The 288,358-nt window shown below is 39.0% G+C and overlaps 13 protein-coding genes across 32 annotated transcripts in view; 7 read left to right on the top strand and 6 right to left on the bottom strand.

Moving 5' to 3' along the window:
• Positions 1–21,816, top strand: part of LOC148676959 (zonadhesin) — a 30,607-nt gene extending 8,791 nt beyond the window's left edge. The window contains exons 9-32 of one of the 2 annotated variants that reach the window (XM_088616348.1): positions 1–183; positions 630–913; positions 1,215–1,486; positions 1,832–1,969; positions 2,518–2,777; positions 2,938–3,022; positions 3,434–3,601; positions 5,718–5,855; positions 6,406–6,662; positions 7,261–7,345; positions 7,664–12,130; positions 12,644–12,888; positions 13,476–13,640; positions 13,877–14,004; positions 14,279–14,547; positions 15,327–15,535; positions 15,854–16,007; positions 16,758–17,089; positions 17,559–17,688; positions 18,292–18,460; positions 18,856–19,050; positions 19,396–19,526; positions 21,163–21,362; positions 21,497–21,816. The exon at positions 1–183 is cut by the window's left edge and continues 198 nt beyond it. In XM_088616348.1, coding sequence (XP_088472474.1) covers positions 1–183; positions 630–913; positions 1,215–1,486; positions 1,832–1,969; positions 2,518–2,777; positions 2,938–3,022; positions 3,434–3,601; positions 5,718–5,855; positions 6,406–6,662; positions 7,261–7,345; positions 7,664–12,130; positions 12,644–12,888; positions 13,476–13,640; positions 13,877–14,004; positions 14,279–14,547; positions 15,327–15,535; positions 15,854–16,007; positions 16,758–17,089; positions 17,559–17,688; positions 18,292–18,460; positions 18,856–19,050; positions 19,396–19,526; positions 21,163–21,362; positions 21,497–21,637 — 8,805 coding nt within the window. In that variant the 3' untranslated portion in view covers positions 21,638–21,816. Of the gene's footprint in view, positions 184–629; positions 914–1,214; positions 1,487–1,831; positions 1,970–2,517; positions 2,778–2,937; positions 3,023–3,433; positions 3,602–5,717; positions 5,856–6,405; positions 6,663–6,881; positions 7,128–7,260; positions 7,346–7,663; positions 12,131–12,643; positions 12,889–13,475; positions 13,641–13,876; positions 14,005–14,278; positions 14,548–15,326; positions 15,536–15,853; positions 16,008–16,757; positions 17,090–17,558; positions 17,689–18,291; positions 18,461–18,855; positions 19,051–19,395; positions 19,527–21,162; positions 21,363–21,496 lie in introns of those variants that run through there. The other variant, XM_088616355.1, reaches the window with a different exon arrangement.
• Positions 21,817–24,130: 2,314 nt separating this feature from the next.
• Positions 24,131–32,829, top strand: LOC148676958 (uncharacterized). Its single transcript, XM_088616335.1, has 5 exons — positions 24,131–24,220; positions 24,734–24,868; positions 26,394–30,740; positions 31,108–31,196; positions 31,787–32,829. The coding sequence occupies exons 1-5, from the start codon at positions 24,139–24,141 to the stop codon at positions 31,859–31,861; spliced, it is 4,728 nt and encodes a 1,575-aa protein (XP_088472461.1). The 5' UTR covers positions 24,131–24,138; the 3' UTR covers positions 31,862–32,829.
• A 669-nt stretch (positions 32,830–33,498) lies between these two features.
• capn10 (calpain 10) lies at positions 33,499–44,088 on the top strand. 3 transcript variants are annotated; one of them, XM_088616312.1, is made up of 13 exons: positions 33,499–33,610; positions 34,820–35,033; positions 35,435–35,566; positions 35,639–35,853; positions 36,079–36,299; positions 37,512–37,644; positions 38,225–38,391; positions 39,112–39,423; positions 39,556–39,754; positions 40,086–40,344; positions 40,654–40,847; positions 41,104–41,149; positions 42,820–44,088. In XM_088616312.1, the coding sequence occupies exons 2-13, from the start codon at positions 34,905–34,907 to the stop codon at positions 42,847–42,849; spliced, it is 2,037 nt and encodes a 678-aa protein (XP_088472438.1). In that variant the 5' UTR covers positions 33,499–33,610; positions 34,820–34,904; the 3' UTR covers positions 42,850–44,088. The 3 variants fall into 3 exon arrangements, with proteins under 3 accessions (XP_088472438.1, XP_088472430.1, XP_088472448.1); XM_088616304.1 differs by having other exon boundaries at positions 33,501–33,637; XM_088616322.1 differs by having other exon boundaries at positions 33,502–33,637; positions 35,657–35,853.
• A 2,742-nt stretch (positions 44,089–46,830) lies between these two features.
• eif4e2 (eukaryotic translation initiation factor 4E family member 2) lies at positions 46,831–59,499 on the top strand. Of its 3 annotated transcripts, none has more exons than XM_088616294.1 (8): positions 46,831–46,976; positions 51,056–51,170; positions 52,905–53,039; positions 55,363–55,467; positions 55,952–56,104; positions 56,715–56,851; positions 57,457–57,535; positions 58,204–59,499. In XM_088616294.1, exons 1-7 carry the CDS (start codon positions 46,861–46,863, stop codon positions 57,503–57,505), a joined length of 810 nt encoding a protein of 269 aa, XP_088472420.1. In that variant the 5' UTR covers positions 46,831–46,860; the 3' UTR covers positions 57,506–57,535; positions 58,204–59,499. The 3 variants fall into 3 exon arrangements, with proteins under 3 accessions (XP_088472420.1, XP_088472410.1, XP_088472399.1); XM_088616284.1 differs by having other exon boundaries at positions 56,697–56,851; positions 57,457–57,531; XM_088616273.1 differs by having other exon boundaries at positions 56,697–56,851.
• A 328-nt stretch (positions 59,500–59,827) lies between these two features.
• On the bottom strand, positions 59,828–66,018 carry LOC148676955 (phospholipid scramblase family member 5). 2 transcript variants are annotated; one of them, XM_088616248.1, is made up of 8 exons: positions 65,886–66,018; positions 63,700–64,069; positions 63,151–63,225; positions 62,601–62,793; positions 61,699–61,831; positions 60,946–61,045; positions 60,796–60,854; positions 59,828–60,660 (listed from the first exon to the last, which is right to left on the bottom strand). In XM_088616248.1, exons 1-8 carry the CDS (start codon positions 65,886–65,888, stop codon positions 60,634–60,636), a joined length of 960 nt encoding a protein of 319 aa, XP_088472374.1. In that variant the 5' UTR covers positions 65,889–66,018; the 3' UTR covers positions 59,828–60,633. The 2 variants fall into 2 exon arrangements, with proteins under 2 accessions (XP_088472374.1, XP_088472385.1); XM_088616259.1 differs by having other exon boundaries at positions 61,699–61,810.
• A 1,841-nt stretch (positions 66,019–67,859) lies between these two features.
• Positions 67,860–78,378, bottom strand: chrng (cholinergic receptor, nicotinic, gamma). The gene is made up of 12 exons (XM_088616239.1): positions 78,258–78,378; positions 76,187–76,326; positions 75,240–75,284; positions 74,332–74,441; positions 73,324–73,479; positions 73,022–73,119; positions 71,929–72,129; positions 71,275–71,389; positions 70,924–71,038; positions 70,108–70,321; positions 68,794–68,927; positions 67,860–68,024 (listed from the first exon to the last, which is right to left on the bottom strand). Exons 1-12 carry the CDS (start codon positions 78,304–78,306, stop codon positions 67,860–67,862), a joined length of 1,542 nt encoding a protein of 513 aa, XP_088472365.1. The 5' UTR covers positions 78,307–78,378.
• Positions 78,379–83,174: 4,796 nt separating this feature from the next.
• Positions 83,175–94,527, bottom strand: chrnd (cholinergic receptor, nicotinic, delta (muscle)). Its single transcript, XM_088616226.1, has 12 exons — positions 94,382–94,527; positions 92,429–92,574; positions 91,444–91,488; positions 90,818–90,927; positions 90,021–90,176; positions 89,388–89,503; positions 88,677–88,877; positions 86,140–86,251; positions 85,482–85,596; positions 84,784–84,994; positions 84,304–84,422; positions 83,175–83,942 (listed from the first exon to the last, which is right to left on the bottom strand). Exons 1-12 carry the CDS (start codon positions 94,437–94,439, stop codon positions 83,760–83,762), a joined length of 1,572 nt encoding a protein of 523 aa, XP_088472352.1. The 5' UTR covers positions 94,440–94,527; the 3' UTR covers positions 83,175–83,759.
• Positions 94,528–96,376: 1,849 nt separating this feature from the next.
• prss56 (serine protease 56) lies at positions 96,377–113,709 on the bottom strand. 2 transcript variants are annotated; one of them, XM_088616140.1, is made up of 17 exons: positions 110,402–113,709; positions 108,668–108,762; positions 106,516–106,674; positions 105,989–106,189; positions 105,541–105,594; positions 105,250–105,439; positions 104,852–104,960; positions 104,081–104,237; positions 103,576–103,718; positions 103,111–103,270; positions 101,968–102,156; positions 101,099–101,269; positions 100,112–100,296; positions 99,248–99,764; positions 98,150–98,209; positions 97,845–97,954; positions 96,377–97,391 (listed from the first exon to the last, which is right to left on the bottom strand). In XM_088616140.1, the coding sequence occupies exons 2-17, from the start codon at positions 108,759–108,761 to the stop codon at positions 97,218–97,220; spliced, it is 2,673 nt and encodes an 890-aa protein (XP_088472266.1). In that variant the 5' UTR covers position 108,762; positions 110,402–113,709; the 3' UTR covers positions 96,377–97,217. The 2 variants fall into 2 exon arrangements, with proteins under 2 accessions (XP_088472266.1, XP_088472256.1); XM_088616130.1 differs by lacking the exon at positions 110,402–113,709 and having other exon boundaries at positions 108,668–110,072.
• Positions 113,710–114,493: 784 nt separating this feature from the next.
• LOC148676951 (COP9 signalosome complex subunit 7b-like) lies at positions 114,494–119,940 on the bottom strand. Of its 6 annotated transcripts, none has more exons than XM_088616161.1 (7): positions 119,916–119,940; positions 117,474–117,647; positions 116,739–116,814; positions 116,558–116,646; positions 115,593–115,795; positions 115,014–115,119; positions 114,494–114,774 (listed from the first exon to the last, which is right to left on the bottom strand). In XM_088616161.1, the coding sequence occupies exons 2-7, from the start codon at positions 117,633–117,635 to the stop codon at positions 114,622–114,624; spliced, it is 789 nt and encodes a 262-aa protein (XP_088472287.1). In that variant the 5' UTR covers positions 117,636–117,647; positions 119,916–119,940; the 3' UTR covers positions 114,494–114,621. The 6 variants fall into 6 exon arrangements, with proteins under 6 accessions (XP_088472287.1, XP_088472279.1, XP_088472303.1 ...); XM_088616153.1 differs by having other exon boundaries at positions 115,593–115,798; positions 119,916–119,939; XM_088616177.1 differs by lacking the exon at positions 119,916–119,940 and adding an exon at positions 118,899–119,007 and having other exon boundaries at positions 115,593–115,798.
• Positions 117,839–125,578, top strand: LOC148676950 (uncharacterized). Of its 2 annotated transcripts, none has more exons than XM_088616219.1 (3): positions 117,839–118,543; positions 120,361–120,425; positions 123,392–125,578. In XM_088616219.1, the coding sequence occupies exon 3, from the start codon at positions 123,392–123,394 to the stop codon at positions 123,881–123,883; it is 492 nt and encodes a 163-aa protein (XP_088472345.1). In that variant the 5' UTR covers positions 117,839–118,543; positions 120,361–120,425; the 3' UTR covers positions 123,884–125,578. The 2 variants fall into 2 exon arrangements, with proteins under 2 accessions (XP_088472345.1, XP_088472335.1); XM_088616209.1 differs by lacking the exon at positions 117,839–118,543 and adding an exon at positions 118,953–119,078.
• A 5,707-nt stretch (positions 125,579–131,285) lies between these two features.
• vwa5b2 (von Willebrand factor A domain containing 5B2) lies at positions 131,286–161,693 on the top strand. Of its 5 annotated transcripts, none has more exons than XM_088616057.1 (23): positions 131,286–131,304; positions 132,233–132,319; positions 138,549–138,709; positions 138,869–139,084; positions 140,845–141,067; positions 142,573–142,730; positions 145,107–145,238; positions 145,980–146,104; positions 146,697–146,873; positions 147,089–147,199; positions 148,624–148,826; positions 150,462–150,576; positions 151,970–152,155; positions 152,281–152,494; positions 152,722–153,008; positions 153,092–153,329; positions 153,673–153,978; positions 155,091–155,228; positions 155,814–155,942; positions 158,405–158,455; positions 159,303–159,402; positions 159,703–159,826; positions 160,161–161,693. In XM_088616057.1, exons 3-23 carry the CDS (start codon positions 138,571–138,573, stop codon positions 160,815–160,817), a joined length of 4,029 nt encoding a protein of 1,342 aa, XP_088472183.1. In that variant the 5' UTR covers positions 131,286–131,304; positions 132,233–132,319; positions 138,549–138,570; the 3' UTR covers positions 160,818–161,693. The 5 variants fall into 5 exon arrangements, with proteins under 5 accessions (XP_088472183.1, XP_088472169.1, XP_088472178.1 ...); XM_088616043.1 differs by lacking the exon at positions 131,286–131,304 and adding an exon at positions 131,549–131,924 and having other exon boundaries at positions 138,552–138,709; XM_088616052.1 differs by lacking the exon at positions 131,286–131,304 and adding an exon at positions 131,549–131,924.
• Positions 161,694–161,901: 208 nt separating this feature from the next.
• On the bottom strand, positions 161,902–168,288 carry alg3 (ALG3 alpha-1,3- mannosyltransferase). Its single transcript, XM_088616088.1, has 9 exons — positions 168,067–168,288; positions 167,241–167,340; positions 166,371–166,518; positions 166,035–166,195; positions 165,484–165,604; positions 165,196–165,401; positions 165,013–165,088; positions 164,742–164,887; positions 161,902–163,396 (listed from the first exon to the last, which is right to left on the bottom strand). Exons 1-9 carry the CDS (start codon positions 168,245–168,247, stop codon positions 163,228–163,230), a joined length of 1,308 nt encoding a protein of 435 aa, XP_088472214.1. The 5' UTR covers positions 168,248–168,288; the 3' UTR covers positions 161,902–163,227.
• Positions 168,289–168,407: 119 nt separating this feature from the next.
• On the top strand, positions 168,408–286,553 carry ece2a (endothelin converting enzyme 2a). 3 transcript variants are annotated; one of them, XM_088616116.1, is made up of 5 exons: positions 168,408–168,540; positions 169,028–169,310; positions 223,469–223,752; positions 285,270–285,554; positions 286,089–286,553. In XM_088616116.1, the coding sequence occupies exons 2-4, from the start codon at positions 169,151–169,153 to the stop codon at positions 285,552–285,554; spliced, it is 729 nt and encodes a 242-aa protein (XP_088472242.1). In that variant the 5' UTR covers positions 168,408–168,540; positions 169,028–169,150; the 3' UTR covers positions 286,089–286,553. The 3 variants fall into 3 exon arrangements, with proteins under 3 accessions (XP_088472242.1, XP_088472226.1, XP_088472235.1); XM_088616100.1 differs by having other exon boundaries at positions 168,412–168,540; positions 285,270–286,553; XM_088616109.1 differs by having other exon boundaries at positions 168,538–168,579; positions 285,270–286,553.
• The last annotated feature ends 1,805 nt before the right edge of the window (positions 286,554–288,358 follow it).

The following is a 288,358-nucleotide window of genomic DNA, read 5'->3' as shown; positions in this document are numbered from 1 at the left end:
CTGTACCACTTACAGGGTTCCTGCAACTACACTGTGGTTCAGACCTGTGTCAACAGCTCTGTCCATTTCACCGTGAGCAGCAGAAATGAGCACAGAGTGATCCCTGGATTATCTGCTTTGAACTCTGTTGCCTTAGAGGTCCAAGGCCTTCATATAGCACTGAGGAAAGACAAAAAGGTTTATGTGAGTATATGATGCAGTGCTTCATACTTTGATATTATATCATAGAGTGGAGGAATGTCTGTGTGGGGTTTTCATGTTTCCCAGGATTTGTCAGCTTTCACCAGGTCCTTCTCTTTTTATGGGTTATTTCTAATTCCATGTTGCTTTCTTAATAACTGAAAACCATTACATGAAGAATACCCAATGAAGCAAGCTAGGCAAACAAAAGGATTTAAATGATTGTGAACTTCAAAGGCAGATCATTAAGATTTTAAAACTGAGATTATATTCTGGCAATTGAAACACTCGAGACTCAAAGCAAATAATTCCCATCTGTAAGTGTGAATTACTTTTAACCAAGTGAAAGATTAACTAGAACGCCCTGTATACTGTATAAATTTATTGAATACATTAATATTGAATTACATACAGCTAATTATTTACAGTATTTTCATTGCTTTATACAGATAAATGGGATGTTAGCGACGCTGCCAGTGCTGGAGAGTAAAATAAATGTGTTTTATGAGGGGTCCTATATTCATGTGGAAACTACCTTTGGCCTTCGGCTCTTGTTTGACGGAGATCATAGCCTTTTTGTTCAGATAGATGAAAGATACAAGGGTAAGATTTGTGGGCTTTGTGGCACCTACTCAGACAGCCAATTGGATGATTTCATGACTCCAGATGGCACGCTTGTCCACAGTCCTGAGGACTTTGGGAAGAGCTGGAGAATTCAAGATGATGAGTGGATGTAAGTGTAAGAGTGACTTCTGCTGTAAATCTCTTGAATTTTTCTTTTTTGTCTGTCTTTCCCTTTTGTAGTTGAAGAAAATTGATTTTCATGAGATGTTTATTGGCTTTATGAATCATTGATTAGCAAAGGCTCGTAAAATATATATATAGAATGCAATAAAATCTAAACGAGAATTTTACACCTGTTATGCATTGAGCAATATTGATTGCACAAAGTACAAACATGTCGTGATGATTTACAGCTAAGTGTAAGAAAATTCTGCCTTTCAATTAATTTAACTGTTTGTGTTTTATTGCAGCTGTAATTCAGATCCTCCTCCTGTGCTTCCTTGTAATCCACAACTGGACAGTGAAGCCTTCCAGAAGTGCAGTGTACTTTTTGCAGCCCCCGGACCCTTTGAAAAATGCCATTGGTTCATCCCACCACAGCTGTATGTGGATAGCTGTGTGTATGACCACTGTGCTACAGGGGGTGACGTAGACCAGCTCTGCACTTCCCTGGAATCCTACGCTGCTGCCTGTGAGGTGGCCAAAGTTAATTTAGGGAACTGGAGGGAGAAGACAATTTGTGGTAAGTCAGTGGCAAAGCTGTTGTATCAAACAGCAACATCTGTGCATTAGTTACATTAAGGAGCCTGCTCTGTGTTTTATTTCCTTCCATTTGAAGTTCAGGATGAGGACTTATCTTGGAGGCTGAATCCACTATTCTTTTTGTCCAGGGACCAAAAAGAGGATATTGTAGGTCCACATCATGGAGGATGATGTGGAGTTATTAGACTTTTGTCTTACCATGGGCTACAATCCCCTGTAAACCAACCATATTTCTAAGGATCCGGGTATTACCAGTCTAAGCTATTTCCATCCTGCAGTTCTGAGTAAACTGATTTCTTTTTTTTGTGGATATTTTACCATTTAGCTTGTCCTTTGAATTGCAACTTTGACAGTGATCTATGTGGGTGGATGCAGCTGTTAACTGATAGCTTTGATTGGACAAGGCAGCATGGACCCACACCTACTGAATTTACTGGGCCTTTACAGGACCACACCACTGGAGGTGAGAGTCCAGAACTACTACACGAGCTGCAGTGCTTTGTTCAAGCTGTGCAATAGACCATAGAAAAGAATGTTGTCTGTATTGTTTGTACAGTATATATATATTTGTCCTTGTATCTTGTTTGTTTATATACTACATCAGTTTAGTTGTATTTGTTAATTCTATGGTAAATGTTTTCAAAGTTCTTTGCAAAAAGATGTCTTACAATATGTGATGCTAAAGGTTTGATAGCATTTCTAATGTATTGTAAGTAGAATGTACAGTGCAATCATGTAATCAACACATTTCAGAAATGAATTGCATGAAGAATAGATCAAAGGATTAAAATAGTAATACAATTAATTTTAGAGTGAAATATTGTCTAGTACAACCTGAAAAGTATGACAATGTATAACATTCAGTTTTTTTTTCTGATATTGTATTTTATTTTACGTTGTTTCACACAGTATCTGGTTAATGTTATAAGTAAGTTTGAGCTCAGGAACCTTTTCTCCTTAATTTTAAAATATTACATTTTAATCCTAATGAATTGCTTGATTTCTTTTCAGATGGCTATTATATGTACATTGAAGGCGACAGAGTCTACACTGGTGACTCAGCTCGAGTGATCAGCCCTCAGTGCAATGCTACAGGACAGCTGCTGTGTCTGCAGTTCTGGTACCACATGTATGGGACAGCGAATGCAATGGCACTCAATGTGTACCTGCTGAAGGACAAAAGAGCTATAAAACTCTGGTCAAGAAAAGACAACCAAGGAGACATATGGCATAGAGCAGACCTGGAAATAAAGGACATGGGGACACTACAGGTACAGTATCTCTCTGATACAGATCACATGCACATTTGAAATCTGAGTTTGGTCGGTCGAAATCAAAAGTTAAATTCTGAAATCCCCCGATTTCACATTTATTTTTCTGAAAGGAAGTTTTTGTGCTATTTTAACATACTCTCTGTATCTAATTTTCCAGTTCATCTTTGAAGGAATAAGGGGAACAGATACTGAAACGGATATTGCTGTGGATGATATCTCAATAAAATTTGGACCTTGCGCTGGTAAATCAACAGTACTGTATATTTATAAGAAGACATTATTTTACTCTTTCATACTGTACAACAGTGTGGAACTTGATGAACTTCCTCTTGAACTCTTGAACGTGTCTGATCCGTAAAACTCTACACTGCACTGGGAGCTAATCAACTCCAGCTTCTTCTGAGTTAAGCCTAATGTTACATTTTTTTCACATATAGATCACAGAGAGAAAAAAAAATTCTCCTTTCTGTGTGTCCTTATATTTGTGTCACTCGGTCTTCACTTCTCCTTACTCTCGTTCTCTGGCTCCAAGTCCAAGTCGCCATTGAGCTTTGTTTCCATGTTCATTTATTAAAATGCAGTATGCTTCTTATTTATTAAAGAAGCATATCTTATAATTATAATGCAGCTAAATATTTCATTTTTACCAACAGATTCATCACGCATTGAGATGAAAATGATGTCAACTGTAATTCCAAAGGCATCAACTTCAGCTGGCAAACCAACAAATAAAGCAACAGCCATCGTAAAACTAGTAAAAGCCATGCCAACCACTTCCTCTGTAATGCACACAAATGAAGTACCTGGATATGTACCTTCAGGTATAGTAAACCATTAATTATACTCAGAGCAGCTTAGTAATCAAAACGTAAGAGTCAGGATACTAAAGGCAGTCATTTAAATGTACAAAAAATAATAAAAGTCCTAACAATAATAATTTGCTCTGTAATTTTAATTATTTTTTTATTTTTGATCGATACTCATATTAAAAATAGTCAGGTTGATGCAGATAACCTATTGACAGGTTAAATATAAATATATTAATAACTGATACTGTATTTACACTATATACATTTAGGCAGGACAATGCAGTAGCAGTTAGTACTGCTAATCCATAGCTCTTTGGTTCTGGATTCTATGCTGGGATGGAATACAGTTGCTATCAAAAGTACTCACCTCCCTTGGACTTTTCACATTTTACTGTGTTACAGTATAGAATGACAATGTATTAATTTGGATTTTTGCAATTGATCAACACAAAACACTCTAGAATGTAAAACTAAAAACAGAATTCTACAGATCCTCCTAAATTAATTAAAATATAAAAGAGAAAATAAGTGATTGCGTAAGTATTTACCTCTTTTACTATGACACACTTGAATAGGATCTGGTGCAACCAAATGCCTAGATGTTGGATTAATTGTTGAATGGAGTCCTTCTGTGTGCAATTAGGGTGTTTCACATGAGTTCCAAATAAATATGCCTTTCTCTGGTAGGTTCCACCGTTAATTAGTATGGCAACAAACAAAAACAACATAATGAAGGCAAAGGAATTTTCAAAGTAAATCTGGGATAGGATTATTGAAAAGTGCCAATCAGGGGAGAGTATGAGAAAAATCCCAAGGCATTACATATCCCACAAAGTTTATTTTAAAGAAATTTGCCACATTTGGCCTATATCTATGAAACTGTGAAAAACAGGCTGCCCTTAAAAACTGAGTATCCAGGAAGGAAGAGCACTAATCAGGGATGCCACCAATAGACCTGTGACAACTCTAAAGGAATTACAGCCTTCCATGGCTGAGATGGGAGAAGCTCTGCATATGACAATTGCCTGGGTGCTTCACAAATTTGGGCTTCATCTGAAAGTGACATAAAATTAACATCAAATCTTGGACCTTTTTGGCCTCAGTGGTAAGTGTTATGTTTGACGCAGGCATAACAGTGAACATAATCCCGAGAACAACACCCCTACTCTGAAGTATGGTGGTGGCAGTATCATGCTATGGGGATGCTTTGCTACTGTACATCAGGTTCTGGAAGACTAATGAGGATAGTAGGAAAAATGGATGCAGCAAAGGACAGAGAAATGCTGGAGGAAAACCTGCTGCAGTCTGTAAGAGACATTGGAACTGGGAGAAGATTCGTCATCCAGTAAGACATTGACCCAAAACATACAGCCAAAGCCAAACTGGAGTGGTTTAAAAAGAAAAATGTCAATGTTCTGGAATGGCCCAGTCAAAGCCCAGACCTCAATGCAATCAAGAGTCTACGGCAGGAGTTGAAAATTGCTGATCACTAACTTTTCCCATCCAACCTTGAGCGACCTTGAGGTTGAGCAATTTTGCAAAGAAGAACGGGCAATCATTGTAGTGTCAAAATGTGCAAAGATGGTAGAAACCTATCCAAGAAGACTTATTGGAATGTACCTCTACCAAATATCAAAAGAGGATGAATACTTATGCAATCCGTTATTTTCCATTTTATATTTTATAATTACTTTAGGAGGATCTGTCGAATTTCATTTTCACTTTGACACTCTTTAGATTGTTTTCTGTCAATCAATGGCAAAAACTCCCATTCGAATACTGTACATTATGATTCCATATTGAAACATAATAAAATGCAAAAAAGTCCAAGAGTTGGTGAATACTTTTGATAGCCACTGTATCTCCTGTATGCAGTTTCATGGTCTTCCCATGCTCACATTTTTGTTGAAGAAATGTTTAATTATGTTTCACCCTTTGTATTTAATTTTTGTTTCATACAATGTTTACCAGTACAAAACTGTCTGTTTATTCTAAACAAGGATTGGACCTGTAAATGCAGAAATGATTTGCCAACATGCTCACTGCCCCATTCGTAGTGTTAATTTTGATATTTGCTTTGTCTTATTTATTAAATCACACAATTTGTTTAAAAATGGCATTGTCATAGTCTGCTTTTTGGACTGCAACTTTGAGAAGGATTTCTGTGGATGGTCCCAGCCGCTGACAGGCAGCTTACACTGGACAAGGCATCTTGAGACTACCTCTTCCACATTCTCAGGACCATCATTTAATCACACAACCAGAGGTAAGGAAATGTGTGTATTCCAAAATCTGCTGGTCAATTAACTAATTGCTCATTTTTAAACACATTGTCAAGCTTTTCCACCCAATCCACCAAATGCTTCTGCAACACAACCTTTGTCTAGAAGAACTTTGCATCTGTATCGTGGGGTTCCTTTGATCTCTTTGGGGGTCCTGTCTGTCATTTCATTTGAGTCAAGTAAGATATCAATGCATTATCCTAATAAACTTTGTCACCACTTTGCATTGATGAGGACTTGACTAAACTATTAAACTGATAAGTATACTGCATTGACCTATGTTATTATCTTTTCAATAAAATGACAGTGCATCTGCTACTTTCCTGATAATAACTTTGTGAATTTGTTGCAGATAGGATAGTGATAGATTTACTGTATGTGAGGCTCAATATACTTTGGGACTTTCATTTAAGAATTCTTGCACTTAGTTCTCCTAGAGTGTCTTGGATTTGCAGTTGTAGAGATATTGTAATCAGTTATTCAGGACAATATTTAGTACCTACTTCCCAAATTTGCTTGTTTTTACTTCTTTAGATGGCTACTACATGTACATTGAGGATGATGGTGTTTATAATGGAGGTAGAGCTCGCCTGCTCAGCTCAGAGTGTACAGATCCAAGGCCTCAGTGTCTGGATTTTTGGTATCGCATGTATGGTGTGGCTGGCACTATGGCCCTGAATGTTTACTTGCTGGAGAACAGAAGCACTGTCAGGATATGGTCTGAGACAACAAATCATGGAGATATGTGGCACAGAGCAGGAATAGAAATAAAGTCCCCTGGACCATTCCAGGTAACTTACTGTTGCTCGGGTATATGCAATAAAATGTTAGTAATTTTTTTCTTAAGAGTCTCAAGAGCTGTAAGAGTTTAATGTGTTTTTTTTGCAACATATTGGTAATGAAAAGGACTTGGGTAGTATATTTTACTTCCAAATTGAAAATGACCTATACTCTATGTCTTTCTTTTTATTTATATACTGTATGACAGACAATTTTATATTTTCCACTAGGGCATCACAACCATCTAAACTGTTTCCATCATGGCAAAGTGGACATAGTTTGGCCTACAAATACAAAAGGACCTGAATCAGTACTTGAAGGAATTAAATGCTGTTTCTAGGCTGTGTTTTATTATACGTTTTATATTACAGAATGTGGCTAATTTCTAGTTGAGAGATTATAGCACTGAAATAATTATTTTCATTAATATGAAACAGCATTTCTTGTGGGAAATATAATTTATGTACAGTAATCTGGAAGACCTATTTAAAAAATATTATTGTTAGTAACATTCAAATTAAATTAAATAATTAATTCAAATTCTGTCTGTTTAGTCTCTTTTAAAATGCCATGGTTTCAGAGAGCACTATTTCCACCCTATCTTTCTAGATTATTCTTGAAGGTCAAAGAGGAACTGGCTACTGGTCAGACATTGCAGTGGATGACATAACTCTTAAACCTGGAAGATGTGCAGGTATTCAGATAAATTCCAAGCTTAATCATTTTAAGATTACAATGTAATTTGGCAGTTTGGATACTTTTATTAACTTTTAAGTAATGCTACAGAGCATTTTTGAGATTCTGAAACAGTAACTATTGTTATACAGTACAAAATACTTTTCATTTATTATGTTTTAATAAGTTAATGAAAATAAGTCTATTAGTAATGGTTTTTAAGGAGATCTCTTTCAAGAAAACAGGACTCTGGGAAACTTTATATGCAACATTTTTGACTTCCTCTCATTCAATTCACTAATAATACCAATATTTTTTTCCCTTGATCTATTCACAGATTTAATAGAGCCAGTGAAAATCAATATTAAAGATATATTAACAATCACAGAATCCCACATACCTATGCAAACAACAACTAAACCACCCCACCCCCCAGTATCAACAACTAAACAAGCCATATCCCAAGTAATAACAACTGTAACACCCCAGTTCCCAGAATCAACAACTAAACCACCCCAACTCCCAGTATCAACAACAAAACCATTGAAACCAACTACCCTTTTGTCAATATCAGAGACAACAACCACAATATCAGCAACTAAACTAGCCCAACTCACAGTATCAACAAACAAACCAGCCCCACTCCCAGTATCAACAACTAAACCACTCCAGCAACCAATATCAACAACTAAACTAACCTATCTCCCAGTATCAACAAATAAACCACCACAGCCCCCAGTATTAACAACTAATCCATTGAAACCAACAACTCCATTGTCAGTATCAGAGACAACAACCGCAATATCAACAACTAAACTAGCCCAACTTCCAGTATCAACAACTAAACCACTCCAGCCCCCAGTATCAACAAATAAACCAGCCCAACTCCCAGTGTCAACAAATAAACCACCTCCATCCCCAATATCAACAACTAATCCTTTGAAACCAACTACTTTCTTGTCAATATCAGAGAAAACAACCACAATATCAACAATTAAAACAGATCAACCACCAGTATTAACAACTGTAACACCCCAGCTCCCAGTATCAACAAATAAACCACTCCCACCCCCAATATCAATAACTAATCCATTGAAACCAACTACTCTTTTGTCAATATCAGAGAAAACAACCACAATATCAACAACTAATCCAGCCCAACCCCCAGTATTAACAACTGTAACACCCCAGCTCCCAGAATCAACAACTAAACTAGCCCCACTCCCAATATCAACAACTAAACCACCACAACTTCCAGTATCAACAAATAAACCACCTCCATCCCCAATATCAACAACTAATCCATTGAAACCAACTACTTTCTTGTCAATATCAGAGGAAACAACCGCAATATCAACAACTAAACCAGCCCAACCCCCAGTATTAACAACTGTAACACCCCAGCTCCCAGTATCAACAAATAAACCACCCCCACCCCCAGTATCAACAACGAATCCATTGAAACCAACTACTCTTTTGTCAATATCAGAGAAAACAACCACAATATCAACAACTAAACCAGCCCAACCCCCAGTCTTAACAACTGTAATACCCCAGCTCCCAGAATCAACAACTAAACTAGACCAACTCCCAATATCAACAACTAAACCACTCCAGCAACCAATATCAACAACTAAACCACCCCAACTCCCGGTATCAACAACTGAACCACCCCCACCTCCAGTATCAACAACTAATCCATCGAAACCAACTACTCTTTTGTCAATATCAGAGAAAGCAACCACAATATCAACAACTAATCCAGCCCAACCCCCAGTATTAACAACTGTAACACCCCAGCTCCCAGAATCAACAACTAAACTAGCCCCACTCCCAATATCAACAACTAAACCACCACAACTTCCAGTATCAACAAATAAACCACCTCCATCCCCAATATCAACAACTAATCCATTGAAACCAACTACTTTCTTGTCAATATCAGAGAAAACAACCACAATATCAACAACTAAACCAGCCCAACCCCCAGTATTAACAACTGTAGCACCCCAGCTACCAGTATCAACAAATAAACCACCCCCACCCCCAGTATCAACAACGAATCCATTGAAAACATCTACTCTTTTGTCAATATCAGAGAAAACAACCACAATATCAACAACTAAACCAGCCCAACCCCCAGTCTTAACAACTGTAACACCCCAGCTCCCAGAATCAACAACTAAACTAGCCCAACTCCCAGTATCAACAACTAAACCACTCCAGCAACCAATATCAACAACTAAACCACCACAACTTCCAGTATCAACAACTAAACCATTCCAGCCCCCAGTTTCAACAAATAAACCACCCCAACTCCCGGTATCAACAACTGAACCACCCCCACCTCCAGCATCAACAACTAATCCATCGAAACCAACTACTCTTTTGTCAATATCAGAGAAAACAACCACAATATCAACAACTAATCCAGCCCAACCCCCAGTATTAACAACTGTAACACCCCAGCTCCCAGAATCAACAACTAAACTAGCTCCACTCCCAGTATCAACAACTAAACCACCACAACTTCCAGTATCAACAAATAAACCACTTCCATCCCCAATATCAACAACTAATCCATTGAAACCAACTACTTTCTTGTCAATATCAGAGAAAACAACCACAATATCAACAACTAATCCAGCCCAACCCCCAGTATTAACAACTGTAACACCCCAGCTCCCAGAATCAACAACTAAACTAGCCCCACTCCCAATATCAACAACTAAACCACCACAACTTCCAGTATCAACAAATAAACCACCTCCATCCCCAATATCAACAACTAATCCATTGAAACCAACTACTCTTTTTTCAATATCAGAGAAAACAACCACAATATCAACAACTAAACCAGCCCAACACCCAGTCTTAACAACTGTAACACCCCAGCTCCCAGAATCAACAACTAAACTAGACCAACTCCCAGTATCAACAACTAAACCACTCCAGCAACCAATATCAACAACTAAACCACCCCAACTCCCGGTATCAACAACTGAACCACCCCCACCTCCAGTATCAACAACTAATCCATCGAAACCAACTACTCTTTTGTCAATATCAGAGAAAGCAACCACAATATCAACAACTAATCCAGCCCAACCCCCAGTATTAACAACTGTAACACCCCAGCTCCCAGAATCAACAACTAAACTAGCCCCACTCCCAATATCAACAACTAAACCACCACAACTTCCAGTATCAACAAATAAACCACTTCCATCCCCAATATCAACAACTAATCCATTGAAACCAACTACTTTCTTGTCAATATCAGAGAAAACAACCACAATATCAACAACTAATCCAGCCCAACCCCCAGTATTAACAACTGTAACACCCCAGCTCCCAGAATCAACAACTAAACTAGCCCCACTCCCAATATCAACAACTAAACCACCACAACTTCCAGTATCAACAAATAAACCACTTCCATCCCCAATATCAACAACTAATCCATTGAAACCAACTACTTTCTTGTCAATATCAGAGAAAACAACCACAATATCAACAACTAATCCAGGCCAACCCCCAGTATTAACAACTGTAACACCCCAGCTCCCAGAATCAACAACTAAACTAGCCCCACTCCCAATATCAACAACTAAACCACCACAATTTCCAGTATCAACAAATAAACCACCTCCATCCCCAATATCAACAACTAATCCATTGAAACCAACTACTCTTTTTTCTATATCAGAGAAAACAACCACAATATCAACAACTAAACCAGCCCAACACCCAGTCTTAACAACTGTAACACCCCAGCACCCAGAATCAACAACTAAACTAGACCAACTCCCAGTATCAACAACTAAACCACTCCAGCAACCAATATCAACAACTAAACCACCCCAACTCCCGGTATCAACAACTGAACCACCCCCACCTCCAGTATCAACAACTAAACCAGCCCAAAGCCCAGTATTAACAACTGAACCATCTCAGCCCCCAGTATCAAGAACTGAACCACCTCAGCAATCAATATCAACATCTCAACAACACCCAGTTTCAACAGCCAAACCACCCAAATCCCCAGTATCGCCACCAAAACCACCTCAACTCCCAATATCAACATCAAAACCAAACATTCAACCATCAACATCAGGGAAAACAACTCAACTCCAAATATCAACAGCTAAACCATTGAAACCAACTACTCTACTGCCAATATCAGAGAAATCACCCCAACCACCAATATCAACAAATAAACAAACCCAACCCACAATATCAACAAATAAACCATCTCAAGAACCTCCAATATTAACAGTTGAACCAACCCAGTCCCCAATATCATCTACAGCTCAACCACACCAACCACCAATATCAACATTTAAACCATCCCGACCCCCAATATCAGATAAAACACATCAGCCCCCAGTATCATCTACTACTGCATCACTTCAACCCCCAGTATTGACAGGTAAACCACCCCAGCCCCCAACAGCACCATCAAAACCAACTACTCAACCTGCAAAATCAGAGAAAACACCTCAACCACCAATATCAATAAATAAACCATCCCAACAACCTCCAATTTTACCTACTAAACCATCTCAACCTCCTATGTCAGCAAAAACACCTCAACACCCACTATCATCTACAACTAATATGCCTCAGCCTCCAATATCAACAACTAAACCACCCCAACAACCCATAACATATACAACTACATACACAACTGAACCATTAGTACCAACCACTAGACATCCAGAAGTGGCAACACCTACATCCATCACAGCATCCACAGGGGTTACTACCAGAAAACCTGAGCAAACAACCAACAAAGCACAAGGTAAGAAAGAATAAGAAGTCACCATTTTAAGATATATTAGTCTGAAGTATCAATATATATACAGTATATCAATATTTTACTGGTAATATATGCAAAGGCAAAATATTTTAATTATTTTAATTTCCGTATTTTCTTGACAGGGATAACTATTGTTGCAGTAGTTCAGTTACGTTCTAATGAATGTGAGAGAGAAAGAAATATGTATAAAGTATTTTGCATGACTCCCCACCTAAGGAAATAATAGCCTATCTGAGGCTGGGTAGGCTGCCCCCACTCCTCTCTCTGTATTGCAAGGACTGAGATAGGGAATTTGCTGCAGGAGTATAGATGGGGAGGTGGGAAGATGAGATAGATACACAAAAGAACGTCCTGGCTGATAATAAGAATGATTTACTTGGGCAAGTGGAAGTATGAGAGATGAAGGTTTAACCTTCCTCCCCAAATTATTGTATAGACCCTTTTTTTATTTTTCTGATCAACTGATTGTATTTCCAATCATTGTGATTGTTTCAGGTGCATCTTTTTGCCACATTGCTGGGGACCCCCATTACTTTACATTTGATAAGGTCATGCACACTTTTGTGGGTGCCTGTGCATACACCCTGGTAAAGGTTTGTCAGACTGATGGCAGTGTTACTCCAATAACTATCAGTGGTCTGAATGAAGCCCATGGCCAACCAGAGGCCACATACCTTAAACAGGTGGATATCACAGTGTACAACAACAAGTTGAGTATTCTGAAAGACAAACAGCTCCTGGTAGGTTAAAAGCAACATTATTTTTTCTTTGTGAAAACCAAATATGTGTAATAGTGCATACAGTATACTGGATTTTGCAGGTGCAAAGAGATATTGATTTCTTTAGACTAAGGTACTGTATAAAAGACACAGATCATGATAATTCTATAATTTTAACTACATTTTCAAAAATATCTGTCATTAACTTTCAAGTAGAACATGCTACAGAGCAAGAATATTGCAAGATGATCCAATCAAGCACTTTTACTAGTACTGTATATAAACCACACCTGGAGTTATGCAGGACATACTGTACTGTACTCAATTGGGTTATAAAAGTAAAATCTAGTTTTATTATTACTGTAAATTCTGCTGATCAAGTACATACTGTAGAGTGATCATAAAAAATCCACAAGGGTACAACATGTAGATATAAATTTCTGTTTGACTTTAGGGGATGCCAGTAATCTACTCCATATTCTAAGCACAGTGATTTTTTTTTAATCGGACACGTTCAATTGTAAGGGAAAAAGAACTACATTGGAAACTACGTAAAACCCAAAACGATTTAGAACATCTTTGTTTTTCTTACGTTTGTGTTGTGACAGTTGAATGGCAAGGAAATCAGCAATATGGATCAGCCACTAGCAAAAGGAATTACTGTCACCTCCCAAGGTCTGTATACTACAGTGTTAACCGACTTTGGAGTATCTGTGAAATTTGATGGAAAACAGCACCTTGAAATCAGACTACCACCTGAATATTTTTCAAAGGTACAGTATGTCAATATACAGTATTTCCTGTACATATCCTGACAACCATCACAGGAGGTTTGGCACAGGTGTACAGTATATTTGGCTTTGCTAACTTAGTTTATCAAGTGTAGGTTATGTTTGGTAATAACTCAAAACACTTTCTAACATTTTTTTGTACTGGAAGAAAGTGTGCTCTTGAAACATGAAGTGAAGGAGCTGTAAGTTGTTGGGGTTTTTTTTTCATATTTGTGAAGGTATGTGGCATGTGTGGAAACAACAACAACCGTCAGGATGATGAATTGCTCTTGCCAGATGGGCAGCTGGCTCACAACGTGTCCCATTTTGGAAACAGCTGGAAAATAGATGAAGACAGTCCACCCGAGTAAGAAATTATTATAATACAAACGTTCACTAAACAAACAGAAGAACACCTAAAGTGCAATTTCTATTGCAAGCAAAGAGAACTAGAAACAGAAATTTAGCTGTCAGTGTCAAAGCTGGTTAAAAAAGACATTTTTTTCTGTGAAAGTATGTTTATTTCAACTGACTACAAGCTTCGTGATGATGTCCCATTATACAGGTATGCATGCTGCTGTACATGTATATGGAAGAGTGAATGATCTACTGTAATAGTGTTTACTTTTGAACCGCTCTAGGTGCCTTGCAGATGAAAGAGAAGACTTAGGCTCTCCCTGCAAGACTGATCAGAAACCTGAAATTGAAAAGCAGTGTGAGGTCTTGCTCTCTGAAACGTTTAAACCTTGTCATTCTGTAATTCCACCTGAGCATTTCATTGAAAGCTGTGTTTATGATATGTGCAAGTACCTCGGTATGATATCGACACTGTGTGACATGATCCAGGCCTACGTGAGTGCTTGCAGAAGTGAGGGAGTACACATCAACTGGAGACGTGGGGACTTTTGTCGTAAGTATATTTATTCATTTATATACAGTAGGTTTTTTTTTATAAAATAGAGATTTTCCACCTGGAAGCCTTTAAGAATTCCGTTGTTTCCAATGCTTCTCTTTGCATTTCTCACAATCAAAATTTTACCTCAGAAGTTTGGAAATGGAATAATATTCCCATTCCACTTGTTTTCATTTTCTACCATTAGGATTGCATTTTTCCTACACCTGTATTAAATACAGTATGTTTGGGAACTGGTTTTCGTTTGCTTTAGGTGACAGTATTATTTTGGTGAATCACATTAAGAATGAATTAATAATTCCTTGTGTTTAGAAAAAGTTACATCCAAAAGAATTCCCAGGGACTTTATACAGTATATACTGCAAATGTACACCTATTTCATCCTCCACTGAAGTGCAACACCTACCTGGTGACTTATGGCAGCCATCATGCACCATTGTCACCACTACTCAATATATCAGGTGGAGATATTCAACTTCACCTGTTGAATTAAGGAGGAACCACAGATAAGATAAACTGTGCAAGCACAACTTAGAATGGAGTCGGGACACAAGTCTTAATGTCTCTAACTTTCCAAATACTGACCAAGCCCACCTTTGCTTTGCTTGTAATATCTGATTAGATCAAGATACAAGCTGGTGAAGTTGTTGCTAATATTAAGAGTGGTTAATACATGCAGCAGAACAAAAGTGGCATTGCTGCTGGATTTACTTATTAATTTAAAACCTACCAACAAATTTCATTATTTTTTCCTCATGCACTTTCTTCTCCTACAGCTCTCTCATGTCCAAAGAATAGCCACTACACAGTTTGTGTCCCTGCTTGCCAGCCCACCTGCGCAGATCTCCATGCTTCAGTGCATTGTGATAAAGTCCAGTCTTGTGTGGAAGGCTGTGTGTGCAACAACGGCTATGTGCTGAGTGAAGACAAATGTGTGCCAATAAGGAAATGTGGGTGCCAGGACAAGAAGGGTAACTACTATAAAGTAAGTATTTTTCTTCTGCAGTTCCTATCTTCCCATTGATCTTTTATTCTTGCCGCGTATGGTCATGAATATCACCTCTAGTGATACACATAGCCACTCCAATTCTTCTTCTTAATTCTGCTTGGTGTTTGATTTTATTTGGAGCAGTGATTCAAGGATGAATATTAAAGAATGTAAAAATCTGTCAGAGACTCGTTCCATTGGGGTAACTGTATTGTGAGAAACCTGTAACAGTTGATAAGAAAATTAGGCTGCAACAATGTGAGTTGATGGAAACCACAGCATTTTATAGATACACTGTATTTATGCAACTATCAGCTAGGTGAGTCTTGGATCACTGACCACTGCTCTCAGAAATGCAAATGTGAAGAAGAGGATGATCATGCAGAAATTGACTGTGACGACTATGGCTGTGATGATGACTCGGTGTGTGCTCTCAGTGAAAATGGGGAATACAAGTGCAAGCCTACAGGTAAGCTGTACTGGCACAGTTGAGAATCTAATCTTCCCTGTAGATGGAGGTTTTCTACGTGTTATGTTGAAGTGTAGTTATGCAGAATTGTAGTATTTGTTTCGTTTCATCATAGTAATAACTCTTCTCTGAGGTCTTAAATATTTTGTCACTGCAATATTCATACAGTATATTGCATGCAAACTACAGGTAATTGTCTTGGAAAATGTAAAGACAGTGCTGTGGGGGTGTTCAACTTTGGATAATGGCAGGCAAAATATTGTTCTTTCTTTATTTTTATTTATAGAATAGAGAAAACCCTTTAAATACAGAGGCATTGTAGAATAATCATGTTTAATACAAATTTACCAAAATACATCATACATGAAAATGTAGTCTATTCTTATCTATCCCCTTAATATTTTACAATTATTTTACTTCTATCCAAACTGTATACATTCAAAATAGGGAGAATACATATGTTTTTTTATGATTTATGAAGTGGGAAATAGAATGTACATATATATTCTTAATTCTAGTTTCAGTTATTCTGTATCTCAAATAATTCAGACTTTAAAACACCTTAATGTATTTAATCCATCTAGACCAATAGTGAAAATGTTCATTTTTCCATTATGTAAATTTCATTTTTTAATTCAGTCCAAACATTCATTGTTGGTAAATCTGAAAAAAATTATATAATAATATATAACAATATATATAATAATATAATATAATAATATAATAACTGCAGTGTGCTTTTCCTTCCAGATTTCAGTGAGTGCTCGGTGTCTGGAGATCCCGAATATAAAACATTTGATAACATGGAGCATCAGTTTGAAGGCAGACATTCCTACATTCTGGTCCAAACGGTTCACATTCCAAAGGATCTTCCAGAGATCTACATTGAAGGCATCAATGGACTTGTGAAGGATGATGATGATGAGGATGACAAAGATGATGAGGATGATGATGATGATGATGATGACAACAGTGATGATGAAGATGACGATGATGACGAAAAAGGCCTCACAACCCTGAAAGAGATAAAAATCAGAGTTTATAATCATACAGTGAAGTTCAAGCATAAAAGAAAGCTTGTGGTAAATAGGTTTTACCCTTTTCACCTTTATATCAAATACTATAGTAGGCTTAAATTAGTTGTTAGGATGCATTTCTGATTATGTTATTTCTGGTTATATTACATCTTACACCCGAAGAAGGCTCCACATCCAAAACGTTGTGTTTTCTTTCTTCTCTTTTCAGCATGGAATAAACCCATTATTTGTTCTTTAAAGGTCTATAAATGTTTGTATCGTTGTCGATACTTTTTGTTCTTGAAGTTTTATTTTGAAACTAGAGCCCCAATCTAGATCAAAATGTTAGGTTCTGTTGTCTTGGGAAAACCAGCCATTAGACTAAATTACAAAACTGTAACTAAATTACAAAACTGTAAATTCTTCAATGTCGATTAGTGTTTCTTTTCAGATAATAGAAGCCTTCTGACTAAGTTTTTGAAGATATTAATTTTTTTCTTTTGTTGTTATAATATTTAATGAAACACATATTCAGCTGGATGGTGAAAAAGTAAAACCACCAACCATTCCTCACAGAGGAATGAAAATCACACAGCGGTCCTCCCTCCTCTTCTTGGAGACAGACTTCGGATTGTCAGTGAAATTTGATGGACATGACCACGCAGGTACAGTAGTATGGAATTCTGTGGAGACATTTAATTTAATTTTGCACCTCAATGAAGGAGAGTGGCAGGTTCATTACTGGTTCACACTGTGTCAAGATGCAAATAGGCTTTAAAATGTTCTTATTACCATTTTTATTACTTATTGGATGTTTTTATTTTGAATAATGACACCATATCACACAAAAAAGAACAGGGAAAATATATATCCTGAACTGTTAAACTATATTTTGTCTGAAGCAGTTTAGGTGTACAATGTAAACTCCTTTTTCATTCTTTTAAATGAGTATTAATTTAGTGTTGAACAATAAAAATAATTCAAATATCAGAACAGCAACATTGATGTAAATACACAGAGTCATCCTACCTTTTTAACATGCTCATTATTATTTTTTAAATATCTTTGAAGAAGATAAATATTCAGATTTTTCAAGTTATAGTAAATAGTTCATTTACTAGATAAATACATAGTAGAAACCAATCTCAGAAAACACTTATGATAGAAGATTTCAATTTCTCATTTATGTTTCTGTATGTCTACTAATGCAATTGCATGTAAAATATCATCATGGTATATATTATTTATCTTTTATCTCTTTTATTTAGAGATAACTCTTCCTTATACATACCAGAACAAGATAGTGGGATTGTGTGGGAATTATGATGGAGATAAGAATAATGATTTCATGAAGCCAGATGGAAGCCAGGCAAAGAATATGAATGAATTTGGAGAAAGCTGGCAAGTGCAGACAAGCAAGTTAAATGTCAGAGAAAGGTATATTCTACTTCAACTATGTGATTCATAAATGTGACCAAAATACTGTAATTTATAGCAGTAACCCACATACACCACTGCCACCCAAACACCAACACAGCCACCAACATGCAAAACTGAAACCAGATCTTTCTTTTTCTACTGTTCATGGTGTATCCATTCACCTCAGGTCAATTGAAGATAACAGGCCTTATTGAACATTCTATATATAAAGCAACTTTTGTCACTTTGTTTTGGATAAGCTATTATGTCACTTTTATGTAACAGAATCTAAAGATACAGTACAAGTTCTCACCATACAGTATGTGGATAAATGCAGCAGCTGGGACATCTTCATTAACTGAAATGTGTGGGTTTAGCTAAGCATTACCACTCTCTTTCCTCCCATCTTGTAGAAGAAGTTTCTCAAGCCACAGTGATGCTGCAATTCAAGACTACAATAACACAGGTGTGAGTGCTACAATATCCTTTCAGTGCACAGAGCAACAGAAGACCCTCCTAAATAGCATGAGTTTCTGTGGCATAATTTCTGACCCCCAGGGACCATTTTCCACTTGTCATGGTGCCGTTCCACCTGTAAAGCATCTCGAGTGAGTATATTTTCCCATCTTTCTGTTCTACTACAATACTAGTCCTGTGGGATTGACAGATGAGCCATTGAATCGTCAGCTTCACTTTCCTTCCTTGGAATTCAACCCACTTCAATGTTTTTGTTTTCTTTTCTTTTTTTAAGGATCTTTGTGCCGTGTGTATACAGTAATATGGTGTGTATTGCACCTCCACTATCTATTCAGCTTTGTAGTAATTTGATCAAAACAGCTGTGAGTTTGATCATTGCTCAACATTCTGGAACTGTGAAGGTGGACAGAAAAGTGAGAGAAAATTGAGTAAGAGCTTAAAAGTGACTTAAACTAAGCTACTCCTTTCCTCTCCAGAAACTGTGTCGCTGACCAGTGTTCATCTTTTAACAACACAAGCCTTCTGTGTAAAAGCTTGCAACGCTATTCAGAGGCCTGTCAGAAAAGAGGAATCTCCATTGGAAACTGGAGGGCAAGCACTCTGTGTGGTAATGAGAAATCACTCTTGCTGAACTGACAGCTCGTGGGGGAAACTGACAAACAGCATTTTATATGGACTGAGGAGTTGATAAGAAAGTAATTGATAGTCTCTTTAGAAAAAGCAGTAAAAGTTTTAGGTTAGCTTTCAGCTCTGCAAAAAAATACAATGGTGCTTTGGAATGTTGATTACATTGAATGCTGCAGGATAGCTTCCAGTGCATTTTGGGTGACAGCCTGCAAAGCAAAACACCTTTGATGAAAGTCAATAACTGCCAGATGAGTGCCAGATGAATTAAAGAAATGTTGCTTTTGAATCTGATGTGAAGAAATTTGGGGACAAATGAAAATGTATTTGTTATATAATATCATATCATATTACAGTATATTGTATTACAGTTATTATATTATACAATCAGTTCTATACTAACATAGTGTATAAAGCCAGCCCTATGCTGGAATTAAATGGGAAATCCTAATACCAGCATTCAGTGTCAACTCAAAGACAAAGTAGAAAATGGGAGACAGTTTTCATGACTTCAAAGCAGGTCGGTACTCATTTACTTTCATGGAGTGAGTGCAAGTGAGAGCACTGCGAGTAAATTAAGGGCAATCTAGAATGATACCATCCAAATGTGGAGCTTCTTTGCTAAGCATGTTTTGCAGTTAGTAGTATAGCATCAGGAGTGAGGATACTGCAGGTGTGGTTTGCTAAGTAGGTAATGGCCTGTTGTGAGAGCAAACAGCATTGCAGTATGCAAGGTTTAAGTCTGAGACACAGTAGGTTTTACTAAGAACAAAATGGCAGTAGTTCTGCCATCTTGGCATATGCAGAAATAACAGCAGGTCAGATGTTAATGGTGTGACCATTAGAAAGATCCTAATAATTTTTATACTTTTTATACTTGTAATTAGTGTTATGGGTCATGTTTTAGCAGAAAAAAATCTAATGGATCTTGCTTTATGCAGGTATCCTCGTTTTCACTTATATTTGCGCTGTAATTCTACCTATAATTCTTGGAGAGTTTGGAGTTAATTTTGCAAACTGTTTATGAGCAGGAGCATGACCCCTTTGTAGGTGTAAAAAAATCAACAGATCCACTTTTCAGTGAAAACTTTACAAAGCTTCAGTTTTTGATAAGGTTTGCCAAGTTTCAATTCAATGTGTTCTGCAGCTCGAAAGAAGAACACTCTGAAAAGGTATTCACATACACGGGTCAAGCTACCATCTTGGATAACACATTTTTTGTCACAAATGCAATAGCTTATCTGTTCCGGTATACCTGTCTAGTATTACATTCTCAGGCTGCCCAGTCTGTGAACACCAGCAGTTTAAAAAGTGAAAAAAAAACCTCACAGTTGCAATAGGCTTCCAGCTACTGTCAGGAAAAATAAAAAAAACAGAGTTTTGTTGAAAATAATAAGCAAAATAAAGTAAATGACAACTCAGATTATCCTTACATTGGGAAATTGCAGGAGATCAGTGAACACGTAAGCCAAAAAAGAATCCATAAATGAGTTTTTGATGCCCTTCAAGTTACAAAAAAAAATATTTAAATGGATGTAATAGTTCATCAATTGCTTTTTTCAGAGTTTGCGGCTAAAACAATGAGTTTGTGAAGGTTGCTCTCTGTTTTCCTGACACAGAAATGAAGTGTCCTTCACACAGTGAGTACCGGCTGTGCATGACAGCCTGCCCGCCATCCTGTGGCAACCTGGCCAACCCTAGGGACTGTGAAGCCCCCTGTCAAGAGGGCTGCCAGTGCTTGCCAGGTTTTGTGCATAGCAACTTTGACTGTGTGCCCTACAAGGAGTGTGGCTGCTTCTACCACAATGTCTACCACAAGGTTAGATCTATCTGTCATCCTGTATCATTGCTGTCCCAGTGGCGTGTGAGAAATGTGCTTCCTGCATTAGCTTCCTTTACTTGTGGGCGCCAGCTATTCTCCATTGTTTAACTTCTACTGGCTTTCTCCTTCAGGATGGTGAGACTTTTGTCACGGAGGACTGCGCACAGAACTGCACTTGCTCAGACACATCTGTCACATGCAGGCCAATGAAGTGTCCCTCAGGGCTTGTGTGCCGAACTTCAAACATGATTCGAGGCTGCTACGAGGCTTAGAAGGTTCACATCAATGTTTATCTTTACACATTGTATAATGATAAATTGGACATTCCGCCTGAGTTTGTTTTCTTCAAAAATTGTATGTATTCTCAATCTGTGTTTGATTCCTGAGGATCATGAAGTGAGTATTGTATAATGTTTTTTGCCTCTTCTAGTAAAAGCCTGCTTTGCAGTCATGTGGTTATAACTCTTTTATTGGGTTTGTGTTTGTTTTGTAGCCTGTATAAGATGCAAAACCTCTGATTTTTTTTTTCCAAAAGATTGGAGAATTAAGAACAAACTAGCTCCCACTTTATGAAGATGAAATGCAGTACCTTAGGTTAGGTATCAGGTGAAGTATCAGGTGAAGGCCACCTATTTCGATTTATTATCGTAACAACAGATTTCAGCAGTCACATAAACCTCCGGGAATTCCAGATACCTCTTGCATTGCCACGTTTGAACTGATTTCCTCTATCATTTAATGATGTTTCTGTTAGTGATAAAAGCCAGGACAGCATGATCTTAGCTGTGTGTTTTCCATTTCATTTCTATAATAGCTTATTCTCAAAGCCACTTGTGAGGCATACTAAGAGTATAATGACTGATAGATCTCTTTTAACCAATGGCTGCATTTTTTAAAAGGAAATGATTAAACAGACATAAGTTCTTTTGATTTTTGGACTTTCTTCTGCTTTTCAAAAGACAGAGATTTTTACAACTAGAGATGTACATGTACTGTAGCTGTTTGAATCAATTGGTAATCTGTCACACAGTCTTTGTGGTTAATAACAGGTTTTACAAGATATGGAAGATTAAGTTCAGGTGTGTCACAGACAAAAACAATGAGGAAACTAATAAGGGTGGTCAAAGTTCTGATGCCCTCAAAATGTGCATGAAAAGAATTAATAGATAAATGTATGTTTAATGAAAAGGTAACACAATTGTTTTTTAAAAGGATGTGCTCAAAAGGGTGTCTAAATACCTGTACCTGTTTGCATTATTTATCACACTGAGCCTTACACAAGAGGAAGCAGGAACTAAGGCACTATGTTACATTAAAATATTGCATTTTCATATACATTTTATTTATTTTTTGCTCAAAATCACTGCAGTGATCATTAATAAGGTCTACAGAAAATAAATATTCTGCTTTATCTTTTGGCAATATTAAATCATTTTAATGTCTTTGTGAACAGTACGCAACATTCATTAGTGGAACACTAACTCTTACAGTAACAGTATTTTTCTGTGTAGCAGGTCTGAAGATGAGCATGAGGCATTAAAGAATATAGTTGCTATCCTTAGAGACAGTGAATTACAACCAGAGTAAAGATATGGAAAGTGGGTTGATATATTAAACCACATGCACAGATTCCTCCTGTTGTAAGGACGCTGTACTTAAACAATATACTGTTCAGCAGTGACAGGTCGTACTACTGAGTTTATGGTAAGGCTCTACCTAGAGATCTGATCAATCCAAATAAGAGAAGTAAACTTCTCTTTAAAATTGACTGGGATAGCCACAATTACTGAGAAGGAATCCAGTATTAGCAAATTGAACTTAGTGTTGCTGTGCTTGATCTACTAGAGCAGTGAAAAAGTGCAGGCCCTGACTTGCAATACAGCATACATACTATATTTGAATTCCAATATTTAATAATAATAATATAACAATTGATTATTCCAAAATGGTCATGGGACTTAGGATATTCTAAGTACATTAATATTCAAGATGTTCTGGTTTAAAATATTATCACTATGGAGCACACCACTCTCATTGTTGTCTATTTACACTGAGAAGTAAATGTTTTATGTACAGTAAGCACACATTCTGATAGCAAATTTAGATAAGGAACTCATTGGGATTCAGAACATGTTTTTTTCAGATTCTGTGACATTTTATAGCTGATGTTCACTGACTTAAAACACTTTTCTACGTTTGACTTAAGCTCTAGAGAATGAAATTATATTTAGTCACTGAAATTTGAGATTTGAAAAGTACCATTCATTTCACTAGTCACCTTTTTGGAAAAAGAAAACAGCATCAAAGATAAGGGTGGGTAAAGGTTACCTTTCACAAATGGCTAGAATCCGTCACACTGTAAACAGCTCCCAAACACTGCCCAGCATTTTCCTACAGTCTAAATGACATTACACCTAGTCAATAAAAAAATATTATTCTAATGACATACATTTTTCAGCTGGAATACTTTCAGTACATATTATAACACAAACATAATCTTACTGGCAAGAAAAACAGCACAGTTAAGATAATACTCAATGCCTGCAATTCGCAATGAGAACTTCTGGTGGTTTCAGACTTCTTTTGTCCTTTCAGTTATTTGGAATACCTTGGTTGTATCAATAGTAGGATAAATGGAGCTCGCCCGTTTAATAGTCTGTTAACGCAAACTGACACCACTCTGTGAGAGGAGGAGTAGCAGCGCATTCTCAGGTGATATAAACAGGTTTGTTTCCGAAAGCCTTCACAATGCATTCAGTGTTGGAAAACAAGGATGTCTTCTTCCACTTCCACATCCCTATGGCTGTTGCTGCTCCTGTTGCTCATCCAGTATATGGAAAGTCAGAGATCTACAGGTATGGAAAAATGTACCAATGTCTTTATAGAAAGTATAAATATCTGGGGGGGGGGTTGTTAGAAGGATTTGCAGTGAAATTTGAGCAACAATTTTAGAAAAATATAGTTTCACAAAGAAAAAACACTATTTAATTAAACAATAATTGGAAACGTTTCCCCCAAACAAGGACGTTAGTATGAATCTTGGTACTGGTCTCGAAAGTTTTAGCTGTGACGAGAAACAGAATTAACTCTCATGTGTTTTCTAACAAAAAGATTATCACCTTTTTTTGTCATATTTTACAAATATGACAAATTTATGTTATACAAACAATTAGAGTGGGAAAAAGTAGTAGCAAAACCTTGTAGTAAGTCAAATTGTCTGTAGATGCAAATTTGAAACTCATTAAAGGATACAAACACAAGACAGCTGAATAGTAACAACCATTCAAAATAAATAGGAAAACTACAGTACATGAATTCAGGGAGAGTATCCATAATTTCACAGTGTTGCTTTTCTTTTATTCATTCAGGAAAATGTTCAAGTTACCCACCACTCTGCTGTTCTGGTCTGAATAGCAGTTGTAACAGACAAAACTGCTTCTGTGATGCGTTCTGTGTTGTGAACAAGGACTGCTGCCTTGACTATAACAGCACTTGTCTAGGAGGTAAGGATATTGGTTTGCACTAATCATGTTATTAAAGTAGATCACCTCTGGATATGAATGGCATTCTATAATTTTGCTTACTTTAAGCTTAACATTGTTAAGTCAGAAGTAATGAACAATTGGATTGTCTTCAACTTTAAAAGTAAGATCAGCATTTCATTTAATCTAAAAGTTTAACACCAGTCATTTAATTTCTTTATATGTTCCTTTTGTATTGTGGAACATTTTATTTCATTGTAATATTTCAGAGATGTCCTGGTAGTGCTGGCTGACTTGTCATTGAGATAAACAAAGTTTATGCTTTTTTTAACCAACTAAGAAATAGCAGGACAGTAACTGATGATGAACGCTAAATGAGAACACATTACGTACATACTGTATGCTAAGTTTACACGCAATGCTCATGTTATCTATGGAATGTGTAATTTCAGCATTTGAAATACGGATACTGTACATTGCAGATTCTCTAAACCTTAAGTGAAAAGGTCATTATTGTAATTAGACTATACATCAGATGAAAAATAATTGTGAACACTTCTGCACAAATACAAATCAAGTGCAGTCATATAAAATATAACCTGCCAAGTTAGGTAAAGATATATTATTTATTATTTGATTTATATTATTATACATATGTTATGTACTGTACAGGTACAACATATATTGCTGATATATATATGAATACTTAATGATTGGATACATTTTTTGTGTTAATTTTAAACAAAACATATTACCTCACCAAAATCATATTTTTGAGATATTATGGTCCAATTCACAATACGTATTATATTATTAATGAAATAGTTACTAACATAACCATTATGGTCCAATACACAATAGCTTAATTTTACGATCTCTGCTCTTACTGACAAGCATCTGACAGGATGTGCTTTTTTTTCAAAAGTCATAAAGACATTATTGTTTTCATCCGGAAACTGACAAGAACAAATAGTTGTGTCCTGAAAGGTATGCATTTTCCAACAGCACAACAATTGTTCTGTAATAATTATTAAATGTAATATCACACCTTTTGCACACAAGACATTTATCGTCTGGTTAAGCTGACAAGCATGTTTTTCTGCTTAATACCGTACATGAATGCAATAGGCATTGGATTAAATTTCTTACCCAAGTATGTACAGTAAGATGCCTCATAATGTTTCACTGCCTTTTCTGCAGATTACAATTGCTGAACGTTATTAAGGTGTACAACTGATATGACGATTTGGCAGTATTTTCATTCCTTTATTTTGTTTTCTTGTTTGTTTGGTAATATTTATTGTTTTTAAGTTTGATTACTTGTTAACCACCTCCAAATATGACGTTTTTGTAAAAAAATCTTAGAAACTAATTCTACCATTTCTTAGAAATGTTGTCATTTATGTTATGTGCAGTATATTAGTTGTCACAGTATTTAGCTGCCTACAAATTTGTGAATGCAGTTTCTGATTTTTGAATGTGGAGGTATCATTTTGAACATCAAACAGGAATATTTTAAATATTGATTTCTCTTCTTGTCTTCCAGATCTAGGGACCATTAGTACTAGCACAACTGCAGAACCACCAGCCACCAACAGCACTCCAAACACCTCACCAGTCCATACAGAAGCTCTGAACTCCAGCACATTGGCTCTACTGACTGGAAGGACAACCTCTGGCTCTACTAATGGTGTACTCTTTGACTCAGCAAAAACTGCCACCTCTGAGGCCAATAAGTTCACTGTCAGCAATGGAAAAGAGTCAGTTGGGACCAGTAGCTCAGCCTCCACAGGATCAATGAGCTCAACAAATAATTCTGTGACACATTCTGTGAGTAACTCAACATTGTCACTAACGTTGACTACCACAGAGAACATTACACTATCAGAAAGTACTGTCTCTGCTTTTACAGGTCTATCAGGTGTCACTGACATGTCTATCAATCGGTCTCTGCCCAATGTATCCATACTTGCAGAGACTATAGATGTGACTACTGTTCAAATGCCAAAGAATGGTACACATCTGGCAAACAGCACCACCCCAATTCCATCTCAGACAGCCATGTTTTCTACAGAAAATAGCAAACTGCTGCATAACAATTTAACAACAGAAAATGTGATTTTCACTGACACAACCACTACTGTGGCAGAGCTACAGACTACGTCTGCAGAGTTTGACCACACAATCACAAACAGGAATGAAACAGAAAATTCTGGACTCTCAGAGAGTGCTACTCCTGCTTTATCAAGTCTACCAGGAACTACAATCATGACAATGAATCCATCTCTGCCAACTGCAACCACACCTGCACAGAACTCACCAGTAACAACAGCATCTGAAAATTATATCAGCTCCTCTAGGACTACAATTGTGGATCCAGCATCTGATACTACAGGAGGTACCAGCACCAGCACCCCGGTTGATTCAGAAAGGACAGCTTCTACTGTTGTCTTAACAAAAACGAATGGACCACAGATCTCCACAGTTTTGACAGAAGATGCCAGCACATACAACATCAAAAATGATATAACTTCAGCTACATCAATGAGCCCCATACCCAATACATCTCCATTTAATTTGGATCTTACTAACCAAACTACTACACCACCCAGTTCCAGTTTCCAAATGGATCTGTCACCTTTGCCCACTGTTTCTGAAACAGGAAGTACCTTTGCTCCTGAAACAAGCCATATTTCTTCCACAACATTACATCAGCTGTCCACAAACATCCCTTCTAGCACTTTGATGAACATAACAGAATCAGTGACACCAGCTCCAGTAAAGCCTCTAACCTCTGGTTCTACAAATGTCAATACCACAACATCTGGCCAAAACATGGCAACTAGTACAGTACCTACAACCGCAGAGGATACAACTAACATCTTTGGGACTGCACCTTTTCCAAATGTGGTGAGCAGTGGTTCACTTATGACATCTGTCATGGACACCACACAAGGCCCAAACACATCAGTTAATTTATTTCAAAATATTACAGATACACTGGAATACATTACTTCTGTGGAGTCTACAGAGTCTACAGTATTTAGCACATCAAGAGATGTGTATTCTTCAGAGTCTACAGAATCTAGCACATCACAAGATGTGTATCTAAATATGTCATCTAGAAGTATAAGCTCATCTGTTGCAGATGAGACATCTTTGCCTTTAAATTATTCTTCAACTCCTGTTAATCCTTTACATATGTTTAACGAGACTGCTTTACCTCAAGATGATTCTGCTTCTCAAAATGACTACACCATGACAACACCTACTCCGGTTATATCAAAGTCCAATGCATTTACTACTGTTTCTCCTGAACTGCTCACTGTAGCTAACATGACAGTGGCCTCCACTCCTTCCACTCCTCAAGCCGATACTGCTAAACCATTTACACCTGGGACACCTCTCTCAGAAAGGTCATCATCAGACCCTGTATTGGAAAGATTCACAGGCATTACGATAGGGCAACTGTCAAGGAATTTTTCAAACTCATCATTGTCATTTACTCAACCAACCACTGACGATACAACTATGACAGACTCTGTGACACTAATGGTTTCAGAAAATATTACATCTCACACAGAATTGCCAGCTTCACCGACAACTTCTTCAGCAAGGATAGAAATTGGATCTAGCTCATCTACAACAGAAACACTTTTCAGTGGCAGCATGAGAATCCTGCTAAATGCTTCATCTTCAGCTACTGCAACCCCGCTAAACCCCATTGCCACCAATGTCAGAGAAGTCTATACAGATAAAGGGACATTACTACCAAACAATACATCAATCAATCCAGAGGAAGGAAGCAGTGGAGCAGATTCAAGTTTTACCTCCACATCCTCTGTAAACCCTACCGATGCACCTGTGCTTATTCCAACTTTACCAGTCAGTCAAGCCAGCACTTTGGAAAACAAGATACTTGCATCTTCTGGAAGAAGTGTAACTAACTCAGGTGTCCTCCATAATATTTTGCCAACCATTAACTCACCTGTTTCTGCTCCACTGGAACCACAGACCAATACAATCACTGGAGGGATAGATTCAAATAGGAGAAAAACAACATCTTCTATCTCATACCCGACTACAACATTAACTAGCACTGCAGTGTCAGACACAACAAACGATGTGATTGAAATGTTAAAGACCACCATAAAAATCTCAGTTTCAAACCCCCAGGTTTTGACAAGTTCGTCAGTGAATATGTCACCTTCAAGTGCCTTTTCTGTAGTACCAACAGTTCTGGCTTCAACCTCTCGGCAAGACTCTGCAATAGCTGTATCTTCAAGTGAAGATATCCACATCACCTCCAATGAACCTTTGGCAAACACAAAAACTGCTACAGAACCTTTAATGAACTCTAATTCAAATTTTGAAGCATCCTCTGTAAGAGCAACAGAAAATTCAAGTTTGATAAGTATCCCAGAGTTGACCACTGTATTCAGCACAAATAAGGAAACTGCAACAGGTGGTTCAGATATGAAAACTTCTACACATAATGTACATCTACATATCACTACAGTAGAGACTTTATCTGCAGATGCAATGACAATTAATACAGATACAGTACCTACATTTGCAAATAAATTATCAGCTTCCTCAGATGAAAACTATGTAGAGACTACAAACTACACACAAACCACAGAAACGTCACATTTGACACCTAAAATTAAAGTCATCACAGCTTCAAGTTCAGATACTTCCGACAGCCCACGTTCTCTAGTTACAGAAAATGCTGTTTCATTTACAGCCGTAGCACACACTGCCACTGATGTTCCTACTGATCTGCCTATTGTGGAACGAAATAGGATACAAACTGTTTCACCAGCCAGTATCACTGGGAATGGAACCTTCTATGTAAACATGACAGAAGTTACTGTAGGTTCAAATACTGATGTTCATATGACAGAACCAAGCAAATTTTCTTCTTCTGTGCCCCACACTTTAAATGATAAATCCATGGATGGAGCTACTCACTCCACAACTGACAAAAGCACACATTTTGAAGTGGCAGACACTACAAATGTGACAGAACTTGCAATCACGCACACAACATTGAATATAACTAATACAATTAACGAAAAGACCTTAACACACATTACTACATCTGCAAATGGTGTGACTCTTGAATCTGCAGCCACAACAGCAACGTCTACTGTAATGGAAGTTAATAACACAACAGTTACATCTACAATGATCCCAGATATTATTCACACTCCACCAACAAATCTGGTAAACTCACTTACACTCAGTGGCTCATCAGTGCCAAGTGCAACCCCTCCTCATACAAAGGAAAATAGCACATTTCTAACAAATTACAGCACTGTGATCCCGTTCTCTCCCACAAAGTCATTATCTGCAGGCGATACCACAGTGACCCATACTACGTCAGGAACAACATCACTGAAAATCGCTGATTTAACCACCACATTACCACAGTATAACTCTACACAGCCTGTAAAAGTAAAACAAACTTCACTAGCCATGACTATTCTTTTCCCAAACAGAACAAGTTCTTCGGAAAGAACAAAGCCTGCTGTTTCGTCAATAATATCTAACGTCACTGAAACCAAGATGCCCCTAGATATGAAAAACACAGCCCAGCAAATCAAGGCAACAGTGCTTTCTGATGCCGAGACCCTCACTACAAAAATTCCAGTATCCGTTTTGAAGCCACGCCCATCCATACCGAATGGTACAACATTCCATAGCCATGGTACAACAGCCCGTAAGCCATTGCATTCTACACTTGTACCAGTCAATGTGCTGCCCAGTGTGCCAGCTAAACCCCAGCCCATCAGACCAGGGACAACAGCTCCTCCTGCATCCAGGACTGAAAAGTCCACATTGGCTATGACCGCCAGAGATGAGCAAACCCCAAGAACTGATCCAAAAGGTACAACAAATCAATAAAAAGATTTAGGAGGATTAAAAATGTAGTTATATTTGACACTGACACCGTTGCTGAGCTTTTTCAATATTACAGTATATTCTATATCATATTAGTATATTATATTGAATGCAAACAATAAAATACATGTTCAACTTTCCAATGACAGATTCCTACTGTACTGTATGTTGCTATGGCTATATTGAAATTAGATTTAGTGAGCCATTCTTGCTCATTTAAAGACTATTAGGGGAAATGGGCTGTTTTCTGTGCCAGAAAATATTGCTTTCTTCATGAAGATACAGTGTTTGCATCTCTGTGTACACATCGTTGTGATGTGACAAATGTGAATTGAAGGATATTTGTTTTATAGGCAAGCAGACACTGATTCTGCGAATGAACGTGTCTCTTCTTACCCCGGTGTCTATGGAGAATAAAACAATAACAGAAGCTTTACAAAATGTAAGTCCCACTGTTTCTTTTTTGCCTGACAAAACCCATATGAACACACATTATAATTTAATGAGCCATGACCTTCAACAGGAGAAGCGGATTGAAATTAATGGATATAAATGGATATAAATGGATATAAATATGTAAAACATGATGTCTTAACCAACAAATCTCATTTTTAAGACGAACAGCCACAAGGATGCACTTACAGTATATACACAAAAAGCATATAATATAATTTGCAGTGAAAAAGCAAATTGTTTCTTTTGTATTTTCATGGTATTCTTCTTATAGATAAAAAACAGAACCTTCCATCCTAAACAGCTGCTTGCAGAAGTTCTTTTATTTTACTTTTTATTTACAGATGCACAATGGATTCAAATAGACATGTACAGTATAACAAATGCTGAATCTAAGAGTAAAAAAAACTGAAATATTTAAATGTTTTTTTCTTCTTTGATGGGGAAAGGGAAACTTAAATCGGGAAAAGCTTCCTTCATACAGTAGTTACTTCATCCATCCTACCTGATTAATTTATCTGGCGAACACATTAACAGCATATTCATATGTACTTTTATTTCCTGTATCTTTTTCTCCAGCTCATTAGCGTCATGCAAAATCACCTCAAAGATGAAGAATGTTCCTTCAAGATTGTGAAAGTCATCAAGAAGTGAAAACACTGGCATGACTCAGGATCTTACCTGCTTTTTGGTTTTCTGCTGTACAGACTCTGTTCCAATAAGTGTTTCATTCTTTTTTTTACCAATTCCTTTATTCAATGACAAATAGAAAACAAAGACCCAACTGCATTTGGGACAACAGCCTTCACTATGACTATGAATGTGGAAACTAGTGGTATACTTTCGAATATGCCATTCGAAAAGAAAGCACAAAACATATCCCAAGTCACAATCCTGTAATGTTATTATTGAGGACTCAAACCAAGGAGAAGGTGAAATATGTCTAGTCTGCAACCCCAGGACGCAGGTGTAACACTATGGAAATTGAAATGAAATGCAGTGTTTTGAGCAGATTGCACCCTTCAGCCTTGCTCTCTGCTTGAGTGATTCTGCCATTCACAGTGGATAAGACCAGTCGGCCTTTTTAGAAAGGCTATAAAGTGAAAACGATAAAAAAGCCATGATATGACCAATGTGTTATAAAAAGAAACATTTTTATAACAGTTATTCTTCCTTATAATATTAATTTCTTTATTATTATTATTATTATTATTATTATTATTATTATTATTATTATTATTATTATATTGCATTGAAACAGCTTGATGAAACTCTCTGCTGAAACTGTTCCATTCCACCAACAAGCCTGCACTCTGGGATCCAATATTTATAGATTTCTCAATACTTCAGTAGTGTTGTGAAATGGCAACTACTAATACCTGTAATTCGTAGCAACTTCTTTCTCTTAACAACCATTATTTTTTTAAGTTTTCCTAGATAACTATGCTAATTATATGAGATGTTATTTTAAAAACATACTATTTTTTACGTTCTTAAGCTTCAGTATTACCACAACTGGATATGGAGTTGAATTGTTATAATTTTCGTACAAAGCAAAACCCAGGGAAAATTTGTTGTTAATGTAAACTGTTATGGAAAAATAATAAATATGTGTCATCATTGGCTTTAATGTATTTATTAAATGAACTTGAACAAATTAGAGGGCAGGTATTAATTCATTTTATTAAATGGATAGAAAATGTGCCTTTTAAAATAAACATTAATGTAGTTCACACAAGCAAAAAGCATTTCAAAGTGGTAAATTTGAAAGCACTTCTACTGTACCATTTAGGCCGATGTGAAAAGCTACAGTAGGTAGGGCTGGGATTGTTGAGTACTGAAAGGATGACCTCCAAGGAAAATCAGATTGCCTCTACAAGCGAAGCTGGTGGACAAGCAGGAGAAACTCTTCTCTCTGGGCTACTGCAGCAAACCAATACGCAAGTATAATGAGAGGAAACACTCTCCATACTTGGACAATCTGGTCTTACTAAAGTTTGCCTTAATTAGTAAGTCGATCTGATACAGGTGTATAATGGCTATCGTGTCACCCATCTGAGTACTGCACCTTAACTTGTGGATAAAACGTACATCCCCTCTTCACCCAGTCCTCTAGGAAGTGGGTCCCAGCCAACATTTAACGCTTTTTAGGATTTTGTGGAATCAAAGGATGAAAAGCATTACGTACTGTAAATGTAAAGAATGATTACATTTCCTTGACTTCGCGTGCAGTTCCGTCAGTGGCCACGGTGTGGCACATAAACGTTTATCTTGCTGCATTGGATGGGGGCGGCGGGTAACGTCATCAATGAAGAGCGCTGTGAGAAGCTGAGACACATCTTGTCGGAAAGCAGATCTCGTCTTTACCTCATACTTGCTTCCCGGAAGAAAACAGCCTGAAAGGTCTGAACAGAGGATTTTCACTTGCTGGTATTGTTGACTGGTTTCTAATGTGTGCGCCCTGTGCATTTCAGAATAAAGCAACGCCGACATCGTTGTCGGATACATTGTACTAGCTAAATGACAGAAAATGCATGACTGGTAATTCATTCAGTGCTACACAGGAAACTCACGATTAATCTGTGCGTTAATTTCCCATATATCTGCACAGGGCAATGTGCGATATATTGAGGATAAATTCTGAAACACCGCTACTACTTTGTTGGTACCCACTAAAGGGTAGCTAGTTGCTATTTGTTCCTCGTTCTTCAGTGTCTCATCTGGGGCTTACTGACGCCTGGTGTCTGGAACACAGAGCTGGTATAGAATCTAATTCTACTGAAGTACCGACAGCAGCGCTTGTTTTAGAAATCTGTTGTACTCAAAGAATAACGCATACAGTACGCGAGCTATTGTCAAAGTCATCATGTGATTGTCGCAGCTCTTAAATCTGGTCTGCATAAACAGCTTAGATTGCAGTGGTTTATATGGAACTTCTTGTACCGAGTGACAGTACACTGAAACATCATGGGTTGTCTCTGCACACAACGATAATAACAACAAAAGTCAAAACGTAAGATTTGTCTCTTCAAAAATACAGTACCTGTGTTGTGAAATTTATTTTTTAGAAAAACCGTTGCTTAGTACATTTCCATTTCAATTAATTGAACAGCTTGCATGCATAATGTGGAGTGGCGGTCTGGTGGCCTAAATCATCTCCCAAACTATAGAAATATGAATACAGGTCTGTTAAAAATATTTACACTTTATTTTTTAATCATACTGTCCATTAAAAACGGTGCTGTTTTCATTAAGTATAAGATGGCAAACTATGTTGTGTAACCATTTTGTTCCACGCAACAATAACATGTTTAAAAATTATTCTTGCTTTGGATGAGGACTTCCTCTATAGATTTAATGGAATGAGAGTTAACTTTGTTTTTAATCGCTTTCAAGTCTTGGTACCTTTTGTACATCTGGTTTGTTGGGGTAAATGAGTAAACAGCCTTGCTCAAGGGTAGATAGCAAGAGGCCCACCTGGAATTTGGACCCACAGTGCTCCTCTCAGAAGTCCAGAGCCCCAGACACATCTCCACAGTTGCACTAAGCAATTGAGCAATGAGGAGTAATGCAGCAAGCAGAGTGAAACTCGTGTGTTTTTTTTGCCTTAAGGAAATGCCAGCACAATGAAGAGGCCAGGGTGCATGGCGGCCAAGAGCAGGACATTGTAGGCGTTCAGGGGAGACCCAGGGTGGCAATGGAACGTGACGATGGGCAGGGACTCTTTGAGGATCCAGACTTTCCCCCACTGGAGTCCTCCCTCTTCTCCGAATACACCACCCCCATCTCCAAGTTCTGTGGGGATATCGTATGGATGCGCCCGCAGGTGGGACTTCTGTTTCCCCAACGTGTGTCAAACTGCTTTAGTCCAGGTATTTTCGTGTCAAACAAAAGACGCAAAAGGTTGAAAAGCAAAGGGCTGTTCCCGTTATTAAATGGAGTGAGAAACATGCATGGTGTGGAAATAACAACATGGATCTTTTACTAATAGCCCATAGCCCATGTCAGGAGTGAAGCCTGAGTTCTGTGCTAAGGTGTAATTAAAAAAAGTTGGCTACAAAACTGGTGAAGCTTCCTTTTTTTTTCTAATTCTAGTTGGTTGCAGTAAAATTCTTAAATGGTTGTTATTCATTCTGTTGTATTGTGCTGATAGAAAACATACAGTACAGTATATTGCTGAGTCATGACCTCAGTGTGACAGCATGTTGTGTTCTGTTTGTAATCCAGGCAATCTGTCAGTCACCCAAACTGTTTCCTGAGAATCCCAAGGATGGCCATGCAAAGCAAGGGATTTTGGGAGACTGTTGGTTCCTATGCGCCTGTAGCATGCTGCTGAAGAACAAGCTCCTGATGGACAAGGTAGGGGAAAAGACGTCTGTGCTTAAATTCTGTTCTTTTTATTAGAATGAACAATTCAAGTCTATTTGAAAGGTGGATGCTGTGTTTCAGGTGGTCCCTTTCGGGCAGCCTCAGTGGGGAGAATGTGGATACACGGGCCAATTCAGATTCAGCTTCTGGCAGTTTGGGTGCTGGATAGATGTAGAGATAGATGATCAGCTGCCCTGCATTGGTGCCAGACTGTGCTTCTCTCACTGCCAGTCTCCCAGTGCCTTCTGGGTGGCCTTGCTGGAAAAAGCCTATGCCAAGTAAGTGTGCATTGAAAAGGGAGATGTTATGAGCTGCAAAGCTTTATTTTGTAGCTTGTTTGAAGAGCCATCATTATTTTCTGTGTTAGAAGCCAGATATTGTATAACCATGATGTATTATGTCATAGGAAGAGGTTTTAAATAGTACACGCAGGTGTTAATACACACAGAATAAAGGCACACTGTTCATTTTCCACATGCAACTAAAATCAAAACCTTTTCCAGGCTTCATGGTTCGTACGAGAAGCTCTGGGCTGGGCAAGTGGCAGAGGCTCTGGTTGATGTCTCAGGGGGACTGGCCGAGCGATGGAGCCTGAAGGAAGTGGGGAAGGAGCTGAGACAGCAGGGAGAGGACGACATTGTTCAGGAGAAATTCAGTCTGAGCAGCCTGGTGGGAGTGGGTGACAGATGTGTGATGAGCTGCTCAGTTCATAGCTCTCCGGGAGGTGAGTTGAATAACTGGCAATAATCTTGGGATGTACTGTAACAATGCTGTCTCTACTGTTATTTCCCTCCTCAGGCTACATGATTTACTGCTAAAGGATGTAATGAAAAGGCCTCTACAGGAGGCTTACTTGGCTTCAAAGTATTTTACTTTCTCTGTTCCATCTATGTAAAAACGGTGCTTTCAATAAAAGAAGATGTATGTAATTTCTGTTTATCACATCTATCCTTCTGTTTGTGCCTTTTACACTTTTACACTTTTGTGACACTTACATAATTCCTTTTAAGATGAGAAATTGTGTATATTTTGTTGTAGAGAATAAAATGTTTGACAGTCACCTTGGGACTTTAACAGTGCAGCTGAAGCAGAGCAGTCAGAACAGAAAAGCTCTGCCTTGCAGCTCAGCAAGCAGAGCGCTCTAAATCATACTGGAATCTCAGTAGCCTATCAGGAACTCCCATTGTCTTACACTAGACAAGTCTTATGACTGTACTTTGTTACTGCTGGAATGTTTGTGCTATTTCTGAGCACAGCAGATACTGTGATATTAGGTGGTTTTAATATTAGGAAGGAATATAGGCCTGTCTAGTCTTTCATTTAAGAATCAAGAGGGTACTGTATTTGATTACCATGTACTGTAAGTGAACCTTAGGATTTGGGCATCTTTTTTCTTAAAGAAGCTATATCCAACTATTGTACTGCTTGCATCCTGGATATATGCTCTTTGCTCCAACAGCTATGGTCTAAAGAAACCAGTTCATAATTTCAAGTATCAAAGAAATGATGTCAGAAAAACATTTAGCATTTTTATATATCTTGTATATTTTTAGGTATTATATATTTTATATTTTTATTTCCTAATATATAAATATTAGTTTACTTTATCCTTCTAATTTATTTACAGTAAATTTTATTGAAAACCCAATAGGATGTCCCCTCCTTTCTGTAAAAAAGTATCTTTGAGAGTGTTTCTTGGCAGTTTGTTTGCGGGTAATTTGGTTCATAGATTGCACCACTGTATGTGCTTACACAAGAATGAAATACGTGAGCAGAAGTCGGAAACTTGAGCTTACTGCAGTCAGTGAGCATTTGTAATTGGTAAAGAATCTGAGTAATACACAAGGAAAAGACATGTCTCTTCAAGCCCTGTTGAGAAACAAATGAGCTGTTCTGTTCCCGTGCTGTTCATGTGCTGTGTGTTTGTGTGTCGGAGGTGCCGGTGAGCTGGGGCAGTTCCACGCCTTCAGTGTGATGGAATGGGTGGAGCTGCAGAGCCGTGGGATTCGCCTGTTGAGGATCCGAAACCCCTGGGGCCGCCGCTGCTGGGGTGGTATCTGGAGCGAGGGGTCAGTTCAGGGGCTTTGATGGGAGAAAATGGACCCTATTGTATCATTTCTCCTGTTGGAACTCCTGCAAAGTTTCAGAAGAAGATCTCTGAGTTTTATTAATTGCTGCCCGGCACAGTTTCTAAATGTATTACTGCTTTAAGGAATATTCCGTCTTCGAAGCACAGAAAGGCATGTTGTGAGCAATAGTTTCTTCACTGCAGTGCGAGGACCTAATGTAGCATCTGACCAGTACTGTGGTACAGTAAGATCAGTAATGTGGATGTACATGTACTGTATGATTATTCATGAGGCCATTCATGAGCAGTGGTGTTCAGTACATTATATTCCAAATTTCAAGAGATAAGATGCAAATGATAAATAGATACAAATGAATGAAAATAAGTAATACCATATCAGTGAAATTTAGTGGCACTAAAATATGTGTGAGAAGATAAACTTTTGATCTACAAGAAGGAGATTGTATGGTTTTTCTCAATGCCCAGTATGCCTGCTGAAAATAATGCAAGAGTGCAATGTAAACACTGGAGGGAAAAGTAAACTGTAATTGCCTGGATCTGGGGATGTGTTTTGCTCACAGTGGTGAGGGCTGGAACCAATTGGAACCAGACTGTACTGAAGAGCTGTTAGGCCGTACTGAGGAGGGGGAATTCTGGATAGAAGAGGGGGAGTTCCTCAAGGAATTTGATGAGGTCACAGTGGCATATCCAATCAGTGAGCAGGGATTTCTTCAGAGTATTCACACTGGTAAGGTTCCATGGAGGGTAATATAATGTGCAGCTTGCTTAGGGTCAGAATTTTCGTTGGTCGTTTTTTTCAGGTCTGAAATGACCTATGTTTTAGCTAAGTTATAAAGAAAAATATATTCATTTTGACATACAGTAGTTGTCATTTCCAAATTATATATTTTTAGTATTCATTATGTATGTATTACCTTTTTAAAATGGTTTCAAATTGTTTTTGAGATTATTATTATTAATGAAAATCTGCAGATCTCTTTGGGGACAGCTGGATTCTAATTACATTACTAAGCTTTCACATCTTTTACTTGTAATGTAAACTAGATTTATCTTATAATAATAATTCATAATTGCTTACACTTATATAGCGCTTTTATGGACAATCCACTCAAAGCACATTACAGATAATGAGGGCTCCCCTCCACCACCACCAATGTGCAGCCTCACCTGGATGCGGCTTACACCCATCTCATGGGGGGAAATAGGTTGGTAATCCAGCCTCAGCTTCAAAAGAGGGGCTATTAGTTCTCTTTAAGATCTCTAGACATACAGTAACTTTATTGGACACATCTTTAGAGTTTCAGAGTAGGAACTGTTAAGTTGAGATGGTGCTTAAATCAATTTCCTATAATAAATTATGGTTAAACCGCAAGACTCCTGTTTGGTAGTCTGCAAAATGTATTGCCGTTTTGCCAGTTGATTGATTACTTCTCTGTGTGTCTCACAGGAAGGGAGTTAGTTCACTCCGATCAGGTGTGTGGCTCCTGGGTTAAAGGTCGTTCTGCAGGTGGTTGCCGTAACAACAGCAGTTTTGGCACCAACCCCAAGTTCTGGCTGCACATTAGTGAGTCGGGAGAAATACTGCTGTCCCTGCTGCAGCACCAGAGATGGAGACTGTGTGCTCTCAGTGTTAGGGGCACTGCTCGGCCTGACCTTTGTTCACTCAACTTTCAAAGAGAAGGTAGAGAGGAGAATATGCCGATGGACAGTAGCAAACAACACCACCTCCAAGCTATAGGCCTGCATTTATGGAAGGTAGGTTAAAGCTACAACACCATATTAGTTTTTTTTAACACAGTATAAATTGTATAAAGTACTGCTGTGATTTTTTTTAAGTTTACAGGTCCTTTTAGCATGTGTCTAAACATTCATGTGTCACATGTCCAGGTAGAAAAGAAGCGTTTTAATCTGGCAAAGACCCTCAATACACCCCCCTGTGCCTCTACACACTGCCATGCCTATGACAGAGAAGTGACACTGCACACCCAGCTCTCTGCCGGATTCTACCTCCTCATTCCCAGCACTTTCCTGCAGGAAGCCGAAGCCAGTTTCCTTCTGCGCGTCTTCTCCACTGCCCCTGTGTCTCTAAGGTGGGTGGGATCTTTAATTTCCTGAGAATTATGAGGGCAACACTTCACTCCACAACAGTGGTCATGGAATGACACTAATGCAATGTCCGTTAAACCTGCTTGACAAAGTAAGGTTGGGATTTGCAAGGTTGTCTATTCAGTTATGTTATTTTGGAAATGTAATGTTGTTCTCTGCAATTTTCATTAAAGTTGTCTGTTGAATAAAAATGTATTAAGTAACTCCAAAAAAGGAGCAGCTCATTCGATACAAAGGATGGGATGAAATTGTGAGCTTGATTGTTCTGAAGAGGAGTGTGTTGTTTACCTCACTTGCCTTCCCTTCTCTTCCTAGTGCACTGAAAGCCCCCCCTTCCCCTACAGGGGACCTAGCAGCCTCGGTCCAGGAGGGAGAGTGGGAGACCAGTTGCTCCGAGGGCCAGTGGATCCCTGGGGCCACTGCGGGGGGCAGCAGGAATTTCCCCTCTCACCTGTCAAACCCCCGTGTACCATTTACTGTGAACTGTGAGCCCAGAGGGGCCAACGTGAGGATCGCTCTGCAACAGCACTGCCCTGCCAAAGACTGCCAGCCCATTGGCTTCCATGTTTATCAGGTGAGAGCTGCAGTCTTGCTTCTGACTGGGGTAGGGTATGAAATACTTCATATTAACCTGACCTAATCATCCTGTGACCTTCTTATTCGAAAGAAAATAGAGGATTTTTGTACAGCTTGTAGTAATTTCATTTGCACATCTTATTTTAAATAAATAACTAAGGACGTGTGGTTTCGTTAGGCCTAACAGCACTGGTTTTGCAAAATGGGAAAATGCTCCATTATGTTATGTCAGCATCACGTCCGTTGGTACATATGACTTTGTAAAACCGATGTATTATTCTACTTATGGTTATGTTCTGGGATGAAGATTTCAGAAGAGAGCAGAGAACCACACATCTCCCAAGATCAAGAGCCTCAGGCCAGCTGTGTCCCCCATCGCTACACTCAGGAAGTCAGCCTACTCTGCAGCCTGGCCCCAGGGCACTACATCATTGTCCCCTCTACCTACCAACCTGACTGCCAGGGCTGCTTCAGTGTCACTGTGGCTCGCAAAATAGACAGGTAAGTACCACAGCTTGAGATGGCTCCTCAGGGCATGAACGTACTGCTCAGAAGATAGATTAGCAGTCGGTCCAGTTCCTTACTGGGGTTGATTGTTTAAAATTTTAGAATATATTTAAGTTCTGCAAAATAAAACATTCATGCAATTTATGCAATTTGTTTGTGTGTTTATGGGAAAATTCAAATAAACTAGTATCACATAGTTTTGAGTAATTGGGCACAAGATAACGGAATGTTTTTTTTTCTGTCTGTTTAGAAAAGCGGTGGAAAGTAAAGAGAACCTGGGTAGAATCATACAAGAGGTATGTCCATCTGTTTGCATGTACAGTATATTTGTACTATTTCTGCAATATGTAGAGACGAACAAATCTTCATTTTATAAAAATATGTAAAAGTTTGTGGCAGATAAGGACTTGTTACAAAGAATATCCTAAATCACAGGAATCCAATTGGTGCATCGAGTTTGGAATTTGGCTCTGCCTTCTTATTTCTGGAAGTTGTTTGTCTTTGGCTTTAAATATTAACATATGTCAACCTGATATTGTGGTTAATTTCCATAAACAGCTTTTCTTCTGTGAGCTGCATTGGAGTTCTTGTTTTCATGTTGAAAAACATACAGTAGTTATCCTTCTCCATTAGTTGTTTTCTGCTATTAAGGGTTAAGGTGTAGAGAAAACTGTACTGCAGTAGGTGGCAGTATTGACCAACCGCATGTGGACCACATTCTCAGAACCTACTCCTAGTGAATTATTAAAAAAAAAAACTTTTAATTCATACAGTAGAATCATTTTCCAGTGAAATAGAATGAGAATCTCTGAGATTTGCAAATTTGATTAATGTTATTCCTTTTAGGTGCATTTTGTAACGTGGTGTGGTAAGCTCGTTCATTAAAGCAAAACGGTAGAAATTGACCTTTAAAATAGGATCTATTAGAAAGGTCTTTTTTTCCAGCTATTGCTGTTTTGTCCCAGCTAAGGTTAAATTTCTGTTACCTGTTTTGTGACCATTTTACACTCATTCTGATGGGCTGCCTGTAGTGTAGCTGCTATTGTCTGTCTCGGTGTAGTCACTGTTTCTTGATCTGATTGGCTGCATTACATTTAAGGACTTTGTATTGCTGAATTAGACATCAGTGAAGAGATATTAAATAGGGGAGGATCTTCCAAGCCATAGCATGGGTCTTCATAAAGGAGCATAGTATGAGGTGAAAAATGAATTGAAATTTCATTCAAAATAAAACATTCCTTTTGTCACATCAGATTCATGTCATAGGTCACATACCTTATTTACTGTATGTACTTAAGGCTAAGGATAGGTTCTTGCTTATAATGTGAATATTCCTAAAAGCAACCTGTCAACAAATGCAGCTAAACTGAGCTGTAAGTAAAATGATTATAATGAGATAAAAAACCCTTTGAGGCTAGTACAAGCTCCGTCATGTTGTGTGAGCACTATTGTTTAACCCATGCTTCAGAACAGCTACACATGGATTGATAAAAAAATCTTAACGTGCTATACAGTGCCAGGTATGTTTTACTTCACTTTTCTACCTATCCATTTTGTACGCTCTTCACCCAATTCAGGGAGCCAGAGTATATCCAAACAAGCAAAGGGTGCAAGACGGGGCACACCCTGGACAGGATGACACACACACAGACACACACACCCACCAGGGCCAGTTTTCCCAGTAGCCAATTAACCTACTACTGTATGTCTTTGGACTGCGGGAGAAAACCGGACCACGTGGAGGACACAAACCAGGGAAGAACATACAAACTCCAGACAGCAGAATTGAACCCTACTGCAGAGAGGCAGCCGCCCTTTCTTATTCTAAATATACGTTCTTCTTTTTATACAGGTCGAGTGTACAGTATATGTATATTTGAGTAGCTTTCCACCTTCTTCTGTAATTCACAGAAGTAGGGCGTTCCAGAGAGTGACTGGATGTGGCTTCTCCTCCTTTTGCCGGCAGGTTTCCTACATCTCTGTGATGCGCAGCTAGCACCAGAGCACCGGCGCGCCCGGCCGCTGACGTGGGCTCAGCCCTCTGGCTCGGGATGAAAGGGAACTGGGCCAGCGAAGCCGGGAGCCTTTATTTGCTGCCAAGGTCCGGCTGTAGCGATTAGCACATCGCAGGCCCGTCCGTTGCCCTGGCACTAATCTGAGGCGACGTGACTCGGCGGTGTAAACAAACAGCCCCGATTGAAGAGGCCCGCTCTGCGCTGCTCATCCGCGACCCGAACAAAGGCAGCACTCATGGAGCGCCCAGGAGCTTAAAACAAGAGCGAGAAACCGCACCCCTGGGCTCCTCAATCCAAGCGATGGGACACCCCCCTTTACTGAACCAGAGGGAGAGGGGGCTTTCAAGGCGCCGCCGCAGGGACAGATGACAGGCAGAGAGTCCGGCCTCCGGCACCCCAAACGGGGCCGCCACGCTTGAAAGTGGCCGCCGGACACTGGGTGCCGCACGCATTGGTGGAAGAGGCGGCAGTCATCGATGGGAATTTTCCATGTGTGGCTGGATGGCCGAGAATTTTACGTGCAACTGCAGTGAAAACGCTTTCCCCCTCCCCCCTGCTTCTCTTTCATTTCAGATGTTGTTTTTTCCATGATGAGGCTCAGGATGCAATACCTGCAATACCCAAGCACGTTTTAGAGGCTCCCACTCGACTGAAGATGATGCTGCTTTATTTTAGTTCAGCTTCTACAGTTTACCATCTCATGTTAATTAGGCATCGTAAGGAGCTCATTTGCCATGTTGACCATTTTCACTGTTTTCTTTTTCCTTTGTGTTAGGTCATGTTTTCTTTCATCTGTCTTTTGCCTCTTTTTCTTTTCTGTCAGAACAAGATAAGCCTTAATTCACTGGCACATATTAAAAAATGAAGTTTCAAAGAGAATTTCACACTCTTGGCTTTTGCGTTTGTGAGCAGGTCTCCTCATGATATGATGTGTCAAAATGCAAAAATGAAAATTGTTTGACATTTAATATGTATTGATATTTTTGTCAATTTTACAACTGACAAATAGTTTGTTGTACACTTTCAGAATATTTGCTAAATATTCTGTATTGTATAAAAGGACACTGGTGTGTTTTCTCAGCATTTCATGATGGGCAGAAAGCTTATGTAACAGTGCAGCCATCTCAAGGCAAAACAGTTAAACCTTAAGTTTTCAGACGTTTGTGGAAGATTGGTTGATCTGTATTTTTACAACTTTACAATAAATCTCTGAAGTTTTATAGTGTTACATTTCTTGCCTTAGATCTTAGGTCTCGAATGATTCTTAATGGAGGAGTATTAAACAAATCAAAGTTCAAGGTTTTATGCAAGAGTAGCTACTTTAGAAGAACAATAAAACAAAACACCTTTTGTTTTTAAGTGGTTTGTTTTGCTTTTCAGAATAGAACTGCCTTGTGGATATTTTTCAATTAATTCCCAATGAATGCAGACTCTTTAGGCATACTGAGAGTCCTGAAGCCTTGAAAAATTAAGTGACAAACAAAAACTGAAATTATCTCTGGGAGTTATACTGTACAGTAAGTGGAAGGGGCATAAATTTCAACTCTCAGGATTTAATTGTCTTGTTACTTAAGGGTTTAGGATCATTTGCATTGGCAAATTTAGGTATGTGGGGGGACAAACAGGAGAAAATCCTTGTATTAGACAGTTGTTTGTAGCTTACAAAAAAGACATTTGCAGTGTTAAGGAGCAGAGTAGCAGAGGTGGAAAGATACTCAAATATTTTATGCAGAGTATTGTGTCCGTATTGCAGTTAAATTTCTAAAGCATCACCAGTGCTTTCATAACATGACACGACTAACTGTCATTCACTAAACTAAAACTTCCTTGTTTATCTTTGAGAAGCCTTTTAAGGAGATGGTTTTGATAAAATAGTCACAGGATATTGGCAAAGCTAAAAGTAACGAAAACTAAAGCAAAACTAAGAGAAACAGTAACTCAATCAAATGGAGAATAAGAGGAGATAAAACATACCATATAAATTACAGAAAAAAACATAAACTACTATATAAAGGAATTATTTCCTACTAGAAATAATCTTGCCAACTCCAAAGTTAACAAAGTCTTCGAACCGACAACAGTAAAACTTTCCTAACCCAGTCATTCCAGAATGACTGTGCTCTGACCAGTACAGTATAAGCTTCTACTGAGACCGAGCACCATTTGAAATGTCAGAAGTGTAGTAGTGCTGAACAGAAACTTATAAAAGACAACTTCCAAAGTATTTTTGCTCTGAGGGAAAATTAGCTTCACATATTTCTTTCTGCAGAGAAATATTTAAAATTGCCAAACTATTTTTAATTGGGAAAACATTAGTTTTGTTGTTCTCACCTAGATTGATTTTCTTTCAGTCTGTAAGATCCAAATGTCTGCTCTGGAGCAGAAAGCTCACCATGTACAGTACTGTATTTTTGTCCGGGAAACTGCTGCACCTCTGTGGTAAACTAACAACATGTTGAACAACACATGCCACCACACTGAATTTCCACTAGTTCCACTTTACCTTAGGTTAAGTCTAAGGACTGCCAAAGTTAAACAATAGTTTAATAATTGATAAGGTCATAATTATGGCCAATATGGATTTAACAGGAACTCAAATAATGTGAAAGTAAAAAAACAACATGGAAAGTAGCTGAAATGTTCCTATTTCAAAATAATTTAATTTTAATGATTTCCCTAACTAGCCTTTTACCAAGGGGTAAGGAAGGCGGACTGCTTAGGAGTTTTGTTGAAGTGAGAGAAGTTTATTAAGGTTTCTGTCTTTCTAATGGGCAGTTGCTTAACTCAGTGTCACTAATCATTGGAAACTAATCAGGCACCTACAAATTATTACCTAATATGCTGGGACTTTTTGGAGCTTTGAAGGCTGTTTCTGGCTTCTTTTCAGCCCGAGCGCTGTTACTTAATAGATATAATTGTTTCTTTTGCTGGAGACATTTAACATTTTCCAATTCACAAGTGAAGGCTACAATCTTGCATTGTTTCATAGTCAGTTAGCTGTACAAAAGTCCAAATAAGAAAATTACTCAATTAAAAAGATTTGTTATACTTGACTTGTAAAAAATTTGCTGTTGCTCATTATGGTAATGTACTGTACTGTATGTGGAGACCTCTTGGCAAAACTTGCCTCTAAAGTTCACTGCAGTTCATGATTATAGATTGTAAAAAGAATCCTCTGATGACAGCTGTCAATTCCAAAACAAATTAAATCATTTCTTTGGCAAATCTTAATTTGTGCATGTTTACATTTTATTACTTGCTATTACAGATGAGTATGTATATTTAGGACATAGATTAAACAAACTCAGACTCTCAGGAACTGAACTTCTGCACAAAGGTGATCAGTGATTAGTGAGTTTTTATGTTAAAGAGACGTTTATAATGAACATTGTTTAAAGCAGGCTGTTGCTTTGCGCATTTGCAATAAAAACAAACGTACTGTATACGGGTTCTCTTCAGATTTTAGTTCACGTACTGTATCTTGTTTTACCTTATTTAATTGGATGCAGAAGGAGTTAAAATAAGAGAATAAAACGTATGAAAGCTGAATAATAATGATGATGATGATGATGATGAGAGAAACCTAGAATGCACAGGATTGCTAAGCAACCGCTTGAGATAAAAAAAATGCTGTAGTTCGTAGTACAACGTGACCTTGAAATGCATGTTTTATGACTACTTCAGACTAGTGAAAGAAAGGCATAGCGCTTCCTACAGGGTGTAATCAACTCACAATATTATTAATCAAATTAGTACTGTATATTTTAGGCATTATGTTTTTTATTTATCGTTAAAATCGGACAATGATATTGCCATACAGTATTTACACAACTATTACAACAGGGAAAACACTTTAAGTTTGTCCATTCATTCTAAACGTTTAAGCCTTACTACTTTAAATTCAGATTATTGTTATTACATATAATTTTTAATAAATGCTGATGAACTGTTTCCACTCCCACAACTCAGTGCGCGCTGACAGACACTGCTCAATGCGCGTTCCCGGAGCCCGCTGTGCACGCCGCTGGTCTTGCGGAATACAGGGGGCTGTATTCAGATTCCGGAGACAGAAACCCGCCTGGAAAATAATGAACAACAAATTTGATGCGTGAGTAAATATATCCACCGTTGTGGAGATGTGCAGAAGTGGGTCCTCTATAAAAGCTGCACAGTTGTTGCTGTGGTGTAGAGCGAAGTACAGTACAGTAGTTGCTGCTAGCTGCTGCATAAGCAAAGAGGCGTGTCTAAACGAGTCCTGTACGAGCTGAGGTCAGGCTTCTACCCTGCTTGTCATGTCCCAAGTATAGCCTCGCTGCACTGACTCTGAACCGACTTTTAATTTGTTTTGAGGATTCGGTAATGAAATTCGTGGAGTGCGATCGGAGAAGGCCCCCCAGGCCGTGGATCCCCGGGTTACGAGTCTGAGGACGGCTGGGGCAGGTGTGCAGGGGACCCGGTGTGGGAACTACACCTCCTGTCCTTGAAGGATTTGGCAGGAGAAGGTGTGAGGGAGCGCAAGGGGTATAAGAAACAAAACTCAACTCGCAGCCGTAACACACAGCACTTATTAAATAATTAAACAAACTGGCTCGGAAATGTCTTGTGCAAGCCACGTTTATTTCACACGAATGCAGTTTCTAAGTTTGCATGAGTCATAGTCATTTACGGACTGATTCTTAGCCAGAGAAGTGAGCAATTCATCAAAACAAGTTGTGAAGCGTATGGGATAATGTCATAGTTTGCAGTCCTTTCTAACTCGTACAACTCTGAATCAAAAAACACTCTTGATACTGTTGAGACTAAAGCATATCGGCATGCGAAAGTGCACCTCGATTGATCAAGTCTCGAATGAAGTCCATATCAGTTTAAATGGTGTATTTTCTCAACTTAGCTAATAGATTGTATTGAAAATAATCCTAGATCTTAGTTCTGCTTCGTATTGATCTTTTTCAGAATTCAATAACAACTATGTTTTTTTTTCTTCATTTTGGTAAACTAAGTTCTTCTTCTTCTTTTTCACAGACTTAGTCCCAGACTGTCCTGGGGTCAGCTGCTTTGGTTGCTCTTCTCCACTTGTCTCTGTCGAGCACATCTTCCTCACTCACTTCACATACCTCCATATCTTTTCTCACACAATCTATCCATCTCTTTCTAGGCCTGCCTCTTCCCCTGTTACCTTCCACCTCAAATTCCATTACCCTCTTTGTTACTTCCTCAACGTCCCTCCTCATGATATGTCCATACCACCATAATCTTGCCTCTCGCATCTTCTCAACCACATCCACCACCCTACATCGTCTACGGATTTCTTCATTTCTGATCTTATCCTTCATTGAAATCTGCAGAATCCATCTCAACATCCTCATTTCAGTTCTTCCCATCAAGTTCTCTTCCCTCTTTCCAGCTGCCAAGCATTCAGCTCCATATAGTAGTACAGGTCTAATCACAGTCTTGTACATTTTGCACTTTAACTTTCTAGGAATTTTCCTGTCACAGATTATTCCAGCTATTTCTCTCCACTAGTTCCATCCAGCTTTCACTCTTTGTTTTACTGCCTCCAGTGTTTCTCCTCCCTTTACCAGTTTTGATCCAAGGTATTTAAAGCCATCAGCCTGTTTCAGTTTTCCTCCATTTGTCTCCTCAACTTTGGTCATAGTATCTCCTCTTCTCTCCATTACCATTATTTCATATTTTTCTGCATTCATTTTCAGTCCACCCTTTTCCAGACTCCTCTGCCATTTGAACACTTTCTCCTGTAGTTCTACTTCTGAATCTGCCATCAGTGCCACATCATCAGCAAAGATGAGTTCCCAAGGCACTTCTGTTCTTACCTCCTCTGTCAGTGTTTCAATAATGTTTATAAAAAGGAAAGGACTTAGTGCTGATCCTTGGTGTACTCCAACTGTGATTTCAAACTCTTTTGCCTCTCCCCGTTGTGTGACCACCTTCGTAGTTGCATCTCTATAGGTTGCTTGAACTAACTTCACCATGCTTTCTGGTAAACTAAGTTGAGGATAAAAATTGAATCTGTTATCTGAAGGATTCAGTGATTAATTTACAGTATGTCTGGTGATTATCTTGACATGATTAGTTATAATATGCCACTGGATGAAGTACAGTATACCAAAATTACTCAGACTTCACCAGGGATCATCCATGTGTGCATGCTTGTTTCAGAACTAGATCCCTGTGTTGGAGTATTAGATATCAGCAGAATAATTAAGCATCAGTTGTGTGATTTTGAAGTAGTGTATACTGTACATAAATAGTATTACCTACAGTACCTTGAGGCAGCAATCCTAAACTGGCACGAGTCTTGAAATGTAGATTTTGTATGGTTGTCTCATTTAAACCACAGTAGAACCATCTGTTTTAACATCATCCTCCACTGACTCCCCGACTACCGCGTGCACAGTGCAGTAAAGACTTTGAATTGCAATAATGTGAGTGAGATCATAAATCTTCTTAATGAGAAAATTCTTTTATGTGGTCCACAAGGAATGCCCATTTTCACACATCAAAAGCAGTCCCAGGTGCTGTTAGAAATTAGGATAAGCCATATATAAATCATATTCTGGATGATTTTTATTTCTGAGATAAGTTTAGTTTCCTGACACTGGAATGCTTGATTAGAATCACACTGGTAAAGGTAGGTAAGTTTTTTAGGTACTGATACACAGTTTTAATGTGGTAATCAAAACCAAAAATGGAGTAAAATTGCCTGTCTCAAAAATGTTTGGTAGAAAGACTCTTTCTACTAAAAACCAAAGAAGCTATGGAGAAGGTTGTCAGCTCTGAAGCAGCCTCGCGGGCTAGAAACGTCTGAGATCTAGTCCTTTAGAAGCTAAAGCAGTATGTAGTTTGAGTGATTCTGACACTAAATCAAATTTTCTAACAAGGGTAATAAAACATTTCACGTAATGAAGTATTTTGTTTCAATAATTGTAATTAGGCCTATGAACCATAAAAAAATGTGACTGGTAATGAGTCCACCAAGAATTTCAGTCATTTGCAGCCAAGAAATTCATCCATTTGATGAAAACTCATGAAATGTCTTTGGCTTCCAGAGCCCTTTGGGAGGTTTTGTGAGTGAAAATGAGGTTTGTAGATGATATGCTTTGTCACATACTGTATGTAGTCACATGGTTTGGCAGTCACATTGGATTTCTCAAAGATATTCACACCTCCTCTCTGAAACCATGCGAAGCAAGACCCAACTTTACACATGTAAGCTTACCAAGGATATATACTGAGATGGTTCATAAGATGCTATTAACTGCCAGGAGAAGATCAAATTTCAGTTACATTTGTGAAAAAACACTGAAAGTCGATTTGTGTCTTTTTACCTAAAACTTGATAACTGATACTGATACTAAAAAAGTGGCTAAACCAATTCAAATAATACATAGGATACTTTATAGTTGGAACAAGTAAAGGTTTATTCCATGCTGAAAAGAGAAGAAAAGAAAAAGAGAAAATAGTTATTATTTTCTTCTCTTTCCAACATGGAATAAACCTTTACTTGTTCCTTTGCAGCCTATGCATGCTGACACAGCTACCTACTGTACTTGAACTACTGTATTTTTGGTATTGTTTTGTATTTAATATACTTTTAACAGACTGGACTAACCCTATTTAGCGGGGTCCAGTCTGGTGAGCAGAGCGCGTAAGTTAAAAACAAAACAAGACCTTAGTGTGTAAAAAAAAAAAAAAAAAAAAAAGTGTGTGTATGCCTGCCCCAGTGAAAGTTCATGATGGGATAGGAAAAGCAAAAAAGAAAAAAAGAAACCCTTACGCGGGTGCAAGCCCCTCTGCGACTGTTGGTGTCAAACTCCCCCTTCCGGGGGTGTCCCTGTTCGTCCTGTCGAGGGGTGTCCAGTGTGCCTTTATAGGACCTGCCCAGCTGTGGCTCATCATCTAGAAGCCAGGACAACTGGGACTACAAAGGCAAGGCATAGTCCTTGTACCAGAGCTCCGCCTCCACACTGGGCACGCCCCTGCGTAATGCCACAATTGTCTTTTCCAATATAGTTTCAGCTTTGGTTCAGTGTTTGTCTGTGACACTCTTAGGGAGAAAACTTAATACAGCAAAACAGGCATTGGTGAGACTTTATCCAGCAGTCATGTCCAGGAGGCTGTAAGAAGCAGGAACTACACGGGCTGAATGACAAGGTCTGTCTCTCACAGCCTGAAGGATGACGACAGTGGGGACCATGATCAGAATGAGGAGAGCAGCTCACAGAAAGAGTGTGAGAAGGAAAAAGCTGAGGAGGACAAGAGCCAGGCCACTGCTAAGAAAAAGGTGAGGGGTCAGTGCTAACGCCCTCAGTCAGTGTCGACAGCTAGGTAAATACAGACATGCCAAAGACACATTTACCATAGTTTTCACTTTGTCTCTGATTTGATGTTGAATTAATTAAATTGAAATAAGCTTTATTGCCCCTAAGGGAATTTGTCTTGCACATTAAGAGCTCATAACATATAACATACATAATAGTAATACAGTACAGCAACAGTGCAATACCATGATACGAAACAACAATTAACAGCATTGCTCAGTCAACTCAGTCAGTCAGTCAAAAAGCAGCCATATCACCCTGCAACTCACAACTGGCAGCCCACTGAAGCTAAGCAGGTGTGAGCCTGGCCAGTACCTGGATGGGAGACCTCCTGGGAAAAACTAAGGTTGCTGCTGGAAGAGGTGTTAGTGGGGCCAGCAGGGGGCGCTCACCCTGCGGTCCATGTGGGTCCTAATGCCCCAGTATAGTGACGGGGACGTAAAACCGAGGTCCTGACTCTCTGTGGTCATTAAAAATCCCAGGGCGTTTCTCGTAAAGAGTAGGGGTGTAACCCCGGCGTCCTGGCCAAATTTCCCATTGGCCCTTACCAATCATGGCCTCCTAATAATCCCCATCTATGAATTGGTTTCATTACTCTGCTCTCCTCCCCACTGATAGCTGATGTGTGGTGAGCGTTCTGGCTCACTATGGCTGCTGTCGCATCATCCAGGTGGATGCTGCACATTGGTGGTGGTGGAGGGGAGTCCCCATTACCTGTAAAGCGCTTTGAGTGGAGTGTCCAGAAAAGCGCTATATAAATGTAAGCAATTATTATTATTATTATTATTAACTCAATCTATTATCATAAGATTAAAAACGGACAATAAAGAATCTAAAACAACAGCAAGAAGATCCCTACCTCCAAACAATCTTTTCATTGTTATACAATTGCATGCTTTAAGGTATAATTGATGTATATGATCTCTTAGTCTTTATACAGGGGATCTGGTACCTTTTTCCAGATGGTAGGAGAGTATATTCTAAAAGAGTGCATGAGAGGGGTGTTCTAAGAAAAGGTTAGAATACTGCGAAAAAAACTTATTGATAACTGTCAGTGTTGTGCCTTCTACATTAAAAAACTTTAAATTCCTTAAAAAATACAACCTTAAAATACCTCTTATTTTAAATACATCCTTAAAATACCTCTCCCCTGTATTGGTGGTCCAAACTAATTTACAATCAATAATAATTGATTTATATTAATTTGCTGTTTTGAAATCCATTCACAGTTACAGGGTTCATAGGAATACAACATTTCTTTCTGAAATTAGTTACCATTTCCCCCATTTTGTTTGTATTTTAAAGCAGTTAATTTTCCTGACACCAATTATAAAAAAAAAGAAGATTAATCTTTATTTTACAGCAACTACTATTATTTTTTTATTGAAACTACTGATGTGTGCTGAATAAAACAATATGATGTTAAAATCCCGTATCACTCATTGTAAAAGCAATGCCCTGTACTTCCAGCAGAACTTTCTTTGTGCTGGTGCCAGGATGAGAGTGAATCTGTTCTTGGGGGGTGAACATTTTTTGTGCACAGAGGCACAGCTAAATTACAGTATAGTTGAAATCACCGAATTTCTATGCGATGTTCAAGATTTTGAATTGCACTTTTAAAAATGGTCAGACGGTGCAGCGTGAACCCTTTTCTGTATGCAGTTGAGCAACTCGGTAAATAGGTTGCCTCTCTTTAGACAGTTGTCCCGGGGGCAGGTGAGCATCCCCTGCAGTACAACTACACCTTCTGGTACTCACGGCGCACCCCAGGCCGCCCCACCAGCTCTCAGAGCTACGAGCAGAACATCAAACAGATCGGGAGCTTCGCTTCGGTGAGTTGCCCCTACCGTGCTCCGTTCCTTTGTGTCTTTTTATATACTTTTTACTTCGTAATATCTTCATAATATCTGCATCTACGGCTACGTCGCGGGTGTTTCCACTGTCTATTCTGTTTGGACTCTTGTAGATGACAGCAGTAATGCAAGGCTGAATATTTGCAGGCTTTGAGCTTTCCCATATACAGTAGTTGGCAGTTGTGTTCTACAGTGGAATGCTTACTATGCCAAAAGCCTTAACCAGCAATGAAACGCACCCGGGGTATAGCACGTGAAATATTTTGAATATACACTTTTCCTCTAACATTTGATAAGGATTAGGAAACATTATTTTTAATGAACTACATTGTGATGAATGTCACAATGTCAGGTATATTGATGTTTCTCTCATTTCACGGAGATGGAAGTCATTTCGTTTTGGGTTGAAGGTGATCAGGAATAGAATATTTGTACTTCCCTTTGCATGTGCTGAATGGTGGTAGAAAGTGGTTGCCATTTCAAAATCCAGGCTACTGATTAAATTGTGAGCAGGTTTATTGTAAGAGAATGGATGTCCTTATAAACATGAAAAAGTTCGTAGTGCGCAGGATGTTTGCATTGTGAGTTAAAAGGCTTATCTCAGTTCTTGTGAATAGTACTGAAATCTGTTACTCCATATCCTTGCACATGTCCTTGTCTCCACAAAAATGGTGGGCTTTATTCAACATTAAAAGGGTCAAGGAAAAATACAAATTATACATGACAATCCATCATGTTGTTTATTTTACTGATAATCCAGAATCAGAAACTACTTTGTTGTCCACAGTGGAATGTTTTCTTTGGCCTCACTTAGACAACAATAAACAAACGGTGTCTGTACCAGAGTGCACAAACCATTCAGTGGATTTTACAGATTTATACAAGCAATGTAATATAAATACCATACAGTACAATACAAAAACATAAGATTCAAGTGTGAGCAGCATGCATATACAGCATATGCTCTCAATACTGTTTTGTGAAGGGGTTCATACAGTACATCAGAGTTTAAAAGAGTGATGGCACTTAGAATTAATGACTTCTTAAAAATGTTGTTTGTAACCTTGTACTCTGAAACTGTGGATGGTGATTTTTCAAATGGGGAATGTAGTGCATTTGAGGCTTCATTTACTATTAACACTGCTTTCCCGTAAACACTCTTAGTAAAGTTGTGGTTCAGTTGGCTCTGTTGTACAATAAAATACTTCACATTTTCTAGAACTATATTCAAGGAAAGCCTAAGACATTTGTTAGGAAAAGTAATTTAGGCTCATAGATGAAATGTATAGTCCTGACAGGGGTTGGATTTGTAAAATCATCCTTTTATGTCTTAATTTAGTGTGGTCACAGGTGTTTCAAAATGCAGTCTGTACTCTGCACTGACAGCGGGTCCCATAGCTCTTGTCAAGAGACATGAGAAAGGCTGAGTGCCTGGCAGACACATCCCTGGGTAATAAAGTACATGTGTGCTCTCTTTAAATGGACATCTCTGTTTAATGACATGTTCTGAAAAGAAACAATGTTATTTATTATCCTCCAGCCTAACAGATGAGTGCCAGGAAAATAGAGGCAACTGTTAACAGTCTGCCGCCTCAATAAACTCTGAAGTGGGAAAGGGTGGAGTTCGTAAACCATTGCCTTTGTATCTTCCTTCCTTCAGCTGCAAAGAATGTGTAAACAGTTTATTTTTATGACCATGGCTTTAGGAATCTGAACATGAACCAGCACCTTCACAAGTAAAAATATGGTGGACAGTTTTGTCTTTTTTTTTAACCTTCTCAGTGCATTCCACATAGTATGTAAAGTCATTAGTTTCAGCAATCTCTATTTTTACAAAAAAATGTACAAAAAACTTTTTTTTCTGATAACTGATGTTGTTAAAGTGAAATAAATGTTAAAAGCAGTACTGTTTATTTACCACTAATAAACCAAAGTTTAGATGCATTTAGGTGAAGAGCACCTTGTGACTTAGTTTTAAAACTTATAGACCCACGACATGCATTAGTGGTAGTGACCTTGCCTCCTCATCAGCAGTTTCACATACTTGCGCTGTCCGGCCTTTGAGGCATTCTTGAAGCTCATAGATCATAGATCGTTCTCACAGGCCCAAAGCTTTTTGGACTATCGCTGACGGTCAATTCGAAATTTTTGTATGTGTTTTTACCTCCATATTGCCTATCAGTTCTCTCATACTTCATCACATGTTCCTCATGAGTATTGCTGATGTGCCGAGTAGCTGTTTCAGATGCCAAGGCACAGTTATTGAGTGTGATGCTGAATGTAACCATGCTCTTTACTCCAGGTGGAGCAGTTCTGGCGGTTTTACAGCCATATGGTTCGACCTGGTGACTTAACAGGCCATAGCGACTTCCATCTCTTCAAAGAAGGCATCAAACCTATGTGGGAGGTATAAAATAAAATTTGGTGAATCGCTTTCGTGCCATTTAAAGCCATTTAATTCTGTGTCGTGTAAATTTATCTTAGCAAGTTAAACTAATGTATTACTTTAAAGACTTTTAACTAGTTTCTTCTTACAGAATACATTAATTTGTTCTATTTCAAAAGACAAATAACAATGCTGATATGTGGGAAATGCGCTTGGAAATGTGAATTACTGTATACTTTAAACCGTCATTCCTTGCTACTTCATACTAGCTGCTGACATCACTTTCTCTGAGATATTTTGGGAATTTCTATTAACTGACGGTTTTATAACATGGGATCTATGGGAATACGTAACAAAAGGTCATCATGAGGACTTGTACTGTATGTCCAATATTTAAAACAGGACAGCGACCACTGAATATGAAATATTCTGGATGTTTATTTAAAATGAAGTTCCTTAGCCTTTGCCAATCCATTAGTGACAACCTGCCTTGCTTTATCCTCAGGATGATGCCAACAAGAGCGGGGGTAAGTGGATCATTCGGTTGCGGAAGGGCCTGGCATCACGATGCTGGGAGAACCTGATTCTGGCCATGCTTGGGGAGCAGTTCATGGTGGGGGAGGAGATCTGTGGTGCCGTTGTCTCTGTGCGTTTTCAGGTACTGATGCATTTTTACACATGCTGTTAGCAAGATCAGACCACAGGTGGACAGGTCTTGCACAGGTAGGACAGAGGAGAAAGCGATAGTTATAAAGAGAGCTTGTTGTTGTGAGCTTCTCTGTTAGTTCCTCAGAACCTAGATGATAGCACATATGAAAATGACCTCACCAGCAACTGCAAAAGGTAAAACCATATTCCATTCCTGCTATTGCACTGAAACAAATGACAAAAATGAAGTCAAATTCTCAACAGGTTGTGTTTCAAGTTTGATTTAACAGCTGTTTATGCAGAAACTAACAAAGACAAAAGTTTTGTGTTTATTTGTATGTTTATTGTGAATATGGGTTTGGTCAATAAGAGCTTAACCTTGTTATGGCTGATTTTATCTAATTCTATTTCAGCAGTGTAATATGTGCTTTATTCATAATATTGCAAATTTAGAAAATTGTTAAATACTTCCAAATTTTTGTAAATGGCTAGGATTAGAGTAACATTTATTATTTATATTTATGTGCACACCACATATTGTAGGCCACCGAGACCAGGTCCCATGTTTCTACTGGAATGAATTTTTGTGGTTTTTGTCTTAGATTGTGTGCATTTTGCAGGAGGATATTATCTCCATTTGGAATAAGACAGCTAGTGATCAGGCCACCACAGCACGTATAAGAGACACCCTGCGTAGAGTCCTCAATCTGCCACCAAACACCATCATGGAGTACAAGACTCACACAGACAGCATCAAGTGAGTGGGATAGTGACATTGGGTGACATGCATACTGTAAGTGCTGTGACAAACCTATTTTTTTAATCCTAGTTCTTTCAGGTACTCAACTTTTTAGCAAAAAGAAGTAAAAGCAGCTGACCTCTACTTATAGCTTTGTAGGAAGACACCAACATCTTCTCTAAGTTGTATTATTAAAGACATACAAAGCAGAAGAAAGATGTGGCTTTCTAGTCAAAACAGTACATCTGACCAAATTATTCTCTTATAGAGGATGATAATAGGGCAGTGAGCTTGAGACGTCATGACTGTTTTAAAATAGTCTAGTTGCAGTGCCAGTACTGATCAGAATTTGATATTAGTTCTCCACACAAATTCTATATCTGAGAATAAATACAGGTAGTGTTGGAAATTAGTTTTTAAGAGGCTTTTATAGTTAGTTTTCTGCATAGTAATATTTACATTTTATAGTTAGTTTCTGCTGCTGAATAAGAACCTTTAACTGATGTATATTGTGACTAAGTTTGCAACTTAGATTGAATGATTAATCAAAGCATTTGATCGGGTGACAGGATAGGGATCTGCCAGTCAGGTGTTGATGGCACTAATTGATTGTGATTTGTCAGGGCATGGGAAGAATTCCATGGGCTTGTGAACACCAGTGGTGGCCGTTGACCATGAATCCTGTGTTTGACAACCCAGTAGGTACTGTCTTTCCATCTGCACCTCACAGAAATTGTGCAAGACCAAATGCCTTTGTATATTATTTCTTATACTGTATTCTTATCTGTGTGTACTGTAATGTAGAAGAGCTCAGGAATGGTGAAATAGTTAATGGGAAAATAATCCACTTAAAAAAAGATATACAGTTGTACCCTGGTATAGACTGGGATTGTGTTCCATATTTTGCCCCATATAGATTAATGGTCAGCATGGGGCTTATGTTCTGGGATTCAAGTAGAACACACACTTGCCAAGAAAGTATTTAGGTACATTTATTCTTTTTCTTAACACTATAACATTGTGCAGGATGTAAGATAACAGTCAATGGAAACACATTTTGAGCTCTGTTGAGCAATACTGTACAGTAATTGTGTAATTACAATTTATTGCTTTTTCTGACAAGGGTTCTGCTGTTTTTTCCCATTTCCTCTTATTAAATATTTACTCATTAAAAGGATTACACTATAACATTAATTGCTAAACATCTTCATTGTAGCATATTTATCAGTATACAGTAGTATGGTAATGTGCATAAGTGCAGAAGAGTATTTAAAACAAGCTATAGTATAAAGTAGAAGGTATGGAATATAATTTACATCTGTTAAAGAAAAAAATAACAGTGTACTTCCTTGCATTTTTTTTTTCTGTAGAGACTGTTGAGGCTTTTCAGAAAACGCAAGTAGCCATGTGGATGGTGATGCTTTTCCTCAAGAAGTCAGAGAAGTTGCAGGGTGAAGGATTCCTGGACTTGAATCATTGCTCAGCAGAGAAGTGACAGAAAAGGGCAAGGCCTACTTCTGACAGCTTGTGGCCACACATCCACATACGGTTCAGCCATGTATCTCTAGTTACATGCTAAATGGAATGAAGAAGCAAGCGGTTTGGTAGATATTTAGAAAAGACAATTTGGAGAAACCGTTTGGGACGGTTTAACGTCAGTGTCTTAAAAATACTTCTTGTGCCTCTCCAGCACAAGGATGCAGTGGCAAAAGGAGAACATGAAATATCAGTCACCTGTGATATGGGAAGCAGCTGATTTGAAAGCAACTGAAATTACATTTCTTTGATGCCCCTTAAAACTGTTGCTTTCATTTAAGTAGTGACCTTCCTACAGATGTATTATTGGACTATACTATACAATCAGAAAGTGTTCCTAAAAGTTATTTTTCATAAAACTAATGAGGTAGAACAACATTGATCCAGCTGAAGGAAAAGTGCTTTAAGCAAAGGTGAATAAAATAACATCTGAGTAATTATATTTACAGTACAGTACACCTGAGGAAAGGATCCTTATGATATGAGACCGTTTTAATAGACGGTACTGACGTGTAACCTAAATTGATGATTGGATGGTCTCACGTGGATCTTAGTTTCCAATTACTAGGACATTTTTATGATGTGCTACCATGCTGACTAAATTGCTGTGCCTGGTCTTTCCCCTGACTAACCTACTTCTTGAGATGAAGTTTTAAAAGAAGGTTTGGTGGTTCAGTATTAAAGCAGGGGAACAAACAGTATTGTCACCTCAGAGAGCTACTGTATGTGTTGCTGTGCAGTTCTAATTGGGGGTCAGCTGGTGGTGCTGTTGTGCAGACAACACTGCCACAAAAAGAGCAATGTTTTGCTTGAATATAGCAATAAATGGCAATTATGCACCTGCTGCTAATTAAATTCTGTTGTCTCTCTGTGTGATGTTACTAATGTTTTCAATATAATGCCCCACTCCAAAAAATGCTGATTTGACAGCAGTCTTATTTGTAATATTAGAATTACCTACTGCTTAAACTATGGCAATTTTAATATTCCAAATCCAATGTTAGACGTTGAGGAATACAAATTGGTTTTATTTACTAATGCTTATAATATATTGTGAATAATTGTAAATGTCCAGATATTTACAAAAGTGTTTCTGTTGATAGTTTGTACATAAAAGGTTTTTTAAAATATTTTCTTGTTTGTTCTATGAATGTCTGAAGTACCTCAGTTTATATTTATACTGACAGACCTGGAGGTGTCAGTTATTTATTTAATGAGGTTTATTGCCAGCAAGCATTGTGAAAGGCTGCCTTGAAGTTCAATATCTTGATGCTCAGTCCAGTATTACGCATACTGTAAAAAGGATATGGGGTGATAAAATATTTGTACCAAAGTACAGGTCTGTTAAACTATATTCCTTTTGTGTTCATACCACAATGAAAAGTGACAGACTTTAGTGTCAAAATCAACCCTGAGAATAGTAATTATGCATATTGATAATCTTAAACAAAGATTCAGTTTAAGGAAAAATTGAAAATTTGGTTTATTAAATAACATTACAAGAAATATATGTAGGTTTTCCAAGTGGAACAATACACATGGGTTAATACAATACAGTAATGTTGATCCCTGAATTAATATTCTACTTGTATATAATCTTAATAAATTACCATAAAATGATTAATAGGCCATGGGAACATAAATGTCTAGTTTAAAATACTTTTCTGCATAGAAATAACACTGAACTGTGAATTGCAGAGGGCTTTTTGTTCAAATCCTGCATTTTTTTTTTATTTCAGAATCTCAGTGTCTGTTTCCTTGGATGTTGAATATCTCTACTTCTGTTCTCCCTCAGAGCTTTCAAACAGTTGATCTCTAGGCAAGGAAGTACACTGGGCCTGAACTTGCTACTGTGGCCTCATTAAACAAATTACATAAGACTTCATACCCCATTTAGCCAGCCTACACAAAAATATTTAATTATCTTCTAACAGAATTTCTGCTATTCTACTACTAAGTATTTTTCTCCAAATTAGGTGTTCATTTGGTAGTAAGTTTTATGTCAAAGATACAGTAGATTGTACTACAGTACTGTTTGTTGAAATTTCCACTTTTATTTTGTTCTCAAAACAGATGAAGTGATTTCATGTCAGTCCGGTCTTTGACACCACTTGCCCATTCGGTAGGTAGTTGTACAACATTTAAAGAGTGTTTCACAGGTAACAGGATCTTTCCCAATTTATCGATATGTCCCACGTGCTGGATTCTTGGTGATTCATACTGTTACAGCTTTACCTTGTGTTCTTCCAGACACAAGAGGCATCTTAGCTCATCTCAAAAAACATGTGGTTCTGCAGGATAGGAGAGATAAAAATGTTATTTTTTATCATCCATAAAATCTAATATAGTAAAAAATATTAATAGTCCAAAATTATTTTGTTTTATTGTATAAATCACATCATTTATTTTACATCTGATGGTCTTACCAACAGGAAAGTGGCAGCCAGCAAAAGCAGTTTAGATTTTGGATTCATTTCTGGAGGCACTGTAGAGAAGAGAATAGGGGTTTCTGTAATTTTGGTGAAAGGAAAAACTGAGTAATGTTCCATATTAAGGAAATTAAGACTAGTTCTTACCATCTACCCCAAAGTATTCATGGTCAATGTTGTAATCTTCATTATAACCAGGCCACTTTTTCCATATCTTTCCCAGCTTCTCCCCAGTTTTGGACACCACCTAATAATTTCTCAATTGGTTAATTGGATGGATACAATCTAAAGGAATGTTTAACCTAAATGGTAATTCTATATAAAAGAACAAGAAATAGGTTTATTCCACTTCTTGGGGTGAGGATCCACAGCCGAAACGTGTTTTCTTTCTTCTCTTTTCAGCATGGAATAAACCTCTTACTTGTTCTTTTATATAAAATTACCACTTAAGTTAAACATTCCTCTAGACTGAATCCAGACATAAAACAAGTCTATGAAGGCTATTGCAAACCATGATCTTGAGTCATGTCTTTCTTCATATCCTATTGGATACGAATTGGATACTCAACTTCAACTAGCCCTTGGAAAGTCATTAACTGTTATTACTTTTCCCTTATACAGTACACTGCTAATTGTAAAAAGCTGTATTGACATCCAGTGAAAGGTATATGTATTCTTCAATACAATCTCTTATGTTCGAAAGAAGCATTTAATATGTAGTGTTGTGACTGGTGTTTGCTACTTACAAAAGACTCAGGAAGTCAGTGTAATGAAAACTCTGGTGAAATAGTACTCGTTATGCATGGTATAATGACCAATCTCCTAGTGTATAAATAACTCATCTTGAAAATGCCTGCAAATTTTTAATCAATGGAAATTCCTATGGCCCAGTTCCTATACCTGAAACTCCTGATTGGAATAGCAGCGGCACGGACAACATGGGCCCAGGATTCGGATATTTGATGTTCCATCTAAGTCGCAGATTTCCAGGAGAGGGGTGAACATGCTCCATCTGCAAAGTATTTTCATACATCTTGAGGTATTATCAAGAAAAGAAACAAATCATCAAGATCACCCTTGCCAACTGTGTTCTTGAAGGCAGCATGGCACACAAAGATAAAATATCTCGGATACAAACAGAAATAACCGTATGTTTTACTGAGGCACATAATTTCCTTCTTAAACTTTAAACGAACCGTGTTTAATTGTATGATAAGGTATGGGTGATTGAAAGATGAAGCAGCCCTTTAGTTTTCAGCAGTCAAATTAACATGCCTGGAGATAACAGTTACCAAAGAATTTAACCTTACAATTACAGGACTTACTGATATTAGCGATTACTCATATTAGCTATTTTGATGGATGCAAGATCTTTTATAATGCAATAATATATATATATCCTTTTGTTATATAGTGATTGTTATTGGCCAACAGAAGGTTAATATTGAACCAGAAAAATGGTTTTGGAATAATAGGCAGCAATGTTACTACTTTGTTACCTGAACAACATGTCTCTAATTCTTTGTACTGTATGTTGCCTGACTGTGGCTGTATCTGCAGCTGTCTAAACATACCTCTACGTCAAGAGTGCACTGACCCAGTTAAATTATAAGATGATATACTGTACTGTAAAGACTATAGTGTAACTAAAGCTCATTGAGATTAAACACACATTTATCAAAGGCCTGGTTGAAAGGGCAGAGGGTGTTGGCATCTCATTTCCGCTGAACTTGGGATCTGATCAGAAGCCAGCCTGTACCCAATACCAAGTCCTGCAGCTCAGATGGTGCCGCCCTCTGTACCTCTGGCGCACGGTGCCGATCAGCTGCCGGTCAGCCCCGAAGGCCCTCATCTCCATCAGGCAGCAGCCCAGGCAGCACGCGTCCGCCCTCAGCGGCCTCTCGAGCAGGAAAACCTCCTGAGCCTGGCGGCTGTACCCCCTGATAGAGCAGGAGCGCGCAGGACCGCAACACTGCAGACAAAGGCAAGAGCTCTCTGGAAGGAAAGGAGAAAGAATGAAACCAGTGCCACAGGTTAACATTAATATCTGGGTGTCAATCTGCTGGCAAATTGGCCTTAGTCAAAGGGAAAATCACAGCTTTTTCTCCTTGACTAAAGCTGTAGATAATTTATAGAAGCAATGTGTTCAAAGTATGTTACAACTTCAAGGACTATTCTACAGTACATATGGTTTAGATCCATCAAAATCTTGCATTAATCACCCCAATTAAAAGAATTCCCCAAACAAGCAGTTAATTGGCTCAGTTAAGTTTCTGGAACTCTTACTGAAAAATAAAACCGTAGACTTGGCTGTTGTAGAGGAATAAACCTTAAAATCCTAAGTTGGTTCACCTTCAACAGCTACATAGATTTGACTCCTGGTTCCTGTAGTGATACTGTAGGATCTTCCAGGCTTACAGTGTGGACCTGGAAAGCAAAAGGACATAACTCCGAATTTCCATAGGCATCCCTACACATAATACCTTTCCACAGTCCCCTGTGCATACATCTGAAGTACTCATTTGTTCATACTTTTCCAGTTTATTTTTCAATTTTTCAATTTTACAATTTCCTTTGAGAATTTACACAGTTCACACTTGCTCATATTTAACGAACACTTATAAACTAGCATTTCATTGTTAACTTTATTAACGAAACATTGTTTATGAAAAGGATGGTGTTTGTAAAAACTCCATGGAAGCATACATATACAGTACAGTAGTTAAACAGTATATGATCTGCCTCGTTATACAATTTAGCTGTAGTGATATATTTCAGTAGAACACAGAGCTGGTGAAAAATGCAATAACTGTTCCTTCCACACACCTGTCTTTTACTTTGACCGTCCACTGAACTTTCAAAGATCAGATTTCCTTGACTTCCGTGCTTGAAGTGTCTTACCTTGCAGCTCTGGCCTAGCCATGATACGCAGCTGGCTCACAGTCTCCAGCAGTGCCAGGCCTTGGTCTTCTCCAGCCACTGCCATCACTGGCTCCTGTATGCTGGAGAGGCCAGCATGTAGCTCGGCCTCCTTCAGGGTGTGCAGCTCCAGAGCAGCCCGTTTCTCTGTACCCCCTTGGCTGTTTTCGAGTTCGTGGTCCTCTGTGAGCCGGGGAGAGAGTCCGTCCCCCAGAGGGCGAGAGACAGGGGTGTCTTGAGGCTCTGGGGCATGCCTCCTCCCCCGAGTGAAGGCTCTGAACAGCGACTCGATGTGCTTCTCCCTCTCCAGTGGCCTGAAGGGAACTGGCTGCACAGTCACAGCTGACACGTTCTGAAACAGCAACAGCAGGTCTGACTCTTTCCTTTATCGCTCACTCCTTTTTTCCACCAGTCATTCTGATTTACAGTGTTTATAGTGCAATGCTTGATTTTTGTCATTGACTAATGAAAACTCCCAGTGCCACTGGGAATGCCAAGGCAAAAAAAAAAAAAACGAAGACGGGAAACTTATAACAATAAATGATTTGCAGAAAATAGCAATTCAGTCCAGGAAAACGAACTAATAAATGTTCAATCTTGCAGTACCAGTTACAATTTGCAGTAGTTTTATTCATGTGGGGGAAGGGAATGGCTGTTTGTCTGCTCCTGACGTACATCTACTCCCTACAGGAATGTCTTTATTAAAGAGCTGGTGTTGTGTGACCTGCTGGGACACAATTCCTATTCACATATGGACATAGTCAAGGCAAGTGGGAGCAAAGAGCTGTCTGCACAGATGGCTCCTTGCTTCATGAATTACTGTAATTGTACCTGTGGTGAGTGGCAAAGCCAATAGATAAAAACAGAATAGAAATCCCTCACCAGACATTAGCCATATTCGCCATTGCCATAATCAATCCCTTCTTTACTTCAGGGCAAAAGCCTTGAATAATCTTTTACACTTTCAAGCATTATATGCCAAACTATTATCTCCTATGGCAAAAATCCCTTCTTGTAGGCACTATTGTGCAATTTAATGCTGTAGTAGAAAGTCTTTCAACGTTTCAGTTAACTTTCACTATTACTGGAATGTTAAGCAAATATTCTGTCCTTTTTTCTATAAAATGTGAAATAATCTTGGTTCGTCATTTTTAATAGTAACAATTGGTATTGTGTAATGTGATGACTATGCTAAATTTTACATTTGGATAAATACATTTACATTTGGATTCTGAAAAGGATAATTTAAATGAAATATCGTACCAGGAAGTGTACAAGAGATTAAAATTACCTGTGCACCAGGCTGAAAATATACCTCCAAACTCCAACTGAGTTTTCAGGATAAATAAAAAGGAGGACAATATACAGATAAATGATTAATGATTGACTAATTGAATACAAGTTTCCTGTTAAAGAACTTAATACCAACTTGTCAGTCACACAAAAATAATTAAAGCAATCCAGGCTGTATGACCACTAGTAGTCTTTATTGCCCCTAATAAATCTAATCTTATTGTTAGCAATGAAATCCACTTCTAAATGTTACCATGCAAATGACAAAATGGAGCAGTGGAAATTGGTGTAGAGGATATATTAATTTTTGAGAAGTAAAAGTTGGCTTAAAATAAAAACATTAACAAATACTAAGCAGTATTATGAATTGAAAATAAACATGTTTAGTGCCTCTATCACAATTAAATACATAGAAATTAAGGTCTAGCTTTAATTAATGGTTGAGGAAATTACTTCCTGAATAACTAAGTTTAAAAAAATGAGAGGGGAAGCATTTCAAATGTACAAGAATAGAAATGAGCTGCTCGCGTGCAATACAACAGTGTCCTCAAAAGTAGCATAGAGAGAAGAAACTAACCTGAACACTCAACGTTCTTCAGGGCAAAAGCCAGATTAATTTAAATACCAACATTTTCCCATTACAATGAGAAATTTTCAAAATACTTCTTTTATACCTCTGATTCTCTGAAGTTGTACTGTACATGACAGAAAATATTCAGAATTTCTGACAGATAAATTCAAACTATAGCAAGACCTATACCATCAAATACAATTATAAAGAAAGCAGGAGACTAAAGAATTCCTCACTGCCGTGTAATGTAAATCTACAAATTGTCAAGCTTGCATGAACATAATGTTGAAAATGTATCTCTTACCATGGGAAGTTTTCTCTCTGCTGTAATTAACTGATGTCTAGAAGTTGTTTTATCTCTGAAACTATGCGCTGAAAAGCAGAACCAGGAGCAGATGTGGGCTACAGATCTGTAACTGAGGACGAGTCACCTCTTGTCCCTCAGCTACTGTTGTCTCTCTCTCCGTTTCCCTGGACTCTGTTTCAGTCCCTTGTTTCCACCCCAACCAGCCGGATCCCTGCATTGTTGTGGGATAAAGGGAGCACTCACCCATGTAATTAGGTCCCTCTTCCTTCGTAAAGAGAGTTACCCCACATCTTTCTAGACCCTTTGCGGTAAAGTGAAGGAGGGTCACTTCACAAGATATGCAGACAATTTTATATTTCTGGACTGGGAGGATGACAAAACCTCATTGGTGCGAGAGGTGGGACACATGACTAGGCTTTCACATAGAATATCTGTACAGTATATGAAACACACAGAAGTGTGTAGATATTTACAGAGGAGGGGTGAACATACAGTAAATTATCATTTGTAAAACTTTGACAGTGGGTCTTCACTGTGTTTTTAACTCATCTCTGTCAAATTCCAGCACCAGGAAAATAAAAATACACATACATATCAATACAGTTTATATAATCATCATGCACATGATGTCTGATGGATTGCTTGTTGCTTTGTTTCCCTTGAAATTATTGCTTTTCAATTTTTGAAAGCATGATACAGTAAATAAAACCAATACAATGTTTAGTTTAAATCCAGCATATTTTTCAATAACACACCAAAATATTTATCCACAAATTCTTAACAAGACTGGATTTTATTTTTGCATGACAGTTCAAAATAAATGAAAAAAGAAAAACAATGCACACCCATCCATCATACTACATTTCCAGTGGAAAAACAAATCTGGTTTCATTGTGGTTTGGGGTGAAAAGCCAGCTTGGTACCCAGTCAGTTTTCTGGCATCCCAAAAAACCAACAGAACTCCAATCTCAGATTGTCAGAGAACGTTTACTCAGCAAACAGTGAATAAATTAAGCTTTTTGTGAAAGAAAATGGGTTTCCAATCAGTAACTTAAAACAACCCAGTAGGGGGTTAGCATTGACACTGGCACCCTGCCACTTGTTGTGAAGCAGCCAGTCTTTCTTCATCAAAACAACATTAGCTTGCTCTATATAAACATCAAGAAGCAAATACAGTCATTTACAGGTTCTAACATGCCCACTTCAACCACAGTAACAGCAAACACTGTCAATCTGCAAATTGCAATTGATTTTGTGATCTTTTTTCACATAACGTTATGGGTTGAAATTGATAATAACCCTTTAATTGTTCACCTGGGTGAGCAGTGAGCAAAAGAAACATGCATGGATACAAACTATGAGTCTATTTATCTGATTAGGAAATATCATTAGGAAACCTACAAAAAAAACACAACAAAAATATAGATAAGCATTAGAAGCAGGTACAGTGTTTCAGTTTCTTGTAGTTTGCTTGTCAATTTCTCATGGAATTTCAAAAGCGCTGACACATTTTTAAGGTCTACTCACCTCCTAATTGAGGAAAGTTTGGAAGAAAACATGTGAAGTTGGTTTTAGAACTGAAAATCTAAACTATAATATTCTTAATTTAATATTTAAAAGTGATCCACATAACCATTCAATATGGGTTAACGTTGCACCATCCAAAATAGGAGCAAATGGGCACTGGTAAGCCCAAGAAAGAAAATCATGTCATTGTTGCAATCTCAAGATATTATCCCTTTCAATTCATCCGATATCTACTGTATAACGATCCTGCAGAGGGCAGTGTGAAGTGGGTGTACAAGTCATGGCGGCATTTGAAACATACTTGATGATCAAACCACATGCTCCCCAATTCCTCAATCCTAGTACCCAGCTCCTCCTGTTGGCGATGACCATACCACCAAGCAGCAGCTCTCAAAGTGATCTCATTGTATTCTCCACAGCAGAGCGCTGTCTTCCATCCACTTGTTAAGGAAGGTAATTGCGGGGATCCCCAGGAAAAGGTAAGGATGGTGCCTGGTTAAAGTGCCCCATGAGGAAAATGCCGATGGTGCCCAGAATGAAGAGCAGGGACATCACTGAAAAACACACCCTGTCAATCACTCGAGCCACCAGGAACCACTCTTCATTCTCCTGCAAACATGCAGCGGAAAGAGATTATATTGCATTGTAGATGTCAAGCACATAACAGCAAATAAGAAGAAAGCAGACATCATCAACTGCTCCTCTCACATACTGTATTAAAGCAGGAGATCCAAGCTAGTGACCTGTTCCACTGAATGAGTTTTGTGCAACCAGCTGCATATTGTTACAGCTATGCAGTAGGTGTTTAAGAAGTCTCTGAGTTGAGATGAAGTGTATGACACCTGGCAGTGTAAACATTTCTAGCTTCATACCGTACTGTAGTAGAGGGAATGTTGGCTGAGATGTAGGGGGTCCAGATTCTATCATCAGAGGACATCATAAAATTTACAGTACCATGGTTTACCTTAGTTAATTTAGTTGTGGGTAAATGATTAAGTATCATTAAGTATCAGTGATTCAGTCAATAATCTTAAAGACACTTTCTAGCCACCTGTAGCTGTAAGAATATTAAGTCAAATTTCAAATGGAATTGAAGAGGTTTCAGTGATAATAAAAAAAACAGTGAAAAAGACTGGAAAGTCTGGCAGCAGGGAAAATTAATTAATCTTACAAGTGCTTTGAAAAGCTTTTTGGTACAGGTTGAAAAATAATAGCCATGCATTCTGCTAGATATTTTGGACATCCTCAATCTCAGATTACATTTCAAGAAGACATGGTTCAATCGCTGTGCAGGTTTTTGGTGTCTAAGCAGAAAACAGGTACATGGTACACTATCTACACAGAAATGCTTCAGCAAGTATTTTTCCAGGTGACTCACACTCTGAAAGTCATTTGACTCGCGGGCACTGGCAGCGATGTGGTTACAGGCTTCCACACACAAGCGCACCTCGGGGGAGGCTTGGGCCAGGCTGGTGTCGATGTCCTGGGCCGTACCCCCCTCCAGACCGTTTCCTGCCGGCACAGAAAGGAATAAGAGCCCCTTTACACAGCCACAGAAAATGCAATATTTCACTACAACAGCAAATAGTGAAATTCAGTGCTCTTCCATCATAAAACATGAAATTCACGTGAAAAATTAATATGGACTATTTTTAGTACAGTATGTCACAGATAAGTTTAAATAACAGGAGTTTTGAAAGTGGTTACATCCATTGTGTACTGTCCATCTTGTGCCCTCAAAATACATTGTTTTCTTTAGGAATGTTTTTTAATTCATCATACATACACATGACACCTAAGTTATAAATGGTTAGAAATGTAGTCTATAAAGGAGCTGTGCGTCATGACTGATTGAGGAAATGAGGAGAAACTATCATGCAAAAAGAAATTTCAGATTCATTTCCAATTAGTTCCAATTAATTTCCAATTAATTTCCAATGAGTGGCACATTGGTGCAGAGGGTTTGGTGTAGGCCTTTTGATTCCTGCTTAGGGCACAAGTTTCCACAACATACTTATTGTTCCCCACAACATATTTATTGTTCATGTTGTCTGTTGTACTGTGTATGTCCCTAGAGATCAGCTCGATTAAGAATTCCAATGTAGGTGTACACACTGTATGACAATAAACTACTGCACTTAATTCCACTTTTCTGAGGTCCAGCTGACACGGTGAAAGACATAAGGTTGTAATATATTTTAAACTACAGGAAATCTCAGTATAAAATAATTCAAATTTATGCCTAGTATTTACAAAAACTGCAAACTATTTAATGTGTGAGAAATATGTGCACTATTATGGTTATATTGTGGAATCACACATTGATTTTGATTAAAATTTTAATAAGCTTTTTGGCAAGGAATATCTGTATGTGAAATATACATGCCCTTACCCTTACGTACAACCCTTATGTCCTGTGGCCCAGGACGCCTAATTCCTGCCTATTGTCATTCCTAGTGAAATAGCAGTTTGACGCTAAGAAAACAAAGAAAATGAAGACACTGACCATACAGTCATTCCATTACAACAAGTCATAGTTGGAAATGAGAGGATGAACAAGCTCCTACAACTCTCATTTGTCTTAAATTCTCTCCCACTAGTCTGTTCTATTGAAAATGCGAGGTTGTTTTCATTCTGAAATATGAAATATTGTACTCTAGCAATCAAGGCATCCTGGCCCTGAGACACCCACTGATCTTCTCCAGCACAGCCTTCATGAGCCCCTCCCTGTCCCTCTGATGTCGGAACATCAGCTCCGTCCGGGCCGACTTCAGCACGTATTCGTCCGCCTTGGCGATGAAGCCCAGTGAACTGCGGCGCCGAGGAGTGGGGGCCGCTCCGTCGCGCTCTGGTGACCAGGGGCGCATGTGCATCCGCAGGAACCGTGGCAGGATGTTCAGGAAGATCTAGGGAAGAGAAGAGCCAGTCACAGCTCCCATTGGGAAAACACATACTGTAAGAGCCAGCACTGCTCTTACAGTATATTATGCTACTGACATCCCCCCCTTTGACCTGATTCTCTCCCTTGGCCAGAGAATGAATTATTAGACAAACATAAAAGTTGTTTATTTTTTCACATCACAGACCAGGCTGCATTAAATCAGTTGCATTTAATGAATCCTTTTCCTATTGCTTTGGTTTCTTGCTTTCTGGACTCCCATTTAGTTGTTGTTCCTGATGAGAATTGTATTCACTGCTGAATAAATTACTCTTCCCCAAAATATGTTGCTGAAAAGATTTAAAGCACTAAATAAATTCCATAGGGGGGTGTATAATTGTATTGTATATAAAGTGTCTTCAGTGGACGTACTGTATGTTTATTTGATTGTTCTACACACTTCCTGAGAAGAATACCCAGGAGGTTATTTTAGAAGCCTTTTTGTCCCTGTTTAGTTTGAAAACATTTAGGAAATTGTGTGAAACACAGAACCAGATCCTCTAGGGAGTTTAAAATACATACTTTGCTTTCTCATTCATCAAGTTTCACTTGTGAACTGAACTGCTGTACCTGCCTGACTTGGTTGGTCATTATGTGAGTGTTGGGAGTCCGAAGAGATACGTTTAGCACAATGACGCAGTTCATCACGATGATGGTTGTCACCGTCATAGCAAACATCAAATACCTGGAGAGACAGAAAATGACAGCTATATTTATCAGTTTTAGGTTTCTTCTAAATTAGTGTTCCCAGCTGTCATGTAAGCAAAGGTTACATTCTTCCATGTTTAAATCTTTACAGTAGCCATACTGCACTGGAGACTGTAGTTCTGGTTAGTTACAGAGGTAGTGGAGGAAAAAAGATAAGTTGAAATTTACCGAATAACCGAAGGCTGGTGAAGGCAAAAGGAGAGTGGATCTTACTTGCCAATGAGTGGCACAGCCTGGGAGGTCTCAGGAACTTTCTGGGAAATGAGGATCAGGAACACTGTCTGTGCCAACAGGATGGAAATAGAGACTGTACACTTCTGCCCACCCGCTGGGGAAACCAACCACAAACATCACCAACAACAATTACACTCTCATAACAAACATATTTTCACTTACATATAATATTAATATATGCAACACAACAGATTATTAAAATAATGATCACCTATTGTTATATTAGCTATTAATATACAAGGTTGGAAGAGTGCTCCAACCAATAACCAAACATCTTCCAATCATGAAGCAGATATAAAGTGGAGGAAGCTATATTTCGGATAATCTAATCATTTCCACTGACAAACAGAAACAGTACATTTTTTTTAAAAGCTCAGTAATTCTAAGATTATTTTCTGTGATGTACTATATTCTGAGTCCACAGACCTAATTCTGTGTAAGAACCAATTTACAAACTGCAGGTAATGTCCAAGGAGAAGCAAATATCATGTGTCCAATTCATGCTCAACGTTTAGCTATCAGCTCAAGGCTTACAAGAAGTATAAAATGTATTTTCAAATAAAACAGAGAGAAGGGACTAAAAGATGTTTGCACATCATCCTAAATCTGCTCAGGAAGGCCCATGTGTCTAACCTTTGGCAGGTAGGTAGTAAGCAAGCAGACCCAGAGAGGAGATTAGCACACAAGGCACAATCATGTTGATGATGTAGAAGAGAGGCTTTCTCTGGATAATGAGGAAGAAGACCACTTCCTGGTACTCCAGGTCATCCTTCAGGTAGCGATCATTGATGAGCTTCTTGGCTGGTCTGTGCTTGATCGCCCATTCCCCATTCTCTGAAACAGAGACCATTAGATTTCTGTTCTTTGAATCGCCATCAACACGAGCAGTTAGACATTGCTCCTTTCATGATTTATGTGTGAGCAGTGCAGCTGCTGCAGGTCAGTGCTACTGGCAAGCTAACAGAATGAGCCCCAGGCTACAGGGCAGAGCTACAACAGAGCAGGCTAGGTGGGCAGAACAGCAGGCAGGCAAAATGTTGTAGTGAGGGCTGCACAAGGGATCAGGCTGCAGGGGTATGTGGAAGCAGGCAGCCGTGGGATTTATGCTGCTGGTTTGTGGATACAAAAGCTGCCCAGGGAATCAGGCAGGCTAGAAAGTACGACACGGGCTGCCCCGGGGAAATAGGACGGTGTTGGGATGCTGGCTGCCCTGTGAATCAGGCTGCCGAGTTGTGCAGACGAGAGCTACCTGAGGAATCAGACAGCTGAGCGTTTCTACTGGACCGGTATCGGATTTAGCTGTGCACGGATGACGAGCAAAGAACTGCTTGCTAGACGGCACACAGAAGCTCCAATGTCAGAGCACCAGTCTAGCGGAGAATCAAGCCTGATAGGAATGCCGAATAGGGGTATCAGCTGGTGGCTTGTGTTGCAGATTGTCTGCCTGATTGACAGACAGCTACAGTAGCCTGACAGAAAAGCATCCCAGTCTCATTCTCAAGGGGTAGGCTGAAGAGTGAGAATGCTACTAGCAACCACAGGCTGTTTGTATGAAAGAGATATTTCCTTTGACTGGATTCCCAGTTTTCTCATATAGGATAATTTCATGAATGTTTCAAAGTCCTCAGGTATGTCTGTTGGTGAGGAGTGCTCTGTAAATGCAATCAGACTAACGTGACCCATCAGAACACTGAGGACTGTTGATGTGCAGTTGCTTTTACAGTACCTGTGAAAGCCTCAGGATCAATCACAATCCACTCAATGGTCTGATCATCTTCAGTTGTCAGGACAAGGTCAATCTCATTGGCACTATAGGTTTGTGAGCTGGAACGGTGAAGGCAATGTCGAAAGAAAAAGCAAAAATCAAAGTTAAAATGCTGAAAGAAAAAAAGTGATAAATGTTGAAATTATTGGAATTATTTTTCATCTTTGTTTCTTAAAAACCTTATGCAGAGAACAATGGCTAAAATCTAGACACGTGACCAATTTCCATTATGACTTATAATGAAACAGGAGGCAGAGACTGACCGAAAAACCATGGAGCAGTTCTGCCAGTCAAAGGGGAAGTAGGTGACCTTGATGGAGCAGGCACTGCGGTAGATAGCTGGGGGCAGCCAATAAATGCAACCAGAGGAATAAACCAGGGCGTTGGTATAGAGAGTGATCTCAAATTTACCATCCACGCTGTGAAACACAAAGACAACTTGGTAAGATTCACTCAGTGTACTCAGATTCATGTTATGTTTATGTTGCAAAGGTTTAGTAGAGTAATTTAAAATGGACTTCTTTGTTTCACATTAACACCATCATCCTTAATATTAGAAACAATATTTGGAAGGGAGAAGAGTCCTTAAAAAAAGAGGATTATAAAGATAGCACCCACTGATTTTGAACAGTGCAAATAGTCTGATTTTAACAGGATTAGAAACCCTTTCAAAATTTGCCCCGACTTCTCATATGCACTGAAATATAAAAATACACAATATTAGAATAGAATTAGAAAATAATGTGTCATTTTGGGGATTTATAGTGATTTGATGTCTGGTGATGCCTTTGTTGTAATGTGTTTTCTTCTCCTTAGTTTTAGACTCTTTTGAAGAAAACTTTGAATGACTCTCATTGTAAAAGCTGAATTTGTCAGTGTAACGCAAACGGCCGCCATTGCAGGTTGTGCGAGCCGGCTTACCAGCGCGGTAACGTCACCACCCTTCCCTGTGAATAGCAGGGACCGCAGCCGCCGGGCTGAGGGGAGATTTCCCTTTAGCTCAGCTGGCTGGGTCCCCGTTGAGTGCTGCCAGAGGCCCGGGTTCGAGTCCCCAGCAGTGGGGGGCCGACCTGAGGCGACAGCAGTGAGGGCGTGTACCCACGTGAACCTGAGAGCGCTCCATTATACTGTAGTGTACTGTAGTTCATCTAGTGTATTATTGTCTCACAGTATTCCGGTTTTATACAAGTTATGTTCATAACATGGGAAAAAACAACAACAATTGCATCTCTCTAGCAAGCACTGTGATGAACGTCTCTATATGCACTCACTTGTTCTCCAGCACAATGTCAGGGAGCCAGATGCTTTTGGAGGGGACACGCAGGAGCTTGAAGTCATCATACAGGGAGCTGTTCCACTTCAGACGGTAGTCACACCATTTCTGAGAAAGAACATTAGTTTCTAACCTGCCTACAATTAATCATTTTTCTCTGTAAGTAACTTAATTAAATGTCTTCTGAAAATCTAAACATATCACGTATTATGCTCCATTTGTATCCAATGCTGGTTGTTGAAAGAATGCTAACAAGTTCACTAAGCAGGACCAACTTTTTATTAAAATATGATTACCATCCCCCAAAATCTTACTACCCTACAGTTAACCCATAGCTTAGTTATATTGTTTCTATAATCATACTTGTAATATTAATAAGACTTATTGATCCATAAGTACTCGAGGCTCAGTGTTACCCTTTTGATGAATCGGCCTTGTATTTTCCAGTCAAAGGTTATGACCCCTGTCTTGAATGACTGATGGAGCGTTACAGTAGCTTAAATGTTTCTAAAACCTTTGACAGTTCTGTCTCTTCTGTGCTACTACATTAATGTAGAACTTTGTCTTTCCTCAGACTGGGGCATGTTTCTGATTTATTCCGTAGCACACACCTGAATGAAATAACCACTGGTCTTTAATCTAAAATTTCCCCATTTCTGTCTCTGAGAAACTTTATTCTGTACTGTACTTTTAATTTTGGAATTAAATACACTTTGTTGCTTTAGCATTGCAATATTACTTTCCATCTGTCTCTCATATTTCTAATATCCTTCTTTCACCTGTGCTTGCAGATCATTATGAAGAGACAATCCTGCCTGTCAGTTAAAGGTCACTGCTAACTTGTCCAAACTACATAAAAGAGATGCAGTCTCCAAGCATGTCATACTTCTTGGTGTCCCAAATTACCATTTCAATCCAGACATTGGTTGTAAGAGCCTCCTCACGTTCATTCTGCAAGTGAAACAAAATCTTGCTTATTCTACATGTCAGTAACACAGACAGTTGTCCCACTTCTCCAGATTTTTTCATTTTTTACATTAATCAGTTCATCAGATTATGTTAACACCCAGCAATCAATGTTGTAAATGCATGAAGCACTGAGCATACAAAATAGAACTCTTCTTCAATTTTATGTGCATGCTGGCTGACCGATTTCACACAAAGAACACCACTTTTTGTTGGACGTGTTTTCTGGAAACATTTCTTGTGCTTTATTGATTAATGCCAACCTTGTAGATTTTAGAAAGATAAACTACTCTTTAGGAGGAGTGCCTCATCTGAAATACTACAAGAAGCAGTTTGTCAATGAAGAGGTGTTAGTAAAACAATACAGGCTTTAGTCTTGAACTGTTCCAGCTTGGTCCTGTAAAATAATAATCAGATTTTAACTGAATGTAAATGTTACAGCCATGCTGTGAGCCATGCATATATCTTTCCTATTACATTAGACTTGCTCTGGTCAAAGCTCTATATTGAGACCAGAAAACTATCAACATAATCAGGTCTCCCATGCTTTATAAATGGTCAGGACCACTACAACAAAGGCTCAAAATGTCAAAAAAAATTCAAAGCTATATGTCAGTGTTAAGGAGTATCTGCAGACTATTTCAAAATGCAAAAAAAATGAAAGCGGTGCGGACGTTATTTTTATTTAATTTGTTTAATCCTTTTTCATAATTTGAATTTATTTTGTAATATGTACCCCTGACGATGTTTTTGTCTTGAAATGTTATATGTACTCTTGTTTGTATTGTAATTTTTGTTATTTTGTTATGTATAAATAAAAAAATAAAAAACATGTTTTTTAAAAAAAAGCTATATGTCAGTAACAGGGATGTAAATCCCCTGCTCACCAGTGAGATGAGATTGGTGAGGGTCAGCTTCAGTGTGACCTGGGTCACATCTCCTTCCTTCTCCACGGGGCGTATTTTCTTATTGTAGCCCCTCATCAGCTCCTTAAGCAAAGCCTCTTCCTGGTTTCGACTCAGCACACCTGAAAGAACAATAAACCCCAATAGGTCTCTTCTGCTGCGGATGTCGGACAAACAAATCAAGAACAGAAATCAACAAGACGATGTTTCAAAGGATGGTGGTTGTTTCACCAGTCTCCAGCTTTCCTGGGTACTGTTGGGGTATAAAAAGTAACATAGAACATACAGTATGCATGAATATCCGTATTTCACACTGGCACTGAAGTGGAAAGCACCCTAGAAAAAGACCAGTAACTGTGGAATTGCGTCATCATTTTTCCCGCCACTTCTAGGCCAGTCATTCTCAATCATGTACGTACTTTCGGAAGGGTGAAAGCTGGCAAAAGGTAACTTCCTATATATTTTTCAAGATACTTTGGTAACTAATAGGTTTCCTCTCTTTCAATTCTTATGTAAATACGATTCCATTGTGTTGAATGTAGCGAATAATTCCATCTCTAAATGTTTTTAAATTAAACCCCAACCGTTCTTCAATTAGCTAGCTAATTAGCACAGATGATTGTGGGGCATGTACTGTACTGCACGCTAGCTAGTAATCGTACATCAGGTATACCTGTGCTGACAGGACTGCCCATAGTTGTAGGGGTATTTAATGAAAGAAGGTGACTTGGTGAACTGATTTAATTCACTGGGTTAGTGGAGTTTAACTCGACAACGGTTTTTATATGTAGCTAAACCTGTTTTTGAAATACAACTTCACAGTCCCAGTAGTGCTCAACACTCACATGAAAATACTTTGAATGCATGCTGTAGGTAATACATTTAAATAAACTAATGACCAATGCCTTTAGCCATCAGTCACCCTCCCAAAAGTAAATGAAAAGAAATGGGAGATATGTTAACGCAATTCCGCAAATTCTGGTCCTTTTATAGCGTGTGCCTACTTTTGTGTGTGCATTTTTTCTAGTGTGCTTGGCCACCGTAATATTTTTCCCACCTCATAGACTTAAACAGATTCGTAGAACGGTAAACCCTTAAAGCAATTATTCTTAAAGTACCCTCTAGAAATGTGAACTCGCTAAGATGAATAAGTGATCAATAAAACTTACAAAATACTTTCAACAGGATTTGGAAATAAGCATTTTATTAATTCAATGAATTAGTAAATTATATTCTTGGGCATGGAGTGTACGAATATTTAAAGAAGCAAGACATTCTCTGAATAAATCGGTAAGCCTGCATCCTGTTCGAATAAAAGCGAACATTGGGTGATCTTTAAGTTATGCAATTACACGCATCCATGTATGAACTGACCAAAATTATACAGTATATGAAGAAACAAGGTGTAATTTTATTTTGAAAAACATAACAACACAATTGTTTTCTCTACCTTCACTTGCTTTGCTCAATTTAATAAAATGGGATTTTTATACACACATTTTTTCTGCTCTAAAGTGATGATGAAAACAAACGTAGATTCATCAATATCAAAAAAGGAAGGATTTATAGATGGACAATGTGAACAGAACTTGTAGTGGTATTTACTGTACAATTCATTTCAAAACTGCTCAAGAAAAAGAATACTCATTCATATAGAGCCATTCAATTTTAAATTACAGAGCAATTTAAAAAGCAAAAGCAATGCAGAATATTACTAGAATACTGAAATACCACAGCAAAAGACTATATTGTAAAGCAACATACTGTACATGACATCATGATATCGAGATTTGCCCACTTTCTTCAAAACAGGATGACAAAGAAGTTCTGCATTGAAGTCACTGTCACCACACTCATAAAGGTGGTGTAGCTTCTGATTCCACAAGGAATTGGCTAGTTTCATTTTAGAAGGTGAAGCTGGTTCAAACATTACAGTATATACTGTAAATAAAGTATGGAGACGTTCAGGTTGCCCTGAAGAAACGTAATAAATAAAATAACAATGGTTAGCTTTTCTCAAGCCAGGATTTGGAAAAAAAAATGTCAGTCTTACCTGTAGGAGCACAAAAAAGCAATATCAGAGACAATAATGGGATCCCCATGACTGTGTCTTCTAGAGCGCTGCCAAGGACTTCTGAGTATTCATTTCTTCTCTCTGTCTCTCTGGGAGGGAGCACCTGGTTATGAGAGGGCGGGGAGATGGAGCATTCCCACAGTGGGAAGGTTATTTTGGGAGCCCAAGCCTGTGGTTAGTGCCTTACCCAGTTGGCCTCCTCTACATTGTCAGCTGTCATAGGAATGAGATGGGCAGACAGAGGGGGAGAGCAAGGACTGAAACAGAGGAGTGTTCAGCATAACTAAGGCTTGGATTACCTGAAGAGCATATTTGCTTAAATCAACTAAGTGAACAAACTCCAGTTTCCCCTGAATTTAATTAATACATTGCTGCTGCCCTCTTGATTGCAAACAAGTCTTAACAGATGAAGGGGCACTTGTGTGCGTTTGTTGAACACTCCTATCATAAGGATTCTTAGTTCTGCAAAGGCCCAGCTGCATAAATCGAAGACACCTATCCACTATCTTAAGAGGTTTTTTTTTTAATATAAATCTAATAAACTGAGTACTCAATTAAAATGTCCAAGTCATCACAATCCAGAGATAAGAAATCCTGTTGTAGTGAATACATGCCTTTCCACATGTGTCCTCTGGCTTGGCTTAAGAAACTGTCGATTCTAAGGAAACCCTCTGGATTGCTTTGTCTTTGCCTTTGAGAATTTTTTCTACAGTATGTGTAGAGTGTATTTATACTAGTATAATACTTGTGTATCAACAATACTGCTCCTGACTTAAGAAAAAAGAGGTTAAGAAAAATACTTGGCACTACAATACCAAAGAATTGCACATTGAAATGGGAATGTGGACACACTGCTATTATTGTTTAGGAGAGTGTTAACACCTTTCACTGAAGACCTTAACACTAGCTTGACCCTTTCATTATCACCAGCCTTTATCACCAGCCAAAAAGGCTGCAATTCTGGCCCAAATCCCAATGCTGATCTGGCTTACAGAGCACTACAGGTGACAAGCAATACAGAGAAAAGTGAAAATTCAAAACATATGGGGATGAATTCTTGGAATTTTAGGTGACCTGCTTTCCAGTTTTCCTTTTCACTGTTCTTTATTTTTATTTCCTTCTTCCCCGTACAAACCACCACACTTTTATAATAGAGTACTGCCATGTGTCCCTGCAAGAGAGATACTATTTCACAGTTTATAGACAGTGTTCCCGTAAGTTGACTGCAGGTGCTGAGCTGAATGTTCTTTGTGGAGGGACATGTTTAAGCAGCTGCTTGCCTGTTGCCAACTGCTATCTATAACCCTGTCTGCAACAGTACTGCAGAGGAATAGACAATGACACAAATCAGACAACACAAAGAACCAGATATATGAAGTGGGTCTCTTACGAAACAATGAAATAGGATTCTTTCTCTGTTTCAAAGAAGGATCTCATTAACTCTGTATGTCTGTGTATTCTGATAGATGTAAGAAAAAGTGAAATAACTAGTCCTTAGTAAGATGTAATAAGTTTATTCCATGCTGAAAAGAGAAGAAAGAAAACACAACGTTTCGGCCTTGGAGCCTTCTTCAGGTGTGAAGGTTCCTCGCACCTGAAGAAGGCTCCACGGCCGAAACATTGTGTTTTCTTTCTATTAATAAACCTGTTACTTGTTCCTTTGCAGCCTACGCATGCTGACGTAGCTACCCATGTGAACTACTAGTCCTTAGTGTTCAATAAGTGAACACTAGTTAAAAATTTTGGAACAGCAGCGCTTACTCTTTGCATACTATAAGCAACCATGTCTTATGGAATAAATGATGACATCAAGCATTAAGTTTGTGTCTGGGAGCAGCGTGGGTAAAGGCTCACAGAACTCCAAAAGGAGTGAAGCCCAGGCTCAGATGTGCAGAGAAGCTCCTATGTGTACCAATTTCTGTTCCATTCTGTTCTATTTTGATCAAACTAAATTCTGCTCTCCCAACCTTTCAAGAGTCTTGAATTCATTCAGACCTTCATGTAACACACTAGTACAGGGACTGCAAATTCACCCCTTATAATCATAAAATATGGAGAGAGCATAAATACTGCAGGAATTACTCTAACTAAACACAAATTGCATTATTAACAGACGTCAGATATTTGTCATTTGTAAATAATTGTCATTTGATAATAATAATTCCTTACACTTATGTAGCCCTTTTCTGGACACTCCACTCAAAGCGCTTTACAGGTGATGGGGACTGTGCAGCAGCCATTTGGATTATGCAACGGCAGCCATAGTGCACCAGTACTCTCACCACACATCAGCTTTCAGTGGGGAGGAGAACAGAGTAATGAAGCCAATTACTGTAAATAATGTAAATAATTCTTTATTGATTACATTAGTGCAAAATTTTGTATCGCTGTACTTTGTATAATCTAAAGTGTGATTTGCACTCCATAAGATAAAGTGTTACCAAACTGACTTACATGCAACATACTGTACTGTCCAATAATGAAGCACCCTCACACCCTGTCACCACAGAGACAGCTGTAAGTGCAAATGACATCGCTGGATTATTTGCACTCGTGAAGGTATCCTGATAGCTACTGTACAAGCACAGACAAGAATTCTCTCAAGGGAATGCAACCCATATTGTTTAAATATTTCTCAGGCTGGTCAAGCAATGTCTTCTTGGCAAGCCAAGAACAGGCCTAAATCAAAGTGCATTATATTTTGTGAATTTAAATGAATAGCACAAAAATATTCATCTGAGAAAGCTGGCGAGTGGAAATTCTGAGTCCCTAATTATAGTGGAAGCCTACAGCTAGGAACTCAATAACTATATTCACCAGAAAAGGTGCTTTTAATGTTTTATTTAATATATTTATCACAACTTGATTAAACATTTTGCCTTTTATGAATTCCATTAAACTATCATTGTTGGAAGAAATTACCTCTGATTCTACTAATAATACCACTGCACTTATTTGATAGGTTTTTGCCATTTAACTGCAAAATTTAAATGTTACTGAATATATACTGTATATATATGCAAAGATAAGAGGTAAGGTAAGATGCACAGTAGAAATTACAATATTTAAGCCAATCATGCAAATTTGCTCTACTTCTTCAGTCACTGTATTGCAAAAGTAAACCATGGGTAATTTAGAGGCTCGTAACTTAATTTATCTGTTATAAGGGGTTAACAGGAAAGAAAAAATATCTCCGTATTTTTACGTACTGTACACTATATAACCTTAAATATATATATTTTCAGTAACAAAGATCCAAAATAGATACATAAATATTGCGCGTTACAACACACTGTTCTTTTTCAGTATACAGTAACAGCTAATGGAACTGCAAATATTACTGAACTTTTAAACTTAAAAAAACTTCAGACTTGATCATTTAAAAGTTACAAAAAGATCCACCACTAACTAAAGGTTTTTGACTTTACTATGTCACTTTTTGTTAATGTAATTCAATCGCAGCTGCATTAAACAGATAAATGGTATCATTATCATTTATCAATCAATGAAATGCACAAGAATACAGCGAGCAGCATTCATTGCTGGCAATGAAATGTCTTTTCTGTGAGCTCACCGGGGGTGGGGGGGGGGGGCGGTGGATACAAAATCACAAACTTAAGGTTACAAAAATGTTACATAATAATAGATAATAAAATAAACTCAGGCAAAACTCAGTATAAATAGAGCTGCTATGTGTCCAGGGTGTATGCAATACATTATGTCCAAGTAATGCAGTATGCAGAATACAGTGAAAACTGTGTGTCCGTGCCATTACAGGTGATATGCTGAAGGAACTGCAGCCTGACTATTTAGCAGTCTTATTGCCACCCTCTGCAGTACTTTGCGATCCCGGGTGGAGCAGTTCCCATACTAGGCAGTGATGCAGCCAGTCAGGATGTTCTCAATAGTGCACCTGTAGAAGCTGGCCTGGATATGTGACTGCATGCAGAAATTCTTTAGCCTGCGGAACAAGAATAGGCCCTGCCATGCTGTTTTGACCACGATGTTGGTGTGGTGGGTCCAGGTTAAGTCCTCTGTGATGTTAACTCCCAGGAACTTAAAACTGCTGACCCTCTCCACTGCAGTCCCATTGATATCAATAGGTATGAATATTCCTCATAGCTGTTTAGTCATATGGAAAGCATTTAATCTTTTTTATACTGTCTCAAAAGCTCAGTTACTGTCTCCAAAAATTTCTCTTTGGAGAAGCTACCTAACAGTAGTATTTTTTCTTACTAGATGGAAATGTTGATGAGCATTTCCTCAGTTTATCCAGTGCTTTTTTGATGCATGTCATTCTGTCAGCTAATTGAATGAATCAGACTGTATAAGATGTGACATGACAGGCTCTATTATACAGTAAATAATTTTATATTTATAATACTACTTTGATGTTATGGACTAAAGGCTGGGAAGTCCTTCTGCAGGCACAATAATTAAATTAAACCAAAGGAAAAGGCAAATTTTACAAAAAATAATTCAGCCATAACAGACTGCTAAATCAGAACAAAATACCAATGTTTCCAGGTCATGACTGCTTAATGTAATTGCAGTGTCTACTTCATTTTTGCTGGGCTGTAAAATTGACCTCATGTTTATGACCGACTAACCTGTGGGAGAGAAATGATATTTTTATATAAATCTTATATCTTTTTGATAGCAGAATATCTTGGTATTAGATCATCAGATCAAAATGTTCCAGGCTGAACAGCTATGGAAACCCCCCAGCCTGGAATGAAAAACTTTTAACAGCATGAAAAAGATTTACTTTATCTTGCTTCCAGGACGTCAGTCATCATCTGAAATGCTACAAAATAATGGATGATAAAAAAGAAGGGACAAGACGATACATAATATACTGAATTTGGCAAAACAAACTTAATACTTTCAAAAGAATTATTTTTGTTGATACCAAATTTTATTGTTTTCTCTTGGCACAGTGTAATAGTGAAGAAGTGATGAAGAACAGCAGCCTGTGTTTCCTTCAATGAAATTAACAAGTTGAGCACAAGAGCACACAGGTCATATTTAATATTGATACATTGTTGGCACAAATAGGGCTCAAGACATTAATTTAAACATACTGTGTATGGAAATGCATCAAAATGCCACAAATCTATTATGAAACCAGCAGCATTTGCTTTTTATTTAATGTCTCACAAAACATACCTCATGAACTCCTTGAATCAAGTAAAGTAACATGTTAACTGGCCTGTTGCAGTGCCTCTGTAGCACACAGTGTTGTTTCGGCTGTTCAACCACATGTGTCTGTCAGTACGATTTGGATTTGGTCACCAGCAAAGTATTGGGGAACCCATGAAAATTGAATTCATTCAAAGAATGGTTCAACTCAAACTGTTAAAAAATCTCTATCTGTGAAAAAAAAATGTACATGCTCTTGTATTGGCTCTTGTATTTCCAAAGAATGACCGTTTCAAGAAGACAGGAGATGGAGACAACTGGCTAAAAGGGAGGAGGCCATCAGATGAAACGCTTGTTCTCTTCCAGGTAGTTGTAAGGGTCCCCTTCAAAAGGCAGGGGGGGCGGGTGGTTGTATGTCCCCGTCAGGAATATGAACAAGGTCCCAAGGGTCAGTACGGGGGTCACAATGAAGAGGCAAAGTCTGTCAACTGTCCTGGCTATCCCACTCCAATTGTCCTTTTCCTGTGAAGAGGTGTCACAGGAGAGGGAGTTAGGATACAGAGGGGGTTTAAAAGCTCTCTCAACATTGAGAAACAGCAGTTTCAAATAGAAAAATAGATGTGTCTCTTCACAATAGATTGTGTTCCTTAAATTTGTCTAAACCTCTGCAACACAGACTGTTTTAATGACCCTTATAGCAGTCTAAATTATTGGGATATAGTAAAAGGATGAATGGAAAAATGCAGAAAAAAACCTGCCTTTTAACATTTAACTACCAACAACTAACATCTGTGTCTTACTCGCTATAAAAGAAACAGTTCAGTGTTGTTTATTTTTAAAAGATTCTTCACCCAACACTGCTTAGGAGTACTGTTACACTTACTTCATTGTAGTCATTTTTGTCCCGCATGTGCTTGACAATATAATTGGCACCATCCACTGCAGGCCTGATTTCAGCATATAACTGATCAGCAACATCAGCTTCGTTGCTTGATTTGTAGACTGAAAGGAAACACAAGTGTGGGAATCCAATCTGTTCATTTACACTCTTTTTCCATTAAGAAAAAAAGATAATTCTAAGACTGAATAAGCTTCAGTGCTTCCCTTTAATGTAATTGATTCAGATTCCAAGTCAGAATACTTAAACCTGCCTTCATCAACAGATTGTGAGGTAATTTATTATAGCAGATGGTACAATGTGGCAAAATTCTAATGTTCACTGAAAAGGAGAAATCTTGACTTAATTCTCCAGTAGTGTAGTTTTCTCATATTGTTAATGACAATAAACAAAAAGTCAGTGCTTTTCCTCCTATGATTCACTTTAACAATGTGTTTTAAGGAGACCTGACAGCGTCCAGCTGACCTGCAGCAGGTGTGGACCGGGGGGTCAGCCCATGCCTTTCAGATTGCTTCTCAAACATGAGCTCGCTGCGGGACTTCACGCTGTAGTACTCCTCAGCCTTGGCAATGTACCCCACAGAGCTGGAGCGCCGTGGCAGGGCTCCCTCCCAATGGGACTCGCTCTCTGCTGGCCTGGACATACGCAGGATTCTTGGCAGCCTCTCCAGGAAGAACTGACCAAGGCACAGAGACGGGAAATCACAGCATTCACACTTGAACACCCCAAGACTCACCCACCGTATTCACCTCTCTTGTGTCCTGAGTGCTCTGAAGACAGAGAAGGCCAAAGTATCACTTCCTTTCATTCCTGTATCATATCCATAAGGCATTGACAAAGCCTGGAAAACATGCTGAAATTTCAAGAAGTGATGTGGCGTGTGTTGGTATTTGCATTTATTTTATTTTTTTTAAATAATGTTGTTTGAATTGCTATTCTTCTGTGATTTAAAAGGAAACTCTATATACTGTATAATGAGCTATAATGGGGTACGAAGATGTTTTATGGACACTGCCCAACACAGAACCCTTTAGGATATACTGTATTATGTCAAGAAGTTTATTGTCAGGACAAGCCAGGCAGGAGTAGCCTCTGAACTGAATGCTGGAATGGTTGGAGCAGCTCTTTCACTCCTAACTCCTACAGAAAGAGACATACTGTACCTCTTTGGTCCAATCTGACATGATGTGAGTGCTGGGAGTTCGGAAGTGCAGGTTCAGGACTATAACACAATTCAGGACCACCACTGTGACTATCAGCATGATAAACATTAGGTACCTAAATCATGGGAAAATCAAAGCCACATGAGAAATGACAACTTTTTCTTTCCTTCTCTATTGTGCACGTATACAGTATAAAGAGGGTACTGCAAAGTTCCCAAAAAGTTTTTTTTTAAATAATTAAATCATTACATTTAACTGAACTTAGAAAAGGATTAACTTAAACTTTCCAGACCAAACCATTTATTTCCTTAGAATCTGCGTCTTTTTCTAAAGACATTTGAAGGATGTTCAATGTTCAATGTTGAGAACAACCCAAGTAACCAGCATGTTGCAATGATACCCCCCTCCTTTTTAATTTTACCTTTATAAACTTGGAAATAAATCTGTTGAGGGGGAATGCTTAAATTAGATTAACAGCATTGTGTGATGATTCCCTGAACTAATACAATCACCGCTGACAAACATTAAAATGATTTTTTGGGTGAATTCAATTTGCTGTTTTTCATATTTGCAGCATACAGATGTGTTGAATATTGATTTAACCTACTGTATGCACAAAGATTAATTCACAAGACTCGGGAACTTTGTGGGCACCTACTTGACAATGAGGGGGATGGCAAGAGATGTCTCAGGCAGACGCTGCGAAACCAGAAGCAGAAAGACAGACTGGGCAAGCAGCACGGAGATTGACAAGGTCATCTTCTCCCCACCTGCACAGTGACACAGGAGGTTAATAGCCACATGCATGCAGAGACATAGAGACAGCCTCACACGCCCCACAGACAATGTGAGCTAAGACTGCATTAACAGTCAAGATCTGTAAGTGCCCAAGTGCTTACACCTGAATGCTTGCTATTGAGATAATAATAATAATAATTAATTGCTTACACTTACAGTGCCTTGCGAAAGTATTCGGCCCCCTTGAACTTTTCAACCTTTTGCCACATTTCAGGCTTCAAACATAAAGATATAAATTTTTTATTTTATGTGAAGAATCACCATCAAGTGGGACACAATTGTGAAGTGGAACGAAATCTATTGGATTTTTGAAACTTTTTTAACTAATAAAAAAATGAAAAGTGGGGCGTGCAAAATTATTCGGCCCCCTTGCGTTAATACTTTGTAGAGCCACCTTTTGCTGCGATTACAGCTGCAAGTCGCTTGGGGTATGTCTCTATCAGTTTTGCACATCGAGAGACTGAAATTCTTGCCCATTCTTCCTTGCAAAACAGCTCGAGCTCAGTGAGGTTGGATGGAGAGCGTTTGTGAACAGCAGTTTTCAGCTCTTTCCACAGATTCTCGATTGGATTCAGGTCTGGACTTTGACTTGGCCATTCAAACACCTGGATATGTTTATTTGTGAACCATTCCTTTGTAGATTTTGCTGTATGTTTGGGATCATTGTCTTGTTGGAAGATAAATCTCCGTCCCAGTTTCAGGTCTTTTGCAGACTCCAACAGGTTTTCATCCAGAATGGTCCTGTATTTGGCTGCATCCATCTTCCCCTCAATTTTAACCATCTTCCCTGTCCCTGCTGAAGAAAAGCAGGCCCAAACCATGATGCTGCCACCACCATGTTTGACAGTGGGGATGGTGTGTTGAGGGTGATGAGCTGTGTTGCTTTTACGCCAAACATATCGTTTTGCATTGTGGCCAAAAAGTTCGATTTTGGTTTCATCTGACCAGAGCACCTTCTTCCACATGTTTGGGGTGTCTCCCAGGTGGCTTGTGGCAAACTTTAGACGAGACTTTTTATGGATATCTTTGAGAAATGGCTTTCTTCTTGCCACTCTTCCATAAAGGCCAGATTTGTGCAGTGTAAGACTGATTGTTGTCCTATGGACAGACTCTCCCACCTCAGCTGTAGTTCTCTGCAGTTCATCCAGAGTGATCATGGGCCTCTTGGCTGCATCTCTGATCAGTCTTCTCCTTGTCTGAGCTGAAAGTTTAGAGGGACGGCCGGGTCTTGGTAGATTTGCAGTGGTATGATACTCCTTCCATTTCAAGATGATCGCTTGCACAGTGCTCCTTGGGATGTTTGAAGCTTGGGAAATCTTTTTGTATCCAAATCCAGCTTTAAACTTCTCCACAACAGTATTACGGACCTGCCTGGTGTGTTCCTTGGTCTTCATGATGCTCTCTGCGCTTTCAACAGAACCTTGAGACTATCACAGAGCAGGTGCATTTATACAGAGACTTGATTACACACAGGTGGATTCTATTTATCACCATCAGTCATTTAGGACAACATTGGATCATTCAGAGATCCTCGCTGGACTTCTGGAGTGAGTTTGCTGCACTGAAAGTAAAGGGGCCGAATAATTTTGCACGCCCCACTTTTCATTTTTTTATTAGTTAAAAAAGTTTCAAAAATCCAATAGATTTCGTTCCACTTCACAATTGTGTCCCACTTGTTGGTGATTCTTCACATAAAATAAAAAAATTATATCTTTATGTTTGAAGCCTGAAATGTGGCAAAAGGTTGAAAAGTTCAAGGGGGCCGAATACTTTCGCAAGGCACTGTATATATAGATAGTGTGAACATGTTCAGTGTTTTGTGTGTGGTAATTTGTTTGGTGCGAGTGAAGTTTTATTTAATCTCTGACCCAGGGAAAAGTGTGGTGTGGAGGGTTGAGGAGAGAATGCAGGCTCGCGCTGTGTCCGTTATTCTTTTCCTTCTTCTTGCTTGGTCTGCTAGTTTTTGTTTTGTTTTTAGCAATAAAGTTTGATAATCGGCCAGTGAAAGCTCTGTTTTCCTTCACATGAATGCCTAAAACCCTATACTGAATCCAGGATTTTACACTACTGTCAGTCTATTACTGCATCATGGGAAGGACTATACAGCCCTCTGATTGGAAATGTGAAAATATCCTTTAGCAAGGAAGTGAAGACATTCAGGTATTAAATTCCAAGCCCATTTCCCTGAGAATGTCTAAACCAGTTTCTATTTACAGTATGTATCAGGCAATTAATATAAAACAAGAACTTACAGGATGGCTTTCCAAATAGTTAATGTTATTACCAAATAAAAGAAATTACCAAAAGCTTTACCTGATTTTCTCTTCTCACATGCAAATAATTTCACTTCTATAATGTTGAGAAAAATCACTAACCAAGAGAAGCCAGGATACTCACTGTCTGCAGGGAGGTAGTAGACTAGTGAAGCCATGAATGAAATGAGGACGCAGGGAGTAATGATGTTGATGATGTAGAACAGGGGTTTCCGCTTGATAATGAGGTAGAAGGTAATATCCTGGTGTTTGCAGCTCTCAGGAGGGACATCTTTGTGAATGTTCTTCCTGGCTGGTTTGTGGATAATCTCCCACTCACCATTTTCTGCACAAATGACAAGGCAAGAGTTATTCGTCTTTTCAAACAAGATTGAAGCATTAGGCCCCTGGACTGGATTTGCCATGACACAATCAAGGTGAGGTCATAAGATCTTTGTGCCTATTTGGTTTAAACTACAGCTCATACAATTTCAAAGAATACATTGTGTTGTATTACTTTGTGTTTTAATAGATTAGAAACAGATTAGACTCTTGTTTCCTAGAGTTTAGTATTAGAACTAGTTTAGGACTGGAGTTTAGACTACTTTAGGACTCTGAATTTGAAGTGAAAAAGAGAAGCTCTTCTCAAGCATCAGAATGCCTGGATGCTTTTGTTTGAAGTTGGGACATGGTGCTCAGGACTGAAAGCCAAAGATTCTGTGAAAAGGAGTAAGCTTGGTAGCATATGCCAGGTCATATTTCAGGTCATTGTAGAGTTGGAGTACTGGTATAACAATTGTATACTGTAATAAAGGAAAATTTGAAATCGGTACTGAGATAGATGCATTGCAGTTACCTGTAAAACCAGCAGGGTCGATGATGATCCACTCCACTTCATAACTCTTGTTTGTTTCGGGGTCTGCTTCCGTTTTTAGATGCATGCTGATCTCCTTGGCATTGTAGGTTAGAGAGCTCAAGAGAGAAGAGATGAGCCAATGTCAACAATGAAAGTCCAAAGCAGCAGGGAAACTTGTCTTATTCTGGTGCAATATTAAAAAAACTAAGAAATTAGCTCAAAGAAAGACAAAGATGTGTGGAAATGTGGTTCCATTCAGATATCAAAAGCACATTGGCATTTCTAAAGCTTCTAAGTAAAAAACTACAGAGTGAAGCTGAACTTACCAAAACTAATCACAGGCCAACAAAACCATGCAAAAGACAATTGCCAGCAATATTAAGTTGCATATAACTTTTTTTTTTAATTTAGTCCATTAGTTTATACTAATCTAAAATTCGATCAATAACATTTGAGCTGAATTTGTCCAACACCATTATCTAAGATTTTAAATAATGAATGTGACTATCAAAATGTATTGGCTTCTTTCATTAGGTCAAAGTGAGGCTACTTGTATTCAGCGCACAATATTCAAGTGATTCAAGACATGTTATCTTCATCTACTCGCCTTCTCCTCCATTTCCCTTATCGTACCTGAACTTCAAGGAGCAGTTCTGCCAGTCAAAGGGGAAAAAGTTGACATTTATGGCACAGGAACTACGGAAAATTGCAGGTGGGAGCCAGTACATATATCCATTAGGGTAGATCAAGACATTACTGTAATAGGCCACCTGGAACTGTCCATCATTACTACATGGAAAAAAAAAACATATCTATTCAGTGCTGATGATGAAACTTGTCAAAGCAGAATACCTGTGTCATCTAAAAACCTACAGTACATATGCTGAAACAGTGGTTCTAAACCTTTCTAGTTATATGGTGAATATAAGCTAACCAACATTTTCTAAAGGATGCATATTTAAATTTCACCACTCTTATAAGGGTCTTTTTTAAGGGCTACTAAAAATGTAACTATACATGCATCCTACTGAAGTAGGTTGCCCATCTTCTCACTCATTGCTTATTTATCTCTGTTTCTCTCACAACATTATAAAACATTGTGAACAAAGTAGTGCTTAGGCATGCAGACTTCCCTATGTACAAAAGAAACTCCAGGGTCTTGTTTTAACATACAGAGATTATTTTGCTTTTCTACATACAGTACAGTATGTTTTCAGTGCAGCTGACATGCATAAAACACCTATCTTAGTATACTTTTGATAATCCTGTATTTAGCATGACACACAAAACACAGAGGGCAAATATTGAGTAAATATTGGCTATGCTGCATATGTAGTTGGTTCAAGAACTCTGGTTTCACATCTTATGTGGGGCCATTCAGAAATATGAAGACCAAGAATGTAATTCACTTCAATTAATAGAAAACTTACTTATTTTCCAAAACTATCTCTGGTAACCAGACCATCTGAGGTGGTAGACGCAGAACTGAGATGTTATCAAAATCTGAGGCATTCCATGACAGCCTGTCATCATACCAACCCTTGAAGACACATAAGAATTACTTCAAAACTGTGTACAGATTAAAAAATAAATAAAACCATTTATGAAAAAAAAAACATTTTTCAGTATTGTATAATTTACATTTCTTGAATTCACACGCAATATAGTGTATTTTCAAGATGCGGAAGAAGACCACAGGAAGTGTTTGGAAGATGAGCTGCACAAAGAAACTTGTGTGGGGGAGCTTTTTTTTAAGTGGGGAAGCCGTTGCACTGGGGCTATCCCACTGTCTCGACCTCAGAAGCCTGGGTCCAGTGGTACGAGTAGTCGTCATGACTGGAGACTCCCTTGGTTGCAGTGGATGGCCATGACACCTTTCTCTGCCTTGTCATGCCCTTTGCTTTCTATAGAGCATTGCAACAGTATAGTGTCCCATCACTGTATTAGCTGCAGTGGGTTGCCAGTTGTGAGCTGCAGGGTGATATGGCTGCTGGCCATACCACAGGAAGTACAGCATCACTAAATGGCATTTTAGTGTTTCGACTTCTTCACTTACATGTTCCATCCATACATTTGTAAGGAGAGTCTCATCTACTTCTTTCTGAAAGATAGCCAAAAGAAATAGATTATAGATTTCCCCCAGTAGAGAACTTATTCAAAAACATTTGAGGAACTTTAAGGGAACTTAGAAAAAGTATCAGCTCTGTTAAATTTCTGAGTGGCTGGCTTTTAACTTTTGTGAATGTGAAACTGATTGATGTGCAGGTAAAATAAGTGATCAAATCAGTGTACTTTACAGATCGTAGAAAGAGATTTTTAAAAATATTAATTTGCTAAGGGAATAGTAAAAAGGTAAAAATCAAACAGAATTACTGTAAGCGTGTGATATATACAGTATAGTAGGCTGTAACCACTCATTCTGAGTTCATTTTTTGTACTAAGTTTGTGCTCCTTACTCCTGGTGCCGGACAACCACAGTTTATATTCTTCCATAACTCCTCATTACTTAATTGAATTACTTATTGACTTAACTTGTCATAATTTCAACTTTTTGAAGTCTTTAGTTGCTTGGGAGTACCCTATAAACTCTGCAGGGCCATGGGTGACTGGCTGGTAGAGTGGGGGTACAATGAAACACAAACCAGGGGACACAAGTGGAAATGACGCTATGTAGAAATGCAATTAAGACTCAGAGCCATGTCTATCCACAAAGGGTTCTGACAGTTTGGCAAAAGCTACCCAGCCATGTTGTTGAAGCTGATACCCCTGCTTTGAAGAAACAGCTGAATGATATTCTTGGATGAATTAGCAATTAAGTTTCAAATGATCTACTGTAGGTGGACCGAGTGGCCTCTCTTGTTTGTACACAATAACTATTTTTAAGTTCTAATGAGTAAGGAGCTCTGGTCTAACATATACTGAGTTCTACACTTTTGAACCCTTCTATACTTCTGGACAGTTTTTATTACATGGCATTGAGCTGAAAAATGAATAAATGCATACTACTGTAGATGTGTGTGCTAGTTTACAATCTGACGCACCAGCGAGATGAGGTTGGAGAGCGTAAGGGCAAGGTAGACTTTCACCACATCATCTTTGTTTTGGACCGGTCGGAGCTCCTTGTTGTACGCACGCTCCTTGAACAGGTGCTGGATGAGGCGTTCCTCTTGATTGCGGCCCCAAGTATCTATGAAGCATCCAGAGACACAACAAGGTAAAGGACAGATGCATCACATGTCCTCACAAAAGCTGCCAGCTGTCATTGACAGTGGACTTAATTGTAATTAGTGCTTTTAATAATTAAATAGAACTAGTTACAGTTAGTATTGTCCTGCTTCCGTTAGCACCAGATAAGCACAAGGGCTCTTGCATTTACAGCTGCAGGTGTTTCGAACCATCAGTTATCTTTTGCAGTGGGTCAGACATACTTATGTCCTTGAGATTCCTCAACAAAACGGGATCATAGGAATCATAGGTTTATGTTCAGTTTGAACGTTATAATTTACACCAGATCTTCTTTACAAGGTAGACTAGGACGTGCAAAGCACAGTAAATCCAACTGTTCACATCAATATATTTGAGCACTTCATTAAAGAGCGGTAAGGATTTAAAAGGTGAAGGATTCAAATAATTTTGAAGAAAAAAAAAAACCTCTAAGACAAAATAACAGCATTCAGGGAAGCCAAGAGGAATATTAAATATTGTAATGCAACGGGGGCTCAGGCGGGCGCCCTTGCCGCATCTGTTCGGCCCCATCCCGACTGGAAGCTCGAACCCGGGACTTCCGCGTCTCTCTGCAGCGACCTAGCCCCGTGAGCTAAAGAGAGATCTCTCCACAGCCCAGTAGCTGTGGTCCTGCTATCACAGGGAAGGGCGGTGACGTCACCCGCTCTGGTACGCCGGCTCTTACACACACTGCTTGTCGGCCGTAAGCGTTACAATATGAAATAGAAGAAGACATTCACTGACGGGAGTGTGAATCAATAATAAGTTGCTTTAGCTCATTAGCAGCTGGGTTGGAATGAAAAACTGCAGACATGCTTACCGTCCAGGACAAAAGTTTGACCTCCCTGGCTATGAGGTCATAGTTTACACTGAGAGGTCATCTTACCTTCCAAGCAAAACATCCATCAAAGTCAATCGAGTAAATATAGTTCAGATAAATGGCAGATACAACAAAGCAAGAAAACGTTCTCCACTAAACATATCAGATCCAGTATTATTAGTTAAGGTGCAGTTGAGCTGAGCTCATGACAAGGAGTTGCTTCCAGGCCTACAGTTTGTTTCTATGTAGCAGCTTTCATCATAAACTTTGGTTAAACTAGTTATGAACTTAGTTTCTAGGGAATTAAGTTTCAAAGATTAGAGATTTCTCTAACATTTCCAACATTCTTCATTTTACAACATGATAATTAAAAAATAATCATCTTTTGCCAAAGGACACCAAATGATCTCTTCAAATCCTTACTCTAAATATTTACTACATTCTTGTGAGAGTGGATGTAACAATTCATTGGGTGATAGCCCACACTTGTTGCCTTTGGGTTTGTATTGCTGTTAACTAAAAACGTTTTCATTTTTCTTTTTTTTCCCCCGTAAAGAGTACTTAACGAGAGTAGCAGAATTGCACCAGGAAATATTTCTTTGAACAGCTCAATTATTAAATATTAATAAAGAGGATTTGCAAGTGTTTAAAACTTGTTTTTTTTTTCTTCAAGGTTCATCTACAGGAATGATTCTACTACAGAAGATCATACTTCAAAGGTAATCAAGTAAAAAACAGACTTCACCTAAATGTTTATATTACTCTAACATTAAAGTTGAAAATAACTTCTTCAAATAAAAAAGGCTATGAGGGTCTTCTGAATCTTTTAACTCTAGTATTTACGTAGGCCATTTTTCAAGTTGGAATTCCTGTCACAAAAACTATAAAATGTTCCCCTTTTAGGTTCATTCACCAGTATAAATCCATGATGGTCATATCTAAGACTTACCTGTTGTGTAAAGGACAAGCACAAGCAGCAGATGAAGAGAAAAGGAGAAACTGCTCATGGCTGTTTTCTAGTATTCCAGTGTGCACAGACTCTCTCTTGCACTCTATAACTATCTGCTTACTGAAGAACATGAGCCTGAAATCCATCCTGCTCTGACGGAAGGAAACAGGTGCCAAACAGGGGAGAGAAAACAGATATGTGATCTCTCTCTTCCACTTGTAGCCCAGGCTGCTGTGAGTGATAGGCAGCGTGTCAAGGGGTTTTATTGGAATTGTGGCAGGAATGAAGAGGCAAGGATTGGGTTCCTAGAAATAGGAAGTATCTCCTAAATTACAGGTGTCTGGAAGAAATTCCCAAGCTGTGTCCAATGGATGATGCTCTGGGAATCTCACACAATGTTCTGGTCTTTCAAATTTCTGCATAATTAAGCTACTATTACTGTAGGAATGAAATGAAAAAGACATCCATAGTTTGCTTTTTTTATTGTAAAGTGTTATAAAATCCCATTAGAGATCTATTTTATTTTTAAAAACATCCAGGCTATGGAGTGGCAGTCAGTGTTGTTGCTTCATAAGTCTTGGTTCCTGTTTGATTATGGCCTGGATGACCAGGCAGATTGCAAGTTCTCCCTTTATGTGCTCATGTGAGTATTCTCCAGGCATTCGGGAGGCTGAAGTTTCTCCTTTCCCCATGATCTTGTGAAGAACTGGCATCACTCACCAGGACGCCTGGCTTACCGATCATATAAAATGGATGAAAAACCTCCCAAAAAATTGTGAGAGTAAGACATAAAACCTTTCAGGGGATGATTATTTTAGAGTTCTACAATTATTCTTCCATTTGAATCAGGAACCTTGAAATCGTGAATACCAGGACTTCTTATTAAGTTCATATCTGATTTAAAACAAAACAAAAGGCTGTTTCTTGGTAAAGATGTTACAGAACAATCCTAGAATCCAGCCTATTTCCTTCATGTAGTACACATTATATCACAGAACAACACTGAAAGATCGATGCAGCTCTTTGTCCTGTCTTACAGGACAACAAAATGGAAAAGAACAGCCTTAAAATGTCTTCTTAAGAACTTAGGCAAGAAAAAAAAGGAATCATCCCAACATACTGTATACCAATAAAACAAGACTAAAATTCTCCATTGCTCCTGCTGAACTTGAGGGAAACATGTCAGAGGTCAGTGGGAGTGTGTGCCTGCTTGATGCTCTTCTGTCTATTTTTTGCATCAGTGAGGGGGATGGGCACCGTGCTGTCAGTCACCTATCAGAACAGCTGCTCTGGGAAGGCAGCAGAACGAGCCTGAGTTCAGTACATATATTGTATATACAGTACTGGGTGGGAGGAGCAGAATAAAGCCAAAATTAGCATGAACATTCAAACACTTCATTTTCCTGTTTGAATGTGTGCCTAATTGTTGCAATTCACATTAACAAAGTCCAGTAATTCAGTAACGTTTATAGTTTATAGAACAACTCCTTTTCTCAGTTTCTTTGTGAGAGCTTCCAACTTAAACCCCTGTAGTGAGGTTTGTACAAAGACACTTTCAAATTGTCTGCTTTCATTTTTAACTCCCCAAGCCCCTTCATTAAAAAATGTTAAGTTGTCTTTAATTGGGAACCACATAACAGGAACACTAATGTGAAATGAGGATAAGTGTATGGAATGATAAGCAATGTACTGTATTTCTAAACCTATAATATCTCATTTTATTTACATTTTAACACTAGATTTTATAACACATTTGTTTGCCTTGTCTTAAATTAAAGATTCGTTTTCATAACATACTCTGTTGTGATACCAGTGGAAAAATCCTTCACTTGAATAAGAAACAGGTAACATATTTCTAACTTGTCACTCCTCCAGGTCTCCAGTATTTGTAAAATGTGGCTGGGGCTTTTTTGTTTTATGACTATACAGTACATTAGAAATATAGGATTAATTAGCAGTTCTTCCAACATCATACATACAGCATGACTTTTTTAAAAATGAGGGTTTTATTTTTTTAACAAAAATACAAAGCATTCTTCTCTATACAAATAAATATATCATAAAAATTAAGAATTACATTACATTTACAGTCTTGTATTTTTTTAAAGGTTCAACCTTTGTCAAAACAATTCTTTAACTTATCATGTGGACATCTGTACATATCTATAAACAGGTTTTAACATAAGACTGAGAACTGGATCTAAAGACAGGCGAGATCACCTAATTTGGTAGACTCTGATTACAGAATTTCACTTCAGCACTCAACACTGGCTAGAAATTCCAGAACTTGAAATTCAGGATCAATTTTTTTCTTGTATTAGTAGTTGATGGCTCTTGTGAATGATGTTTTCTTCTAAAAGAGTTTCATATATTTTGCAGTACTTTGAAAAAGTACTGCCCTTAAATATTTAAGTGTTGGCACAACAAAAATCTATAACAAGGCATAAGCACTGCATGGCAACCATCAAAGCAAAACAGGACAACAGGAAGAAATTCAAGGGTTCAAAGGGTTCAAAGAAAGGATTCCATGTAGATCAATTCAGATTGGGACAATTGTAAATACAAATAAGAACATCTAATGTGCATAAAACCAAGATCTATTGTCCATCTTCCTGCTGTTTAACTAGAGGAAGATGTCTGGGTAAAGATAAAGTTCAGACTCTGCCACACAGCTGGATTCCACATTCATAAACCTGCTGTTTCATACAGTATATGTTTAATGTATCATTTTGGCATTCAGGGGACTGTGTCGTTCAAAGATGCTGACGGACAGGCCACATGGAGAAACTGAGATTCCCTGCACCATGCCTGCTAGACATGCTTGGCCATTCTAACCTTATGTCTTAAGTGCATCAAGCGCCAGAGCAATGACCCGAGGCATGCTGCGGTAGAACGACTCACTCTCCAATCCCACCAGGCTGTAGAACGTGAAAGGCCGTCCACCAACTGTGGCTCGAACCCGCGCCTCATACAGGCCTTTCTCATTCTTGGAGGCGATGTCCACAAGCACCTGTTAACAAGCAGGACACACATCTGTTGCGCTGCAGAACCTAAATGTCTTTCATGATGTTTGCAAAACAATACTTCTCCATCAAACCAAAAGAAGCAAAATGGACGCACTGTAGTTCCGAGAAAAGCCTGCGGTAAGACACAGTGGAATCGCTATCACTTAAGCCAGCAGGTGTCCAGTTTTCCACATAAGGTTTCTCATCACAGTTGGTGAACAGATTTTTATTTATCCTGGTGCTTGATAATTACAGTGCAGCAAACTGAGCTCCACATGAGCTCAGGTTACACAACTCGGTGGATTCAATTTAATTTAACAGATATTTCTAGGTTTCTTATTCACTTCAAAGAGTTGAGTTGCTTTTGATTCTTTTTAGGTCCCATGTGAGGTTGGGACCTAAAGGGAAACTGGCAATCAACTGCAGAGAAAAATAAGAGAATATGACAGGGAGCTCACCTCTTGGAAGGTCATACAGAGGTTCTTGCTGGGAATTCCCAGTATCCAGCGGTATGCCTCCTTGACCATATTAACATGCTGTGCAGATTCACTCACACCAGGGCACAGTGCTGCAACATCAGAGCAATCTGTTAGCAGTTAGCCATGTGACTTATTATTTTAGTACTAACAGCTTTACAATCTTTCATCTCTGATCTCTTAATACTCACACATAGCCTTTTCCTCAATTCTAAACTGCAGTCCAAATTCCCTTCCTGTTAAAATCAGACTCAAAGAGGTCTTACTGTATATTATTTGTTTCTTACCTATGTTGCTGGTCCCAGACACCTGTCTCTTGTGCAGATTTCGATGTCTCGGATAGACCTCTGAAAACAATATATTCATTGGGTAAGGGTTACGTCTGGAATCCAGAGAGATCAATCTCCAGTACCGAACACTGCAGAAACCCGGACAAATGGCATAGTAGTTGACACCCTGCACTCCTAAATGCCTAGGGCCACTGGGATCATAATTCATAATAATGGATCTCAGCCACAGACATTGCAACAATTTTTCATACATTCTCTCATCTGAGGTAATGGCAAGTTAATAATAGTTCTTAATACTGCCATCAACACAGTCCGACCAATAAAACACTGGTCTGATATTATTTAAATATTTAAAACGTTTAATTCAAGTCTATAAGAATCCATAATTCGAATTTAAAATGGTATTAGGCAGCACTACACTTCAATGTCAGAAATTCAGTAGCAGTTACTGCACTGTACAGCATGGATAGCAGTCTGAGTAAACAGTGAATGTCTATTTTCTAGACTATATGTTTTTTAAACTATATATTGAAACTCATATAGTCCATTTATAGAAAGCGAAGGGCTATCAAACTCAGTTCCTAAGGGAAGTGTATTTTTGGGGCTTTGTTTCAACCTGAATAGTCAATTCAACAATTAACAATTATTTTCTGATAGAAATATAGAATAATTCTTAAGGTCTTTTACTATTGATTACTTAAAACATCAACTTCCTTAAAGGTACAGTTATTCATAAAATACCTCTAAGTCAAATTGGAAGTATTACAACTAAGTGGTTAATTAATTAACTATGTAACAGCTTCAGGTGGAACCAAACCAAGAAGACTCTAGGGGTTGTGGAGTAAAATATCATATCCCTGATTTAGAGTATGTGGGAGGATTGGAGAGAAGTACAGGGAGTAGTACCTTCTCCCCTGGAAAGATGGGTCATTAGAAAGGCAATAACTTGTGAGTTTGGGTCCCTTGCTAGAAATGTTGAGGGGTGAGTGGTCTAGTCCATTAAGATCTGCCAGGTCTCGTCTTAAAACAGTGAATTCATTTGAATAAATTAAATACATTCAACATTGTTTATCCACATTTGCAAAGGAAGCTTACCCATCTGTTTTGTGAAAGATGACTCTATGGCTGGCTGGGATGCAGCAAAAACAGTCCCCGTGGGGGAAGAGGGTAATGTGTTCAATCCACTTCTTGTGAGAGCATGTGCCTGGGTTGAAGACTCAGAAAATGCCGGTTTATATTCTACAGTAGATGCCTTGACTGTACTGGGTTCATGCTGTTCAAATGCAGCTGTTGCATGTGCTAGATCAGACCCCTGGGGCATAGAGGTAGTAAGCTCTCCATAACTTCCCTTCGTTGTCCTGGCTTTGAGTTCCCCTGCTGCAGAAATGGCAGATATTAGGGTAGGTTCCTGAAGTTCAGGAGAAGCAGTGAGTGTTGATGTCCTTTTTAGGCCTGGATCTCCATCTACACCTTGCAGAGGTTTTTTCTCTTGAAGAGGCTCTATGTACTTGTCCTTTGCTGATGAAGCCACCCCAGAACCCAGCTTGGAGTGCAGAAGCTCAATGAGAGAGCGATACTCCCTCTCCAGCTTGTGTACAGCAGGGGCCTCAGCCTGCAAACCCAATGGCAGAGAAACATTTTAGCTACTAACTAATAAAATTTTAAGGTAAATTATATCAATTGCAGCTTTTTCTTTTTTATATAAATTACAATGTCCTTTTAATCCTCCACTCTGACTCCACTCAGGACTGGAATTCCACTTCACAAACCAGCCTACATTTCTGTCCAAGGCTGAAATCTCAGAAGCTTTTCAGTTTTTTTGTCAAGTTAAGGTAGAACATAACCAGGAACCATCTACACACAACAAATGATGTATTATATCAAATAAAGATTAAGAAAAGGACTGAAGTACTGAGCTGTAAGGTGCAGGGGTCTCAGCACCTGATGCACGTACAGTACCTGTAGAAATAAGGTCTTCTCCTGGTGTGGTGATTTGTGGTCCTTATGGTTGGTCTGGTTATCCAGATCCTCAGCAATCCCCCTGAGGTACTCAGCCCAGTCCTCCACAAGAGGTCCCACCTCCTTAAAAAGGGGGATTGTGCGGCCAGCAACATCTCCAGGCCGGACAGACAGCGCTACCTGCTCTTTTAGAATAATACCTTCGTTAGCCAAGGGAAATGCCCTTTTCAAAGACAATACAGCTGGAAGTTAGGGAAGTTGTGTGTACATCCTGTTCAATTGAGTTGCAGTTGTTTTGTTGCACTTGCTTAGCACGGTGAAGTTATATTTGCTTAGCACGGTGAAGTCTGTAGTATTTTAGTTCCTGTTCCAGTTGAAAGGAGAGAGAGAGGAAGGAGAGGAGACAGCAAGACATAAGGTCCACCTGCCGAGCTGTTGCCACTGCTGTCATTGTGACATGGATTTAGGCCCCTTTCCTGACATAGCAAAATCTCATTTGCTGTTACAGTATGTGTTGCCCTAACACCCAAGCTTACAACATGCTACTGTAGCTCCTGTAGGTTTACTGGTGTCCCTAACGTGTTTCCTATCTGTGAGCGCTGTGATGGACTCATGGACACCCATGTCAAGGGTGAGGTCCTGACTTCAGGGACAGGCTCCAGACTGCTGCATTCTGGTAGTAGAATCAATGACTGTGTGTAACAGCATGCTCATCTGTGACATGAAACAAAATCCACATCTATGTCAATTCACGGGGAATTTATTTTGTAATTTAAAAATGGAAGCATTTAAGGGCAGAATGTTCTCAAAACATAGTGGAAAAAATGAACGGCTTCGGGCAAACAATATTTAGAGTTTGCACAATTTTCAAAAGAGCAAAAAAATGTAAATACATATCAAAACAGATGTTAGTATAAACTGTCTCAAGTCGGCCGACAGCTATCAGCTCTGTGACAGTCAGAGTAAGTAAACGTGGGAGTGCTGTACCTGTTTGGGAAGGCGCCTCCCTGCGCTCACGGGTGGTGAAGGCAGTGCTGTAGATGTGCTCCACCAGCTGAGGGAGAGTCTTTGTGAAGAAGGACAGGTCCACCTTTTCTCTGATGTAGACATCTGCTCGCTGCAGGAGGTCCAGCAGAGTCTGCAGAAAGGAGCGCAGTTCTGCCAACAAAACGCCAGAGAGCACCAGTGAACACAAACACTCCCTGCGCTCAACCAGGCCTCACAAATGAGCAGTGCTGGCAGTTCGATTATCCGCGGAAAACACCTCTAAGCACTGGAACAAATGCTGCTTTGTAGGATCTATTTTTCTAGCTTTACTGAGTGTCAGTAAAGACTGACTGTGGAAAAAAATGTTATTATTTAAAGCTATTATTGCTATTATAGGAATCTGAGGCCAACAGCGAAAATAAAGTAAAGGGCATTATAAGCATTATATGTCAAGAGAGGAATGGCTTTCAGGATGTCAAAGTAGCCTAGAGGTCCTTCTAGAGTCACTGAGAAAAAACCCTGACAGTGGCCATCACACTGAAATTCACTGCTTACAGTCAGGAGCTCAGTCAAGCAGCACTTCCAGACTTTCCTTTTTTAGAAATGTGGATGAGTGCTTGTGGATATGAAGCGAGGTGATGTTTGGGCTAAGAGAAGCCCTTTCTACAAACAAGTGACTGCACAGTAGGCACAGCAGGTGAAGTGCCTCAACGTGCACGTGCAACGTGCAACGTGCACAGCAGTGCGCCTCAACGGGCACGTCTGGCCCTGCCTTGAGAAGGGAGTGTGGCGGGGCCCAGGCTTTGCTCTGACGACAGCACGGCAAGTTTCACGCGGAGGTGAGCTGGCGCGTGTGCAGAAACACTCACGGCACTTTTTGTAGCGGGTGCGACACTTGTCCTCGGCCAGGTGGGTGCAAGCGGCAGGGCCCATTAGCGGGGAGCAGGAGTTGACATAAAAGCGGCACAGGGCACTGAACTCTGACCTCTGCTGCTCCTCTGACAGCTCTGATGTGCGCAGCAGCTCGGGACAGGTAGGCTCCCTACTCCCCAAGGACTCTAAAAAAGAAAAGTGTGGAACTTATCATAATAATTCCTTACACCATCAGTGTTATATAGCACTTTTCTGGTCACTCTACCACCACCATCCACCTGAATGTGATGGCAGCCAAAGTGCAGAGGAATGCTCACCACACATCAGCTATCAGTGGGGAGGAGAAGAGAATGATGAAGCCAGTTCATAGAGGGTTTTTTTTTGGGGGGGGGCATGATTGATAAAGACCAGGGGGAAATTTAGCCAGGACACTGGGGTAACACCTCTTCTCTTTTCAAGAGACACTGAAGAATTTCTAATGACTACAGAAAGTCAGGATCTTTTACATCTCATCCAAAGGACGATGCCTTTTTACAGTATAGTGTCCCCATCACTATACTAGGGCATTAGCAGTAACAAAGACCGCAGGGTGAGTGCCCCCTACTGGTACCTTTAACACCCATAAAGCAGCAACCTTGGCTAGGAAGTCTCCCATCCAGGTACTGGCCAGGCTCACACCTGCTTAGCATCAGTGGGTGGCAAGTTGTGAGTTGCAGGGCGATATAGCTGCTCACAACTTGTTAGGTCTATCCTACTAATGTGCTAAGGACAGTTAATGATCCTGAAGCCTTACCAGACTTGGGTTTAGAATAATATTACTGAATTTTGCATCACATATTTTGTGCTATGGTGCAAAGCTTCAGTTTTGTATTTACGGTTTTACTCTGGTGACAATGCAGCCCTACCATCAATATGCACATAGAAATCTTTCTAAGAAATCAAGATGTGTACATAGAAATCAAGCTTTCTAAGATGACTGCAAACTGACTGACAAGAGAAAGCAATTTATTAAAATACAACATACACTACTTTACAGCACAGAACACTAGATATAAGAAGAACCCCCAAGAGATCGTCTCACTTCTCCACAATCAAGAGCAGTTAAGCAGAGTATACAGCAGCTCCGTGCTGTGCCTTACTCTGTATCTCACTGCGGACCCAGTCAGAGAACGCGGTCACACGGGTGTACACCCCAGGCTTCCCCCTCACTCCACAGCCATCCCCCCAGGATGTGATGCCATACAGCTGGAACCGTCCTGAAACAGGGTCCTGGCAGGTCAGGGGGCCTCCCGAATCACCCTGCTCGAAAAGAGCAAACACAAAGCTGGGAAAGGAGCTCGAACTGACTGACAAAATTCAATAGGAAAATCTACTGTATCTGTAACACATACACCATGCAATATAAAATATTATATGAGCAAAGCTTCCTAATGTTTTTTCATTAAAAATGTCCTTATATACATTTTTTACCTTGAACAGGAGGCATTTCTGAAGGCTGTATAGATCTCACACGCTACGTCAAACTCTTATCATACCAGTCTTTCCACTCTCCAGGTCAGTGATATTGGCAGAGTCTATGGTGCACAAGTACAGCTAGAACGCACCTGGCAGGAATCAATGCCCCCAGAGAGGTAGCCAGCACAGAACATGGTGTTGGTGACCAGCTCCTTGCCAAGAGCACTTTTACAGGTGTTCTGAGAGAGAATGGGCACTTTGGCTTCCATGACCACATCAGCAGAGGGGCCATCTAGAAAGACAGGAGCGGTGAGGTCAGTCATTTTCCCAACAGTGCCCATGTGCCCAGAGGAGACTCGGGAAATTTTGGAGCTAAATGAACCTCCCACTGGCCTAAGAAAACATAGGTCAGATTTCAACTCTATTCAAATGAGAAAATAAATATACTCACTACATACAGTAGTATGCAACAGTATAAAGCTGGATCTAAATAATAATTTATAAGCTTATAAAATATAAATAATGTGTTAAAGCATTTAGTGATGATCTGTAGTTTATCACTTCAGTCTTTAGTTTACAATTTAGTAAAGCATTTAGTAATAATCTTTCTAAAACCCTTAGTTTCAAACCCCTGCAAGGCCGCTGCCCCCTTACCTTCATAGAGAGAGCCCCAGCCAGCCACTGAGCAGGGTGTCCCCACGGCTGGCTCCTCGCCCGAGGGCAGACACACAGGAGTCACCCTGTCAGAGAGGACCACTGGAGACGTCAGCTCCACCAGGGCAATGTCGTTGTTAAAGGTCTTCTTGTTGAACTGCAGAAAAGAGAAAACTCTCAGACAAAGTCACCTCCATCCCAACACTGGAAGATCTTTTAATGTTGTATTATTCCAGTGTTCAGAATTGAGCTTACCGGATTTCTAATTCTAACAGAGTGTAAAGTGTGCACTAACCCAATGTACAGAAAACAGAGAATAATCACAGTGGCGCACACATTGTATATTGATTTTATAACACAACTGCAATGAGGCCACGGAGGCAGTTGTACACCTCACAAAAGCAAGACTCTGCAAGCAGCCAAAAATGACAAAAAGACTGATGCGAATCAGGTTAGTGGTCATTTATCCAGATTTTTATTTTCTTAAACAGTTTTGGTTTTGCTGTGACAAGGTTATCTTTAGTAGTCATGTCCGGGACTGTCCGGGAATATTTTCACCTACAAGTATCACTTTCTACAGAATCGTGCCTTTTATCACCGTGCGGATTCTGTCTAATCTTTAACTTTAAATGGTATGATTGGTGAGATTTTGATAAGACCTGACTGAAGGGCGTGCCAGACCCACCGACAGAAAGGGAAAGGACAAACACTGCCATCAGACACACAGGACAGAGACACATTGACACACACTGAGACGAGACTGGTCGAGACCTTGGGGTGACTGATGATGCGGTTGACCTTCATGACTTGTTCTTCAGCGTCAGTCTTCGTGATGTCAAACTCCCCCACCACCGCAGTCCAGGAATTTTCACTACGGCTCCTGCAAGAAAAATAAGAGTCTGCTTGCAAAACTACCAGAGCAAAAAACACTAGCCAATCCCACAGCAAGATGTAAAGGTGATCAGTGAAATTCCAACCTCCAGATTTAGCTCAATGTAGCATTTTCTCCCACATACAACACAACACAAAACACTAACGCGCACAAGCACATACTGTATAAATATGTACACATATTCCACTTGACTTCTCTTTGCTTTCATGCGCTGCCAAATAAGTAACTAGTGCTGATTTATAATCAATAAACTTCACAAGAATGGCAAGGAACTCACCCAGTGAAACAGTGGGCAGCTGTCAGGACCCAGGAGCTATCCACAAGTACCCCGCCACACATTAGCTCTCCCTCCAGCCTCAGATTGACCAGCCAGGGCCAAGCACCAGGGGCAGCAGGAAAGCCCCCCACTATTCTTGAGCGTGGCTGAGTGACATTCTGGACTGCCACCATCTTTCTCCCACACACTCCTGGGAGAAAAGGACCAGAAAAGTGGAATGGGTCAGAGTAATGTCCCACAAATTGCTAAGACGATTATTAGAAGCGAAAGTTGAAACACAGGCAAAGGTACCTAGGCCTTTAGTCTCGGACACCGTATCCAGGTTCTGCATGGTGTTCAGCAACCCTGTCAGAGGAAACACCCAGTCAATCAAAAGTTATGGCTGTCAGTCTCTCTCTCCATCTACCTGCCAGTGCATTTAACTATAAATTACATTTGATTCCTAACACTAATGGGCAAAACAGATAATAATCGTTGTCTTTGTGTTTCACTGTTTACTCTTAACAGATATGCAGTCTAAATAAAAGAGAAGGGACTCATGCTTGTTCATCAAAGCAAAATATATTCACTATTTCGACCGTATTAGATCTGTATGCTGGACGTACAATACTGAATAAGTGATTGGTTACCAAATTGGAGCTCATGCTCTGTAATGCTTTGAAAAAATGATCTGACAACTTGCATGTTGTCCACTGAAATCAGTGCCAGTGATCAGAAGGCTAATCAGAACTCTACTCACTGCACTGCAGGACACGGGCGCTGCAGCTCTCTCCCATGATCCTGATACAGCTCTCCTTCCCCACCTCTCCAGCCTGGCAGCGTCGCTGGTAGTACCCACATGCCTGGCTCAGTGCCCAGTTACGATCCCTCTCATCCGATAGCCTCTGTGCCTGGTCAATCACCTCACAGCTGGGCTCTGAAGAGCCAGCTTGTAATGGATCTGCAAAATAAAGTACAAGCTCATGTAGATAATGTGTTTAGCGTGAACTATGTGTGGAGACTTTGAGCCTTAAGAGCGAACAGGTTTCTCTAGGAAATTAATTTGCTAATTACATACCTTACAATTAGCTGGAATCCTTACAATTGATTGCAATTCTTGTCAAGTTTTTTTTTTTTTGGGGGGGGGAGCATATTACCTTCCAGCAAGTAGATTAATTGAGCAGCTGAGAGATCAGTCAGAAACAAAACCAGGAGGCACCATGTCTGAAGTCTGAAGTCTGGCCCTAATCCCCACACACACCCCGAGGTCCAACGGCGTGTTCTTACCGCAAGGTCCCGTGCGCTGTCCACAGTCCTGAAAGAGGCAGGGCGGGCAGCCCTTGCAGCCCCGCTCCGCCCGGCTCCGTTCCGACACTGCCAGCTCCAAGGCGGAGAGGGCACTGGCCAGGGCCGCCTCCAGCACCACCGTACCGCGCTCTGACAGGGCTGCCCGGGCACCGGGAGAGAGAAAGCAGGGTGGCAGCTGTCAGCAGTGGGGCCCAGATACAAGACACTGACTACTTGGAAATACTGCGTACTGAGAAAGCAAGATAGAGGTCTCAACGGGAAAGGCAAGGCTGTTTTGAACAAATCCTTATGCTTCACTGCACAAATTAGACATACGGGTTTAAATACAAATGAAAAGCTACTGTAGGTTAAGGGTCTTCTATTTCCATTTTAACCCTGTTCCTGTGGTCTTGTGTTTTTGACAGTTTAAGGTAATGTCACAAACATTATGGACTGCTGCCTTTGAGGTCCAGTCTCAGAGCTATTAGAATTGGAGATAGATAAGGAGAGATACAGGGATAAGAGATACAGTTAAGAGTTCTGAAGTGTTAGATGGTTCCATCTAAATTGGTGATATTGCACAAGAAAGCTCATAGGATGGTGCACGTACGGTGTTATTTCCATTGCACTATGGTGTAATAAACCTACACAGGAGAGCTAGTTTTGCATAGAGCAGAGAAAAGCAGGGAAAACTGTTAAAAATACAGCTCTTCCAGTCCAAGTAAACAGAAAGTTATTAACATTCTCTGAGCTGTTTGAAGACTTAGACACCCAGGACAAGGCTTTCTGATGAGCCTGGACTTTTCTTCTCAGTGCAATGAATAGTATAATGCAATTTCATTTAAAAAGTAACAGAAGAGAAAACAGAAATCCAAGAATGGATTTTCTATGAGAAATATAATATAGAGAAGGCACAGTTTTGCAAGTTAACCATTGTAAATCTGCAAGTCATGTTCACAAGGATCTCACTTTCTAATTCCTGCATTTATTTTGCTTTAACTTTCCTTTGCCTTTCTGTTCTTTCACCATATCACTGAACTTTACTTTAATCTGCTTTTACCATGTTGTATCACAGTAAATATTTAGAAGCATAATTTGATATATATTTGTATTATTATAATTCTATGTATATGATTCTTTACCTTAGTGTTCTCTCCTGTGTTGAAGTACTATTCCAGTTATCACAGTTTCCATAAAAACACTTGCAAAATTGTATTGCCAGACACATTAACATCATACTCCAGCGCTATTAGAATAGTATTACAGTGCAACATTACCATGCTTTCCACAGTCTATAACTGTGTTGAGAAGTATTTTGGAAACTACTGTACAGTATATTTGCTGCAATTGTTTGCAGACTTGAAAAGACAATATACAGTAGAAATGAAATACACAAAATTAGTTTAACAAGAGATCAGCATGTAAGAAATACAAATGACAGGAAAGTGAACCGGATGAATACTATTGGCAAGTTTGAACCTGAGAATCATTTCACCTCACTTACTACTTAAAGATGTTGACTTCCAGAATTGGTGGTATTGTTGCAACTTAATTTTTTTATTTTCAAATAACTATGCTGATAACTTAAATTGCTTACAGTATTTTTAGTGCTTATAGTATTTACAGTAGTGTTATAAGGTCTCAATACATTTACTAAGATCTTATGTATTGAGTCTAAACCTAGCACTAAAAGGATTTTAATGAATAGAAATATTCAACTGTATGTCTCTACAGAGATAAACTATTCATCCAGAACTAATCCTATTACGTCTTTATTTAATTTTTCAAAAAATACATAGTATTGCATTTTAAGATTTCACTTACTTATCATGATCATATTGTAGTTGTATTGATCAAAGTAAAATAGTGTAGTCTCGCTGGGTGTAATCAAAATAGTCAATGTAGGCATTGAAAATTGTTCACATGTAATTCAATGTATAAATTGGAAAAGTCTGCAAGATTTTTTTTCAAATGTTCAATATTATTTTTTCTTGGGTCATTTAATGTATTTGCAAAATCCAGTAAATAGCCATATTATTAATGTGACAACACAGCACTACCTTTGCCCCATCAGCAGAAATCCTAAAACACACACGATATAGCTGACACATGCAGACACGCCACCCAAGAGAAGAGTAGGAAATGTTTCTACCTTGTAAAGTGCTTTGAGGCAGCCTATAGACTTCTCTTCCTGTAGGTGCAGCAAAACTGCAATCCAAGATTTGCAGAAGATAGACCAGCAACATTCTCAGTTATTAAAAAGAAAAGAAAAAGTTTTAAAATCAGAACCTAAGTCTGATGCCTTCAGGAATCGCCAGGGCCTTTTTGTTTCAGGGTTTCTGTAGTAGCAGTCTCCGAGCTCCCTAGTCTCTCAGCTTTCTCCCAGACTTGCTTGAGGGGCATCTGTCTACAAGTTTACTTCAAGAACAATGGACAGGGAGGTGCGCGTAGCTGCCTGGGGTATATATAGAGTCCAGTGGGGTACAGCAGAAGGGGGGCTGTTTGGTTAGTAGGGGGTGTTTCCATGGCCAATGCACAAACAGCTGAATTCATTAAGACGGTGACAGCAAACCATCTAAAACTTGCCAAGGCTAGAAATTAAAAAGGGGCTTGGTTCTGTGTAAAAGGAGGGGGGGAAGTTGTTGTTTGAATTCATTAGCACTGGAAAGAAAGTTAGGGAAGAGATGGCTGTGGTCTGTAGTGCTTGGAAAGAGAATGAGAGAAAGGGGGGATGTCTGCTATTCTGCTTGTCTCTCAAAGGAGGCATTGTCTCCCGGTCCCTGTGAGCCTCCCCACTTCAAAGCTGTCCCTTAACGATCACAGACAAGCCGCCCCAATTGATCATTTTCATACTTTTCTCTCTTACAATACAATATTGCCAGGTCAGATTATTTTGGTATTTCTCAACACAGCTCTATTTTGTTTCACAAAAACAATAATACATTCAGGTAATACTAACAACAACTCTTCCTAGCTCTTATGTTGCACTTTTTCGGCACACTGGATCCCAAAGAGCTTCACAAGTCTAAGGGGATCCACTTCAACCTCCACTGAAGTGAAGGACCCATCTGGACGACACATGGCAGCCATTCGGCACCAGCAACCATGCTACAAGGCAGGTCAGGTGGAGAAGTGAGAAACTGCTCCACCAATTGAATAAATGTAGGTAAAGCAAGATTGTACAAGTGGAAATTAGTCAGGACACTTGGGTTAACACTTTTACTTTTAAAATAAGTGCCAGGAGATGTATACAGTTTAACATCATAGCAATATTTCAATTAAAGGAACTTCATACGATACTGGATTTTTTTTGTCAAAATTATCTCCACCTAATTGAGACCACCTGTTTAATTGATGAGAGTAAAATTGTTCCACGCCTTTAGAAATTGGTGATTTAGAGGCTGCTGAGAAAACCTGCTGGACTTGGGCTCTCCAAAACCCTTAGAGAAATTAGAGGTGAACTTCTACCCCAGAACCAACCTGGCCCAGACTTGCTTAGCTTCTGATATTTGATGTGACTATATGAGAAGGTGGTAATGCTCCTGTCAGGTAAGGATTTCCTGACAGGAGTACCCATTCATACTCAATAGTTTTTAGTCCAATATAGAGTCATGGTACCTAGAACCTAGTTCTGAAGATAATGGGTTCAAGATAGGATACAATCTGAATGGGATGTCATATCCATAAACATGCGTTTCTCAAATTCACTTTACTGCACTCAGCTAAAGCATAGACCACTTCATAATCTGTCCATTCATTATAAGACAGTTATTTATTTCTGGTAAAGGTGGCAGGATCCTAAAGCCTATACTAGAAGGATAGGGATGCAGAATTACTTCCTTCCTAAAGTTTCCTGCACCATGGAGACGACAATTTAAAATCCCACCTGTACCATCTCTGGCCTGGCTAACTTAGTGATGGGATGATGGATACTTGGTTCTGCCTCTTCTGGGCACCCCTGCTGATCTTGTGGTAACCTGTGTGAGAAGCCAGTGTCATTTGGAACAGTATCAGTCATCCTGCTGACATTTGAACTGTCAACTATATCCAGAGTCAAAAAAGTAATTCATATTACAAAAACCCATCCTATCAAGGCACAGAAGGCTTCACTCTTCTTTTTGATTCTTAGCAGTCAATTACATTCTAAATATATATACTGTATATCAGTATGCATCAGCTTGATATTCTATTATTTAGGGATTGTCCTACCTTTGAGGTCAAGTTACATACCAGTCACACATTTTGTATAAAATGCACTGTAAAGTGCATGCAAAATATACTGTAAATTGGAGTCAACATTAAAAAAAATTGCCTACATGAATATTGTGCTGTTAACACCGGTACAAAATTGTTAACGAGCAAAATATTGCAACTAAAAACATAAAATCCCCCGAGTGCTGACTGGCTTGTGATGACAGCATAATCTGCAATGCCAACATACGTGTGTGAGTGTGTGTAACCGGCTCATCGCCAATCTTTCTGTACATCAAGAAGAACACACGCTTTCTAATGGTCGGCTGATGCTTTTGTAGAGAAGATCCTGCCTCCCCACCCCGGTTCGGGACTGTGTAAGAAAACACTGAACTGTTTCCAGCCCCTTCTGTGCACCCACGCTGCACAATGGAGTTCAGAACTGTTAGCTAACCCAGGCAGAGCGAGATGGCATGAAAACGCGGGCGGTCTCTTTCATCCCTCCCCCTTTGATGTGCTTTGATTAAACTGTCCTCCATTGTTCCCCAATATTGTGGGCACCGACGGCCTGTTCCAGGGCCAAGCTGTGGTGCTCTGTCCCCAAAGGGATAACTATAGGAGAGTGTGGAATTAATATGCTAACAAAATGAGCAAAAGGTGAATAATGCTAAGGTAGGAGATTCTTACTGAGAAGGCTGAATTTTGTCACGCTGTTTTCTTGCTATGTTTTTTACGGGAAGGAAATCAGAAAAATACATAAAGAAGGTCAGATGGCTACATCCATTTACATTTCAGGCGTTTTACTAAAGTAGTGTACTTCTCCAGAAGTCTGTTAAAACTGTCCTCATCACACGTCTGTTATTTTTTTCCTATTCAAACTCTTCCTGAGAGGAGTTTCAAGTCAGTGACTCTGTAATGACTGCTTACAGATTACTGGTCCCTGAGCATAAAACTTTTTGATGGAGTTGAAAACAAATGTTATTACCTTTTAAACTTACTGGTGCCTCGGGTCAATTTCTGTTCACATTTTTCACTGAGATTAAAAGGACTACCATAATGCAAAAAGAGAAATTTGCCATCAGACCCATCCCCATAACTACGAGAAACTAAATGACACATAAAAACCATCATCATTCCAGAGCAGTTCACTTGGTGAAACTCTCCTCTCTTATTACAGAAAGAGCCCTTCATTCATTAGAATGTACTCCAGGAGGAGCTGACTAGTCTTGATTGACTAGCACTGGGTCACACACAGTCAGCTGAGATCCTAGCTCAGCTGCAAAGTAGGAACCCCTGGGGCCAAACACCCAAGAGCCATGTGTTGTTCACTGTATTTTAAAAACATTTCCATCCAAAAAATGGTGTACAGCTTAATGACAATCACTGTTAGGGACAGGTGGCTTACTCTTTTGTTTTGCTGTGATTTAATTAAAAACACTCTTTGTTCAAGAGATACAAAAATATGATTTTGGGTGATCTGTATTTACAAATACAAAAAACTGCTTTCATGCACAGCTTCTGTCACAGTATTCCCGAAAAACTAAATATAGGCTTCCGACACAGGGTAAAAAGACTGTTAAGTGATAATTTACAATTCAATTACAACTCCCCAAAATTACATGTAATACTGTTCAAGAACTTCAAGAAAAGCAAGGGCTGGTAAAATAATGTAATAATTGTCTTCTTAATAGGAGACTGATTCATTCACTAATAATAATTTGCCAGCTGTCCCATTTCATTTGAAGAAGAAATTTTAGATAGACCAAATTTCGCAAACCAAACTGGAATTTAGCAAGGACACATGGGTTAACTCACCTACTCTTAGGCCATGGGATCACAACCAAAGTTTAACACATCATCCAAAGGATAACACCTTCCCCAGCACACTGTTCTCAGTAGAGATTACGATGCATAGGGAATAGTGCCACCTACTGGTCTACCAACATTTCTTTACAATACCAATCTGGTTTTCCCTGGAGGTCTCCCATCCCATTACTCACCAAGACTCGCAAAGCATCTGAGATTTGTTTTATTTACATGCAACATTCTGTAAACGTCAATTAAAGATGAACCTTTAATAATTCATAAACTGTTTCTAATGAAACTTTTCTGTTTCGAAGTGTCCTAAATTTCCCTTCAATTACTCCACATTTTACACATATTTCCCAAGGGAAAAGCATTATTATTATTTTGCCAGACTCAACTCAGCTGTGTAAAAGTAATGGGTTTTGTAACATTTTGTTTTTTTTAAACAGCCGTCGGCTCAGTGTGAGGGGTCTCTCATTCCCCCTCCCCTCATTTAAGGGGTCCACAAAATCCCGGGGCCTGCAGGCTTGAACTTGAGCTAATTGTGCAGATCGTTATTTTATTCTCGTGATTAACCCTCGGCAGGGGGGCGCTGCGTCTGGGCCTTGGCGATTGTCCGTACAGGCAGTCTCCCTGTACTGTCGCTGAAGGGGTCCTGAAAAGTAAAATAACTCTCATATCTTCACAGTGTGGGGGATGACGCACATTTCAAGCCAGCTGCAGCTGTCGCACAGAGAGGCCAGGGTTTTGTACGACTCAGGCGTATCAGAGTCTTACATAAAAAAACAACAAAACGGACACACACAGTTACGAAAACCTCAACACCCCCGATGAAGAGCAGCCAGGTACTGTCAACAATTATGGAACCCTTTCCCATTGTGATCTGGTGAATGAAACCAAAAGTAGGTCACTGGGGTACGTAGACAAAAAATCATGTTAAAAGACCAGACGTTGTTAGTTTATAACATTGGCTCTTTCCTCAGGGACCACTGCCTGAGTCAAGCTGAAAAGCAGTAATTTAATTTTAAAAGAACTTAGTGGTCACATATGGATTTTTGGTACATATGGTACATGCCAAATATTGTGCTAAATAAAATTAGTTTGCATTTTACGGCACTGAGTGCCAACACAAAGGTTGTAGCACATAAGAGCAAGTCGTAAAAAGAATAAGCAACACTTAATTTTAAAGATGTGAATAAAGCAGACATTGGAAACCACTGACCAAAGGGCTTCTTCAAGACAGAGCTGCATGCCAAGCAACTACAAAGTTTGTATTAAATAAAAAGCAAAGGTTTGACAGATATATTGGCACATTACAATTACCTGTACACATCATTAACCACTTTTACCTGTATCTCGGAAAACAGGTATTGTAATACAGGTTTTCATTTTGGTCAATTTTAGACAACTGCAAGGTGTAAATACCTTTTGTGGGGAAGGGAAAAATCAAGTATTGCAGTTGTCAAACTAAATTAGGTAGTCTATTTCTTTCTCTTTATTTAAAGTTGTATTTCGTGAAATAAAAATAAATCAAATAATAATGACATTCTCCATTGATTGAAGGTTAATTTAAGACACCAAGACATCCACATATAAACAAAACAATCCAGTACGAAAATGAAATCATATGCAGTCAATATTTATACTGCTGATCTTTGAAACTCCTCAGACTAACTCAGGGTCTCTCCCTGAGGGGAATAGTAACAAAATGTTCTTAATTCAAATCCATATGAGTTTAGCTTCCTACAATAACAAACACAGCACAACAACATTCCTGTATTTTTTATACTTCCTTCAATTTTCTTCCTTTATGCCCACACCTCTTTGTTCCACTAAAAACTATTGACCACCCTACTGAAACCAGCAAATTTAGAATACAATGTGCCTCATTTACTCTTGAAACTCCTAGCCCGTTGAAGCACACTGGAGAAAAATATGGTGACAGAACAAATTAAATTTGAAAGGAGGGGGAAAAACAAAATCGCTCTAACTGCTACAATTTTTATTTTCTTTTTTCGCAAAAACACTCAGGGTTTTCCACAGTGGTGCAGCAAGATTCCCCTCAGTAAGGCTTACGGACAGGCGAGGAGCACAGGCTGATCCGCGAGCTTAGTGTTGGACTGGTCCTTTCGTCTTGGACATCATCTTCGACAGCGGCCTCTGCTCACTGGGCTGGGAGCCTTCCCAATCCAGCGAGGAGGAGTCCATTTCTTGTGAGGAGGGCAAGGCTGTTGCCTTCAATGTTTTCTTGATGTTACTCACCTAAAAAATATGTTTTATAAAACATGCAGCAATATGACAGCAAACCTAAACCTTAGGCTTTAGGGATAAAAACTTTTCTCATCAACATACTTATTCTAGAAAAAAGCACCATTGTTTGAGGATATCCTTATGAGCCTGAACCAAAAACCAAGGAACTGACAGGTAAAATTATTTACTCTCCAGAAGATACATTTCATGTTTCTTTTATTAGCATTCATAGTCCCTAATGATGAACCTACTTCTGTTTCAGAACGCTGCTGAGCTCTGAGATGATTCTTTCGACACAGATTCACCCTGTTGATCTGCAGTTCGATCGCTGATGTGACCAATTCACAGCTACTGCACCTGCAAAAACGCAGGAAGCCAGCAATGAAACTTGGACAATGTAATCCCCAAGAAATTAAATGCAACCTAAAGCACATTAGGCAGACCAGCTGGGAAGAAACATTGTTTTTCAAAGTCAATGGTGTAAAAAACTACCATTTTGTTGATTAGCTTTAAAGAAAAATATATACATTTTGAAAGATGAACATAAGTAATTAACACTGGTAAAAACCAAGGCATTAAATTATACTTTTCATGAATTGAAATTGAGTCTCCAAGATCCAGCTGAAGTGCATGTTCATAGGCTGCACAAGTGACCATCATTCACATGTACAGTATTATAACTGTATGGGTGCATACTGTATTAATATTTAGAATGGAACTGGTACATCTCACATGTCTGAAAGAACAAGTAAAAAAAGGACTGAAAATTATGGGTCTGGCTGTGACAGGAGAGCACAGAAAAAGGTGAAGGGGAAAAAGTCAATACATACCACTGCTGGAGCGTGTCTACGATGCTACTGATGTTCCTGGTTTGGATATCCCGGCTGACACAGAGATCCACTTCAAGGAGCTGCCTACGTTGGTCCAGCTTTCCCCGGATGACATCAGTGTAGACAGCTTCAATGATCAGGTCCTCTAACTCGCGCAGATTCTTTATTTCCAAATCCTTCAGCAGCACTGAGTAAGGAATGCTCTGCTAAAGATCACACATAAAAATCCAAAAGTAACACTGCAGGTCAAATCGTATTTTTGTTGTAAATTACAAAACTAGTGTTGAAAACATTGTCGCGCTGAACTCCATCACACTCTTAACGGTAAAAATATGTACAGTATACCCCTATGTTTTAATGACAAAACCTAAATACTAAAAAGATTAAATAAGCAAGCCCATCAAGTAGTATATAAAAGCATATCGATGGCATGAAGGCATAGATGAATGCGACATATTGGCTCCTTGTGTTTTTCCTTAATGATTCACACTAAGCAATACATACAATATGTTAAATCCCCTCACTACCTGTGCCCAATCCACTCTCTCAATAATGAGGTGATTTAGTGGCTTATGCAACAGTCTTGCAACAAAGCCAGACCTTGTCATAGTCAAGTATCAATTTCCAACTAACCAAATAGATACAATACCATTTAACCAATATAAAAAAAATATGTAAACTTTATGTTTCTAAACATATACATGCATAAAAGAAGGATACATTTCTTTTAATGTTCAGTATAATGAATCCAGGGCTGTAACATTTCTTTTCCCCACACCAGAACACAGTCTCCTAACTTACCTTTAAGAGGCCAACTGTCAAGATGCTGTTTTAGTTATTAAGCCCAAACACATTGAGATTTTAAAGTTGAATTGAGTGCCTTAAGGACAATTGCAATCAACATCTCTACGGATAAAAAAACAAAAAGCCATACTACAGGGCCACCTACTGACAACTAAATGTACCTGCATTCGTGCTGCCAAGTTGACAATGGTCAGGTGCTTCAATTTGTTCTGCTGGGTGTGAGTTAAGGTAGGCAGTGTTTCTTTGTTTGCTGAAATGATGCAAGAGATACTGGTGAAAATGCACTACATGCTTTCTTTTCTGTATATCTACTGTAAGTGTGAACTACAGGTTGTATCTTACCTATGTAATCAAGGTAAGTACCATAAGCAAACACATTTAAGAGTTGAAAATATCCTTTGTTGGGACCTTCTGAAAGCTGTAGAAACATAAGAAACATTTTAAACCTGAAGCTTTTTTACATCATAGCAGTGGAATCTCAATTTACAAGATGAGATCTTATCATTATTAGCAAATGCAAATATATTTATTCTGAACTGTATTAATACGCTGTTGACATACAGTAAATTGCACCTTCCCCTACTTTTTGCTTAAACCCTGTAGTGCATGACAACATCTCAAGAGAAATGCACTACCATATTGAACTTTAAACCCTTTTAACATAATCTGAAAGGTGGGGAATCTATTTTGATTCACAATCATAATACAACCATCATCAGAAAACATGTTTTTCCTAGTAAGGATATTCTCTCATCTAAAGAGGTTACTATTGAGTTTGGAATGAGGTTGCACTTAATGTCCTAGGATATTAGCAGTACCCTCCTCTGTAAAGGTCCAATATGTCTTCATTAATCACCTAGATCTCAATTCTGATCATGATCTAGTTGTTTTACTCTGGGTTCTTCTCAGTATGCGTCCCTTTCCTATATTGCTTGCTGTGACTTTGTGACCGTCCTATCCACATTCAATGCTTATCACCTCTTTATTCTAAAATGGCCCATCTAATCTACAGTAGCTAAAACAAGGACATGTATTTATTATTTCACAAAGTCCTATGAAACACTTTCCCAGACTCACCTCCTGGACACAGGGCAAATCCAGAAGCTCTCCAAATACATACACTCCAGGTGCTTCTAGCACCTGATTAATGAGAGCAATCAACGCTGATCCTTTAGTGTTTTGTGCTAGTAAAATAAACTGCTCCAAAGAACTGCTGGGACATTTCAGTTCCCCTGCCATAATGGGAAAAATCTGCAGACAGCGGGGAAATGACAAGAGTTACCAAAAACATGTGATGGACAGTCAATAATTCATCTTGAGCTCCATTTCGAGCTTTATCTTATTTCACCCATACCTACTGTAATATTACCAGAGCAAGTCACACCCACTCTGAAATTAAAATAAGTGCCACGTTTGTTTACGCCACTTAGTGATTACAACATTGGAGACCAGAACTTCCCAAGATGCCCCCAGGTTGGTTGTATGCAGATAGATTTGACAGCGTCTTGATGGTTAACTGGGTGAGACAATTCTAATGGATGATTGTGAATGCATGTGAAAATGAATGGAAATTAATGTACCTACTTAAAACAAGGTACAGTACAGCAATATTAAAGCAGGGTGTTAAATACAGATATCAGGTCACAGATTAATCACAAAGGCATACAGTAGGTTGTATTGTGATGGAAAGACAAGCGCTCAACACCTCATCCTATAGTTTGCTACAGTAAGTACTGGACAATGTGTGTAAGACTGGGAAGTTAGGATAGTAAGTGGATGGTGGAGCACTGGAGAGGCCTTTTTCAAAAATCCTAAAAAATGATGTATGAAAGACTGGTCTTTTCCCCCTCAAGCTAAAATATTATTTCAGAATTTGAGTGTCCTTGTACTATATTGTAAAATCCAAGACCCTGACTAAGAAAAACGCGAAAATGCCTCGTCTTAAGTCCAAAGCAGGGTTAATCACATATTGTTTGATTGTGGGACATACGTTTTGAAGATATCAAAGGAAGAACATCAAAGCACAACACCAGAGCGCAGAATTAGTTTGATTCCATTCAAAACGGAAGGCAGTAGTTAAATACGAGTTAATGAGGTATGCTCACAGTTATCGTGCAACAGCGCAAGACTCATCTCCCTTCACTCAGGTACTGTAACTCAGGATCATAGTATAATAAATCCATCCATCAACATGACATTTATATCGTGTAAGAACATAATCTACGGTGCCTGTATATATACGGAAATTATATGTTAACTATAAATTATTGATTGAACGCAGCTTCAACAAAACGGAATCGACCTAATATTTTACTGGTCACTGCAACTGTTTGGAGGTACACCTATTCGTTTAAAGGGCGCATAAATCTACAAGCTACCTGAAGTCCTCCTCGTGTTGTGTTGTGTTTCGTGTTTTTTAACTATTTTTTTTGTTTTGTTTTGTTTAGCGTTTTACCGGTTGTCAAGCAGCTATGACGATCTTTCTAGAATTTCCTCCTATACCTTTTCCTCCAGAGCAGGCAGGCACACCACCGCTCAGCGCTTCCAGCTTGCGTGTACTCCGTGGACGCATGCGCAAAAGAGGCTGCACGTCTTTGCGGGCCTTCTGGAGATTTGCAGTACCAGAACCTTTTCTTTTTTTTTTGTATTTTCTGCAAGCTTATTTTTTTGGGTTAAATATTTGTAGGTTCTGTATTACTCCTTTCTGATTGTCTGTTTATTCTAGTTATTTAAAAAGGAAATTAATACTAAATACTATTATGTGTGCCTGAATACCTCAAATAATTAACATATGGTAATTTAAAATTTAATATTCAGTGCATGCTGACAATAGGTACATACATTGATATCTCAAGTACACAACAAAATAGCTGATTGTAAAGTGCTTAGATATTAATTAAATTGTATGTGTTCTATATGTTAATTGATGGTTTATATTTTACAAACATAACAAATATGCTTACGTTATTTTTGCATTAAATGTACATCAAATATATTAAATTATGCTTTGATTGCCACAGTAGTGCAGATATTGAAAAAGTTTATATATTTATGTAAATATAAATCTGAGGAAATTTTTAAATATAATTCACTTCTGCTGCAAATAAATAAAAATGACATGCTGTATAAGTTAAAACCATGTCTAAATCCAGATTTAGTCAATAACATCAGCAAGTGACAAGTGGTCCCTAACAGCAGTTCAAACAGGACAACCTGGTTCAGTCAAACTTCAGTCCTGAAATCCTTTGAATCGTTAAAAAACGGTAATCCAGAGAAAACACGACAGCTGTAATCAATGGTTAGTGTTCCACAAGCGACACAGGCCATCATGATCGAATACTAGGCAATTAAAAGCCCTCCTGTTGAGTATAAACTGACAACACTGTGCACAGTGAACTGTGTTTCAAATTGCAATACCAATATTGAAGTAAGCAGTTAATCTCCTGCTTTCTACAGCAACACAGAATCTGCACCGAAGTGAAATTGCTGTACATCAGTAAAAACACAGTCTGCACCCACTGCTGATGTCTTCTGTGTAGATTTGGAATTCCTGTCATTTTGATTTGTGTGTACAAATTCCTTCCCCATCTTCCTTTACTGTGTACTTGAGTGGTCTGACACCATGGCACAGTTACTGTATGATAAATAAGAAATGGAAGGAGAAACCAGTCCCACCTCTTACTATAGTTTAAAATCTACCATAGAAGAGCTTGAGCTAGTGACCATAACAATAAAAGGAACTACGTTTTATTTTCCTTTCTTTTTCAGAATGCCCCTGTTTATTAATAGTGTGTGCACAGTGATAGTTATTTAGTTACAGTACCTGCTTGGGTTTACTTAAGGTAAATAGAGTATCCAAGGAAGCTTTTCCATCTGTGAGGGCACAGGGGAGAGGAGACACTTAGTCAGAGAGAACAAGGTGTTGTCTTTTGCTCATTTAAGGACTTTTTTATGCCACTTTCAGGTTTCAAGACAAAATGGAGCGACTGTAGCTGGATAAGAGAACTTCTGAATTGAAAAGAAACAAAGGTGAATTGTTTTTTTACTTATTTCCTTAGCAAACCTCTCTTTTTTTATATCCCAGCCAAAGCATTTTGAAATTGCACAGGGGGATTTGCATCAATGAGTGTCGGTGTTATAATGTTATCCAAAAAAATGTTCTAAAATACAGTGATATCCCTAAACCATACTGAATGTAAAACAAACCTTTCTTCTTAGTTTATTTCCTCCCTTGAGAAAAATAAAAGGCAAACACATTGGAAAAGATTGTTTAATCGGTTATTAAAATAATGTACTGACTGGATGTGAGCTGCACACTGTAAATAAAAAGTTTATTTGTAAGGTGAATGACAAATTTAGCTTTTAAAAATGAAGAATTCCTTTTTTCTTTTACAGACATTGTGAAGCTTTCAATTCACAACATAGTCTTCAAACTTGTTTACTTTTGGGAAATCTATGCACTGGACTTGATGCAAACAAGCTACTCTGTGATTAAAGGAGAAAAGATTTGTCTCACTGTCCTACCAGTTTTTAGACATGTAGCTTTGCCATTGCTCAGACAGTTAAAAGTGTAATATTGTATTTTGGCACTCTCCCCCTTTGCAGTAACCAGCAAAGCTTGCTTGAATTTCTGTGGGTGATCTATTAACAGTTTGAAGATGAATGTGTGTTATATGCCCAGGAGCAGCGTATTATATGCTAGAAAACCACATTTTGCTGAACAACAACTCCAGGAAGGCTGGCTTAATGATTAACCTGAAGCAATACTGATTCCACTGCCAAACCCAGGCCAACAACAGTTCTAAAAAGGCACTGGTTTTCAGTGATTATTTCTGCTAATAATACAGTACTTCATTAGATTTGTTGGCACAGCCAATTATTTTCAGATGTTTTAGAGTTGGATAACAAAACTGTTAAACAAAAAACGTGCTACATCATTGTAAGATGCTTGCTCAACAATATTGTTTAAGAACACAAGTACACATAAAAATAAAATGAGGACCATCTGCACATTTTAATAACTAATAACTAATAGATCAAAGAATCTATATCACAACTGGTAACCACCTGAAGCTAAGCAGGTGTGAGCCTGGCCAGTACGAGAATGGGAGACCTCCTGGGAAGCCTAATGTTGCTGCTGGAAGAGGTGTTTGTGTGACCAGTAGGGAGACCCTCCAGTGTATGGATTGTGATGTGCCAGTACAGTCACAGGGACATTATACTGTAAAATGAGGTGCCATCCTTCAGACAAGACGTACTGTAAAACCGAGGTCCTGACTCTCTGTTGCCATTAAAAATCCCAGGTTTTTTCTCAAAAAGAGTAGGGGTATTAACCCCCAAGTCCTGGCCACATTTCCCATTGGCCCTTACCAATCATGGCCTCCTAATAATCCTCTTCTATGAATTGGCTTCATTACTCTGTTCCCCTCCCCACTGATAGCTGATGTGTGGTGAGCGTTCTGGCGCCCTATGGCTGCCGCTGCATCATCCAGGTGGTGCTGCAAATTGGTGGTGAAGGAGGGGAGTCCCCATCACCTGTAAAGCGCTTTGAGTGGAGTGTCCAGAAGAGCACTGTTTAAGTTAATTGATTATTAATATTGATTAGTGCAGCTGGACAAAATGCCTATTTTACTCTATTTACTGTACGTTTATATTGTCTGCCATCTACTGTTAGTATTTGAGAGTTACAAGCTTCTGTCTGTCTAGGTCAAATTCGTGGAAGTATTCCATACAAATGAACTTTCTCAGGTGTATAACAGTATGTTTAAGTGGCTCATATAATTTTCTTATTGCTAATTTTGCTATGGCTCATAAAAGTAAAATCGTACTGTATGTGTAGGGATAAAAGTAAAACTATATAAGCTAAGCAAGGCAGTTTCAGCAATTAACATTTTTAATTTGAAATGATTTCTCATTTACTGTAGCGCAGATAAAGTTCTTCACAATATTTACACATGAAAATCAATCAGAGGTGTTAGCAGACGTTTTTTGTTACATCATGAACTAATTCCCTCCTAACTCTGTACAACACTTGCACTCTATTCTACTGCATGTACTGTATTGAAATTGAGATATTGACATTCAGATATTATGAAATAATTCCTCATTTTATTTGCCATGATGATCTGTTACGCTCATAAAGAACTGTTCTTAAAAGACCTTTCAAAGCTGTTAATTAAAATGAGAGAGTGGGAGGAGTCACAGTGGTATCAGCACGAGGAAAATGAGAAGTATTCTGCATTTCCCGTTGCACACCTCTTCATACACAACTTTCAGAGCCCAGTCCAGTAGATGTTATGCTGTAGTTCTTGAAGTGTGATTGAAATATCCTGTGTCTGTGGGCAAGGTTCAGCCAGTGATATTATCTGGCCCTTTAATGTTTACGCTAACGGTAACTGTTACTTGCCTCGTGTGACAGAGTGTGTTTGTCCAGCTACTGTTGTATATATTGCCTCTTGTTTACTCTGTGCCAACCGAGAGATGACTTGACAAACAATATAGCAAGGCAATATAGCAAGGCAATATAGGCCTTGCATCTCAATTTCTAACCCAGCAAATAATGGGGGACATGCAATAACAAATCCTGACAGGATCCTTGACAGTAAGCTACCATAAAGAAATAAAGCAATAAGAATGCAATACCAAAAGAAATGATATGCTGGTTGTAATCAGATTCCTGGTTGAAATATATTTACTCTGTGTGGCCACTGATTTATTCGGACCTGTCTGTCCTATTTCATTTAGTTACTCCTTGAATAACGAATGGAAATCAGATTAATTACGTGCTGCGACAGACTTAATCTGTGTGTGCCTACCGTGATTAAAAGATATAAAAGCAGAAATGTAATGTTTGTGGGATATAAACTTCAATATCTCACATTATTTATAATGTGATGTTGGGTGACAGCACAGGTTGTAACTTGTGTTACTAGGTAACCATTTGTTACCAGGTGAGATTGCCCGTTTTAACTTCGGACTTCTCTCTGACCTCGCAGATGCCCATGGAGAGGCCTCGCTCGAAAAGCATTCCATTCCACAGCATTCCTTCAGGTCAGGAGGGCAGCCGAGCCCCAGCGGCGAGGCCTAAATCTGCCAAGGGACGGCAGCGGACCAGACTGCAGACGTCCAGCCCAGTGCAGTGGTTCCCAAACTTGCTGCCCCGGAATAACCTGGCAGAGAACCCCATTACCCCGGGAAGGCGAGCCCCCAGAGGCACTGACGGGCAGAAGTACCAGGCTAGACAGCTTCCCCCGGACGTTGACGTCCCAGCTCTGGAAGACTGGCAGTGCCAGCAGCGCAGAAACAGCTCCCTGGAGAAAGAGCAACCCTGGGAACATTCCCACAATCCACAAACCCCCTCAACCCCGATTCAGAGCCCGTCCGTGCTCATGACCCGTATCCCATCCTCCCTCAATAAGTACAGTGTGCTGCCTTCCATTGGGCACAGAGACACAGAGACGCCTCCAGCTGGACATCCTGAGTCTTAAAGTGATATTCATGAAGAAGAATAACAACTGAAAATAAGCCACTTAGGTCATTGTGTTGATACTATTGTCAGAGGGTTACTCATTTGGGAACTTCACCCAGGTGTTTTCTGCATACGCCTTATCAGGATCAGGATCACAACATGATTTGGAAATCTGTGTCATGCAATTAAGAGACTTGTCAGGACATTAGAACATAAAAATCTTAAACTAGAAGAGACTACTGGTTCATATTAAATGCCTCTAATGATGTTCTTGAATACACTTAATCCCAAGACTTTGCTGAAAAGGCATTTAGAGAATCTTTCAGTGAAATAAACACAAAGACATAAAAACCTTATCCGTTGCTAAAATGACACAGCATAACATATTTGATCTGATGTGATTAAAGGAAGATTCCTTTTGATGTATTGTACAATCCAAGACACTGAATAAGCAAGACGTAAAAATGGCAAGAAAAGCCCTGATAAGAATCGAATTTTTAGGAATGAAATTTGAAAAAAAAGCACATAACTCAGTCCATGAAGAATAAGTGTTCCCTCAAGAATCTTCTGCAAATATGTGGCAATTCAAATTAAAGTAAATCAGATATGCCTTTTTCCTCATATTTTCTCTCTCCAGCTTGGATTAATCAAATTGAGTTTCACAGAATGTGGAAACTAAGAAAACAACTATCCCATAATACAATAATCATAGCCCTTGTTCAGATCTTTATCCTGGGAACATTAAAGATTAGGAACATTAATACAGTAGGTCATTGCTGATTAGTTAGTGCTGAAGGGTACAGTATAAGCCCAGAATACCGTTGTTCTGCTTCCATAATGTGAATCAAGCCAAGATAATTTTCCCTTCCCAATTCCTAGGTGTACTTCCAGAGTTTAAGGAAACCTTATTGGTATTACATTAGTTTTATTCCTTTATGGCAATTTTTCTTCAAAAGAGGACTGGAGAAACTAACTACTTCCACCTTCTCTTAAAGCGAGGGTGATAAACTCAGATCCTGAGGGGCCCATTGACTTCTGTTTTTGTTCTGCCAGAGCTCTGTTACATACAGTAGTTGGTCTAATTACTTAATTAACTGTATAATTCTAATGCTTCTAACTTAGAGGTTTTAATAGATACCTATACGTTTAATAAAGTGAGTGCTTAATCAACTGTAAAAGACCTAAATAAACACTCCATATTAATCTAACAAAGTGTTAACTGTTTAGTTAACTACACAGAATAAAAACTTGAAGCTCCCCTTGATTTACTGTATTCAAAACTGTTTGGCATCTGTTCTACTATATCCTTCCACTTCCTTTTCCTGATTCACCACTACTTAGAGTACAACTGAGAAAACTGAACAACAGAGATATATGACTTAGAACAAATTAGAGTGAGAGAACTTATACATTTTCTTCATAGAAACACATGCCTTCAAAGTTCGTTTTTTTTTCCTGACACTTTTAAAAAATGTTCAGCTTAGCCACTAGATGACACCAGACTCATTGTTATGTATTTTTAAGCATTACAAGGCAGAGGGACTGCAGAGTGTTCTTGCAGTCCAAGGTATGGACTGAATGAGCACTGTGTGAACCTTACACTTGTATACTTAAATAAAGAGATGTTGTTGGATAGTTTCAAACCTATGATTTTAACTAGCACCAAAATGGTGTTTTCGCTGTAAAACATATTTATTAAAGCCCTTCTACTGATTATTGGTAAGAGTTGTGTTTATTAAATTTATTTTAAATATTTCTTGCTAATATAAATGAATGTTTACACTACCTCTTTCTGAATCAGCCAAATGATCAAAAACTATCTTTCTGAGTCTAAGTACACAAGCTTGCTATTGGCTCATCGTTTTATTAAGCACACATTGCTGACTAATAGTAATTTAATAGCTCATGGAAAAGGTATTATTAAGCAGGTAAACGCAAATGGCATTTCTTATCACTATTATGGGAATTAATGCAATACTTTATGTAACAATCTTTAGTTAAAAACCAACTAAAAGATTTTACTTAAATCTTTTTATGATGGTCAAAATAAGTCTAGTCCTGTTTAATTAAGAAAATACTATTTTCATTGGCAGGGAATATCATTAAAATAAAAAATGATCAGAAATTACATATCACCTCTTGATAGACAAAAGCTGTGAAATCCTGACTTTTATGAAGCTGGATTGGGCATTCATAGCGCATGGTCTTTAAATCAAAACATTTCTGAAGATACTTTACTAAGTTTCAGTAAAGTACTACTTTTACTAGCTCAGAGTATAAGTCAAAGTCTTCTTATTAATAATAAGTCTTCTTATTAAATAAAACTTAATCAAATAGATTTTATTCTTAGAAAAACACTCAAAATGTCAGTTTTATTTTTAAAAGTGTTTTTAGGAGTCCTTATAAAGGACACTTAAAGAGCAAGGGAACTGTAGAACTCAACATAATTTGCAATCGGAAATATTCACAATTCATACAGTTCCAATAAGGAGAAACAGAAATAAAAAGAAATTAGAACCCACTGAATAATTAATTATAGATAGAATGCCCAAATCACTCATCAGAGATGGACCTCACTCAACATGTGAGGACTATCTTCTATAAATCTTTGAGAAGACATCTTAGCAGTCCTCTGTTCTCTATTCTCTCTCATAGATACTCAGAGCCAGGAACGGCTTATAAAAGTTCTTGGGACAACTGCAAACCATGATTGATCGATGGAATCACCTGACCATGCAGGAAATTCAGTGCGGTGTATATGTATGTCTCGCATACTAATGTGTTATTTCTCTCTGCATAAATTCCTATGCCTCCATCTCTCAGTATCAAACAAGAAATACCTACAAGACTACCTAACAGCACATGGCATCCACGGCTCATGCTCCACCATCCACTGTGTTTTTCAGTTTTTTTTTCTACTATTTCAAATTTTTAATACACTTGGTCCAACACTCTTGGTCATTTATAAACCCATGCATGTTTCTTATGAAGAATCTTCAGATCATTATACAGTGTATAGGTAACTGCAGATTGTCATTGTCACACAGCATATTGCACATGTCATAAGTGCGCCATTAAGAGTTATTTTATATAACAAATGGTGGATTAATGAATAATGGTGGCACTTTGGAGTAGTGGTTAGCATTTTTTGCCTTACAGTGCAGGGGGCCTGCGTTCAATTCTGGACCTGGGATGCTGTCTATATGGAGTTTGTATGTTCTCCATAGGTTTGCATGGGTTTCCTCTGGGTGCTTCAGTTTCCTCCCACAGTCCAAAGACATGCTGGAAACTGTGTGTGCCTTGTGCCTGTTGTTTGCTAAGATCTGGCTCACCTGTGACCCTGAAGTGGATAAAATAGGATAAACGTATTAATAAATAAAACCTTTATTCTCTGTATCCATGCTAGAGTCTGTCTTATTAATATACAGTAAGAGCATATTTTGTTTTCAGTTACTCTGGTATCAATTAATTTTGAATCAGACATTGTTAAGATACTGCATACAGTATGCAGGCTATGAAAACTGTGATAGAAAACCATGGTTTTCATGAGAGACTTTCACCTTTCTTACAAAGAATGGAAAAAATGATTGCAATGTGAGAAACAGAATATAAAATGGTGCACATGGTTAATGACTGCTGTCTTAGTTCATCAGAGCACCTATAGTGCCTATAGTGATCTAGATTTTTTAGACAATAAAGATACTGAAGAGTAATTCTTCAGAGAGTGGAAAACATAGGTCAGAGAAACATTAGGGAACTGTGATCTAACATAGAATACTCTGAAGTATACTTTGAAACTATACAGGCAAGTCTTTTAATTTAAGGAATGTAGATTATGTAGAACGGTCAACAAAGCTAAGTGTGAAAAGCAACAGCAGTAATGAACACAGATATAGAAAAAAACATGGCATTTTTAGATTTCCTGAAGGGTTTTCATAACGTTTATCATAAAAGATAACTTTTCAAAGTTGCAGGCCTTCAGGCAGCCATTCAAGATAATGCATATGTATGAATTGTGAACTGGTTAAAGGATATAAAACAGAGTGTACAGATAAGGGGTGATTGTTTCTGGTGTGTTTAATTAGTGGAGTACCATAGGTATCTGTATTAGGACCACTGTCATTCCTCATTTGTAATTGATATTTTAGATGTATATTCAGGTGTAGATAGTAATGTAGTGAAATTTTGCCTCTGAACATTCTGAAACACGATGGGAGGATTAAGCAAACACTGTAGACGCTGGAAAGAAGATTAAAAAAGATACAGCTTAAATCAGGACTGAGGAAATACCTGGCAAATAGCAGATAAACAGAGGCCATATCACCCTGCAGATCATAACAGGTAACCTGCTGAAGCTAAGCAGGTGTGAGTCTGGCCAGTACCTGGATGGGAGACCTCTTGGGGAAAACTAAGGTTGCTACCTGGAAGAGGTGTTAGTGGGGGTGTTCACCCTGTGGTCTATATGGTCCTAATGCCCCAGTATAGTGATGGGGACATACTGTAAAAAGGTGCCATCCTTTTGATGAGATGTAAAACGGAGATCCAGACTCTCTGTGGTCATTAAAAATCCCAGGGCGTTTCTCGAAAAGAGTAGGGGTGTAACCCTGGCATCCTGGCCAAATTTCCCACTGGCCCTAACCAATCATGGCCTCCTAATAACCCTCATCTATGAATTTTATGTATTATTTAATATAAACAACTGCAGTGTATTACACAAAGAGAGAAAAATAATCAACTATTGAAACAAAATGATGCTAAGCTTGAATAAGCAACTTCAAAAACGATTACATACACATACAGTATGAAGGATATATATTTCTAATGCAGATATTGGTTTACTTTCTTCTTTATTATTTTTACATAATACAAACCCAAACCATTCCATCCAGTGTGAACTCCATCAGTGAGTTCATTGGCACCAGTATTGGTTTTATTCAAAACTAAGGAACAAACATAGTAAAGTAAAATCAGATATGCTTTGGGTCAATTCCCTATCCTCAGCATGTCTTCAAAAACCTAAAATTGTTTAAATAGTTAATTCAAGCAATTGCACATTGCTTAAGCAAATCAGGCCCTAGATGCTAGTATCAACAGTTTCCTTCAACCAAACAATGATTTACCTTCCCAGTTTTCAAATGTAACAGATAGTGTTTTTTAAAAGGCAGTCATAACATATAGTACATAAAGGGTAGAAATGCAAAGTGACCTTTACTGCCATAGAAGGGCTATAGTGACCTACAGTATTTTACAATAGCGTATTGTTGATACACATTGGATCCCTTGCTTTTCTTCTGTCAAAGAGAATGGAAAATGGCTGAATTGAGTTTCAGCAGAGTCATGTATGGACATTATTGTAATTTTGTTAGTATTTCAAAAGACAACAACAAAGTCCTTGGGTCACTGGGTCATCTAAATGGCAGGAAATTAGAGATTCTTGCTCAAAGATGTCCCACAAAAATATCACATACACAAGTGCGGCAATTTCTGAAATAATACACTTATCTGTATCTTCCCAAGACTTACTGTATTTGAAATCTTAATGAATAGGAAAAAGATTTACAAATCAATTTAAAAACATAAAGTTCTCCCTTCTCTCCGCATTTTGGTCACCTGTAGGCCTGCGGAGAAGGTGTTGCCATGGTTTTCTAGGGTGTCCGCTCTTGTTCATATTCATTAAAGCCCATGCAATGTTTTAGATCAAATTATCACCTGAACAGGCTGTCACCTTGCACAGGGGATTAGCAGCCACTGCTGAAACAGACGCTTTTCCATGCATGTTAGGTGAAAATAATGAGAAGTTCACCTTGAAGATGAACACATCGTACTCTCTTATTACTTCACATGCTAATTCCACACAAGGACAGCAAACAGAGACAGCCTAGATTGCTATCATCGTATTCTGTTAGAAGCTGAACAGAATAGGATATTTAAGGGTGTCTGGACATAAAATTAACCACGCCATAAAAAAACAATTTGTTATCTGAAAAATAAAGAAGCCCAACGTCATTATTTAAATCTCACTTCTCTTTTATGAGGTTCTCCAGTTTATTCAGTTCCTTGCATTCTTTAATTCATTGTCAGTGAGAATATTGGCTTCCATAGTGACAAAAACCTACACAGGCATAACGAAGAATAGCCTATATAAATTTGTTGTTAGCTAAAAACCAAGACTTTTGGAACTGGCACCGGTTTTCGTAAACTAAAATCAAAATCATACAGCATTTCAAAGAAAATGGCATTCGTCTCACTGATACCCTTACCAGGAATGGCAGACTGAAAATGTATGGATTCTATTCACATGGGAGCTTTATGGGATTAAAGAGTCCCATCTGAATGTACCAGCCATCAAATTAAGATCAATTCAAAGTAATTACAGCATTAGACTGTCTGCCAGAAAATCGTTTCAGAGTGTATTTGAGGAGAGGGCATCTTAGCTTGTAATGTTGTATCTATAAATTCACTTGTAAGAATCATGTTACTAAACACCTTAGTATCAATAAGAGATCACAGTTTTTTGAGCTGTCTGTGATGTGTTCTGTAGAGTGGCATAGCCCAATGCAACATTGGTGAACTGTGTAACTGATTTATACAGAGTACTGTAGTTCAACCAAAAAGTAAATTGAAATCTAGTATCCTGCAAGATTACAGTAATTCAAGCTACAGGTGGTACTATTGTTTGTCTTAGTGTTTTTGCTACATGTTGTAGGTGAACATTTTTCACAGCACTAAATGTTTTATCCTTATGGAACACCAGCTGAAATAGAAGTACAGTAGGTAAATAAGTGTCTGGAATGGAGAAATGCATACACCGGGATTGAAAGAAAAATGCAACAAATCATCAAATTTAGAATTGAAAGTTGTTCCAAAATATACTGTGTATAGAACAACTACGGATTAAAGACTAGGTCTTCTGTTTCTGTAAAAATGGTTAAATGAGTAGTCAGATAGCTTTGTTACAGTACATACAGTGTATCCATTTTCTCTTGTGCGGTGAAGTCATTGACTGTCATAGCTAGTCATTACCCGACAATCCTGAAGTGAAATATAATTTACAGCCAGGGTCAATTACCTCAACACAGAGCAGTCGAGCTTCATCTAATTTAGCTACAAACAACGAGCATTGGGGACCTGCTCCTACATGTAAACTAACATTCCAGTTTTCACAAAAACCCTAAACGACCACCTTGCATAGTGTTTATAGAAACCATTTTTATCATGTTCACACTTTTGTTGAAAGAAAGAACAGTGAACCCATCTGGAGTTTGTTATTAGACTGATGCTTTAGGAGCCATTTCAGATTATTATTATACATTTACTAAAGTCAGTATATTTTTTCCCCTTATCTAGGACGCCCAGATTCACGGTTGACATTTCTGTCCCATCTAGTAAAGTTGTAGGGTTTTATTTGCATCTCGGAGATGACTGATCGCTCTCCTACCAGTAAGACATTTTACATTACTGGTAAGAATAAGCAGGTTTAGCCCAACAAGCTAGTCTAGCCTAACATATTAAACTAATTAATTACCGTCATTGCTTATATTTGAAGAATTATTTATAAATTCCAAGAATTTGTTTATAAATTATCAATTGTTTTTATTCCTGTTTTGAGGAATAGAAGAATTCCAATATGTTAGTTTTTAAAAAATAAAAGACAGATTCATTTGATGGAGCGGGATACAGACTACGGCTCATACTTTAAACATTTTTTATCGCGCACCTCTACTCCCAGTGCTCGTCTCCAGTGGGACTCAAAGCGAAGCCACACTCACGTGCATGTAGTAATAATAATATGATGAGGTCTAACAGACCTGCGATACAGACTACGCGAGACAAGCAACAGTGTGCTTCGCACTGCCTGTCCAGTTACCTTCCAGCGCGCTTCGAGAACCACCGAAGGTTTTCTGCTGCGCATCCAGGGGTTAAAAAGCACTTCGTCTGACAAAACAGAAGGAAGAAAAGCAAAAGAAAACATCGGAAATAATCTCTGAAACAAAACTGCTTTGTGAACGGCAGAAAGAAAGAAAGCAAGTCTGGACTAGATACTAAAATCAGACATCAAGGTACAGTAATAGCTGGCTCGGGCAACTTGGTTTTGTTCTATTTTTATTGTGCAACTTCTTCGTAGGTGGAGAATAAACTTGCTGTCTGGTACAGGCAATCTGATGATCAAACACTAAAAAACGTCAGGATTTAATAGGCTGCAGGAAGGGGCTATTATATTGTTTTAAGTGGTGGATTTCTGTTATTTGAATGTTTTCTCCTGGACTCAATGTTTTATTTTTAACGGGGTTATCCGTTGTGATATACAGTAATTTATTTGTAATACTTCATACTTACTGTATATATTTGTTTCTCAATTTGTATACAGTGCGAAGAAAGAAGTTCGTAGAGCAAAATGTTAAGTCTCACCTTTTAAACTATTACGAAAACCGGGGCACTTCTACAGAAACCTAAGGTCAGTTATACCTTTTTTGGTAAGGGTAACCCGTTTTCTTTTTTGTTTTGTTCAATACATAAAATCATATATGCATATGAAGTCGTATAAAACGAAACCGATTCGCTTGAGTATGGCTATATTGAATAACGGTATTATTTGACAATATTCTTTCAAACAAAAGTCAAGCGACTTTTTGAATTTTTCTGTTCATGAGGCAGTGAACGAGCTGTCCTCGTTCCATTAATCGGAAATACACGGAGTCCCAGGCAGTTTGTATGCTAATTAAAATACGGATATTATATAGGAATAATGTAGGCAATTACATCTGTTGATACGCAGTCTTGCGCTGAATATCAATCTGAAAATGATTTGGTTATTTTCTAAAGTAAAGATTATTTGATTATGAATATAGTTTCTGACTATTGTCAATAAATCTTAATTTCCACTGAATTATGTGAAATATTTTAAGTACTGTTTAAATAAAGACGAGAAGGGTGCGCAGAAGACTACCGTCGCACAGAAGGCCACTCGTTGCTTCACAGACTTGTTTTGCCTGTAAAGACCTTGTGAGCACGTTTTCTAGGGAACACTCTGAATCTAGTCTCCGTAGCACGGATCCTTTACATATACTGAAAGACATGGTTTGCAGTAATTTCATTTTACACCCACTGTACATAATCAAATGGCTTTTGAAAGTGAACCAAGTTTCCAGTATTTACTGAAAGTTCTTCACGTCCCAAAGTCCCCTCAACAGTCAGTTCTCAATCTTAATGAGACTGCTACTGTAGCATTTGTTGGTAATGAGACCAAACCCAGAAGATGCGTTGGAAATATTTTTTTTCCCCGTGTATTGTGTCTCTTTAAACAATTTTCAGTAATTGAACAGGAGCTGTGTGTATTTAAAATTGTTAATGTTAATGTCTCTGAGTTTCTCTTGATTATATGCACTAAACTCTCACTGCCCATGTCTGCTGCAAGTCAATTATAAATACACAGCATACAATATGTTAGTAATATTTGGAAACCTTTTGTTATGCCACTCTACTTTCAGTTAATAAATTGTTTTGAAATTTAATTGGCTTGGTGAAGACACATCAATCACCTCAACAAATCAACAATAACATGTTTAACTTGACATTTTACATATACCTGTATGATCAAGGCCACATGTCCTTTCAGGAATCTCAAAAACTGCTCCTTGTTGGCGTACAGTTTCTGGTCGTCTGCCGAAATCATTTTATCAGACCAGATGGAATAACCTAATTATTTAAAGAGATGTTGATGGACCTCAAGTGACTGAAAAGTGACCGTGCAATGCTCTCTGTTTGACCCTCCCAAAAGACTCAAAATGGCCCAATTTATGCAAATCAAGCAAAAACAATTTTGGGATCAAGCCTTCAACAAGGCTATTGAGCATTGTTTTTGCTCATTCTCAGAAACAGCAAGACCGTTCACTGTCACATGCTTTGATGGCAGTGTTGAATCATAGTTGATTGATACCGTCAGTGTGGTTCAGTCAACTTACTGTCAAAGGAGATGTTGTTTTCTCCTGACTTCAGATGTTTATAGTATATACAACACTGGCCAAATATTATCTGTGGCTTTCTGAGAACATTAGAAAGATTAGAAATGTTAGAATGCCATTCAGCCCGTCTTTGAACCCTTTTTAAGGCTAGACTTTGTTTACTGTGATATGATGACCAAAAACTGAGCCTTGAGCATGTCATTAGTCCAACTATGGCCAAGATTTCCCAGGTGTCAGCGAATTATTAGTTTAGCATCACTGGGGAAGGGACTTGGCTGGTGCATCCCGGGACATACTGTAACAGACTCCTTCTGGCTTGTTGAGATTGAGTGAATTGATGTGCTGTCAGTGAATGCTGTGCTACTCCTCCAGTGGGCTTGGTGCTCCAACAGTGTACAGTACATGACGGTAGATGATGCCTTCTGTACGAGGAAGGAAAACCCGTACTGCTCTCATCCGTTCCATGATTTTCTAAGAGTTGTAATGGAGTGTCGAGTTTCAATAAAAAAGGACAATTCCTTTTTTGTAATTATTATCTTCAAAATAATGAGCTTTGCATTTGCATAAAGGTCAAAAGTTTACAGAACCTTGAATTTAAACCTAAGTTGAACCCAAGTATCCTTTTGGCCGATCCTTTGGCCATCTGTTTAGGGTTTACTGTAAGTCAGGTGTGTGTGGGCTGTAGCTGTAAAGCCTCTCAGCAATCTCAGATCTAGTGAGTCACGCCTGCTGGTTATCACAGCCTCAGTAACATTGTGTACTACAGGAAATCACTGCCAAGTGAAGACGTTTTCCATGGCCTATAAAGAGGCCTTTCCATTGCTGTTTAAGGAAATCATTAAGTGCTGCATGCAAATAATATAGTAAGCTGAATGTCCACCTGCCAGTCAGAAAGTATAGGCAGCTGATCTTTGAGGTTTGCGGCCGTACTTTTCCTCCTTGTACAGTATTGCTGTATTCTTGTGCAGACCACATTGCACCCATGTTTTCTGCTTTCTGTTCATAGTTGTTGGTACATACATATTACAATTATCCTTCAGTTGAACATTTTAATGTATGTGTCTTACAGAAAGAAATGTTTTTCTTTTATCTTAACTAAACTGTGTGTTTCTCAGACTCAAATAAAACATATAAAGTGTTGCTCAACAGTGGTTTTGATGATATAAGATCATTGCTACTTGACCATAAAACATGAAACATAACATTCCACCGCTTACTTCAGCTGACACTAACCCCACACCTTCAGGACATGTGCAGCATTTCCTTGGGTCTGGTTGTGATTTGCTACTGTATATCCTAGAGTGTTTTGAAAATGCCTCTTTAATGATTTTGGTCAAGTCGTTATACCTGCCATTCCTGTGTCTCATTGTACCCACTGAGGTGTGACCTCACCAAATGCACTTTTAGTGAGTGAAATAAGCAGATGGGTTTTGTTGATTTACTTTGAGAACAGAGCTAAAAAGGCCATTACCTGAGTTAGAACAAACAGTTACCATTGCTGCTATAATCAGGGGCTCATTCAGCTGTGACCAGCATCACCCAGCAATCATACCTCTTCTTTTAACAAATGCACGGTGTATTGCTAATTAGTTTTAAATTGCATATTTTCTGCTAAACATTGTTGTAAATGAGCACGGGAAATGGTATCACTTTTGCAGCAATTACACTTTGCCACCTATCAAAAGCACAAGCTGGCCATGATATGATCCTGCTGATATTTGCATTCAATACAAAATACAGTTGGACAAAGATAAAAATCAAATAATTACGATTTCTTCTTTAAGTATAAACACATTTTTTAAAACAATTTTCTGTGCAATCACTTTTTATCATCAAAAGTCATGAAAAAGATGATGAAGCTTATCAAATAAGTAATGTTCTGCGCCAGATCTCAGTTCTGTGTTGGAATGATTCCAATCATAACACTCAGCATGTGCATACAAGCTTGGTAAAAACCAAGTCTGTGAAAAGGAAGCAAAAAAGTTGCATTTTGCAACAACTTATTTAACTAAGGGACATACACACAACATATTCCTGGCAAAACAGCAATACAACATTTCATTAAATGAAATGTAATAGTTGACTAACTGTTCATAACATTTCTTCGGCACACAGTGAGACTTTTTGTCAATGCCTGTTCAGAATTTACTTAGTATGCTACAGTATATGCATGAAAATTGTGTAGCATTGGTAAACATTTAAAACTTTGGAAATGATTTAATGAAATATAATCATATAAAAATATCTCTAAACACATTGACATTCATACATCTTTATTCATATTAAAATACAGTGAGAGAATAGGGATGTTGGCTGACCACAGGAAAACCATTAAATGTTCTTTTTTCTGTGATAAATGTAGGGAAGTATACCATCATGGTTCAACAGTATTGCCATCCTGTAGCCTGGTCAGGCCAGATCTCAGAACCTAAGCAGGGCTGGAGCTGGTCAGTGCTGGAACAGGACCTCTAAGGAAAACCAGGTTTCTTATGCAAGTGTTGTTGGTGAACTAGGAAGTGATACTCTTCCCCCCGAACCACAATTTCACTAGACACTGTGATGCAGAAGATGAGACATTAAACCAAAGTCCTTGACTACTTTGTTAATTAAAAATCACATGTTGTAGAGAATGGGGATGTGAATCCTGATATCCTTGCTAAATTCCACTCTGGGCTTCTACAGTTTGGTTTTCCTAAAGTTTTCCCTTAATTCAACTGGAGAAGTAATTTTTCACTGCTGGCATATATAGTATTTGCTTCTACAGTGGTATATGTAGTAGCTTTCTTCTTCTATGAGACGTGCTTTGAGAAGCTTTCAGATGGAAAGTGCTACATAAATTAAAGAAATTATTATTACTGAAATGTTGTGGCTGCCAGTTTTTTTTCTGAATAATGCATCAATTTTTTACTGCACTAGTCAAACACAATACTTCAGGCTATGCTTATGTGATCTCAAGATAAAGCTTTCTATAAAATAATATGAACTTCAGTGTAGATTTTATCTATGGAATGAAGTAAAAGAGACTTGAGACAGCTTGCCTTGTTTTGTTTATTGCATTCATATTTTTGATAAATTAAGGTTTAAGTGGTGACTAATGCTCAGCAACACAGAAAAACATTGTCTTAAAAAGGCTTTACTCTCTGTGAATTTATTACTGTATGTGTTAATGGGTGTGAATAGTTTTGACTTCATAAGACTAGGAACGTATTGCAATTAATTGTAATAGGACACATATTAACATCCTAATAACAGTGATCCAGAGAGTTAAGCAACTGAACTGTGATTCCAACAAGACAGAAATAACAATAATACATGACTGTTCTTGAAGAGTTTATCACCATTAAAATTTACTTTGGCTTTTGTCCTGATCGCTAAACTGTACAATAAGATGAACAGCAGCAAATGTGACAGAAAAATAGAAGTTTCCCACTACATTACAAAATAAATAAGTTATTAATACGATTAGTTGGGTGAAAGTAAAATAAGGAATACATGGTTCTCGGTTTTGACACTCTGAACATTAACATTGCTGCTTTAATATGAGCCTGAGCCGGTAGTACAGTCAAGCAACAGAGAGACAAGGCATGGGGTAATTTCTCTGAGAGTTTGAAGCTGGACAGAGGAAGTGAATAACAAAGGAACATCAAGTTATTGCTTGGCACAGCTGGCACTGCCATTCTTACCCATCCTGCAACACAGAATAAAAGTAGATGAACTGTAGACCAGGAGTCATCACTGCCCATCACTGTGACCTTCTGTATTCTCCAGCCAGAGACCCAAGAGAGTGGTCAGCTTCAACACCTCCTGGACATGAACCTAAACTTTTACATTAGACAGCATCTTGCATCCAGCCTAGTCCTTCTGGAATGTTGACAGAGCTGTTAATGATTGAACTGTCCATTAATAAAGCTGCCTGCCTGACCTGAAGGTTGCTGTGCACTGCAGCATGGGGAATATCCTGGTAACCAACCTCAGACACTTTCAGAGGGGACATTTGTAAATATTGCACCACAGCTGGAGCAAATACATTAATGTCTTTTGTATTGACTGTGCCTTTTTTATTGAATAGGGATTATGCAGTGCCGTTCAGGTGAGCACTTACATTTTCAAGGATGAATGTGAACAACAGCTATAGCCCACCAGCACCCCAGGTTTTGTTCAGTGTATGAAACCAGTTACCGAAATTCCTCGTAGCCCTGCATACATAGTCCTTCAAACGGAAAATAAAAAAATCTGCATTATCAGAATATGTACCTTTTTTAAAAATACTGCTTCATTATATTGTTATAAAACTGACATTGACCTGTTCTGGCTTGTTGGATTGTGTTCTTGGTTCTAGTGCCATGGATATTGCCCACTTTTCTTAAGCTTATTTAATCAGACAACAGCAATTTACTTTGACAGAGAGTGTTTCTTCCAAAACAACATTACAATGAGCCAGTTAACATACACTGAATTTTCTGCCACCTCTGAGAACTCTTGAAACCTGCAAGTAAAACCCGATTCATTGTTCTGTTTCTCTGACCCAGGATGTCACCGTGAACTCTTTCTATCTTCCTGTGTGTTTCTTTTCCAATTCAATAGAGAAAACACATCATAACTTCCTGGAGCAGAGGAAAGAATTGTGCTTTTCTTGGTGAAATTAAATCCCTTTTGCTTCTTTCCCTGCAATCCTGTTAACCAGTGCACCCTTTTCCTGTTACCCTTGCCTGGGTTTCCCAGCAGCTCCTGTACCCAACCGAAGATGCCAGGTTTATTGAACCGTTCTACCTGGGCTCCACTGTTGCTTAAAGCTTCATGCATCAAGTCCTGTGCCAACGGCTGCTCTCTGGGCATCACTGCCCACCTTACCTATCTTAACCCACATTCCGAACCAGTGGAAGGTAAGGTTGATGTTGCTGCAGCTTGTGTATATACCACTCCAGTATTTAAGGTACAGTATTTTAGCATCCATGTCTGTGTCTTAGACGGGTGTATGCACAGACTTCATAGTTTATCTCTCTCTCAATTGTTTTTGTTTTTGGTCTGACGTCATGCTTTAGGCGTGTTTGTATACCCTCTGCAAGAAACGGAAGTGGTAGTGGGATTCGAGGCCGTGATTGCTGGAAGGATGGTGAGCGTGCAGATTCAGAGCAGAGCCAAGGCTGAAGACTGCTGCCTGGACTGCTGTGCCAGCTCAGCTGTGGAGCAGCAGTGCTCTAATGGTAAGGACTGGAACTGCTGTGGCAGCTCCAGCCTGGACTTCCAGTGCACCAATGGTAAGAATCTGGGTCTCATCAAGAGGCAACAAGAATACAAAGGACTTGAAGGGTGCATTACACTTGTTAGAGAACGTTACACAATCCATTCCATTACCGTAAGTTACCCATATCAAACTGTAAGAACATTACAATAAATAAGCGGGCATAAAAAAAACAGGGAGTTGGTTGAATGCCAGTTTGTCATTGGTGACAGCAATATTCCCAGATCTATGATGGATGTCTGAGCTGTTCTCTAGAAAAGTCATTTTCTAAGAGAATGTCTCTCGGGCATTTTGCCATCTGAGTTTTAATGCAGCCTTGGGATTCTTTTCATCTCTTCTCAATGTTTAAAGATTTTGCAGGAGGTGGACTGATTTCCTTTGGATAATGGACATGGCAAAGTGACCAAGGCTAAATGCCAAAAATCTCCACTCCTGATCCCAAGGATTTCAGTTGCTTGGAAACAAAAAATACCAAATGAATTACTTATCAATTAATTTGATAACAGGTGGCAGGGTGACACAGTGGTTTGCATCGCTACCTTACTGCACTGGGGCCCTGGGTTCAATTCCAGACTTGAGAAATGTATATGTTCTCCTTGTGTTTGCATGGGCTTCCTCCAGGTACTACAGTTTCCTTCCAAACTCCAAAGACATATTGGTAGGTTAATTGGCTTCTGAGATAATTGGTCCTGGTGTGTGAATGATTGTGTCCCGTCCAGGGTGTATTCTTCCTCACCCCTGTTGCTTGTCAGGATAGGCTCTTTAACTTGTAAAAGCAGTTTAAAAGTGGATGGTGGATGTTAGTCATTGCCAGTGTAGTCAGTCCAGACTTATGAGTGGCAGCTTTTTGTGGGTCCATAGTTCCAGTAGATGCTCTGTGTAAAGTAATCACTGAACAAAGTCAGTTTAATCCTTTAATGGATCCAGCAGATGAAAACAGTACTTTATAATGAAAAACCGCTTTGCTCTTTAGCACTTCCATTAGCTCAGACCAGATTGGTAGAGAGAACAGCAAACCCTTTTGCACTAGAAGAAATGTTTCAGGTTCAGTATAGATCACCTAAAAGGCCGCTATTCTTCTTTTACCGTAATAACATGTCTTTGCAGACCTAAGCAAAAAAGAATGACAAATGGATTAAGCTCAAAGCATCCATTTGGAATTGCATTAGTTTAAAAAATTATACTAATATGCCCAGGAATGGAAGAATGTTTTTTTTTTCCTGCACTGAATAGTCAGAGTCATGTGTATGATAAAGGACATTTCTTGTTTTGTTGTATGCTTCTAAAATGCCTGTAATACGACTGTATTCTGGGTGTATGACTTCAGACAGGACATAATAGTGTGCCATGTAAATTGTAATGATTTATTAATGTAAATACATTATTTAATGACTTAAAAACTCTTAATTTTACTTCAAATATTGTACTGTTGTTGACAAAAACACATCACTCAAAAAGATGTATAATATGTATTTTTAGATACATAAATTTTGAGTGGGATATATATATTTTAAAACGTATATATAGAACATTATATATATTTTTTTATATATTAATTATTATATTATATTATATATATAATGTTATGCATTTCTTTTTCATATTCAATATGTTTGATAACTTCATATTATTTTGAAACTGAAATATGAAAAGCAGTGTACAACCTAACTACATAAATACACAGCAGTTATTTTCCATAAAGAATTCTCTTAACCAGCATCTCTCTTAAAACAACAATGTTTCAGTGCTGTCTGCTCTACAAATATGTGCTTACAGGACACCTCGTCCTGGATGAAGACTTGGAGCGAACCACTTTTATTGTTGGCACGGGGGTGATTGCTCCAATGAACATAGTAACTGTCATCATCAGCACCACCCTGGAACTCTCCACATTGCACAATGGAGCAATCCATCTCGTATTCCCTTCAGTGTTCACTCCCATTGTGACTAGAATGGCTCAAACCAAGAACGAAACTGGGGGGCGGTGTGATGAGAATGGGTAGGTTGGAATTCACTTTCTTTGATTTAGCACAAAACTATTAACAACGTGTGCCTAAATGTGCTGATGATATTAAACAGTAACAAGATTTGTGGTTTTCATCCATTATATAAAGCCACAACGTCTGTCTATAAATTACGCAGAATATGTCGTCAGATTTGAGGTCAGAATACTTAAGGCGTTCTTGGACTCACTACAGCACAAGGAAATGTGCATTTTTACTGAGTGAAGGGAAGACCTTCTTTATGCTAGGTTCTGCCCAACCAAAATATTCAGGAATGGTATAAAATGGTACTGTTTGTTCCACGGAATGGCCCAGTGCACTTGCTGTCACAAAATGAAGACTGAAAAGTAGAAGCAGAGCAGGACCTCTCGTCAGTTTACTGCATTGTGGGAAAGAAAGCGGATGTAAGTGGCCTCACAGGAGGCATGGTTGTTGGCGCAGGTGCTTCAGAGGTGTCATGAAAGGTAACAGCAGACGTGACTAATGTGTCAGTTCAAACAGCCTCAAGGTTAACATTTCCAGTGTTTAACTGTGGCAAAATGTTATGTTAGCCTCCTCTTCTGCAGTTACCAATGTTGTGACGTGCAACACCTCTGAGATTTCAAAGGGAAATGTGTAGCTGCCTCTCTACTGTTTGCTCCAGTGACCATCATGTTCTGTCACCTTCCGAATCTTTTCTGCGTGGCAGTGGTTGGTGATGGAAACTCATTTTAGGCTACTGAAACTATGGAACTTGAGTGGCCCAGTATCTCCACAGGCAGCATTGAAGTCAATGTAGTGATGTTGTGGTTGTATTTATGGTATTCTCTATGTTTTTTATGATAGTTTGCAGTGATTGTTTATTTCTTAAATGCAATAGTATTGGAAATGGTTACCAACTGATATTCGTGCTGAAGGTCCAAGAACTTCATTACAACAGGCTTAAAAAATATACAAAACAGAAAAGTTCAGTGGGTGTACAGGAGGACAGGGAGGACTGATCTGGACCATTAATCCAACATGTTACAAAAGTACAGTATTAAACCACACTCAGATGTAATCTGTTTTATCGCACATAAATTTATATCATCATAAATAAACGTGCTGTACTTGGCTTTACAGTGTTTGTTTAAGAACAGAAATGTTTAGAAAATTAAATAATTTTAATTGCTGAAGCCTTATTGAATACAAAATCCAATCGCAAAATATTTCTTAACATTGACTTCGACCATCAATCAAAGATTGATCATCTTTTTTTATGTTCAGTACAAATGTCATCAGGACACGTCTGGATATTTTGTTCCTCCAATTTCTACTTCTTTATTGATGATTATAATTACGATAATGAAAAAATTAACAATTTTCTTTGACTGAAATTCTTTTAGGTCTGCACATTTCTGGAGGAAATGTGTTAGTCTACATGTGTGTTTGGATTATTGCCCATAAGACTAGGTACAGTACAGTACTGTATATGGAGTCTGCTGGCATCCTCAGTTTACCAGGTAACCCTGTGCTCTTTCAGTCCTACCACCTGCTTTGGTGCTACATCTGGGAAGCAGGAAAAGACTCCAGACTCTGACCCGCAGTGCATCCATGCCATTTTCACCTGTCAGGCCTCGACTACACTGCCCTATGAGCTGAACTTCGAATTGCTGGTGAGGGGAGCTTGTCTGCTAGCAGGTGAGACACTGACACTGATCATCAGATCTCGGTGAAAAGGATACACAACATACCAATCACAGCTGAATAGACATCTACTGTACATAATAAATGGTTCTGCTGATAGATTATTCTGTTCATTTGTACAGACAACCAGTGAACTTGGATTCCACATTAGTGAAACATAATACAACATACAGTATTTCAGTACACTTGAGTTTTCTGGTAACAATTTGCATGTCATTAATGAAATGCATTAATTAAAATTTTGTGGCACCATTTGTGTGCCTACTGTACATTATTTAACTTATTTTTTTTCTGTAAAGTTCCATTTATTATTTTCAATTGGTCTGTGCACATATTCTAAAATGCACAATTTATCTCCATTTTGAAGTCATGACATTCTAGAGTCCTATTAATATACAAATTACAGTTCTTCCCATATTTCTAATGCATAGACATAAATGACCAGCAGATAACCTCCCTCCATCCCCCGCCCCAGCTGTGCAATATGTATCCTATTAGATGAAAGACCTAAGAAACGTCCTGCTTCTGTGACAGTCTCACACCAGTCAAGAAAATAAACATTCTGAAAATGTTATATTTATGCAAAATTAGCCTAATAACTTAATAATAAGTAGCTGTAAACTGAAAGACACTTTAATATATCATTTTAATGTTAAATGTATGTTGTTGCTAGTAGTGTACAGTCTGTGCTATCATCAGTTTTCCTGTATTTAGTACAGATAATTGTGTAACACTTTTTATGTTGCATAACTATAACTGTCTTTACACATGCAATTAAACACAAAACTAGCTGTTAAAAAGTATAAGACACTACCAAATACATTGGCAATGTAGTATGTGTTGCTCTAACCCCACGGGGTACCATGTTCATTATATAGTCTTACAAAATTTCATAAAAATGTGACTTTCTATAGAATAACAAAAAGCTTTACAGCTCTAGTACAATAGTTTCTGCCACATGGCAGACATATTGACACCATTCCTGAATCAGTAATCAAAGCCAAAAAGAACAAAACGAAAATTAAACCTATTAAAAGTTGGCAAGAGAACCCCTCATCTCCCTAGGTTGTTATTCACAATTTTTCCCAACAGCATATTTCAGATTCTGAAACATGTATGTGTGTGTGTGTGTGTGTGGCAAGGGGAAGGAAAAAAATCAATAGTTTGAGTCAGTCTAATAAACTGATTTACTGCAGGATACAGTTGGGTCTGACTGGTTTTTATGCAATATGTCAGTGTGCTGGATTGTTTCAAATTCAAACAGAGAGAGAGAGAGGGGAGACCAATATGGAGTTTTTCCAAATTGTGTTAGCCAGGAGTAAAGAGGTGGTCAATTAGAATATTTAATCAGTCCACAATCAATGGTTTCCCATGGGAGAGGAGGCAGAACATTTGCATTCACTTATTTTAATCAGTCACGTTCCTCTTATGTCGCTCTAAAGAAAAAAAAAGAGGTCTTTATGCCACTTTTTCTAGAACGTGAAGGAATGGTAAAAATACTGTTCTCTGGAGCTGGAGGACCTGCCAGTTTGAATTAAGTCTTGGTCATCAATTACTTACAAAGGCTAATCTAGTTTTTAAAAAGAATGTTTTATGATTTATTAGGGTCCTGAAGAGTTCATGGATTAGCTATATCTATAAGAATGACGTATTTGTGGCCCTCACGGTGTGGGAGGTATAGCAACTCACAAAAATATAGTAGAATAGAAGTGTTAGAAAATCCTTTTGTCAGCAGTGTAAATACATGTGGCTCTAATTTGAAATGGTGTGCTATCTTAAGCACAACCCACTGCATACTCAAAATACCCTATGTTTACCTTGTAGGTGCTGAAACTATCCTATATCCAGCCTTCAGAAAATACTACCTGACTTACAGGGCACTGGTTTTATGTCTTGGCAGCACTCTATATTTTATCTCTGTAGTAGCAGTAGTGTTTTTCTAAGTCAAAAAAGACAAAAACAATAACAACTGAGAAAATGCTAAGTCAGATACTCCAGGAGTGCCTGCCGTTCAGGGTGGTGGTTAAGGTTACGAGTGTTTTTTTCTTTTTTTCTCGTGAGTTCAGATTGCATTGTGTGAGAGAAAATAAAATGGGAATATGTGGGAATAGATAAGTGGTAGGAGATTAGTAAAGCCTGCAGCCTAGCCAATTGGTACCAGTACAGAAAAGCATGTTGTGAAAAAGATGAGAGATCACATTCTTAAGGTGTGCAGCATATATTTTGAACCTGTATGAAACAAAGCATGCATTTCATGGGAGCTTCCTTAATTTGTTAATATATTGCTAGTACAGTATATTGACGATTTAATTTAAATCTGGGATTGTTTTGTGTTTTGTTTACTGTCCCTATCGGTCCTTGCCTTTGGAGGTCTGGAGAGCCCCACTCATGCTCTGAGAGCTGATGCAGACCCTAGCGCCCAGTCAGCCTCAGCTACATACATCACCCTGGCTGAGGAACACCCATATGACCGCCACCTGGAGATTATCCTTCACCTGAGTGGTGAGACCACTGGGGGACACTAACACTGAGGCACCAGAGTGGGGTTAGAGGGAGGCAAAAGCAAGTCAGCAGTAAGAGGTGTACTGTGTTCAGTTTGTATAGCATATACAGTACAGTGCACTTTGATGTGCTGGGAGTGGTTTATGGTTGAATCTAAAAACTATTTATTAGATTATCATTACTGTGTAATTCTGTGCAAATTTGTCTTCTTACAGTGCAACCAGGCAGCAAAAGTGTGTGTTTTTACTCAGCATTGGCAGTGATAGTTGAGATCAGTGCAGTTTTGAATTGGTATATTGGCATAGGTTGTTAAATATTTGTGTATGCTGGTACTTTTAAAACTATTAATTGTCTGAGAGCTTGATAGTTTGATAGCTTGAAAAATACAGTAGATTTTAATGCATCAAACACATAAGACATCTCTGTGATAATGTTTGTAATATTAGGTTCCACAGACATCTCTTGGACATAAGGGTATTGAAATCTTCACCCTGATAGGCAAATCAATTTCATTTTAAAAATTCTGTTGAAACTGTTTAAAAAGTTCAGCATTTGAACACTGTATATTCATTTGTACAATTATAATATTCATGAAATTGTAATAGTTGCATTTGAGTTCACAACCATAAGAGAACACCAGTGTTCTGCTGGTGATAAAAGGGGCTTATGAACAATGGCTCTTTCCTAATAACCTCCACACAGTGGAAGTGTTGTCTCTCATGGCTTGGTGTTGCCTCTCAGAGCCCCACACCCCCCACGTTCTCCTGGAGAAGGGGCGACTGACCTTTGAGGAGTACGAGCACCAAATCTGCTCCCGCCGCGATTTCGTTCGCTGTGCCAGGAAAGAGGCAGATCCGGAGAAGAAGGTGAGATAGCCCTATTTCACATACAGTACATGACTTACCACTGTACAGTACACACTGTAACATTATTGATGTACTGTATGGTACAACTCCAGATTATCTTCAAGAATTCTTGCATGAATATAGTCTGTTAGTTTGAGATCTACTGTTTCAGATATTCTCACTCAGGTGAAGACCAGACCCCACACAATGAATGAGAAACTTACTGTGTGCAACACCATGACTTTGGAACTCATTAGCCAAATCCTTTAGAGACTTTGTAAATGTCTGCATTTTTAAAACTTGTTTAATGGTCTGTTTTTATACAAAGGCTTTGTGGTTTGTTTGTGTTTTGTGTTATACAGTATGTGTGCTACTGTACAGCACCTTGAGTCAAAAGCTCTTAGAATTACTGTGTTTTAGGATATCCGATAAAGTAAAGCAGCATAAACACCCAGTATGTGCAGCCCATTTCGAGTTACAAGACTATACCTCTTAAAAGTTATAAAAGATGGTACCCTTAGAAAAAAGAGACAAAATAAAACTTTTCCCATTGGTGACACAATTCAGAATTTGGAAGCTATTTTTTTGACAGAGCTCTTGTACTTTGTTGTAGCTGGAATTCGTGAGAAAACGTTTCCACAAAGACATCCTCTCCAACCCCGTCCTGATGCTCAACTTCTGCCCAGATCTCCTGAGTGTCCCATATGACCTCCACCGGGCTACACGGGAGGTGCTGTTCATCATCGACCGTAGCGGCAGTATGAGTGGGGCCAACATCGACAGAATCAAGGTGCCTGCTCAGAATCCAAAGACACTCAAGCACTTACAATATACAGCTTTGTTTTAGCAGTATGGATCTTCTTTGGAAGAAATCAGTAAAAAATTAATGCCAGCATTTATTGATCTTATGAAGTGATTCATGAGGTTCTGGATTCATTAGAAGCTGTATTAAAATGACCAGTCTTCTTGTTAAGGTTCTTAAATACTATGTCCTCTTCCCTGCAGGAAGCTATGATAGTGGCTATTAAGAGTCTTCCTCCAGGGACCCTGTTGAATATTGTGGGCTTTGGTTCCACCATCCAAACTCTTTTCTCTACCAGCAAGATCTGCAATGATGTGAGTGCCTCTGGGGGCAGGTTTGCATATGCAGTTTCATAAAGAAGATTTAAAAATGGTCTTTTATAACTTTGTGAGCACTGGCTAGTTAAACTATCTCATGGAAAATAGATTCTTTTTTTTCTCAAAGGTATGTAATAGTAGGACCAGTGCAATAGCTGATAGTTCATGAAACTAACTGTCCTTTGTCCTGGTGTCTTCCATATGTTGTAATATTAAATCTTAAATCTCTTCAGCACTGTGCAACAGAGTTTAGCTTGTCTCCACTATCTCAAGGAGAAGAAAGCTGCAGTGGCCTTAGTGCCCCTCGAGTGCAATCTCTTTTGGATCTGAAAATAAATCAATTAGGTGAATAATAAAATTGGACAGATGAGAAATTTAAGGCCACTAAGGAATAAGTGGCGTGGACACAGGATTCTTTCATGATTGTTCCTGATTAAAACAGTAGCTGTTATTTCTGAGAAAATTTCCTTGTGTGCTTTACTGTCGATAAGGATCAATGTTATCTCTTTTAATGTCCGGGTCACAATAGTGGGTTGCCTTGACTGCAAAGTATCAGGTTTACTTAGAACATTACAGAAGCACAGTACCCGTTTAAAAATATCAGAGCATATGGTGACCCAACCTGCATTTACAACCAGCTGTATGTATGAGCTTTGAGTTTCATGACTACAGCTTAATTAAATCGATTGTCTACACAGCTGGGTGGAATTAAATTACTGTATGCAACAAAGATGTATTGAGGTTTTTAGTTTACTCTGCTGCATGTGTTGCTTATCATGCAGCACAGTGGCATGTTGGACAGCACTGCTCACAGGCCCTGGGTTTGATCCTGTGATGTGCCTTCTGGGTGACATCATTCCCTGTGTCTGTGGGACTGTCCTCTGAGCTCTGATGTCCTCACACCTCCCCAAGACATGCTGACTGGGTTAATTGGCATGTCTAAATTGTGCCTCTGATGGACATCCCACCCAAGGGTGCTTACCCCACCCAAGTTATTATTGTTGTTTTCAAAGCTGAATAGTTTAGTTTATCTATTACATCTTTAACAGCCCTGTGAAGGTGAGGTAAACTAATTGTGTTTTTTGCGTATTGTCTGCTAGATCCATTAAAGTTTTCCAATCCATTGTTTTTTTAAAGCAGGTGTACAATTACTCAATGGAGCTAAACACAAATTAACTTCCATATGCCCAGGATATTTAATTATGCATCAACTGGAGTTACATTTCTCCAATAAATATGAACACACCTAGTGTAAAATACCTGCTGGAGCTTTTGTGTAGATATGTAATGGGATGATTTACTGAATAGAATTTGTACAATTCTGAATATTTTTACATTTCATAGAATGATACAGTATGTGTGATCCACATAGGGTTTTCCATGTGCCTGACCGCTATTGACATGTGCTGCACACTTCACAGGACACTCTCTCCCAGGCATGTGAGTATGTACAGAAGATGAGAGCCAGCATGGGGGGGACCAATATTTTCGGGGCCCTGTCCTGGGTTTTCCGGCAGCCAGTCCACAAGGAATACCCTCGCCAGCTCTTCATCCTCACTGATGGCTCGGTCAGCAGCGTGGGCAAAGTCATTGAGCTGGTGAGGAGGCACGCCAGCACTGCCAGGTAAACACTCCTGTTTTCTGTGCCTCTGCTGCACAGTGTGTATGTGTAATGTGCAATCTGCATTGACAGGCAAGTCACATACTGTATGAAGGTCTTCCCTGTGTCCCCGGAAAATGTACTTCATAAGGTAAGGTGAGATTAGTCACATTTGGATGCAAGGTGTCTCCTACTGTAAATCCTGTTTGGTTTTAAACTGCATTAACAATGCACCCTGATAGAGCTCACTTAAAATGAAATGTAGCACAAAAAGGTGGTCTGACGCACCCAAACTCGTAGCTTTCCCCAGTCCTCAATCTAGCCTGTAGCCAGACTGGGACAGTAATTAGTATGTGTTTGAAATATGCAGGCAAGGAAGGAGAGAGAGAGGGAGGTGACTGGCGACACCATAACTGCAGGTCATATATTGCAATCACGCTAAGTGCTCCATGCCAAAGCCAACTCTAAACCTCTCTCCACTCTACTGCTCCCCAGGGCAGAACAGCAAACTGATCAGACTAATTTCATTTGTCCTACATCTGTATTCAACAGTGCAGACAGGTACTGTACCTTAACCATTCGATTGCCAGTCCCAATCAAATTTCTACGGGATTTTTGTCCAATTATTTTGAGTGATTTCTTGTGATATTATTGTACCTTTATTTTTTATGTAATTTGCCTGAAATGTGTTTCATATAATGGAATTTTTAATTCTACAGGGAGCAGATAATGAATCTTAATCTTTCTTATGGTACAGTCTTATGGTAGTTACCCCTAGTCACATTTTAAAGATGTTTAAAAGATGTTTTAAAAGGGAGCAGATGCCTCCACCTATGAATTCTCTCAAACACCACCACCATCAAATGAGACAGTTCAGAGCTGCCAGTCACACCTCACTTGTATGTTGGGTAGTGGGAAGAAAGTGGAGCACCCACTAAAAACCCAGATGAACATGTGAAGAACATGGAGAGTCCACACCAGCGGTTCCCAACCCTGGTCCTGGAAGAACACTGTTTCTTCTGATTTTTGGCCCAGCTGAGTTCTTCATCACAAGATAATTGATTTTGGCTTTCTATTTGAAGCATGTTTGTAAATTTTCTTTCAGCTCTTAAGAGGTCAAATGGGATATGCGATTGGTATCAACCCTGTAGCAATTTTCCTCCTGCCCTCATTCAGGTGTGTTGCAGAAGGAGAACACGAATTGTGGAAGTGTCAAATACTGTCATTCTCACCTGTGTCTGTTCCTCATCCATTGATTAACTAGTAAGAGCTCTTTCGTCAGCAGTAACAGCAGGAGGAGAGGCTGTGTGAAGGTCTGCATGCTGAAGTAATGAAAGAAAACTACCCTAGAAGAAGGGTATTTTGACACGCAGAACTAGAATAAATAAAGAAATATGTTTATGTCTAAACAGGCAAGCACAGACACAGTGTTTCTCCAGGACCAGGGTTGGGAATATGTAGCTGCACTAAGATGGAATCGGTACCAGGAGCTATGAGGCAGTAGTTCTGTGTCACCAATGGGCATAAAGTCATAGTTCAGATCAGCTTCCATTCCTGCTAAACTTAACTCTACTTGTACTATTGTATGTTCAGGTGGTTTAAAAATACAGTTTTATGACTTAAACGTTTTTTACAACCAATTCACTTTACTGGTTACAGGTGCTTTGGTTTGGGGTTGGGCCCTCTAGCGTGTAGACGACTCCTCCATGGCATCGCCAAGGCGACAGGCGGCAGTACAGAGTTCTTGAGTGAAGAGGAGAGGCTGCAGCCCAAGGTGAGCACTAGAGCAAGCAATAGGATGGCCGGCACCTGAAGTGGACTGGGAAGAATCCATGTGCAGAGCAGCGAGGGAAAGTTATCACTCTATGTATTATGCTTCCAGGATATTGGGGTCTCGATTGGGGTAAAGTGGGGTCTCGTTGTCTGCTAATTTACATACTTGCGATTCGGTCTGGCTGATGGGGTCTTGGATGAAAGAAGAGCGGTGCAGGATGAAACCGATTCTAAGGCTGTTAACCACAGCTTTCAAATTAGAAGCGCAACAGACTAGGATTGAGAGATGAATCTACAGTAGCTAGGAAGTGAGCTACTCCCTGCCCCCTGCTCCTAGCCCAGCACCTGCATCTTAAGGTGGTCTTGTTTTTATACTGTAACAAAGACTCTGGTTCTGTGTCTGTTGCTTGGGGAATGACAGCCTGAAGACAACTTGACGGTTCTATTGCATCACTGCGGTGTGGGGTGATAGTCATAGAGGCAGAGAGAGAAAGTGCGAGCCTGATGTAGAAGAGGATTCATGTGATTTTAATGGATAACTATAGGTTTGTGATTACTGTTGTTTCTTTTACTGTAGTTGAGCAATTTTATTCAAATTGATTTAAAGCCAATGCATTAGTACTTTAATTATCATATAAGGGAGGGTTACTTGCGTTGTTTAACTATACGTACTACGTACAATATTGTAGCGTATTATGCAATGGTATAGGGGTAGACTTGGCTATACTACAGTATATGATTCGCTGCACCGCAGCCTTGCAAATGTGGAGACCCAGCTGTAAATTAATTTTGGATTTTAATTAAATGTTCTTAGTGTCATTTTGGTAGTTTTGCCAACTTTCGAGAGGGTGGCTGGAGCACAGGTAATAAGTTGTTTTAGCCTCATAATATAAAATTAGGTAAAAAGCAAAAATGAGAGAAGCAGAAAAGAACCCAATATGTTACCTCCCGTGTTGCTAGCTGGTAAAGAACTCCTCTGGTAGTGATTGATGGCAACCTGACTGTTCAGTGCTACATTGATCAAGTCCTGAGACCCACTTACACTAACTGCCCTACATCCTGAGATGACACAATTCCAGCAGGACAACATACGTTTCTTGGTGATTTTTCACTTCAGTTTTTCATCATTTTTATTTCTACTGTAGTTAGTTCAGCAAATAGGCCAAATACATGACTGAAGAGTCTGAATTTTCTCTGAAATTCCATAGATAATAGTTCTACATTTGTTATTGTAATGGTTATTTTTCTTTCTCATTCTAAAATCATTCCTTTTGATTTTAATTTCAGGATTTTTAGCTTCCATTGAGTCTAGGAGAACAGATCCCTGTAGAATTGCCAAACCATTTCTAGTACAAAAACACCTCTCATGATTTCCTTCCTTTGCTTCATCTCAGCTGATGAAGTCCCTGAAGAAGGCCTTTGAACCTGCAATTACCGACATTCGAATTGACTGGTATGTGCCAGATAACATGGAGGCACTTCTCTCGCCCAATGAAATTGCCCCGCTCTATCCTGGTGACTGCTTGATTGGCTACTGCACTCTGTATGACGTATCTTCCTTTCGAAGCAGGAAGGCTGGGGTAAGTTTAGAGGGACTTTCCATCCTAAAGCACAGTTACACAACCTGTTGTGAATTAGATATTAGCACTTACCCAAGACAATCTTCCTGTTCCATAATTGAATGGATCTCTGTTCTTTGTCCCAGTTGAAGGGTCATGGAGCCAAGGGGCTATCTCGGGGGTCGGTCAGTTCTGTATTTGCTCAGTCTCAGGATGAGCTCTCCACTCCCTCCACTGCAGATATCCGGCGCCCCTCTCCGGGGCCCTCCGAGCGTTGTGACATTGAGGAGGCCCTCAGAGAGATCTCTCGAGAGATTTCTTCTGAATTTTCCTGTGCCAGGCCTACGGACACAGGCACAGGTCAATAGTTATGTTGATTTTTTTGTATACATATTTTCTCTTGCTCTCAGGGCACTTGTTTCACACTTTTTATTCATTAACCTGTTTAGGTTTTTATGACAAACCTTACATTTAAAAGAGCAACAGTTAAGTTACAGTGTAAAGCATAAAGCTTAAAGTCCCGTATCGAAAGCTCATACTTACTGACAGTCGAAACTGAAAACTTGACACAAGGTTGTGTACTGCAGGAGGGGAGATGGAGTCATCGAGCGATGTCCGGAAGAGGATCCTGCAGGCCTCATACATTCAGGAACAGTATGTACTAACGCGATGCTCCGTCAGCAGTGAGAGAGGCCTGCCTCATGGCTCCTCGAGCAGTGAATCTCCAGGTGCCCGTGACCTCGTCTTGGAAACAGGCTCTCTGCCCCAAGGTCTGGAAAAGGTGTCACAGCCAGAGCGGAAGAGCCTGTCACGGTGGGAGTCCCCTTGGAAACAGGCCCCCGCACCACCACGCAATGAATCCTCGAATGGAAAGGTGAGAAAAGCCTTGTGGGTCCGTGGCATTTTTACTGAGCGCCACGTCTTCAGTGTTAACCTCTGGCCCACCCTGCGTTGCAGGCGGGGGCAGTGCCCAACTCGGAGGAGTCTCGCTGGAGGCAGAGGACGCTGGCACGCTCGGCCATGTCGGGCCGCAGCTTCTCCTCTCCACAGGGCGAGCTGGACATGCACCGGCTGCGGCGGGCGCTGGAGAAGGTGTCATTCGACCAGACACTTGGCGGGAGGCTGGAGGAGAGCGACGGGGAGACGCAGCCTACGCCCCGGGGAGCTCTCTCCCGCAGGAGTCTCACCGACTCCAGTGAGCATGGTGCAGCTTCCTGTAGACCTGTAGAGCTGCCATTGTGTGGGCAATGTGATAGCAGTTCATGCTAGAACTGTTTCCTGGTAAAAGAAATTAATAAATTATAAAGCAACACTTAGTAACAGTGTCAGAGTTCATTTAACAACACATCCACACAGCAACAGGGCTGTAGAACAGTGAGCAAAGACCATGTGAATAGTATTGTAGGATGCCTGAGGAACACGATAAATGGTGGTTTGTAGAGGAGCAGGCTCTGTAAAGATTGTCTGAACTGCTAATTCTAACAGTGATCCTGAATGTGAGACTATGAATGATCTTTCTTCTCTTCCCCTGGCTTCAGACAGCCTCCTGTTCCCTGCCTCCCCGCTGGACTGGGACTCCTTTACAGATCCTGAGTATCTCTTCACTGCGGCTCCTGCTGAGGAAACCCCTCCTCCTCTGACCCAGTGCCGTTCCATCATTCAAGGCCTTTTGGCTGGCAAGCCAGTGTCTTGGGAAGTGAAGGTCAACCTGGAGCTGTTGCTGGTTCCACAGGGGCCTGGCAGCAGAACGGATGGCTGGGAGGAGATGATGCATCAGCTGACTGCTCGTTCTGTCATCCGGGACTTTGAGAACATGGCTGAGAGAGAGTCAGACATTGAGCACGGTGAGAAAGAAGCACCCTACAGGGTGGATACTATATGTCAGTCTTCATGTTAGACGTGCACCAGGTGTAATAAAGCAATCTACTGGTCCTTGAGTAGGATACTCATTGAGCTATGAGTGCCATTGAAAAGCAAAATTCTGACTATTTCAGATTAGTTAACAAAATTTTAACAATTTTTGATACCCAACCAATTTGGAAATGTCAGCTATTTCGTTATATCCAAAATCAGAGATTCGTGAAATAAGCAGAGAGGATTGAGGGAAGGCAGCCATGCTCCTCTGACCTCTGACCTCTCCACCCAAGTGAACCATTCATCCTTTGACTCTGTGTAACCCCTTCGCTCCAATACCCGGCAAGCAAATTAGCGTGGAAGAAGGAAGCAGTGTTATCTCTCACTGATGTCACAGCAGGCGTCTGAGAAGTTGCATGTGATGCTGTTTTCTGTACAACCAAAAGAGTTCTGGTGGACCAGCCTCAGAGACAACAACAATCTGCTGCACCACCATCTGGGGAATCCAAGTTACAGCTGACTTGTGACATGACCCACAATTGAACCCAAGACATATTGAGTGTAGATTTCTTCTACACTAAAGCAAACACCTTTACTGTTTGAGCAACAGCAAACAGCAAACTCAACAGCAAATTCATTTTGAAATACGAATTAGCTTGTGATATCATACAGATATTATGAAACAGCATTTCATCAATGAATTCCAATACTTAAGGGATTTTTTTCCTTATCACTGAAGTTATATCCTTGTGGGTGCCTATTAATTATTACAAGCTTGGTCATTCATCAGCTCAGCACGCTGTGATCCATTTGATTGCAGGCAAATGTTTTCCATTTGTTTCCCCACAAACCTCTTTCCTGAATTCAGATCTTTTCCTTCTAGGAACCCACTCATTGGGTGTTGCTGATGATTTGGATTTAGAGGGTTTTTTTTTTCAAAGTTGCGGATGTAAAGAACATGTATTATACATTTACTCTTGACAATCTTTCTTTGTGGTTATCAGATGAAATGTGGCTTAACTGTTGGCAAACTGAATATTGTTACTCTAAGTTCGGTCACCATAGGTTTTTGTATCCTAAATGTCTTGTTTTTTGTGAACAGGGCCAGCTAAGAGATATCGTACGAAAGCCATTCAAACAAGCAAGGGTTGTAACACCATCAGCATGTACACAGCCTTCACAGTTGTTGACGCCAGCACTAACGAGGGCTTGGTAGGCTCTTTGGAAGTGCGAAATGCAGGTACAGTACTTCACTAATCCTTTGACATGGTCAACAGAACATTATAACCTAAGTGCACTTAGAAATGAAGATGAGATTGTGCTCTATTTTGGTGTGTGAAGGGAAAAATGGACTGCCTTCCCTTTGAGACGTATCTTTTTTTCTGAGCATCTTTTAAGTGTGAATGCCTGTGTGTGTGCCCTGCATTGGACTGGCGTCCCGTCCACAGTGTGTCACACCTCGCACCCACTGCTTTCTGGAATAGGCTCCCCCTTGAGCCTGAATTGGATGAAATGGTTAAAAAATGGATAGTAATGAGTCGTCTAAAATTTCAATGTCTTCATCACAAAAATTTAAAACTACAATGCCCAAGTCAAAATACAGTAAAGGTTTTACCTTCGTAATTTCTTGCACTGTACCTTTGTCAAAATCACAAAAGAAAGATCAATTCTGTATACTGCATGTGTACAGTGTAATACAGGGAAGAAAGGCATGCCCATTCCAAGCTGTTTCTTAGTGTGCTGCATTAGAATTGAAGGAATGACATTGCTAAAAAGTTTATGTCTTCCGACATATTGGATTAATCTTGAGTGCTGTGATTGACAGGGGTGCGTTTTGGGACTCACAGGAGCTCCCACTCAAGCAGTCGGCGGCAGAGGACATACTCTATGGGGCTGGGCCGCAGACCTTCCAGCCACGACTCGGAGGAGTTTGAAGACACATTCTTGTCCACAGGTAATAACCCACAACTCTCTGGTTCCCTCTACCTTCGCTGTTCTACAGACTGACATGCAGCAGACGGCAGCACTTTTCATGCCCAGTGTCCTCCAGAGAAAACACTGTATTTCCTGATCTGTTCGTATTCTGAGAAATATGGAAGCCCGTTTCCGCCAGGGAGGAAAAAAAAAACACGCTATGGTATCTCAGAATTCCGACTTAGTATCTCAGAATTGCGACTTAGCATTTCAGAATTCCGACTTAGTATCTCAGAATTGCGACTTAGCATTTCAGAATTCCGACTTAGTAAGTCAGAATTCCGACTTAGTAAGTCAGAATTGCGACTTAGCAACTCAGAATTCCGACTTAGTATCTCAGAATTGCGACTTAGTAAGTCAGAATTCCGACTTAGTATCTCAGAATTGCGACTTAGCAACTCAGAATTCCGACTTAGTATCTCAGAATTGCGACTTAGTAAGTCAGAATTCCGACTTAGTATCTCAGAATTGCGACTTAGCAACTCAGAATTCCGACTTAGTATCTCAGAATTGCGACTTAGCAACTCAGAATTCCGACTTAGTATCTCAGAATTGCGACTTAGCAACTCTCACATTTGTGACTTCGAAATAGCCATATTTCATTGTCTGTCCTTTTGTTATTGTAACGGATTCGGGTTCTAGGGCTTGTGCCCTCGCCGCTCCCACCCTTGTTCGTGCCTCGCTGCACTGGCTCACTTTCTTTAACCCCGGCGGCCAGCATCCCTGTTATGCGCAGGGGAGGGTGGTGTACTGCAACCAGATTGTACAACCTGTATGTCGGCCGTTCCGTTACACTATTTTCATGAATCGTACAGGATCATAGGATCTATAAGCCTGAAGACTTGTCCTGTACAGTGCCCTGATAAAAATCAAATTAATAACACTAATTTTTATAGAATCCCATTTCCGCCAGTGAGGCTTCCATAGTACCCGGATGGAATAGTGCACGGTGGGCTTTTTAAAAATAGTTTTTATTTTACGTAGACAGAATATGAAATAAGATACAGAAATAGGCACTTCACATCCAGAAGAATTCACAATTATAAAAGCTGAAACATACTTTTTACGTATTTCCATTGTATGTCCTTTTTTACTTAAAAAAGGTCTTCTTTAGCTCAGCTGGCAAGACTCAGGTTCGAGCCAATGCAGCGAGGCACGAACTAGGGTGGGAGCGGCGAGGGCACAATCCCTAGAACCCGAATCCGTTACAATAACAAAAGGACAGACAATGGAATACGGCTATTTCGAAGTCACAAATGTGAGATATAAAGTCGGAATTCTGACTTACTAAGTCGCAATTCTGAGATACTAAGTCGGAATTCTGACTTGCTAAGTCGCAATTCTGAGATACTAAGTCGGAATTCTGAGTTGCTAAGTCGGAATTCTGACTTACTAAGTCGCAATTCTGAGATACTAAGTCGGAATTCTGAGATAGCATAGCGCGTTTTTTTTTTCCTCCCTGGCGGAAACGGGCTTCCATAGAGAAATGGTAAAGATGATAATAATAATAATAATAATAATAATAATAATTGCTTACACTTATATAGTGCTTTTGTGGACACTCCACTCAAAGCACTTTACAGGTAATGGGGACTCTCTTCCACCACCACCAATGTGTAGTCCCCACCTGGATGATGTGACGGCAGCCATAGTGCACCAGAACAATCACCACACATCAGCTATCAGTGGGGAGGAGAGCAGAGTAATGAAGCCAATTCATAGATGGGGATTATTAGGAGGCCATGATTGGTAAGGGCCAATGGTGAATTTGGCCAGGACGCCGGGGTTACACCCCTACTCTTTTCGAGAAACACCCTGGGATTTTTAATGACCACAGAGTCAGGACCACGGTTTTTTATGTCTCATCCGAAGGACGGTGCCTGTTTACAGTATAGTGTCCCCGTCACTATACTGGGGCATTAGGACCCACATAGACCACAGGGTGAGCACCCCCTGCTGGTCCCACTAACACCTCTTCCAGCAGCAACCTTAGTTTTCCCCAGGAGGTCTCCCATCCAGGTACTGACCAGGCTCACACCTGCTTCGCTTCAGTGGGTTGCCAGTTGTGAGTTGCAGAGTGATATGGCTGCTGGCATGATGTTTTATTTCAGCTTTCCAGTCACATATCATTATGATCATGCATACCCCGAAGAATATTTAATGTGCCTTAAGGGATGTAATCCAACTCCCCAAAAACTGAGAGTAGGTACATGGGCAGTCCATTGGGTAAACCACATGGTAAACCATTAAGCCCCATTTAATGGTGCTGTATTATTAGAAACTGAATAAAGGTTTGACGATATTTGGCACATCGGATCATTTGGTTACTAGTAGCAAATTAATCCCAGTATCTCCCTCAGTTTCTTCTTGATATATTCCAAAGTTTTAGCAAATTAAAATGTCTTGGTACTCAGCTACCCACTTCTCCTATTCTGTCCCCAGACAGGGATGATACTCCTGCCTCACCTCGCAGCATGACATCCTGCGACAGCAGTGAGTACCACCAGTACCTGTTTAATGTGGCATTGTGTCTTTCATTCTTAAAAGTTTAAATATTTCATTACATTAATATCCGCCTCGGGACTGGGTAATTCCAGTGTTCAGGATGCTGACGTGCTTAGTGGAGTTTATAACGAACGTTCGGGAGGGATGACAACAACCAAGTACAATCAGTCTCAGCTGTCAGTAAATAGCAATCACTCCAAACAATCCATTCCTCTCCCAGACGCTATAAATACCTACGAGATCCCTATCTCTCTCTCTTGCATCCCACCTCCACCTCTGCAGCTGTCCCTTGGTCACCCTGCGTGGGGGTCCTGGTCTCCCTGTCCTCTGGCTGGGAGGTTAAGCCAAGCAGGTTAAACCACAATTTCGCTCAATGACGCTTTGTCTTGGATGTTGGCATTCCTAGTGAATTCCAAAGATTCCTTACGGTGGGATGCAGTATAAAGCTGACCCAGGTTCACATTCTTTTGCTGTTAATAGACCGTGTGAAGGATGCTCCGTACTGTAAAAGAAATGCCTTTGTGTACAGTTTGGGTGTGAGGAATGTAAAATGATTTTTAATTAGATTTTGCTGTTTATTTTCACGATATAACCAAGTCACAGCTAAAACCCCTTTGATGAACCAGCTTCAGGTGTGAAATAAAGTCATTTAAATATACAGAATTCAGACTAATAAAGCATCCTTGAAATGTGGAATGGGTCTCCTGTTACAGCTCATCCAAATAATAAGTCTCTGTTTGGAGGAGAGTGCTGCTGGCATTTCAAGATCAATAAAGCAGAGCTCTGGCATGCTAGGCCTGTTTCACATATCATTCATATCTGCTGTGTTGTGAAGGTACAGGAGGTAGCTGGTACCCAGCCAGCCCCTCTGCCATGTCAGTGCGTTCCCAGCGCTCTGTGGAGAGCAAGTCTGCGGACAACTTCTTTGGCTCCAGGTAAGCCCTTGTCATGACTCACAGCATGGCACTTGAAGGAATTATTAATTTTCCTTTGAATGTCTTTTAAGCTTCTGGCTTATGTAAACACTCTTCGTTTCATGATGGTTACAGCACTATCCAAGGCATGTGCATGTCAGACCAAGAAAAGCTGATGTGATATCAAAAAGAATGCCTTTGATAAAAAAGGGCCTAAAATGGTACTGAAACGTAACAAATTACTCACAGTTTTAGTGAGGAATGCCAAAGATGGCTGTAAAGCACATCTGTATAAGGGTCAGTATGTGCATTTGTGCGCAGATTCAGCCTAGGAAGACTCAGAAGCTCCAACTCTTCAGCAAAGCAGGTGCCCCTCAAGCCACATTGTCTGTCTGCCGAGACAGAGAGATCCTCTGAAGCAGAGACTATCGACTACCTGCCTCTGGTAAGGCTGCCGCACTGTTATCCAACTGTTGTACTCCAGATGCATATACTGCACCCTGCTGGCTTTTTCACGTATTACAGTGAGCACTGGAGTTGTTTGGTATGAAACCAAGAAAAACCATCAATGTTTACCTTCCCTTCTTAGGTGAAGGATACACATCAGCAGCCCCATAATAGTCTATCTTCCTTTCTTTTTCCAAAATAAGTAAAAAATACACTGTGTGATTCTAAAACCAAGAACAATGTACACATGCTTTCTGCGCACACAGTATTGCAAATGCTAATGTACAGAATATATTGACATGCCCTTTTTCTCCCTGTTACTCTGAGTTTAGGTGCGCCTCCAGCTGGCGTCGGGGGCGTTCCTCCTCACCGATCTGTACTCGGAGTACGTTCAGATCCCCCTGGAGCGCCTGAAGAGAGCCTCCCCCTTTTCCAGCCACCGCAGCAGCCTGAGCCCCCCATCCCGCTGCACCTCCCCCTGCACCCCTGCCAAGCCCGCGGCCCCTCACGCCCCGGAAGCCGAGCCGGGACCCAGCCGGGAGCGTTTCTCTGAGGGGGACCCAATGAACGCCCTCCTGGACTGCCTGAGCTCAGACGGGGTGTGTTCCGACCTGGGCGGGGGGTTCCAGCAGGCGGACAGCGGGCGAGGGTCCGAGACAGACATGTTCGAGGGCTCACCCGTGCAGTCCGAGGCCGGAGGGGCCAGTCTGGAGCCCTCAGGGGAGCAGCTGGCTCAGCAGGACCTGCAGAGCTCCAGCTGGGCGACCGCGGTGGCGCTGGCCTGGCTGGAGCACCAGTGCGCGGGGTTCTTTGTGGAGTGGGAGCTCATTGCTGCCAAGGCCGACTCCTGGCTGCGGGCCCAGCGGCTACCCGAGGGCATAGATCTTGCGGGCTTAAAAGGGGCGGCGCGGCAGCTGTTTCTGCTGCTGCGCCACTGGGATGAGAACATCAAACTCAACATGCTGTGCTACAATCCCAACAACGTTTGAAACCAAGGGATAAAGACTGGGATTACTCGAATCAATACAATCCTATTCCCAGTGGTTCGCCACTAATAATAGTACACCATTCAGTGTGCATTAAGAACTGCCTTTATAAGCAAATGTAAATATCTGATTTGGGCATTTTGATTTCTTGACAATGTTCCTTCCCTGTTGGCAGCTCCATTTTTTTAAGAGTTAAAGCTTTTCTTAAGACTTTTGTGTTTTTGAAAAGCTATAAACGATCATTTTACCTGCTTTGCCGATTGGCAGTTTTTATTAAAAATAGAACACAAATTCAAATGATTTTCTGCATTTATCTGCCATTTAAACAGGGTAATCACTTCTTGTCAATAAATCTGAAATGACATAAAATTTGCTTATTTAGATAATTGTATGGCAGTGAGAGGTGTGTGTGGTAGACTCTGTTCCTGATAACAGTGGATCATAAGAATCTGACAACTCTGTGACCTGACTCACTGCTGTTCAGGTTACTTGAAGGCTTTCTGTAATGGGTTTGGAGGAAGGAGGCCAAATCTTGTAACTGGAAACGTGCTGCATGCACTCTGGTTTTACAAGAGAAAAGGATGCTTTATTACCCAAGGTGCCAACATGATAAACCAAATAGTTTTTACTCAGTTTCTCACTGCAAGGTTTAAAGAATAAAAATGGCTTATGCATTAATGTGTTGTGAATGTACGTGAAAATCAGTATATACTTCCAAATTGAAAACATGTTTAGAAAGAATAGTTTTATTTTCTTTTATTTTTAAGATGTGGTGTGTATGGAATGAAATAGTACTCTGAATCAATTTTACTGTTAAATTCTGTACAGCATATTCAGAAATAAAATAAATGAACAGAACTAATTTCTGTTTGAAACAAACCAACCTTCAAAAAGGTCGCAAGAGTTTCTTTCACCCATCATGTACAGGTTCCTAAATAAGAAAACTTGTTTTCCAACGATAATTGGACACTAATATTACAAAAAGTCAATATATATAGCTATGTGCTATGGAAAACTAAACTTTTCCATAGACCCACAGACCCAATTCCCCCTCTGCAAATGTCAAGCATGCACACTTCACCAATAATCCTAAACATAGAATTTTATTTAGTTTAAATCCCCATTTAACACAACTCAGTCAAACCAATAAGGATTCTCAATGTTTTCTGAAGAATCCCAATTTAAACAAAATCAAACAGATACATATAATGAGTATAAATACTTCAAGTCTTAATGAAATGCTAAAGCACAACTGCAGGTCATCTGAAAAATCTTAATCATTATTAGAGCAGGTCGACTGTATAAGAATTGATCAATTTTACATACAGGCTAGAATTAGGGTTACACATTTCCTTCTTCTGGGGGCCTTCTAGATCTGCCCTGGTTGGCACCTTTGTCACAGGATATTAATGCTGAAGTCATAACACTGGAAGCTGTCATAATTTTGAGAAATTAATAATATTCAAAATACAGACAACTGTTAAGAATAATCCCTTGTATATTCAGTTTCATTCACATATCTGGAGATATGAATAATTAAGAAATACCCCTTTTCTGCCCCCAGTACATGCCAAAAAATACTGTATAAAGTTAAAAACGCATGTGAGCTATTCCAATAAACACGCATGGCAGGTTGTATGTACCCCTTGTGTCATTTTTAAAGTATAAAAACACAACCAAATGCGCGTACCTGATTTTTGCAGAATAATGAATCAAGTGACCAATGGAGCAAGCTCTAATAAAGAAGAAAACTTTAAAAGATGTTTCAAGGTACAGCATTATTAACTGGTATTTTAACATGAGCGCCTTTCTGAAACAAACAAGACCTATTTACTGCTTTCCTAAACAAACAGTGTTTAACAAGACCCAGGGTGAAGATGAAAAAACAAATTCAGAAAGATGTGGAGAAAAAAGTCAATTACTCAACATTACATTTTGAGGAATCTGACAGTCATCGGACTATACGTTACAGACTTCACCAACGGAGAGGCTGTTTGGACCATCATGACAACAATTTGCAAAAAATGTAGTAAAAAAATATATATTACAAACTGTCCTTCAACACTGGTGAAACTTTATTTGATTTCACACCTGAATTTTTCATCTTCGAGCGTAGGAATTCCACATAAAACAGCAAATTAGGTCTTAAAAAATCAAAACAAAAGGGGGACATGAAAAAATTGTGTAATCTAAATTTAACCATTTTACTGTCAATCAACAGACAGCACAACTTTAGTCTCTGAGCTATGGAAAGGAGAAGCTGCCTTTTCTATTTCTGGAGACTAAAAGAATAGGTTTTTGGGGGGATTTAAGACTGGTTTCTTTGACCTCAGCTTTTCCCTGCTGCACCTCATACAGTATGTCCTCGTTCCCAGAGCTTGTGAGCATCCAGGCAGGATGCACAGGTGTGAGCTCACTGCTGTTTCCGTTGCCGAGCGGACTCCGCGGCAACAGGGGCGGGGGGCGGGGCATGCCACAGGGACAGCAGGATGATGAGGTGACAGACGTGCAGCGCGGCGGAGCTGTAGACGGTGGAAGGGTAGGTATTCCATGACAGCTCGATCAGCCCCAGGATCAGCACCCTGCCACGACAGTTATCCCCTGTTATTTCAACCCTGTCGTCAGCCCGCTGCCACGCCACTCTTAAATCACTCCTGAACTGGATAATAATAATAATAATAATAATAAACTTTATTTTATATAGAGCCTTTAAAGGTGGCTTTTTAAAGCGCTTGATAACACAATTCAATGCTTGTGCATCACATTCAGTCCGTACTCGCAACCCTGGTAAAGTGAGTTTTGTGTTCCAGTTTTCTGGTTTTTAGTTCTTATTATATATGCTGCTTCACAGGCTGTGAATCATTTCCTGTTGTTTTTGTTTAGACTGTCATGGTAACTAACAATTCTGTCACTATTCGACATTCATTATGTTTAGCGAAACGGTATTATGCTAAAAAACAGAATTATATGCTAAAGTCTTACAGTCAAATTTTATTGTTCTGATGTTACTTTGCTTTTTAAGCACTTTTTCTGCATTAAACTTCGACAGCTCCTTTTCAGAAGCTATTTTATTGTTGGCTAATGTAAAAATAGATTTTTGTTGCATTTATGTTAAATGTCATCAGAGAACACATAATACACCACCCCGACAGAATAAAGAGAGCAACAAAATGATAGAGGAAGCAATTGGATTTTAGAATATACCCAGATCTTAAATAAGCAAGCTATATCAGAGAGGTAAACTAGACAATAAAAGCATGGTATACTTGTTTATATTATGGAATGTTGTAACACTCTCTCTAATACCCTTTATGGCTGAATGAAGGAGAGGTAAAAGAAATCAGAATTTTATCAGAGATTTCTGAGCGTCTAGATAATGCTACAGTGATTAGTGATTCCCTAATTGGTTGATAACCAATTAGGTTAAATTTTGACATGTTCAAGTAAGGAAACAATTATATGAAAAAAAAATGTAACTACTTCTTTAAATTCACTTTTTCACTGGACTAAAAATGGATTACTTCAAATATTTGTTCACTACTTCACTGTTAGGTGTTTTGCAGATCCCTATTCTAGGGGTACTGAAGACAGTTCTTTATATCTCCAAATCAATTAAACAAGAATCAGAAATTTGAGGATTGTTACGAAGCCAAAAATTAAACTTCAATTCAGTGTTTTGTCATGCGTCTGTCACATACGTAACATCCACTGGCAGCCCAAATGAAATCATCATACAAGTGGAATAAATGTGCATTTTGTAAAATCCAATCTACACACGTGTGAAAGGGCTCAAGTATTGCTACCTGATAATTCTGAGGGGCCGTTGTAAATGAACACATTTAGAGATACTATATGCATGACCTGACCTCCTGCACCTGATCTGACTACAGAATGCCTACAGAAATATCAGAGTGGCCAGAATCCCACCTGAGCAGGTGTGCCAGCTTCTTCACTCCACCACTCCACAGCAGGTAGGGCAGGGTGTGGAAGTACCAGACATAGAACTGATAGTGCAGTGAGCGGCTGAAACACACACCGATGAAGTTGGATGTAAAGAGCGTGAAGACAATCTGTGCAAGGTGGTTAGGGAAGGATCGAATGATGACAGCAGACAGCATAAAATCTTGACAATCACAGGCGTTGTCATACGGTGCTCTTCTACTGAAGAGCTTGTCAGTAAATATGTATAAAGGATATGATCCGCAGTGAGTTTCTGCAATGGCTGCGGCCGCTGGCCTGGGTCCTTCAGTAACGTTGTAAGACTTTTGCCAGACCTGAAATCAAACAGGACTGATTTTAGTTTCATCTACACAAATGTCGATACATAAACATTACAGAAACTGTCTCTCGAGGAGCTCTAGGGGACACTTGGCTTTCCTACCTGTTCCATCGCCACATAGCAAAAAGAAGCAAGGTGAGCAAGTGTGCCCCCAACAGGGCAAGGTGGAAATAACGGCTCAGAAAGACCTCCTCGGGCAGAAACCGCCAGTTAACGGTCCACTTGAAGAGAAACTGGCGACCCAGGTCGAAAGAGCGGCTCAGATATCCCAGGGGATTCTCCAGGAGGAAGGGAAAGCCCAGTAACACCTAGGACAAAGAAGGAGCAAGTGTTAATTACAGCTCAAGAGGTAGAGGAAAATATTCTACCACAACATGGTGCTTTACAAACCTGGATTGCAGCACAAAGGGCTACCCTGGGAAGGGTCTTAACCAAGCCAAACTCCCACAGGAGCAGGAAAAGCAGGCCAGGAGCGAAGAGCAGCACGTTCATCTTCACAGACACTGCTAAACTGTCCACAACAGGAGAAGAGAGACAAGTCAACTTCTACCAACAGCAGAAAACCACTCACAACAGCTTGTAGTTGTTCACTGAAGCATCTAAAGACAGTGGAGGTGCTGTCTTCAGGTGGGTATGTGTTGTATTGAAGGGCCTTCTTTACCTCTAATTCTTAACAGTGTATATATGCAGTATAGTAATACAGAGAAATCAGTTACAAGATTTAGAAAAAAGAATGGGATCTATCAGTTACTTACTATAAAAAATATATACTCAAAAATCTGAATGTGTAATTGAGAGCATTATGATACTTTTGGGCAAGACATTAAAGAAACCATTTATATCAGCTTTATTCAGTTAAATGACAGTCTTTAGAAGTTAAACATTGGCCAGGGGACAGTATATACAGCTGACCTCAGCCAGCAAGACTGATTTAGACTTGCCTGTAGAGCCCACAGCCCATGGTCCAGTGGCCATCCAGGAAGAGATTGAGAGCACCAAAGAATAGCAACATCGCCACGGGGTCATTGAAGAGACGCAGGACGAAAATGGAGTGGATTCGAGAGGAGGCACAGCACACAAAGAAGAACACATAGGGAGGAACCTGGATTACATCACCAGGGTTAGAGAAACACGTGAGGAGCACATCAGGGACAACTCTAAAAGCTTACATTTAAAAAACGTTGCGAAGTCATGTGCGTATAACTGTCCTTCAGAGTCTAATGCCCTTCCCAAAACTGGATCAATTAAATCAACGCCAATTACTCCCACAAACTCACCTTCTGGGTGCGGTGGTATATACGGAAGACTAGCAGCAGCATGATGAGGTAGAAGGCAGCAAACAAGTACTGTCCCAGCCGAATATTCACCCCATGATCAGTCAAGTAGTACAGCACCGTGAATATGTAGACAAACCCAGCTGGGTACCTAGAAGGGTAAACCCGGTACAGGTGTGGTCCAGTATCACTTTCCTTCTTTGAAATTCAAATTCACAGAACTCATCCAATTACCACTACCAATGAATTACAGCACTACCAAAGCAATATTTTATTTTAAGAATGATAACTTACTCTCCCCCACCCCATCTCTATACTCCTGCTTGAAATCTGGAATCATTACCCTGCCTGATTCAATACCCCAAAGCTGTGTCAGCCAAGGACCACTGAAGCCCTTCTTCTGTGAAGATGATCATATCTTCTTGTGAAATTCTGTGTGCATGCAAAGGGGACCATGCAGAACATGTTTCTATGGATACAGACAGAGCATAACAGAAGGCACTAACACTGCTGACGTCCATGAGAGGCTGTGCAGAGCACTCCTGTGCTATAAAACAGCCGGCACACATGCTGATGTGGTGCTGTCTGTTGCGTGCTGTCCTCATTAACAGGAACATGTTTCTCTCTGGTCCCATTTTTACTCAACTAATTTCATTGCTGCATTGTGCAGGTTCATGGAAGGTTTTTTAACCACCTCCGGGTTTATAATACCTATAAAACTCTCCGGATAGTGCCTGTACTGTTTCAGAGCACACTTCATCAAGCAACCTACCTCTCAAATAAGACAGGCTCTGAACCCTAACCTTGTTGTGTCCACAATGAACAGAATAAAAATGGAGATTTCTAAAAGTACATTATGAGAAAACAACTTACACCAGCGGTCCTGTATCTCCCTTCAGCTGGGCGTAATCGTATGTGCCATTAATAACTCCTTCCACTTCGTCCATGTACGCTTTCCAGTCTATTTCTGTGTCTTAGGCATGCAGAGAGAGTGAAAGACGAATAGGGTCAATCTACGGTTAAGAACAACTAAAACAACAAAACAATGTAGCAGTCACAGTAATTCAAAATACAGAATTATGTAATCAAAAGAAACTGATGCCTTTATGAGCATATAGCCTAAACAGAGCACGTCATTTAGAACGCGTCTGTTAAGATTATAAACGATGTATGTTTTGTTCAAAAAATGAAAACTGTTTCATTTCAGATGGTTAATTGAATAAATAAACGTCATATAATTTAATATCTACGAAAGTAGGCTTATCCTTTTACCTACTACACACGAAAATACTACTTCAAGAGACAAAATAGGATATTTTGTTATTCAGCTACTGTCCTCCACGTATTGGAATTTCTTTGAATCTCATTTGAAATTGCTATCGTGCTTCAAACGTGTTTACACCGAGCAAGATTATTTAAATTTGCTGTCGAACTCTCACCGAGTCTAGCTGCAGTACATGTTGTGCAGTGAGGATACATTTTTAGTACAAAGTACGAACTAGTGAAAAAAGTTACAATTACAAACGCCAGGTGTTAATGAAGTGAACTACGTTTTATTTCCAATGCAATTCCCTTTTCCCCCGAAAGTCCGGTGTTAATATTTTGTTGAAACCACACTTAAACTCGACGTGGCACAAGAGCTCTCCAGCACGAAATTGTCACACGAGCACATTTCACGTATACCCGCAGTTCCACTTACAAGCCACTCTGTTTATCACCCATATGTTGATCCAGATCTCCGCTATCCACAGCACTGCAGCGACCAAAAACGTGTACTCGGCTTTGAACAAGATCAAGTGCTTTTCCTGCCATAGTGCACGTAGAGTCCCCCAGATACGATACGGCGGACCCCCACATTTCTTCCTCCCAACCCCAGCCATCTCAATACAAGGAGAAAGACATCAGTGTCGCTAAAAACGAAGACCCTTCCGGTACTTTCTATGCCCCTGCAACAACAGAGATCGACATTTAAAAAACAATTTGAGGAAATCGCCAGACTAGTGTTTTATAATACTGACGTTATGATATTCACAAATAGATGTTAATCCATCATGATTTACCCGATCGTATGAAGGAGATTGTTTATTTGTAAAAAGGAGGAATCGATCTTTCCAAGTTTTGTTTCTGCGGGGCCATATTTTGATGGACATCCCGAGAGCGGAAACAGTAACGTGTAAGTAAAAACTACCCTACACGTGGGTTAGGTATTTTGGTCAGTTCCATTAAAAATTATATGAATACCATAGAGAATTACTTATACTTTAATATTAGTGTGCTTTGTTTGCATTACATTAATGACAAACCACCAACCAATACATTTAAATGATTCATTTGTTCTTTTTTACTGTACTATTTTAGTGTAAAGATATAATGTGAACTCTGAAGAAGTGTTTTTATTGTATAAGAATTTAAACATCGTCACAAAGTAATAACATTGATATTTGTACAGAGTAGTGCAATGTTTGTCCCAATTATTTTCCTATTTAATTGTGACGAAAATGTGATTTGTAACTTTAAATACCATCACTAGCCAAGCGTACACAGTAATGATGACGTTTCCTGAAGTGATGAAGGAACGATTGTGAATGAAACGGTTATGCATAACGTTAATTAAAAAACCTAATGATCCAGCAATTCAATTTTATTCCTTAACTTCACAGCTTCCAAACACCTCGGCGGCAGTGGAACTGGTATTTGCAAAGCTACTGCGTGGTACTTGAGAACTGGGCAAGCCATCAATCGAAGGAGCTTTTTTTGAGAAAAAAAAAAACAAACACTTGATAATGGAGCATTTACCAGAGTGCAATTCAAGATACAAAGACGTGGAATACTGGGATGAAAGATACAAGAAGGAACAGTCGTTTGAGTGGTTCGGAGATTATTCGAAGTTCGAACATTTACTGGAACAGCACGTCAGAAAAGAGGATAAGATTCTGGTACTAGGTATGTTCACAATGATGGTTGTCCGACGATGACGGTTGTACTTTGTGGAGCTCATCTGTTTGGAAGATGAGCTGCACAAAGAAACCCGTGCGGGAGAGCTTCTTGAAGTGGGGAAGCCGTTGCACTGGGGCTATCCCGCTGTCTCGACCTCAGAAGCCTGGGTCCAGTGGTACGAGTAGTCATCATGACTGGAGACTCCCTTGGTTGCAGTGGATGGCCATGACACCTTTCTCTGCCTTGTCATGCCCTTTGCTTTCAAAAGTGCAAATATACTTGCAAAAGTATAGAGTCCTATCAATAATGGGGCATTAGGACCTACCCAGGCCACAGGGTGAGCACCCCCTGCTGGCCCCACCAACACCTTTTCCAGCAGCAACCTTAGTTTTCCCCAGGAGGTCTCTCATCCAGGTACTGGCCAGGCCCACTTGCTTAGCTGCAGTGGGTTTTCAGTCATGCAGGGCGATATGGCTGCTGCTGTAGTCAAGATGATATTGTTGCTATTTACATATGATGATGTGGGCGCAGTGGAGAAGTAGTCAGTACTCTGGACAGGAGGGTGCAAAATCTGTATGCTGTTGTACCCTTGAGCATGGTACTTTACTTGCATTGCTCCAGTAAAATGCCTTGGTGTATAAAACTCAACAGCAAAAAAAAATTAATAAGACCTTAGTGGTTAACTTTTAAAGAGAAATATAGCTAATTTAAAATATTCAAAATAATTAAAAATTCCTTACACACTTAAACAGCACTTTTCTGGACCACTCCACTCAAAGCGCTTCACAGGAAATGGGGACTCCCTTCCACCACCACCAAAGTGTAGCACCTAGCTGGGTGATGTGACACAAGCCAAAGTGCATACAGTACGCTCACCACACAGCTCTCAGTAATTAAGTCAATTCATAGATGGGGATTATTAGGATGTCATGATTGGTAAATGCCAAGGACAAATTTGGCCTGGACACTGGGGTAACATTCCTGCTCTTTTCAAGAAATGCCCTGGGATTTGTAATGACCACAGAGAGTCAGGACCTCAGTTTTATGTTTCATCAAAGGGATAGTACTTTTTTTACTGTATAGTGTCCCCGTCACTATACTGGGGTGTTAAGACCCACACAGACCACAGGGTGAGCACCCCCCTACTGACCCCTATAATACTGCATCCAGCAGCAACTTAGCTTTCCCAAGAGGTCTCCCATCCAGGCTGTGGCCAGACTCACAGCTGCTTATCTTCAGTAGGTTGCCAGTTGTGAGTTCCAGGGTAATATAGCTGCTGATAATAGCACCAAAAACAGTGTTTTAAATGTCACTAAGCTTTCACTAAGCTCGCTCAGCAGATGGTAGAAACATAGATCCTTGGATTTTGTACTGATACTAATGCAAAAAAAATATTTTACACACAGCATGTATGATGAAGTCACTTGTATCCTTCATTCATTTGTGTTAGTAGTAGTGTGATCACTGATCACTACTGAGTAGGAGTGTGGTCACTAAATTTGAAATAGCAGATTTAAATAAAGTTGCATGGTGTAAATGCATTTGATGCATGATAGCAGTTATAAAGTACAGATTGCATGTTTAGTAAATTTTCCAACATTTTATGTTTTTATATGACTACCATTTTTTGGCTTTTGAGTAATTCATTCCCTAAAAGTAGAATAGACTAATACATAAAGATATCATTAGCATATACAGTAACAAGAAGATCACTCACTGATTCTTCATGTTCTGGGGCCGATTGTCATCATGAATATCAAAACTGTTTGTGGCCACCAGGAGTCACTGTAGTCAAGGATTTAGAAACTCTTCGTCTTCGTTTGGCACCTGTTTATGTGACATTTTGAAAGCTGGTGGTATATACTAAGCTGTATTTAGAAACCTACATTTAAAGAAATGTATTTATATGCTGCTAGCACAATATCATACTTAAGACTTCATATGGTAATACCACTGCTCTCTGCACATTGCAGTAGACAGACACCTGTAACTTTAAACTAGTTAGAAACAGTGTAACCTACAGTACTTTCAAAAATACTTAGTTAACAGTGATCAAAATGAAAATCCATTGCCAATGAATTATTTTCCTATAATAGTCTCTGTTGAGAGATTTGTGAACTTTGATCAAGGTCACACAGAATGATATAAATAAAAAATCACTATTTTGTTTCTTCAATGTGCAATGTTTTATATATATCACACGTTAATTAGAGACAGGCTGCACAAACATTCCTGTACCCTTTTCTTAATTGTCTGGTGTCAGTGTTGATCTTCTCTGACTGTTGTCTAGATATGTAAAACAAATTTTTACAAATTCTTAGTGTATGCTTGAGCATGTGCTGTTATGTTAAACTGATTTCTCGATTATTTTAAGGTAACATTTTTGTGTTTTCCTGTTAGTGTAAAATGTAGTGTAATTAAATCTGCACTTATCTATGCACGATTCATGGGATAAAAAACATTGGTAACACAGACGTTATAGTGATATAAAACTTATTCGTTTTACACCTAGATTTTAAGTTTACTGTAATACTTGGTAGTATTGTTGTTCTGGAGATCTTGAGCAAAATGGAATGTCGGAATCTTGGTGTGAGCGGAAGACGCCAATCTGAAAATTTCTTTAGCTCTCTGGATGAGAAAGCAAGGGGGTTGCACTATTGTTGTAATAGCGTGGTGATCTGCTAGAGGGCAGTATCACACTGTAGGTTTTGTCAGCTTGCATTCATTTCGCAGCACTTTTGAGGCTTTTAAATTTGTGTCAGGGAATGACGGGGACTTTCTGCTCTCTCTAATGGGGCAATGCAGCAGTTAACGGAACCGCACAAGTTCCGATGCTTGTGCAACCAGTTTGTTTTATTTTCTTCTGCTTTTCATGTTTCTAATAAATGTGACGCTGGGAAGGTATATATGCCCTTCTCTTTTTTCCTTATTTACAAGCTCGAGGGGTCTAAGATTCTCCTCTTAAACATTTATGCAGGCAGTCAGCTTACCTATGCAACATGCATTCATGTGCACATGTATGCTGCTGAGAACAGAACATACCTTATTCTCCACTTACTGGAGGTACATACTGTATAATTTCACTTATACCTATTCACCTTTATCTCAGGTCTCATAGACCACACACATGCAACCAAAGGCAGATGGTTTAACTTAATCTCCTTCCTTTCCACCATGTTAGAGTGCCCAGCAAAACAATCAACATATTGAGCCTGTCACTGAACATGTGGTAAATAACGGGGTTTGTCATGTTGCTATCATACCTGCCAGTGCTGCAGGAAGAGTAATGAGAGGCAGATTGTAACAAAAATGAAGAAAACAAAAGACTGTCCGCTTGTGTAATGGTTCATATAGAAAACAACAACCCATCAGTTTTTCAGAAAGCAGCTGATGCTAATCTGTTGTGTTTTAGGCAGTATGTTTCACTGTAGAATGCAGATTTATCTATGGGTTTCTTTCTGGCCCAATTCTTAAATAAAATACATTCTGTAATATACAAATCATGCTAAGCAGGGACAGTAGCTTGTCTGGTAAAGGGAGACACACATGATCTATTTTGTATTATGTTTCACAGAAAATAAGAAATTTATAAAATTAAAATGATTTGTAATAAGCATTTTTATGCCCTCTGTGTATTGTCGTATTGTAAAATATTATTTTCACATTATAGAACATAAGCTTTCCCTAGATAATTGCAATGTTTGGAATAGCTGTCTTGTTTTGTTTTTAGAGAAAAATCTAAGAAAGAGTGCTCGCAGACCTTCTGCCAGAGAATGCAAAATGTATGATCGAACGCTGAATTGGTCTTTTCCATGAGAAGCCATTTCAGTGTACCCCTGGGAATCTAAAAATAAGAAACAAATTAAGAAGCTGAAACAGAAGCAAGATAACATAGAGAACGAACAATACAATTCAGACTTTAGATGTCTGTTCAGATACAAAATGTGCTCTTTCCTCTGTAATGGAAGCTGATGGCAGCAGAGCAAGCTGGCGTGTACTTAGATAGCAGAGACCTCCTCCAAAATCGAAAGCCCCTTTTCTCTAGTAGGAGAGCACCATCTTACTATAGCCAGGTCAGTGAGGTTTGAAACAATCTAAATAAAAAAAAATACAACTCTGTTAGTTACTGTATACACTAATTGACAGACTCTCAACTGCATGTCTATATGTATTCTTCCAATTTGTTTTATGCTAAAATTACTTGTATGCTTTTATCCTCATGAGGTTCTTTCTGATACAGAAGATTTACATTCACAGCGAGCTCTTTAGGTCAACTTCAGGTTTCGATTTCGTATTTTTTGTATGTCTAATTGCATTCAGTGCGCTCTGGATTTATTCATAATTGATCAAATAATAACAAAACAACATCACATAGTAGAATGAAGATAGGGTAATGTATCTCACAAAAACAATCTAATGTTCTATCAATCCATTTCCCAACTGCTTTATCCAATACAGGGGTTGTATGCAGAGCTATCCATCACAGGGCATGTAAACACACTCACACCAGGGCCAATTTTCCCGAAGCCAATTAACCTACCAGTATGTCTTTTGAACTCAGGTATTGAACCTTGAGCCTCAGTGCTGAGAGTAATGCTAACCACTGTGCCACCATGCCAACCAGATTCAGAGGTTATACACCCTGAAGTAGTAGTATTGCACAAAACAAGCGTACTGTATTTTGTACATAAATAACTGAATTGTAGAAAACAAGATTGTTACATTTATTAACACCTCTAAGTACTATCTCAAGCAAAAACAAATATACAATAAAGGTTTCCTGTTTCCTTTGGAAATTAAAGGAGGTAATACACAGAAAACACTCCATAGTGGCATGAATCATCAGGTTTAAGGTCAGAGAACCTTTTCAGAGGCTGCAGGCAAATGATCACTGATCTGCGCAAGTTGGTGAATGACTGTAAAAGAATCTACAAAAAGCTGAATCGACCACTTTCCACTGTAGTGTCCATTATTTAAGGGTCCAAGATATTTAAGGCTGCTAGTATAAGGGCCACCCTGCTGGGAAGAGGACATGAGCATATCCACCATGGGCTGCAGGATTTGTGGTTTGTGAGGTGGCTATAAATCCTATACACACTGCCATCTTCAAAATAAAAATAAAAACCTGAAAATGACCAGTCAAAGTTGCCTGCATGAATGCTGAGGTGCAAGGCAGAACCACAAAAAGACACACCTCAAATCTATCAAACGTCATCTAAAATGAAAATTAAGCTTTTTGGACATGCTTATTAGCGTTATGTTTGGCATAAAAAAACATGAATCTCATGTTGAGAAAACTACTACCTACGGTGAAATATGTTTTGGATTTGATTTTCGTCTGCAGGTCCTGGAGTCCTTGTCAAGATATGGTAAATCATTAACATTGCACTTTCTGGAACATTTTGGCCAGACACCTTGGTTGCTTCTGTTAAGAAGCTCAAGATTGATTGAAATTAGACATTCCAGCATGGCTATATTCTAAAACATACATCCATGTCTGCAAAGGTATGGTTTACTGCAGTAAAATAAAATTTTTTGACTGTTCTTCTCAATCTCCAGACCTCAGCATCAACTGAGCATTTGTGACTCTAACTCAGTATGGCAGTTCACCTCTACAAAAAGTTATGTTCATAAATTTCCCTACTCAAGTTTCAGAACCTCATATCACACTACAATAGGCATTGTCTGTGTATTCCCTGCCAAAGGTGCATTTACTAACTAGGGGGCTGTGAACAAATGTATCTGTCAGGTTTTCAGGACAAATTTGACTTTGTTTTCCTTATAGTGGTATAAGGATAACAGTATGATGCTTTTAGGTTTTTTTTTTTAAATAAGAAAGATTATCGCTCTGCAACTCACAAGTGACAACACACTGAAACTAAGCAGGTGTGAGCCTTGTCAGTACCTGGATTGGAGACCTCTTAGGAAAAATTAAGGCTGCTGCTGGAAAAGGGTGTTAGTGGGGCCAGCAGGGGGTGGTCTGTGTGGATCCTAATGCCCCAGTATAGTGACAGGGACACTAATGGGAGTCCCCATTACCTGTAAAGTGTTTTGCATGCAGTGTCCAGAAAAGTGTTGTACCGTATAACTTTAAGGAATGAATATCCAGTCTGTAAATCTTCATTTTTATGTTTACTGATTTCATCAGGGATAGGATAGGTATAAATTTGGAGGGCACTGTATTATTTACATGATTGACTTTATTAACGTTGTTTTTCCTTTATTACAATTTGTCAGTTGTTTGACACCAAAAATACTTTATGTTAAGATTTTCAAAACTTTGCTGCCTGCAGGTTCATAGGGAAACAATTTAATTTCATAATGGAATGTTCCAGTGCAAGTCCTGGGTTTCTGGATAGAATATACGTATAGTATTCTCCAAAACCACAGTCTGCAAGGTGATATTGATCATAATGTCTTTTGTTTTTCTTTTTGCCTTCCAGTTCATGCCCTTCAGTTTTTTATGACGTTTCATTTTTCCAAGACAAAGCAACATGCTGATGGTATTGCTATATAACAAATATTACCTAGAACACTACACTCCAACAAGCATTCTAGAGCCTTATTCATACTGAAGAAAGATGTGAAGACGGGGGTTTGAATTTAATCTTTTCTGTAGGGGGTTTAGACTTCCAAGTCACAAGCAGGGGTTTATGGCAGGAAAGGGGGTTAACTGATAAGGATTGCAGATGCCAGCTAGGAACCCCCCTGGGTGTAATGTTAAAACTGACCATTTGCCCAGAACATCGTAAACTGGCCAAATACCATGAACCCCCCTCTTTACCATCATACCGAGTGACGTCAGAAACGGAGAAGAAAACACTATATAACCCAAAAGTTTGTAACAGTACGTTGAACAATACTTCGGTTTTGTTGTTTCTTGCGGGAAACAAGACTTCGGCTTTATTGTTCCTTGCATGCAATAAACTCATCTGTTTCACTTCATCTCGGGATCAAGAACCTTATTTCTTCTGTTACAACAAATTTGGCGTAGTCGGCGGATGCTCCAGAAGGCGCAGAACTTCCCATCGGCAGGAGAGACGGTCAGCGCGCACATAACTAAGAGGTAAGGACTCCTCTTTTATTTAAAAGTCCCGACTCTCTCTGACCGATTGGGAAATCTCTGCTCCCTGCGAGAATCGCCCGAGATGACGGAGTAAACGTGAGTTTCTGAATTCCTCTGGCCCGGGGAAGGCACCGGTGTATGTAATGGGTTGTTTGCTGTAAGCCCAGAATTTGGTCTGGCAGGGGTTCCGCGGTATTGTGTACAGGCGTTCGAAGCTGGTGTATGCCTTAATTGCGCGTGGAGTTTTGAACGGGTTTTGGACCCTTACCGTGAAGTCAGGACTGGTGTGGGTCTTAATTGCACCCGGAGTTCTGAAGCTCAGAACTGGTTTGGGTCTTAATTGCACCCGGAGTTCTGAGGCTCTGAATCGGTGTGGGCCTTAATTGCGCCCGGGGTTCTAGAGCAAGTGGTGCATTAAATGCACGTAGTTCAGGACTGGTGTGGGTCTTAGTTGCACCCGGAGTTCTGAAGGTCAGAACTGGTGTGGGTCTTAATTGCACCCGGAGTTCTGTGGCTCGGGATCGGTGTGGGCCTTAATTGCGCCCGGGGTTCTGGAGCTGAGTGGTGCATTAAATGCACGTATAATCCAGGATTGGTGTGGGCTTTAATTACGCCCGGGGTCCTGAGATTAGCTACGCCTTGATCGTGCACAGATTGGCGTGGCGTGGTTTTTTTTTTGTTTTAAAGGAAGCAGGAGTGGAGGAGATATATGTATGTATGTTTTTGGTGTTTTCCTTGTTTGTGAAATACATATACACACGCGCGACACTGGCATGGGCGCACCTCATAGTGGGGAGCGGGGCATTAAGTGGCAGGATTTGGGGGACCCGAGAATCGCCCTGATTGAGCTCAGTGCGTAAGTCCACCCCGGGGCAAAAGCAGCGATGCTGGCGTTCTGGGGATGGTGAATTACTGATCAAGAAAGGGGGTTTTCGAGGTCTCGTTTCTTACCTGTGAACAGTGCGGTGTAAGTCCTCTCTAAAGTCTCGGAGAGGCATTTAGATCCTGAGGTAACAGACGCCCTTGGCTGAATGAGTGCAGGAATGCACAGGTTTTTCAAGTGAAAGCATCCCCCTACTGAATGAGCTGTTACCTCACACACGACAAAAGTAAATCTTAAAGAGACCGAACATGTGCGCTAACTGATGGTTTGAGAAAGTGGTGGAAGGGTCCGTTTAAATATCGGAAAAGTGTAAGTTGACGGAAAAGAAGGAGAAAAATATGGAAAAAGCTGAGTTTGTCAGAGGGAATTTGGGGCGAAGACGCCTGTAAAGAAAGCATATATGAGTATTGATTGGCAAAAGCACAAGCATGTAGCTCCCACCCTGGTGCACGGCCGGCACCAGTGGTGGCAGATACATGACGAAAAAGAAAGAAATTGGGATGTGACTTAAAAGTGTGTTTACGGGGAAAATAAATACCCGGAAGAAGATATACTTTACTCGCTACGAAAGAGTATACGGAAAAAAAAAGCTAAAAGAGGCAGTACAGGAGAATGAGAAACGAATTAGGAATTAACTCCTGGTCACGCTGCACTGGTTAATGTGCTACAGCCGGCGACTAAGTTATATCCTGCTCTCCCACAGGGGAACAAACAGGCAGGAAACGAAAATAATTGGGATCAATTCCCTCAGTGGCCATATGGAGAAGAGGGGTCTGATTGGGATAACACTTGGTATGAGTATGATAAAGACGGATCAGGGTCTCCCCTGTTAGAGGGAGGGCGCCCGCAGGTCTGTACTCTCACTCGAAGTGGGAAAGGACTTGATGTAGCAGGGGCTGGTGCCGTTGATGACAGCGCCACTCTAACACTGTCTCGCACCCCGTCGAGGGGGTCTGCAATCGCACCTACCTTCCCTGATTTCCCCCATACGATCAAATCCAAAACCGTAAGATATTGACCGGTGGGCTAAAGTACCGCACCCGAAATTAGAAATGCAGCGAACCTGGAGTGCGCTTCAGGAATTAAAATGATTCATGTAGGAGTAAAACAAGAATACAGCACATTGTATTACGAAGAGAAAAATATATTCTCGATGTATATGTGTGTTTTATGAATTTGTGTGCCGGCATGTATGTGTGCAACTGTGAGTTTTGGTCTACTAAATGACGGTGTGAGTGTGTTTAGCCAGCGGGACTGGCTAGAGACGTAACTACAGAGACTTGACGAAAATCAACTTAAGGAGATTGGAAAATATAAGAGCGTCTGAAACGTATAAGTACAGTACAGGTGGACGTAAAAGTAGTTAAACAGTTTTTGTATTATTATAAATTGTAATTTATACAATTAGTTGCAATAGTGGAAACAATTTGGTTTTATTCGAATGTCTCGAAACCAGACATGCTGAAACGCTGTAGGTTTAGAATCGAGACTGGGGAGAATAACGTCTTGTGAGAAAATCTGTTTACCTAACGATTAGATCCTGTAAATCCCTTGTAGCCTCCCTAAGTCTGTCCCAGTCCAGTGGATAAAAATGTACTGTTAATGGAGTGTTGGTTTTTCTGTAGGGGATACTGGAGCACTACTGTCCTGCTTGTTTCACTCCTCTGTTCAACAGTGTACTATAGAGCAATGTATATGGGAAGATGGCAGGAGGCCACAGGAGTATTGGGACAGCAAGTTTTACTTGCCGAGTACCAGATTTTAATGGGTGGTTTGATCCCAGATCTATTGGGTTGAAATATTATGCATTACAAAGAATGACTATGCAGAACAGGGTATCACGTGGCTTCAACTGGCTGTGATCACTCAGTATGTTGATGGTATTCTGAGTGCTTCCCCTGACGAGGAAACCCACAAGTCTGAGTTGCTTCAGCTTTAGAGTGTCTAATAGAAGCAGTTATGATAAGGCCCTTTTGTGTCTAGCATTGTGGAATTTTAACAGGGCCTGGGTGCAATGTTTTTTACAGGGTGAGCACAACTCTTAACAGATCTGCTTAAGGGGGGAGTGCAGTACAAGGACAAGATTGCCTTGGTTCCTGCAGCAAAAGCCGCCTTTAATAATTTGAAACAAGTTCTCTTACAGGTGCTGAGACTGGGGTTTCCTCAGAGGGATCAACCATTCCTTTGTATTATTGCAAGTAGCTGACAGAGGCCACCCAAGGAGCCCGCGAGCAGGTCCTGGAGGCGTGGGGACCACCACCTGAAGGAGGGCACAACCTCATCCCAGGAGAGTGGGTGTGGATCAGGAAATTTCCTTCACAGGTTCTCCAGCCCAGGTGGGATCCAGATCCTGTTGACAACCGAGTCTGCGGTTCGAGTGGAAGGAAAAGATCGCTGGATCCACGCGCCACACTGCCGACGAGCCTCATCCCCATTTACAGACTCAGAATGAAATCATTTCTGTCAATAATGATAATTGTTGCTGTAGAACTATGTTCCGCAGGGATTAATGATCATCTCTCCCACAAAGGAGAACATGGAATTAATTCCTTTTTAGGCCTCTCCTATCTGACAGCTAAGAAAACCAACCAAAGTGCCTGCTGGGTGTGTGCAGCATTACCCAAATATGTACAGGGAGGACTTCCTATGGGAGCCATTCCTTGGCGTCTCGAGGAAGTCATAGGCATGATCATTTGGAGGGATAATTTAGGAGATTTTAATATGACAAACTATGGGGGTTGCCATAACACGACTTTAACCTGCACAACATTACAATATCTACAGGAGCGAAGCTTAGAGCCCACGAGTTTCACAGGCTCTTACGCTCCTAAATATAACAGAAGCCATACACCACCATACCTGACTCTAAATAAGGAACGTGAGGGAAACATATGTTTTCAGCACACTAATGGTCTGCACTTGGTTGGATGGAGTCGTTGCAACCTTACCATCTCTGCAAATATATCCACCTCTACCTTCCAAATTCCAGGATGGGATCGGCACACCCCACAATTCGGTATAAGTTTCTTATTTTCAGAGGCATGGGGAGCGCCAAACGGAACATATTTCATTTGTGGAAAACGAGCCTACCCATGGTTGCCAGCCCAGTGGTCTGGCTCATGTTATTTAGGATATGTGGTTCCTCATATCCGTGTTCAAACCCACACCCCCTTCGGACCTAACCACAGACCACAAAGAAAATTGGCTGATTGGGAATATTATTTAGGTATAATATTTCCACAAGCCGGCATGAACTTTCTGAGTCGAGAGTTAATTCAAATGGCTTCGACTTTAGAAGAATTAGCAAATTCTACCTCATCTAGTCTGAAGGCTGTTAATGATGAGATGGTAGCCCTCAGAACAGTGGCCATGCAGAACCGACTAGCTTTAGATTATGTACTGGCGGCCCAAGGAGGAACTTGTGCAGTAATTGGCACTGAATGCTGCACATATATTCCTGATAATTCTGAGCACATCTCAGATCTGGCCCAACACATTTACAATGAGGGACAGAAATATCAGGACTATTATACTGAAAATTGGGGAATTGGGCCTTGGGTAAAGTCTGTGTTTGGGGCCTGGGGTGGAACCTTTTTATAGTGTTTATCTGTAGGAGTAGTATTGTTTATATGTATAATTGTAATCATCACGTGCACAAAAACATGTATCACATCTTGCCATAACCGTGGAACGTACAATGTCATGGCAATACATACCTGTTCGCCAAGAAAGGAAAGATCTGCCCTGACATTGTATGTATAAAAATAGGCTACACTGACGTATGCCATATTTTATAAGGGGGGAATGAAGAAAGATGTGAAGACGGGGGTTTGAATTTAATCTTTTCTGTAGGGGGTTTAGACTTCCAAGTCACAAGCAGGGGTTTATGGCAGGAAAGGGGGTTAACTGATAAGGATTGCAGATGCCAGCTAGGAACCCCCCTGGGTGTAATGTTAAAACTGACCATTTGCCCAGAACATCGTAAACTGGCCAAATACCATGAACCCCCCTCTTTACCATCATACCGAGTGACGTCAGAAACGGAGAAGAAAACACTATATAACCCAAAAGTTTGTAACAGTACGTTGAACAATACTTCGGTTTTGTTGTTTCTTGCGGGAAACAAGACTTCGGCTTTATTGTTCCTTGCATGCAATAAACTCATCTGTTTCACTTCATCTCGGGATCAAGAACCTTATTTCTTCTGTTACAACAATACTAAACTGATACAGCTAGTGTTAGCATTAAGGTGACTTAGTTTGTTGTATGAACTGCCAGAGGCTGCACAGACTATCATAAAAAACTGGCATCAGGCCACCTTCTCCACTGGTTTTCTTTTATTTAGAGTGCCAAACCGCATTGCAACTGGTAGTAAGCTGGTAACACCGAGGGGTATGCTGATAACAAAACCTTCAGACTGACAGATCGTTTGAGATCTGAGGTTTGACAGAAATGTGGAATCTTTTTGAAAATGCATAGGGAAGTAGAAATGGTCATGATTGTAACCACAGTTTCATAGTGGGGCTAAGGTCTGTAACTTTAAACTATCTTAGCAATGAATTGAATATCACTAATATACACTAGGATGTATATATATCTTTTTTACTCTTTAGTGTATGTCACATGAATTGTAGTTTGAAGATTTAGGGAAGGTTTTATATAGTGTTTTTCAGAGCCCAGTATGTTTTCTTTATTTTTTGGTTTGATTTCACTCGATTCAGTGTTTCATTCAAGTTGTTAGATGTGGTAGCTCTTACGTTGCCTTGAGGGACACTAGCATGCCTAATGTATCATTCCCTATATTGAATAACTTTACTGCATAGTGACTGTCCATTACTGCTAAAGCAATTTTTGCCACTAGCAATGGTGCCCTGTTCTGCTCTAATGTTTCTTCTTCATCTACCTCACTGGGGGTTGGGTGAATGGGTTTGCAACACTCTAGTGACTTGTACTGTACTTGTGTAACTTACTAATGCCAGGAGAGCTCAAGAATCGCACTGCAGTCCTCAGGCCAGAAATGATTATACTCCATATACAATCCAGCCTGGACATGAAAAGTGTGCAAATTAATTGTGCTGCCCAGATCTCATTTCAATTCCCAGTCCTAAAATTGAGGATTTTATCCACTGACTAATGGTTCTGGTTTGTTCCTCCTCCAGTTGCTGCTTTATCTTCCATTTAATGTTGTAAGATGCAAGATGTAACATAGCACAAATGCAAAGACATTTTTGGCCTGTTTGTTTCTGGACACTAAAACAGTGCTTTCTTTCTGGGTTGATTAAGAGTTTAAAGACAATAGGAATTGATTAAGTGAAATTTTTCATTTCTGAAATGTTATTTTATTTTAAATGTGGACCATTGTGAGGAATTGCTTACCCACGCAGTTTGTGAGTGGGATAGAGTAGTGTTTAAGCTTCTGCACTCATAACTGACAGGTTGTGGGTTCGAGTCCCTGCCGCAGACACTGCTGTCGTACCCTTGAGGGAGATACTTTACCCCCGTTGCTTCAGTGCACCCAGCTGTATAGACTGCACAGAGGGGGAGTCACATGCTGTGAGTCTGCTTAATACTGCGGGAACCTGCATGAGCTGCGACTTGGGCAGCCAATGAGAAAGACGTGTGAGCAGAGGCACATCTGTCAGGATTTTATAATGTGGACATTAGTAGTCAGCTCTTCACCAGCCTCCTCAAAACCTTTCATCAGGTGTCAGGCGTTGGAAATTCATTCATTTTAATTTATGTTGATAATTTAGAATGAAAAAAAAAGTGCAAGCATTTTATGCTGGCACAGGAACTGTACTCCCCTACTTAATATTAATTCCGCTCTTGTGTTTCCTTATTTGCAGAGCTGGCATCAAATGTGCTAGCTGTGCACCCCTCAACACCATTTGCAAAAAATATTTTAGAATTTGAAGTCTATTTGTTAAACACAAGTTGAGTGTTTTGCAAGTTTTTAACAGATATATTGGAGAAACTTTATTGCTATTAACTGGAAACTCTTTAGTGATGCCTTTGCCTTTGAGATTTTATTCCATATATTCTTTTTTTCCCTTTATGTAGCACTTTTGATTTCATTCTTTTGATTTTTAATGCTTTTAGTGGTTTGATCACCAATGTACCTATTTAACATGGTACTTAGCAGCACACTGCAGAGGCACACTGGATTGTGGCGATAACACATTCTCGCAAGGTGTGTCATTCTGTCTACAGCGCTGCATCCTGCAGCCTAATGTCTGTGTTTTGTAATAGAAAGCTAATGTGCTTGTATGGAAAGCTTCTGTCATTGTTTGAGCGCATTAGGCTGTAGGGGTGCTTTGTTAGTGGAATCCATTTCCAGGGACGAATGGAGCTCATGTATCAGGGCCGCTGCTGAAAAATGAATGAACGAGGAAATGGATGAATGAAAAGCAATGGGAGAAGACCTGTTTTGTGCGTTGGGCTTTGTGCTAGCTCGTCGCCAGCTCCCCCTAACCTCCCCCGCCGTACTATACTCCCTCCTTTCATCTCCTGCCTCATTGATTGGTTCGCACTGGCCTAGGCATTGCGGCAGTCTGTGCCGGGGTACTTTTTTCCCCCCGCTGTTATTGGTGGTGGTGCTTGTGAATGAGATTCCTCACTGCTGGTTCTGAATGAAAAGAACAGAATGGAGAAATACTGGGGGGGGGGGGAGGGGGTTTTGCTGTAGTTCTAGCCGCAGTCTCCCGCCCATCCCAAACTCATGTGCATGCAGGTCAGCACTCCTTGTGGAAGGAGAATGCCTTCGATCGCAAACAGCTTAGCAAGCCAATGGAAACCTCCATGCTCCAGAGGCGGTGTGTTTGGAATACTAACTGGGTTTCCCGGGCAACGGGCTTTGGATGATAGATGGGCCCAGCAGAGAGAAACGAAGCACAGAGGGAGAAGGAGCTGTGAGAGGGGAAAAAATAGTGTGGAAAGTGTCTGTGGAGGGGGTGCTTCTAGTTCCTTTTCTTTCATAGTTGTGTGTTTATTCCTTTATCTATTTTACAAGGGAGTGGTTAAAGATTTATAGTGCCGGTATTTAATCGAATCCTGCTTCTCGGTGGAATGTTATTCAGGAGCATTTATTCAGAAATAAAAGTAGCAGTACCAAAATTAATCAGTTGTGCACAGGGCTGTAGATTTGAGGTTCTAAGAGTTATTCAAAGAAAATACATGCAAAACCACACTCACATTAATAACCCTCCACTCAATACTCACATACAGTACTAAATACAACAGATGAGCCCAAATGGAGCATTTTCTAGTCTACCCTGTAATTCTGAACTTTGTACTGAGGTAAACGAGTTCAAATAAGGAGGTCTCACTCATTTATTGCTCCTTTTTAAATTGCACATACATTTGTGCGGCATTAACTTTCTTATTCATGTGTTGGCGTCCGTCAACTAAGGGTAATCGTTGTAATGACAGATTGTGTGTACTGTTGGGTTTCTCCACGTTGTATGTGTTTTTGCAGTAGGGTGGGTGTGAGAAGCAAATTGTCCTAACAGGAGATTTACTGTATATGCTGGTATGTAAATGCTGGCATACACTTATAGTATCTGCATCAGGATTTAATGTGTAATGCATTTTACAGTATGTTTAATTTTACACTATGTTTAATCCCATGCACAGAGATGGTAATTAACAATCTCTGTTTTTAAAATATTTTATTAATTGCTCTTTCATTGAGCATGTTAGACGACAGCAGTAAACACAAGGAGTCGTTTTGAGCATGCATCATTCCACTACAGCATAGACAGCAAATGTCTCTTAAGGGAATGATTTTAAAGGCCTTCACAAAACCATTTTTTTTCTGTAAACCCCCTGGAATTTGTTTTAATTTATGCCTTATGCCTAACCACATGTTCATACTGCATGTGCATACTGAACTGTGCTTTTGATTCACCAGTGCACTATACAGTTCAGAAACAAGGCTAGACCATCACCTTAGGGTTTTGCTGCAGAGAGACAGAGAGAGAGAGATTGAAAATGAAGCTAACTCTGTCTGTGGTAGCACTGCTTTAGAATACAAATTAACAGACTGGGGCATGGCTATGCAGTAAAAACACTTTAATGTACAGTATGGTTAGTGGTGAAATGTTTAAGCAAATGCTCTCTTAAAAATCAATGGCAACATATTGTCTCATTGTACATGTTCTCATCCACCAGTTCCATAGACAGTCTTTGAAGAGACTATATAATTAGGATACCCTAAAATACAGTTAAATATAGTACTCTGTTCTACTCTTAAGTATTATGAAACAAAACCAGCTAAGATACATACTGTAATGAAACAACAACCAAAATTATTATAGGTATGAACATGTTCATTGTGACGTTATAGCTCATTCATTACATCGTCGGCGATCCTAACATAAAGGTGTGTGTACATGGAAATTGTTTTTTTCAATATTCTACCTGTCACAATGCTAAAGGTCTTGAACAGTTGAACGTGTGAGGCTACTCTCTAAGTTACTGAATATCCCCTGCATTAGGTAATTGTGTTAAGACGTATTGTGGCAATATGTATTTGAGAAAGACAACTTTAATACTGTAGAGCAAATGTAATTGAAATCACACCTTAAAAGATCCTTAGTGTTTGCATGAACAACTATCTCCTGTCACAACAGGGCTTCATTAATCACATGCTCAGGGGTAGGAAATGCAAAACAAACTCCGTAATGTGTGTCAGACCTACCTGTCTGCAGGGGTGGTAAGAGAAGGAAGCTGTAAACAATGCGAGTTTATGCATTTAGGTCACTGTATAGTGGAAGGCCCCTTTGGAATTCAGAGTAAAAATAAGTTTTCAGCTGGGTTTCTGTAGTAAACAAGGAATCAGGGAGCTTTTACGACAGGATAGTGAAAATAGTAATATGGTAAGATGTATAACAGTGCTAAATTTGGATGCTTTAGACAAGAAAATATCAGACATATCAGAAAAGTCCATAAAGATGACATTAGGCAATTCATTAAACCCATTAATGGTAAATCTACAAATGCAATTATAGAAATATTGACTTATTTTTATTGCTTGCTGTGAGTTTTTTAAAGCTTTTTGTTCCTTCCGTTTTATATATTTTACTAATAGATTTTCTTATACCTTCTTTGTTTTAGAAGCATGTACGTTTATTAGGGATCTAATAAGCAAAATTCTTCATTATTTTCGTTTGCTATTCCCAAAAATCAATATGGACATGCAAAGGTGCAGAGCAATATTATTATTAAAACATTCTCATGTTGTTTACAAATGTACTTTGTAAACTGTGTTGGCCCTGGGGTTTTGTCCATATCCATTTTCACATCGATAAATATGATTTTTGGCATAATCCACTGTACATAGTCATTTAAAACAAAAATACATTGTTTGTTTAATACATTGTTTCTTTTAGCTCATTGTGAACTTAAAATCTGACGCTCTTGTTGTGCAGCAAGTCACAGGAGAAATGTTGGAAAAAATATTTAACAGAATTTTTCTTCATTTCTGCTGGTGGGTTTTTGCTCTTATTTTAAAATGATGGACTAAATCCCTGTGTTGGGGGACCATCATGAGTTGGAAAGGATAGTAACAGACAACCCAGAGAAACGAAATGGAAGAACAGCTGTTCACAGCACATTGAGCTAGTCAGCATGAGAAATAAGACAAAAAAGAGAGGAACTTTGATTTCTATTCTGGTGGCCCCATTCAGAGAAGATGCAACTGACCCAAAAGCTCTTTTTGAAGAGAACCCTATACTCTGATCTCTTCTTTTTCTGGAATCTTCTCTTTTGTTATATCACTTAAATTCTGGAGAAACATTGTAAAATCTGCATGCTTGATCAAAATAAATGGCAGACACTGCTGGTCCACTTTGTTAATGCACATCCCTTTCCTGCACACAACACAAGAAACATGCCCTGTCCTTACAGGGGGACTATAAGGATTTTAGAACCTTTAGCATCTGAGAATGCTATTAAAAATGTATCCTTTTACTTAAATAATCACAATATTTCCAGTATTGTCACAGATGTTTTATTGTGTTATCAGTGAATTCCAATCATCTTCGAAAGTTTTACTAACATGAGTCAACGTACTGTAACAAGCAAAAGCAAAAAACATGCAACACCTATCTAGCTGCTGTTTCATTTGCTTGGCTAAGTAAAAGGTTTATGGGAGTTATGAATCAATGGTGTTAATAAATACTTTGCACATTGTCTAGTGTCTAACCTTTAGGAAGACCCTTCTGTGATTCCCACAGCTGTCCTTGAATTGCAGGTTGTGGCTGTGTGGAGCAGCTGACTTCAAACTGCCAGCCGTGGGCTGCAGAATTATGGAATCAGGTGTTCTTTGTGGTATCTCTTTTTGTTACTGTGTTGTTGCATCTACCTCACTACTTGTGTTATATAATCTTCCAGACACAACCAGCCAACTGTATTTTGCCAATTCACAGAGGGCTTGCTTCAGCATTTGCGACCTCTTTCCACCTTAACTTTGAGATGTGTGCTCCCTATTAACAGACCACCATTCAGATAAGCAGAACCAATTCAGTTAATTGAGAATGTGTGCTCATTGATGGCAGTGAACACTATCTCAACACAGTGAAACAAAGAAGCCACACAATAAATTAATAACATCATTGCCTTTCTGTTGTGTTGAATATTAAGTTAATCCATCATGATCCTGTTGGCTTGATTATTAATGACTTTCCTATTACAGCAGCCATCACGCAGTTGTGTTTTGTCATTTTGTTAGTTCAGTGTGCTTTTTGTTGTGCTTGATTTCTTTATCTGTGCTGCCTTTATCCGAGGTTACCCAAATCATTATTGTTTGCCAGTGTTAAATATTCTTCATAATTTTCAAAGTGCTTTCTAACAAATCTCAGGATTGTTGTGAAAATTGTCTCAAATAGCTTTTATTTATTGGTCACATAAAAATATTTTCCATCAGATTTATTTTTTTATCCATGTTAGTTCTACAACAATGGTTGTTATATTAGCTTGTTTTAGAGGCAAACTCTGAAATGTGGTATAATGCTGTGGTTTCTTTAAGGAGAACTAATTTATTTGAAATTTATTTCTGAGTGTTTTTATGTTATGTACAGCCAATCTGATTTTTTGGAAGGTAATGGATTTCTCATAAGGGGCCATCATAATATTATACTATCAGCTCAACATGCCTGCTGGTTCACCAGATGCTTATGTATGATTGTAGTACTGTACATACATGCTATTTTGCTAGGATAATAATATAATCTGCACAACTGTTTTCATGCTTAATTTTTAGTAAATGTGGTAAACTGCATGATTCTGATTTTTTCTCTTGTATAAATCATCAGTCTTCTCAGCAAGCATCAGCAGAATACTAATAACAGGTTCATTTCTGAGTGTACAGTATATGGGATTGTGATACATTCCACAGTTGCTTATACACTAAAATCTGTTCTTTTTTACAGTAGATACATTCATCAAACCCCTACATAATTTCATGTTGCAAACTTAATTATAGAAAATTTCTTTCGGCCTTAGTAATTTTATATTTGCTTATTAATGCAACTATAAAACGTTGAACCCATTAAATGCATATGGATGACAATTAAGAAATGTCAGTGATAGGCCACAATCCAACCCAGAACCCAAGGACTGTGAGGTGAGATTACCTACTGTCCATCATTCCTCCTCCAACACTTTACTCTATGGGTTTGTATACATGTATACATGTTTGCGGTATTTGGCATTTATTCCTTTCATGGCTGTGTTTCTGTGTACCCTAATAGGTTAGTGCTCTGTGATTTTCACCTCCTCCGCTCACAGCAGCATTGAAGTGTGGAAGAAAAACTAAAGTAGTTCAGCATCACTTACAATGAAAGAAGGCAGCAATATGAAGTTAAAAAAAGACATCACTTCAAGATGCATTGGCTAAAGTAAATGGGAATGCTGTTTAGTGTGGATTTCAGAAGTGTGAGCCCTGATTAACACAGCTTCACAATCCACGTCAGCCGGTGTTCAGCTGGTAGTCCCAGAAAATCAGTGCTCCATTACAGTACAATTAATATTAATTTTGTTTTCCAGCAATAAAAAACAAAATCCTTTTTTATATAAAAACACATAAACAGCACGTTTTTAAATGCTCTATTTAAATAAAAACTGTTATTTTCAATGGTTTTTATTTTAATTTGAATGTACTCTTCACATTATATGCCAGTTAAAAAATAAAATAAGTGAACTTGAATTGTATGAAGAAATCACAACAGCATTAGCAGCTTATAAGCCAGAGCTTCTTAGTTTTTGATAGTAAGAATTTGACAGTAGTCAAGACCAATAACAGACCTGTAGGAAATATGTCAAAATGCAAAGTTCTTCTCTTGATGTTTGATAAGTCCAGCTACTAGGACTGCTACTGCTAGTCATTCTATTACTGATAATTATATAAAAATTAAATGTTGCAATAAAATTAGTAATAGTACATACACTATTTTTCTTGTATTAGCTAAAAATACTTAAAGGTAGAAAGTGTGTTTGATATTGTTTTATAATCTTTTTTTTTGCTAGTTTCATGAGAATAGTTATAGTAAATGCTTGAGATTCAAACAGAACTTGGGTGATGTTTGAAAAATGACCTGTGATATGTGTTTAGAGGTGAAATTACTGCACGAGACTTGCGGGTGGATGTGTTAATGACCTGGTTGTTGAAAAAACACTGAAGGTATCAACACTTTAGAAATTTCACCTGTTCTTCTCTCTACATATGTGTAGAATGTGCATTCTGACCCAATAATGATATGCTTAAAAAATGACTGTAATTTCAAATATAAATATAAATGCATTCCCTGTATTCCACTATCTAAAGGAATTTGTAAGAATCTCTGTCTTGGCTGAAGCTGTCTGAATTTATACTGTCTGAACTTAATTCCTAAAACTGTAATGATGACAGGGGATGTTTGTCTGAAGTAGGAAAGTGCAGTTCTAGGCAAAATTGGATAGACCAATTATGGCAATGCTCAGCTCTAATTGGTTTAATCAAATCTTTTAAAACATATGTATAAAACACCAATAACAGAAAAATAACTGAATATAGAAAAATATGAGCAAACATACGGGTCAATAAATCATTATACATTTGGATTATGAAATGTGACATTTACTGTGTGATACACTATCAAAATGAAAATATTTCAAAGCTGGTTTCATTTATGACCTGCCTAAGCATTAACATGTTCCAGGCAGTGTTGATGTACAGACCCGACCAGGCTGTGGATAGACTGTGATGTGTTGGCATAGTTTTTTTAAAGCAAATACAGGAAAATACTGATAATCAGATGATGAGTGCTATAAACTGACTGATAAAGTGATAGTTTAATTAAGGAGAATGTTCTCAATGGCGTATAATAAAGTTAAAATCTGCTTTAGATATAATTGGGTTTGGATATGAAAAAACAGCTAATTAAATGTATTCGTTTACTTGGTGCAAAGAACATTTCAATTCTAGGAATTCTTGTGTTTAACATAAGTGAAAAGGGACTCAGGCATACCCAACTGTAATCAGTAAAGACACATTTTACATTAAGTACAAATGTTTTGAAATTAGTTTTATATGGAGTTGGTTTACAGACTTTAGGATTTAGGAATAAAGATGCCTTCTCAGAAATAGGCTTTTTTTGATCTGGTAATTAAGTCAAAAACAGAATTGCCTCTAATTCCTTTATAGTAAAGAGCTGCTGGGAGATTTTGATTTTAGACCTGCATTTGAGGATTATCCTCCTGTTATAGATTTTGTGATTAAATACTTTTGTTCCCAGCAACTGGGTAGGATAAAACCAAACCTTTTAAGAAAACAATCACTGGTATATTAGGCAAGGCAAAGGATCAGTGAACAGATGTTGAATGTCCATAACCTGAGAAATCTGAAATTCTCCAGAATGCCTGAACAGAATAAATCCTTTCATTATTATTTTGAGCATGTGATTTGTTTTTTAGAAGGACTGTGAATTTCAAGTGTGCAGTGACAACCCATGAAGCTAAGCAGGTGTGAGCCTGGCCAGTACCTGGATGGGAGACCTCCTTGGAAAGCTAAGGTTGCTGCTGGAAGAGGTGTTAGTGGGGCCAACAGGGGGCGCTCACCCGGTGGTATGTGTTGGTCCTAATGCCCCGTATAGTAACAGGCACACTATACTGTAAAAAAAGGCACCTTCCTTTGAACAATACTTAAAACCTCGGTCATGACTCTCCATGGGCTCCTAATAATCCCCATCTATGAATTCAAAACTCTGTTCATTATCTCCCCACTGATACCTGATGTGTGGTGAGCATACTATAGCCACTGTTGCATCATCCAGATGGGGGCTGCACATTGGTAGTGGTGAAGGGAAGTCCCTATTACCTGCATAGCGCTTTGAGCGGAGTGTCCAGAAAAGTGACTGATAAGGAATTGTTATTATTATTATTATTATTATTATTATTTCTGAAACTATAAAAAACACAAACACACCTATATAATGTTGTAGTTTCCATGGAATAATTAATCTTACATTCCGTTACATCAAGTCAGCTGGGTCTTAAATAGAAACATTACTGCAGGAAACAAGAATATGAAACAGAGTAGTTTGTGTTTTTGAATTCACCTCAAATCCAATATACAGACTAATCAAGGTTTGCAAGCATCAAGCATCAAAAAACACTCTTTTAAATGGATCAGAGAAAAGTCTTCCATCGTGACATTCCCACTCTGAACAACACACGTGCTGTTTTTGCATCTCTTCTTATTCTCATTTGTTGTATGCTCTGTTAAGGGCTTTTTTTCTCAACAAAAATGATTCCATTAACCAGTCAGAAGCCCAGCACCAGATCACAGCTTAAAGGGTCAACAGGCTCAGGGTCTCTGTGCTCCTACTCTGGTGCAACTATCCTAATAACATTGTGCTGGAGAAGGGATTAATCTAGAATTGCTTAAATCACATTCCCTGAGAATGTGATTGTTATCTCTGGTATGTTTTGTTTGGGCAAATTAATTGGAGAAAAGTAAATAACACAAAATGTATGCTGAGCCATGTATATGGGTTAGGCTATGTTACAGTGGGATCAGGTGGAGCTGAGTAAAGCCTTGAACTGGCTTGGATGATCTTGAAAAGCAGTAAGTCGCTTCTCCTGTAGTTTAATATGTTCTTAAATTATAAGAGGACCGTAGTCTGATTATGGCAGGATAGAGGGTTATGGCAGGATAGAGGGAGCTGGACAGTTTCTGCTTTTGATCTGTGATATACAGTCCTGGGAACACATACACTGTGTCACAGTCTCCTCCTTCAAGAGTTTGGCGGCATATCCATTGCTGAGTATGCTTCCAAGGCCTTTCCCGTAAGGAACAAGGCGACAGGCCCATCCTTCTTCTGGCCACTGCCAAGTTCTAGCCATGCGTTCAGATCCCAAAAGATCATTTTCAATGTCCTTCCCAGCTTGGTATGCTGGCATTATTGGCTCTTTTCTATATATAAGATCTGCTGATCTGGTTGCCCTGCAACTCCCTTCCGTGGGATCTGCCGGTAAGTGTCCAGTTGCACTTGCTCCACGTGACCGATGAGGAGCTGGAGTGGGGAGTTGTAGTCTTGGGCTTGGTCCAGTATCATTAGCTGTGTCTGTAGCAGGTGCAAGAGACAACACTAATTACCTTAAGTCACACAGTTCCTTTAGAAACCCCTCATCTGGCTTTTGCTGTCCCATCAAAAAGTCTTGGAATAAAGACACAAGTTTTGCTTCCTCTATCTGCCCCAGCTTTCCTGGTTGCATCTTAGGGCATGTGCCTGCCTTCTTATTTGGGTTCTCCTCTGAAACATCCGAATCAACTGTATCCCAGGCCTCCATCTCTGGCTTCGTTGATCTGACTTTTTGAGAGCGCAGTCCAGGCCTCCCTCTTTGGGAACATAATACTCTGCGGCTTGCCATCCCACTGCTGACACCACAAATGTCACAGTCTCCTCTTTCAAGAGTGTGGAGACGTAGATGGAATGCAGCAATAACAATGGCACAGCCACAATTGAAAAGAAGTGCAATGGTGTTTATTAAGAGGAACTGTGTTCCTTAAGTCTACACTCAAAAAAACAAAGTGAAACATACAAACTAACCAAGGGGAAAAAAAATAAAACTATAGTACATTAATTGACATAAAATAGATTGTTGGAGGCAGCTCCTACTCTATATGACTACCAACTTTCTCCTAACTCCCCTCACCTATCTTGAAGAGCTCATTTCCTAGGTTAACCTCCTCCCCCTAGAATATTACACTATAAAGCAAAAATAATTTTACAAAATAATAATAATAATAATAATAATAATAATAATAATAATAATAATAATAATTGCTTACACTTATATAGCGCTTTTCTGGACACTCCACTCAAAGCGCTTTACAGGTAATGGGGTCTCCCCTCCACCACCACCAATGTGCAGCATCCACCTGGATGATGCGACGGCAGCCATAGTGCGCCAGAACGCTCACCACACATCAGCTATTAGTGGGGAGGAGAGCAGAGAGTATTGAAGCCAATTCATAGATGGGGATTATTAGGAGGCCATGATTGGTTAGGGCCAATGGGAAATTTGGCCAGGATGCCGGGGTTACACCCCTACTCTTCTCGAGAAACGCCCTGGGATTTTTAATGACCACAGAGAGTCAGGACCTCGGTTTTACGTCTCATCCGAAGGACGGATAATAATCAGAATTCTGATGACTACTGTAATGCTCTACTCGCTGGGGTATCTAAATCTACTTTGAACAAACTGCAGTATGTCCAAAATTCAGCAGCCAGAATCCTGACCAGGTCTAGTGCAAATGATCACATTACTCCTATCCTGGAGTCCTTGCACTGGCTTCTGGTCAAAGTCCGTGTAGACTTTAAAATCCTCATGCTCACCTCTAAAGCTCTGCATGGCTTGGCACCTCAGTTCCTGTCTGAACTATTATCACCCTACTCCCCACCTTGCAACCAATTCTGCCCTCCTTACTGTCCCCCAAGCCTGTCTATATTGTATGGGTGACAGGGCCTTCTCCTGTTATGCCCCCGAGCTCTGGAACTCCCTGCCCAAGGATATCAGAGAGTCACTGTCTCTAAACTCCTTCAAATCCAGACTCAAAACCCTCTTCTTTAGAAAAGCCTTTACTTAACTGGTTCCATTCTTCACCCCTCTGCTTTTGTTAGTACCACCATCCACGGTCTCCTCTGTATATTGTAATTGTGTTTTATCTTGTGTATTCTTTTTATTTAATTGTTGTTGTCATTCTGTAAAGTGCTTTGAGAAGCCACCTTTAAAGGCGCTATATAAAATAAAGTGTATTATTATTATTAGTAGTAGTAGTAGTAGTAGTAGTAGTATATACACATTTCTCCATTGAGTACACAATTAAATAATGAACATATTATTAACAAAAATAAAATGTCATACTCCTTTTGTGTACATAACTATTTTTAAGAAAATACTACCCCCTCTTAGTGGTATCTTCTTATTAATCAACCCACGCATACGCAACCCTGAAACAGGCACTACTAAGCCAGCCCCTGTTGCCATGCGAAGGTTTGGGTCCTACACGTTGCGGTGAGAAATCAAAACAACATATTTATTTGAAACACGTGAGTTAAACACATATTTAGTTAATTTCACTTCTAAAACAAAGAAAAACAGTTGTTTGGTTTGAGTTAGTTTTTAATTGTGATCATACGCAAACAACCTTACTTTACTCTGTGTGTCCACCCACAGAGCAAGCGGACTTCCAGACTAGGTCAAGTTTGTTTATGTTTGAAACCAGAGTTATCACCTTTGTTTGGATAGTGAAATGTTTGCGTATGGAGACAGAGTCTTCAGTCACACATTGAGTTGGAAACCAGATTACAACTAAGACAAGGAAAAGAACATTGATAAATGTATTTTGATGCTAATTAGAGCATTTTATTCCTTTCAAAAGTCAGCCGTTATCCTATCTTTAAGGAAGCATCGTGTCTCATCCTGGTCCAGAACTTGGGACACTTCAGGTCATTTGCTGCGCCACCTTCCTGTTTCTCTAACACCAGAGGGAACAGTGAAATTTGTGAGTGATAAGTATTAGGATACAAGAAAAACACACCAGGAAACAATATTGTCATTGAATTATTTACTTAATTAAAATGATTTAATTCAAATAATTAAAAATTATTTAATCATTTTTTTCTAATATGTCGGAGGGGAAAAATGCTATCTGCAGTATTGTGATTTACTACTCCGAGTGCAAATGACTTGCACTGTAAGCAGCTGTAGGAGCTGTGTTCTCTCTTCTGTTAGGCTCAGAAGGTTATAAAGGACCCACAATATAAAAAAATATCATCAAGATAACAACGTACCCCTTGTCTTGATCTTAGCCCATGGGAAGATCAGTTTGTTAGTTAAATACCATATATTTAATCTTGGTTTGCAACATTTAAATTTTACACTGGTAGTAGATTACTACTGATTAGTAAATTTTAAATCTACTGTGATTTAATGCACCAATTAAAACAATGACAAGCGAAGAATAATTGTTGCTGTGAAATATGAATATCTTAATCCATTTTTAATATTGTATTTTGAGTAAAAGGACATACTTCTGAAAATCAATACCTGGATTTCTCACAATTTTGCATGTGTGTATTCACATTCTTCTGCTGGCGGCCCTGAGTGTGGTAGACTGTGTGACGCGGCACTGAGGAGGCTTTGGCTGAATGGCTTGTGAATAGAAACAGATGACATAATGGGCAACGCAGTGAGGTGTTGGGGAGACTGGGATGCTGTGAAAGCGAGGTGAAACAGCGCTGCAGGGAATGAGAGGTGAGGCCCCTGCAATTTATCTTCCTTACCGCGATGGCGCCACACCTGCTAACATCTGGAGCTCCTTAATCCCAGAGAGTATCACCTGATCACACACACAAGGGGAAGAAAGGGAGAATAAAAACAGATTCAATCAAATCCCCTTCCTGGGAAGCCTGCCAGAGACTGTCCCCTGTGCTAGATTAAACATATTAGAAAAACCCTTCAAAGCCCCAGCTGACAGCAGGAGGCCAGATATTGAAAGCCACATTAACTCCTTGTCTCCTCTCTATCCTGAGAGCTGTACATGAAATGGGAAGGAAATAGATACTTTATTGATCCCGTGGGGGAAATTGCAGGAATTGCAAAATACAGGTGTGTCACTGCTTTAATAAAAACAATGATGTGGTAATTACAAGCTGATTGAGATCATGATATTAATGAGAAGTCGTTTTGCTTGATGTACAGTGGCTGCTAAGCATCTTCACATTCCAACATCCCACATGTTTAATTCCTTTGTTTTCATTAATAAATAAGAATCCCTCCAAACACGTGTGGGGCTCAGTCTGAAGTTTGAAAGTTTGGACTGTCTGAACAGACAAAAACATGTTTAGGAGCTGAAATCTGCTGAAATGCTTTTGCAATACAGAACCTCTTTTCATGCTCAATTAATTATGTAATTGATTAATCTGATTTGATTATGGGATTTTGAAACACTTGTAGAAACTACTGTAGTTTACACCCCCATTTTGCACTCCTTGTTACCTCCAGGCCATGGAATGACAAAAGGTATATTAAGGTGTATTAACTTCGCATTTAGTGACTCAACCTGTAAAGCTGTTTGGCCGAACACAGGCTGAGCTCCGTGATCATGGGTGTGAGTCTGGGTCATGTCACTAACCAACTCTGATAAGGATTCAGGGATTCCCCACCAGGTACTTACAATAGGTAAGGTGACCAGGGCTCTCTCGGCTTTCAGCAACACAACAACCCCCTACAGCTTTCCAGGTGCTAACAGGCTACAGTTCTGTTGGTGCCAAAGTGCCTGTCACCCAGTCAGCCCTGAACCTCCAGTAAATGGTAAAAGACAATAGGCTCGGAGTTGGGCAAGTCAGAGGAGTCTGCCCACAATTCCTCATTCTTCCCTGTTTGCAGTTGCGGGGTCCATAGTTGTGAGCCAGCGCCTGAAAAGCACACAATTGGCTATTCCAAATCGGGAGGGTACAACAAAAATAAAGGTTTATAATAAAATTTTAAAATATGATACATTTTGATTTCAATGTCTTCTTAGAATGGAATGCTGTAAAAGGTGCGTGACACCACGTCTGCAGACATTTCTGTTATTCCTTTCTCAACAGCTACTGTATAAATGGAGCCTGTGCTCTCTTGATGTTTCTTCTAAACAAATATCTAAAGGAAGAAATAAAGGAAGGTTTATTCTTTAAGGTTTTATTAACTGGAAGCCACATCCAGTGTGAATTTGTGTGCTTACCAATGGTAAAATTAGATTTTATAGGGAATGGCTGCATGTAATGTGTACTGCACTCAAACCCCCATATGTTGGCTCTGTGTTTTGTTCGCAAGCACTCCAGGGGCTTCTCTGCTTGCACATGTGGAACTGAAGGCAAGCAGGAGTTGTTACTGTGTGGTTGGCATGATGTGATGCAGGCTGGCATTCCGTTGTTTTTCACTGCACAGGTCAACAGGATAAGCTCCTGCAGATTTTATTCCTTTGCCCAAACGAGGTGGAAAGGAAAAGACAGGCTTTTGATTAAGTTGCTTTGAATTGCCTCCTAATCTTACAGCCTGTTGTTCGGGGGTTTTATTTCTGCCTTCTGCTTTTTCTGTGTCTACTTATCTTTCTCTCTCCTTGCTATCTGTATTTCTCTCTATCGTGATTGAATATTAGGTTCATGTCAGAGAGCTTTGGAACACTCATACTCTGATTGTCACATTCCTGTAATTTTGTTTTCCAGCCAGCTGAGCCATATTTATGTGGACTACACTATATTATATGTTTCACTGAGTTTCTTTTTTAAATATTTCATCCACTCCCCTTTCTGACCCTTGTGTGACAGCATCATATCTGACAAAACATCAGGTTTTAAACATTCTGCTAAACAGTTGGATTTTATACAAAATCTGACTAACAATAGTGGACTTCAAATGTTTCTGCTTATCTTGTTTTATGAATTTAAAACTCTCTATCACCATTATTTTAATTAGTTTAAATTGCAAGTACACTAAGAGAAAAGGGGTCCAGAGACATCCTACAGTTGGTTTTGGATGAGGATATTTCTCTTTTCTAAAACAAAAAGTTACAGGGAACTATTTGTTTAAATAGAAAAGCATATTCGTCTGTATGTATGCTATCTTTTGGTCACACTGTGTAAAGGGATAAGCTAAATTGTAGCGTCAATGAAATGATGTATTATCATTTAGAAAGCTATTTTAAAAAATGTTTGTTTTTCCACAAGCAGCCTTTTGCTTTTCTATAGTAAAGCCTATAATAGCCTCCTTCTAAGTTTGAAATAAAAGTCATTTCATGCCTTGGCTTATCAACATCTTGTACAACTGAAACAGGGGAAAGGTAACAAATTAAAGTAAAAAAAATATTTTTACTTTAGTTTTTAGTTTGGCAGATTAAAAGAAAGTTCTTAAGCCATTCTTTTCCTTACATACACAGAACATCTGTAGATTCCATTGTATTTCTTCTATACATTCACTACTTCTACTTACTGTATCTAAACTGATATGACTGCACAGAGAAGGATATTTTTTTTCTTTTTTTTAATTTCTGGGATATAACAGCTGGGAGACACGAGCATTAAGCAAATACTTCTCATAGTTGTTTTTTTTCCTGATTAAAAAGTGTCGCTGCATGCCCTGTGATGTAACTCTGGCTAGCTGTCTCTGTGCCAACATTTGGCCTTTGTGCATAGAGTGCAGAATATCTCTTGGCATATTTCTGGGAATTTGTATGAACTGGAAAGGGTGTTAGGAGAAGGCCTTAATCATGTCAACTGTGTTTTTGTAAGAGCTGGTTCAGCAGCTTGATTCTCAGAGAATCAGGATTTTTCCTCCCTGAGCTCCAACACACACACACACACACACACACACACACACACACACACACACACACACACACACACACACACACACACACACACACACACAGAGACTGAGCTCCAATGGCCTTAATCATTCCAGTGAAACACTGCAAGCGGGATGAAGCAAGAGGTTTGCAGAGGAGCTGTTCTCTTGCTGCGGCAAAGCTCAGCAACATATTGGTTTCTTCTTTCTTGAGAAGGTTTGAGTGGGAGGTTTTAGACACAGCTGATGCAAGCGGTGAAGGGTACACTGTGTCACTTGCATTTTCCTGCCATTCTGTTTGTTCCCCTTTGCATTACGATGGATTGCAAATTGAAGGGCTGCTTTCAGCGTTATCAAATTTAAAATGGATGTTAGTATCCGGAGAGCATGAACAGTCTGCAGTGCATTTGAGAAGAAAGAAAGTGCAGATGAAATACAGAGGAAAAACACTAAATGTACCAGAGCTGAGTGTAATGGTGTGAGACTTTTTTATGTGTGTACACAATGTGTAAAAGGGATGAAGGTTCAATTTCATTCAAAGAAGATATGAGATTTTAAGGAGTTCTTTGGGAGAAGATGTACAGTAGGTGACCGAAGGATCCCCTGAGAGCAGCCATTTTGAATGACCAAAGTGTAACAAGGTTTATTCCTTCCCTTGGCTTTCCTAATGCGATTTAATTGGGTTTTTGTTCTTGGAGCCCCTTCCCCCCGAAATACAAAACAAAATAGTTTTATCCACGTTTGTTGTCAACAATGAACGTGACTATCTTGTCAGGAAGATTTGCCCAGTGAGTTAGCTTGCTGAGAAAAGTCTCAGTTACCCGTCAAAGACATTATGATGCCAATATTCACAGGTGCATTTTCCACTCAAGCCGCTAACTTTTCAGCTGTCATTGCTTAAGGCTCCTGTAATTCAGGATGCTTCAAGACGAGATGTTGTGTCTGGCACAATTTATCCTATAAGAAAATAACAGGCACTCACATTTTATTTCTAAATTGATTGTTTTTTCTTCATGGCAATACTGTGGGGGCAGTACATTGACACAGTATTCATCCATAAATAGAAGGTGATGCAGTGTGTAACTAGCAGTTTTTCCACTTTGGGCAAGTGAGGCAATGTTTGAGTGAAGTAGAGTTCGGAGCCTCTAGAGCTGCATTTTCAATCTATTCCAACTGGACAGGGCTGCATTTGTATTCTTGCCTGGTCCGACACGAGAAACTGCGTCAGCAGTGCGGACTGCCTAATGCTGGAAAGCAGGACCCAGGAACTGAGTGGGCTTCCTGTTGCAATGCAGTTTACCTGTCAGCCTCGGTACAAAGTGGCTGGTCAGTCCAAAGGGAGTCTTTGCTAGAAGGCGCAGGGGATGGTGGGATATACCCACAGCCGGCAAAGCCTTATTTGAGCCAGAAGGAGTCGCTGTTCCCCCAGTGTGGTGGGTCACTTTGTTTGTTTCAAAATGATAGCCAGATTTTGCTTTGCTGCAGAATTATCATGTTAGAATTTGAACGACTACATATCCATAGTACACTTTACAGGATCAAAGCTGGGGTGCTTTCAGAAACATGCTTTTTTATTCATCTATTTGATTTTAGCTTTGAAACTTCACAAAAAAAAAAGTTCAACAAATTTAAATGGAAGTCTTGCCAAAATGTGCCCGAGTAACTCTTCCACCCCCAACTTCCCACTCCCAACCCTCTCAGTAGTTGAAGACTTTTCTGAAATTTTTTGTGATATAAATGTGAAAGGAAGATGCTCAGATTCCCCCTCCCACACCCATGTGAGAATGCCAAGGGAACTGCTGAGGAGTCATGCTAACTGAACTGAAGAAAAATCCTAAACAACGACTGACATGCAGATGCCAGATACAGTTATGCAACCTCATCTTGCAAGCTTGTAAGCACAGCACTTCAGTTTGTTTGTTTTTTTACAGTGTGCATTGGGACTTTGGTTGAGGGTCAGTAAATTATCCCCTAGCCTGTGCTGTTTATACTTCATGGAATCCATGATGGTGTTGGGTAATCAGCCTCTTGAAATAATGTGCTGGTTTTAACTGTGTATTTTTAATCCAGATCAATTAAGAACTGAGCATGAATGCAAGATTTCCGATGGATGAATAGACTAAGTAAATACATATTATCTGGGGATGCACTTTGAAAAATGCAATATTCTTAACATAATGAAAAGACTAAGGCTGTATATGAGCTACCACATTTTAAATCCACATATCATTCACGTTGAGCTGACTTCATGCACAAAGAATTCAGGGTGTACATAAATAATTATGTGTTTGTGAGTGTGAAGTAGGTTATTTGCTTAATAAAATTTACATTTTTACCATTATTTTCTTCACATGTGTGCCTCTACTCTTTACAGTAAAAACACCTTTGTATTTTTCATCAATTGTGTGTTACAGAGAGTTACAGTCATATCAGTGCAGCCACTCTCTGGCTTTATTGTACAACAGTTATACTATTTATCTAGAATATATATAAAACATATGACATTTCCATTACTAATTTTCCTCATTTTCTGGAGATGCTTTTCAGTGCACTCCAGGTATAGAGCACAACAAATAACACAGAATGAGTAATGCATACACAGTAATAAGTAGTTTTTAAGTTTAAAGCTCTAAACTAGCTGTAGCCATGGAGACATTAAGCAATTAGCTGCACCCCTTTCTGATGGGTGAATTCCAAGAGAGAAGGTTGATTTCTGTAACATTCTCTCAGTCTTAATCCTGAAGAACAGCTTTGATTGTAGTTTTTACTGTAGTAGTTGAGAAACATATGTCATCACATTTTCAGAAACTGTTGAACCAGGAAGGTCTAAGGATGCCTGACTCTCTATTGCTAAAGCTTTCTGTTGTGTTGCAGAGGGTCTCAGTGGAAACATTTTCAGATGTTAACCTTTATTAAGATCTAATTCTTCTTATAATTAAGCCCTTAAATCTTATATCTCTGTTATTTTGAAGGTGGCTTGTGGAAACGTTTGCATGTTTGTTAAAAAATGGTTACAGGTTCTACTCTCAAATCTGTGGAAATGGATCTTCTATCTTTTGGTGTCCCAGAATCCTCTAAGCTTGCTTATATCCAGTCCATAAATATTGTTTCTGAAAGCAGCCAACAGCCATTTAATTTGATAAAAGTTATGTTTGTGCAAAGATCATTACTGACTTGAAATAACTGGCGCTGTTATTGATAAAAGCTTGCGCGTTTCAGAGATCTGCCTTGGAAATGCATTGTTTCCATTTTGTTAATTGGGATTTCGGTAATTGATGTATTTCTAATGTATTTGAACATGAGCCAATTGGTCATCCCCTAACTTACTTAGCTTATCATGTTTTCTGAAGCAATTTGACTCTATTACACCTTTACACTTTTGCCCAAGTCACCAATAACTTGAGCTTCACCTCCATTTCATAGCTAATTTGTGCAAGGTGTTGGGCAAATTCGTGTGGGCATTCTTCCCTTTGCCTCTATTAAACTCTCTTCTCTTCTCTCTTGGTTTTATTCTGTATCTCGAGCAGAGTCTGACTCCAAAATATTCAAGTAAGAGACAAATATTGCAGTCTTGGGGCAGTAGTTCTCTTTCCCCTAACAAATAATGGCCACTTCATTTTCCAAACATCACCTTTTATCTCTAGTAACTTATTTAGGTGAAGTGATTGTTGAAGATGTAAAACTTAAGCTTTTGCACTCAAAATTGAGGTGAGTGTATTCATTGGACATATGCTATTACATCATGCTGCTTTCACTGTGGAAAGGCTAACAGAGATCTTTCTTCCATTACATTAATATCTGCTGAATAAATGTAACTTCTTAATGCACATGACTGATTGGAATGCCACCTGTTTGTCACTGGGTGAGAAGCATATAAAGGTTTTCACAGGCTCTCATCAGGCATACGTTTTCATTTGGTGCTGATGTGAATTGGATATATAGGAAAATTCTGCATAATAATCTGAACTAGAAACATTTAGTAGCAAACCTGATGTATTTTAATATTTTTCAATCCTCAGCAGCTATACAGAAGTCTCAGGTTTGTTGCAACCTTAATGTGACCAGGCCGAGAGAATTCTCATCTTAAAATAGGTACAGTTAACATACCCTACAAAATGGAGAAGTCATTAATCTACACTGATGCTTTCAGACATTGCTGAATACATTTAGTTTTTCACAGACAATTCTTTTGATCAGAGAAAGACATAGGATCACAGAAAGAAGGGCATTAATGGGAGTACATAAAGAATTTAGTTGCTGCCTAATGAGATGGCCTTGTGCTCGAAATAGCTGATGTGTGAACGCAGAAGCAGTTTGCAGGGCTATAACAAAGAGCAGACTTTATGCAGACATAATGCTTGAGCATTAACAAGCTAGATAGCAAGTATTATAGACCATGTACCATAGATGTTTTATTTTACTTTTTTTCATGAATAGCTATTGCAATACTTAAATGGAAAATGGTTTCCAGTTTCATCAGCCTAGTCAACCTCATTAGTCCTTCTATGAAGAGGAATTTCAGTCTCAGGTGTTAGAGGGTTTTTCCACCCCAATCTAGATTCAGTTTGGAAGAAAGATCAGCATCAAGAAACGTGATCTGTACATGTGCTTTCTATAACTCTCCTTGTCTCTTATTGTCAAATACAAATACAAATTTGTCCTTTACTCTCCCAGATGCCATTATCCAATCAAAACTGAATCTTCAGTTCAGCTCAATATATTCTCTTGAGAAGGAAATTAGCTTTTTAAGTGCTGTGAACAGAGTGTCAGCCTCTGAAACAGATTCTGAGAAACAGCCTGTGCTTACTGTAATGTGTACACACGTTTGCATTATGGATATACAAGAATATAGCTGCGCGAGCTCAACCTATTCTATTTATACTATGATGTGTCAGGAGTGGTTGAGAAATATCGTCTGAAGTAAGGTAACCAAAGCACAGCAGAAGAAGAGTTGTCTCAGATTTTTTTCTAGAAGAGGTAATGGATTGTTTGTAATACAGGATAATTGTCCAATTATGTTTGAAGGTTAATCCAACACCAGTCATGTGACAATCCCCTTCCCAATTCTTTTAACAATTAACCAAATAAAATATGTTGCAGTGCAGAAAAAACAGAAGCATTCTATAATTGTGAATAGGGCACAGTTACAGTCCCAAAATGTCCATTTTTAATGAGGAAATTATGCATAAACTGCTAGGAATCATCGAGACGTTTGTATTTTATTCATCAATATCTTAATTTAATTATAAGCATTGTGAAAATAATGTGATTTTTTCATTCTTCAATCATGGTTTAAAATAATTACCATTAAGTCTGGAGACATTATTACATGTATTAATTTTAAATTAAGCATAAACCAAGGTAACCCTGCCTTGTAGAGACGGTAGTTGTCTGCAGTTGTATGCAGTCACTAGGAGAACAAATACATACTTTAGTAATATTACCATGGTCTCTGATTTATAGAATCAAATGTGACCTGCCACGACAGATCAGCTTCAATTTGTTAAGCAAAACTGCTTTCCTGGCTGCATCATACCATGGAATTCACACATCCCTGCCTGATCCAAGAGAGACCAGCTCTGTTTCATGATTTTGTGCAGTCCCCTGCCTGTCTGTTGCAGTTTTTTTTCCCTTCCCACGTGGCTCCAGGTATGTCGGTCAGTCTCCTCAAGAATATTTTGCCACAGCCGGCCACGTCACAGGGGTCTAATTGAAAACGGTCGATCTGGCTGGCTTTCCTGGCCTGCGCTCATTGCAATTATGTAAAAATGAACCAAAGGGAAGTCTACACAACAGAGTGAAAAGGATTGTTTTCCAGCCCAAACTTCGCAAAAGTGACATGATATTTATTTAGGGTGTAGTATAAGCACCAGAGATGCTCCACACTGCCCCTTTCTTCTCGCTTCTCAAACATCAACACTGGACTAAGAAAAGCCTCAACACAATATCTTTGAGATGAACATGATTGTTGTAAAATGTAAATAACTTATTCCACCAGTTACTCTGTGATCATCAGTGATTTAGATAATAATAATAATAATAAACTTTATTTTATATAGCGCCTTTAAAGGTGGCTTCTCAAAGCGCTTTACAGGATGAATACACAATTAAGACACAATTACAATATACAATTACAACAATGCAACAATAACAATAGAGGAGACCGTGGATGGTGGTACTAAGAAGAGCAGAGGGGTGAAGAATGGAACCAGTTAAGTAAAGGCTTTCCTGAAAAAAAGGGTTTTGAGTCTGGATTTGAAGGAGTTTAGAGAAGGTGACTCTCTGATATCCTTGGGGAGAGAGTTCCAGAGCTTGGGGGCATAACAGGAGAAGGCCCTGTCACCCATACAATGTAGACAGGCTTGGGGGACAGTAAGGAGGGCAGAATTTGAAGTGCGGAGGTTGCGAGGTGGGGAGTAGGGCGATAATAGTTCAGACAGGTACTGAGGTGCCAAGCCATGCAGAGCCTTATAGGTGAGCATGAGGATTTTAAAGTCTACACGCTCATCTAGATGAAGTACAGTATATGCAGAGACGGACTAGCAAAATGTATGCTTCTGGCAATAGATAAGGCTCACTCACTGCATTTTTGCAGTGTATCATGTGTCAACAGTTATGTCATCAGTTTTGACTAACATGTGTGCACCCTTTCCCCCTTACACAAAGGCAAATCTATTAATTGGTATACGAAATCTGTTGCTGCTTAGATTGCCTTATAAAACACAATCTCGTTTTGTAAAGAAAAAAAATATGAAACCAGGATGACGTAGTGCTTTATCTGTTCTTTTTTTGCATTTGTGTCACTAGTTTCCAGGAACCACAATGAGTGGTTTGCCTATACAAAATACAACATTACAGCATAATCATTTGCAAGAGAGAGTCTAGACTATTATCTCAGAATGTATTTTTAAGCACTAAGTTGTTTACTTCTTATTCTAGATCACTGAAATTGTTGTTTGTTAAAAATCAGATGACTTAAATGTGTAGAGCACCATTTTCTGAGGTTAAAATGGATAGTTTATACTTTATAATCTATAATGTACTCTGCTGTATTTCTGTATTTTCAGTATTTGTCAGTATGGCTCACTTCAGGTCAGAAAGCAGGAGGGTGTAATTGTATATTAAGAAAACGGAGTAAACCAAGACTGAAGAATTCTAGAAGTATTACAACTGCTTGACCAGATCAGTTGGTACCAGCCTGGTTTCTGGTGTGATGCAGCATTAAAACCTGACCTTGTTTCCTGTTAGAAGCATTAATTGGCCCATTCATTGTGATTATGCCTTTTCTATCAGATGGTAGTAACACTGTTCCTAAAAGGTAAAAGAGATGTACATTTAGATTTTAAAAATCTGGCAGTAGGAAGAATTCTTTGGAATGACAGTCCCAGATAGGGTTCTGGACATCCTCAGTCTAAACTATGGCCACCCTGTATCTTGATCTTGTGAGATTGTAAAGCTGTACAAGGCTGGGCCTAGTACTAGGATTGGAGACTGTCCTTCACATAAGAGGCTGAACTAAGGCCTGACTACATAGTAATTGATATCCCATGGCATTTTTGATAGAGTAGGGATGTTAACCCCTGTGTCTTAACTAGTCTTATATAGTCTGGCCACCTTGAAGTTCCACCTTAATATAGTGGAGCTGCTGGTGCATAATGGCAGTTTTACCATCACCCAGGTAGGTGCTGCACTTCGGTACTTAGTGAAGTAAGTCCCCTGCTACAGGTAAAGCACTTTGAGATCCTTTGAATTCAACAGTACTATACAAGTATAAGGAATAGTTACACCTGCTCAGCATCAGTAGTGTGTTTCTGCTTTAGATAAACTCCATAAAGCTCTTATAAGCCAAACCCCTATGAGACTTGGGGATAAAGGAAGTATTCTTCAGAAAACTCATCATTTCAGAGTTGATTATTCTACAGTACATTTACTTGTAGTACTTTAAGTACTTCATTGTTTTATTTATTGGGTTGCTTAGGATATAAAGTTGGATTTTTAAATTATTTAATCATTGCAGAATTAAGCATTCTTCCTTTCCCTTGAAACATGAAAATTAAAAAGATAACTTAATGCTTTTTTTTTGTGCCTCCTTCTCTTTGTGAGTGTGACAGTGTCATAGTGTAGCTGTGAACTGACATATTTCTGCTGCTCCAGATCTATCTGAACTGCACACCAGCCTAGTGCTACAAACACAGAATTAAAGTGGCTAGTCCATTTTGAACTGGCATCATAATCTTTTCATTGTATAATGGTGTTATTGTAAAACCATTGCTTGAAGCACAAATTGTGGATACACAGTCAAAGCATTGACCAAAAGAATTTTCAGTACATGGAAATTTGGTAATACTATTTCTTTTAGGCTTCTGTTTTCAAAATTGAAAACTAATAACATCCTTTTTTCATCCACTTTACAATTCCTACTATGGTAGCACCTGTGTTCAAAAAATGGGCTAAATAGAACTTGCTAGTTTCTTGTGCACATCAGTGATTAAAAGCACTATGTAGATTATTATGGGATTTTGTCACTTTTACAGCTCTTCAAAGGTGCCACAGGCCGCATGCCAAGAAAGACAAGTTTTGCGGAAAGAGGAATAAACCAAAGAGCCTGTTAGAAAATCTGAAAAATAAAAGGACCTTTGCCCAGGATGAATATACTGGCATTTGTTTTAGCAGATCCCTGCTTTATAAAACCCTCCCTTAAAAGCTCCTTGGCTGACTTGAATAAAAAACAAATCAATCAACAGACCAAAGAAAGAAAAGCTGCATTCAATCTTTCAACCAGTTGAGTCTGCAAGTGAGCGACTGCTCTAGTTTTTTGTTTCCTTGAGGAAAATAACTGTGTTTTTAAAGATTGGATTTGGAAAGTGGAAATTAAGTAGGGAAACTGGGAATAGGGTCCCTCATGAGCAGGTGCCCTCATTTTCTGTCTTTTGGCGTTTTCTTCAGAGGCGTGATCTGCTTGGTAGTGAGAGAAAAGCTCAGCCGGAGTAGTAGGAGTCACTCTGTCAGCAGAAGATGGTTACGTGGGGTGTGATATGTCTGTGGGAGGTGGGGCAGTAGTTTCCTGGCCAGATAGGACACTTTTTTTTATTAGACCCTGATAAAGGTCTAGCCTTCCTGTCCTTGATGCAGCTTGTTATGTAGCCCAATGGGCCCTTGTTCAATTTAAATCCACGTGTGTCTTTGGACTGCTTGTCCATCTTTTTCCTCCTTCTGTCTGTCACTGTCTGTCTGTCGCTCTGCTTGCAAGCTCACAAGATCTATGAATTTTGCTGTGAAGGTGTTTGCTCTGATCCTGTTTTTCGGGCCCACATTAAAGTAGCTCCTATGAATATGAGTATACTAGAAATAAACCTACATATTGGAAATACATTAACATTTTGTAGAGAAAGTAAATTTAAAACACTTTGGTGACATAAGGTCTGAGAAGGGTGACATCATAGGATTTAATGTTTTGTTCGAATGTTTCAGTTTGAAGCAGGGCTAGTATGCATGAAGCTGCAAATGTCTACATTTGGTAGTGATTTTTGTAAAACATGCAAACTGTCAGCAGAAAAAGCCTACTGAATCTTTTGAATTCAAGTTAATGTGTACATTTGGAATAAATCCTTTCATCCTTGCTTATGCATGCTGAAATCAAGTGCATTGCTGATAAAAGGGAATTCAGTCATGCCAATGAAAGAAATTAACTGTGCATACCAAGTGTTGGATCAGAAGTTCAGAACCCCAGGCTCAGCTAAACTTAGGTACCTTGGTGTAGTATTTGCACTGCAATAGCCGATTCCCTTGCTTCACATGGAAATTAAATTTGAGCAAAACCACTGCTGCAAGTTAACAGCATTGTGGGCATTATGTAATGGGATCTTAGGTAGACTTGCCCTTGACTTACTGTACTGCACAGAGCAGAACTACACTAGTTCATCACAGCAATTGGCACTCTGAGATTTATAATGGAGAAATGTCCATGCACCCTGATACACGGTGTTCCCTGGGAGTAATAGGGGTGATTGATTACCTCAGTGCGCACAGAGTGGGGATTTGGCAAAACGCCACTTGTCCCAAACCCATTAGAGGTCAATCATCAGTTGAGCAGTGATAACAGGATGCCTGCCAGGTGACCTTCTGTATATGTGAGTGGATGAGAAACTCAAAATGCCAAAGTGGAAAATGATTGATTAATAAGTTACCAGGCTCTACACATAGAATTTACTACTACAGCATTGCAGTAGCAGACGGGAGAAGTCTTCAGACACATCTGCTTATCATTAACAATATTTAATTGGAAGTTGCCTGGAGAAAATGAATGTAGTGCCATGCCATCGTTATTGCCATCCAGGACTTTAAAAGTACTCGTAGAGGAGTGACACCACAACAAGGTGATAAAAGGAAAAAACAGTAAGACAACAGGTGTGTTGAGAGTTTTCTTTTTGTTGTGTGTTTTCATTCTAAAAGAAATCTGCGGAATGCAGGCAGTGACATGGTGTTACGTTTCCTGGTAGCCAAGAGATTTTTATCATGGTTTGATATTTTTACGTTTCAGAATTTGCTTTTTGTAGCTCGTATGAGTCAAAGTGACCCTTGGTCCATGAATTGCATCCCTCTTGTAAATTGTCTCTGCTTTATTTTCTCCCATTTATCCTCATTTAAGTAAATTTAATCTCAGGGTGTAAACACTTCTGGGTGTTTAATGAATTGTATTAAGCAGATGTCTGTTTCCTTTGAGTTATACCCCCCAGATATAACTGCCTCATAAAAATCCATAAAACAACAAAACTGACTAGAAATTGCCACTGTGCAAAACTGATTCCATTTGGCATCTGTACTGATAAAATATATACATTTTGGAACTGTGTTAAAAATGTTTTATTACAACTAACATTAAGTTTGCATTCTGAGAATCACAAAATGACAGGAAAAGGGTGGTAAGGATATTGGTATTGTTAGCTCTGGCCATCATGAAACAAGATAGATTTTTAAAATTCCTAAAAGAGGGAAAAGGGCATAATGGTTTGGTTTTATTTTTATCTTTACTCCTTAGCCTTATGTTGCCTAGATAAGAGTATTTGATCGCTTTCCTCTGCACGCTCAGTTTGCTCAACTTTCGTTGTTTTATGCAATGTGTGTGTCCCGACTTGCTTTTTGGCTTTTCTTTCAAGAGGCCTCCTTAGTAAAAATTTCCACTCAAAATGACGGAGATTTCTCTTGTCTGCTTCCTAAGTAATGCTTTCTAAGAAACAGACTGCATGAATAGTCACTGTACCTCCATGTGGAAAATGCTCATTGTGACGTCCCTGACAGTGGAAGATCTTTAAGGGACAAGAGCTTAGATGAGCTGTGCTTGGGCTGCCTCCTTGATCTCTTTATTTCTAGATCTTATTCATAAGATGGTTAGACAGCATGGCAGATAACAGTCCCAGGACAGGAGGGAATCAGATGGAACAGGCAAAAAATAATATTAAGTAGCTCAACTAATAGTGCTTATTGACTTATGTACTGATCTTTCAAACTGGTTTGACTGCACCATCTTTCATTTTCCTAAAAAACAAAACACAGATGAAAACTAACTAATTGACCCAAGGATCGTAGCCAGACGTTGTTTGGTAGAAATCAAGGGATCAGCTTTGATAGTTGGATAGTTTCTTCCTGCCCCCCACAACAAGTCAACAAGTGACTCCTGTACTCATTTACAGGATGACACAGGATCTTGACTGCTGGGTTTTACCATGCTTCAGAATAATGAATTTCCAGAATGATAATAAGAACATTTATATAAAGCAATGAATATGTATAAAAAACCTTTTATATACCTTTTATATAAAGTTATGACCAACTCAAAATAATTTACTTGTATCTGTTCCCGAAAACTATACATCAGGTCATATATAGTGATGCTGAAGTTGAAGATAGCATTCTTGCATCTTAATATACTCAAAACCAAAAACATTGTGTTAAAAGATGGTTTATTATAACTAACATTATGTTTGCATTCTAAGAATCACGAAATGATACGAAACAGATTGTAGGGGTATTGGTAGCTCTGGCCTTTTTCATAAAGGGGTAGTGATAGTGAAACAACGTTAGGGCAAGGGACTAGTGTGAGGTTGGGTATTGTGTTGTAAACTCACTCTCGACTCCTTTTGAAAGCCTTGCTCGGTTTCGCAGACACACTCTGCTGTGCTTCCTTTCTTTCCTTATTGTGGGACTCTTTGACCCACTGGCCTGAGTCTTTGCACACCCCCCCCTCTTGATCCCTTTCTCTCTTTTGCGTGTTGTTGAGTGTGGGGGATCTCTGGGCGATTAGCACGTCTTCTCCAGATGAGAGCTGCTGCCTTGACTGCCTCCGATTCTCCCATCGACACGTTTCGTGGGCTCCAGCTGTTCAAAGGTGATCTGGTTTGCCTGGGGGACCTGTTTCAATAAGACCCAGCCCCCACCCCCTTATTAACGTGAGTCATTCTCGAACTTGCGGTGCTGCACTGCCTGCTTCTTTGCCAGCTCTAGGGAGGCGTGGGTGGGGGAGGCTGCTGTAGTAGCTGCTGGCACTATACTGCTACTCCTCTTATTTATTTGTCACATCTTATTAATACCTCTCCCAGAGTTAGACAGCAGGGATAATAATGCATTCACCTCCTCCTGGCACGCTTAGTCTTACTCCTCCACCCGCGGTGCTTACTGCCTGATACGACAGAAGAGGGAGAGACAGGCTGTTCTGCAGTGTGATCATTTTTAATGTGATCCACAACACAATACCGGGGAAAAACAGAGGCATCCCAAACATTAGCATTTCGGCCCGGTTGTACACACAGTTGTTGTAACAGGCAAAGAAGTTCTGGAACCCCGAGATGAAGTTTTAACAGATGAGTTTTATTGCACGCACGGAACAATAAGACCGAAAATTGGTCGAAATAGAAAACTTCCAGTTTATATAGCGCTTTTCAGCTGTTTCTGGCTTAGCTCGTTACCATGGTAATGGGAAGAGGTCACGGTGTTCGGACAGTCCCCCGGGCCTTGACCACTCTTTATGGTCAGTTTTAGGTTTCCTTCCTTGGGGTGGGGGGTGGGGGTTCTAGCTGGCATCTGGAATCCTTACCAGTTATCCCCCTTTCCTGCCATAACGAATCAGTTAACCCCTTCTTCACATCTTATATCTTTCTTCACGGTATATGTTTGTATTTTTAGGATTTGGTGAGTACTGGCACAGAGATCATTCTGAAATACAGAATTACAAACCTTTATAAGATTTGATCCAGGTCTCCTCTGAACTTTGTTCTCTGTAATCATGTTAAGGGGCCATGATTAGTAAAATAGCAGATCCACTATACTTAAGATTAATGAAATTGAATCCATCTGAGCTGTTCAGTTTTGTGTTAGAATGGGTTGGATATGTGACTTTTCAGCGAGGTCATTATTCTTTATTTGCTGTTTTTGATTTCTTAGCTGTTCATTTGGTCATCACAGTTACATGACCACAATGGGGTGGTCTGTCCTCCAAAAACACTATGATGAATTACACACAGGGTTCTGAATGCAAAAAAAAACATGATTCTAGTATTTCCCCAAACATTTGTAAATCTATTCATTTTGATTTTGATTAATGGCTTTATTTGAGTTCTTCCCACATCTTGTCATTATGCAGTTATACAGTATATACTGCACCTGAGTGAGTGCCACATTACAACACGCGTCATAGCTTCTGTGTATTAGAGGTGACTCGCCATATGGTGGTCACTATAACATTTGTAGTTATAATGTAATACAAAAAACACAAGATAAATGTATGTTTTGTTGCTTTGAAGGCTCCACTATTTTGTGTTAGTCCTCTTCAATGACAGACCCCGAGCTAAAAACCTGAGAGCTTCTTTAAATGAGACACAACTCTTCAGGAAACAGCAGATGGAGACAACAGGCCTAACCCAAGAGCAGTGCTTGGCAGACACGTCTTCCTTTTTATATAAATTAACCTTGAAAAATGAAATAGATCCAAATGAGTTTCTTTTAAGCAAAGAAATCTTGCGTTCAAAAATATTCTGCATCTTGCTAAGTCTGTCTAGTCAAGTCTAGATCTGGGAATCAAAGTGTAGAAGATGAAATATTGTTATATAACAGTGTTAAGTTCTCAACAAGTCTTAATCACAAGAGAGAATTTAGTCATGCCCATAAATCTGTAGAATATAATCAAAGAGTCAGACTGAAAGAGCCATTTTAGAGTACACTAGTACTAGATTATATTGTATACCCAACAATGTTAAAGCCATGCCCTCAGAACTTAACCAGTTAGTAAATATTATGAGTTATTAAAGTGACACAAAGCAGGATGATAGCTTGATGGTACCATTTCCTCCAGCTAATCTCCCCAAAACCAGTATTTGTCTGAAAAGTGAACATGTAGGAGCTTTTGACTTTTCAAAAAAGATATTCAAGTTGTAAACCCGGGGGAAACTTAATAGGTAATAAGCATTTCTTCATTACCCACTGGCTTGTATTAGTGCCTCTATATTGGGAAAGCCTGAAATTGTTGCATCAAATACTACAGCCTTTGATCTGTGTCCAATAATACTCCTGAATACTGAGCTTGATCACATCTGTGCAGTATATTATAAGTGTGAAAGCACTAGGGGCATAAAGGCCTTCGCTGTCAGATACAGTAATGACTACTAAAAACTAAAATATAACTTTAAGATTTAGATCTATATGGCATCACTCTTGTACTTGTATTCCACCTAAGTGAATGCCAGATTCTCACATTGTCAGATCCTATAGCCTTCCTTCTTCAGATTTAAAGTTTAAATTCTTTAGGAATTATGTAACTGAAATGTCAAAGACTTGATATGTCATTTGTTCTACTTCCAAATGCTTGGAGAATTAAGAAGCTAAGAACATTTTGGAAATGTTTACGATGTGGAGGTACTATAGTATCGTTGTTTGTGGTTTTTAAGCATCGTGCTTATATACCACTGCTTCTTTTCTCAGGCTATGGTGTTTATCTGACCTCTTTGTCCTACAGTTAGTAGATGGTACTGTAGATGCAGAATTTGAAAGAATACCATTTTACCATTTTTAAATGTTTTTATACGGTGTATTGAGTGGCTACAAGCTTGATGATAAAGGGGAGACTGTCAAATGAATGCTCCAAACTAAGCAACCTGACAGTTCACCTGCTAGGTCAGGCGTACTGAGTAAGATTGGAGAATTAATTGCCATGGAGACTGGAGTTAGCCAGTGAACTCTCTCGTGCAAGCAGAATTCAAAGTTGTATAGTAGTGGTAGAGGTTTTCTTTTTAGTTGCTTGCAGTATATGATAAATCTCATTTTCGTACTGCTTTGGTTATATTCTAAATTAAGACATGACACGGTGTGCTACAAATGACTTGCAACCATTTCTAAAAAGTACACTTTTAGTTTATTTGTGAATATTGGAAAGATTAGCTCTTCCTTAGTGATGAAGTCAAAATTTACAAGCATATTTAGATGCTGAAGGTCAAGCAAGGAACCAAAACACAAACAAGACCCAAGCAAGATGACTTAAAGAAACAAAATCAAGTTTTGCAGAAAGAGAAACTGATAATTAGGGAAGTAATACAAAAAGAACATATAAAATTTGGAAAATTCCTCAAACAACCGAAACATTAACAAAGTAAATGCATGGAAAACAATTTTTGTAATGTAAATGTTGTGTTGCTCATACTGTAACAGAAGATGCAGCATAAATAATACAAAATCTTTCATGATGTAGAAGTCCATGCTTAAGTGGTGGGTTATAGCTCAAAATTACATAGAAGGGAATGATTCTGTGAATCATCTTTGTTCCTGTTTATTATGAAACTAGTATCTTTGCACAGTTAGAACATCAGATTGATCAAGGAATATTAGTTTAGTTTTCTGTGTTCTGTTGGCAGCATTTGTCATCCTTATCTTCCCTGTTCTCCTTTTTTCAAGCTTTCTGAACCACAAAACGTCTTCTGCTATGGCATTCGTTACCATTTGCCTGAAGTAAATGTTGTGTTACACACGTGTGCTGTTAAAAATAAAAATCTTATTTATATAAGCACATGTATAATAACCAATTAATATACTGGATAAGATTATTTGTTTATTAAATGGAACGGTGCTAAGTATTATCATTGTTGATTTCATTAAATTACATTTTTCATGTGATTTGGTTTTCGGAAGGTATGTACATGAAAATAATTTTTCTGTTATGCCTGGGACAAGTCACATCACAGGGAAAGGAAAACATAATTTAAAGATGCGAATGAACGTAGACACTGTGTCTCTTTGAGGTGAGATGAAACCAGAGCACCTGAAAAAACTTTCCACAGAAGGTTCCCCAGTCTCTAATCAAACACAGGACCCAACACCTGTAAGGTAGTATGCTAAACCATGCTGTCCAACAACATTCTGCTAATGCAAAAAAAGTGGGTGGAATTTTAGTGGAGAATTGAAAGTTAAAGAGTGGAATTTTATTAAACAATTTTTTTTAGTTCTACAGAACATTGGATGGAAGCAGAATTTTCCACTGCCTTCTATTTAAGGTACCACATGCACTATTGAGCATAAATATTTTATACTTGACAGTAAATATGAATGAAGCAGGATCAAAACTGTAGCTTTGTAGCTGTAGCTGTAATGTTCCAACCCTGTCTTCTTATTTATTGATTTCTCATTTAACATGAAGGATTGGAGACAATGGACAGCACCTGTTGAAATATACTTAAGCAGTGAATGTGGATTGAAAAGATCTTCGAAGGCTCGATTGTTCAGCTTTCCTGTTATTCCGGATATCCAGTTATGTTCCCCTTTGTCTCAGCAGAGTGAGTGAGAATGCTCTGGAGTGCAACAATGTATTTTGGGTTTTGGCCATAGATATCCTGACTGATGTGGCGGATCAATACTTACAGAAAAAAACATTTTTTATTATTGCGCAATTTGGGTGACTAGTTTGATGGCACTGACTCTCGATACAATGCGCAACTATCATTTGTTCTAATACAAAGTTACAAAAATAAAACAACGATGTTCTGCAGTACAATCTGCAGTAACAGACAAATGCAATGCAACAAGTGTAACAAGGCGTGTGGGAGGAGCCACAGTGAGCACCAGTAGAAGTCGGTGCCCCTTCTGAGCGGGCGGAGGCACCTAGGGTCAGCCTGCCCCAGTAGAGATGCACGGCGGGACAGAAAATAAAATGAAGGAAAACCGACGGCCTTACGCTCAGTCACAATCCCCCCTCCGGGACTGTCACTGTAATAGTTCTCCCCTTGCGGGGGTCTGCTGGTCCCTCTGTGAGGTCAGTGTGTCTTAAAGGGTCTCCACAGCTGCGGCTTATTATTAATTAGCCAGAACGGCTGTGGTTGGGGAGGCAGTGCGTCGCCCTTAATCCAGGCTTCGCCTCCACACTGAACATGCCCCCCTCCAAATGACACATGAGGCAGAAATTGGGATGAAGAACCAGGAAAGGGGAAAGCTGATACAACTGATATTCTGAAGTGAACATTTATGAATTAAGTACTTATACAGTCCAAATTAAAATTGCATATCTGTGTAAAAATGACTGAAACATTTAACCTTTTTTGTTTTTTTGGAGAAGTATCACAATGTGTTCTGTGTGAAGATCCTTTTAGAAAATACTATGTATTAATGAACTCAATTAATATCATGGGAGATGGTGAGTGGACACAAATGTCATGCATACCTGATGTCATAACTGGTCCTGTTATATGTTTCAAACCATAGTGATGACTCTGTCATCTGAACAATCCTAAAATGATGTCTAAGTCATAAGCCATTTTGAAGAACATTTAATCAGTGCCTACAATATACCTTGGCATTTCTTTGCAGAACAAAAGTTATAGTTTCTTGGTGAGTTTTCCAAGAATCCCTCTATTTCCTCTTTCTCAGCAGTGATTGGCCCATAGTCTACTGCTGCAGTACACTCCTCACCGCAAGCATCACCTTTTCTGGTCTCCAAGAAAGCTGCAGGTATCAGTCAGGAATGTCCATATGTAGATACTACACCCTTTTTTAGTGTTTTAACAAGCTACTTCAGGTGTTCAAAGAAATGTAAAAAAAAAACCTCTTTCCCAGAATTTATTATTATTTATGTTGTTATATTCTCCAATCTGACACTGGTGAGTAATGAGAGACATTCTGTCTTGTACATTTCTGTAGCAGAATGAAATTGACCTTTATCTAGTCTCTGAGTCAGGACTGTAACCCTTGTGCTGTTTCTCCAGCACAGTTCCTGTATGTTGGCTCCTGCTAATAATCAGGGCCCCAGATTCAATCCTTCTCTCTGAAGTATAGCCATGCTGCTCCGGTCCCCATGGCAACAGGAGCGGGTGAGATGTGACATTTCAAACAGCAGGCTCCTAGAGTTTTCAACAATCAGACTTCTCCAATAAGCGAGTGGCAGGTATCAACGAGGACATGGAAATGTATGCAGAATATTCAGATAGAGCAAACATACCATTTGGCAGTTGGATTTCTCTTCCATTCTTCTGTGCTTAAAACAGGGTGGCAATTAGTTTTTTTTAATTGCAGCATATACTGTAGGTTCTGTAACACATTAAAATAATGTGTTTTACTGTGCTCATCATAAGGACTTTGCAGTGCTCCTTTAAATAACGCATCATTTTTGTCCAGTTCAGCTGTATTATAGACTGAGTGCAGTGCATTTATTTGTAAAAGATTCAGAAGAAGGAGTGTTCACAATCCCTCTGTGAACTCAAGTAAAATGAGGCTGGAGGCTAGGAGGCTGCCTTACTGTGTGTAGGTGAATGTTATTTAGAATTCATTTCAGCACAGTTACTGCACAATAAGGTGTCAGAGCTGTCAATAGAACAACACGTAGTTCCTTTTATCAACGATGCGATGTGCTCAGAAAGAATGGAGAAATAAACGAGTTTCAAACCTGTAAGAAAGAAAAAACAGCATCAGCCTCTGAACACTGTGGTAAAGCAGCTTAATATTCAGTATCTGCCAAAAAAATGTGTTTTTAGCTGCACACCTCTGAAAAAAATAGATATATCTGAATGGTCACAAATGAATGGGGGGCATTTGGGCGTTGTGCTAATTTGATTTTATTTCTCTGTCATAGCATATCCTGTACTGGTTGTACTGGGAACAACCTAACGAACACACTCGCAAGTACACAGGGAGAATTTAGAGACATTGAATAACCTCGCCAGATTGTCATTGGGAGGTGCGAGGAAACTGGAACATCCAGAGAAAACTCACACGAACACTGGGGGAACATGCCAGCTGCACACAGACAGGCACCGCGAGCAGGAATCCAACCCACGACCTTTTGAGCTGTGAAGTAGTTGTTAGCCGCCATGTCATCATCCCACTGTAGCGTCCACCTCTGCTTAGCTCATTCAAATGTGCAGGGCCATTTTGTGATTGTTTTTTTCGGCATTGGAGATTCATGCATTCTCATTGCCAGTTTGCCATCTTACAGAAGTTCAAAGCTGAGACTAAGGCAAGGTAGTAGGCTCCGTCGTTGCAAAGAAAAACAATGCCTGATGGAAGCTGTCCAAGGAATGAGTAGACAGACTTTTGCTTGCTAGTTTTACATCTTGGAACACATGCGATGTTTCTGAATGGAGTTAACTCCCTGGGAAAATAGTCAGACTTTTAAAATAACTAATATTGATTTTAACATTTTATTTATTTTACAGCAAGAAAGTAAATCCAGGCTATCGGAGTGCTTAAGTGAAATTAAAGACAGCACAGTGTACATTTTCATGGAGAGGATCCGAGCATGAGATGAAGAGGCAATGATAGAACATATATATTCAGAAATTTTCTCAATAAGTAGCTACTGTGCATAGTATTTGCAAAATAAAGAGTGACAAGCCTTTTCCCTTACTTGTACTGATTGTTCATTCTAGAAACTCTTTTCCAAGTTAAGTGAATAAATAAAATTATTATATGAGTATCAGAATATAAATTAGATTATCCACCCCTAACACATCTACGTGTTGTGAGGAAACCTACTGTATACTGGGCTAAAAAGAACTGCAAAGCATTATGTTGCTCTTCATTAATTATCCTCAATGGAAACTTCATACTCCTACTATGAAAAACGGGGAAGCAGCAAATGTCTGATGATGCTATCAACCTTTTGATTGTGAATCCAGACTGTTGGACAAAAATAATCCTTTAGGATCACTAATCCTTAAAATACACATCCCTTAACCAGAAAATAATCCATTTTAATTACACTGTAAATATTCTCTTGGACATACAGTATCTGCTTCAGGAGCTATTCCTACTAAGGGAATCTTTCATAGCTATTAGGGTGATTTCCCTGAAACTCTTCTGTGAAAATAAGTGTGGCGCTAAAAGCAGGCAGAGGTCAGAAGATACAGAGGCTGATGTCATGAAGACAGAATGATAGCAATGTCCTTGACGACAGCAGGCTATAATGGTCTTGACAACATGCAGGAATGAGCTGTCATGTGAGCTAATAGTGTGCCAACAGGGAGAGCCCTTTGGAAAAGCTGATTGCTCACTGAAAGCAATGATGTGTCTCAGCTGAGAAAACCTTGAACGAAGGAAATTCCCTTTTTTGCAGAGCACCTGTGGTGCACAGTGTCATGGTTCTGGATGATCGTGCCATTGCATAGTTGGGTTGTTCCTTGTGAAAAGCAAAAGCTGGCATCATCAATTTTCAGTGGTAAAAATGGCTGCAGAGTAAATATTAGCTACAACTGAATTCCTATTCATGAGCCACAGACACCACACCACGAACCTTACATGGTCTGAACTCCCTACACAATTGTTTTAGAAATGTGCTTTTTGTGTCACATTGAAGCTGTCAAATAGAACTGTATTGTGATTTCATTAAATTTTCAGTGTAATGTACAATAAGAAAGCTGTATAATTCTGTGACCTTTGACCTTCACATACAATAGTTTACCTGTTCACACAAATTGAAACTGAATGGCTGATTTTGCCTATGATTGTTAAGTACACATGTCAGAAAAAGCATAATGCAGAATTTATGCCTTAACCTCTTTCAAAGTAAGGAGCGTTTTGAAGTCTAGACATGTCTCAAAGTGTCCTAGTAAAGAGGAGTCATGAGGTGTCATTAGGGTGGAGATACAAGATGATGCAGGATAATTCACTCTATCTCTTACCAAAACAGTGATTTCTCAAATGGACATCTGCAGGCTTGCAAAGACACACCACTCCTTTATTTTGCACCAGGTCTCCTGGAAACACGGTGAAGTTTGCAGCATGACAAAAGGTAAATGCTTCTGGCAGGTGGGCATGTCAAAGGAGTACAGCATGTCTGCCCATCCTCACTCTCCCCTTGCATTACTGCTGCTGGAAATCCAACTCAAAAACAGCTGGCAATTCCCAATTCAGTAAGTCCAAAACTGGTGTTTCCTTTTTAAAAGAAGTACTGCAAGTTCTCTCAGAAGTCTGGTAGGCTACAGCAAACACTGGGTGTGGTTTAATCTGTGTGCTCAGTGGCCACAATCATTACCTGAGCCATAAATCCAGGTCACATTCCTCATCCTCTTCGCGTATTTAACATTCAGCTCTATTAATACCTGAAGTGATGATGGGAAGGTGTCGCTTTGAGAAGTGCAAGAGAATCTGTGCTAAACCTCTCGTTAAGAGCTTGTTTGCTGTGTGCAGAGTAACTACATTCTAATTAGTTTCAGGGGGGTGTTAATAAGTGTTAGTCACAGTGTTTAAGATATCTGCAGCTCTCAGGAGTGCCAAAGGAAATGACAGATCATGCCTTTTTTTCTTCTTGCACACCTTGTTTGCAGATGTTTGTGTGAAATGTTGAAAGTACTCACTCTTGGCAAAGTTTTTTGTCACATGAATTAGTAAGACTCATGTGAGAGATCTTTTTTTTTTGCTTTTCTCCAGTGTTCTTTCAGGAATGGTTTAAACCTTCATTAAGATGAATGTATTCTGAACTAGTGTCCAGTAACATTCAATCTCTTCTGGAAGGCTTTTTTTCTTTATAGTAAGTGGAAATTAAATAAAATGGGCCCAGGCCAAGTGATTTTCCCTTGGGACTATTGCTCTTCTCGTTTATGGAGTCATGCAAATTGACTTTTTTTTTGACCATTCTAAATTCTAAAATTGATTTTGATTGCCATGGATAAATCACAGCTTCCATGCACTGAACCTTTCCACGCAGTTTCGGGATGTGTAAACATTCAATGACACTGTTTAAAATGGTTATTTTGATTAATATAATTAGCTGTAATGGCCACCATTTTACAATGTCATTAAATTCCGATGTCACATATGGAACTGATTGGACAGGGCAGTGTTTTTGATTGCCTGATTTTTTACCTAACTTGGTGTTTCGGTATCAGCTCACCTTGACATATTCCAGATATTGGTATTACATTATACTCCCGAGCACCATCAACACTGAACATGGGAACAAAAGAGCATACCAACATTTACAATCAAATGGGAGAGTTTTTATCATAAAGACATCCTAAAGGGTGACTTTGCCAAGTTGAGGTCAAGCCTTTTAGGATATGGAATGCTTGACTCAGGTCATCGCTATAATCTTTTCTCTTCAAGACATAAAGGATACAATTCTTTTATCTTGTTTGTATAGCACATTCCTTTGAGTCTTCGAGTGTATTTGCTCTAATAGTCCAGAGCAGCAGTTATGACCAAAATTGCACACAATATTCCAAACGAGTTCTTAACTAGTCTGCTGTTCAATCTTAATTATACGTCCCAACACTCTGTCACATAGTGTAGAAGATGTACATGATGTGTCATCACAAACTGCAACTGTTTTTCATTAATAATTTCTTCAAGCTCACGTTTTTCATCTTATATTGATAGTTTATGTTTCTGCTATCTTCATGCAACACTGCAGTTGTCTACATTAAATGTCAACTGCCAACTGTTTGCCTAGTCCCTAATTTGGTCTAAGTCTGAATTTCTTTTACAGCTTGTACAAATATTGCTAATCCTCCTAGTTACTATATCATCTGTGAATGACACTAGACTACTAGCTATTTCAGAATCTAGATCTTTGTCATGAATCAGGAAGAGAAGTGATACTTATACATTCTACATCTCTTATTTAATACAAATCATTGTGATTCTCCACTAATTAAATCACCTGAATTTTAACATTTACCCCTTATCTGTACCCTCCATTTCCTGTCTATGTATAATCATTGTCTTGAATCCCTATTGCCTGTACTGGCTTACTTAAGTTGTTGCTTTATTGGATGCTCAGTACTATGTAATGTTGCACTGTAGTATCTGGGATTGACATAATAACCGATCCACCATAACCCACTGAATGACTGTACAGGCATTGAGCATACAGTGCTTCATTATTATGATGCTTCATGAGGTGAAGCTGTGTAGAAACAATAATACACACTTAGATTTCTAGTATGAATCACTGTAACCCATAACACAAGATGCTAAGTGAAGTTAAACTCATGATGCAAACTTACTGACCCCTTACATTAGTTGAGTCATTTCTGGTATTTAGATTTACAGGGTCTTTATAAGTAGCACTCTTGTGGCTTGGGTTTTCTGTTTCCTAAGTACATTTGAACAATATTGGGGTATACAGTATGTTATATTACTTGTGATTGAAGAGTTTGCTCATTTGACAACAACAACTTCACAGACCCAGATTATGATGTTATGATCAGAGAATTGCTTTTATGGATTTATTGATTCATGAAAGTGCATTTACAGTATGTAATTCTTTAAGGGTTAATTCTAAACCCAGTAGGGACATTATATTAGACAAATAATTACTACGTGCAAAAATATATAATCTAACTGTTTGCCACCTCTCACCAAGCAAACTCATTAATCACAGGCTGGGAGTTAACAACAACAGGCAAAGCAGACTAATTTGCCAGGGCCTGCCTGTTTGTGTGTCTCGGGAAGCTAGGAAATGAAGCTGTAAAAAGTACTAGTGGATGAACACACCGCCACTTGCTACAAAGGGGGCAACCTGCTTGGAATCCAAAGGGTTTCCATGCAAAAACAAGGAAAGGCATTTCCTAGATGCCACTGCTATTTTTATGTGGACAAAAAACAACATGATAAGGTTATAAGGTTGTGCTGTTTTTTTTTCCTCAGTGAGTTTTTTTCTGCAGTCTAGAAATTCTTGATGCAAACCATCTGTTTTATTTTGGCATTCAAGATCCAATGATGAGCAAATGTTATGAAGCAGTCCAGTGAAGAGGAATTACAACAGTTTTGATCACACCCTTGGCCAACAGGACCTCTCTCAGTTGACGTTCTAGCAGTAGTCAGGGCTCGCCAAACCTGTACAATCTTCTGTTTAGTCAATATTGTCTTTTCTGTATGCAGGCTGTGGAAATAGCTCAGTGAGCTTTGATATGTTCAGCTGTGGTTACGGCTCCATCACCAACATCGACTACTCAGCCGTCTGCATTGAGACCATGGCAGCGAGACATGCTGACTGCCCAGGGATGGAGTGGTTACAAATGGACGCCCGCAATCTGGCATTTCCTGAAGGTGCCTTTGATGTGGTTTTAGAGAAAGGTACACTGGACGCCATGATGGTGGAAGAGAAGGACCCATGGAAGGTGTCTCCTCACACTGCCAGCTTGATTCATCAGGTCTTAAAAGAGGTAAGCAAGGCGTTCATACAGTACATGTGCTGTTTTGAGTTATTTGGTGTGTCACATCTTATTTTAACGCTAAATAGATATATATAACTTCTGGTTATTCCAAGAATGTTGTATGTAAGTAGATCTAGGCAGAATATAGGATACCACCCTTTGAGAAAGCAAAATTGGATTCTGTTTCAAAGCTGTGCAGAAGAAGCGTTTAAGGATTTCTTCATCTCAGCTTCCCAGAGTTTCTTGCAAAACAGAGCTCTGCTTAGATTTCATGGCCTTGCTACTGTATATCGATTGTATGCAGTGTCTAATTTTTCCTGGGTCTAACAGGGTCAGCCTGGTCAGAGTTCAGTAATAGGTCACATGTTCTACTTGAATATGTTCATCAGGGACAAAGTGAGTTCTGTAATGGAAAAGTATGTTTAACCCCATTTCCATAGGTGAAGGTTTATTGCCACTGAAGTGAACATCAATCACAAGATCAATAAATTGATTCACAAAATAAATAAAATCTTTGGGAAGGAATGACATTCTGAAATGCAAGACCTCTTGTATGTATATCAATAAACAAATCAGGGTGCACGTCTTAGCTTATGGATTTTAGGCTCTGCATTAATCCATTTCATAACGACAGTATACGAAGTGAACATTCACATAGCTCTTTATATCAAAATGTCTTTTAAATCCATGATGCAAAAAAATGGTTTTTAGCTCATAAGCCCTGTATATTAAATTTACAATTTTTAAAGTATTGACACACTTTTTTGAGTAAACTTATATACTGTATATATATTTTAAAATCTTGGAAGGTAATGCATAGTTTATTAAACTATACTTTTTATCTGTGAATTATTTTCAAGATTTACTGAACACTAATTCAACCAAAAAGATCGTATAAAAAAGTTATGTATGCGGGAATTGCAGCCTTGAGTGTAAATATAAGCAGCCGTAGTAACCCCTTTTATAAAATTAATTAATTGATAGCCTTATCCTTTCTGGTATGTGTTGTGCATGTTTCGGTCAAGTGGTTTATGCGTTTACAGTATAGTGGTTTACTGCTATTGCTTATATTGAGCCTTCAGTAGCCTCTCTACATACAGTACATTAACATGATCATATTTTAGTATGGTCCTTTGAGGTAAGATTAGTGTAAAGACAAGAGCTAGGTCAAAGAAGATTAAAACATCATACTTCCAGTTTTGATGGGTATATTTACTCTGCCTGACTCAGAGCTATTTTCTGATACACCTCCACATGCCTCTTCACTTGCACTTTTTGACAGGGAGTTAAATCAATCCCATTGGCGTGCCAGGGTGTCTCCCAAGAGAAGGTCCGATATTTTCCACTTTGTCTGACTGGTCCTTCTGAAAGATCGTTTGGGTATTTATGACAGAGTTGACAAGCACCAGGTAAAAACCTCATGGGGGACACAAGTAGCTATCCTCTTGAAAATATGACAGAAAAAAACAAGTGAAAAAATATAGGGAGTTCCTCTCATATGTTGATTTTCTTTGTTGATTCCCTAAGTATCTGCTCCTTTGCTCTGACTTTGGGTTGAGGCCTCAGTTTGGTCTCCAAGTCATACAGTACACTAATTTTCTATATACACTATGAATAAGAACATCTTGGAAAGTTGGAACAGCCCTATATTTTCTCAAAATGGTTTCATGAACTAATTTAGAAAAATATAAGTAGAAGGAGAGCACTTAAAAAAATAATTTATAAGGAACATCCATCCCTCCATTGATTTTTCAATAATTACTTGGTCTAATACTGTGTTTTGGTGAGATCACAATGCTTGTCATATTGTAGAGGAACAAAGACAGATAAAATCTGAACAAAACTTAGGTAAAGTCCCCTCGTTGTGCTCTAACATGACAGAACCATTCTGTTCAAAGATCGAGAGATATAAACACAGTGTCGATGTGGATTGCCGTTCCTGCCAGCATTCCTGTGTCTGGAATTCTGTGTATAATTTGTGAATGTCAGGAACTGTACAAAGTGTCATATAGTCCACCTGCTCTGAGCAGATCTGTACTCAGAGAACACAAGTCTGCTTTAATTGTGGATTGACATTTATATATTTGGGCACAAGGGATGATTCACTGTTTGTTCAAGTTCACTTAAAGGAAAGATGTAAAGTCACAAAGGATATAGGAGTTGTTTGTTTTGTTTTGTGAATCCCCGCTCCAAACGTTGTCCTTCTGCTCCTATGCTCCCTCAGGTGTACTGTGAAAACAAGTGGATTACTGCTCATCTGCTATGGCAAAATCACCAAATAAACATGAAAGTCTGTCATTGAGACATACAATGATAGAAAACAGTCCTTCATTTCAGCTTTTCCTTTGACCATGTATGGTTGAGAGTTTATGCAATCTCTGTTGAGGCAGACAGACATCTATGACATAAATTGAACTAAGCATTGTCATCTTTCAAAAGAAGATTTTTTTTCTGAATTTTTATTTTGAACAATGGCATAGAAAAAGACTTGCTTGTGAATTGCTCATTTTGGCACTATTGACAGGATGCCTCAGAGTATTTTGAACAAGCCATAATAATGCCTCAGTCACTCCCTCGCCATCACAAAAAAAAGAAATAAAACTAAAGTTGATTTAATGATGTAAATGTTTATATTCTTAGTTGTCTGCCCTGGAAACGTTTTAATTCATGCTGGATCTTGTGTGTTCCCCAGAGCTGAAGGGAGGCTATAAAGTCCCATTTAGCCATACTTTCAGATGTTTCTATCTAGAAGTCAACTTCAGTGCTCCCTTTGACCTTTTCTGTCAGGCAGACTTGGACCCTTTTGGCAAGTGAGAACACAAGAGTGATTGTGGCCCAGTGATAAACTAAAATTGAGGATACAGGAAAATCCATCACCATATCCATCGTCATATTTTTATTTTAAAAAATCCAATTGGCTGCCATGGTGGTGCAGTGGTGAGTGTCACGTAGCAGTTCCTTCCGGGCCCTATGCGGACGACACGATCCTGAATAGTGAAGATACACTAGGGAAAAAGGCATGCGGGAGAGGGTCTGGAGACAGGGGGGCGTCTCCATGCAGTGCTGGTGTCCAGGGGGAGTGAATCCAGGCGAACAATCCATGTAGGAAATCCAAACGGGAAATCTGAAACAAGGGCTGAAGTCCATAGCCAGGCGATCCATCCGGTGTGGGGGGGGGGGGGGAACACGAACCGGGTCGGAACCGGCGAGGGCAACCAGGAACTAGGAACTAGGAACAGAAAGTTAAAAGCATAACGGAGCCAGACGCAGCAAGACCCCGGGCTCTCATGATGTGGAAATCAATGAGGAACCAGGAGTGAGGTCCGCGTCTGACATTTAAGGGGGAGCGGGAATAGGGAACAGGTGCAGACAATGGGCAGGAGCAAGGAAGGGCTGGAGCACCCTTAAGAGGAGGGGTTAGCGATCGTGACAGTGAGCAGTACTGCCTTGCCTTCTGAGTGGCGTTTGTGTGTTCTCTCTGCGTTTGCATGGGTTTCCTCCCACAGTTCAGACATACTGGTACTGTAGGTACAGTAAATTGGCCTTTAGGAAAATTGGTCTTGGAGTGTGCGTGTGCGTGTGTCTATCCAGCGATGGACTGGGGTCCTGGCCAGGGTGAATCCTGCCTGCTTTCACACATAGGCTCTGGCTCCCTCACGACGCTGTGTTGCACGAAGTTGGTTAAAAAGTAGATGGGTGGATGGGATTCAGTACTCATTTGATATGCTCCAGGTGCAAATCCTCATAGGAGAGTTAGCACCATTTAGAGCAGCAGGGTTTCTGCTGACATGCCCACAGTCTTACTTGTCATGATTGCATGGCAAAGCACCCTCGAGCCCACCCAACCCCAGTGATGCTGAATTGTAATATACAATTAAAGTGCTTTTTTCCTTCATGTTTTTAGAAGATCACAAGTGGTATTCTTTGAATATATTACATTGTACGTGTATATAACAAATAGTGGTCATGATAGAATTGGAATAAGGTCAGATCCTAGGTTTAATCTTTGTTTCCAAACTCTTGACACAGCTGTAGCATAAAGGAGAAGGGAATTAAGTGAATATATTCTTAGTTTTTGGAAGGTTTTTAAGTTATGTCCTAAATATACATTCTTTGATTGTTTAATGTCATTATGTTTAGTTGCCTTGTGATATGCATCCACTCCCTAAGGCTGTGTATTAATTATAACATACCGTATAAAGTATAGAATAATGAAGCTGTCTATAGAATATCTAATGTATCTAAGAGATGAGCTTTCCAAACATACATATCCTTTAGATTGACAAAAGACAAGAATTATTGTTCATGCTGTTCTTAACTCTTTTTAAAGTAATAATTTGTCCAATAACCAAATTTAATTCTCACATATTGAGGTGTGTCACAGTCATTTTAACCTTTGACCGTCGCTATACTCAGTATAGTGCAATCCAATCCCATTGCATTCAGTGTGTTAATTTCAGCTATTGTTATATCATTCAGTCCAGTGCTAGAATGCATGTGTTAATTATTTTTAAAATATCCTCTACCCTACTGAATGATATAACATTGGTGACCAGTACAGCCCTTCTAATACTGGATGTAAGTGATTATTGAACATTTCCTTCTTTCTAGAAAATTTGCTATATATCACCCAGAATGTGGTGCATTAGTTAGCTAATGATGTGAAACAGATGGGCAACCTTTCTCTTTTTAAATTTTATTCTGTCTCCTTAATCCAAGTCTTACACCACCTTTTCAGCTTCCCAGTTTTGTGCTGCTGCAGTGATGATGAACATGCTGCACCCCTCTCTCTTTCACTCCCTCCCTCCCTCACACCACAGAATCAAAGACTTCCGATTGTAGCTGCAGTACAAGCAAAACAAGAATGAATTTATTCATAGCCCAGGTCATCATGAACTTCATTCAAAGTTGCCTTTTAAGCCTGTGTTCTTCAGGAGGGCATTTCGGCTAGTGAAACAGTGTCAAAGAATTGCTTTAGCTAAGATTAAAAAAAAATAATTTCTTTCTGTCTTTAGATACTCTCCAGCTGGACCTTATGTTCTGTTAGTTCCCCCATTTGAGATGCTCTAGGCGCTGAGATTATTTTTGTTTTTGCATTAATGAAGGCTTTGACCACAGATTGCCTGCTGTTGAGGCCTTTTTATTTCCCAGTATATTTTTTAGGCTAGAATTGGTGCATCATGTCCAGCTGTGAAAGTTGTGTCAGACAGACATTTTCTAGTGATGGTTTTCTGCACATATCACCATTCCAATAAAGTCCTTCAGACAGCCCTGTTGGATGTGTTGCTCAGTACAGACCCTGTATTTTAGGGTGGACAAATTGCAAAGCTACTGTATGTGGTTTTGTTTTATTTTAATTCACTTCTGTACTCTCGCACATTTGAAACATTTGATGTGCAGTCAATAATTATACTGAGGTGATTCTAAACTCTTAGACTTACCTGCGGGAACTAAATACACACTTGCTTGCAGATATGTCTGGGAGCTAAGTCTTTTCATTAATATCTGTTTTTTGTCGGGTAGTAGAGTCTATAACTTAAACTTGCGTTTGTAAAAACGTTTCGTGTGGAAAGGGGTGAAGTGGGATAAATTAACCGTTATACCTTGTTTCACAGTTTTTTGTTAGTGGTGACATCCACCAGCTTCCAAATGCCAGTAGATAGATACTTTATTGATCCCATGAGGGAAATTGCAGTGCAACAGCATCTTAACACAGTCAACACAGCACAGTGTAACGAAATGATACAATAATACAACAATACAATACATACAATACAATCAGTACAGTCAGTGAGAAGTGCACTAAGAAGAGTTAATCACAGTCCAGAATATACAAAGAACAAACCATAACAGTAGACAAAAAGTCGTATTGCACAATATAAATATAAATATGAATGTATTGCACAAGTCCCTGGCATATATTGCACAAAAATGGTTGTAAATGGGAAAGCCAGATGTAGCCGTGAGTTGACTGTTTAGTCCAAAACAGGTCAATGTCAGTGTTGCCCTGCGTTGTACAGTCTTATGGCAGAAGGCAAGAATGACCTCCTGTAGTGCTCCCTGTCGCACTGTGGATGGATCAGCCTATTGCTGAACCTGCTCTTCATTTCCACAAGCATGTCATAGAGGGGATGGGAGACATTGTCCATGATGGCCTCTAGTTTGGACACCATTCTCTTCTCAGCCATTACCTCCAGGGGGTCCAGGCCAGACCCAGTGACAGAGCTTGCTCTCCTGATGAGCTTGTTCAGCCTGTTAGCAGTAGGAGTTGAGATAGGGTTTTCTGAGCCAGATACAGATCTTTCATGCATTCTGGCCTCTCCGTCTGTCTTGGTTCCTAGGAGGTAGAGAGGAGGCAGGGTGTGTGGGTGTGTGTATAGGGCTTATTTACCAATTCTTCATTGTTGGAAAAGAAAAGAACGCCTTTGAAGTGAGAAGATCGAGCTTGGGCTTTGTTTTACATAGACTGCCATCATGAAACTGACAATAGTGAGTGATTCATATTAGTCACTAACTTTGTGTCTTTGTGCATATGTGCATAGGGGTAATCAGAGGCAGTCAACATTAGTTTGTTTGTGTTCATGATTTTCTCTTTTTACGGAGGAAATTCTGTAAATATTTAACCAGTGGTGATGTTAACTGCTGAAAATAGTTTAAGAGGACAATAGGTTCAGACAAGATGTTTTTTGATCGTCATTGATCTTTTAATAGGCAAATCTTGAGAAACAGATATGCAAATGCAGCCAAATGGTAAAAATAGACCTCTTTTATTTACAGTGCGAGACAAAATCCAAAACTGAAACATAAAGCTCCTGAGCTCTAGCTAAACTTCAATAAACCCTCTCTATCCATATACTCGTACTTCAGATGCTTACTGCCTGCTAAAACTAAACCAACCAAAACCTAAGGCACTTTTACAAAAAACCTCATCCAAAAACTGTAAAAAAAAACTCACCACAATTAATCAGTTAGCATATTCTCGCTAACCTTCTCTCCTTGATTTGAGTCTGCAGTGCCTGTGTACACTGAACCAACTAGAGGCCTCTGTGTCCTGGCTATTAAAAGTGACCTGACCAATTTTGTTAGGTGAGTGAGGATGACAAGTCATTGCTCATTGTTTCCTGAGGAATGTATGACAGAAACCGCCATTTTGTCTGAACCTACCGTCCTCTTGCATTAGAGAAAATCACCCGCAATGTTGCAGTGTTAACTATAATATTGAACTGGCCTCATTTTCAGGAGTGGTGTGTTTCACCAGAAAAAGAAAAGGGTATTTTCAATACCTAAAGTAATTTTATCTTTGGATCTTTTCTTAATGTTTCTTTTCAGAGTGGCCCTAAATGTTATATTTAAATTCTTTCTGGTAACAAAGTTGTTCCTTATTCTCTACACACACAGCCCTTGTTTACTGAGCTCCCTGTGATTTCACTTATTTTTCAAGACAGAATATCTAGTAAGAGCTACAGTACTTATTTTCTCTTAATTGTCATGTATTGTGGGCACCATAGTGACACAGTGGTTAGCATTGCCTCCTCTCGGCACTGTGGTGCTGGGTTCAATTCGTAGGATGCTATCTGCCTGGAGTTTGTATGTTCTTTCCATGTTTGCCTGGGTTTACTCCACATGCGCCAATTTTCTCACTCTGTCCAAAGGCATTCAGGTGGGTTAAATGGCTTCTGGGAAAATTGGCCTTGGTATGAGTGTGTGCATCTATGCCCTTTATGTGCTCTACCATTGACATAATGAATATCCTGTATTGGATTAAGCGATTAAAAGATGAATGGATGGATGTCATATGTTTTCAAATGGTTTTTTTTTTCCAGACTAGCTCATCCTGAATTCTCCGAGGGACAGCACACTCAGCATATTCATTTAAGAAGCTGCAGCCTCCTTGAACTGGAACTTAAAATTCCTTCTTTACAGAACAGCCTCCAAAAAAGTCACTGTGCCTTTAAAGCTTCTTGGCTATGCCACAGTGAGATTTAGGATTTCAGATCTGCCCTCAACTACTTTCTGAGAAAAAGACTGACAGCGAGCTAATGAGCAGACCATCCAGGCGAAGGCGAGAGAGATAGAGAGAGAGCGATTGGGAGAGAGACAGAGCAAGAGCTGCACTTTCATCATGAGCCCACTTTGTGAATTTTTCATCATAAAAGCAAAAAAAAAATCACAAAAAAGTATAAAAAACACAGGAGATCTTTTGAAAATATTCTGCATGACGCAAATGTAGAAGCTTCAAAAGCCACCAAGCACCATAGGCATGTGAAACCAGGCTTCTACCCAATACCAGGTTGGTGAAGGTGAATGTGTAATATACAGTATATTTAAAATGAACTATCTATATCATATATACAGTATGTGCACATACTGATGCACTGTAAACTTGACTTGCTTATCATTATACATTATAAGGCTATACATATTTTTTCACCAACTCCCAACACAACAGAAACACATCCCCTTTTTACTAGATTTTGGCATATTATACATTTTACATATAATGTATTATTATTATAATTTATAATTTGTGGAATGTGGTAGAAATGTGATTCTAGGAGACGCGCTCTTGAGTAGAGACATAAGGCTTTTGGGGGTGGCTAGAATGTATTATTATCTTCATGTGGTTCATTCCTAAAATCTCTTTTATGATGAAATACAGATTTAAGAACATCATATTTTAAACACTAGTATAAGAAAGGGAGTCTTGCACCACAAATAGGAATTTCTACTTGCCATGCAGTACATACTGTACACTTCACTTTATGCCCGCATTTAAATAAGCAGAGCTTGAATGACAAGTGTAGGGCTGACACAGCTCTCCTTGCTGTGAGACAAGCACCATTGGCACGTGGCCAGAAGTGAAATGAGTGCTGTATAGCCATTGTTGTGTGTGTGAATGAGTGCCAGATGCCAGTACTGTGTGTGTGTGTTAGAGAGAAAGAGTGCTGTATGCCAGTACTGTGTGTGTGTGAGTGCTGTGTGCCAGTACTGTGTGTGTGTGTGTGTGTGTGTGTGTGTGTGTGAATGAATGCCGTGTGCCAGTACTGTGTGTGTGTGTGTGTGTGTGTGTGTGTGTGTGTGTGTGTGTGAATGAGTGTCGTATGCCAATACTGTGTGTCTGTGCTATATGCCTATACTGTGTGTGTGTGAATGAATGAGTCCAGTATGCCTATACTGTGTGTGTGTTTGTGTGAGTGCTGTATGCCTATACTGTGTGTGTGTTTGTGTGAATGCTGTAAGCCAGCAGTGTATGTATGTGTGTGTGAGTGCTGTGTGTCAGTACTGTGTATGTGAGTGCTGTGTGCCAGTACTATGTATTTGTATGTGTGTGTGTGAATGAGTGCTGTGTGCCAGTACTGTGTATGTGTGAGTGAGAATGAGTGCTGTATGTCTGTACTGTGTATGTGTGAGTGTGTGAGTGCTGTGTGCCAGTACTGTGTGTGTGAGTGCTGTGTGCCAGTACTGTGTGTGTGAGTGAGAATGAGTGCTGTATGTCTGTACTGTGTATGTGTGAGTGTGTGAGTGCTGTGTGCCAGTACTGTGTGTGTGAGTGCTGTATGTCTGTACTGTGTGTGTGCGTGTGTGCGTGCGTGTGTGTGTGTGTGTGTGTGTCGTATGCCAATACTGTGTGTCTGTGCTGTATGCCTATACTGTGTGTGTGTGAATGAATGAGTCCAGTATGCCTATACTGTGTGTGTGTGAATGAATGAGTCCAGTATGCCTATACTGTGTGTGTGTTTGTGTGAGTGCTGTGAGCCAGCAGTGTATGTATGTGTGTGTGAGTGCTGTGTGTCAGTACTGTGTCCTTGTAATTGATTGGGTAATTTAATGACTTCGAGGAAGGATGTGGTATACCTTACTTTTCTCAATTTTGTTTCTCTACATATTTGAATATGGGTAAAAATATTACATTAAATAATATAGCCAGGATGCCCAGACTATGACTGACAAAAATTAATGCTCATCATACTGTAAAATTTCACTGGAACAAAGAAGTGTTACAATCATAGACACAACAATATGCTGTGGAATATGTCCGTTTCTGAGCTCTGTGGAGTATATATTATATATTCATTTAATGAGCAAACCAAATGTGGGGGTCATCACAGAAACACCAATAAGTGCCTTTCCAAATCATGTTGGCATTTTGTGTGCATTACCCTCCAAGACAGCCGACCCTCACACAGTTAACTCTGCAGCCTGGCTCACTGAGGTGTGAAATTTATTTCAAAATCCTGCATGCTTCATGAGTCATCTTCGCCGTTGCCAGGGCAACACTTTGGTATATCTGCTTCTACAAACACTTTTAATCACTAACCTTTAGTCTTGTTTACACTGCTTTGGCAGTGACAGTGTAGGTAGTGCTGTAGTCATATGCAGGGACCCCTCCTCCCAATTCCCCTTCTTCACTAAACGTAGCTGTATCGATAATGACATTGCAGGAACCTTCTTGGTAGCTGAGAACTGCATTTCTCTAATAAAGACACATTTGTCCTTTTTACTGGATAAAATACAATAGCAATAGGTTGTTTTGAAAGTTACAATTCTTAACTTTCAGGAAAGAATGCAAAACAGTGCCCTGAATATTCTTTTTTTAACATTACAATTATCCCTTGGCTAACAGCTACACCATTCCTTCGGAAGAACCACTAGCATTCATGATATACAATAGTATGCAATAGGAGATATTTTTGTCGTTTTTTCAGAAATTACACATGGTATGTTCAAAAATCTTGAACAACATAGATAAAATCGGGAGTTTATTTGTTACAAGCATCAGAAGTTTCCTCAGTGCACCCACTAGTCTGTTCTATTATAAGAATGTTATTAATACAGTTGTGTTTTGGTGAGGGCAAATCAAGCTTGCATTTAACAGCTTTTAATTCAAATCCATCATTGTCTTAAAAAGCTTAATCATAATAACTCAAAGTAAACTAAACAAGAGCAGTCAATATGAGGTGTGATCTAATTGACTGATTGTCAGGTGTTCCTCCTCATTAACATACTTTCTTCTTACCAGCACATCAGTTAATCTAAAATGTTGTGCCACAAATTCCAGAGTTATCAATGTTAGCTTAAAATAAAACAGCCTTTTGAGATTATTACTGTAAAATTATGTTTCTTCACAAAGAAGGAAGAACGTTAAGGGAGAAGAAGAGAACAATGAAAAATGCCTTTTACTTCTTCACAGCAGTGTATTTGAGTTAAAAGCTTTGTAAATAATATACTGTACATAGTTGCCTTTAAAATATACCTCATGGGTTTCTAAAGTTCATGTTTTTATTTTATTTATTTAAGTCTTTTTCAGCTCTGCTATTTAATATTCATCTTTTCAGAAAACGTCTTTTACCCACAGGAGAATAATTGAAATGCTGCACATTTCCATTGTCCCCGTCTTCACAATTCTTTAATACCCTACACCCATGGCTCTCCTAACTAATTATCATGCAGCAGCTCTATCCGTTATATAATTTTTCATTGTTGCTGCTCTGAAGCAGACTCACTTAGTCTGCTTCTCTCCGGAGGCTGATGTACATTTTCTGTCTCTCTCTCATTTTCTGACTTTCTTTATTTTAACTCTGTCCTGTAGCAGTTCATTTCTACCAGTGAATCAGTGATGGTATGAGCGAACCTTGGCAACTCTCAAGTTTAGAATTTAGAACCGTCAACTGTTTTACCACACATTATGCTCCTTGGTAGGGAAATTGAAGACGAATTGAACTTGAAAACTGATTTACTGGGGCCTTGGTCTCTTTTATCTTTTAGAACAACTCGAAACTAGACAGTTGAGTGTGAGTACCAAGTGGATGACAGACATGCCTCAAACTTCATATTTTCTATAAAAACCCATTCAGCCTAAATGGGGGCATTGCTGATATTAACATTTTTAATTCTTAAATTAATATTTAAGAATACTCACACACCTTATTTTAACTCATTCTAGTTTGGCACTAGCCACAGTACACACTTCTCTTCTACTTCTCCTTCGATTCACAATTTCCTTTTCCATCCCATTCCCTATTCCCAATTTCTTTGTTTCCCCACCCTTGCCCCCATTCTCATTTTCTCAACATTACCAGCTCTAAAGGAATTTGTTTGATATGTTGTTGTTCTCTAGGATTCTGATGGCAGTATTCATCCCCCAGTACAAACCCACATCCACGGGTCAAAGTCGGAAGGCTTATTTAGTGACACGTGGTGAGCACTCGAACATTGCAGTAGAGAATCTTCCCTGGGAGCTAGGAGCACTAACCCAGCCAAACCGCCAACATCCAAAGTGTTAGACTGTCTGCCTACAAATTGGCTTAAAGATTACAGATTATTTGAGACGCCTACACTCTGGCTCTTTTTTTCTAAATCTTCGTCTCTTGCCTGTTTCTTATTGTCGATTTTCTCTTTTCCACTGCCAGTCACCCTCTGCTTCACTGCCACCTCCAGTGCATGGTACAGCAAGCCAGATTGATTAAGCGGATTGTTTTAATCCTTTTTTTAACATTTTGCCTTTAGAGTTGAGAGCCGACAGTTTTCTTTTCTTTCACTCGTCTTTTGCAAATCTTTTGAAAAATACTACATGAATAGAATCTCTACCCAAATATCATTTATGGGTAAGGTTGTAGTTGAGGGTTTGGGTTTTGGTTATGTTGAAACAAATGGTTTATATGAATACCGAGCAGAATGTTAATAATTGTGCTTTGTCATGATTTGTTAACTTCTGTGCTGCAGTCAGTCCTTTTTGGCAGCAACATTAACATTTTAAACCTGATGTCGTGGTATATTTTACTGAGCTGCCTTAATGCAACACTCATCGCCATTGTAGTGTATATGATTTGCATAAATATTAACTTTCTAAATAAGAACTGTTCTGTGATCTATAACTCCTAGGTTTTAGTTCAAAATGTCTTATAATTGTCTTCGAACGGTCACATTTTTTTTTCAATCACTGCCTTGTGATTAGACATACAGTACAATGCCTTTGCCCGCATTCCAGAAAACCTAAGTTAAAAATAATTTTCCCCTAGCAAAAAAAACAGCTTTCAGAGAAAAAGTAAGTTCTAAAGCTCTTTTAATCTGCCTGAAATTGTAACCATCACTCATAGCATTTTCTGAATTGATCATTGTTGTTTGCCTGAGAAGACTGACTGACCAGTTAATACAACTAGAGCCCAGCGAGCCTGGGTGTACAAAGATTTTATTTTTAAATAAAAGTTAAAGAGAATGCTGATCATCCCCCCCCCCCCCCTTGTCCAAGTTTCAGGGAGAATAATATTTTCACATTTGAAACGAGAAGAAAATATGTACAGCACGTGCATTGATTGGGTCATAACCTGTGGAGGTGAACCGTATAGTCGGGATGAGAAATTTGTGGTTTTGAGAATGAATGTCCTGTTAGCTGCACCTTTAAATGGCTGTGTCACTTGACCGTCTTTTACATTGTAGGCTTGCCGCAGTCTGTGTAGATTTTGGCTGCTGCATCAGCGCTGTGCCGGTGTGACTGATTGCTGGCTAATCATTTGGTTCCAGTTCAGAGAGGCCACAAGGACGGAGGAGCGAGGAGAATTCCAACGCGAGGCTGAGTCACTCTCAGACAGTGGAGTTTATGAGATGTGTGTGGGCGTGTGGGTGTTTCTGTGTGTGGGTGGCAGGTTAGATGTGGGGCCACTTTGTAATCCACTGAGCAGCAGAGTTCTGTCTTTCTCCTACCTTGAAATGCCTATTTCCTTCAATTCCACAGCTTAAAGACCGTCAGTGTCATAAAAACTCTGTTCCTGGGACCTACTTTTGCTAGAAAGATAGGATGAGAAGTCTGACATTAAGAGCTGCTTTTAACAGTTGTAAGGCACAATGATGCAATTTGATTTGAAATAATTTATGATGCCCTTTAATTCTTTTTAAAATATTTTGTATTCTTATACACTATGTATAGTTTAAGTGATTCTTGCTTCTGTTAATTATGTTTTTGATTGTTGCATGCCATTCATGCTAATTGCTTCAGCAGAACTTGCTTCTGGAGCTATTAATTGAAGCTGAAAGTGAGAAAATGGGGAAGTATTTGTGTCTGTGCCGAGTAGATACCAATGTTGAAAGCACCAATAGGCTTCAGAACATTGAGCAGTGCTAATTAGATACCCTAATGTGCTGCTTATAAAGAACTCTGAAACAATATTTGAGCCTGCAGTTTGCTAGAAATGTTGTTTAGAAAATAACAATAATATAATAGTAAAAAATGAACAGAAACCACATAATAAATTACATAACAATGATAAGAAAATCATATGCCATATAACTGTTGTATAGAAACTATAGAAAAGGTTGGTGATTATCAAGCAAGTGGTAGATAAATGTGTAGGCAATAACTTACAAGTATTTGCGAAATGCTACAAACATGAATAAGACAAAACAAACACAGTAACTTTTATTTATAAGCTAATATTAGCAGCATGAATACTTTCCAACAACCAGACACCTTACAGTATAGCCAGTCTTCTCTACTAGATTCTTAACACTGACTAACCTAATTAACTCATAACATACATACTCAGAACTTGGCAGAAAGCAAGTTTTCATAATAGTAGATAGTAAATAATTCTCTAGAGTTGAGCCTATCCTCCAAATTAAGGGTAAAAAAGGCGATCATTGTTCCATAAGATAATGCCTCCAAATAAATAAGAATACCAAACGTTGACTTACCAAATTTATTACATGAAATTTACAAATGTGTAACGTATATATAACTTACAGTGGTACCAAGTTGAGAACAGTCTTTTCCTGGAATTTAGGGTAAGTCCCTTTACTGCTCAATACCAGTTCATAATGGTGGAAGCCAGTGGTTAAGATGCTTTGTAGGTTGTCTCTCTCAACCTATGTTCCTTCTGGAAATTTGCACCCTGATACGTGGTCCAGCTATCCACTCAATGTAGTGTTATCTAGCTAAGATATCTCTGCAGCTGTTCAAAGACCTCAATACCCCCTTTATCTAGTCATTTTATCCATACACTAATTAATACAGGCAGTTTGGTTGTGACCTCTAGCAAAGAATAATACTATGTTCTACACAGTAGGACAGTACCTTCTATTTACAAGACATACTGATAGCATTGTATTTTTTATTGCGATTGGTATAATTAATGTGCAACATGTTGTACATTGCAAGGGAGTTCTAGCTTTCTAATTTTCAAGAACTTACATTATCACAGTTTGCACTGTGTCCTGTAATTGAAGGGACATTCCATTCTGAGCTCAAGCCATTCAAGTGATAAACCTAAGCTTTCATGAAATACCGCCTGTTAGTTTTTCTTTGTTATGTTTTATAATGGTCTGTAAGTGGACAGTTTCTGGGAACAAACTAGTAATTTGGTTGTCAGGATGCAGTTTTCTCTTTAAAAGTGTTTGCTCAAATTTAGTTATTTAAAAAATGGTTATCAAGCCTCTAATTTTCAGCTTGTATACCACAGAGAAACCTAGAAGACTATATATAACAATCCCACCTATATTTGTTAAATCCACAAAATCCAAAATATTCTTGGAGAAACTGAGAGAACATGTGATGGAGGAACTTGCAAATGCAACATTTCTGGACTGCAGAATTACACCCCAAATCATCAGAGCATCAAAGCTGAATGTGAGGAACTGGTCCCAGGTTGTAAAAGGAAGAGCACTACAACAGTGTATACTTATAAAGCCATCTAACACTGCATCATCCAAGACGTTTGCTCCACAACAGGAGCACCATTATGTACAATAGATAACCACCATTACAAATATTGAAGTTCAGACACCAGTCACTACAACTTCAATCCATATCAGTGCCAGCAAATAAAATTAAAGCTGTGGTTGTTCCAAGCTTTTTTCTAAGTTACACTGCTAGTGAGATAAGCATCTAGGACCCCAAGTCAACAATGGTATTCTGTCTCCCTCGTGCTGTGGCGGCTGACATTGTCCATAAGTAGACAGGTTCCAACAACAAAAGCAGATAGACACCCAGGTGTTTCTGTTCATGTAGATACAGGCAACTTTAGCATGTACAACACACTATGGAAATCAAATGTTTGTTTCAATGTGGACAGTTGCACAGTGTTACATACACTTATCAGAAACATTAGTTATTATTATAGATGGGGAAACGTTGAGTTTAAAGAAGATACATGATGATGTACAGTACCTAGAGAGTGTGGGGCTGCAATGAAAAGGACTTCAAATGTTAAAGAATATGGGCAGGTGATATTTAAAACAGAAGTGAGCAGAGTGATACGTACAGGAAACAAACTGCTATGGAAAACGCTTCAGTGTTTAAGTTGGGACATTGTTTTCATCTTTTAGATACTGAGGGGAAGCAATAAAAGGGCAAAGAAAATCATAAGATACTGTATTTAGTTAAAAGTGTAGAATTAAAATCAAAGAATGTTATTTTACAAGACACTGGTTTATTTTCTAAATATTTTAATTTGAAGTTCTTCCTTTGAAGAGTAATAAAGTGTTCCTAGGCTTAAAGAACCCTGACATGCCAAAAGAACTGAAGCTTTTGTCTGTAATGGAAGAGACCACATTCACCTATTCAAAATCCTCAAAGTCATTCACAAAATCAACCCAGCATAGTCCTTCAGTGAGTGAAATAATATTTTAGAAGACACAAGTGGATGTTAAGATGAAGTGCATTTAAGTTCATCAAAATGCTGTAAGAGTTGCTAATATGCTACCCAGCCATGCTGTCAGAGATGATATCCTTGCTTTTTTCAAGAGGGTCAGTTAGATAATAGCAGCTAAATGAGCTACAGCAGGTACAGTAAGTGAAATGGCTTCCTCGTATTTGTAACTTTTCTCATGTCTCTTACGTAGGTGGGATAGTCTTCATTGCATTACATATTGTGGAGGAAAAAAATAAAGTCCACACAGGCAGAGAAAGTCTTAATAAAACTTCAGTAAACACTGTTACTGTCATGTAATGAGATTGTCTAGCAATCAAATGAGATTGATATGCCAGGTATCCTCTTGTCTATAATATTTCACATGTTCTTATGTTCCACACTTTATCATTTAGCCTATAGTTTTACACCAGCTTCTTTTGATGGGACACAGAGCCTTTTACTGATCTCCAGTCTTCACATCTTTTCTAGTATTGTGACGTTTAGCAGGGTCCTCATTTAAGGTCCATGCATATCCACGTATCCTGTGGATATTTGTGTAAATTATTTTTTTTTAATTGATAACGAAGGAGAATGTGCAAACTTTTGTTGAGCGTACACTGGCTTTGCTTTCAGTGATGTAGTGGCTGAATGGGAGTTAAGGGCAACTACCTCTCCAGATATTGCTGAACAGGTACTTACCTATAATGTGATTCTGAACTACAGATTGTACATCAGGTGGGTCACAAAACAAGCTAAGAATGGCTGTTTATCACAATTGACATTTCATTGACTCATTTGTTGTATTGCTTTTTAAAATGCAATTAGCCACATTTAACAAAAACTGTTGGCCTCATTACAATCACATTTGAAGCAAGAGTGGTTTGTTATCTTGGCATGTCATTTTAACATGATTGTCAAATCTTTTTTTAAGGCAGAAGTATACGAAAAACAAATGTGGGTTCCATTGCCATTACTTCCTAAAGTGTTTTTTGTTTGTTTTTGTTAAATAGAAGCGTTCAAATACCTGATTTGATAAGTGATTGTGTATCAGGTACTTCTTAACCTAATGCAAGGGTTTCTGCACCAGACCACTTTACTTGCTTTATAGAAGAGTCAGTCCTGTCAGCAACATGGAAGTAAGGAGAAGCAAGAGATCCCTAAGCTCAAAGAAATCACCTGAGCAAATGGAGAAACGGAGACAAATAGTGGCTTCTGAAAACTCAAGTGAAAACTGTCAAGTACAGTGATAGCAGTTTTCTAAACTGAAAAGTGTAAATAGCAGTATTTCGTGTAGGAATAAAAAATGTATAATAGTTTAGATATTAGGTAGATCAATAAGCAAGGCCGTTGATCTACCAGAAGGATCAACAGTCTGAGACTAAAAACAGGAGCCTGCTCTCAACAGGCCTCCCTGCTATTTATGAATAGCTAAATGAATAAATAATGACGCCACAAACCTACTGGAGCCTTACTGATACAATACAGCTATATCTTGTAGAGTGCAATAATGGTCAGGAGTCTTTTCTAAGGCTGAATTAAATTCCCCTCAAAGCCACACCTTCACTTAAAAGTGTTGCGCAAATGGTAGCATAGTATTATAGCATCATCCCCAGTGTACAGACACTTTCAGATTTGACTGTGACAATGCTATTTGGAAAACCAGGTCATTAAGCCATTCATTGATTGGCTGCCAAAGTAAGGTCAATTCGAGTAGTTGAGGAGGCCTGCAGCGGATTGCAACTTTGCCTTGTGCCCATTGCTTGCTGGGATAGGTTCCGGCTCCATCTAGATGCTCTGTCTGCAAGTGGAAATCTCAACTGAACCAGCATGAAGGAGGCTTGCAGGCAGTTTCTTACTAACCCCCGGGTGTCTTTAATTTTTAATGAAGATATTGCAGATTTTTTGGTGCCTTTTTCCCACTTTCACTGTACTAAATAAGTGGTTGTAAGTACCTTTTCATGAGTTGTCATGGGTAGCATTTCACTTTACTGTCACAGGTTAAGAAGGGCTTTAGGGGTGGTTTATGGTTAGCAGTATTTTTCCATTTTGCATCTGTTTTTCTTTGCGCCCTTAGTTGGTTGCATGTCCTGCTTTATGTTGTCTGTTAAGATCTGTTGTTTCTGATCAAAATGTTACAACCAAAAGTTAGGTAATTTTGAAATACGAAAAATCACAGTGGTGCTCTCATGTGGCTCAGGTGGTATCAACACTTGGTTGAACTCTGTCATGGACAGTCACTAACTGTTCCACGCATACCTACCTGTATATACCTATGAGAGTACATGGGTCAAAACAGGCACTTTCAAATTCATGGGTAAATAATATTTAGCTTTTTAGCAACACAGGCATAACCTTCAATATTATTTTCAAAAATGTAGGTGATAACAGATACTCTTATTGCACCATAGTGGTGGCCAAATGTAACTGAAATCAGAAAACTCCCTTCAGGCTCCAGGGTAGTTGGAAAAGAAACCAGGCAGTGGGATTGCTGGCTGAAGAAATTGCCATTCACACCCAGTCTTGCTGTTCACTTGGAGGGTACTGGTTTAAAGGCCTCACAAAGCCTCCAGGTCTTCTTTGACTGTGATGTAACATAAAAGATTCAGGCCATCCCATTTGCCCAGGTTATGTAACGTGAATCCAGGCAGGAGAAAGCAGCTGTTTGTAACTTTGGACCCTTATCAAACATTCATGTTTGGGAAAGCTACACTCCTCTTGCCTGTGCCATTTTACTGTGCATGCCAAACGCATAAATAAAGGCACTGCATCTAGCTTGTCTCCAGAGTCACATGCCCTGTACTTCTAATTCGTCCCTTCTCTGAGCATGTCATCTGCATGGTGTCACACAAGCCTATTTCATTCTCTTTGTCCATGGTTTCACTACACATGAAGACAGTTGTGCAATAGTTCTGTTCTATTAACAGAAATTAATACCTTGTGTTATTTATTACGTAACAGGTCTCCGTTTTAATGGTAAATAACTGCTAAGAAATAGTGCAGCTTGATCAGGAAATTCCCTGCAGAAAACCTTGTAACAAATGTGTGGTGGTGACGCCATGATGGTGTATTACAGAGAGAAAAAAACAAAACATTTTTCTCTGGGTATTACATGAAGCACAGTAGCCCTTTAACTTCAATACTATGTAGCTGCTCACTTCCCTGGTCGGCAGGTTGCCAGGGAAACGGGCAGTAAGGACTGAAAGGAAATACTTCGGCGCTTCAAGGTCAAGTGTCCTTGCCCCTCATAACATAACAGCTGGGGCCTTTTGGTCTTGCTGCTGTTTATTAGATTTAATTTTTTCCAGGAAAATCACTTGGGATTTCCGTCTTGCTTCAAAGTATGGTTGCCTGGCTGCTACATATTTTATGAAATGTCGGTCAAGACCATTGGTTAAAAGAGCATTGACTCTTTGAGTTTGCCTACACCACATAGGAAGTAAATGTGAAGCTAATTGAAATGCATTTCATGTTTATGTAATCTCTTTCATCACCCACGGCTCCATAACTGCACTTCATAACTGCGCCCTCAACAAAAACCTGCCATGAACAACAGCCACTTCTGGGATTGCATGTCACATTGTAACAAAAGCATGAAGAATGAAGAGGTATTGCCTTTACAGAGGAGTTACTATGTTGCAAAATGAATACCTTACTCCAAACTATTCCCATATGAAGCAAACATTACCAAGGGAAAAATGTACTCCATACAGGTACCATGGAGTCCTTTGATTTAGTTTTACCTGTGCAGGGAATTATTTATTTTCATGTAATTGTTTGTTTAACATAAGAAATGTCAATGTCATAACATAGCCATTTCACTAGTGTAAAGATTTTAGTTTGATAAGGAAAGATGTATTCATTGATTTTGAATGCAATGGACCATACCCTAAGTGGTTTAGAACAGCAGAACAATAGTTCTTTAGGTCAATGCAAAGTCTGTAGAAACAAAGGCTTTGCTTTTTCTTACTTTTTTGCAGTGTGGTAGGTGTGTTTTGGATAGCAAGTAGAGCAATGGGCTCTGTCTTGGCTGTGTGGGTGTTGAGTTTTAACACAAGAAGGAGTGATAGAGAGAAGAGAGAAAGCAGAAGATATATCCAGCACACCAGAGGCCAGGGGAGTGTGGGAGTAACTCCACACAATCGTAAACAAAATTGTAAGCACCACAGCCTAGTTACTGAGATAACAGCTAGATTAGCAAAGGATCAGAGAGATTGAGGAGGCAGAGAGGCATAATTGTCATTGATCCCAATGCTGTGGTGTCAGAGGCTGTGAAAGCCAGGCGTTGAGCATCAGATATCTTAATGAGAAGCAAGCTGCTTGTAAAGTTAGGATGACATCCTTTGCACTGTTTGGTTATATTTCACTTTGTAGGTTTACCATGGGCTAAATATGAAAGTAGGGTAGTGGAGCAGGGGTTAGGAAGTCCAACCTGGGTATGTTTGTGAGAGGAGAGAGAGACAAGATGTGTGTACATCTCAGCTGCTGTGCAGATGTTACTGTAAACCGCCACTGGCACACAAATGTTTCATGCTGGCCTGACAAGCTTTGTAGCACGTGTCTAGCTAGCAACGTGCTCACCTCACACAGATGGCAAGCAGTCTGCACACACTAGAAAATACTATAGCAAGCCAGAGGTCTTCCAAACAGGTCTGCAGAACCCAAGAGATGAGAGCTCAGAGCCCACTCACAAAGCCTGGTGAGAAGTCAAAAACAGGCACTTGCCCATGTGCAGCTTATCTTTCTTAAGTTAAATTTCAGGTACTGTATGTATGCCTTAATTTAAATGCCAAAGTCTTTCTATGAGGACAATTATGAGGAATCTTATAAGCAAATTCTAGTACAGTAAACAGTGTGGTTTTTGACTTCCTTGTCCGGCAGACTTAAATTACCCCCAATCTCACATGGGGACATGAGAGCTTTTTTATTGTAAAGGTGGCAACCTTGTCCAAATTGCAACTCTTCTTATGTGTGCTGTCAAATTAAAACTCAATGCTTCATATAAAATGAACAGAGCAAAAAATATCTTAAAACAAACATAGTATGATGTGTCTCCACGTTTTTAGAAAGCCTGTGGTGAAAGGGGGGTTTTATTTTACTTGTAATTGTAGATTACATTTGAAAATCATAGCAGCAATTTCTTTTTAATTGACTGATTTATTGACATGTAGGGGAAAGCACTCTTTTGAATCCCTGCCATGCAGGGTTGCTGATTTAAGACATGCTGTAAGTAATATGCCATTGTTGATTGTCCTTATTCTCAAAGGTTTAGGAGGGGAATTAAACTGACTTTCAATCACAGCATCTTGGACATGCCAATTGTTCAGCCTAGAAATTGCTAAAGTTGATCTTGATCCCAAGTACACTGGAAAAGCCTCTGTTAGGTAAAATAGGAGGTGACCAGAATAACCTCATCTGCTTCTTGTCTCATTCACCCTGTCGAGAGCCACGTTTGTCAAAATGAACCTTGTTTTGGTTGACATTCCAGAATTGGGGACAAACTGATGTTGTGAAATGTTCTTCCTATCCTGTAGCTAAAATAAAGAGGCTATTGATCCACAAATCCTGCTGTTTGCAGTTTGTTTACTGAAAATACCTCCATATTGGTTCACCCTGCTACTTCATCTGAAAAGGTTATTTGGATATTCAGTTTTATCTGAAAGAACAAAATGAGAAAAGGCAGCTGTTCTGTTCTCTCATTGGCTCAAGCAGTACATGTGCTGTGATTAATATTGAAATAAACACATTTTTTCACTGTGCTTTTTTCCTCTTCATGGTCTTTGGTTCTGTGGGATGGGTCCTCAATTAACTGTTAATTAATGGGATCACTGTAAGGAGCTGGTGCCTTTCCAAGATCCCATTAGAGGAAAGCATTTCCAATTTGAAAATCAGACACTTCAGTCAACATAGCTGTGCCTGTTGCTTAAGCTAGTTACGGCAAAGACTAAATTCTGAATGGCATGCACTTGAGAGATTGGCGTGTGACCTAAATCTAGTTCCACTTGACTTAAGCAAACTGTTTTTAAGTCAGTGAGGAAGGGTCATTCTAGGTCTGAAAAGCTCTACACACACTACTTCACCTGATAAGGATGCTTGAAACACATGGGGCTTTACCTTGTTATAATTTTCATTATAACAATTCTGAAAAGCTGCAGGTTTTGTAGTATAATTTCTGGATGTGAAGTCGGTAGATATCTAAGGTTACACATGGAAATGAATCTTTTTTACTAACCACAGTGTTTTCACACTTGTTCCAACTGCTAGTAGAAATGAAGACAGTCTCACACCATTGCATTTCCCTACTGATCTAAAACATATAGTGCTGTCTGAGACCAAGCTAGATCATTTCCAAGATTAAAGTTTATGGGTATTTGTGGAGTCTGGAATTGTAACCCTTATAGTAAATGTGTTTTTCTCTGTTTCTATTAGAGCACTAAACATCTGCCAACAGCTGTGTTGTTTGTTGCTGTTAAGTGCCCCGGAAAGCCTTGATGGACAATATTAAGAATACAAGAATTTGAACCTTTTCTGAAATTGTCATGATCAACTATTCAAATAGTGCAACTAATTTTTAAGAAATGGCAAAACTGAAAATGTATGAAGTATTGGATGCGAAAATGAATGAGCAGTTTGAAGCATACACACAAGGGCTCGAAGTACTGAATTTTTATCTAACAGCGACAAACTCTAATACACAAAAATGTGTGAGGCATTATATCAAGGGGAAATACATTTTTCATTGCCAGACAAAGCTCTGGCTACAATATAGCGTACATATTTGTGTCAAATCCTAAAATACTGTAGAGTTTGTCTAGAAATGATTATTAATCACAGACAAGCTTTACTTCAAACACTGGATAGTGAAGAAGCATGTTCTGTATTTATCTGCAGATAAAAAAACAAAATATAATTTAATTACAACAACATACTTTTTCAGAAGGGTTCCAGGGGTTTTCATATGGGAATAAAAACCATAATCTCAACGAAGGGATTTATTCTCATTCCAGTGTAATAAGAATAGGCAGCGCCCGAGGCCAGAGCAAATCCTTCTGTTCCCTTTTTCGATGTTGTCTACCTGATTAAGGAGAGGATTATTTCTTTCTTTCATCTGATCGTGGGAAAAATAAATTACACAGAGATCCAGACATCTGCCAGATTCTTTTATTCTGATGATTTTTCAAAATAAATACAGCAAGGATTAAGCATTTTGTGTGCCATGTAGAGTATATTATCTGTTTCCTTTAATGCTTGTTAATTGTTTCTGTACCCTTTTGAAGGAAGAATATGGATTGTACTGTAAGGTTATGACCATGAACTCATTTATTTGAAGGGAGATCTAACATGCTTATGATGAACTCCTCACTGCCCAAAGCTGTTTTAAGAGTTTGTTTTTGTATGATATTTTATTGGACATGCCTTTAAGTTAAGGGAGTGAGTTTCCACCATTCCTAGTGAACATTTTAGCAATGTTGTAGCTAAAGACAGTGAACAGGGTTCAATTCCCAGTTGGACCTGCTTTCTTCTCGAAGCGTCAAACTGGTGTCAGCAGTGGGATTTGTGGCAGTTTAGGATTTATTGGTATCTGGAGCTGCTTGGCTAAGCCAGGCTAAGCTAGGCTAAGCTGCCAAGCGCTGTTGATCTTACTGCCATAACAGACACACCCCTTAGGGTGATAAAGCTAGGAGTGTGAATTTCTGCTTTGGCAGTCTGGGCCTTTTGTCAATGAGGTAACTTGATAATTTTGGAATGATCCAAAATTAATCAGGATTCCCTGTGAAGTGTTACAATGTTTATATCACATAACATCAGCATGTAGTAATTACATCAGAATATGTTAACCTGAGAAGTAACATAAAAACCATCCAAAGTGGGCCACATTCGTTTAGATAAATCAAGTGCTTTGTGCTCTGCTTTAGACTTTGAAATTCTAATTCAGTTGTGACTTGGATGGATAACATAATGTAAATGCATTCTTATTGACATGATACAAGCTGAGAACACACGTCATAAAATTAAAATGGAATTGATTGATGGTTGTGAATTACATTAATTGCACATTGCAACAGTGATACTCACAAGAAATGTACACTTTTAAAAACTGGCTTCTGGCACCTCACAGATTGGTAAAAAAATTGTGTGGTGCTAACAGCATGTTATAAAATAATGAGCTTTGATCAGCTCAAGTCTTTGTTACATCAATATTTCTGACTCTTTTTTAAGACAGGGGGAGAATGTTATAGTGCTGAGGAGATGTGTTTAAAACAAATCAGATCCATAGAAGAGGTAAAAAACAGCTTCTGGACTTATTTCACAGCCTGGGCCGGCCTGCATTAATTTAATTTTTTAACACCTTAATTGGGTTATAAAGCAGCTTTAATTAAGGCTCTGCCTGTCTTATCCGATCTTAAAGATTTCTGGAGCCTGACCTCGCTCACAGCATTACAAAGCTGCAACCTTTAGCTCAACAGTTACAAGGGGAATCCGGATCTCTTAGACAGAACATTGACTGGGGCTCAGCTCCTATCTCTGTTTCCATGGTGACACACATCCAGTATCGACTAGGAACTGATGTTGCTATGGAAACTCCAGATGCCTACAGGGCTATCATTAATTGGAAGGAACGAGCACTGCTTTCCTGGCTGTGGCACAGTGAATTGCTTGATGAGTGCACATGAGTTTATTCAGGTTTCAGGTGACCTTGAGGTGATGCATTATTTCCAATGGGTTGTTGAGGCCTCAGCATTGAAGGGTGAGGTCTACTAGGGAAAATGGTGTGTTCAGCTTTGTAATTACAAATCCTATAATACAGTTTCACTGTATTCATTGGAATTTTTTTTTTTTGCTTTGTGAAAACTGTGTTTTAACTTGTTCTCTGTGGTAAACACATACATTCAAGTACTGTCAGGTATTACTAGTTTCACTTCAGTAATTTGGTGTTAAGCAATTTATATTGTTAGAATCATAGGGTGGCCTGAGTGTGCAGTCCTGCTGGTAAGTTAACATTATACCAGCTTCTAACAATCATCCTTCTTGGTGCTGCCCTTCCAAGAATTATGCCAAGTCTCTGTTTGTTGCCTTCCCACACTAGTCACGTTTCAGGTCGGTATACAGAAAAGAACTTAATTGGCTTCACACAGATGCAAGTATTGGAACAGAAGAATTGACATCTTTGGTTCATGTATAAATGTACCAGACACCAAGAGATATGGATATCTGCACATAAAAGGTACACATTGTTCTGAGAAACAAGATAGTGCTACAAAACAAAGCTCATGGTCTCAGGAACTACATGTGCCAAGTCTCCAGTCATCCCCTTCATGTGAATCCTGTTATGCTGATAACTACAGGTGATGAGCAGTCAGATTGCCAGAGCAGTTTATTACTACCGTCTTACTTACTTGTGCCTGGCCTCACTGTTAGCGAGAGGCAATAATACTGATACATATGGCACTTATTCTGACTAATGCTGTCTGGATTCAGAAACCGGGCAAAGGTTAAAGATCTAACAGTGCATCAAAGGAAACCGGATGAATTCAGGCAGACACTGCTAGCAATAGCAATGATGCCTGTTCAACATTACAGCAACCCAGCCATATTTGGTCTAAGCATGAGTGCTACATGCCGTTTCCCAGTATTCAATAAATTAGGTGCTACATATGGTTTTTAAATGTGTTCAGAATGTTTGCCTGTGATTCCTTCTGCTTAGAATATAATTTGTCATGCTGACTGACTACAGCAAAATAAAAAAAAACCTTCTGGAAAGACTTCTCACAGCTGATCACAGGAAAGTGTGATGGGAAAGCTAATTAGAGCAATCTGATATGAATGAGAGTTTTGCGTTAGTGCAGCACTGATGTACTGTATACAGGAATGTTTTCTCTCATTTGGAGATTTTTTTTTGTAATAGCTATTGCTTTCATTTCAATGCTTTTATTAGGCTTTCTTGGTGCAGTTTCTGACAATCATAAGAAAAGATGAGCTAATGGGATATGAGCACACCACGTCTTTAATGAACAAAAGCATCAATAGCAGCTGAGATGGCTTCCATTGTGATGTTGAGTGAATGGCGTCCTATCAATAAGGCTGAAGCCAACAGTCAACCAACCCAGTATGAGTTGGACGTCTCGTCTTGTCTTAAATTGTTCCGCTGCTCTCATGGAAACCTAAAGCTGTAAAAAAGACAAATAGAGCCACATCAAGGAATTTAAAGCAATCATTTTAATGAGCAGTAGTCAGAAGCAGAGGCACAGAAAGAGAGCATGAAACAAGGCAAAGAACTCTGTCTGCTTCGTTAATTGCCTGGCACTGCCTGTGGTAGATGAAGAGATTCCCCACGAGAGCTTTGCTAGAGAACAATATGAAAAAAATAGTCTTCATGGAAAATGTGAAACTGTGCAGCACGTGTCTTGGAAGGATTCATCCGTCTGTCTACCCAGTAGGAGACAGCAAGGAAAGACCAGCTCTGAAGAGCAAGAGCTAATTCCTGTAGGAACTTTTTTATGAATTAGTAAGACATACAAATTGCAAACTTCAGTTTTCTCACAGGACTTGGACCAGACTGTACTTATTTTCCTAGTAAATTACTACTGCTGAACTTTGGTACTCCAGAATTCCTCACGTGGTAACCACTTAATAAAGTAATACAGTTTGGAGAGATATAAAACAGGGATTATTATTTTATTTTTATTGTTGAATTGCCTGGTATTTCCTAGTGGTATTTTTCTGTCAACTCCAGATAAAAACTGGCACTTGGCAGACAAAAAACAAGCATCCTTTACAACACTCTATATCTGGGCTTTCTACGTTTTTGGAAAGCTAAAGGAACACAATCAGCTGAGCTCTAGTGCCAGCTGGAATATAGACATAAGTGTCACCGGTATTGACCTGCCGATACCCACCTATCACAGGGAATAACTTGATGTGCCTTCTCTCACTCAATAGCACACAGTGCCAGGAGTCTGGCCAGTTTTGCTCAGTCAACAAGAAGTGCAGAGCTATATATGCAGTTAGAATAATCTTAATGCAAACAAGCATCAGTTTATGTACATGTATTCTGATACATGAGGGCCTTGTATTACCTGAAACACTACAGGCCTCTCTCTTTTATTAAAATTTTGAGCAATAACAGAAAATGTTAGAATAGAGAATAGTTATTCTTTTAGTTGTTATATCTTGTTACAAAGTTTATAGGAGCAGTGCTTTTAATATTCATACTTTAATAATCTCAGCTAGAAAATATATATTTCCTTGTTTTGCTGCAGACAATTTACCAGTCAAAAATAATGTACTGTATCTAGGTACAAGTCTGATCCTACTTTGCAAGTGTTTTTTTAAATGTAATATAGCAGTATTTGTCTCAAGAAGCAGCTTCGCTACTGCCTTGCATTTCTCCAGGAGAGAACAATTATGTTGTTTCCTGAGGGCTCTGATAAAATGAGCAGAAAGCATGAACTCAGCTTCAAAATAAAATAAAGAATGCAATAGAAGACACAGTGGGATACAGTGCAGTTGAAGCTATAACGTTGTGCATATGAATTACTTTTAGGCTAACTTGTAAGTTATATTTTGCGTTGCTGCAAGTCTGTGTACAAGAGACTCATATTTCAATAAAACTGCTTATTCAGTGCCCTTGTGTTGTGTGGATGCTACACTTCCTTTGGAAAAAAACAGCGAAACTAATATGCTCTCATTCCTAGCTGCCACTATGCTGTATGTAAAGAAAATGCTTAATGTATGGCAAGTGACTTTTTGAATATTAAGTGTATACTTATGAGTGTGTAAGAGATGAATACAGAGGAAGAACCCTCAAGTGAAAGAACTGAGTGCTTCAGATGTTAATTATCTCACAATGTCTCCAGCAATCTTGGGGAAATATGGCAGAAAAGAATGATTTGAGAATCTGGCAAGTGTATTTATTGAGGTTGGGGAGCCTTACCTCACTGTATTGAGGTTCAACAAAGCCTATAAAACATGTCATTGAAACACACCGTGGCATTACAGGGGCATGTTCGGTGTGGAGGCGAAGCCCTTGATGAAGGGTGAGGCATGGCCTTATTAGTCACAGCTGTTCCGGCTGCTTGAGGGCTCTTTAAAAGCACACTACCGGAAACCTCCCGAAGGGATGAGCAGGGCCACCCCAGAAAGGGAGGAATTGTCACCGACAGTCCTGGAGGCGATTGTACTAGCGTAAAGCCATGATTTTTCTTCTTTTTATTTTCTTTTTTCTTTTTTGCCTGTCCTGTCACATGTCTTTACCGGGGCAGGCTGACCTTTCCCACACATTAAGTTTTCATTTTGTTTTGGCCCTGTGCTGCCTGTTCTTCCAGGCTGGACCCCGTTAAATAGGGTAAGTCCAGTCTGGTCACTGCTATGCTAAGCGGTTCTTTTTTCCCAGGCTGGACCCCGTGAGTTAGGTTAAGCCCGGCCTGGATGTCGCGAGGCACAGCGGCACATTTCTTTTTGCTTTTTGTTTGTCTTTTTCACCTTTTTTTGTGTTATTTTCGGTTCTTGCTAACTTAACACCGGTGCTCGCCGCGGCTCTGCCTACTCCCACAATGTTACCATACCCTACCAGAATAAGCCTCAGGCAACATGGGACCACAGTGGACATACAGCAAGGTTATGTGCAAGGTCTGAATTTTAAACAAGATAACTATTATCAGGAGTGTTATGAAAATGGGAAACTGTGTGACAGGGGAAAATTGAATTAAAAAAAAACTGAGAAAAACCTGCGGTAACATATGTCAGGTTCTTCTATTTCCATTTAAGTGAGAACAGCACATTTCTGATAAAAGATGTGATGGATTTGACTGATTCTGTTTTGTTTTTGAGATTTTTAATAATCTGGCTTTGGTCACATCCTGCGTTTGATGCATTAATATGGTCATATCATTTATGTAATTGCAATTTCTGATCTCTGTTTAATCAGTCAACATGATGTTGACAAGATTATTCAGTCTGTATTAACTTTTATTACCAATAACAGAGAAAAATATATGCTTTTTAAGCATTGTAACATATTGGAAATCATTCCTTAGTATCTGATATACTGTTATAGCTCCGTTTTTCAAAGTTAGAACAGGGAGTTCCAGTTTTATTTTTTTTAAGCAGATACAGGTAGTTTCTGAGTCAGATGAATGTAGGTCACTGAAAAATGGTAATTATCTTGGTTTCAAAGCATCCTCCATCGCCTGTTTCTTCAAACCCTGCATCACTTATATGACAAAGAACTCTACACCATCCAAAATAAACAGCATTACTTGCACAGATCCTATATCAAATTTCCACTGGAGTAAAAGTTGCAAAGTGATTTGAAATCAAAATCTGGTTTTAAGATAGACATGGAAATAAATGTGTATGGAGAGCTACCATACATGTTTCTAACTTACATATTGATATTGTAACATTTAACGTCTGAAAAGTGTCTTGAATGTGATTGAGTGACCAAGTCCCTAGCAGTTGGCTTACTTAAAGCAATGTTGCTATCAGTTCTGCCTTACAGAGACAGTGCAAACGCCTGCAATCAGTACAACATTGCAGCACTTAAAATATTGTATTGTTTGTGCTCTGTCAATCTTCAGTCTGAATTATTCAATGGATAATTTATTAGACAATAAGACACAACTGTCATATGTCAGTGCTGCAGTTCTAGAAGTCTTTTCATAGCTCGGTTTTTCATATGCCTCTCATGTTGAGAGACGGCTTCCTCATATTTTGCCAGAGGTTATGGTTGAAAGTAAAGGTACATTGCCTTGTAAAAGTATTTATACTCTTGCATGGTTTTCATGTTTTTGTGCTTTAAGGTTTGTGGTCATGACACATTGAAGTAGTTATTGTTTGTTAGACGCATATACATATCAGTGCCTAGTATAGTTGGATTGCATTGAGTTTATGTGATGGAAGACACAGCTTATTGAAAAAAGAAAAACGGAACACTAATGACTACAGAGAGGTCTGATAGTAAAATGTACCTTAGAGGACAATAACACCATTGCACTTAGTCTGTACTTAGTAGTCAGTCACCGTGTTAATGATAGTGTTACCCAAGGCCATTAGCGAGATGTTGGATTAGGCCCCCGATCCAAAACTGTACGTCTACTAAAATTAATTGATATGGAAGGAGTCATGTAATGGAAAAATGTTATTTCAGACATTGAGATACCTGGAATGTTTATTAAAGTCAGACATACAGTACACTTATCCAGACATACAATTTTTTGTTTTATCGCAGGGTCATAAATGTCTGTAAAATGTGCATTTTTGTCTGACCACTGAGGTTAAGCAATACTGTAAGCAATACTGCAGCCCAGGACTTTAAACAGTGAAGGTACTCAAACACCGCAGTTTAGGTCAGCATTAGAACCGATAACCCACCACATGTGTCTACCGTGGCAGTAACTACAGGAGAAGAAGGAGAGTGTGCACATGGAGAAAGAATGACTGCAGTGTGGGCAGAGGAATCCTCCAGAGGTTGCAAAATCAAATTAAGTGGCGAGATAAATGGGAGAGGTTATTTCTCTAATGCCAGCAGAGAAATGGATTTTGGCAGGATTGCCTCTCTAGTGGGCAGCTGTCAGAGCCTGAATCGGCTCAGAATGTTGAACCAGGAGAGCTGAGGTGGGGAAACACGACAGGATTGAAAACATTGTTTTCCTGCCCCTCCGTGAGAGGTACCAGACCCGCAGGATCTACAAAAACAGAAACTGACAGCGGTTTGAAGCTTACAAAGCTGACGTATCCCTCTTGTTGGTGTCCCCTGCATGAAGAGACTGAATCAGAATGGTGTTTCACTCTGCACCAGTGTCATCACTGAGGTGGCTGATTGAAGAGGTGAAAGTGATCTGGGCTACTGGGAGAAACAAACAACATGAGCTGACAGAGCATGAACGAACCAAGATATTAGAGTTAATCTATCCATGACTTCAAACGCTCAGACATAATTGGTGGAAAATCTGAAGAAACAAATTGATTTCTGTCTTTGTACTGTGAAGAATAGAGCTCCAGAAATCACTACTAGAAGTCAGTCCAGTACTTTGCTTAGATTGTTATGAGTGTCATTCTGTCAGTAATTCACACTTCAGCAGTGGAAACTGAGATATTGGTGTGTTCTATAGGTTAATGTAAATCCCATCTCCCCATACTGGCCTGTACAGCTCAACCTCATTTCAAGTTTGTAATTTTCAAGTGAAGCAATGGTACTATGCATACTTAATAGAGATCACCATAATTTTTTCTTTGTGGTAAACATGTGAAATGAGTATACATGTGGAATAGTTGTATACAAAGGCATAGAAAGATATGAGAATTCTCTTGCGTGGTAATTTTGGAATAATCTAATTTTTCTGTATGCAACAAAAAAGTAGAATGATATAAAAACTATTCTGTATAAGAAGCATGCGTATTGGTGATGGTATGTGAATCTTTCAAAATGCAGATGTCATCTTGAGTTGATAAATTAACCATATACAGTATGTTTTTGTGGTTTTTGTAAATATGAATGTATAAGAAACACATTTTTTGCACTGAATTATGCATTGACAACAGGTTGATGAAAGCAGAGCAAATAAAGTGAGTCATGCCTGCATGTGTATCTTACAATGTCTATTCTGAGACCCTAGAATTTTCCATCAGGGTCCAGCTCTGCTTGGCTCAGCGCAGCTCAGTTTGCTGTGCAAGTAAATACGGATTTCGCAGGTCAGCAAATTGTAATCTAAGCAGCTTGATTTTCACATGAGATGCAGATGTTCAAATAAAAAGAATGTGGTTTTCCAAGTTTTTATTTTCTGTGGCAAGATTCTCTCAAGGTGCACTAGCAAAGAAGAACGATGGACCAATTCACAAAAACGTCCATGTTCTGAATCCCTTGTGCTTTTGTCTGGTGTGATGAAACTTCAAAATGAATTGAGCTGATAATGTGGGAAGTGTAGATTTCAGAAGCGGTTGTCTTTTCATTGCAATTTTTAAAATAATATTAAAACATAATCTCTGCCAGACTAACAGCCTATCAGTGTTGATAACACAGCACAAAGCTAACAGTAACGAGTAACAAGGAACAAAAAATGTTTTCTGGCAATAAAAGGCCACTAAATCAGCCTAAAATATGTCAGCAGTAATGCTCCAAATCTCCAGACCACCCCTCCATCCCCCACCTCCCCAACCGCAGATATTTACATCATGTCTGTTTACTTCTGCCTTTTTCCGACTTATTTCTTTTCCTAGTGCTGTAGCATCTGTGACCTACAAATGGAATTTGAATTGCAAAGTAGATATTTTCTTTCCACGTTGCAGACTTTGCGCCAAGAGGGAAGGAAAATAAAAGGTAGCTGTGAGTGACAGTATCACCGGTGATTAGTGAAACATCGGCTCACGCAGTTTGCCTGGCTCTGCAGACTTGCACATTTATTCCTGTTCCACCAAGTGTTCGAGTGCAGAGCTAGAGACTCCACTTATAAAATGGTCAGATAAGCACTTCATCAAGAAGTTTACACCATGTTATCTAGGGTCAAGATCAAAAACACTAAAAATAATTACTCGTCTAACAAGAGTCATATGTCTTTAATTCAACTGAAAACTAAATGTAGTGTTCTAACTGTGCATTTGCAGTAATTTATTGGCTTTGCCACTGCTTGTAAGCATAAATTACTAATTGAGATTGATATGTATTGTCATTTCCTGCCAGAGAGCATTTCTATTTTTTTTTACTGTAGTTATTCCCAACTCTCTGGTTAGCTCCTTACCTTGCCAAAGCGAGGACATGGAGATACATTTTCTGAGATTCACATGTACTTATGCCAGGCTTCTTTTTAAACTCTAAACTCTGGAAGTGAAATGGTGGCAACTTAGTGCCAGCCAGAAACACAGCATATATTCAATGCAGGTCAGTGTTGCTGGTAGCCAGAGAACAGACTGTTTTGCATAGTGAAGTGAGATTTCCCAAGCTGACCCCAAACAAACTACTGTAAGTTTCTGCTAGACAATACAGTCAAAATACACCCTGGCTGGGGATCGACACTATGTATTAGGTCTCATTGCCTATTTCAAGTTTAAATTGAACTGCTTAACAAACTCCTCTAAGCAAATTAAGAAAATCCATGGGATATTTCGGTGTATTGGTTGGGGACTGGGATTTTAAGAGTTTGGTGATTCTGGTTTACTATCTAAGATGGAAAATATATTTAAAAATTAAGGCTGTTTAATTCCAAAAGGTAACGTTTTTAGAATTGAAGTATTTTTCAGCATGCAGGTAGTCCATTCTAATTTTAGTCAATTTTCCATCACTGCACCATCAATAGGGGCTGATCCATCTGATATCTGTCTGTTGCAATGATAGTTACAGTATGTCTACCTTTGCTATAGTATGATAAGTTCAGCTGTTTTTAGTTTAATTTAGGCTTTTAGACTTAATTTAAAAGTCCTTCCGCTGGGAAATTACAGGAAAATGTTTGAAGAAATTTCATTTTTTCCATGCCTAAGATTCCCAGTTAGGTCACTGCTCAGGACACTGTTTTTTTTAGGGAAGGAATGCTGAGGGGCTAGGGCATCTGGGATCAGGATAAAGTTTTTTTCTGTCTGCTGTCTTGAGATCAGAATCTTGATTCTTGCTGACAGTTCTGTCTAGCCAGCATGACCGTGCTGAAAGTGACAACTATGGAAAGAAATGTGTTGGTTTCTGGCTTTTAAAAACATGGGTTTGCTTTGAAAGGTGACACACACAATCTTTAGCAAAGCAATATTACATACAGTCATTAATCCTGAAGATGGCAAACAGAGATAGCAATGAACTGCTTCTTGATCGCAAACCAAAGGGCTTTTGAGATGTACTGTATTTGACCTTAATCTTAAGAAGAATTATAGTAACAACAACACTAACAATATGCATTATTATTATTATGATAATGTAATAATTGAGTTCGATATAACAATGATCTTTTGATTTTCTATACCTTTTAATGTACATTTTTGCTGATTCTTGGTTTTCTTCTTCTATTATTATCATTTAATTGTTCCTTTTTCAGGAGATTTACATGTCACAAATGATCATTTGAAGGCCTCACATCTCATGAACAGTTTTATTTTCTTCCCATACTAAATCAAGCTGAGAATATGAAAGGTTTTATTGAGGTGGCACTCAGTCATGCACATCTGATTGTTTGCACAGTGTTGGTCAGAGAACCTTGGGAAGCTGTTTCTTCAAAGGTCTCGATCACCATGTCATACAGCACCTTTCTTTTTTTTTAATATATTTTTTTAAATATTATGACAACAGTGTATAGAAAGGCACAATACATTTAATACAAAAAGTATAACACAACCACCATCAGGCTTCAAGAAAGAAATTATATAAAGATAAACAACAGAAGTAAGTGATCAAGCCTTAATTAAGCAGCTTTAACGCTTTTCCCCAAGGTCTTGTGGTAAATAAAGGAGATCTCCAAAACATGTTTAGCTGGTGAGACCAGATGTGGACCATCCTTGTATAGATGCAGTACTCTACAAGTCTGTTGTTGATGAAAGGCTACAATTAACTTTTTTAGATCCTTAAAGAGTTTTAAAAAATCTATTCAGTCTATTTTGACACTTCTCATACTGTTCTTCTAAATTGTTTGTATATACTGTACTATAGAATTTGTTTGGACTGTTTTTAAAGGGGAATTTTAAGAACATATTTAATGAAAGTGAATTTCTTATTCCTTTCTTCCTATTCTATTCCTATTCCTTTCTTCTAGTTCAAATGTAAAAAAAAATTATAAACTTAAATTTGAATAAAATTTAAATTATTTTCGAGGTCCTTTGCCCCACTGTGTGACTCATAAAAGCTATTCATTATGAAACAGTGCAGTTGCACTCAGAATTAAAGTTCTTCTCATTATAAGATATTTCCCATTCTAGAAATCGCTTTGAATGGCTAGTGGATTAGTAAAAAAAATGTACACTGTTATGTGTGGAACCGTAATTCTTTCATTTGTGACAATGAACAATAAAAATGAGCAAAGCCAAGAAATTGCTTTCTAGGGGCAGTGTAAGAAGGCTCAGGTTGTGTGGGATACAAGGAACTGATATACAGCAGTGCACACATGCTTGACAGATCATGATCTGTGCAAATTTATATTCTTACCAGAAACCCTAGAGTTCTATTATGTTTTGTGTCAGTAAAGTATGCATCAGGTGTTGATTTTCATTTTATTTTTTGCAATTATTGATACTGTGTGCGAAGCAGAATATTATTTACCACATCTAATAGATGTAATAGATTGCAAAATGAAATGTACTACTGTATAATGATTTGTCCTAAATCTTTAACAAGCATTTTTATTAGCGCTGGCATATTTTTCTCATATTTTATCCTAGCTGTATCTTCGCTCTCTTGCCTTCACCAAGCCTCCAGTGAGCTCAGACAGTGCTGTGCGAGATAACTTTTGTTCTAGCAAATTGTACATCTTTTTCGATTTCTGGACTTCAGGGGAGGGAAGCTACTGGCAAATCAATAGAGATATTTTTCTCTCATTAAGTTGTTTCAATGTCAAGACTCTTGTCACGCGTGCCTGCAGAGTCAAGCTGAGAAAGTGTGCCTTAGACTGAATTCGCAATGTAAAGTGCTTCCAGAAAACACTGATCTTCTATATTAGTAGAAACTGTCTATTCACTGCTTCACAAATAATGTAAAATACCTCTGACCTGAGACGTGTTTTATGAAGAGGAGAATGGACAGGAGAAATGGTGGGCAGTGCAAAATATCAGATTTGTCTTAAGGAAATGGGAGCATGATTACAAATGATCAACCTGGGTGTTGATAAGGGTAGACAGCACTGTATGAAGTTACAAAGCAGGATAGTGAGGCTGCAAGGGGATCTCTTGGATTTGTTGACCCATGGTGAAGGAGCAAGCCATTAGTTGTGCAAAGGCTTAAATGAGGACTATACTTTGCCATGTTGTTGTTAGAGTGCCATGCTCAGATTCATGCTCCTTGCCTCACCAGGTTCACTGATGCCAATGCAGGGTTCTCTCTGGCCATGAGATAACTATTTCCTCACTGCCAGGCTTGTCAACAGCATGGCTTTCCCAGCAGTGCTCTCCCCAGCTGGTCTGGCATACCCTCGTGTTGCTTCTGCGACTGAGGGCTGAAATTACTCATCACATGTGGCAGCCGGGCCCTTTTAGCCTGGTTGCTACTTCCATCTTGCTTTATAAGTCATTGCTTGGGGATTTGCAAGTGTCCAGCTGCTGCATTTTTAGAAAATAAATAAATAAGGGGTCCTTTCTTCTGAATTGGCTTTCTCTTGTGCGTCCTGTTTTGTTTTGTTTTTTGAAAGATGCTATAATCTCATTCTAGAACTGTTGACTCTGATGAATTTAGGGTTTGACATAAAACAAGTAGTGGGGCCTTATCGGTATTCTGCTAGAGGCTAGGCCTGTTTCTGGACTTGCAGTATATAAATAACAGCACAAGGGTCACAGAAAATAATTGTTTAATTAAAAAAGTCGATCTCACTGACTCAAAGAGATGAAGTAATGGAGTTGTGGGATGAAGAACCGTAAAGAGAGGGTTTTATACATTTAATCTTATCAGTGTGAAGAGGGCTTTTGCCAGAGACCTAAAATCCCTCAATGGGATACCAGTGTAGCTCATTTAGTTCTTATGGGAGCCTTTGGAAAGTTTCCAGTGTTCCTTCTGTAAATACATTAAGTCCTGGTGTCTGATTTGAATATATTTTTTGCAAGCATAAAGCAAATGTCATTGGACTTGGTTCTGCATTTGAGAGTTCACAGCTAAGCTGCAACCACAATTTACAACAGTCTCTTTCAACTGAAACCTGCTGAGCTCCTTCAATACAAATAATGATATTAAAATGCTGTCCTCATTCTGGCTTTCCAGCTACTGAGGTATATCAAGGGTTAACTTGGCAGCATATGATACAGTGAAGAATTGCTTTTAATTATAATGCAAACAAAAACACACACTTGCCTGTCATAAGCCTCTGAAGTAAAGCTACAGAAAAATAGTTATTTTCTTTGTGGGGGTGTCAGGCGCTCTCTTTTTCACTGGAGAGCTTATCCAGAGCACACACCCCCCCACATGGTCTTTGTTTTAATGAGATTTAGTGGATAAGAGACTCTTGCCGCAGAGCCACTGTCTTGCTCATTGATCTAGACAACAGCTTCTCACAACAGCTTAAACACCTAAACCTCAGCACGTTATTTAGTGATGGCTGAACGCCGCACTTGTAGTATATACAGTCAGCTGCTGCACAAAGAACACAAAGGTAAATAAATCGTCAAAAATCGGTACATGCGTGGCATCAGTCATAAATTTGACCGCAAGGTGCTAACACTGAAGACAACAACAAGAGGTGTATTCTTAACCTGGATTCCATTCTTGCTTTTTTCTGTGTAACAGGAACCCCAACCAATAAAAGAATATTCATCAGCCTCTCATTTTACAGTCACTATACCTCTGCATTGAGCAGGAAAGGATTCTAATATTCAGACAATTTTTAAGTTGATATTGCCTTTCTCTGTTGTTTTATAATCTAACTGTATTAATCATATCTGAGTCTTCCCGAGACTGATTGGTTTGTTTTTGGTCTATTACTTTTCAGCTGTACTGCAGAGCTTTTACTGGAATGCTTATTTCTTAGTCAGCTTTTTTATCCAGGAACTTCTTGGGAAACTTCCGGGAAAGATCAGGGATGAATCGGGATCTAGTCGTGGTTTTCTATCATTGATAGCTGGACTTTGATTACATGTCATTTGTTACAAAGTTTAGAACAGAATAGCATCTTGCCACATGACCGAGGCCGGTGGAAATTGTTGTTGGTTCACCTTTGCTACAGACAATAACATACAGAATATAAATATAGGACCAGAATGCACAATATACAATACAGATTATTAAAATACAGGACAACAAGAGACTGTACACAATACAGCACATAAAAATTCACTCTATAATCGAATACGTTAATCAAATACAGTTAAGAGTTGGGCTTGATCAATTATTTATCAGTTCTGGGATGGGAGACCTCTAAGGAAGGAAAAAAGAAAGTTTCATGCAGTAAGTGGTGTTGTTATTGCACTGGTAGGTGGCACTTTGGCCTCTGGGACAGATTCCACACCAGTGCCCAAGTATGAGAGTACTCTGTCTCATAACCAAGAACTCAGTTATCACAATTACCTTTAATAATGAATTAAATATTCATCTTTTCTGGTTAAATAAGAATTGTGGGCTTTCTCTCCCTGACCTTCCTAAATCCCACCCCTTAATTCAGATGGTGAATTGAATTTTCACTTCTCCACTGGCCAGAGCAGAATGTCTTCAGTGCATCACCTAGGTAAGTGGCTGATGTAGTAGGTCCCCTCCTATACTTGAGCATCAAATGAAACCTTTCATTCTGTTCATCCATGTTAATAGAAAAATAAAGTTTACAGATTTTTGAAGTTCATCAAATTTAATTATTTTATTATATGATTTTAATTACATGATTGTTGTGGCTGACCATGATACACTTTAGCGACTTTTCTAGTTGCATAAATTCTAAGTCACCCCATTACTAAAAGAACATACTGGGCACCAGTTACAAGTGGATTTAGCCAATTGAATGTCAAGTCTGGTAAAATGCCAAAAAGAAAAACATAGAACAAAACCAATATGCTCAGCTTATCAGGAACTGGCAGTAACACAAAGTCCTCTTTAGCGATGAATCAAGCTTTCAGGTAAATCTGATGGCTGTGTGGTGCACACAGTGCGCAATGTTTGTGTACAGCAGGCAGACTGATGGGGAGGTCCAAGGGTGATGGTCTGGGAATGAGTGTCTAGTTGCTAAATAACAAAACTTGTAGTGGGTGATGGCAACCTGCCTCCACAGTGCTACATTGATCCAGTCCTGGCATCTCACCTGCTGCTCTACCTGTGTGGCAGCATTCAGGCGGACAGCACATGTCATTGCTGCTCATGTAACAACAGTTTTCTTGTGAGATGAGTATTTGACAGCCCTGCCCACCAGACTTGACCCCCATTGAAATTAGAGGGATGAGCTGAGGTGACATGGTGCATCTAGGGCACAAAGAGACCAGTGAGCAGACACATTTGTGTTGGCTCTAATAGAAGAATGGGACAGGATCTCACCAGTCAGTATCAGCATGGCATGCACTGCAGATACAGTATATAGTTTATATTGCTTCCAGAAGTGGTCACATAAATTACTAGCCTGCAACCTTCATAGCAGATCCTTTGTGGATCAGCCCTGCTGATGACCAATTTGAATCAGTCTAAAGTGTTTATGTCTGTCATATGTGTACATTGCATTATGTCATTGTGGTGTCTGTAGAAATAGATTCAGTCCATATACTAACTTGGAAATTGATCCAGTTATAAATGTTTTCTTTTTTAGGATATATACAGTATGTAAGGAGCTTGAAATCCTTTGGGATGCTATATAAATAATATATACAATGAAAAATGTATCATACTTTTCTTTGTTTTATTGGTTCGAGAGAACATGGTCAGTTTTCATGGTACAGTGCAGTGGCCATTCTTATGTTACCATGCCAATCCAAGCCTCGTAATTTCTAGGTTTCTAGGTCTGGAATGCACTCAGTCCTCTTAATTAAGTCAACAGTTGTTTAAATTTTCAACCTTTGTCCATGTATGTTCAGCTAATGAGAATCAGTGAAGGGATGAGGTGAGTCACAGGAAAGCCTCTTTTCAGCATTTTGGAGAATAAAATATACATAAATAACCCATTTAGCTTAGTGACACATAAGCATACATTCTAAAAAATGCCAACTCTTAATTTGTTTTGTAGCCAAACAGTGCTGACATTTACCATTTCAAAGATGATTTTATTTCTGAGTGTTAGATAGATGCTTGTCCCAGTTTTTCAGAACTTTTTCAGATAACTTCGGAAAGCAGGCCAGTTTACAACATGGTACAATAAGCATACAAAGAGAAATCTGTATATTGTTATATTAGAATAGTTACAGCTGGAGATTTTTAATTCAGTACAATAAAATAATTATTTATATAGCACTTTCTTTCAACAAGGTTAAAGGCACTTTACATATAAGTAAAATAACGAGGTACTTACAAAAAGATAAAAGGAAAACTTTTAAGGGGAAATAATTCATAAAAATTCCTAGGGTTTTTTCCAAAATTTTAAGAGCTAAACTCCAAGGAATAATTTGTTAACTAAAAGCACAACATACTGAATTTGGCTTCTTTTTTAACACAGTCCCCAGTGACTAAATGTTGTTCTTTTAATGGCTTATTCAGACAAGGAGCAGGATAATGCCAACCAGATGCAATCAGTAACAACCGTTTTACTTTTGATGTATAAATGGTAATTCATATAAATGATTTCTGGTAACTAATTGGTAAAAACAAATACTGTATATGACTTACATTGAATATACATATACTATATATACTGTATACAAAACTGTGTGCTTTAGAAGGAACAGTTGTTTAAGTGGGTTATATCCATCCATCTATCCACTTAATCCGATACAGGGTTGGAGAGCCTGTCTTGGCAAGCAACAGGCATAAGGCAGAATGCACCTTAGATGAGACACCAGTCCATCGCAGGGTACACACAGCCACAAAGGGCCAATTTTCCCAGAAGCCAATTAACCTCCCAGTATGTCTTTGGAATTTGGGAGGAAACCAGAGCACCTGGAAGAAACCCACACAAAGATTGGGGGAGACTATACATGCTCCACGCATATACTGTAGCACCCCAGGTTCAGAATTGAGCTCTACAAATGCAACTGTGGGGCTCTACAAAAGCAACATCCTGCTACATTAAAATAATAATATAAAATGAAGACAGAGTGCAAATGCAATTCTGTTGGTACTCCTAAAATTGTGAGAGGCTTCTGTTGCACTGACAGCATTTGGAAAATTATAACAGCAATATTTGTGCCTAAGAGCTTGGTTTATTTTTAAGGGGATTCTCCATTGAGACCATCATTATCCCGCATCCCTAAGACAGTAAAGGAGACTGTAATTCAAATAAAAATTGAGCAGTTTTATTGCAATTGTATTACACCACTGGAACGAAGGCATTGGAACATTTAAGTGTGCTTTGTAGGTGAGAATTAAGGCGCTTGTATTCTGTCATTTGTTAGAAAGGTTGAACGGTGTGTTTTACTTTAAGGAGATGGTCAAGCAGGATTTGTCATAGCATCTCCATTATGAATTATTAAAAGAAACAGCAGTCCAGTTGGTGCAGTAGTTTCGTACAGGCACTCTCAGCCCCCAGGGCGCTGGCAGAGATAACCTCCTGCTTTGAGAGCAGCTCGAAGCCATTGCCTCGTCTTCGATGATTTTGGTGAGAAACGCACAGCATCGATCATGAATGACCTACTTTTGTTTTTAAACTCCTAACCTGTTAGGCAGCCTCACAGAGGGTGCTCCCACACTTCCTACGATTAACTCTTCAGAACCCTGCAATTATGCATGTACTTGTAGTATCATCAACATGTAAAAACCACACACTGTCACACGTCTTGCCAGTTGATACCGTATGCACTATAATGGACATAACAGCAACATGATGCTGTTACCTTGAAACACAGGTACTTGGTAATTTTTGGGACTTATCTTCCTTACACATTGTTTTGTGAATTTTTAGCATGACATTTTTTATCTTACAACACTTCATTCCATTGGCACAGGCTTCCAGTGAGCAGAAACAAGAGTTTGGACTTAGGACATGAAACAAGACTTATTCGCTCTCCCTTCAAATCTATCCCCTGCCAGCAGATATTAATAACAAAGCTGTAGCATGTGAATCATTTTGTTTAATAAGCCCTTGTATGGGTAATTGAAGATGCTCTTCAGTACAGTTATGATGTTTTCATATACAGGTTGGTGACAAAGTATTTAAATTGCACACCCTTTCAAAACAGGAAAGAGATATTGCAATGTATTTTGAGAATAATAGGAGTAGAGTGAACACTTCAAGTGTGAATGCAACAGAATCAAATTACTGGTTCACAGCCATACCTCTAATGGGGACCAAAAAAAAAACACCAAACAGGCACCAAACTTGTTACATCAAAATACCAGACCCATTGCTCCAGGGAGTTTGAATGCTCTTTGAATCACCCAGGAGATTTTGTTTCACTATAACAGTTACTTTTTACACAATGAGACCAATTACATAATTCAGACGTGTACCTTTACTGAATTAGATCACTGTTTCCATTGTGTCCTTGTGGAGATTCTAAATAGTTGGCTTACTTTGCTGGAATCCCTCAGAGTCTAGCACAAACACTGTTGTGTTTTGTTGTTGGTTGTGCTTTTTGTTCAGTTCACTGCCAGACATTTCAGCTTAAGTTGGCAATCTTGTTTGTGATCTTTGCATGGGAAACTAGTTAAAAAACAAAAGTTAAAAAATAAAAAACTCAACTTGCAGTAAACCCGATTCTGTAAAAGACTACATGAGCCTGTTCTCTGCAGTAGTTGGTGGTGCTTGCAGCTATATTAAATCAAAATAAGTTCTTTCTGCTGAATTTTCTCATTAAAGTGTATCATACAGGATTTTACATTTTAAGGTATATGAGCTTTTTTGCCGGCGGTTGCCTAAATTAAATGAGGCTTATATAAAATTGTCATCTTGAAAAGAAAGGCACTGTTCATTCATTGTGTTTGAAATCGACTAGTATCAAGTCATTTATGGGCTTCAGTATTGGTTTTATGTAACCCAACAGTCTACCTTAAGTTGAAGTGTAGCAGTAAGCTTTTGCCATTACAAATTGATAATGTCATGTTTAGTTTAGCCAGCAAAGGAACAAATATGCAGAATTGTACTGAAGCTCTGCTCTTTGTAGTGATTAGTGAGTTATCTCATTAGAAGGAGTGACCAGTTTAAGTCTCAGTAAATGGATACTGAGTTATACAGAAACCTGGATTAGATTCTGAAGAATTAGGAGGAAAAGACTGATTTATCAGAGGAGCTTCACATCTAAGGCACAGTAAATGAAGAGTGGTAACATGAGAAAAGACAAGATTCTGATATTTCCAGTGTATAGCGCATTAGTGCTGATAGTATTAAAAATATGAGAAGTCTGTTTGCTGTGGATTGCAGCTGATACAGCAGAGGTAGCACCAAAGAAAATGTATTTCACAGTTGGCTGTCACAGGATTTCTGTTGCCAAAGAATAGATTGTTAAAAGGTGCTGTGCTGTAAAGGTTTCTACAAAGCTCCAACTTCAAGCTCATTTTATTTTTTTATAGCTTAGTTTTCATGTACAAATACGTGAACAGATTTACAGATTGACAGGTTTCCCCAAATGCTATGACATAGTTTCACTAGTGTGTGCATCCCTTTAGAATGCTTTCAAAACACCTTGGATCATTTAGAAACTGGACAGACAATAGTGGCAGATTGAATGCTCTTTTATTTGTAGCCTATTGTTTTAAGTTACAACTTGTTTTTCTTTTGTATTTTTGTAAGCTATAACAGAAAGTTGGCACAAGTGGAAGGAGAATACCTGTCTCTTTGGATTGCCAATGTGAAGTATGACTGAGCTGTATTTTCAAATTACCGTTATATTGGAGATATCTCTATAGGAGAATGGGTTTGAAAAATTGTGTGATGTAATGTTGTGAACAAAATGTTGAAAGGAAACGACATTTGCAATCTCAGCTGTTTTACTGTTTCCAATGGAGGAAATTAAGTCCTTCGACATACAGTAGCAGAATTGCAGTATTTTTTTCCAATATTTTGTCTGATTTGTAAGCAACCAGTTCATACATTGAAATATTATTATTATTATTAATAAAAATCTCTGTAGGCTTTCTCCTTTGAGGCCCGTGTTTCTCTGCATTTGCTGCTGGCTCTAGATGGTTACTATAGCAACAGGCTTCCATGGAAACTGGTGACAGTTCATGCTTCAGGGAAATTGAATAAGACTTACATAGACATTTAGGGATGCTGTTTTCTCTTTTAATTGTTATTGTTTAATCCTGTACAGTGCATGTAAATAAGGAAAACACCTTTCACATACATGGCTACATGTCAGAAATGTGGTACTAGAGGTACATGAAAAAATGATACCAATGGTTAACAAATCAGTCTTGAAAACATCAGCCTAAATGGTTTAATAGATCAGTAAAGAAAACACTTTAAACAAATGAAAAGGAGGCAAAGCACAGGACGTACAATGAGTTGTAAGCACAAATTAAGATCAGAAAAGTCAAGAGGGAGAAATACAACTACAGAGCCAAAGGTAATATGAACTCAATATTGGCAGCATGTAGCAGTTTAAATATTGCAATTCTAAAAGATTATTACGGGAAAACAAAGTGTCTTAGAGAAACGGACGGGTCTAGTATGGATGACAAACAGAGAAAAGGCAGGAAATAGAGTACTGACAAGGAAGAGTTATCTTAGACTGGAGCAAAGTCATTCATAATGTACTACATTGTTACTACTTGGTACTACACTGGATTATTTCTCAGACCACTCCACTTGGTAATCTACAACAGTTATACAGTCTATAGATCAAATTTGTCAGATCTGTTAGATTCATAATGTGATAGCAGCAAAACAATACAGGAGCAGTCAGATAAAATTCAGAACTCGTAGATTCCTGGCAATTTCATTTTAATTTTGATGCAAAGTATTTCTTGTAGGCAGGATGTGCAAATATCATTGAGTAGTTTTAAGCTAAACAGAAATATATTAGAAACCATATCAAATATTATATATATAGGTATAGGAGTTTATGTTGACTCATCACTTTATTCAGGCAGACACTGCAGGGGAGGAATAAAAAGGGTGATGAAAGCTTGAATATACATCATTAAGAGAGTGGAATTTACAGTGCCTTGCAAAAGTATTCAACCCCCATTGGACTTTTTCACATTTATTGTGTTACAGCATGGAACCATGAGAGGTAATTTAGGTGTGTCAAAGCAAGGGGTGGAGTACATATGCATTCAATCGTTTTCTGTTTTTTATTTTTAATTAAATTTAGTAAAATGTCTGGATATTTTTTTCACTTTGACATTATAGAGTACTTTGTGTTGATGAGTGGCAAAAATTCTCAGTTAAATACATCATGGTTCCATGCTGTGACGCAATAAAATGTGAAAAAGTCCAAGGGGGGTGAATACTTTTGCAAGTATCGGGTAAATCAGGTAAAGCTGTGTTAAAATTACTCAATTCATTAGATCTCACTTGAAAAGTTGTGTTCTTTTTCACTACAAGAAATATAATGCCTTTTTAGAGGCAAGAGTGACCTGGCTAATTTGTTGTCTGAAGGAAACGTCATACTGATGCCAACTAGCGGAACTGAAACATTTAAGCCTGGAAAACAGAAGATTATATTGAAATATGTTTCAGTTTTTCAGAATCCTGACTAGGTCAAATGACTTCATCCACGTTTTAAGCAAAAGGAACCTGGGAGACAAGCAGAAATGAAGCTAAGGAACTCTGCAGAATGTAGACTGGTTTCTAGAAACACATTTTACAGTACCGTGGAAATGAAGTTGAAGCTCACCCCACTGTATCCTTTTAAGGACGGAATTGACAGCATTCTTAGATTATTATGCTACTAGCATCTGGACTAATTAGATGGGCTAGATGATTTTCTCTAACTTATAACCTTCTTCATGTTCTTATTTTACACACTTGTCATAAATATCTCCAGGTTTGTACATTTCTATACTAATGCTTTACCTAAGGCCAATAAGAAATTATTGCACTGCATTCCAGTGGTTTCTTTAAATGAAATTTAGTAGAATGTAGTGGACCAATTTATTTCTAGTAAACAAGGTCTAGTGAATATTCTATAATCTACTACAAAAATCATGTACTCCACGTCCTGTATTAGAAAAACCACTGTCTTCAAAGGAAAACAGCAACAGTAACAAAATCAATAGCAAAAACTGATCCTGAAGTAATGTTATACAATGTGAGGCATTGTAGAAAATTATTTGTAATACTTTGAGTGAGACTGACACAGTATGAACTAGATGCATTGCCTTCTGGGTCACTGGCACAGCTCCCAGTAACCTCTTCCTGTGAGTTGCTTCTTTTTTATCTTGTAAGTGTGAGCAGAATGAAGTAGCTTCTTTGTGGAAATCAATTTTAGTAATGTGTGCTAAACCCAAGTGACAAATATCATAAAAAAGATCTGACCAGATTTGAAATAAAAGCCTCCTATGGCTTTTCATTTACAGGTTGTCACACAGGCGTTTTAGTAGTGTCTTTTAAGATTGCGAGATGATTTTAAGTTGTGAAATTGGGTAATCTTGTATCTGTACGAATTTGCTTTTAGATAATAGTTCACTACATCCAAGCCAAAAACCTTTTTATGCATCAGTTTTCTCTAACATTTTGTTCGCACTCACATGAGAAAGGAGCAGAACCCGGGCCACAACTGATGGGTCCCTAGGTAGAAAACTGGTGAGACCTGCTACAGAGATGATAGACTTGGAACTGGGACAATGCCCATTTCTGCTGCCCAGACCAAGTGGGTAGGACACTATCAAATATGGATCAGCAAAGCTCCAGGTCCAGCACACACTCATCCCCCAATGTGGTTGTATCCTGCCTGTGAGTGTCCGGATGGCCCTAAACAGGGGAGCTGGGGCAGGGAATTCAGAGACATTTATGGATTACTTGTCTAAATCCTGATAGAATGTATAAGGGTCTTTACACAGCACAGTCAGAAGTCAGACTTTGGATGTTTGTCCACCTGGAGACAAACTCTAGAGATTAAGGAGAGCTTCTGGGTGTTTTTAAAGCAATTCAGTATTATCCAATATTACGTTATGAAAACTAAGACTGCCTGGAATATGATATAAATAAAACCATATTGGTCATTTCCATGTCAGCTCAACATTAGCTCATTGGACCAGGGTTTATCCTGGTTTCAGTTAAGTTGGATACAAGAGTTTGTGACTCCCTTCTCTGGCAGGGATGCTGGTCGATCCAGCGATTACACTCCCCATTTGTACAGCTGAGTGGTCTGGAGAACTGGGGTGGAGTACCTTGCTTAAGGTACATATGCAGGGGTACAGCATGGACTTGAACCCACAACCCACTAGTTATGAGCTGAGGGACATACCCATTATGCATTTTTTTCTCCCATAAGAAAACCACATATCATTCCTTATTTTTTCCCAGTGACTGAATAGCACACTCTAGTCCCTTATACTGAACGACAGTCACTGGAGGCCTTTGCAGTTATCTCATGAAGACTACTGCTCTGGTAGCCAAAGCCTGAAAGAATATTGTAAGTACGTCGAAGAAAATTGAAACCATATGCCTAAGTAATGAAGTAGTTTAATTATTTTCAAACCCGTAACCTTTACTGCTGGTCCAGGATGCTATGCTGTATTGCAGTGGTTTAACCGTGTCTGCAGTACAACCACTGCAGTACAGCTTTAAGCCACCACAGAAGAATCGCAACATATTGATCTGAAACGCAGTGGTCGTGGTTAAGTATTAATTAGCATGTTGTGCTTGTCACAGCTCGCTAGAGGCTCGTTGGCTAGACCTGGCACTGTTTATCTCACACGGCAAACACAAGCAGGTGCACAAGTCCTGGCGACACCACTGAGCTCCCACCACTCTCCTCATGAATCTCTTCATAGGCATTTAAGCTATCTGGCTCGGTGCATGAGTTTTCCACAGTTTGATCCTGGATTTTCCTCCCTTTGTTAACAAAAAAGTGGTAGACTGCTCTTCAAGCAGATGCTCTACGAGCCATGTATAATGAAAAATACAATAAACGGATAATAACTTAAAAATAATAGATCTTGTTTTACCCATAACAGCTTTGAAATTTGGTACTGGCAATAATAATAGTATTGTAATAAACTAATCATGATACTAACATTTATGTGACAGTGGTGAGTTCCGCTTCAATGCAGCTGAAAGACATTTTCAAAATATTAAAATAAATGACAACAGTGACTCATTTTCTCCTTTTATACTCTAGTTTATCATCAGAAGATAGTGAGGTAGATCAAATTTAATGCATTTGTAATGGGGCTCATTCAATCCTTGAGTCTGTTACTGTAATACAATACACCAAGAACTCAATAGAATTGAGAATTAAATTCTTAAATTACTGGAGGACAGCCCATAACAATAATCCAAGAATTCAGTCGATTATTTAAGGTCTAATCCCTTATAGGCAAAGGTTTTTCTTCTCTGAGGTTATGTACACTAAGACTTCTGGAGGTTGGGCAGTCTTGTCAAATCTTGAAAAGCTATTGCTTTAAAGAAAGTGACCTGATCACTGACCCTTTTTTTTGCCAAACAATTGTGCAGTGAAATGTTTTAAGACTCTTTGCTCTGTTATATAACTATTGGTTTGTTTGATTGTATCTGATATTAAATTTTACTCCCAGAGAGTAGTTTAGAAAATGGTGTTCCTTCTTTTATAGCATTGTAATGAATGAATAAAACACTTCAATAGGCATGTTTTTCTTCTTTTTCTTTCAAGTAGTCTACTTAGCTGGTGCAGCTTCCTCTGTAATGGAAATGTAAACTGTACTACATGTAGTCTTAAATCAAGGCTAAAAACACCCTCCCTTCATTTTTTTTGGTTCTATAAGGTCACAGACAGTCAGTGTGCTAAGCTGGGATTGACAACTAGGATACTCTGCTTCAAATAAATATTCAGTCCATTACTGTCCAAGGTATTGCTGCTGTATGCACAGTTTAACATTTAAAAGCAGTACAGATGGACAGATTGTTAGAAAACACCCTTTCAAAAGATAACAAAGGATATACAGTGTGCTGCACAGATCAGGCATCTTTGTGTTACCTGTGTAATTTAGATGTGATTTCTTTAATGTTACTTTTGGATGTGAAATAGGAAGCTTCGTTAATTTTTAACAGCATGTGTATGGAGCTTAAGACAAAAGAAACAAGGCAAAGCAAACGCTGTCAAGTACCGAGGTGATTTCAAATTGATTTATTTGAAAGCAAATTCATCAGTCTTGGATTACTGCTTGTTTGCATTTGCATGTGATTGAACTCCAGTAACAGACAGTGTTGCAGGGTTAATGTAATGCAGAGTACCGCTGTAAATGATAGTCCAATTGACTGGGATCTTGAAAGATTATGCACAACAGGTGAGAAATTACAGAAGGGAAACTATTAGTATTGGAGAAATCCTGGGAAAAAATATATTTTAGCACAAAGCTGTGAATACCTCGGCAGTGGATTGGATTGAATAGTAGGTGAGGATTCTCAAGATAGGGAGACCCCTGAGTATTTTTTTAAAAGAAAACAGACTTTTTTGGTAGGAGATCCACACAGTTGATGCACACGGCACTCAAATTAGAATGTTAATCTGTTAAGGAGGCTCCGAAAATAGCAAATCGGCTTTGATTAAAGTAATGGAGGCAGCTTTACAGCCAGAACAGTATTTAAGGAGTGACGTGACATAAGGCGCTGTTGGCAGTAGTGGGGCACTCTGGCAGCTACTGTATGTGGATGGCCAAGTCTCAGTGCAGTAGATAGAAGTCTACAAAACATTAAAATAAAACCCAACATAATTATCCATTTTGCAGTTTAAAGTATAATAATTGATCATTGAATTAATCAAGATTAATTGTGTTACCAATTTGTATGTCCTTTAGATACTATGAATGAAATACTGTATGAAAAATGAATAGACATACAGCATCTGATGGCTGTGAGTTGCAGACAAAGTGGAAAGTGTAAAAATGTGGTGTCAGAAAGAAATGAAACAGAGGACGAAAGAAATCACTGTAAAGCTCTCAGGGACTCCGAATTTTGCCTTTCACTTGTATTTCTTCAGAACTGCTCTGAAACCTTGGCAAGTATGCAAGTATGCATGAAAATTTGGTAGCCAGTATACACACACACACTTCATAATAGTAACGCATATCATCTTTCAAAATAAAATATCATATTAAACAGTAATAGCAGTAGAAAAACAGCTCTATATATTATTACTGTACTGTATATAGCAGAAATTATGGAAATGTATTTTTTTTGTCTTTGACTCCTGTGCATTGCATGCTCTGCATTTTCACAAGGTTGGATCTTTATGATTGAGCTTACAAGTAGACTGATAGAAAACAAGCTTCACATAATTCTTTTGCACTTTTAGCAGGACAGTCTGAACTGAGAATTATTAGCCATTTATGATGGGTGAAGGTGGCAAGTCATATTTTAACCTTCTGCTTTGGGATTAACTGCAAATGTTAAAAGTACAATGTATTTAACTTTCTTCCCCATTGGCTGGCATCTGCAAATTAAATGAAAAAACATATCAGAGTGAAACATCAGAACTCTGTTTAGAAGCTTTCTCAGATTTAGCAGCATGTGAAGTGGCTCTTATTTAAGCACCATTAATGGTACTTTTCAGATCAATCACATGCAGTAGCCTTGGTATTTGCTTGTACGTTACACCTGATGGTAAGTAGTTCATTTAGAGGAGGCAAAATATCCTTTCCTTTTTTAACGTGAATGTGTAATCTGGGCTTCTTTTTGGTGACATCAATAAATGTTACATAATTGTTACACAATACTGTAGCATACTAGATACACCACTTTTCTAATACAACAAACTGGAGAATCATATGATATGCAAAGCATCAATACATCTATGTTAATGCATGTGATTTCTAGTAAAATGCAAATTTTATGCTTTGGATGACACACTTACCAGATTTGACCCCCATTTGTGCGATGAGCTGGGATGACTTAAGGCAACTACAGTTCAGAGACCAGTAAACCGGTACAGTATATGCTTGTCCAGGCTGTGCAAGAGGAATCCCAGCTTAGCGTGAAGAATTTGTTTCCAGTCTCATGTCTTTTTGACAAAATGGCAGTGTACTTGCTGCAGAAAGTACACATTGTGTCATTTTCATTACATCAACTGTGAATTTGTAACGGTTATAGATTTTAAGTTTCTTTTGATGCTCAGTATGTTATAGCCTTTAGAATGCAATGCCCATGTAAATCACAAGAAAACAAAATGGACATTCCGAACACAGTTTCAGTTGATGTTTCACTCTGCCCATTTGCTAAGAATAGGGCTGAGAAACCTCGTGCTGAAATCATCATAGTACTGATACGCTCATAAAATCAAACAAGAAGAGCCATAAGCAGAAATCTCCTTCACGTCCAAATAAAAGGTAGAAAGTACTTTCTGCAATATTGGATGTTTAACAGATTGAACTTTCAGAGCCTCATCTGTTCTCAAAGAAATGAACAGTGTCTAATGATTCAGCTCTTCACTCTGGCCAAATTTAATTAATGAGAGAAATTTTGTAAGATGACAATTCACCTATGATAAATGTGCAGCTGAAGTTTCTAATTGGATAGTGGTGATTACCCAACCATGGAAATAAAACTGATTTTTGAAAGAACTGCTTCAAACATGTTCATATTCCGCTGTGTGTGGAAGCATGCAAACAAAAATAAGATGTTCTGAACATCAGTTTTACTTAAGCAAAGCAGTTGTAGCTGAAAAGTTTCAAAAGATGGGTTTTGCCGATTAACTCTGTTGATCTATCAACAATTTCAATAGCTACACTTTGGAAAACACAGGTGATTATGTTTGGGATTATCAAAATCAAGCACATACTATCAATCTAACAGCTAAGCTGTAAAGCAGATTGTGTTACTCTGTGCTGTCAGAAAATACCACATTGGAAAGTCATCACGGTGAAATTATTAAAATTAAGAAAAATGACTACATATTTAAATTCCATATTATACAGTTGTCTGTTATTGAATTTGGCCGTGGATATCAGGACATCAAGCTTCCAAAAGGCATAATGTTTCTCGCTGTACTATTTGTCAGTTTTATTGCCTTGAAATTAACAAACATAACAGAGCAGGAGGTGGTGATGTTTATGCATTTGTGGGGGGTGGAGGGAAATCTAAAAACTATCATCCAACACTGCGGATTGCAAAAGTAGTTCAATAATTAAAACACTCCAATACCACAGTTCCCTGTGGAGCTACTTCTCCGGGAAAAACAGAGAAACTTATTTTAGATGAAAAGGAAAAATAGGTACAAAATTAGCTCAGTGCCTCTTGGGGGGTTGGGAATACTTGCAATTGGGTTCTAACGTGATAATTCAGGTGGGGGCACCCTTGCCTCTACAGACATAAGACCTTCCCTGCACGTGCACCCTTGAGGAGTCTTAATTGTGTTAGGAGAAATAAACTAAGATTTCCCCTGTTAAAGAATCGCAGTTTACTGTGCATGCATATTTAGCCCATAGCTCTGGAAACTGAGTTAATGGTACAGTACAGCCCATAAGAATGAGTAGAGGCGAGATATTGTTTAGAACATCTGCAGGAGGATTCATATCCCTGCAGCTCCTCACCATCCGCACTGCTGGTGCAACTGTCTTTTTAGGGTGTGGGTCAAGGTCAGGTTGGGGTTATGGTTAGATTTTGGTCTGGGCTTCTGTGTTGAGACGTGGGGATACTTCATGAACTGCAGATGAACTACCGCTGGAGATTTGTTTTTTTTTGTAAAACATTGAGAGACTAACTCACTACCAGCTGACAGCTGAGGAATATATATATGTTAAATTAAGAACACTAGAATCCCTTCATACTTAAGTATTCAGTAATTACATGACATCCATGGTTAGTATGTAAGTATTTCATTAAATCCCTGGTTTCACATGCTTACTGTAACACATACAGTACAGATACAGTGAAACATATACAGTGACATGAATAAGAATAATATTCAAGAGACTACTTTAAGTAACTCATTTATTAGGTCACAGCTCATGCCTGAAGGGTTAAGGAGCATGAAAGTCACATCAGGCATCTTAGACATCAATAATTAAGATTATACGACTCTCAGTGCAGCACCATGTATTTAAACAGTTGTTAACCGCAGAGATGTTGCCAGCCTCTTGTGTGAAAAATTTACTGCAAGACTAAATGGGTTGATATACTTCCATATCCTGTCCTTCTATACATAATTCTTTACCCCCTAAAATCCAACCCACATAATCCATTGTCTGTAAGTCACCTGTGTATCTACTGCATACTGAGCAATAAAAGAAACTTAGAACAACATCAAATGTACACTTATTTTGAGGAAGATAATCCTTTCTTCTTTGCAGCATTTACACTGACTTTTTATTCAACAAACATGACATTCCTTACATTAATCCACCCATAGCATTTGTCATCAGCACATTTGATCAGCTTTTGCTGCGAAAGCCACCAGTTAGTGTTGGAAGCACAGCAAGCATTGTGACACATGCTTTGCACCAGGGTGTGCAGGTAGAGGCTATCTTATAGGATTCTGTTCCATTCCTTTTGTGGATCCTGGACAAGCATGAAGCATGAGCCTGTTCGCTGGTCTCTGAGCTCTGGATGCCATGCATCATCCCAACTAATCTCACAGATATTCAGTGGGGCATAAATTCGTAGCATAAATCTTACATTCATATCTCAAAAGAAAGCTTGTAGTGTCAGGATGAGCCTGCTCTCATGAGTCTCAGGAGTTGATCAATGTTAGCACTGACCAGTCAAGCTGCCTTCAGTCTTTACAGGTAGAGTTTTGTAGAGACTAGACATTCCTGCCCAGAACAACATATGTGGACCTTCCCATCAGTCCCAAACAGGTATTGTACCTGGATGGAAGACCTCCTGGGAAAAACTAAGGTTGATGCTGGAAAAGGTGTTAGTGAGGCCAGCAGGGGGTGCTCACCCTGCGGTCCATGTGGGTCCTAATGCCCCAGTATAGTGACAAGGACACTATACAGTAAACAGGCGCCGTCCTTCAGATAAGCCGTAAAACCGAGGTCCTGACTCTCTGTGGTCATTAAAAAATCCCAGGGCGTTTCTCGAAAAGAGTAGGGGTGTAACCCCGGCGTCCTGGCCAAATTTCCCATTGGCCCTTACCAGTCATGGCCTCCTAATAATCCCCATCTATGAATTGGCTACATCACTCTGCTCTCCTCCCCACTGAGAGCTGGTGTGTGGTGAGTGTTCTGGCGCACTATGGCTGCCGTCACATCATCCAGGTGGATGCTGCACATTGGTGGTGGTGGAGGGGAGTCCCCATTACCTCTAAAAGAGCTTTGAGTGGAGTGTCCAGAAAAGCGCTATATAAGTGTAAGCAATTATTATTATTATTGTGACTCACGATCTTCCAGATAGTGGCCTATCGTTGTTTGGCCGTAACATCTTGCCAAGTTAGAAATTGTTGACTGTGAACTCCTCAGATCGAGAACAACAGTGCACTTCTTTTGCCCAGTCTCCAATGCTCTGACAGCGTGAAGGGGTTCTCTTAGTGGTTCCTTTCTGTTTTTTCATTCTTAACCTCAAAGAGGCCTGGCATGTCATGGGTTAAACTTCCTCCACACCAGTGCCCAGTCAACCCTTTGACTAATGAATTGATTTAGTGCTTATTCAACAAAGTCACTTAAGTGTGTCAGTCACTCATGAATCATCCATTAAATAAAAAAAAACATGGAATCAATATCTAAAGCCCATATACTTAATATTTCTTTAAAATACATCCATGAATAGTGTAAAAGGTTTATTTTAATGCTCAGTATATAAAACAGGTTGGTGTAACATATCTGGTTAAATTTGGTTTCAATGAATCAGAAATATCTGCCACAGATCTAACCAATAATGAAATCCATTCACCAGATACATATTTTTCATGCATCTTAACAATGCCCTAAATAAAATTCTCTTTACATTTTACAGTAATATCACCATGGTAACACCAAAATTCAGACAGTATAATGCATCGCACTTCATGAAATTTGTGAGTTAAGAAATCTGAGGCGTGAAATAAACATTTTGATGAATGTTTTTTTCTGATTGCTGCCCTTGGCAACAGAAGATCATTAATTCTTTTTCTTTATTCTCTCAAATCTATTTTCACTTGTTATTGCTAAATCTGAAAATGTCTGGCAAATTAATGTGGCAGGCAGTGATTTCTGTTTTAGGATCATATCTGCACCTTTTTTTCAAGTAACAATAGCAAAGGCACTTAAGCAACATCAGTGATGCTCAGTTTTTTCAAAGTTAATATCAGACTCCATTATTTATAAGAAATGTGTCTCTCCCTCCAGGGACTAAATTAAAGTTGTTTATTTTAGTCTTATAAAAGACAGATGAGATTAATAGGCCAAGATAATAATCAGTACTGCACATCATTGCTGTTTGCTTTCATTGAACTGACCTATATATGGTACAAGGCAGAAACAAGAGCTGAGTAAATATAGAAGAAAATGCAAACAAAGGTAGCATGATCTTTTGTTGTTTTTATTAATCACACTCTTGTTTGCTTTTCCTGTGCTTCATTAACAATGTAAAAAACTTGAAACCCTAAACCAGTGGAAAACAAGAGCCCAGCTATAGAAACTAATAAAATGATGGAGATAGAAATCCTAAACTGTATTTATCTGTGTGCTGTATGTTTTTATGACTTCTGCCATTCTGAATGGAAATGTAGACACTTTCAGAGAGTAGATGGCCTGCGAGTATGCACAGCCTGGACATTTATTTCATGCGTGCACAATGGTGTGAGTCTGGAAGCTCAGGAGTGTCCAAAACAGCTTTTCCTCTAAGCCCTTGTTTCTTATTAGTGCTCTCATCATTATGGAGATAGCAGACAACTGTAACAGTTACCTTTACACAAAAGCAGTTTATGAAGTAAGTGTATTTATAACAAAGTATGAAACAGTGAAATATTGAATGTATTATATTTTTTAATGACTTGTAGTTTCTTAAATGCTTCCATGTTGTTCTTACAAGCACGTCACAGTTCATTTTCTGTTTTTTGTTAAAAATTGTTTTATGATTTAATGTGGACTGTAGCTCTTCTCCATCTTGCATATGTTTTGTCTGATGTGTTGGCACATAAGGGGTTATAGTGGCAGATTAAAACTTACACATCATTTTCAGATGCCACCATCCTTTCCTCTGGATCTGGTTAAATAAGGCAGAGAAGGATTGCTCTTTGATGTATTATTTAGAGTTGCCGGTAATTGTGTCCCCCTGGTGCTGACTGTCTGCAGCCCCCTTGCTTGCTAATCTTTGCTGGCAGTTCAAAGCAAGGATCTGCAAAGAGCTGTTTATTCCATCCTTCAGTGCCCAACCCACAACAGCAACTAGTTTTGGGAGTCTGCTGCACTACACCTTATCAGTATTGAAAGATTAACACTTCTGTTGAAAAAAAGTAGGGATATGACAATAAAAACGTATCTGGTCAAGATGTGCAGCAAATAAAGTAGTGATGATCCAAAATAAAGTCTTATATTAAATAAAAAACTGACATCTGTAATCATTCTAATATTTGTAAAACAGACTGGAGTACACACATTTTGAAGTGTGAAGTATAGGGAAATAAAAAAATGACTTTGAACAGTGACTGGCATTAGATCCTTTGAAAGATTAGCTAATAAAATGCAAACAGCATAGATTGGCTACAAACAAGATGAAGCCTTTTTGGCCATTCTTACCTTTAAATGTTTTATTTGTGCTAACTACATTCAAAAAAAAAAAAACTTACAAGGTTTTGTGAGTGCTTATATTTTGGGGGATCTGGACTGTAAAACTTCCGATATCTCCCTTTATACAAGAGAACACTGATCATTCCTTTTTAGAGGCAAATTGCTGTGCCCTTTTTCTCCAAAAAGTCCCTCTACAGTATGTTGTTAAAAGCTTCTTAATTATGAAGGAGCTTTCCGTCATTTACAGGAATAATGTGACTTTCATTTCAGGACTAGGATATTTTTTTAAATCTGATTCCATTTATTCTAATTGTACACATCACCTTTATAGATAACATATCCTCCCAAAGACTCACAAAATAAATGTTCATCCATAATTTTAAAAGGAAATAGACCCTAAGCCTTGTATTTTCAATGTATTGTCATTTGCTTCTTACTGTTGAGTGGTTACTGACAGCACTGCAAGAAACCTTTCATTGTGAAACATCCCCTTTAAACAAATACATCAGCAGAAATCCTTCTATGCTCTTGAAAGCTTCCTAATTATGACAGAACTTGGTAGAAACAAATTATCTTTGGGAGATGGAGTAAATTCAAAGCAGGCAGTAAGTTCCTGAGGGCTACACAGATCTTCCTTGTTAAAAGGTTCCCTGGCAGTAGGCTTGCTTTACCCAGGAATTTCCACATTTTTCCCCCGCACATGCTGAGGAAAAATATATGAAATGGATAGAGGGTTATTTAAAATGCACATTTTCTCCAACAGAAAGCAAGAATGCTGGAAAAAAAGGGAAATAAGCCATTCTTCTTTCCTTCAGGCATTTTCTGCATTAGCGTTTCTTTGGATATCCTACATGACTTATGTAGAGAGGTAGCCCATGTTTTCTGGACCTGTGTTGCTGAATGATAGGGGTTTGTGTTCCATGTTGCTAAACATTGATTGATTCGGTTCACTGTGCTGCTGGGAGCAGCCTGGGTGCCCCCCTCTTTGACAGTGAGTACAGTCATGCCTGGCTAGCTAAATCTTTCAGCTCACTCACTGCCAGCAAGGGGCTGCAGGCACACAGGGGCGCTACATGACGTTTGGTTGAAGACCTGTGGACGGAGATAGGAAAGACAGGAATTGTGCCATTTAAGAGACTATGCACAATTAAAGGACTTAAAGGAAAAGGATGGGTGTAAAGGAGTTGTCTTCTCTTTGCATGCTTTTATTGCCCCTTATTAAGCAGTGCAAAATACTTCCTGCCTTATGGGAAGCTGTTCTGAGATGATTTGTCTTAATTTAACCTGATTCTTCCAAAGAACAAAGATAGTTCAGCACCCAAATGTGTTATTCGTTAATCATTGTTAACCCAATCTCTTCGTACTGAACGATTAATTTCTGCCTAGTCTCTTATCTTCTCCAGTTAAACCAGCCATCAATATCTCAGCCTCCCACTGCCACCATCAGTTCCCTTATAACTATCCACTGGACCATACTACACAGATTACTGTATATTCCCTCTGTTCTAATATGCTCCATACATGCTGAATGCATCAGTACAGAAACTAGAGCATACGTTCAAAAGAAGTTGATGCTATAAGGTACTGCTTTACTTTACAATACATTAGAGCTTTTTAGTTAGTAACAGATTGAGGTAGACCACTACAGATTTACACATGTTTGCTTGCCATCTTGTCTCTTTGAAGGATTGTCAAATCCCCAGTGGCATTTTCAAATTACTATACTGTTGTGAGGCTATGGCATAAATCTCTGTCAGTTTGTCTTTAGTGACAGCATATGTCCATAGAAAGAAGTTTTGCAGGTGGAAATAATTGTGATCACAGACAAGTGGATATTAGTGGGGTGTAATCTTTCTACAGGCAACCATTAACACGAAGGATGGAATACGGAGAGGTATGGCAGAAGTCCCACTGTGGTTCCCCTTTTGCCTGCTCTTGGCCTAGCCAGAGAAATTGAGCTTTGAAATTCTATTTATTTTGCGTTTTGTATTTTTAACAATCATTTTTAGCTCTTTCAGGTGTTAAATCTTTCAGCAGCATTTTAACACTAGTCAAAATTAAGTCAGTCTCTTAAAATGGTTTGCCCAGCAGGGCTCTTGTAAGTGAACAAGTGCCTTGTGTGTTGTCAGGGCTTCCCAGCCTAAAAGCTGACATGATCTTGGGATACTCTGTCCTTCAGTTATTGGTGGCAATCTTATTATTATTAGAAGGGCACAGTTAAGACAATTTGTTACAGTTAAGAGAATCTGTACGTCATGTCATTCCATGAGCTAAGACAATTTGTTACAGTTAAGAGAATCTGTACGTCATGTCATTCCATGAGCTATGTCCAGGAGCACACTAAATCCAGCTATTGAAACATTATGGAATTCCAAACAGAAATGTGTGTACACAGCAGAGAAGTCAAATAGTTTAACTACAGCAAATTTGAAATGAGCTCCATCTGGAGTTAAAGAACGACTTTTTTGCTATAGGGATGAAATTAGATAAAAGACAGATAAGATCATGCACAGGTAGTAGAACCACATGATTCAGATTTCAAAGCTGAAGGGAAAAGCAGTTTACATATATTGCTGTGACATCTTATTACAGCCTTCAAAGAAATAATGGGCATGAAACATTGCTATTGTACAATACTAAAAATAGTGTTAAACTTTCAGCTGTTTTATGTTGTGTGCTGCAATATGTTATATAATTAAAAACATCTGTAATTTCCAGAAAATTGACAGATTCAGGAAGTAAGGAGTTCAGATGCTTAATTAACCTGATATGAACTCTGCTCTGTATTTATGTAACATTTCATACACTGGTTAGGTTGAAAACTTCAGATTCAATTGCATGATGGGCAGAGTCACTGCCAGTCATTATTCTATAACCATTATGCTAGATAGCATTATGGCAGTTCTTTTCTTTTGTCTGAATAACTGCACATCTGTAATATTTTTTAAGTTTTACACAGGCAACAGAATAACATTCTTCAGATGCACACTTACTTTCCTCTTAGGCATTTAGTCTGCCATCTCGCTGCCTGAAGTCATTTTCTGCCCATTGCAGATCCTTTGTCTCTCATATAAAGCCTCCTATTGTAACCAACCCCAGCTGTTAGCAATGAGACAATTAGCTAAAAATGACACAATTAGTATAGACGAGCAATTACACCACACTCAATTATCCCCCCATGAATGCAAACATAATTGTTTAAAGAAATGTGCAAAAAAAGTGAAGCAGAATGCAAAGGAACAATGACAGCTGGGACATAAATTGAAAGCATGCCGAAAATGTATCTAAATTGCAAATGTCTACCCAATTACAACCTCCTCTGCAAAAAAAGCCAATCTTCAATGGTCAAGAATACTAAGTTACAGTATAAACTCCCTGGCACACAGTCATTTACTAAAAGCAGTTCTTGAAATAGTTTTGTTGAAGTCTGCAGCATTAAAATCTGTTTAAAAAGTTAGTTTACTGTGGCATGAATGAGATTAATCGATTTTCACTTGGAAAGTTGACTCCTGACGTTGACTTTATGTTCTGCTAATTAGTGAAATAGTTCAACAAACAAACTGAGATGTTCTTCAGCAGGCAATCCAGCATTTGTCAAAAAATAGAAAAGTACTTTGGGTTCTAGTTCTGTTGTGATGCCCTGTGGCAAAAGGTGTTTGTTTTCCATGCTAACTGATTCAAGACTATTCAGAATACACACCAATAACCCAATTGATTTTTGTGTTCTTTGAACATAGCTCTCTGTCCTACTCTTATGGTCTTTTTTACAGTATGAAAGTATTTCTTGATTTGTGGTTTTTCAATGCAATTTGGCGCTAATTTGTATGTTAGGGGTATGCAATTGCTCACATGTACAGTAGGTAGAAAAAGAAAACATTGTAGTAAGACTCTTGGTAGTATCCAAGGAAAAACAAGCTGCAATGTATTACTGCCCTTTCTGACAAATAATGACTGGTTATTTTCCCCCTCCTTAATTAAATATTTAAGGAGCATGTTGAAAATTAAATGCATTTTCACACCTAAAGGCATCCGTGCTTCTGAAAGTGAAAGGCATATCTCTCAACCCTGAATTATTCATGCCTTTCCAGTTGTCACACTTCAATGTGGAATAAATCATCTGAGAAGCCATCACATGACATGAAGCAGCTTGCTATGAGATTCTTTACAGTAATAGGAAGAATGAAGTGCAGCACTTATTAAAGCCAAGAGACAGAATATGAGGAGGCTCAGGCCACCCATAGCACCCAGCTGTCTACCTAGATTCTTCTGTCAAACTGTTTTGTCTATCCACAACTGTGTTTTTGCAGAACGTAACTTTGGAGTCACCTAATATAACGATGGTGCCAAGTCATTGTCTTTACAGTATGCCTGTCCGTGTCATTGCAATCTTTTTAATATGATTTTTTTTTATCTGAGTCTTAAATATGCTGTTTTAATTTGTGTCACTTTCACAGATCAGTAGAGTACTGAAGCCAGGAGGCCGGTTTGTCTCCATCACGTTTGCTCAGCCACACTTCCGGAAGAGGCTGTACGCCCGAGAGCAGTTTGGCTGGTCTGTCAGACACTGGAGCTATGGAGGAGGTTTCCAATACTTTCTGTATGTCCTAACCAAGGGAGAGGTGCTGAGCTCAGAGGATCGGGCTCTAGAAAGGAAGGTGCTGGAAGGCGAGACACCCCCAACTCCGGTTACGCTCCAGGACTCTGATTCGGAAGACTACCTTAACAACATCACCCTTTAGGTCAGTCGCTTGAAACATCTGTGTAGGACCCCCACATCTTTAAACAACCAAAAGGAGAACGGAATTTGTATACTAAACTAAAAGCAGTAGTTGAATCCCAAGTAAGTCAATTAGTAAAGGCGGTCACAGGTTCAAGTCTGGGCTGTGTCACTAGTTGATTGACAGTGATCACCTGACTGGCTGAGAGCTGCAGAGGGGAGGGTGGGCTTAGTCAGCCAGGGCTCTCTCAGCTCTGCCCTCCAGTCAGCGCTGATCCTCCAGTACGGGACTGTGTTGCCTTTTCTGTGTTAAAGATGAGTATTGTGAGGAAGGCTGGGTCGGAGGAGTCTGCCTACACTCCTTCATCCCTGCCTGTGGTTGCGGGGCTCAGAGCTGTGAGCTGAGATGTGAGGAACAAACAAATCCCAATCCTGTGCTTATAACAAAATTATGTTGCGAAACATGAGAGTAGTTTAAACTGCGGTTTCTTGTTCATTCACTTCCACCTTGTTACAAGACAATTCTGCACAGTGCTCTGCTGTTCTTCTGGTTTAGATGATCTGACATGTGTCCTCCGTACTGTATGTAAGAGCAAATCGAAGGGGCATGATGGAGAGGGATGTCACCACTGGTGCGGAAGCCTCTTCTTGTTAAGATTCACCTGTGGGCTCTGAATCGTCGTACAGCTGTGAGTTCCCCATCCCCACAACTCCAAGCTCTTGCTTTCAGAGGAAATTGAGACTGGCTAAGATAAAATTAATAAGTAAAATAAAAAAAGATACAGTCCCAAGCAGATGAGTTAGGGAGTGTAAGAAAGTAAGATGTGACAGGGGAAAGATATACATAATCCAAAAATTTACTTTTATACTGTATGTTTGTCAAATGTTTTAAAGTTAAATATTTTTGTTGCTTTAAAATGAGCATAAACAGTAGGAAATGTTTTAATGTAAATGAGTTTGTGTTAACCTTATTCTCTGTTACAGTATAGTTGTAAAAAGTGCTAATAAAAGTTTTAACCATTATTCACACTTAGTTCTTTGTATATTCATTCATTGTGGTTGTGGTAGGAGATATGAGAGCAATGTGCAGTTTCTGGAGACTGCAGGACAATACTGGCAAGCAGACCACTATATCGACCTGAGGCAACTAGGCCAATGCAAGAAACAGCATCTAGCAGATCAATAGGACAGGAATGAGGTTTAGCAGAAATCAACACAGAGCTGCCATTGTGTTTAGATTTCCTCAAGAGCTCTGTAAGGTGCACTTAAGAACATAAAGTCTGCAAGCTAGAGGAGGCCATTTGATGTATCTAGTTCATTTTGTTTTTAGTATCTAATTGATCTGATGATCTCATCCAGCCTTTCCTTAAAATAAATTGACTTTGACAAAATGGCAGCTTGTTCCAGACTCCCGCAACCCTTTGTTGTGCCTCCTCTTCTCCATTATAAGTGCACTTACCCATAGTTTTGATTGGTTTCCTTTGGTTCGTGTTTCTCATTCGATTCTTAATATGTCTATAACATTGACTTCTATAACATTGTCGACGTCTTTGAGAATTTTGAATATGTCCCTGCACAGTCGTCTTTGTCCAAAGCTCAAAACATTAGTTATTTCAGACTGTCAGAGCATATGTCTTTGAGCACAGGAATATACATGATTGCTGTTCATTGAAAAGATCAAATCTAAACACAATACCAGTATATTGTACAATTTCAACATAATATCCTTTTTTTAACTATATCACCATCATTGTTTGCCATTTTTATTGTTTTCCCATATTTTATCAAAGATACAAATTATGTCTTTAAACACTTAATTGGTTTTCAAAGGTAATTAAAGCTCTGTTTATGTTTTTTACTACCTGCATGAAACACTTTGCACTTCTCTACATTAAGTATCAACTGCCAGATGTTGCACAAGCCACAAATCACAGGCTTAGAGACAATTTTAGAAGTGGATGTTTAATAAGACTTTTATACATGTTGGTCCCATGCTGATTCAAGGAATTATTTTATTTTTGGTGACATAAAGCAAGGTTTTCTACAGCTCTTTCAACACATTGAGTTTCTCCTGACACAATTCTCTCCTTATAAGCTCCACCTGTGACACTTGAACCTGCATACCAGCCCCCGAAAGCCATCAAACTGTCTTGCTTGCACACAAACCAAATGTTCATGTTAATTTTTTTCCAGCCTCCTGCACACATCCTTAAACACAGGTCATTGCAATATAGATTATCATTAAATTGTTGGTAATTAAGTGATTCTTATGTATTCACACTCAGGCTATGAATCATTTCTTAATAGTTAGGGTTTCTCCCTTTTTTAGGAGGTTGGGTTGCCAATTTGAGCAGACCTTTAAAACCAAATGAATTTCTTATATTATAATACACTATCTCATTACAAGTTCACATTAATTAATAGAATAGCAGATGTGGGAAACATATACAAGTCAATTACATTAATTTTGTGAATAACGTCTACCACATGACCAGACAAGCACATTGAAATAAGGAGAAAAATCTAATTGGCACAATTTAAAGTTAATATGGAAGTCAAGAACAACCAGTGTAGATACTAGTGTTCCAAAGGATGTTTGATTTTACACCCAAGATCTTAACTGAATTTATTTCATTGTTTAATTGAGTCATTGTCTCATGTTACTGAGAAGTTAATGGAATGGATGAAGCATGCAGAACAATGACTCTATATGAGCCTAGATATCACTGGTCTGTGCTGAAGTTATTTTTTGTTCTTTTTTTGTCGTCAAGAACTTTGCTTTGCTGTGACCTTTTTTCCCTATATTGTTATATATGCTGCATTATT

This window comes from Lepisosteus platostomus, chromosome 2 (genome assembly GCF_059453375.1).
Source record: "Lepisosteus platostomus isolate fLepPlt1 chromosome 2, fLepPlt1.hap1, whole genome shotgun sequence".
Taxonomy (NCBI): Eukaryota; Metazoa; Chordata; class Actinopteri; order Semionotiformes; family Lepisosteidae; genus Lepisosteus; species Lepisosteus platostomus.
Note: the sequence above shows the minus strand (reverse complement) of the source record. Positions and strands in the feature narration are given on the sequence as shown.

Excerpts from the sequence above, each read along its gene's own strand:
- eif4e2 (XM_088616284.1), top strand. The coding sequence starts at position 46,861 with ATGCGCGTTCCCGGAGCCCGCTGTGCACGCCGCTGGTCTTGCGGAATA. Across the intron at positions 55,468-55,951 it reads GCATCAAACCTATGTGGGAG|GATGATGCCAACAAGAGCGG; the intron begins GTATAAAATAAA and ends CTTTATCCTCAG. Across the intron at positions 56,105-56,696 it reads TTGTCTCTGTGCGTTTTCAG|ATTGTGTGCATTTTGCAGGA; the intron begins GTACTGATGCAT and ends TTTTTGTCTTAG.
- LOC148676958 (XM_088616335.1), top strand. The coding sequence starts at position 24,139 with ATGTCTTCTTCCACTTCCACATCCCTATGGCTGTTGCTGCTCCTGTTG. Across the intron at positions 24,221-24,733 it reads GGAAAGTCAGAGATCTACAG|GAAAATGTTCAAGTTACCCA; the intron begins GTATGGAAAAAT and ends TTATTCATTCAG. Across the intron at positions 24,869-26,393 it reads TAACAGCACTTGTCTAGGAG|ATCTAGGGACCATTAGTACT; the intron begins GTAAGGATATTG and ends CTTGTCTTCCAG.
- ece2a (XM_088616116.1), top strand. The coding sequence starts at position 169,151 with ATGGAGCATTTACCAGAGTGCAATTCAAGATACAAAGACGTGGAATAC. Across the intron at positions 169,311-223,468 it reads GGATAAGATTCTGGTACTAG|GCTGTGGAAATAGCTCAGTG; the intron begins GTATGTTCACAA and ends TTCTGTATGCAG. Across the intron at positions 223,753-285,269 it reads TTCATCAGGTCTTAAAAGAG|ATCAGTAGAGTACTGAAGCC; the intron begins GTAAGCAAGGCG and ends TCACTTTCACAG.
- LOC148676955 (XM_088616248.1), bottom strand. Across the intron at positions 63,226-63,699 it reads GGCTAGGCCAGAGCTGCAAG|GTCCACACTGTAAGCCTGGA; the intron begins GTAAGACACTTC and ends TTTGCTTTCCAG. Across the intron at positions 61,046-61,698 it reads ATTCCAATCAGGAGTTTCAG|GTGGTGTCCAAAACTGGGGA; the intron begins GTATAGGAACTG and ends AGAAATTATTAG.
- alg3 (XM_088616088.1), bottom strand. The coding sequence starts at position 168,247 with ATGGCTGGGGTTGGGAGGAAGAAATGTGGGGGTCCGCCGTATCGTATC. Across the intron at positions 165,605-166,034 it reads ATGGGCTGTGGGCTCTACAG|TTTAGCAGTGTCTGTGAAGA; the intron begins GCAAGTCTAAAT and ends TGTTGTGGACAG. Across the intron at positions 163,397-164,741 it reads AAGCTGGCACACCTGCTCAG|GGTGCTGATCCTGGGGCTGA; the intron begins GTGGGATTCTGG and ends CTGTCGTGGCAG.
- chrnd (XM_088616226.1), bottom strand. The coding sequence starts at position 94,439 with ATGAGCAGTTTCTCCTTTTCTCTTCATCTGCTGCTTGTGCTTGTCCTT. Across the intron at positions 88,878-89,387 it reads CGACCCTGCTGGTTTTACAG|AAAATGGTGAGTGGGAGATT; the intron begins GTAACTGCAATG and ends TCATTTGTGCAG. Across the intron at positions 83,943-84,303 it reads ACAAAAATGACTACAATGAA|GAAAAGGACAATTGGAGTGG; the intron begins GTAAGTGTAACA and ends ACCTCTTCACAG.
- LOC148676950 (XM_088616219.1), top strand. The coding sequence starts at position 123,392 with ATGCCCATGGAGAGGCCTCGCTCGAAAAGCATTCCATTCCACAGCATT.
- chrng (XM_088616239.1), bottom strand. The coding sequence starts at position 78,306 with ATGGGGATCCCATTATTGTCTCTGATATTGCTTTTTTGTGCTCCTACA. Across the intron at positions 71,039-71,274 it reads GCTGTGCCACTCATTGGCAA|GTATTTGATGTTTGCTATGA; the intron begins GTAAGATCCACT and ends CTGTCTCTCCAG. Across the intron at positions 70,322-70,923 it reads TGACCAACCAAGTCAGGCAG|ATCTTCCTGAACATCCTGCC; the intron begins GTACAGCAGTTC and ends TCTCTTCCCTAG.
- LOC148676951 (XM_088616153.1), bottom strand. The coding sequence starts at position 117,635 with ATGGCAGGGGAACTGAAATGTCCCAGCAGTTCTTTGGAGCAGTTTATT. Across the intron at positions 116,647-116,738 it reads TACTTACCTTGATTACATAG|CAAACAAAGAAACACTGCCT; the intron begins GTAAGATACAAC and ends GCATCATTTCAG. Across the intron at positions 114,775-115,013 it reads AGCAGCGTTCTGAAACAGAA|GTGAGTAACATCAAGAAAAC; the intron begins GTAGGTTCATCA and ends CATATTTTTTAG.
- capn10 (XM_088616312.1), top strand. The coding sequence starts at position 34,905 with ATGGAACGTGACGATGGGCAGGGACTCTTTGAGGATCCAGACTTTCCC. Across the intron at positions 37,645-38,224 it reads GGTGGTATCTGGAGCGAGGG|TGGTGAGGGCTGGAACCAAT; the intron begins GTCAGTTCAGGG and ends TTTTGCTCACAG. Across the intron at positions 40,345-40,653 it reads TTGGCTTCCATGTTTATCAG|ATTTCAGAAGAGAGCAGAGA; the intron begins GTGAGAGCTGCA and ends TCTGGGATGAAG.
- vwa5b2 (XM_088616057.1), top strand. The coding sequence starts at position 138,571 with ATGCCAGGTTTATTGAACCGTTCTACCTGGGCTCCACTGTTGCTTAAA. Across the intron at positions 146,105-146,696 it reads AGGCAGATCCGGAGAAGAAG|CTGGAATTCGTGAGAAAACG; the intron begins GTGAGATAGCCC and ends ACTTTGTTGTAG. Across the intron at positions 147,200-148,623 it reads CCAGCAAGATCTGCAATGAT|GACACTCTCTCCCAGGCATG; the intron begins GTGAGTGCCTCT and ends CACACTTCACAG.
- prss56 (XM_088616140.1), bottom strand. The coding sequence starts at position 108,761 with ATGTTGCTGGTCTATCTTCTGCAAATCTTGGATTGCAGTTTTGCTGCA. Across the intron at positions 103,271-103,575 it reads GGGGCATTGATTCCTGCCAG|GGTGATTCGGGAGGCCCCCT; the intron begins GTGCGTTCTAGC and ends CTTTTCGAGCAG. Across the intron at positions 100,297-101,098 it reads GGAGGCGCCTTCCCAAACAG|AGCAGGTAGCGCTGTCTGTC; the intron begins GTACAGCACTCC and ends TTATTCTAAAAG.